The 288,358-nt window shown below is 43.8% G+C and overlaps 3 protein-coding genes and 1 long non-coding RNA gene across 7 annotated transcripts in view; 2 read left to right on the forward strand and 2 right to left on the reverse strand.

Moving 5' to 3' along the window:
- The first annotated feature begins 43,605 nt into the window (after positions 1–43,605).
- Positions 43,606–140,132, forward strand: PRMT8 (protein arginine methyltransferase 8). Of its 3 annotated transcripts, none has more exons than XM_075275088.1 (10): positions 43,606–44,230; positions 96,632–96,826; positions 103,489–103,644; positions 106,422–106,485; positions 112,824–112,966; positions 114,378–114,465; positions 117,999–118,114; positions 120,946–121,096; positions 137,841–137,962; positions 139,934–140,132. In XM_075275088.1, exons 1-10 carry the CDS (start codon positions 44,162–44,164, stop codon positions 140,015–140,017), a joined length of 1,188 nt encoding a protein of 395 aa, XP_075131189.1. In that variant the 5' UTR covers positions 43,606–44,161; the 3' UTR covers positions 140,018–140,132. The 3 variants fall into 3 exon arrangements, with proteins under 3 accessions (XP_075131189.1, XP_075131190.1, XP_075131191.1); XM_075275089.1 differs by lacking the exon at positions 43,606–44,230 and adding an exon at positions 44,472–44,582; XM_075275090.1 differs by lacking the exon at positions 43,606–44,230 and adding an exon at positions 63,536–63,580.
- A 3,946-nt stretch (positions 140,133–144,078) lies between these two features.
- CRACR2A (calcium release activated channel regulator 2A) lies at positions 144,079–198,207 on the reverse strand. The gene is made up of 18 exons (XM_075275080.1): positions 198,064–198,207; positions 175,927–176,160; positions 173,916–174,027; positions 172,759–172,948; positions 169,071–169,217; positions 168,044–168,134; positions 165,552–165,647; positions 160,378–160,565; positions 159,068–159,139; positions 158,590–158,635; positions 158,423–158,514; positions 153,637–153,973; positions 153,420–153,552; positions 149,910–149,991; positions 149,402–149,516; positions 148,299–148,400; positions 147,800–147,876; positions 144,079–145,229 (listed from the first exon to the last, which is right to left on the reverse strand). The coding sequence occupies exons 2-18, from the start codon at positions 176,110–176,112 to the stop codon at positions 145,139–145,141; spliced, it is 2,157 nt and encodes a 718-aa protein (XP_075131181.1). The 5' UTR covers positions 176,113–176,160; positions 198,064–198,207; the 3' UTR covers positions 144,079–145,138.
- A 10,535-nt stretch (positions 198,208–208,742) lies between these two features.
- PARP11 (poly(ADP-ribose) polymerase family member 11) lies at positions 208,743–220,477 on the reverse strand. Of its 2 annotated transcripts, none has more exons than XM_075275062.1 (8): positions 220,456–220,477; positions 218,197–218,292; positions 217,766–217,897; positions 216,018–216,138; positions 215,482–215,557; positions 213,858–214,061; positions 213,606–213,757; positions 208,743–211,862 (listed from the first exon to the last, which is right to left on the reverse strand). In XM_075275062.1, exons 2-8 carry the CDS (start codon positions 218,197–218,199, stop codon positions 211,549–211,551), a joined length of 1,002 nt encoding a protein of 333 aa, XP_075131163.1. In that variant the 5' UTR covers positions 218,200–218,292; positions 220,456–220,477; the 3' UTR covers positions 208,743–211,548. The 2 variants fall into 2 exon arrangements, with proteins under 2 accessions (XP_075131163.1, XP_075131162.1); XM_075275061.1 differs by lacking the exon at positions 220,456–220,477 and adding an exon at positions 220,367–220,450.
- Positions 220,478–226,806: 6,329 nt separating this feature from the next.
- The window catches only part of LOC142203971 (uncharacterized), a 176,358-nt gene continuing 114,806 nt past the window's right edge, over positions 226,807–288,358 (forward strand). The window contains exons 1-2 of the long non-coding RNA XR_012716129.1: positions 226,807–226,980; positions 283,834–284,232. This is a non-coding gene — a long non-coding RNA (uncharacterized LOC142203971). The remainder of the gene's footprint in view (positions 226,981–283,833; positions 284,233–288,358) is intronic.

Raw genomic sequence — 288,358 nt, forward strand, 5'->3', positions numbered from 1 at the left:
AGGTTCCTAGGAGCCCTGACAGTGTTATACACTATGTATTATAGATAGGTTCCTAGGAGCCCTGACAGTGTTATACACTATGTTTTATAGATAGGTTCCTAGGAGCCCTGACAGTGTCATACACTATGTTTATAGATAGGTTCCTAGGAGCCCTGACAGTGTTATACACTATGTTTTATAGATAGGTTCCTAGGAGCCCTGACAGTGTTATACACTATGTTTTATAGATAGGTTCCTAGGAGTCCTGACAGTGTTATTTACTATGTTTTATAGATAGGTTCCTAGGAGTCCTGACAGTGTTATACACTATGTTTTATAGATAGGTTCCTAGGAGCCCTGACAGTGTTATACACTATGTTTTATAGATAGGTTCCTAGGAGCCCTGACAATGTCATACACTATGTTTATAGATAGGTTCCTAGGAGCCCTGACAGTGTTATATACTATGTTTTATAGATAGGTTCCTAGGAGCCCTGACAGTGTTATACACTATGTTTTATAGATAGGTTCCTAGGAGCCCTGACAGTGTTATACACTATGTTTTATAGATAGGTTCCTAGGAGCCCTGACAATGTCATACACTATGTTTATAGATAGGTTCCTAGGAGCCCTGACAGTGTTATACACTATGTATTATAGATAAGTTCCTAGGAGCCCTGACAGTGTTATACACTATGTTTTATAGATAGGTTCCTAGGAGCCCTGACAGTGTCATACACTATGTTTTATAGATAGGTTCCTAGGAGCCCTGACAGTGTTATACACTATGTATTATAGATAGGTTCCTAGGAGCCCTGACAGTGTTATACACTATGTTTTATAGATAGGTTCCTAGGAGCCCTGACAGTGTCATACACTATGTTTATAGATAGGTTCCTAGGAGCCCTGACAGTGTTATACACTATGTTTTATAGATAGGTTCCTAGGAGCCCTGACAGTGTTATACACTATGTTTTATAGATAGGTTCCTAGGAGTCCTGGCACTGTTATACACTATGTTTTATAGATAGGTTCATAGGAGTCCTGACCATGTTATACACTATGTTTTATAGATAGGTTCCTAGGAGCCCTGACAGTGTCATACACTATGTTTTATAGATAGGTTCCTAGGAGCCCTGACAGTGTCATACACTATGTTTATAGATAGGTTCCTCGGAGTCCTGACAGTGTTATACATTGTGTTTTATAGATAGGGTCCTAGGAGTCCTGGCAGTGTTCTACACTATGTTTTATAGATAGGGTCCTAGGAGCCCTGACAGTGTTATACACTATGTTTTATAGATAGGTTCCTAGGAGCCCTGACAGTGTTCTACACTATGTTTTATAGATAGGGTCCTAGGAATATATTTATATTCTGCTGCAAAGCATCCCCCGGCTCATGTCCCCCAACCACAGTCGAACTGCTTACAAGATCTTCACCTCCATCTATTATTGGAAGCTGTATGGTATATTTGCATTCACCATTAAGGGTCCTTCCAAATATTAGAAACAGGGGGCCACACGGTGGCTCAATGGTTAGCACTGCAGCCTTGCAGCGCTGGAGTCCTGGTGTTGAAATCCCGCCAAGGGCATAAAACCATCTGCAAGGAGTTTGTATGTTCTCCCCGTGTTTGCATGGATTTCCATCCCATATCCCAAGAAGACATACTGATAGGAAAAAATATCAGAAACAGAGCTCAGAGAGGCTGAAGACTACGAAGCAAGTACCCTGGAGGAACTCCTACCACCACCATCAAGTATCCTGCAGGCCCCCTCAGCTCTGCACCAGCCTAGGAGGTGAGCTAGAGGATTTAGTTGAGTCTATGGCCACCGCTGACAACACCTATTATATCTATTTCTATCCATTGCCCAAGTATCAGAATCACAAGTGTCCAGGCGGAAGCTTTTTCATGTTTAGTGTCCAGAGACACCACAAGGCCACTAGAGCTGCCATTCAGAGCAGTGGATGGAACCAGGGATCGGTCAGTGCAAAAGTGCACATAAAGGAGCCACCTGTTGAGCAATTGTAATTTTGGGAATATAACGTGGATTTCTTGATCCTGCCACCTGCATGACCATCACCCCAGGTGTGTTTACACCTCCCCTATCCTCTATATAGCTTTGTTAGCAGTTTGAGAAGTCAAACCTGCTGACAGACTCCTTTTCCAGTTGCACCTGTGAGTCTATAAAAATAAGAGGTCCACTCTTCATCTGATAATAGCTCATCGGCCGGCCACAAGAGGGGAATATCTGCATATATTTGTTTCTCTTCAACACAATCTGCATTGTTAAATGTAATGATTTAATGTAACCTGCAAAATCCACTTAACTAATCCAATCCGGAGCCCGTGCCAACAAGGCACTTCTGTAATAACCTCCTGCTCAGATCCGCTCCTGCCAACAGGCCGTAAGTACACGCGGTTGGATCAATACCGAAAAAGAAAATGGATTTATTTGGTTACAGGAAAACCCTACAGGTATCTAAGAGCTTTTATCGGAGTCCACTAGAGGCTGGATCGAGCCCCACACGTGGCTAAATGCTTTCCTCCAAATAGTAGGGAGCACCTGCTAGAAACCAGACATTAGTGGGCAGGATGAGAAGGAGCAAGAAGAAAGTCATTAATATTAATCATTTATGATGTTTGGTGTTCAGAAAATCCATTTCCTACAGCTTTTAGGGTCCTCTACTCAAGATCCTCATCACTTGGACACAGTGGAGAGCCCTTACAAAGAGTGTCTTCCACCCTGGAGGACCAGTCCTGTCCTGCATTACACAGACAAGCCATGGATTTGAATGGATACAGTGTAATTCTTCATTTCCCCTGTGGGGGCGCTGAATGAACACACCTCACTGACTACAGCTGTGGTTCCAGCATGAAGATTGGCTTATTGTTAAGAAACTTTTCTAAAAAGTAGGTATTGTACAAAGTGGAGAACTACTTCAAGGTGGTCACATGGTGGGTAGCAGTCGTGTATCAGCAGTGATGTCACCACTACTCAACGTGTGATCACTGAGGGCAATGATTGGCCACAGGGGTGGGGGTCTCTTGAGCCTTTTCCAGCCCGACCAGTGGCAAGACCGGAGATAAGAGGGGACATATCACCTAAATGGAGGGGCGAGAGTAGGAGATTATTCGACCCCACTCAAGGTATCTTTGGCAGAGTTTGCCCGAATTTACAAAAGTTTATGATCCCTATAATAGTACAGTCAAAGGACCCACTGAGATCAACCACAGCGCCCCTATATGACAGCCCCAAACACTTAATGACCCCTATAATAGTAACAGTTAAAGGACCCCTATGAACAACCACAGCCCCCAATTGGACAGCCCCAAACATTTTATGGCCCCTATAATAGTACAGTCAAAAGACCCCCCCCCCAGAACAACCACAGCCCCCCTATATAACCGATATAAACACTTTATTACCCCTATAATAGTAACAGTCAAAGACCCCCAAGAACAACCACAACGTCCCTATATGAGAGCCCCAAACACTTAATGACCCCAATAATAGTACAGTCAAAAGACCCCCCCCAGAACAACCACAGCCCCCCTATATGACAGATAAAAACACTTAATGACCCCTATAATAGTATAGTCAAAAACCCCCCCAAGAACAATCACATCCCCCCTATATGACAGCCCCAAACACTTAATGACCCCTATAATAATAACAGTTAAAGGACCCCTATGAACAACCACAGCCCCCTATTGGACAGCCCCAAACATTTTATGGCCCCTATAATAGTAAATTCAAAAGACCCCCCCCCAGAACAACCACAGCCCCCCTATATGACCGATATAAACACTTTATTACCCCTATAATAGTAGAGTCAAACCCCCCTCAGAACAACCACAGCCCCCCTATATGACAGATAAAAACACTTAATGACCCCTATAATAGTACAGTCAAAAGACCCCCCCAGAACAACCACAGCCCCCCTATATGACAGATAAAAACACTTAATGACCCCTATAATAGTACAGTCAAAAGACCCCCCCAAGAACAATCACAGCCCTCCTATACGACAGCCCCAAACACTTTATGACTCCTATAACAGAAAAAGTCAAAAGACCCCCAAGAACAGCCAAAGACCCCCTACATGACAGCGACTAGAAGGAGAGTCTCACTTGGCCTGGAGGACTCAGTACGTCCATGCCTTATATTAACAGCCTATTGAGTTCAATAAACATTGTGTAATGCTTCCTGTAACCAGTGGAGGCACTGTAGGCAAACTGAACACTTAGTGCCAGGTTGATCGACAGATGAGATTTATTTCGAGGGACTTTGTATGGACAAACCTTTTAAGACTATATTGTGGCCAAACTATGATCCTTCCTATCAATGTGAACGGAGGCCATGAATAATTCAGGGGAATGTTTCTTTAAAAGGGTTGCGCTCGCGCTCGAAACGGAGCAGACGCTACTCATCACACTCATTTTAAGGATGTGTCTGTTCTGTTTAGTATTCGTGCCTTGTTATATCATGTTCTAGCTTACAGCTCCTAAGGGACGGTGACATGTGCCAGGGGTGTACAGGGGGGAGAGCAATTAAATTTAGTTTTAATAGAGGAACTGAATACATTAACCTAAAAAAAAACTGATATCATCCTCGGCCTCTCGGAGCTGCCTTTATTTTTCTGTGAAATTAACTTTGTAAACTTGTAAAATATTTTACACGGTTATTTCCATATTTGCTGAGTATCTGAAGCTTAAGAGGCAGAAAATAACATATTTTATAATGTAGGAAAGCTCCGAATTACATGCAAAGTGTGACATCAGGTTCCCTTTGGTAAGAGAGTATTTGTAGTCTGTGTCTTATGGGGGCTTGTATGTGATGCCCATAACAGGGTTGGCTTCGAATGTACCCATATAACTAGTCAGGGGTGGATATAGACAACCGAGGGCCCCCGTGCAAAACCAGTGCGGGGGCCACTTCTGACAATATACCTGCAACGCCATCTCATAATGATTGTCAGCATAATTATATAATCCCTAGTGGTCTAGGGTGGTAAAGATGTAATGATAACAATCCTGGTGGGCTTGGGGAGTCATTGGTTTAATGACATAATGATAAGATCCCTGGTGGTATAGAACAATAAAGATGTAGTGCTAACAATCCTGGTGGCCTTGGGTAGTCATTGGTTTAATGACATAATGATAAGATCCCTGGTGGTCTAGAGCAGTAAAGATGTAATGGTAACAATCCTTGGTAGGCTTGGGTAGTCATTGCTTTAATGACATATTGATAAGATCCCTGGTGGTCTAGAGCAGTAAAGATGTAATGGTAAATATCCTGGTGGGCTTGGGTAGTCATTGGTTTAATGACATAATGATAAGATCCCTGGTGGTCTAGAATAGTAAAGATGTAGTGATAACAATCCTGGTGGGCTAGAGTAGTGCAGGGTTGAATGATGTAATGATAAGATCCCTGGTGGTCTAGAGCAGTAAAAATGCAATGGTACCAATCCTGGTGGGCTTGGGTAGCCATTGGTTTAATGACATAATGATAAGATCCTTGGTGGTCTAGAGCAGTAAAGATGTAATGGTAACAATCCTGGTGGGCTTGGGTAGCCATTGGTTTAATGACATAATGATAAGATCCCTGGTGGTCTAGAGCAGTAAAGATGTAATGGTAGCAATCCTGGTGGGCTTGGGTAGTCATTGGTTTAATGACATAATGATAAGATCCCTGGTGGTCTAGAGCAGTAAAGATGTAATGGTAACAATCCTGGTGGGCTTGGGTAGTCATTGGTTTAATGACATAATGATAAGATCCCGGTTGGTCTAGAGTAGTATAGATGTAGTGATAACAATCCTGGTGGGCTAGAGTAGTGCAGGGTTGAATGATGTAATGATAAGATCCCTGGTGGTATAGAACAATAAAGATGTAGTGCTAACAATCCTGGTGGACTTGGATAGTCATTGGTTTAATGACATAATGATAAGATCCCTGGTGGTCTAGAGCAGTAAAAATGCAATGGTACCAATCCTGGTGGGCTTGGGTAGTCATTGGTTTAATGACATAATGATAAGATCCCTGGTGGTCTAGAGCAGTAAAGATGTAATGGTAACAATCCTGGTGGGCTTGGGTAGCCATTGGTTTAATGACATAATAATAAGATCCCTGGTGGTCTAGAGCAGTAAAGCTGTAATGGTAACAATCCTGGTGGGCTTGGGTAGTCATTGGTTTAAGGACATAATGATAAGATCCTTGGTGGTCTAGAGCAGTAAAGATGCAATGGTAACAATCCTGGTGGGCTTGGGTAGTCATAGGTTTAATGACATATTGATAAGATGCCTGGTGGTCTAGAGCAGTAAAGATGCAATGGTAGCAATCCTGGTGGGCTTGGGTATTCATTGGTTTAATGATGCAATGATAAAATCCCTGGTGGCAGAGTCCGGTAAAAAGGTTAATGATAAATCATTGGTGAGTTAAAGCAGTGAAGCAGTTAAAGGAGTTTTCCTGGATTAAATATGTGATCGTGGGGGGGTCCCATGACTGGGTCCCCCATGGATTTGCTGACTCAACATTCAGGTGAGCTAATAATAACATTAATGGTCGACTAGGGCAGTGTAGGACTTAATGAAGGTCCCTGGTGGTCTAGAGCAGTAAAGAGGCTAACTATAACATTCTTGGTGGACTAGGGTGATGCGGGGTTTAATTACATAATAATAAGATCCCTAGTGGGCTGAGGCCGTGAATTAGTTTAAGGGGTTTTCCAGGATTAAATACGTGATCGGGGGTTAATGACATTGTAGCATTCAGGCAAGCTAATGATAACATCCCTGGTGGTCTAGGGCAGTAAAGACATTAATTATAAGATCCCTCGTGGGCTAAGACAGTGAAGGGGTTAAAGGAGTCTTCCAGGATTAAATATATTGATGACCTATCCTTAGGAAAGGTAAACAATTTATGATCGGTGGTTGGACCTCTGCCGATCAGCTGGTTAAGGATGTTGTAGTGTTTAGGACAGCTAATATTAATACTCCTGGTGGGCTAGAGCAGAGGGAGCCCTGTAGCTGACGTTGAAGAACACCGAAATGCTGGACGTAGAGTCCTTGCGTCCTTCGGTGTTGTGACATATGTGCAGCGCCACCCAGAGGCAGCAGCACAGAAGCATGGATCAGAGGGTAAAAAGTAGTGGACGATCAGAAAAAGAAATGTCGCCGGTCCCCCAATTTATTCCACAAGGCGCCGCCTGAGGCGATAGCGCCTGGACACAACTATGGGTACAGAATTTTTGGGACTAAGAGTGGTGGTCACCATTATGAATCTATACGCTGGCCCTCTGGGAGATTTCTATACACTATACTATTTTTTTCACTGGCTCACAATTTGCAGCAACGAGAACTTTGTGCCAATTTGGCTCTTCGAGGTAATTAGTGACAGGCGGCGCCTACCGATGTATTATTAGTTCAGGGACACCATAGAACAAGGGCCTGGCACCGCATACACCATGTGGCCTACTTTTCAGTAATAGTTCATTGTCTCCTTTTTTCTTAACCCCTTGAGGGCCAAGACAGACATTTTGGGCATCAAGACCGCACACAATTTTAGAATTTTTCACATACTAGAATTCTAGTCAAATATTTTATTGACGTTTCCAACAGAATTAGATCAATGAATGCCCCCCTTGCCCACTGTCTCCGGACCCCAGATCCCTCTTCACCTAGAAATTTCACACTCTTAACCACTTGATATAGACTCCATCTACTCCATAAGGAACTGCTATCACCCCAAACTGTACAACAAGGTTCTTTCACCACTACCCCACTGTTTCTGACCCAAGTCCCTCTTCCCCCTCTTCTCCTCTTACCCAAAATCTATCATTGATATAAAAACTCCATTTCCTCAAAAAAGGGACTGTTATCAACCCGCTGTATAATAAGGACCTCACATCATCTTCTCCATGTGATCTGCATTTCATTTACACTTTATTGTATTCATTTTACTAACACCCTTCAGGACCAGGCCGTTCTGTGCATCAGGTTCACATACAATTTTGGATATTTCACATTCACTCAATTTTTGGATTATGTTGTTTATTTCCTCACATTATTATCATCACTCTAATAAATTGTCTATCTATCTATCTATCTATCTATCTATCTATCTATCTATCTATCTATCTACATTATCTATCTATCTATCTATCTATCTATCTATCTATCTATCTATCTATCATCTATCTATCTATCTATCTACATTATCTATCTATCTATCTATCTATCTATCTATCTATCTATCTATCTATCTATCTATCTATCTATCTATCTACATTATCTATCTATCTATCTATCTATCTATCTATCTATCTATCTATCATCTATCTATCTATCTACATTATCTATCTATCTATCTATCTATCATCTATCTATCTATCTATCTATCTATCTATCCATCCATCCATCCATCCATCCATCCATCCATCCATCCATCTCTCTCTCTATCCATCTGTCTCCTATCTATCTATCTATCTATCTCCTATCTATCTATCTATCTATCTATCTATCTCCTATCTATCTACAGTATCTATCTCCTATCTATCTATCTATCTATCTATCTATCATCTATCTATCTATCTATCTATCTATCTATCTATCTATCTATCTCCTATCTATCTATCTATCTATCTATCTATCTATCTATCTATCTATAATCTATCTCCTATCTATCTATCTATCTATCTATCTATCTATCTATCTATCTATCTCCTATCTATCTATCTATCTATCTATCTATCTATCTATCTATCTATAATCTATCTCCTATCTATCTATCTATCTATCTATCTATCTATCTATCTATCTATCTATCTATCTATCTCCTATCTATCTACAGTATCTATCTATCTATCTATCTATCTATCTATCTATCTATCTATCTATCTATCTATCTATCTATCTATCTCCTATCTATCTACAGTATCTATCTATCTATCTATCTCCTATCTATCTACAGTATCTATCTATCTATCTATCTATCTATCTATCTATCTATCTATCTATCTATCTATCTCCTATCTATCTATCTATCTATCTATCTATCTATCTCCTATCTATCTATCTATCTATCTATCTATCTATCTATCATCTATCTCCTATCTATCTATCTATCTATCTATCTATCTATCTATCTATCTCCTATCTATCTATCTATCTATCTATCTATCTTCACACCTATATCTATTTTCCATCAGATAAATAAATCTGTAATATTTCTGTGACTCAATACAATGGAACATTTTCCAAGAATACAGAAACCGTGCCTGGATGAACATACATCTGCGGGATCCCTGACTCATGGAGATGACATGTATTGGATCGCTATTTATTTCTGTACACGAGACATCTGTCACATTGCTTGTGTTCCTCTCGTAGTCATCTCCGGCGTGGCACCAGTTTCATTTTAGAATTTGCTAATTTACAAAGTTAATTACATTTATAATGAGGAATTTACATCCTCGTTTAGTGGCCAATTGAAAACATTTTTGTCTCCTGCAAATTAAAATATTTGATAATTAATTGGAGATTTGCGTAAACGGAGACAGACTTTAAGAATCATTAATGCCATTTATCGCGCCTGTGAAAAAATTCATGTCCGGAAAATATTTCATCATAAAAAAAGCAAATGTGATCTGTGCAGTTAATAGATTCAAGTGGTATATTGGATCGGAGCCCAAAAATAGATGGACCCCCTGGACTAGCATAAGGGCAAGGTTCTAGTGTCATGTATTGGTGGCCCTTCCCTGTGCTAAATATATGATATGTTATATAAAGTGGGGCCCATGTGGGCCCAGGGGCCAAAAATAGATAGACCCTCTAACTACCATAAAGCAAGGTTCTAATGTCATGTATTGGTGGCCCTTCCCTATGCTATGCATATGATATGTTTTATATAGTGAGGCCCATGCAGGCCCGAAGCCCAAAAATAGATAGACCCCTGTACGACCATACGAGTAAGGTTCAATCAGCATGTATTGGTGCCCTTGCCAGTGCTACGCATATGATATGTTACATAATGTTGGGGCCCATGCAGGCCCAGAGCCCAAAAATAGATAGACCTCGTAGACTACCATAAGAGCAAGGTTCTATCAGCATGTATTGGTGGCCCTTGACGGTGCCAAGTATATGATATGTTACATAATGTCAGGGCCCATGCAGGCCCAGAGCCCAAAAATAGTTAGACCTCGGGGACTACCATAAGAGCAAGGTTCTATCAGCATGTATTGGTGGCCCTTGACGGTGCCAAGCATATGATATGTTATATTAAGTGAGGCCCATACGAGCCCAGAGCCCAAAAATTGATGGACCCCTGGACTAACCATACGAGTAAGGCTCTATCAGCATATATTGGAGGTCCTTCTCTTTGGTATGTATGTGATATGATATATAATGTGGGCCTCATGCAGGCCCGGAGCCCAAAAATAGATAGACCTCGTGGACTACCATAAGAGCAAGGTTCTATCAGCATGTATTGGTGGACCTTGACGGTGCCAACTATATGATATGTTATATAATGTGGGGCCCAGGCAGGCCCGAAACCCAAAAATAAATAGACCCTCTGGTCTACTATAAGAGCAAGGTTCTATTGGCATGTATTAGAGGACCTTGTCTATGCCAAGCATATAATATGTTATACAAAGTGGGGCCCAGAAATCCCCAAAATAGATGGACCCTCTGGTCTACCATAACAGCAAGTTTCTATCGGCATGTATTTATAGCCCTTGACTGTGCCAAGCATAGTTTAGGCCACCCTTCTCTGTCTTATGGCCCCCAACTCTTGAATGACCCCCAGCCAAAATCTCAGCATCACATTACAGAGAGGACTGGACATTTCCTGCACCTCCCCGGAGGAGCCAAAAAAAGAAAGAAGAAAAATTACAGAGACATCTGTCTTAGACTGAGATCTGAATGTATTTAAGGGTCGTCCGAGTTTATTACGATGTTCGGCAGCAGCTGAGATGTTCAAGAAGTTGATTTAGCAAGACTGTCTAAGAGGACAATGAGAGAAAGAAATCCAGACATCTTCTAAGGAGAAATCATAAAATAGTCAGGGTGGACTGGAGAAGAAAAACAAAAGCCTAGGACATATGACTAGAGAAGAAGACATGGGCCCAGGTACGGACATAGGATATGCACGGAGGACTTTTCTCTCTGCCAAGATCAACATAAAAATGGTGGACACCCGATGGATACCGGTGAACCCCTTTATAGTCTATGAGGTCCGCCATGATCCTTTGATAACCACTGTTATGGCGGTTGGCCTCTCCGTCGTTCGGGTCCACCAGGGTACACTGTATTCTGTAAAATAAACCTGTAAATCCATCAATTCATTTACTCTTTACCCATTTTAGACTGTCTAAAATTGGCTTGACTGCCCGTAGCAACCATTCAGGGCTTACCGTATGATAGATGAGGCGAATTATGTTACAGAAATAAAAGTTAAAGAAAATCAATAGGCTAGACAAAAATACTAAGAAAAATCACACTTTGCACTCCGAAGACCAAGAACAGGTGTAAGAACAAGGAAGATCAAGATGGCGAGCATCAAAAATAAAGGAAACATGGTGTAAGGAAAAGAGGACAACAGAGGAGAAGAAGCTTCTTAGAGAGAAAGCAGAGACATCTTCTACAGAAATAGTGAGGATGGACCAGAGAAGAAATCTGAAGAGGAACAGCCTGAAATGTCACCAGGAGAAGACATCCACTGCAATGAGTCGAAAGAAAGAAACACATGAAGGCAAGGAATCAAAGAAGAAGCTAAAAATATCTCCCAGGCCTACCTAAATCTAAAGAAAAACCACCCGTAAGTCAGGATGGAACAGAAACAGCAGATGACAAGCCTGAAGAATCTTAGACTGAATTTCCTTACTGTCTATGGTCAACCATGGAAATCCATGGTAAACACCACGTACAAAACATTATGGTCGGTGGTGGTGACCTAGACACATTCCTTCGGAAGTACTTAGGTTCATGCAGATAAGCTTGTTTGTGGGGTGCAGATGCCAATAACCTCCTCCACAGTGATCTAAAGCCAAACATCTTATTATTAACATCAACTGGACATGTGAAGATCACCTCTAAACATCTCCGAAAGAATGAAGAAACATCTAGCTATACTTCCTCAGAGATGATCAGGTGTGAGGAATAAGGACCGTGAGTTTGTTTTTAGAGTCATCCTCTATGTCAAGGTCACCAATAAAGACCCATCATTGGGGGAACCAATGTAGAATCTTCAACATCGGTCCTGAACAATGTTCCACAATATCCATCAGCTCTGGTAGCAACCTACACCATGGATATCACCATGGATATCATCTTTCCACCACCAATAAGCAAGACATAGAATCTGGAGAAGCGATACCCCTAGATATACCGGTGACTGGAGTCTGTGACATCTGGAGCCTGTGAACCTTGCACCCAACAAAGACCACTCCACTAGAATTTGGGCTAACCATCAAAAACTCTCCAACAATTTGACCACCCGAATGGTCAGAGGTCCACCAATCTATTCCATCTGTCCAGACGTCAGGCTCAGAGAGATTTCCTTGTCCTAGTGGACCACCAGCACAGAGTATTTCAGAAAATACAGACCTTATAGCTAGTACACTCATGTGGTCTAGTTCATGATATAGGGCCACAAGTGGTGGTGTGAGGAAGGGAATAGAACCAATGGCCCGTTCATGTCCCGTTCATGGAAGGAGAAGGGTCTAAGGAGTATTTAGTATATTTCTCACGTAGTACTAGATCCTCGGCTGTATACAGCACACACAGCAAGTAGCTATAGTGATATTATTATGTAACCATATATAGGATGCCAGAAACAATCAGGCGCCACTAAAGGCCATTATGACAAGTAGCGGCAATGGTGCCCTTTACCCAGACATCTCGTCTGCTGTGCACGATAACAGTATCATCTCCTAAGGGAAAATGTGACTAAAGATTGGCAGACTGGAGGGATCCTACGAAGAAATTGCTGCAGATGGTTGTGACATATTTTCATCTTTGCATACGGCCATGGAGGGGCTAAGGCCCAGGACGGAGCCATAGGAGAATAGGCAGAGGACTTGGCACAAGTATGGATGGAAATTTTATACCAGTAGGTACTGAATCTGTCTGCTTGAACAAACGGTCTACTACCGGATTAGGTTTTACATCTGTCTACTTCCACATTGCTCCAAAGAAGTTGGGTTGTATGTGTTACTTTGTAGGTTACAGGCACCACAATGAGAACTTCACCGATCACACCCATGGCCTGACGTGGACACAGAGGCTGGTATACAGATTTAGGAGTTTGTTTCTCCTAGGTCACATCCAACACCTTCATCCAACACCTCCGTTTACCTTGGACACACACAGTAGTACAATATGGGCCCATACATGTCTATGGATGCCATATTGTAGCATTAGTGGGGCTGTATAATAGGGTCATCAAACCTTGTCCTCATTCCCCAATTACCTAAATTTTTGTTCTGTGTTACTTTGTGGATTTATCCGTCCTCCTTCCAGACCCTGCAACATAAATGCTTAAAAACGTGACACCAATGAAACTATTGTCCTCCACCAGTTGTCCATGTGATACCTCCAGGAACGGGCTCGGGATGTCCATGGGCCGGGGCATAGACCCTGCCCAAAAATAAAAGGAACGAAGCAGAAATGAGGGTGGAATCGCTCACAGTAGTGAACGGGTGTCGTACACGAAACCTTCACAACCTGACACTAATTAACCATTTGTTATATGGCAAGTTATTTATAGTCGTGACCTTACAAAAACATAACGGTACAGAAAAAGCTGCATCTAAAAATGACAAGGCTGAGGCATTATGGGTAAACGCACGCCAAAATAATAAGCAGCCCACACGCTCCATTTTCAGCTCATCAATATTATTGAGTAGGAAGAAAAGCTTAGAACAAGAAGTCAAAAAATGTAAGTCTTTCTATTCAATGGAATCTCCACCCTCCGACGACTTTAACATCACAATCGTTGTAGGTTAATCGCTTCTAATTACATTTCCTTTTTTTGGTGGGGGAAGCTTGAAAATCACCATTTACAGTTCGTGAAGTCAGGAAGGGCCCACAGGTGTCCAAGAGTGCGGCCCATGAAGTGCCCCTCCACCCATGCTACCCTGCTGTTCCCTGAATGTACACTTGTATGTCAGGACTTAGTCTGATCATAGCATTATGAATAAGAAACAAGGCAGATGAAGGGGGTTCATTAAACTGGTGGCAGATGAAGGGGGCATTAATGGGGTGAAATTTTTTAAGGACCTCTTAAGACACTCAAAAACTTAGCAGATCTATGAGGGTCTTTTTTGGAGAGTAATAGTGACACATTTTGTACCCCACATAATAATAGTGCCCACAAACAGTAACAGTACCCCTTTGTGCCCCCATACAACCATAAATCCCTTTTTGTGCCCCCACGTAACAATAATAATGGAGTACCCCTTTAATCCCTTTCCGCTGCAGCCTTTTTGCATTTTTGTTTTTAACTCCCCGCTTTCCATAACTTTTTATATTTTGCCTTCACAAAGTTGTATGGGGGCTTAGTTTTTGTGGGACAAGTTGTACTTTATAGCGATATCATTTAATATATCAAAATTTATTTGCGCCACCCTATTCTGATACCCATAACTTTTGATGTTTCCATGTATGGAGGCATCTTATTTTGTGGAGGAAATTGTATTTTGTCTGACATTTTTAGACATAGGGGTAGATTTATATTGTAGAGATGAGCGAACACTAAAATGTTCGAGGTTCGAAATTCGATTCGAACAGCCGCTCAATGTTCGTGTGTTCGAACGGGTTTCGAACCCCATTATAGTCTATGGGGAACAGATACTCGTTAAGGGGGAAACCCAAATCCGTGTCTGGAGGGTCACCAAGTCCACTATGACACCCCAGGAAATGATGCCAACACCTCTGGAATGACACTGGGACAGCAGGGGAAGCATGTCTGGGGGCATCTAACACACCAAAGACCCTCTATTACCCCAACATCACAGCCTAACAACTACACACTTTACACACTCAATACCACCTCTCTGACAGTAGGAAAACACCTTGAAACATGTGTATTTGGCACTTGCAGTGAGGAGAGCTTGTCACCAGCAGTGAATTTGGCCCTTGTAGTAAGTTGAGGTTGGCACCAACATTTGTTTTGAAAATCAGGGTGGATTGAGCCTCTAACCAGCAGAGTTTGGGCAAATTCATGGTGGAGGGAGCCTCTAAAAACCCCAGTTTGGACCAATTCATGGTGGAGGGAGCCTCTAACCAGCCCAGTTTGGGCAAATTCATGGTGGAGGGAGCCTCTAAAAAACCCAGTTTGGACCAATTCATGGTGGAGGGAGCCTCTAACCAGCCCAGTTTGGGCAAATTCATGGTGGAGGGAGCCTCTAACCAGCCCAGTTTGGACCAATTAATGGTGGAGGGAGCCTCTAACCAGCCCAGTTTGGACCAATTAATGGTGGAGGGAGCCTCTAACCAGCCCAGTTTGGACCAATTCATGGTGGAGGGAGCCTCTAAACAGCCCAGTTTGGGCAAATTCATGGTGGAGGGAGCCTCTAACCAGCCCAGTTTGGACCAATTAATGGTGGAGGGAGCCTCTAACCACCCCAGTTTGGACCAATTCATGGTGGAGGGAGCCTCTAAACAGCCCAGTTTGGGCAAATTCATGGTGGAGGGAGCCTCTAAAAAACCCAGTTTGGACCAATTCATGGTGGAGGGAGCCTCTAACCAGCCCAGTTTGGACCAATTAATGGTGGAGGGAGCCTCTAAACAGCCAAGTTTGGACCAATTCATGGTGGAGGGAGCCTCTAAAAACCCCAGTTTGGACCAATTCATGGTGGAGGGAGCCTCTAACCAGCCCAGTTTGGGCAAATTCATGGTGGAGGGAGCCTCTAAACAGCCCAGTTTGGGCAAATTCATGGTGGAGGGAGCCTCTAACCAGCCCAGTTTGGACCAATTCATGGTGGAGGGAGCCTCTAACCAGCCCAGTTTGGACCAATTAATGGTGGAGGGAGCCTCTAACCAGCCCAGTTTGGACCAATTAATGGTGGAGGGAGCCTCTAACCACCCCAGTTTGGACCAATTCATGGTGGAGGGAGCCTCTAACCAGCCCAGTTTGAACCAATTCATGGTGGAGGGAGCCTCTAAAAAACCCAGTTTGGACCAATTCATGGTGGAGGGAGCCTCTAAACAGCCCAGTTTGGGCAAATTCATGGTGGAGGGAGCCTCTAAAAAACCCAGTTTGGACCAATTCATGGTGGAGGGAGCCTCTAACCAGCCCAGTTTGGACCAATTAATGGTGGAGGGAGCCTCTAAACAGCCAAGTTTGGACCAATTCATGGTGGAGGGAGCCTCTAAAAACCCCAGTTTGGACCAATTCATGGTGGAGGGAGCCTCTAACCAGCCCAGTTTGGACCAATTAATGGTGGAGGGAGCCTCTAACCAGCCCAGTTTGGACCAATTAATGGTGGAGGGAGCCTCTAACCACCCCAGTTTGGACCAATTCATGGTGGAGGGAGCCTCTAAACAGCCAAGTTTGGACCAATTCATGGTGAAGGGAGCCTCTAAAAACCCGTTTGGACCAATTCATGGTGGAGGGAGCCTCTAACCAGCCCAGTTTGGGCAAATTCATGGTGGAGGGAGCCTCTAAACAGCCCAGTTTGGGCAAATTCATGGTGGAGGGAGCCTCTAACCAGCCCAGTTTGGACCAATTAATGGTGGAGGGAGCCTCTAACCAGCCCAGTTTGGACCAATTAATGGTGGAGGGAGCCTCTAACCACCCCAGTTTGGACCAATTCATGGTGGAGGGAGCCTCTAAACAGCCAAGTTTGGACCAATTCATGGTGGAGGGAGCCTCTAAAAACCCCAGTTTGGACCAATTCATGGTGGAGGGAGCCTCTAACCAGCCCAGTTTGGACCAATTAATGGTGGAGGGAGCCTCTAAACAGCCAAGTTTTGGGAAATTCATGGTGGAGGGAGCCTCTAACCAGCCCAGTTTGGACCAATTCATGGTGGAGGGAGCCTCTAAACAGCCCAGTTTGGGCAAATTCATGGTGGAGGGAGCCTCTAAAAAACCCAGTTTGGACCAATTCATGGTGGAGGGAGCCTCTAACCAGCCCAGTTTGGACCAATTAATGGTGGAGGGAGCCTCTAACCAGCCCAGTTTGGACCAATTAATGGTGGAGGGAGCCTCTAACCACCCCAGTTTGGACCAATTCATGGTGGAGGGAGCCTCTAAACAGCCAAGTTTGGACCAATTCATGGTGGAGGGAGCCTCTAAAAACCCCAGTTTGGACCAATTCATGGTGGAGGGAGCCTCTAACCAGCCCAGTTTGGGCAAATTCATGGTGGAGGGAGCCTCTAAACAGCCCAGTTTGGGCAAATTCATGGTGGAGGGAGCCTCTAAAAAACCCAGTTTGGACCAATTCATGGTGGAGGGAGCCTCTAACCAGCCCAGTTTGGACCAATTAATGGTGGAGGGAGCCTCTAAACAGCCAAGTTTGGACCAATTCATGGTGGAGGGAGCCTCTAAAAACCCCAGTTTGGACCAATTCATGGTGGAGGGAGCCTCTAACCAGCCCAGTTTGGGCAAATTCATGGTGGAGGGAGCCTCTAAACAGCCCAGTTTGGGCAAATTCATGGTGGAGGGAGCCTCTAACCAGCCCAGTTTGGACCAATTAATGGTGGAGGGAGCCTCTAACCAGCCCAGTTTGGACCAATTAATGGTGGAGGGAGCCTCTAACCAGCCCAGTTTGGACCAATTAATGGTGGAGGGAGCCTCTAACCAGCCCAGTTTGGACCAATTAATGGTGGAGGGAGCCTCTAACCAGCCCAGTTTGGACCAATTAATGGTGGAGGGAGCCTCTAACCACCCCAGTTTGGACCAATTCATGGTGGAGGGAGCCTCTAAACAGCCAAGTTTGGACCAATTCATGGTGGAGGGAGCCTCTAAAAACCCCAGTTTGGACCAATTCATGGTGGAGGGAGCCTCTAACCAGCCCAGTTTGGGCAAATTCATGGTGGAGGGAGCCTCTAAACAGCCCAGTTTGGGCAAATTCATGGTGGAGGGAGCCTCTAACCAGCCCAGTTTGGACCAATTAATGGTGGAGGGAGCCTCTAACCAGCCCAGTTTGGACCAATTAATGGTGTAGGGAGCCTCTAAACAGCCAAGTTTTGGGAAATTCATGGTGGAGGGAGCCTCTAACCAGCCCAGTTTGGACCAATTAATGGTGGAGGGAGCCTCTAACCAGCCCAGTTTGGACCAATTAATGGTGGAGGGAGCCTCTAACCACCCCAGTTTGGACCAATTCATGGTGGAGGGAGCCTCTAAAAACCCCAGTTTGGACCAATTCATGGTGGAGGGAGCCTCTAACCAGCCCAGTTTGGGCAAATTCATGGTGGAGGGAGCCTCTAAACAGCCCAGTTTGGGCAAATTCATGGTGGAGGGAGCCTCTAACCAGCCCAGTTTGGACCAATTAATGGTGGAGGGAGCCTCTAACCAGCCCAGTTTGGACCAATTAATGGTGGAGGGAGCCTCTAACCAGCCCAGTTTGGACCAATTAATGGTGGAGGGAGCCTCTAACCACCCCAGTTTGGACCAATTCATGGTGGAGGGAGCCTCTAAACAGCCAAGTTTGGACCAATTCATGGTGAAGGGAGCCTCTAAAAACCCGTTTGGACCAATTCATGGTGGAGGGAGCCTCTAACCAGCCCAGTTTGGGCAAATTCATGGTGGAGGGAGCCTCTAAACAGCCCAGTTTGGGCAAATTCATGGTGGAGGGAGCCTCTAACCAGCCCAGTTTGGACCAATTCATGGTGGAGGGAGCCTCTAAAAAACCCAGTTTGGACCAATTCATGGTGGAGGGAGCCTCTAAACAGCCCAGTTTGGGCAAATTCATGGTGGAGGGAGCCTCTAAACAGCCCAGTTTGGGCAAATTCATGGTGGAGGGAGCCTCTAACCAGCCCAGTTTGGACCAATTAATGGTGGAGGGAGCCTCTAACCAGCCCAGTTTGGACCAATTCATGGTGGAGGGAGCCTCTAAACAGCCCAGTTTGGGCAAATTCATGGTGGAAGGAGCCTCTAACCAGCAGAGTTGTGGGAAAGCAGGGTGGAGGGAGCCTCTAACCAGCAGAGTTGGTGGAAATCAGGGTGGAGGGAGCCTCTAACCAGCAGAGTTGGGGGAAATCATGTTGGAGGGAGCCTAGTATTAGCAGAATTGTGCAACGCTTATGGTGGATGAGTATGAGGATGCGGAGGAATTGGAGAGGTTGAGTACAGACATGGAGTTTCATGTTGGGGTGCTTTACACAGGTGGGCACAAAAATGAAGGCTCTATCCAGTGGTGGTTCATTTTTATCAAAGTGAGCCGGTCGGCACTCTCAGCTGACAGACGGGTGCGCTTGTCAGTGATGATGCCACCGGCTGCACTGAACACCCTCTCAGATAGGACGCTGGCGGCAGGACAGGACAGCACCTCCAAGGCATATAGGGCAAGTTCAAGCCACAGGTCCAACTTCGACACCCAATACGTGTAGGGCGCAGAGGGGTCGGAGAGGACAGGGCTGTGGTCGGAAAGGTATTCCCGCAACATGCGCCTATACTTCTCACGCCTGGTGACACTAGGACCCTCCGTGGCGGCACTTTGGCGAGGGGGTGCCATCAAGGTGTCCCAGACCTTAGACAGTGTGCCCCTCGTTTGTGTGGACCGGTGAGAACTTGGTTGCCTACTGGAGGAACTGCCCTCCCTGCCGCCAACGTCACATGCTGGAAACATCTCCATCATATTCTGCACCAATTGCCTGTGGCAAGCATTGATGCGATTGGCCCTCCCCTCTACCGGAATAAAAGACGAGATGTTGTTTTTATACCGGGGGTCAAGGATAGCAAAGATCCAGTACTGGTTGTCCTCCATGATTTTGACAATACGCTTGTCGGTTGTAAAGCACCCCAACATGAACTCAGCCATGTCTGCCACAGTGTTAGTTGGCATGACTCCTCTGGCCCCACCGGAAAGTTCAATCTCCATTTCCTCCTCATCCTCCATGTCTACCCATCCGCGCTGCAACAATGGGACGATTCGAAGTTGCCCGGAAGCCTCCTGTATCACCATCACATCATCGGACAACTCTTCTTCCTCCTCCTCCTCCTCCTCCTCCTCCATTAAACGCAGTGAAGCGGACAGATGTGTGGACCTACTCTCCAGCTGTGACGGATCGGATGCTATCCCTAACTCCTCTGTGTGATCTGAGTTATCCCTGATGTCAATCAGGGATTCTCTCAGAACACACAAGAGCGGGATTGTAAGGCTCACCATCGCATCCTCAGAGCTCACCCTCCTTGTGGACTCCTCAAAGACCCGTAGGATGTCACAAAGGTCTCTCATCCATGGCCACTCATGGATGTGAAACTGAGGCAGCTGACTTTGTGGCACCCTAGGGTTTTGTAGCTGGTATTCCATCAAAGGTCTCTGCTGCTCAACCACTCTATTCAACATCTGAAACGTTGAGTTCCAGCGTGTGGGGACGTCGCACAAAAGCCGGTGTTGTGGCACATGCAGGCGTTGCTGGAGAGATTTTAAGCTAGCAGCGGCTACTGTCGACTTGCGAAAGTGGGCGCACATGCGCCGCACTTTCACCAGTAGCTCTGGAACATTGGGGTAGCTCTTTAGGAAACGTTGCACCACTAGGTTGAAGACGTGGGCCAGGCATGGAACATGTTGGAGTCCGGCAAGCTCCAGAGCTGCTACCAGGTTCCGGCCGTTATCACAAACGACCATGCCTGGGCCCAGGTGCAGCGGCTCAAACCATATTGCCGTCTCATCGAGGAGGGCATCCCTCACCTCGGAGGCAGTGTGCTGTCTGTCCCCCAAGCTGATCAGCTTCAGCACAGCCTGCTGACGTCTACCAACGCCAGTGCTGCAACGTTTCCAACTCGTAGCTGGGGTCAATCTAACAGCGGAGGAGGAGGCGGTGGCGGAGGAGGAGGCGGTGGCGGAGGAGGAGGCGGTAGAGGAGGAGGAGGAGGGGGGTGTTCTTCTCGTGTCCCTGCCAGGAATGTTAGGCGGGGAGACGAGGTACACCGGGCCAGTTTGGGAAGCAGTCCCAGCCTCAACTACATTCACCCAGTGTGCCGTCAGTGAAATGTAGCGTCCCTGTCCGCATGCACTTGTCCACGCGTCGGTGGTCAAGTGGACCTTTGTGCAAAGCGCGGAACTAAGGGCCCGCCTGATGTTGAGTGACACGTGCTGGTGCAAGGCGGGGACGGCACACCGGGAGAAGTAGTGACGGCTAGGGACGGCATAGCGAGGTGCCGCAGTTGCCATCAGGTCCAGGAAGGCGGGAGTTTCAACAAGCCGGAACGCCAACATCTCCTGGGCCAGCAGTTTAGCGATGTTGGCGTTCAAGGCTTGCGCGTGTGGGTGGTTAGCAGTGTATTTCTGCCGCCGCTCCAATGTCTGAGAGATGGTGGGTTGTTGTAAAGAAACGCCTGATGGTGCCTTTGATGGTGCAGGAGAAGGAGATAAGACAGGACCAGGGGAGGATGAGGTAGAAGTCAACAAAGTGGCGGAGGCAGATGAAGTGGTGTCCTGGCTCGTCCTCTGGAGTGCATTGCCAGCACAGTCAGCAGTGGCAGTGGCAGAGGCAGAGGCAGTGGCAGAGGCAGTGGCAGTGGCGTGAACGGCAGGCGGCCTTTGTCCTGCCGTTGCTGCCTGCCACTGATTCCAGTGCTTGGATTCCAAATGACGGCGCATTGAAGTGGTGGACAGGTTGCTCTTCTCAGAGCCCCTAATCAATTTCGAGAGGCAAATTGTGCAGACAACACTATATCTGTCCTCGGCGCATTCCTTGAAAAAACTCCACACCTTCGAGAAACGTGCCCTCGAGGTGGGAGTTTTTCGGGGCTGGGTACGAACTGGAACATCTTGGGAGATTCCGGGTGTGGCCTGGCTTCGCCTAAGCTGCTGACCTCTGCCTCTGCCTCTAGCTACCCTTTTTGGTGCTGCACCTGCCTCAACATCCACACTACTTTCCCCGCTTGACATCCCCCCTGTCCAGGTCGGGTCAGTGTCCTCATCATCCACCACTTCCTCTTCCAACTCCTGTCTCATCTCCTCCTCCCGCACAATGCGCCGGTCAACTGGATGCCCTGACGGCAACTGCGTCACATCATCGTCGATGAGGGTGGGTTGCTGGTCATCCACCACCAAATCGAACGGAGATGGAGGAGACTCTAGTGTTTGAGCATCTGGACACAGATGCTCCTCTGTTAGGTTCGTGGAATCGTGACGTGGAGAGGCAGGTTGAGGGACAATGAAAGGAGCGGAGAACAGCTCTGGGGAGCAGGGACAGTTTGGGTTATTGTTCTGTAAAGCTTCGGAATTTTGGGAGGAAGGAAGACAAGACTGTTGGGTAATAGGAGGAGAGGAGGCAGAGTCTGACTGGCTGCTGGACAATGTGCTGTAAGCGTTCTCTGACAGCCATTGCAAGACCTGTTCCTGGTTCTCGGGCCTACTAAGGTTTGTACCCTGCAGTTTAGTTAATGTGGCAAGCAACCCTGGCACTGTGGAGTGGCGCAATGCTTGCTGCCCCACAGGAGTAGGCACGGGACGCCCTGTGGCTTCACTGCTACCTTGCTCCCCAGAACCATTCCCCCGACCTCGCCCACGGCCTCGTCCACGTCCCTTTCCGGGAGCCTTGCGCACTTTGAATTCCTAGTTAGAAATTGGTACTGTATACCAGTAGTAAAAATTGTGGGTGCACGTAACCCCAATATATTCTTTGAATTCCCAGTCAGAAACTGGCACTATATGGCAGTAGCAAGAAATGAGGGTATTTGTATTCCCAATATATTCTTTGAATTCCCAGTCAGACAATGGCACTGTATACCAGTAGTAAAAATTGTGGGTGCACGTAACCCCAATATATTCTTTGAATTACCAGTCAGAAACTGGCACTATATGGCAGTAGCAAGAAATGAGGGTATTTATAACCCCAATATATTCTTTGAATTCCCAGTCAGACAATGGCACTGTATACCAGTAGTAAAAATTGTGGGTGCACGTAACCCCAATATATTCTTTGAATTACCAGTCAGAAACTGGCACTATATGGCAGTAGCAAGAAATGAGGGTATTTATAACCCCAATATATTCTTTGAATTCCCAGTCAGACAATGGCACTGTATACCAGTAGTAAAAATTGTGGGTGCACGTAACCCCAATATATTCTTTGAATTCCCAGTCAGAAACTGGCACTATATGGCAGTAGCAAGAAATGAGGGTATTTGTATTCCCAATATACTCTTTGAATTCCCAGTCAGACAATGGCACTGTATACCAGTAGTAAAAATTGTGGGTGCACGTAACCCCAATATATTCTTTGAATTACCAGTCAGAAACTGGCACTATATGGCAGTAGCAAGAAATGAGGGTATTTATAACCCCAATATATTCTTTGAATTCCCAGTCAGACAATGGCACTGTATACCAGTAGTAAAAATTGTGGGTGCACGTAACCCCAATATATTCTTTGAATTCCCAGTCAGAAACTGGCACTATATGGCAGTAGCAAGAAATGAGGGTATTTGTATTCCCAATATACTCTTTGAATTCCCAGTCAGACAATGGCACTGTATACCAGTAGTAAAAATTGTGGGTGCACGTAACCCCAATATATTCTTTGAATTACCAGTCAGAAACTGGCACTATATGGCAGTAGCAAGAAATGAGGGTATTTATAACCCCAATATATTCTTTGAATTCCCAGTCAGACAATGGCACTGTATACCAGTAGTAAAAATTGTGGGTGCACGTAACCCCAATATATTCTTTGAATTACCAGTCAGAAACTGGCACTATATGGCAGTAGCAAGAAATGAGGGTATTTATAACCCCAATATATTCTTTGAATTCCCAGTCAGACAATGGCACTGTATACCAGTAGTAAAAATTGTGGGTGCACGTAACCCCAATATATTCTTTGAATTACCAGTCAGAAACTGGCACTATATGGCAGTAGCAAGAAATGAGGGTATTTATAACCCCAATATATTCTTTGAATTCCCAGTCAGACAATGGCACTGTATACCAGTAGTAAAAATTGTGGGTGCACGTAACCCCAATATATTCTTTGAATTCCCAGTCAGAAACTGGCACTATATGGCAGTAGCAAGAAATGAGGGTATTTGTATTCCCAATATACTCTTTGAATTCCCAGTCAGACAATGGCACTGTATACCAGTAGTAAAAATTGTGGGTGCACGTAACCCCAATATATTCTTTGAATTACCAGTCAGAAACTGGCACTATATGGCAGTAGCAAGAAATGAGGGTATTTATAACCCCAATATATTCTTTGAATTCCCAGTCAGACAATGGCACTGTATACCAGTAGTAAAAATTGTGGGTGCACGTAACCCCAATATATTCTTTGAATTCCCAGTCAGAAACTGGCACTATATGGCAGTAGCAAGAAATGAGGGTATTTGTATTCCCAATATACTCTTTGAATTCCCAGTCAGACAATGGCACTGTATACCAGTAGTAAAAATTGTGGGTGCACGTAACCCCAATATATTCTTTGAATTACCAGTCAGAAACTGGCACTATATGGCAGTAGCAAGAAATGAGGGTATTTATAACCCCAATATATTCTTTGAATTCCCAGTCAGACAATGGCACTGTATACCAGTAGTAAAAATTGTGGGTGCACGTAACCCCAATATATTCTTTGAATTCCCAGTCAGAAACTGGCACTATATGGCAGTAGCAAGAAATGAGGGTATTTGTATTCCCAATATACTCTTTGAATTCCCAGTCAGACAATGGCACTGTATACCAGTAGTAAAAATTGTGGGTGCACGTAACCCCAATATATTCTTTGAATTACCAGTCAGAAACTGGCACTATATGGCAGTAGCAAGAAATGAGGGTATTTATAACCCCAATATATTCTTTGAATTCCCAGTCAGACAATGGCACTGTATACCAGTAGTAAAAATTGTGGGTGCACGTAACCCCAATATATTCTTTGAATTCCCAGTCAGAAACTGGCACTATATGGCAGTAGCAAGAAATGAGGGTATTTGTATTCCCAATATACTCTTTGAATTCCCAGTCAGACAATGGCACTGTATACCAGTAGTAAAAATTGTGGGTGCACGTAACCCCAATATATTCTTTGAATTACCAGTCAGAAACTGGCACTATATGGCAGTAGCAAGAAATGAGGGTATTTATAACCCCAATATATTCTTTGAATTCCCAGTCAGACAATGGCACTGTATACCAGTAGTAAAAATTGTGGGTGCACGTAACCCCAATATATTCTTTGAATTCCCAGTCAGAAACTGGCACTATATGGCAGTAGCAAGAAATGAGGGTATTTGTATTCCCAATATACTCTTTGAATTCCCAGTCAAACAATGGCACTGTATACCAGTAGTAAAAATTGTGGGTGCACGTAACCCCAATATATTCTTTGAATTACCAGTCAGAAACTGGCACTATATGGCAGTAGCAAGAAATGAGGGTATTTATAACCCCAATATATTCTTTGAATTCCCAGTCAGACAATGGCACTGTATACCAGTAGTAAAAATTGTGGGTGCACGTAACCCCAATATATTCTTTGAATTACCAGTCAGACACTGGCACTATATGGCAGTAGCAAGAAATGAGGGTATTTGTATTCCCAATATATTCTTTGAATTCCCAGTCAGACAATGGCACTGTATACCAGTAGTAAAAATTGTGGGTGTATATAGCCCCAATTCTATTGCTAGGGGACTTGCAGGGTATTTCTGGGGTGAAGGTGGGGGGGCACACCGTTGGAACGGGTATCGGGGTATATATCGGGTATACGGGAATACACTGACAGTGTATTCCATTCAGGATCCTGGGAAAGCTGGGTTGCGGCGATTGAGCCCGTCAGTGCCACGTTACACTGACAAGCTTCTCCCTGGAATTTAGCTCTTACAAGAGCTGTTGGTTGTCTTCTCCTTCCTATCCTAGCCTGTCCCTGCCTACCCAGAATCTAAGCCCTAGCTAGCTGGACGGAAACCTCCGTCCTCGGTGAATTGCAAGCTCAGAATGACGCGAACCTGGGCGTCGCTGTTCTTTTAAATTAGAGGTCACATGTTTTCGGCAGCCAATGGGTTTTGCCTACTTTTTTCAACGTCACCGGTGTCGTAGTTCCTGTCCCACCTCCCCTGCGCTGTTATTGGAGCAAAAAAGGCGCCAGGGAAGGTGGGAGGGGAATCGAGTAATGGCGCACTTTACCACGCGGTGTTCGATTCGATTCGAACATGCCGAACAGCCTAATATCCGATCGAACATGAGTTCGATAGAACACTGTTCGCTCATCTCTATTATATTGGCATACCTCCCAACTGTCCCGATTTCCGCGGGACATTCACGATTCTGGTGACGTGTCCCGCGGTCCCGGTTGGAGGGTGGTATGTCCTGATTTCAACTCAGATCTGCGTCCAGAGGACGCAGATCTGAGTTGAACACATACGCGGCTAAAGCAAGGAGCTGTCACAGTTCAGCTCCTTGCTTCGCCACTGCACCCCGCCTACTGGCTGTGTAGATGCGATGTGACGTCATCAACTGTGTGTGAGAGAGAGAGAGACTGAGAGAGAGAGAGAGAGAGAGGCGCGGAGAGAGCGGCGAGGGAGCGAGGAGAAGGTAAGTGTAATGTGTACACTGAGGTGGAACGTGAAACTGGGGGCAGATGAAGGAAAGGACGGCATGACACTGGGGGCAGAGATGGAGGGACATGAATCTGGGGGCAGAGATGGAGGGGACATGAATCTGGGGGCAGAGATGGAGAGGACATGAATCTGGGGGCAGAGATGGGGGACATGAATCTGGGGGCAGAGATGGAGAGGACATGAATCTGGGGGCAGAGATGGGGGACATGAATCTGGGGGCAGAGATGGAGGGGACATGAATCTGGGGGCAGAGATGGAGGGACATGAAACTGGGGGCAGAGATGGAGGGGACATGAAACTGGGGGCAGAGATGGAGGGGACATGAAACTAGGGGCAGATGAAGGGTGTATATGAAACTGGGGGAGAGATAGAGGGGGGACATATAATTTACGGGTGACTGTAGGAGGATTATACTGTGTGCAGGCACATGAAAAATTAATGAGAATGGGCGGAGTCAACACAAAAGTGGGTGGAGCTAAATTTGCCGCTGCGCGCCGCACATTTTGTCCCTCTTTCGGTTCTTCAAAAGTTGGGAGGCATGCAATGGCCCATCACCCACGCCAAGATTCAAGGCGCCATGTTTAACGTTCCGACATCTGCTAAGAAGGGTTAGGCCCCCTTCCCACGGAGTAACATGGCGCCCACTCTGACACTTAAACACGTGTCAGAGTGAGCACTTCAATGGGTTCCATCTTACGCGCGTAACACATTGAAATCAATGGGAGGCTTTTTAACCCATTGATTTCAATGTGTTACGCGCATAAGACGGAACCCATTGAAGTCAATGGGGTTCTCTTTTGAAGCGCTCACTCAGAGTGAGTGCTGCGTTACTCCGTGGAAACGGGGCCTTAATGTCCTGTTGTCCTAATAGGGGAACCCAATTAAATTTTTGCCTCTTGTCTATATATGACGGGCACATGTCCCATGACCCACACTATGGCAGGTAGTCAGAGGTGGATTTTCCATACTTGTCTACAGTCAGAATCCTCCTTTAACCCCATTATCATATACGCTGGCGGAGGACACTATACCGCATAGAGGAATATCAATATTGCCGGAGCTCTCCATATCATTAATGAAATCCCCCGCATAACACTAAAAGGTTTCCAGCAGTTCAGTCATCGGGCTGGCATCGGCGCCTGTTCTCAGATGAACCCGCCATTATTCAGCTCTTTTATGCTCCTCTTTTTACTGTTCTCACAGATGAAGGGCGCGTTACAGAATATAATATGATACATCGCCGCGCCGTGCGCCGTATAGAAACCTACAGTCAAAAGGCCCTTTACAGCAGATCAGTCAGCTCAATATACTGACCTTTATAATGGGAGATTATTCGGCTACAGGTCCTACGGCTGGAAGCCAAAAAAGACACAAAGAGTGCGATTTCAGTACAAAAAAATGACATTGTGACTGGTCTGCAACTACTACAAAGAGCCTTCCTATATACAGTCCTATGAAAAAGTTTGGGCACCCCTATTAATCTTAATCATTTTTAGTTCTAAATATTTTGGTGTTTATAACAGCCATTTCAGTTTGATATATCTAATAACTGATGGACACAGTAATATTTCAGGATTGAAATGAGGTTTATTGTACTAACAGAAAATGTGCAATATGCATTAAACCAAGATTTGACCGGTGCAAAAATATGGGCACCTCAACAAAAAAGTGACATTAATATTTAGTAGATCCTCCTTTTGCAAAGATAACAGCCTCTAGTCGCTTCCTGTAGCTTTTAATCAGTTCCTGGATCCTGGATAAAGATATTTTGGACAAACAATTCAAGTTCAGTTAAGTTAGATGGTGGCCGAGCATGGACAGCCCGCTTCCAATCATCCCACAGATGTTCAATGATATTCAGGTCTGGGGACTGGGATGGCCATTCCAGAACATTGTAATTGTTCCTCTGCATGAATGCCTGAGGATTTGGAGCGGTGTTTTGGATCATTGTCTTGCTGAAATATCCATCCCCGGCGTAACTTCAACTTCGTCACTGATTCTTGAACATTATTCTCAAGAATCTGCTGATACTGAGTGGAATCCATGCGACCCTCAACTTTAACAAGATTCCCGATGCCGGCATTGGCCACACAGCCCCAAAGCATGATGGAACCTCCACCAAATTTTACAGTGGGTAGCAAGTGTTTTTCTTGGAATGCTGTTTCTTTTTGGACGCCATGCATAACGCCTTTTTTTATAACCAAACAACTCAATTTTTGTTTCCAAAATGAAGTTGGCTTCTCCAAATGTGCTTTTTCATACCTCAGGCAACTCTATTTGTGGCGTACGTGCAGAAACGGCTTCTTTCTCATCACTCTCCCATACAGCTTCTATTTGTGCAAAGTGCGCTGTATAGTTGACCGATGCACAGTGACACCATCTGCAGCAAGATGATGCTGCAGCTCTTTGGAGGTGGTCTGTGGATTGTCCTTGACTGTTCTCACCATTCTTCTTCTCTGCCTTTCTGATATTTTTCTTGGCCTGCCACTTCTGGGCTTAACAAGAACTGTCCCTGTGGTCTTCCATTTCCTTACTATGTTCCTCACAGTGGAAACTGACAGGTTAAATCTCTGAGACAACTTTTTGTATCCTTCCCCTGAACAACTATGTTGAACAATCTTTGTTTTCAGATCATTTGAGAGTTGTTTTGAGTAGCCCATGATGCCACTCTTCAGAGGAGATTCAAATAGGAGAACAACTTGCAATTGGCCACCTTAAATACCTTTTCTTATGATTGGATACATCTGGCTATGAAGTTCAAAGCTCACTGAGGTTACAAAACCAATTTTGTGCTTCAGTAAGTCAGTAAAAAGTAGTTAGGGGAATTCAAATCAATAAAATGATAAGGGTGCCCATACTTTTGCACCGGTCAAATTTTGGTTTAATGCATATTGCACATTTTCTGTTAGTACAATAAACCTCATTTCAATCCTGAAATATTACTGTGTCCATCAGTTATTAGATATATCAAACTGAAATGGCTGTTGCAAACACCAAAATATTTAGAACAAAAAATGATTAAGATTAATAGGGGTGCCCAAACTTTTTCATAGGACTGTAGTAATGTATACTGTGCATGGAAAATCTGCTATGGTGCCATAGCACTAAATTATCCCTCTGTTATTCCCCCTGGAAATGAATGAATACATTGATAACTGGACACTGCTATGCCCTTGTCATAGGGGTGTGTGTCCGCGCAATCTGACACGCTCTAATCTGTGCTTGTTGTTCAAATGTCCATACATTTCCAGGAGGAGTAACAGAGGAATGACGCAATGCAAAGTTATCCAAAATGATTATTGCAGAAGTGGGGTTCAGGTGAGCCTCTTCATTGTATGAATGATACAGAATCATACATTGCATAGTGTCAGGTATTGCAGCTCAGCCCCATTCAATTGAATGGGGCTGAGCTGTGTATGAACGAAACGACTGATGAAGATGGCAGCAAAGGCTGCAGCGCTCAACCATTGGTCAGCTAATCATGGGGATTTTAGGAGGAGAAATGAGTGGTCAGGCCTAGGGGTGTCCAATAGGACCGGGACTATAATTATCAGTACGGAGCATCCGACCCCCTCCTCGAAAGAGAATCGGGCTGTACACGATAAAACAGGGGTCTGCTTAATATTTAAATACATCGCAGCTCTTTTGGTATTGGTTCTCGTTGAGGCAATCCTGCAAAGCCCCCTGGGTAAATCTATGCAAATGAGTTCCAAAAAAAAAAAAAAGGATCCATACCGCCATCTATGGGTTGCTACCCTGTCTGACCCTTTAAAATGGTTTAACGGGCTGAACAATTGCCCAGTGTTCCGGTGATCGCTGCAGCCTCTGCACTACTTACCAAGCACAGCGCCGTAATCTTACAGTGGCTGTGCTTGGTATTGAGGCTTAACCCATAGGTTTGAATGGGACTGAGCTGTGATCAGGCCTTCTGACTTATAAACATGACGGCACATGGCCTGTGAAGTGGAACAAGCACTAAGAGATCACAAACAGCTGAATTGCGGGGGTCCATTAAAAGGTCCTTGAAAAACCAAATGAATCTGCCTTAAAACATGACTTTGATGACTTGGGCCAAACCATAGTTACTTATATGTAGGGGTTCTTATCATTCTAGGGCAGGGTACATGAGGGTCTTTTAGATGGCCCAACATAATAAAAAACAATTAAAGGGATATTCCAATTAAAGGGATAAAGCCTAGAGTCAGACCACTGGAAGCTCCAGTCATGGTGCTAGATTGGCCGACCACAGGAGCAGAGGATCCTCCAGTGGGCCCAGACTCTAACCCAATCATGGTCCAGCAGAAGACCCCCATGGTCCATTTCCTGGGGCTTGTTGGGCCCAGTATAATCTTTTACCTCCCCCATCCCTTCTATAATACCGTCTCCTCTCCATTGGTCACCGCTGTCTCGTCTTGTAGCTCGGAGGCAGAAGATGAAGCTGAATCTCCTGATGTTCCCCATGAATTGTTCCGTATCTTCCATTCCGTGGGCCGGGAGTCATCACCAAAAAGAGCACTAAGCGGAAGAGAAATGTTTTATGTGTGTGTCAAGTGATATTCTTAAGTCTGCCATTAAATGGATGGACTAAAACAGGTCTCCGGCCGCCCGTGGGCTCAGAGCGGGGGGGGGGGGGGAGACGGGAAAATATTCATTGACTACATTTCCTTGTATCTAGTACGATTGTCCGGGACATGTTTGGTTTTCGGTTGCTGTTTAAGTACAAAAATAGCCAAATTTTATCTTAAAATTGTCTGTATTTACGACAGATGAGAAGGTGGCGGTCTGGTCAGGGATGGTCTTAGATGGCCACAGGGGGGGGGGCAATAGGTTGTCATGGAGGGCAACAACAGGCCATGGTTATATATTTAGATGCAGAGTAAGGGCAATAAACTGAACCTTTGCCCCGAGTGTATGATAGCCTATATACAGCTCTGGTTGCCCCACTTTATGGCTATAATATCCAAATAATACCGCCATACAGTGCACATAGTAATTGGCAGGTTCCCTTTAAATCCAATTAAATTTTGCAAATCTATATGTAGTGAGCGCCCTCTAATGGTGGCAGATGACAGACCTGTTCCTACTCCCATTCCTTTACGGTAGGTACCCCAGTCACTATATACAGCATCTTCAGATTTAGGCTTCCGCTGTGCTTTTCCAAAAACAGCGCCACATCTGTCCACGTCTTGAGTCTAGTATTGCTGCTGAGCTCTGTTCACTTCGGTAGACTTGACCTGCAATACCGGACCTGACCTGTTGACAGGGGAGGCGCTGTTTCAAGAACAGAGCAGCCATCTTTTCCCCATCCCTTTAAAATATTCTCTTTCTTGTCTCTATTCATATGAGAAGATTAATTAAAAGTCGCTTTCTGGAGATGGGATGTGTGATTTGTCTTTCATCCATGATCCTTAATTGCTCTTTTCAGGAATCTTCCAAAACGTGACTGACAGGGTTATCGCGGATTCGGGGTTTTTTTTCGCCATGCTGAAAATATTCTATATTCTCCATGACAAGAGCAGGCGATGTCACAGATCACATCGAGAGGCGACACATAGTAATTAAAGCGCTCTTTATTCTCCCTGTCTATCTGCCTTCAAGAGCATTGCCCAGAATGACGATTTTAATACTTTTGGGAGGAAAAATGTATCTGAAAACTGGAATGGCCCCGGGCTGCGTTCGCCGTGCCTCTTCATATCGGAAAAACAGATCTTTTCCATTACTGGGCATCTCTTCTGACGCGTATTGTTTCAGTAAGTCCTTACAGGCCGCACACAGGCTGATGCACCTTTTCTTGGATTTCTGTATTATACCGTCCCTCTGTTGTTCCTCCTGGAAATTGATAAGAATAAATTGAGAATTGGCTACTTGTCAGGGGGAGGTGCCCCAATATAAACCCAATATTATGAGAAAATAAGCAAAATTCTTTATTGATAGACAATATGTGGATTGAAACACATTAAAACCAAAAAAATAGCCATCTTGAATGGATCCCACTGCCCTGGGACGAAACGCGTGGGAACCAGATCACCAGATCTATTGCGGACCCCAAGTCTTGATCATAATACACCCATGAGGTGAAGGTGAGATGACCACATGGTCAGCCTAACCGGTCATTTTTTAGCTTTTTGCACTGATTTCTCTTTTTGAATTTTTTTTCAGATTTTTTTTTTTTTTTGTATTTTTCAGACTCGTTTTTGGTCCCTTACCTATTACCCAGAGCACGGAGATACTAAAAAGAACTTACTTTCTGGAGGACTCGCAAAAGCCATTGCATTACAGGGACAGTTTACTGGTTTTAATGAGCCTATGTAATGCTTTATTTCTCCTGCGGGGGCAGTGTAGGGGAATAGAACACTTCATGTTTTTGCAATCCTAAATAACTCCATTAAAGGGATTGTCTGATTTTGGAAAATATGACTTAAATTTACATTACACGGACAGTTTTCTGGTTTTAATGTATCGGTGTAATGCTTTATTTCTCCTGCGGGGGCAGTGTAGGGAAATAGAACACTTCATGTTTTTGTAATCCTAAATAACTCTATCAAAGGAGTTGTCTAATTTTGTGAAACGTGTGAAATATGCATTACAGTGACAATTTGGGTAATGCTTTAATTCTCCTGCGGCAGCAGTGCGGGGAATTGAAGACTTCATGTTTTTGTAAACCTAAATATCTCCATTAAAGGCGTTGTTTAATTTTGGAAAATATACGTGAAATATTCATTATAAGGAAAGTCTATTAGTTCTAATGAGTCTATGTAATGCTTTATTTCTCCTGCAGGGGCAGTGCATGAGAATAGAACACTTCATGTTTTTGAAATTCTAAATAACTCCATTAAAGGGGTCGCCTGATTTTGGAAAATATTACTTAAATTTATATTACACTGACTGTTTTCTGGTTTTACTGTGTCTATGTAATGCTTTATTTCTCCTGTGGGGGCAGTGTAGGAGAATAGAACACTGCATGTTTTTGTAATCCTTTTTTGTAATCCTAAATAGCTCTGTTAAAGGGGTTGCCTGATTTTGGGAAATATGTGCGAAATATGCATTACAGGAACAATCTACTGGTTTAAATGAGTCTGTGTAATGCTTTATTTGTCCTGCGGAGGCAGTGCAGGGGAATAGAACACTTATGTTTTTGTAATCCTAAATAACTTCATTAAAGGGGGTGTCTGGTTATGTGAAATATATGTGAAATATGCATTACAGTGACAGTCTGCTGATTTCAATGCATCAATGTAATGCTTTTTTTCTCCTGCGGAGGCAGTGCAGGGGAATAGAACACTTCATGTTTTTGTAATCCTAAATAACTCTATTAAAGGGGTTGACTGATTTTGTGAAATATGTGCGAAATATGCATTACAAGGACAGTCTGTGTAGGGGGCCACACGGTGGCTCAGTGGTTAGCACTGCAGCCTTGCAACGCTGGAGTCCTGGTGTTCAAATCCCGCCAAGGGCCTAAAACCATCTGCAAGGAGTTTGTATGTTCTCCCCGTGCTTGCATGGATTTCCATCCCATATTCCAAAAAAGACATACTGATAGGGAAAAAAAAAATGTACATTGTGAGCTCTATGTGGGGCTCACAATCTACATTAAAAAAAAAAAAAAAGGACAGTCTGTGTACTGCTTTATTTCTCCTGCGGAGGCAGTGTGGGGGAAAAGCATACTTCCTGTTTTGAGAATCCTAAGTAACTCCACTAAAGGGGTTTGTAAAATATGTATGAAAGGAACAGTCTACTGTTTTTAAAGTGTTATCGCAATGCTTTATTTCTCCTGCGGGGGCAGTGTGGGGGAAAACCATACTTCCTGTTTTGGGAATCCTAAGTAACTCCATTAAAGGGGTTTGTAAAATATGGATTACAGGAACAGTCTGCTGTTTTTAAAGAGTTATTGCAATGCTTTATTTCTCCTGCGGGGGCAGTGCAGGGGAATAGAACACTTCCTGTTTTTGTAATTTTGAATAACTCCATTAAAGGGGTTGTCTGATTTTGTGAAATATGTGTGAGCTATGCATTACAAGGACAGTCTACTGATTTTAATGCCTCTATGTAATGCTTTATTCCTCCTTCGGGGGCAGTGCAGGAGAATAGAACACTTCTTATCCACAATAGAGATGGTGAATCGTCATCTGAGATGGAGAACCCCTTTAATTTGAAATTTCCTGGTAACAATTTTCAATCTCCATTTCACGTTTCGAGAGCTTTCCTTGCCACATGGCTGATATGATAAATGAAGCTGAATCAACCTCTATATTAAGCCGCATCATATTGTACTGCCAAGCGCGTCTGCCAAATAGAGAGTAAAACAAATCTGTCCGTTAGCTAAAATGAGCTCCCTCTGAAGGCCTCCTGAAAGAATATCCTTATTTTATTTATCTCCTTCCGAAGTGTTGTGACATTTGCGGATGATCGAAACGCACAGCTGCAGCGCTTTCCCTGCCGCACAAAGTAGATGCACGCAACGCCTTATACATATATATACTGTGCAGATGATTTACGGCCTGCAAAGTGATGAGCGATTTTGGATTACTGAATACATTGTGGCACTAGAGGCTTCAGCTGCGAATGAGGCGTCTTGCCAACTTTTAATCTGTTTTTAGCGCTATAACCTTAGATTTAGACATAAGTAATTTTTTTTATTTTTTTTATACAATTTTTGTTTTTTTGTTACTAATTTAGCACTGGAAAAATCTGTCCATATTTCGAAGCCAAAAACACAGTATAATGAGGCAAATAAATGCTATTTATTTTATAAAAAATACAAAGAATTATCTCAAATTTGCAACGTAAAAAAACAAAAAATTTCATAAAATTTGCAGGGTTAGGGGGATATCGTCACTCCTTAAGGAGAGACCACCATTTAGGTGTGTGGAGTCTTATTAAGCCATAGACGCTCCACTGTGAAGAGGATCATGGGAAGAATATGCAAATCTGTCTTCCATGATGTAAATAGGAAGACAGCGCCTCAGTCATGCACACCAATAGAGGGTGCTCACTTTAACTTCATGCCTGACCTTCCCAGAGGCCTTTGCTGCAAATGATGTGGGGTTTTACTAAGCGAGGACAACTGTTTTGATCTAACTGGATCTGATTGGATCTCTTTATCCTCTTAACCCTGTCTAGAAGACTCTCACCTCTGCCAAGTCAGTCTTCTGTGCGCCGGGCTGAAGAGATCCAATCAGATCGAAACAGCTGTCCTCGCCTTAGAAGACTGGCTTGGTAAAATCCCACATCATTTGCAGCAAAGGCCTCTAGGAAGGTCGGGCATGATGTTAAAGGGAGCGCCCTCTATTGGGCTGCCTGACTGAGGCACTGTCTTCCTATTTACATCATGGAAGACAGATTTGCATATTCTTCCCATGATCCTCTTCACAGCGTCTATGGCTTAATAAGACTCCACACACCTAAGTGATGGTCTCTCCCTAAGGAGTGACGACATCCCCTTAACCCTGCAAATTTTATGAATTTTTTTGTTTTTACATCATGGAAGACAGATTTGCATATTCTTCCCATGATAAAATTTGCCAAAATTTGGCTGCCTTGATCAGGGAACAACAAAAAATAAGATAAATTCAGGTTTACTATCTAATTCATTGGAGGTGTCTATGTCATCCCTTCTTCAACCCTAAGGCTGAGGCCCTACGTTGCAGCTATGCGGTTTTTGGAGCCAAAGCCCGGAGTGGCTTGAGCAGTTGGGAGAAGAATAAAAACTTCTTAGATATTTCACATTACTTTTGTAGCCATTCTTTGAAATTGCTGCAAAATCGGCAACAAAAAAAAGCTACGTTGCGCAACGTGGGGCCTCAGTCTAAGGCTAAGGCCACATGTTGCAGAAAAGCTGTGGTTTTTGTTGTAGAATTTGTTGCATTATTAAAGGATTACGTATACATTTCCATTCTACTAAAAATACATTGCAGCAAAATTTGCAACGAAAATGGCAACGTGTGTCCTCGGGTAACTGGGTGTGGTTTGGATGATATGGTCCATGGCTGCCTATCCAGGACTGGCCACTGTTTGGCTGAGCCAAATTCACTACATCCTAGTGATCCTGCCCGAAGGTCCTGTACTCACAGCTTCAGTTGAGTCTTGGGCAGCAGACCTGCGGGTGGGGGGACAACACAACTTCACACTATAGACCACGAGTTGAGTTCGGCCTAGTTGTGGTGGGTTTGTGGCCATCCCACCGCCCACATTATGCAGGCTGCCATCTGAAGACTCTTTTAGACCACTTTATCTGCAACAAAAATTAGGACCTATCCCCCAGACTACTCCAAAATAGGATTTGAAAGCCACAGATGCCAGCCAAGGCCATTACCCTTCCTCCATAAAGAGGACGTGTCACCAAGTCTGTAAAGCCGTGAGATGCCTCATCTGATGAAATCCGTTCAGCTATTCCAAAGATATAGGCCCCTCTAGTGATAATACAGATTAGGGTCTACTAGCCAAGTGGGTGGTAACACTGTATGACCTAGAGCACACACAGATCTTGCCCCCAGAGAAGCCATAGTGTTACTGCCCACTTGGCTAGTAGACCCTAATCTGTATCAACACTAACAGGGCTTATATCTTTGGAATAGCTGAACAGATATGAATAGACAAAGCACCAAAATGCTCAGCGTGACGGTGCCAATCAGATGATGTGTCATTGGGCTTATTGGACATGATGAGCAAGATTTACCCCCTATTCATAGTATCTGATCACTGGTACCCCCACCGATCACGAAAATGGGAACTGTCATTTTGTTTATCTCTATTGGACTGGAAAAGAGAAATTGAGCGCAACATGTGGCTATTTTCTAATCCCAAAAAGTTGAATGGAGTCAGTATATAGTGCCGCCAGCGGTCTATACAAATGGGGGTATGGGATGGGACACTTTGGATAATGGATAAGCCCTCGTGCCCCTGCCGGAATGTTCGGGCCAAGGCTCCTCCGATGGGGGTCCGATGCTCCGTTCCAATATGCCTATCCTGTACCGTGACATCAAAACGGATCATGACCCTCCATTAAAGTCAAAGAGGGACTCAGTCCCCCTTCCCCCCTGGCTTGCCCATTCAGTCGTGTGCCTGTAGCCTCAGTCTAGTTTATGGACATCCCCTTTAAGTCGCCCCATCCATGCCCAGGGGATTCCGTAGCCTTTGATCTGAGCAAAAGTATTTTGCAAGGATTAGAATAATTAGAGAAAATATAATGAATTTAGGGAGTTGAATCTTTTTTAACCTTTCCATATATGCAAATGCTGCATAAATTTATGGGCTCTGGAAATACCCAGGATGGTTCACCCCGCAGAAGCGTTCCGAGTCTGACTCGCATAGAAATATCCATATGCATCAATATTCCATAGGAGTGTGGGAAAGGCAACCGGTCACAGACCACTCGCTGTAAGACTCCATGATGCACTCGAAACGGAGATACATAATAAAACAGAGTCCTTCAACAGCACCTTGCTGATGGTTTCCACGCCCCAACTCGCCTTGCACTAAAGTCAATTGGTGTACAAAAATCATCATTTTGGTAAAATAGATTTTCCCCAATTTTTTAGTTTTTTCCCTGTGTAGGAATAAAATGTGATCCTATTGCAACATGGAGAACATCAGCAAGCTTCTGTTTATGGTTGTGCATGGTACATGCTGATGGTTTCCATCTCTGCCAGGCACATTCCTTATGTTGGACCCATACAGTAAAATGGGCCCCACCAGTTGCCCCCCATACACTGTCCTGACGTTTCATGTGTGCCCGAAACCATAGGCTCTGTGTAGTACTCCAAGGAGCTGAGCTGCAGTACCAGACACAGCCATGGACATGTGTGGCGCTATTTCTGAAACAAAGCTGCCATGTTTGTCTAATCCTGGACAACTCCTGTGTTACTTTTTTAACCTGAATTGACTGAATTTATAGAGAAATCCTGCAATATTCCATGTCTTGTATCTAAACATATACAAATGTAATGTAAACTGGTAATTACTCAGAAAAGGAATGGTTAAATCCGCCAGCACATTATATACAAGATTATAGAGTCTAATGTCAGGTGCCACGATAAATCTAGATTAGTAGACGCACATAATCCTAATGCCTGATTAAAGGGTCAAAGCTCGGAGCTGAGGTAGAGGACGCATCTACCATGAGGCTACCTAAGTCTGCCATCATAGCACACTCGGAGCTGAGGTAGAGGATGGACCTACCATATGGCTACCCAAGGTCTGCCATCATAATCCACTCAGAGCTGAGGTAGAGGACGGACCTACCATATGGATACCCAATGTCTGCAATCATAGCACACTCGGAGCTGAGGTAGAGGATGGACCTACCATATGGCTACCCAAGGCCTGCCATCATCGTCTGCTCGGAGCTGAGGTAGAAGACATATCTACCGTGAGGCTACCCAAGGCCTGCCATCATAGTCCACTCAGAGCTGAGGTAGAGGACATATCTACCATGAGACTACCCAAGGCCTGCCATCATAGTCCGCTCGGAGCTGAGGTAGAAGACATATCTACAGTGAGGCTACCCAAGGTCTGCCATCATAGTCCACTCAGAGCTGAGATAGAGGACATATCTACCATGAGACTACCCAAGGCCTGCCATCATAGTCTGCTCGGAGCTGAGGTAGAAGACATATCTACAGTGAGGCTACCCAAGGTCTGCCATCATAGTCCACTCAGAGCTGAGGTAGAGGACATATCTACCATGAGACTACCCAAGGTCTTCAATCATAGTCCACTCAGAGCTGAGGTAGAGGACATATCTACCATGTGGCTACCTAAGGTCTGCCATCATAGTCCACTCAAAGCTGAGATAGAGGACATATCTACCATGTGGCTACCCAAGGTCTGCCATCATAGTCCGTTCAGAGCTGAGGTAGAAAATATATCTACCGTGAGGCTACTCAAGATCTGACATCATAGTCCACTCGAAGCTGGGGTAGAGGACATATCTACCGTCAGGCTACCCAAGGTCTACCATCATAGTCCACTCGAAGCTGAGATAGAGGACATATCTACCATGAGACTACTCAAGGTCTGCCATCATAGTCCACTCGGAGCTGAGGTGGAAGATGGACCTACCATATGGCTACCTAAGGTCTGCCATCATAGTCCACTCAGAGCTGAGGTAGAGGACATATCTACCATGTGGCTACCCAAGGTCTGCCATCATAGTCCGTTCAGAGCTGAGGTAGAAGACATATCTACCGTGAGGCTACCCAAGGTCTGCCATCATAGTCCGTTCAGAGCTGAGGTAGAAGACATATCTACCAAAGGGTACCCAAGGTCTGCCATCATAGTCCACTCAGAGCTGAGGTAGAAGACATATCTACAGTGAGGCTACCCAAGGTCTGCCATCATAGTCCGTTCAGAGCTGAGGTAGAAGACATATCTACAGTGAGGCTACCCAAGGTCTGCCATCATAGTCCACTCAGAGCTGAGATAGAGGACATATCTACCATGAGACTACCCAAGGCCTGCCATCATAGTCCGCTCGGAGCTGAGGTAGAAGACATATCTACAGTGAGGCTACCCAAGGTCTGCCATCATAGTCCACTCAGAGCTGAGGTAGAGGACATATCTACCATGAGACTACCCAAGGTCTTCAATCATAGTCCACTCAGAGCTGAGGTAGAGGACATATCTACCATGTGGCTACCTAAGGTCTGCCATCATAGTCCACTCGAAGCTGAGATAGAGGACATATCTACCATGTGGCTACCCAAGGTCTGCCATCATAGTCCGTTCAGAGCTGAGGTAGAAAATATATCTACCGTGAGGCTACTCAAGATCTGCCATCATAGTCCACTCGAAGCTGGGGTAGAGGACATATCTACCGTCAGGCTACCCAAGGTCTACCATCATAGTCCACTCGAAGCTGAGATAGAGGACATATCTACCATGAGACTACCCAAGGTCTGCCATCATAGTCCACTCGGAGCTGAGGTGGAAGATGGACCTACCATATGGCTACCTAAGGTCTGCCATCATAGTCCACTCAGAGCTGAGGTAGAGGACATATCTACCATGTGGCTACCCAAGGTCTGCCATCATAGTCCGTTCAGAGCTGAGGTAGAAGACATATCTACCGTGAGGCTATCCAAGGTCTGCCATCATAGTCCGTTCAGAGCTGAGGTAGAAGACATATCTACCAAAGGGTACCCAAGGTCTGCCATCATAGTCCACTCAGAGCTGAGGTAGAAGACATATTTACCATGAAACTACCCAAGGTCTGCCATCATAGTCCACTCGGAGCTGAGGTGGAGGATGGACCTACCATGTCGCTACCTAAGGTCTGCCATCAAAGTCCACTCGGAGCTGAGGTAGAGGACATATCTACTATGAGGCTGCCCAAGGCCTGCCATCATAGTCCACTCGAAGCTGAGGTAGCGGACGGGTCTACCATGAGGCTACCCAAGGTCTGCCATCATAGTCCACTCAGAGCTGAGGTAGAGGACATATCTACCATGTGGCTACCCAAGGTCTGCCATCATAGTCCGTTCAGAGCTGAGGTAGAAGACATATCTACCAAAGGGTACCCAAGGTCTTCCATCATTGTCCACTCAGAGCTGAGGTAGAAGACATATTTACCATGAAACTACCCAAGGTCTGCCATCATAGTCCACTCCGAGCTGAGGTGGAGGATGGACCTACCATGTCGCTACCTAAGGTCTGCCATCAAAGTCCACTCGGAGCTGAGGTAGAGGACATATCTACTATGAGGCTGCCCAAGGTCTGCCATCATAGTCCACTCGAAGCTGAGGTAGCGGACGGGTCTACCATGAGGCTACCCAAGGTCTGCCATCATAGTCCACTCGGAGCTGAGGTAGAGGACAGACCTACCATATGGCTACCTAAGGTCTGCCATCATAGTCCACTCGGAGCAGAGGTAGAGGACGGACCTACCGTATGGCTACAATTCTGATGGGTGACTTCTGGTCCAGTAGAAATGCTAACAATATTCCTGGTGGCCTAGTGGTAACACTGAGCGCACCCAAAATAGCCTAGAAAAAGTACTAATAGTACTCCGAAGTGGCCCCAAATGCTGGAGGAATGCTGACGGTGTGACTCCTGGTCTAGTGGAAATGCTAACAGTATTCCTAGATGTCTAGAGGTAATGTTGAGGGCAACCACAACTGCTTGGTAAGATAATACATGGGAATTTTGTGGTCTCGTAGAATTATTTTAACAATGTTCCTGGTGGCCTAGTGGTAATGCTGAGAGTACCTTGTGTAAGTGAACATGTTAGTAGAAATATTACCAGTGCCACGTTTGGTGCTCAAAGCCCTGCCACTAGCCCATCAGTAATACAAAAAATAGCCCTGGTGGTCCAGTGTATATATTGTCTATATTCAAGGTGGTATGAAAGTAATACAGCAGATTTTCCTAGTTTTTGCACTGGGAGACATTAAAGTGTCTAAAACCTATGACCCCTGTATCTTGTTAATACAATACTATACAGAAATTCAATACAGAGACTGGAACCTTCCAATTAAAGGAGCACATCGTCCAAAATATCCGAGGATCTACAATATACCCACCCTGCGGCATACGGTTATTGCAATGCAACAACTCCCATCCCAAATTTTTCTTCATTTATACCAATAAAATGGCGACAACTTTCATATATTTATTCCTACAATTTTTTAAGAGGTTGTATAGTATAGAGGAGAAGATGCTGAATTCGGGGATATATAGTTGTCTATGATTTAATTCTATATTTCCATGTATAAAGCTGTTTAACTGTCAGGATAGAAAAAGCTTGTGAGTCCTGCATGCCCCGCCCATACAGAGTAACTGACAGTTGGTTCTGTTTGAATTTGTATACACAAATAACTGTCAATATCACTGTGTGGGCGGGGGAACAGGACTCACAAGCTCTGTCTACATGGCTTTTCATATGAAACCAATGAATAAAATCCTAGAAAACTATATATCCCCAAGCTCGGCATCTCCCCCTCTATCCTGTGCTGCCTTCCGATTGGAGATCTGACAGATTCCCTTTAAGAAGAATTTTATAAATGTACAACCAATTGTGGAATTATAAGTGCTAGCAGTGGCAAGCTAAAGAGTAAAGTTGTGTACAGTATATAGCACATATGTTTATGGCAAATTTGTGTCACATATGCTAATGAAATGTGGATGAATTTCATATATGTCCTCTCACAATTTCTTAAGAGGATGTATAGAATAGAGGGGAAGACGCTGAATTCAGGGATATATAGTTTTCTATAATTTGATTCTGTATTTCTATATATAAAGTTGACAGAATAAAAAAAAGCATGTCCCGCCCACACAGAGTGATTGACATTGAAGTTATATACAAGAATAACTGTCAATTACTCTGTGTGGGCGGGGAGCACTGATAGCAGTTAAACAGCTTTTCACATGAAACCAATGAATAAAATCATAGAAAACTATATATCCCCGAGCTCAGCATCTCCCCCTCTCTTCTATGCTGCCCTCCAATTGGAGATAGGACACTATCCCTTTAACAAGATTTCTTATACCTGTAGAATTGTTCAGCTATAAGTATCAACAGTACCAAACTACAGAATAATGTCATGTATCTATCCTTCCAAGCAGGGTGATATCACCATTCTTTTTTTTTTCCATATGACTGCAGGTATATCTGCTGCATCAGTCACACAACCACATCAGCTCTGCTACATCCACATTTCCTAATATACAGATCCTCCTATCCTTTCAGTTGTTACCTTGTCTCGCCTCTACTATAGGAACAGCCCTGTCTTATGTGGGGTTTCAGGAGAAAAAAAAAAAAGGCAATCCTATAAGGATGCCAGCACAAGGGGGCTCCAGGCTGTCCAATCAGAAGGAGGGTGACTTTAAGGGGTTAATGGGCTGACCCAAATCTAGCTGTGATCTGCACAGCTCCAGCTACACTACTAGAAGTGGAGATTATTCAGAAAAGTTCATGGAGACTGTTTTTCTTCTGGAGGGGATCTAGACAGGAGACAGGAGAGAGGAGGGAAGAAAAGCTTTGCTGCAAGAGGCTCTGCTCAAGGAGTCATAGACAGCCTCTTATAAGAAGCAGGATTTGGTTTCCTACCAAGTTTTCCCAGAAGAAATAAAAAGGACTTGACTCAATTGCAAGACATCATTGCTAAGAGGAGCAGATTCCAAGACACATCTGGAGAACTTGTGGCTATCGTCATCATCAAGCTCCTCAACTACTCCAAGTCCATGCTGTGATCTCCTTAAGGTTCCTCACCCTCCAGGAACCTCAGGTCATGACATTTTTGATAGATTTTTTCCATCCTTGGGTATCTGAAGTGTTAAAAAGTCCAAGTTGTAGACACCTGAAGAAGAGGAGGAGAACTTTGTGAGAACTTGAGAAGTCAAGCGAAGATCTGGAGAACATCTAGAGGACATCCATTGATTTTCTTTGGATATCTTTTGATACATTTGCTAACAATAAAGAATTAATAGTAATAAGTGAAGGAAGTGACTGGCTCTTATGGGAATTAAGCACTCCTCCCGCTGCCTGCTCCTGAGGAGGAAGATGGCTGAAGCAGAGAATGTGGAGGTATGACATGTCTTGGAGATGGGGGGGTGAGTCTTGAGATGCAGCAGTGAGATTCCTGGAGCTGTGAAGTTTACGTGTGTGGTGCTGGAGTAGATGGGGTGTAGTGAGGGGCTCTATGGCTGCCTGACAATGGCTGAGTCACTGCTGGAGCTGATATTGGGGTATTAAGCATTGCAGCCCCCCCAAGCGGTGCAGAGGATTGTCCTAGACTGTGGATGGCTCGTCCTGTCCTCACCTCACTGACCTACATTGTGCACAAGAAGCCGCATTGCCTTTGTAGAACTGCAGCAGGGACATGAATATGTGTATACAATGCTTCCCCCTACATAGGATGCAGAGCTTTATCTGTACTGTGAGTATACAGGGGAGGGGAGGGGTATACAGACAGGGAGACTGGCACATTGTGCCCTTGACATAGGACTTGTGAATGGGGGCTGTGCTAAGGTGTGCTGGGCATAGGCAATGAGTACAGGTGCAGGCAGGTGGGGGACAAGACATGAGGTGGGGGGGGTCATGTAAGGTGCTAGACATTGTATATTCATCTACTGTGCTAGTGTGTATAGAATATATAGTGTATTGTATATTAGTATATGTATATGTGAGTGGAATGCATCATCAGGCTGTGTGGGGGGGAGGCATGTTGTACCTATGTAATATATTCATTTAATACGCTTATGGGGGGGTCTTGTATATATACAGCACCCTGTGAGTGAGGGGCATACTATACTTGTGTAATATATTCACTAAGATGGTGTGGGGGTCTAGTATATACAGTAGGCTGTGAGTGGGGGGCATACTATACTTGTGTAATATATTAATTTAGCAAGCTTGTGGGGGTCTTGTATATAAAGTACCCAGTGAGTAGGGGGCATACCATACATGTGCAATGTATTCATTTACCAAGATTGTGGGGGTCTTGTATGTACTGTACCCTGTGAGGGGGGGGGGGTATACTACACATGTATTATATATTCATTTACTGAGCTTTTGTGGGGGGGCTTCTATATAGCCTGTGAGTGAGGGGTATAATGGTATACTACACATATAGAACATATTCACTTATTAAGCTTGTTTGGGGGTAGAGTAGGCATTGAGGGGGGCATACTATACATGGGCAATGTATTCATTTACTAAGATTGTGGGGGTCTTGTATATACAGTAGGCTTTGAATGGGGGCATACTATACATGTGTAATATATTAATTTACTGAGCTTGTGTGTTGGGGTCCATTCCATCAAAGTATTATGTATACTGTAGGTATGAAGTGAGTAGGGGGATATATATGTGGGTGTCATAGATAGATAGATAGATAGATAGATAGATAGATAGATAGATAGATAGATAGATAGATAGATAGGAGATAGATAGATATATAGATAGATAGGAGATAGATAGATAGATAGATAGATAGATAGATAGATAGATAGGAGATAGATAGATGGATAGATAGATAGATACTATAAATAAATAAATAAATAAATAAATTCTATAGGGCATTATTATATAGTAATTCACATTTTATATCAACCTATACTGCAGCGCAGTACACATAAAGTATCCCATTATCCCCTGTGTGTGTAATGGGGGTATATACCTACCATATATATATCCTATATATATATATATGTACCATACACACAGGTGCCCTGTACATGTACTGTGTTGGGTGGTATATACATGTAAGTGATGTGTATACAGGTCCTGTATGTATGCAGTCAGCTCTACAGTCACTTGTCATACTGTAGATTTATGACTCATGCAGTTGTAAGGAGTCTGTATATAATGTATATAGCATGTATATAGTATATAGTGTGCACATAGTATATAATGTATATAGCATGTATATAGTATATAGTGTGCACATAGTATGTAATGTATATACTTGTAGTGTATGTAATGTATATAGTATGTAATGTATATAGTGTGCATATAGTATATAATGTATATAGTGTGTACATAGTATGTAATGTATATACTTGTAGTGTATGTAATGTATATAGTATACAATGTATATAGTATACATTTATACATAGTATACAGTTGCGGGGTATACATAGGTGTTGGATCTTTATTTAGATTGTACAATGACTGAAAATCTGTATCCAAATCCACATTAAAATCTGCGGCATAAAATGATGCCACGTGTGAATTCATCCTTAGGGGTTTCAATAAGTCACTCAGTCTATGGAGACGGCAGACACCTGCCTGATGTTTTCTCCAGCCTCATAGAATACAATGGAGGTGGCCACACACATATATATGGACATGGCTTCTGTATGTACGCCATAAGAATCCCCTCATCAGGACCCCCCTCCTCCATGGACCCCAGCATGGCGGGCTCAGCCCATTTATGTATTAAGTAAGGTCGTTCATTTCAATTGTCAGCATGTAATACCAACTTCTCCCTGTAGAGGTCGCTGCAGTAAGGCATGTGTGGCTGTCTCCACTGGGGGCTCCAGATCTGTCTGTATAGAAAATGCGCCCTCTAGATGGAAGGAAAAGTGGGAACACCAAAATATACACATTGAATGAAATGACATTAACCTGAGTGCCCCTTTCATCCTGTCGCCCTATGCCGATGCCTAGTGTGCCTATACGATAAGTAGATCTCTCCATGTGATCACAGTGATTGCCGCAGGACCCTCCCACAGTGCCATAGTGATTGCTGCAGGACCCTCCCACAGTGCCATAGTGATTGCCACAGGACCCTCCCACAGTGCCACAGTGATTGCCGCAGGACCCTCCCACAGTGCCATAGTGATTGCCGCAGGACCCTCCCACAGTACCATAGTGATTGCCGCAGGACCCTCCCACAGTGCCATAGTGATTGTTGTAGGACCCTCCCACAGTGCCATAGTGATTGCCGCAGGACCCTCCCACAGTGCCATAGTGATTGTTGTAGGACCCTCCCACAGTGCCATAGTGATTGTTGTAGGACCCTCCCACAGTGCCATAGTGATTGCCGCAGGACCCTCCCACAGTACCATAGTGATTGCCGCAGGACCCTCCCACAGTGCCATAGTGATTGTTGTAGGACCCTCCCACAGTGCCATAGTGATTGCCGTAGGACCGCCGTGTGTCATAGTGATTGCCGTAGGACCGCCGTGTGTCATAGTGATTGTTGCAGGACCCTCCCACAGTGCCATAGTGATTGCCGCAGGACCCTCCCACAGTGCCATAGTGATTGTTGTAGGACCCTCCCACAGTGCCATAGTGATTGCCGTAGGACCGCCGTGTGTCATAGTGATTGCCGTAGGACCGCCGTGTGTCATAGTGATTGTTGCAGGACCCTCCCACAGTGCCATAGTGATTGCCGCAGGACCCTCCCACAGTGCCATAGTGATTGCCGCAGGACCCTCCCACAGTGCCATAGTGATTGTTGTAGGACCCTCCCACAGTGTCATAGTGATTGCCGTAGGACCGCCGTGTGTCATAGTGATTGCCGCAGGTCCCTCCCACAGTGTCATAGTGATTGCCGTAGGACCGCCACAGTGTCATAGTGATTGCCGTAGGATCCTCCCACAGTGCCATAGTGATTGTTGTAGGACCCTCCCACAGTGCCATAGTGATTCCCGCAGGACCTTCTCACAGTGCTATAGTGATTGCCGTAGGACCCTCCCACAGTGCCATAGTAATTGCTGCAGGACCCTCCCACAGTGCCATAGTGATTCCCGTAGGTCCCTCCCACACTACCATTGTGATTGCCATAGGACCCTCCCACAGTGCCATAGTGATTGCCGCAGGACCCTCCCACAGTGTCATAGTGATTGCCGCAGGACCCTCCCACAGTGTCATAGTGATTGCCGCAGGACCCTCCCACAGTGCCATAGTAATTGCTGCAGGACCCTCCCACAGTGTCATAGTGATTCCCGTAGGTCCCTCCCACACTACCATTGTGATTGCCATAGGACCCTCCCACAGTGCCATAGTGATTGCCGCACTGTATGGTACTAATGATTGGGGCCTTGTAGGGTAGTAATAGTTGGGGCGTTGTATGGTAGTATTAATTGGGGCAATGTATGGTGCTATTAATTTGGGGTACTGTATAATACTATTAATCAGGGCACTGTATGACAATATTCATCAAGGTAGTGTATGGTACTTTTATTTGGGGGGCTGTATGGTAGTAATAATCAGGGGCACTGTATGATGCTATTAATCAGGGCACTGTATGGTGCTATTCATCAAGGTAGTAGTGTATGGTACTGTTATTCGGGGCACTGTATGGTAGTATTAATTGGGGCACTATTTGGTGCTATTAATTGGGGTACTGTATAATACTATTAATCGGGGGACTATATAGCACTATTCATCAAGGTAGTGTATGGTACTGTTATTTGGGGCACTGTATGGTAGTAATAATCAGGGGCACTGTATGGTATTATTAATCAAGGCACTGTATGGTGCTATTAATTGGGGCACTGTATGGCACTATTCATCAAGATAGTGTATGGTACTATTAATCATGACACCGTATGGTGCTATCAGCCAAGACCCTGCACTATTTCTCAGTGCACTGTAGGGCACTATCCATCAGGGCATGGTTTGGCACAATTATTAAGGCTCTGATCTGCCCATTTGTTGCCCGGGTAGTAGACTCCAGCCAGGACTTGTGAGCACCAGCCCAGAAACCAAACACAGCAGAGCCGAGCCTGTTAGGGAGTCTTATAGATGAGATTGTAATTTAGCACAACCTAGAGCAATAGATTGATGAAGAGGTTTGTGATCCAGCTCTGCTACATCTGTGGTGATCTACATGTGGCTGGAGCAGAGTGACTAGGAGGAGGTTAAAGCAGGTGCCCCTAATGTCAGGCTCAGCCCATTAAAGAGCCTTGTGTGTACCAGCAGGGGGCACTGCCATTATCTGCTGGAGGATCTGCCCTGACCTACTGGGGGATCTGTCCTGATCTGCTGAGGGATCTGTCCTGACCTGCTGGGGGATCTGTCCTGACCTGCTGAGGGATCTGCCCTGACCTCCTGGGAATCTGCCCTGTCCTGATGGGGGGATCTGCCCTGACCTGCAGGGGGCACTGCCATTATCTGCTGGAGGATCTGCCCTGACCTGCTGGGAATCTGCCCTGACCTGCTGGGAATCTGCCCTGTCCTGATGGGGGATCTGCCCTGTCCTGCTAATTGCTTCTGCAGCAAATTGCTGCAGCAGAGTCCTGCATCACCATGAGAGCAGAAGAGCAGCACATGTAGCAGTGTGAGCCCGCAGTGCGCAGGCGTAGAGCAGTCAGGAGCTCTCCATGGTGCTGCAGGACAGGAGGGGGAGGGGGCAAAGTCAGCTCTGCTGTGCACTGCGGCTGTCATAGAGATTCATAGCTCTGATGCCCTGCAGTGAATGGCAGCTCCATGGAGCATTGCTCACATTGTGTGGATCTATTTATTTTACCAGATATAGCAGAGCTGAATATATGTGAAGATATAGCAGAGAAGAGTTTGTCACATAGATATATCCAGTGTGACACAACTGAGTTTTAGATGCTGCAGAACCTTATATATAACTTATTCTGTGTGCTCCATTAGCAGATGTTACAGAGCTGAGTGTGTCTGGTAGATTAGCAGAGCTGAGTGTGTCTGGTGGATTAGCAGAGCTGAGTGTGTCTGGTGGAGCAGCAGAGCTGAGTGTGTCTGGTGGATTAGCAGAGCTGAGTGTGTCTGGTGGAGCAGCAGAGCTGAGTGTGTCTGGTGGATTAGCAGAGCTGAGTGTGTCTGGTGGATTAGCAGAGCTGAGTGTGTCTGGTGGAGCAGCAGAGCTGAGTGTGTCTGGTGGATTAGCAGAGCTGAGTGTGTCTGGTGGAGCAGCAGAGCTGAGTGTGTCTGGTGGATTAGCAGAGCTGAGTGTGTCTGGTGGAGCAGCAGAGCTGAGTGTGTCTGGTGGATTAGCAGAGCTGAGTGTGTCTGGTGGATTAGCAGAGCTGAGTGTGTCTGGTGGAGCAGCAGAGCTGAGTGTGTCTGGTGGATTAGCAGAGCTGAGTGTGTCTGGTGGAGCAGCAGAGCTGAGTGTGTCTGGTGGATTAGCAGAGCTGAGTGTGTCTGGTGGATTAGCAGAGCTGAGTGTGTCTGGTGGATTAGCAGAGCTGAGTGTGTCTGGTGGATTAGCAGAGCTGAGTGTGTCTGGTGGATTAGCAGAGCTGAGTGTATCTTGTGGAGCAGCAGAGCTGAGTGTGTCTGGTGGAGCAGCAGAGCTGAGTGTGTCTGGTGGATTAGCAACGCTGAGTGTGTCTGGTGGAGCAGCAGAGCTGAGTGTGTCTGGTGGAGCAGCAGAGCTGAGTGTGTCTGGTGGATTAGCAGAGCTGAGTGTGTCTGGTGGAGCAGCAGAGCTGAGTGTGTCTGGTGGATTAGCAGAGCTGAGTGTGTCTGGTGGAGCAGCAGAGCTGAGTGTGTCTGGTGGATTAGCAGAGCTGAGTGTGTCTGGTGGAGCAGCAGAGCTGAGTGTGTCTGGTGGAGCAGCAGAGCTGAGTGTGTCTGGTGGAGCAGCAGAGCTGAGTGTGTCTGGTGGATTAGCAGAGCTGAGTGTGTCTGGTGGATTAGCAGAGCTGAGTGTGTCTGGTGGAGCAGCAGAGCTGAGTGTGTCTGGTGGAGCAGCAGAGCTGAGTGTGTCTGGTGGATTAGCAGAGCTGAGTGTGTCTGGTGGAGCAGCAGAGCTGAGTATGTCTGGTGGAGCAGCAGAGCTGAGTGTGTCTGGTGGATTAGCAGAGCTTAGTGTGTCTGGTGGATTAGCAGAGCTGAGTGTGTCTGGTGGAGCAGCAGAGCTGAGTGTGTCTGGTGGATTAGCAGAGCTGAGTGTGTCTGGTGGATTAGCAGAGCTGAGTGTGTCTGGTGGATTAGCAGAGCTGAGTGTGTCTGGTGGATTAGCAGAGCTAAGTGTGTCTGGTGGAGCAGCAGAGCTGAGTGTGTCTGGTGGATTAGCAGAGCTAAGTGTGTCTGGTGGAGCAGCAGAGCTGAGTGTGTCTGGTGGATTAGCAGAGCTGAGTGTGTCTGGTGGATTAGCAGAGCTAAGTGTGTCTGGTGGAGCAGCAGAGCTGAGTGTGTCTGGTGGATTAGCAGAGCTGAGTGTGTCTGGTGGATTAGCAGAGCTGAGTGTGTCTGGTGGATTAGCAGAGCTGAGTGTGTCTGGTGGATTAGCAGAGCTTAGTGAGCAGCTGTGGTTGTCAGATTTGGCACTAATATGCTGCATAGTTGAGTATATATTACTGAGATGTAGCAGCAATGTGTTTGTCAGGTATTGGGCAGTTGTGCTTGTTAGATATCTGATGTAGCTGTGCTGAGTACATTAAATATTGTGTTTGCAGAAAAGGTAGAACTCTTTGGTCTGGTGATGTAGTAGAGCTGGGTTTGTTAGAGCTGACAGGGTAAGTTTTAAATGTTACAGAGCTTGATGTAGCAGATATGAGTTTGTAACACAGTCTGGCACCATTTGATTTGGCAAAGCTAAGTCCCAGCTCTTACAGAATTGAGTATGTCTAATGGTGTAGCAGAGCTGAGTTTGACACATATTGGGAAGTTGTGTTTTTAAGATATGGCAGAGTTGAGTTAGTTTCAGATGCTGCAGACCTCAGTATGTCAAATGGTATAGTTGAGCTGAGTTTATTAGATATTATGGAGCTGTGTATTTCAGAAACAGTTATCAGATGTAGCAGAACTGGGATTCAGGTGGTGCGGTGTTAGGGTGCATTCACACTGAGTAAACGCTAGCTTATTTTGTAGAGTAAAATTACACTTGTAAATTTTGCTATCCCATTGACTTCAATGATATTTTTTTACAAGTGTAAAAATACGCCTGTAAAAAATACGCCTGTAAAAAATACGCCTGTAAAAATACGCCTGTAAAATGTCATTGAAGTCAATGGGATAGCAAAATTTACAAGTGTAATTTTACTCTACAAAATAAGGGTGCATTCACACTGAGTAAACGCTAGCTTATTTTGTAGAGTAAAATTACACTTGTAAATTTTGCTATCCCATTGACTTCAATGATATTTTTTTACAAGTGTAAAAATACGCCAGTAAAAAATACGCCTGTAAAAATACGCCTGTAAAATATCATTGAAGTCAATGGGATAGCAAAATTTACAAGTGTAATTTTACTCTACAAAATAAGCTAGCGTTTACTCAGTGTGAATGCACCCTTAGGTATGTCACTTGTACTAGCCCTGAGCAGTGTGGTCTGATGTAGCAGAGCTAGGCTGCAGATGTTATAGAGCTGAGGATGTCAGGGGATGCAGCAGAGCTGAGTGAGTGTTTGTCAGATTTGGCACTCCTGAATTACAGTTCAGTATAGTATTGCAGAGATGTAGCAGAGCTGAACTGATCAGATACGGCACAGATGTGTTTTGAATTTGTACCACTGAGCACAACTCATGTAGTTGAGCTGAGTATGTTACTGAGTACATACTGAGCAGCTGTGCTTGTCTGAGAAGACAGAACTGTAAAGTCTGGAGAGGTAGCAGAGTTAAGTTTGTAAGCTCTGATAGTTCTGAGTTGGTCAGATATAGAAGTATAAGTCTTGGATGTAGTAGTGTCAAGGATGATGTAGCAGATGTGAGTTTGTAAAGTATTCTGGGATATTGCTTGTCTGATGGGTCTGGCTGTTATAGAGTTGAGTATGAGGTGTAGTAGAGTTGAGTTTGACAGTGTGTTGGACACTTCTGTTTATCACGTGTGTCTCCGCTGACTTTCACATAGAAAGACATGAATTTATCCAATTATAGCTGTGCTCAGTTTGTTAGATATTGTGGGTTTTTGATGTAGCAGAGCTGAGTTTGTCTGATTATGTAGTACATGAGGTTGATTACATACGTTAGAGTAATATTTGTCTAACAATGTAGCAGAGCTGAGTAGTCAAATATCTTACAACTTTACATGATGTAGCAGAGCTGAGTTTAAAATGTTTCTGTTACTGAGAAATTTTGACGATTGATGTAGCAAAGCTGAGTTTGTCACATGTGACAGATCTGAGCTGTTGCTCCTTCTTCTTACGCCACTCGTGTCTTGACTTGGATACACAGCTGATACCACCAAAGTGACTCCCACTCATGTTAATAGACTTTTCCAATTATATACTAAAACGGACCTCTGTCTTAAAGGGAACCTGTTTTAAATAAGCGGTACATGTAGTGTAACATGTAACATGTCTCTGCATATCTCCTCGGGGGCGGTCTCTTTACACTGTGCTGTGTGTTCTGAACCAATCAGATGTCTCCCCTACAGCCCCTCCTCTTCTGGCTCCTCCCTGTCTCCTATCTATGGTTTGACACCAGATGGATTTTTGGGTGACCAAGAAGGGTTCTGAACATTTTCAGACATCTTGTTGGGTCCAAGGGGTTGAGTTTACTCCTAATCCTTAACATCCCCTTTAAGGAGTCAGTACATGAGCTATAGCCTTATATATCCTTGACCTGTCAGCTATGCCTTTAAAGGGAATAATCCCATTCCTCAGCAGTTTGGTGACTACGGGGAATCTGGGCTGCGGATTTGTGGCGTTGTCATTTGTCAATTTCTATAGAAGTTTTGCATTTCCCATTTCTGCTGAGGAGAAGTCGTAGATAATCCCGGATAAATAGCGAATGTAGTCACGGAAAATAATTCTCTGTAATAACATTTCCCTCCGTAATGTGAAAATTACTGTAAAAAAGCAATTACTGAGGATCGGTAAGACGATGGTTAATTTATTAAGTTAATGATTTACATCTCAGCATTGTGTCTAATAGTCATTAGTGTATGGCGGAAAGAGAGATTAATAGTGAGAGAGGTGTATCCGTGATAGATAGAATAATAGATAGATACATAGATGATAGATAGATAGATAGATAGATAGATAGATAGATAGATAGATAGATAGATAGGAAATAGATAAATATGATAGATAGATAAATAGATAGATAGAAGATAGATAGATAGATCGATAGGAGATAGATAGATAGATAGATAGATAGATAGATAGATAGATAGATAGATAGGAGATATATAGATAGATAGATAGATAGATAGATAGATGATAGATAGATAGATAGATAGATAGATAGATAGATAGATAGATAGATAGGAGATAGATATATAGATAGATAGGAGATAGATAGATAGATAGATAGATAGATAGATAGATAGATAGATAGGAGATAGATAGATAGATAGATAGATAGATAGATAGATAGATAGATAGATAGATAGGAGATAGATAGGAGATAGATAGATAGATAGATAGATAGATAGATAGATAGAATAATAGAAGGATGGATAAATAGATATGATAGATAGATACAGTCCTATGAAAAAGTTTGGGCACCCCTATTAATCTTAATCATTTTTAGTTCTAAATATTTTGGTGTTTATAACAGCCATTTCAGTTTGATATATCTAATAACTGATGGACACAGTAATATTTCAGGATTGAAATGAGGTTTATTGTACTAACAGAAAATGTGCAATATGCAATAAACCAAAATTTGACCGGTGCAAAAGTATGGGCACCTCAACAGAAAAGTGACATTAATATTTAGTAGATCCTCCTTTTGCAAAGATAACAGCCTCTAGTCGCTTCCTGTAGCTTTTAATCAGTTCCTGGATCCTGGATAAAGGTATTTTGGACAAACAATTCAAGTTCAGTTAAGTTAGATGGTCGCCGAGCATGGACAGCCCGCTTCAAATCATCCCACAGATGTTCAATGATATTCAGGTCTGGGGACTGGGATGGCCATTCCAGAACATTGTAATTGTTCCTCTGCATGAATGCCTGAGTTGATTTGGAGAAGTTTTGGATCATTGTCTTGCTGAAATATCCATCCCCGGCGTAACTTCAACTTCGTCACTGATTCTTGAACATTATTCTCAAGAATCTGCTGATACTGAGTGGAATCCATGCGACCCTCAACTTTAACAAGATTCCCGGTGCCGGCATTGGCCACACAGCCCCAAAGCATGATGGAACCTCCACCAAATTTTACAGTGGGTAGCATGTGTTTTTCTTGGAATGCTGTTTCTTTTTGGACGCCATGCATAACGCCTTTTTTTATAACCAAACAACTCAATTTTTGTTTCCAAAATGAAGTTGGCTTCTCCAAATGTGCTTTTTCATACCTCAGGCAACTCTATTTGTGGCGTACGTGCAGAAACGGCTTCTTTCTCATCACTCTCCCATACAGCTTCTATTTGTGCAAAGTGCGCTGTATAGTTGACCGATGCACAGTGACACCATCTGCAGCAAGATGATGCTGCAGCTCTTTGGAGGTGGTCTGTGGATTGTCCTTGACTGTTCTCACCATTCTTCTTCTCTGCCTTTCTGATATTTTTCTTGGCCTGCCACTTCTGGGCTTAACAAGAACTGTCCCTGTGGTCTTCCATTTCCTTACTATGTTCCTCACAGTGGAAACTGACAGGTTAAATCTCTGAGACAACTTTTTGTATCCTTCCCCTGAACAACTATGTTGAACAATCTTTGTTTTCAGATCATTTGAGAGTTGTTTTGAGTAGCCCATGATGCCACTCTTCAGAGGAGATTCAAATAGGAGATCAACTTGCAATTGGCCACCTTAAATACCTTTTCTTATGATTGGATACATCTGGCTATGAAGTTCAAAGCTCACTGAGGTTACAAAACCAATTTTGTGCTTCAGTAAGTCAGTAAAAAGTAGTTAGGGGAATTCAAATCAATAAAATGATAAGGGTGCCCATACTTTTGCACCAGTCAAATTTTGGTTTAATGCATATTGCACATTTTCTGTTAGTACAATAAACCTCATTTCAATCCTGAAATATTACTGTGTCCATCAGTTATTAGATATATCAAACTGAAATGGCTGTTGCAAACACCAAAATATTTAGAACAAAAAATGATTAAGATTAATAGGGGTGCCCAAACTTTTTCATAGGACTGTAGATAGATAGATAGATAGAGATATGAGATAGATAGATAGATAGATAGATAGATAGATAGATAGATAGATAGGAGATAGATAGATAGATAGATAGATAGATAGATAGATAGATAGAAGGATGGATAAATAGATATGATAGATAGATAGATAGATAGATAGATAGATAGATAGATAGATAGATAGATATATGATAGATATGAGATAGATAGCTAGATAGATAGATAGATAGATAGATAGATAGATAGATAGATGATAGATATGAGATAGATAGATAGATAGATAGATAGATAGATAGATAGATAGATAGGAGATAGATATATAGATAGATAGGAGATAGATAGATAGATAGATAGATAGATAGATAGATAGATAGAATAATAGAAGGATGGATAAATAGATATGATAGATAGATAGATAGATAGATAGATAGATAGATAGATAGATAGATAGATATATGATAGATATGAGATAGATAGATAGATAGATAGATAGATGATAGATATGAGATAGATAGATAGATAGATAGATAGATAGATAGATAGGAGATAGATAGATATATAGATAGATAGGAGATAGATAGATAGATAGATAGATAGGAGATAGATAGATAGATAGATAGATAGATAGATAGATAGATAGATAGATAGATAGATAGAATAATAGAAGGATGGATAAATAGATATGATAGATAGATAGATAGATAGATAGATAGATAGATAGATAGATAGATAGGAGATAGATAGATAGGAGATAGATATATAGATAGATAGGAGATAGATAGATAGATAGATAGATAGATAGATAGATAGATAGATATATGATAGATATGAGATAGATAGCTAGATAGATAGATAGATAGATAGATAGATAGATAGATAGATAGGAGATAGATATATAGATAGATAGGAGATAGATAGATAGATAGATAGATAGATAGATAGATAGATAGATAGATGATAGATATGAGATAGATAGATAGATAGATAGATAGATAGATAGATAGATAGGAGATAGATATATAGATAGATAGGAGATAGATAGATAGATAGATAGATAGATAGATAGATGATAGATATGAGATAGATAGATAGATAGATAGATAGATAGATAGATAGATAGATAGATAGATAAAACATGTATATGACCGCACCAGTCTAGGCATAGGGCGCTCACCAATGGGAAAAGGATTTGTCCCGTTCAATATAAAGCCAAAAAAGCAGGCGGCAAACTAAAAATTGTGAAAAAAGTGAAGGAGGTTTATTGCCTCATACTGCGACTAGAGATGAGCGAACACTGTTCGGATCAGCCGATCCGAACAGCACGCACCCATAAAAATGAATGGAAGAACCTGTGACGCTGACTTTGCCGGCGGCTGGCGTCACAGGTGCTTCCATTCATTTCTATGGGTGCGTGCTGTTCGGATTGGCTGATCCGAACAGTGTTCGCTCATCTCTAACTGCGAAAATTGTGAAAAAAAGTGAAGGAGGTTTATTACCTCATACTGCTACGTTTTGGTCCAAGAGCCTGTATCAAGCATTACAGCAGTGATAGTATGCACATATATACATATATATATAGTGTGAACAAAATGTATCAACAATCAATTAATTAGCACATCCATGTGTCATGTCAGTAATATCAAAGTGAAAAAACACAATATATGAAAATAATGTGACATAAGATGTATAAATATATAAAGATTAGAGATGAGCGAACACCGTTCGATACAGATTCGATCGAATATCAGACCGTTCGAGGTATTCGATTACAATCAAATACCATGAGGCAAACGCATTAAAAATTCGTATCCTCTCCCACCTTCCCTGGTGCATTTTTTGCACCAATAACTGTGCAGAGGAGGTGGGACAGGAACTACAACAACGGAGGCATAAAAAAAAATCGGAAAAAGGAATTTGTGGCCGAAATCAGGTGACCTCCAATTTATATAAATGGTGAGTTTAACATTTGATTAATTTGGGACTGTGAACTATGTGACTGTGAGACAGGGACAGATCTACAGGCAGGGTTAGCTATGGATTACCTTATTAAGGGGGGAATGTCACTCACCCAGCTCTTTGGGGCTCTATCTGGTCGGGATCCCCTGTTAGCTTGCAATATGCACGAGCTGACTTTTTCCCATAGGAATGCATTGACCAGCATTGATTGGCCAGTGTACAGCATTCGGCCAATCAACGCTGGTTCTGCCAGAGGAGGTGGAGTCTAAGATCCATCCACAGCACTTTCCATTGTGGTCCGATCTCAGATGTAGCAGTGCTGACACAGCACTGCTACACAGAGAAGCGGCAGAGCTCAGCACACACAGAGATACAGTTGAGCTGAGTGTGCAGCATGGTTCAGCGCACACTTAGCACTGCTACACCAGATGCAGCTGAGCTGAGTGTGCAGCATGGTTCAACGCACACTCAGCACTGCTACATCAGATGGAGTTGAGCTGAGTGTGCAGCATGGTTTAACGCACACTCAGCACTGCTACATCAGATGCAGTTGAGCTGAGTGTGCAGCATGGTTCAGCGCACACTTAGCACTGCTATATCAGATGCAGCTGAGCTGAGTGTGCAGCATGGTTCAACGCACACTCAGCTCAGCTGCATCTGATGTAGCAGTGCTGAGTGTGCGTTGAACCATGCTGCACACTCAGCTCTGCTGCATCTCTGTGTGTACTGAGCTCTGCCGCTTCGCCGTATTGCAGTGCTGTGTCAGCACTGCTACATCTGAGATCGGACCACAATGGAAACTGCTGTGGATGGATCTTAGACTCCGCCTCCTCCGGCAGAACCAGCGTTGATTGGCCAAATGCTGTACACTGGCCAAACAACACTGGTTAATGCATTCCTATGGGAAAAAGTCAGCTTGCACATTACAATATAATATCATGTAATATAATACAATATAATACATTACAATCCAGCTTAATGAGCCAATAGCAGGCAGGTGTAAGAGTGTCATTAGTTTAGATACCTGATAGAATTCAGACACGAGTAAGAGACGACAAGATATCTTATGTCACATTATTTTCATATATTGTGTTTTTTCACTTTGATATTACTGACATGACACATGGATGTGCTAATTAATTGATTGTTGATACATTTTGTTCACACTATATATATATATATACAGTTCTATGAAAAAGTTTGGGCACCCCTATTAATCTTAATCATTTTTTGTTCTAAATATTTTGGTGTTTGCAACAGCCATTTCAGTTTGATATATTTTATAACTGATGGACACAGTAATATTTTAGGATTGAAATGAGGTTTATTGTACTAACAGAAAATGTGCAATATGCATTAAACCAAAATTTGACCGGTGCAAAAGTATGGGCACCCTTATCATTTTATTGATTTGAATTCCCCTAACTACTTTTTACTGACTTACTGAAGCACAAAATTGGTTTTGTAACCTCAGTGAGCTTTGAACTTCATAGCCAGATGTATCCAATCATAAGAAAAGGTATTTAAGGTGGCCAATTGCAAGTTGATCTCCTATTTGAATCTCCTCTGAAGAGTGGCATCATGGGCTACTCAAAACAACTCTCAAATGATCTGAAAACAAAGATTGTTCAACATAGTTGTTCAGGGGAAGGATACAAAAAGTTGTCTCAGAGATTTAACCTGTCAGTTTCCACTGTGAGGAACATAGTAAGGAAATGGAAGACCACAGGGACAGTTCTTGTTAAGCCCAGAAGTGGCAGGCCAAGAAAAATATCAGAAAGGCAGAGAAGAAGAATGGTGAGAACAGTCAAGGACAATCCACAGACCACCTCCAAAGAGCTGCAGCATCATCTTGCTGCAGATGGTGTCACTGTGCATCGGTCAACTATACAGCGCACTTTGCACAAATAGAAACTGTATGGGAGAGTGATGAGAAAGAAGCCGTTTCTGCAAGCATGCCACAAATAGAGTCGCCTGAGGTATGAAAAAGCACATTTGGACAAGCCAGCTTCATTTTGGAAGAAGGTCCTGTGGACTGATGAAACAAAGATTGACTTGTTTGGTCATACAAAAAGGCGTTATGCATGGCGTCCAAAAAAACAGCATTCCAAGAAAAACACTTGCTACCCACTGTAAAATTTGGTGGAGGTTCCATCATGCTTTGGGGCTGTGTGGCCAATGCCGGCATCGGGAATCTTGTTAAAGTTGAGAGTCGCATGGATTCCACTCAGCATCCGCAGATTCTTGAGAATAATGTTCAAGAATCAGTGACGAAGTTGAAGTTACGCCGGGGATGGATATTTCAGCAAGACAATAATCCAAAACACTGCTCCAAATCCTCAGGCATTCATGCAGAGGAACAATTACAATGTTCTGGAATGGCCATCCCAGTCCCCAGACCTGAATATCATTGAACATCTGTGGGATGATTGGAAGCGGGCTGTCCATGCTCGGCGACCATCTAACTTAACTGAACTTGAATTGTTTTGTAAAGAGGAATGGTCCAAAATCCCTTCATCCAGGATCCAGGAACTGATTAAAAGCTACAGGAAGCGACTAGAGGCTGTTATCTTTGTAAAAGGAGGATCTACTAAATATTAATGTCACTTTTCTGTTGAGGTGCCCATACTTTTGCACCGGTCAAATTTTGGTTTAATGCATATTGCACATTTTCTGTTAGTACAATAAACCTCATTTCAATCCTGAAATATTACTGTGTCCATCAGTTATTAGATAGATAAAACTGAAATGGCTGTTGCAAACACCAAAATATTTCGAACTAAAAATGATTGAGATTAATAGGGGTGCCCAAACTTTTTCATAGGACTGTATATACACTCACCAGCCACTTTATTAGGTACACCTGTCCAACTGCTCGTTAACACTTAATTTCTAATCAGCCAATCACATGGCGGCAGCTCAGTGCATTTAGGTATGTAGACATGGTCAAGACAATCTCCTGCAGTTCAAACCGAGCATCAGTATGGGGAAGAAAGGTGATTTGAGTGCCTTTGAACGTGGCATGGTTGTTGGTGCCAGAAGGGCTGGTCTGAGTATTTCAGAAACTGCTGATCTACTGGGATTTTCACGCACAACCATCTCTAGGGTTTACAGAGAATGGTCCGAAAAAGAAAAAACATCCAGTGAGCGGCAGTTCTGTGGGCGGAAATGCGTTGTTGATGCCAGAGGTCAGAGGAGAATGGCCAGACTGGTTCGAGCTGATAGAAAGGCAACAGTGACTCAAATAGCCACCCGTTACAACCAAGGTAGCCAGAAGAGCATCTCTGAACGCACAGTACGTCGAACTTTGAGGCAGATGGGCTACAGCAGCAGAAGACCACACCGGGTGCCACTCCTTTCAGCTAAGAACAGGAAACTGAGGCTACAATTTGCACAAGCTCATCGAAATTGGACAATTGAAGATTGGAAAAACGTTGCCTGGTCTGATGAGTCTCGATTTCTGCTGCGACATTCGGATGGTAGGGTCAGAATTTGGCGTCAACAACATGAAAGCATGGATCCATCCTGCCTTGTATCGGTAACGGTTCAGGCTGGTGGTGGTGGTGTCATGGTGTGGGGAATATTTTCTTGGCACTCTTTGGGCCCCTTGGTACCAATTGAGCATCGTTGCAACGCCAAAGCCTACCTGAGTATTGTTGCTGACCATGTCCATCCCTTTATGACCACAATGTACCCAACATCTGATGGCTACTTTCAGCAGGATAATGCGCCATGTCATAAAGCTGGAATCATCTCAGACTGGTTTCTTGAACATGACAATGAGTTCACTGTACTCCAATGGCCTCCACAGTCACCAGATCTCAATCCAATAGAGGAGCATCTTTAGGATGTTGTGGAACGGGAGATTCGCATCATGGATGTGCAGCCGACAAATCTGCGGCAACTGTGTGATGTCATCATGTCAATATGGACCAAAATCTCTGAGGAATGCTTCCAGCACCTTGTTGTATCTATGCCACGAAGAATTGAGGCAGTTCTGAAGGCAAAAGGGGGTCCAACCCGTTACTAGCATGGTGTACCTAATAAAGTGGCCGGTGAGTGTATATATATATATATATATATATATATATATATATATATATATATGTGCATACTATCACTGCTGTAGTGCTTGAAACAGGTCTTGGACTGAAACGTCGCAGTATGAGGCAATAAACCTCCTTCTCTTTTTTTCACAATTTTTGGTGTGCTGCCTGCTTTTTTGGCGTTAGATAGATAGATAGATAGATAGATAGATATGAGATAGATAGATAGATAGATAGATAGATAGATAAATAGATAGATATGAGATAGATAGATAGATAGATAGATAGAAAGATAGGAGATAGATAGAAAGATAGATAGATAGATAGATAGATAGATAGATAGATAGATAGGAGATAGATAGATTGAAAGATAGATAGATAGATAGATAGATAGATAGATAGATAGAATAGTACATAGATAAATAAATAGATAGATAGATAGATAGATAGATAGATAGATAGGAGATAGATAGATTGAAATATAGATGATAGATAGATAGATAGATAGATGGATAGATAGATAGATAGGAAATAGATAGATTGAAAGATAGATAGATAGATAGATAGATAGATAGATAGATAGAATAGTACATAGATAAATAGATAGATAGATAGATAGATAGATAGATAGATAGATAGATAGAAAGATAGGAGATAGATAGAAAGATAGATAGATAGATAGATAGATAGGAGATAGATAGATTGAAAGATAGATAGATAGATAGATAGATAGATAGAATAGTACATAGATAAATAGATAGATAGATAGATAGATAGATAGATAGATAGATAGATAGATAGATAGGAGATAGATAGATTGAAATATAGATGATAGATAGATAGATAGATAGATAGATAGATAGATAGATAGATAGAAGATAGATAGATGGATTTCCCTGAAATGAATGAATGACCTGTGTATATATGTTGTTGGGCCCACCAGAGTTGAGGGCACTATTTGAGGGTCCTGAACAGGTTACCCCCTATAGACTAGGTCAGTTTTGTAGTGGGTATTAGCAGGTCGGACTATCCCTTTAATAACCTAATTCAGACTAGTCCAGCGTGTGAGACTTACAAGGTGTAATAAACCCGTCTGATGCAGTTAAATACATGTCATGGATTTGGGTTTGGGCGCCTGGATGTGTGCGGAGATGTGATGATATGTGGCAGCCGTCCCCTGTAATAGGTGAATGTCTCATGTAGCGCAGTAGACAGTGTATCAGCGAGCCGCGCTCTGCCCTGGAGGTAACTCCTAGATGTGACACTTTATAGGGATTGGTCATTTTTGGTGAGAAGGTGAATTGTGGTCTGTCACAAAGACAGTTCTTACGGTCAGGAAGAGATTTCGGAAAAATACAACTCAAAATTGTAAAAAAAAAAAATTATACTGTATTAATCCAGTGATTTGGGTCGCAGCCCAGATGACAGCAGGGAGCTCTGATGTGGAGACGAAGCCAGGGGAAGGCAAAGGTAGGTCAAGGACCGAGCGGAATAGCAGAGAGAAAACCAGATTAAAAAGGAAAAAAAATAATACAAATTCCACTATACTACACATACCGTATATAGTCTGCTTATAGAAAGTATATAGAACATAGCGGGCGAGAATGAACCACGGGGTGGAAGGGGTGGGGACAGATGCCCAAAATAGAAAAAGAACTCACATCTACTACCACTTTATTTTTCCCGGTTCAATCTTCTGATTCTGTTTTTGGGAAATTCCAGATTATATCACAATTCAGTTCTTGTAATAAATTTCAGATTGTTGAATTTTATGGACTATCCAATGCCAAATTAAAAAAATTAATAATACATCACCTAGATACAACCTTTAGATGTTTGGTTAGAGATAGAAGATTGCTGGAGAGTCATAATTTATTGAAATTTTACCAAAATTTTTGCAAAATTTGGAAGAAGGGGGAATACGTAGTCACTGGTCGGCACGAGACCTCTACCTAAATCGATGCCAGTCAGAAAGTAAGAATCTACGACAGTTAAACTGAAGAAATTCCATTAGAACTGGTGAGAACTTTTATTGTTGCTGGAGAGACACAATTTATCAAAATTTTTACCACAATTTTTGCAAATTTGGAATAATGGGAAATATGTAGTTTCTGGTTGATCTGAATCTACTCCAGTCAAATTAAAGAAATTTCATTATACATTCCCTATATACCTGATGAGAACCATTATTGTCTTTTAAAAAATAGAAGCTTGCTGGAGAGACAAAATTTATTGCAATTTTTACCATGATTTTTACAAAATTTGGAATAATGGAGTTGTCAGTAGCATGAGGCCTACCTGAATCGATACCAGTCCAAAACTAAGAGTCTACGACAGTCAAATTGAAGAAATTTCATTATACATAATTGGTGAGAACTTTTGTTGTTTCTTAAAAGATGAAAGGTTGCTGGAGAGACACAATTTATCTAAATTGTTACCATAATTTTTGCAAATTTGGAATAATGGGGAATATGTGTAGTTCCTAGCTGGTGCTAGTGCAGGGCATGCCTGAATCTATGACAGTCAGAAATTAGGAATCTACTTTGCTTTGATAACTGGTGAGAACCTTTATTGTTTCTTAAAGATGAAAAGTTGCTGGAGAGACACAATTTATTGCAGTTTTTAACATCATTTTTGCAAAATTTCCTCAAAATTGGGAATACAGAGTCCGTGGTTGGTGCTAGTACAAGGTACACCGGAATCTACACAAGTCACATTTCTGTCTACATTAGCTAAACAACTGGAGAGAACCTTTTACATTTTCTTTAAAGATAGAAAGTTGATTGAGAGACAAAATTTATCAAAATTTTAACAAATTTTTGCAAAATTTGGAATAATGGGAAAAACATAGTATCAGGCGTGGCTGAATCTATGTGAGTCAGAAACTGGTGTAGATTTTAGATATAACTGGCATCAGTTTTCTGCCTTGTCCCCAACTGACTCCTTCTACTTTCGCAAAAAGTGGAAAGTGGGACACATAAAGAGCAATGTAGCGCATCAAGGGCTTTCGTATCAGCAATTTTTCCATTCCTTCTTTCTTTGCCCGAAGACGGAGGGATGACCTGTCAGGATTAGGATTATAAAAACATGGCCGTTCACTTCCAGAAACAGCGCCACCTCTATTTACAGGTTGTGTGCGGTATTGCAGCTTACTTCCATTTGTGTAAGCAGGATTGCACTAGTGGACGTAACAGGTGTGATAAATTCAGTTATGTTTCTAAACTTGGCTCTGGCCTCGGGAATTGGCGCCAAATTCAAAATTCTGTACTCAATGGGAAGCAGAGATTGAACTTGGACGGTGAAAAAATAAGTGTCCTGCTCGATCTTGCCGCAGTTTGCGCAAGCCCCATTGGTAAAAGATGCGGAGGAAAGTCAGAAATTGCTGAGGAATTTGAGATAAAAAAATTGAAATGAGAACCTACCCATAGACTCCATATCTCAGGTGTGACCACAACCTCTGCACCCCTGTAGTGTAGCCCCCCACAGATTAATACAGATTACCCCTTGTGCCCAAATCTGTAAAACGAAAAGAAAACATTTCCATTAATCTAAACAATCTGGAATATTTTTGTACACAAAATCTAAAAAGCAGCCGAAGTTAAAATCCCATTCTATCCATGTCACGGAAAAATAGTGTTGTGCGCACTTGTTCGGTATCTGGAGGGCACAATAGGTGTCAGGAAGTGACAGGTTAGGTGAGATCCCAGCCTAAATATAGCCAAGGCCTGTGCCACTGATAAGAGATAGACTGAAGATCCCCAGTGACACCTCGCCTCGCAGCCCAGGAACCTGTGACTTTCAGTCAAATACCTGTCTGTCCTCTAAAAGCTTTCGCACTGCAAAATAATTCCAAAAATGACAAATAGTATAAAATGAGGAGCAAACAAAACAACACGAAAAAAATAAGAATTTCATTGTCTTAAAGCTCCGACTCACAATAAATACATAATATATAGATAAAATACTTGGAGTCCTCCTCCGACTCCATAGACGTCCAACACTTTCCATCTACTTTTGTACCCAAATTTGAACGGTTTACTTGGGCATGGTTTATAATGGGCGTGACTTATAATGGACACGGCTTATAATGCGTGTGGTTTACAGTGGGCGGGGTTTGTGATGGGCGGGGTTTCCATGGGAATGATTTTTTTTAAATGGGCGTGGTTTACAATGGGTGTGGTTTAGAAGTGCCTCGCTTTACGGCACATTTGTGAAACAGAAAAGAACGAATATGGCGCAGATTTTCTTGTGCAAAATGGTGGTCTCTACCCAAGGAGTGATGATACCCCCCTTACCCTGTCTAGGCCTCTCATCCCTACCAGGTTAGTCTTCTCTACATCGAGCTGACGAGATACAAGAACATCGAAACGGCTGTCCTCGATTGAGAGACTATACCTGGTAATAATCCCAGCATCATTGCAAAACGAAGGCCTCTTGGAAGGTCGAGCATGATATTAATGGGAGCAGCCTTTATTGGGCTATCTCACTGAGACTCTGTCTTCCTAATTACATCAGGGAAGACAGGCTTGCACATTCCAGTGAGCGCCCTCTATTGGTTTGCAACACTGAGGCAGCTTCTGACTTCCTAATTACATCATGGAAGACAGATTTGCATATTCTTTAGAGATGAGCGAACACTAAAATGTTCGAGGTTCGAAATTCGATTCGAACAGCCGCTCACTGTTCGAGTGTTCGAATGGGTTTCGAACCCCATTATAGTCTATGGGGAACATAAACTCGTTAAGGGGGAAACCCAAATTCGTGTCTGGAGGGTCACCAAGTCCACTATGACACCCCAGGAAATGATACCAACACCCTGGAATGACACTGGGACAGCAGGGGAAGCATGTCTGGGGGCATAAAAGTCACTTTATTTCATGGAAATCCCTGTCAGTTTGCGATTTTCGCAAGCTAACTTTTCCCCATAGAAATGCATTGGCCAGTGCTGATTGGCCAGAGTACGGAACTCGACCAATCAGCGCTGGCTCTGCTGGAGGAGGCGGAGTCTAAGATAGCTCCACACCAGTCTCCATTCAGGTCCGACCTTAGACTCCGCCTCCTCCGGCAGAGCCAGCGCTGATTGGCCGAAGGCTGGCCAATGCATTCCTATGCGAATGCAGACTTAGCAGTGCTGAGTCAGTTTTGCTCAACTACACATCTGATGCACACTCGGCACTGCTACATCAGATGTAGCAATCTGATGTAGCAGAGCCGAGGGTGCACTAGAACCCCTGTGCAAACTCAGTTCACGCTAATAGAATGCATTGGCCAGCGCTGATTGGCCAATGCATTCTATTAGCCCGATGAAGTAGAGCTGAATGTGTGTGCTAAGCACACACATTCAGCACTGCTTCATCAAGCCAATACAATGCATTAGCCAGTGCTGATTGGCCAGAGTACGGAATTCGGCCAATCAGCGCTGGCTCTGCTGGAGGAGGCGGAGTCTAAGGTCGCTCCACACCAGTCTCCATTCAGGTCCGACCTTAGACTCCGCCTCCTCCGGCAGAGCCAGCGCTGATTGGCCGAAGGCTGGCCAATGCATTCCTATGCGAATGCAGACTTAGCAGTGCTGAGTCAGTTTTGCTCAACTACACATCTGATGCACACTCGGCACTGCTACATCAGATGTAGCAATCTGATGTAGCAGAGCCGAGGGTGCACTAGAACCCCTGTGCAAACTCAGTTCACGCTAATAGAATGCATTGGCCAGCGCTGATTGGCCAATGCATTCTATTAGCCCGATGAAGTAGAGCTGAATGTGTGTGCTAAGCACACACATTCAGCACTGCTTCATCAAGCCAATACAATGCATTAGCCAGTGCTGATTGGCCAGAGTACGGAATTCGGCCAATCAGCGCTGGCCAATGCATTCTATTAGCCCGATGAAGTAGAGCTGAATGTGTGTGCTAAGCACACACATTCAGCTCTACTTCATCGGGCTAATAGAATGCATTGGCCAGCGCTGATTGGCCAGAGTACGGAACTCGACCAATCAGCGCTGGCTCTGCTGGAGGAGGCGGAGTCTAAGGTCGGACCTGAATGGAGACTGGTGTGGAGCGATCTTAGACTCCGCCTCCTCCAGCAGAGCCAGCGCTGATTGGCCGAATTCCGTACTCTGGCCAATCAGCACTGGCTAATGCATTGTATTGGCGTGATGAAGCAGTGCTGAATGTGTGTGCTTAGCACACACATTCAGCTCTACTTCATCGGGCTAATAGAATGCATTGGCCAGCGCTGATTGGCCGAATTCCGTACTCTGGCCAATCAGTGCTGGCCAATGCATTCTATTAGCTTGATGAAGCAGAGTGTGCACAAGGGTTCAAGCGCACCCTCGGCTCTGATGTAGGAGAGCCGAGGGTGCACTTGAACCCTTGTGCACCCTCAGCTCTGCTACATCAGAGCCGAGGGTGCGCTTGAACCCTTGTGCACACTCTGCTTCATCAAGCTAATAGAATGCATTGGCCAGCGCTGATTGGCCAATGTATTCTATTAGCCTGATGAAGTAGAGCTGAATGTGTGTGCTAAGCACACACATTCAGCTCTACTTCATCGGGCTAATAGAATGCATTGGCCAGCGCTGATTGGCCAGAGTACGGAACTCGACCAATCAGCGCTGGCTCTGCTGGAGGAGGCGGAGTCTAAGATCGCTCCACACCAGTCTCCATTCAGGTCCGACCTTAGACTCCGCCTCCTCCAGCAGAGCCAGCGCTGATTGGCCGAATTCCGTACTCTGGCCAATCAGCACTGGCTAATGCATTGTATTGGCTTGATGAAGCAGTGCTGAATGTGTGTGCTTAGCACACACATTCAGCTCTACTTCATCGGGCTAATAGAATGCATTGGCCAATCAGCGCTGGCCAATGCATTCTATTAGCGTGAACTGAGTTTGCACAGGGGTTCTAGTGCACCCTCGGCTCTGCTACATCAGATTGCTACATCTGATGTAGCAGTGCCGAGTGTGCATCAGATGTGTAGTTGAGCAAAACTGACTCAGCACTGCTAAGTCTCTGCATTCGCATAGGAATGCATTGGCCAGCCTTCGGCCAATCAGCGCTGGCTCTGCCGGAGGAGGCGGAGTCTAAGGTCGGACCTGAATGGAGACTGGTGTGGAGCGATCTTAGACTCCGCCTCCTCCAGCAGAGCCAGCGCTGATTGGTCGAGTTCCGTACTCTGGCCAATCAGCGCTGGCCAATGCATTCTATTAGCCCGATGAAGTAGAGCTGAATGTGTGTGCTTAGCACACACATTCAGCTCTACTTCATCAGGCTAATAGAATACATTGGCCAATCAGCGCTGGCCAATGCATTCTATTAGCTTGATGAAGCAGAGTGTGCACAAGGGTTCAAGCGCACCCTCGGCTCTGATGTAGCAGAGCTGAGGGTGCACAAGGGTTCAAGTGCACCCTCGGCTCTCCTACATCAGAGCCGAGGGTGCGCTTGAACCCTTGTGCAGCCTCGGCTCTGCTACATCAGAGCCGAGGGTGCGCTTGAACCCTTGTGCACACTCTGCTTCATCAAGCTAATAGAATGCATTGGCCAGCACTGATTGGCCAGAGTACGGAATTCGGCCAATCAGCGCTGGCCAATGCATCCCTATGGGAAAAAGTTTATCTCACAAAAATCACAATTACACACCCGATAGAGCCCCAAAAAGTTATTTTTAATAACATTCCCCCCTAAATAAAGGTTATCCCTAGCTATCCCTGCCTGTACAGCTATCCCTGTCTCATAGTCACAAAGTTCACATTCTCATATGACCCGGATTTGAAATCCACTATTCGTCTAAAATGGAGGTCACCTGATTTCGGCAGCCAATGACTTTTTCCAATTTTTTTCAATGCCCCCAGTGTCGTAGTTCCTGTCCCACCTCCCCTGCGCTGTTATTGGTGCAAAAAAGGCGCCAGGGAAGGTGGGAGGGGAATCGAATTTTGGCGCACTTTACCACGTGGTGTTCGATTCGATTCGAACATGGCGAACACCCTGATATCCGATCGAACATGTGTTCGATAGAACACTGTTCGCTCATCTCTAATATTCTTCCCATAGTCCCTTGCAAAGTGGAGTGCTAAAGGCCTATATGGTAGTCTCTCCCCAAGGAGTGACGATACCCCCCTTACCAAGTTTAAGATGGTAACTTTTGAATTTACATTTTACGTCGTGCACCATAAATTCCCGTCGCGCAACACAAATGAAAGAGATGATTTGTCTCTACTTATGTTGTGCCAAAAACTGTAGGGTTTTTGATGTGTGCGCCAAATATTTTCTTCCTTACATCCTACGAGTTCAATTTTTCATCTACAAATTTTGCGCCAAATATTTGTCTCATGGCGAAGCCGGACCCTTCGTTGGATAGAATTTGAGTCAGATTTTTTGGCGCTTTTGGGAACTCTCCGTAGTTATGAATTATGGATGGATAGGATTCATTGCATAGTTTGACAGTTTTGATGCCCCACTTTTTTGCCTGTTCTCGAAATTTTTCTAGTTTTACTTTTACAGTTTAATTTAAGGGGAACCGGATAACTTTGGGCTACTAAATCACCAACAGTTTCTTATGGGATCAGATATCCTTGTAGATCAGGGGTGAACCTACCTTTTTTGCCACCCGAGGCGGACGACAGAAAGCCACACACCCCGGGAGGAGGGGGCGGAGCATAGGGGGTGGAGCGAAGGTGGTGGGGAGGAGCGAAGGGGGGCGGAGCGGCGTTAGCAGGCAGAGAGCAGGCAGGGAGAGGACCTGCTCTCTACCTGAGTGTGAGGGGAGGCCGCTGGAGCAGCGCTGCGTCCACAGGGCCTTCCCAATCCACCGCTCGCTTCCCGTACCTGGCTGCCGAGACGGTGACGCTTGTCCTGGACTGACTTAGGTAAGCAAAAATGCCGCCCCCCATTTTCACCATACATAGGCATGTCATCCATCTATGTGCACCTCTGTTTCAAGGGACAAGCACCAGGTATCTATCTCTAACACCTATCTCTGTACACCTCGGCTTCACTGTGCAGGCACCTGACGTCTTACTGTACATCGCAGCCTAACTGCGCATGCGCCAGATATATATCTCAGCACAGCCCTGGAAGTCTTTGTTACACCCCAAGATTTGTATATGAAGTTGGAACTTAACAACGGGAGACCCCTTTATAGTTTGTAATACAGATCCAAATTGTCCAAAGTACTATTCCGGTACTAGTACTATTACTATTCCGACCCTTCATTGACAGAAATCAGTTTGCTCATAGGATCGGGGTGAGGTGAATTTCACAGTTTTGCTTCTTATTCTTTATGTTTCTTGTACCTTTAAGTGTTGCTCGCTCAGATTCAGAGGATTTGACTTGACATTTGAGTCCGTCAATCTTAATAGGTTTATCGAGGGAATCAATAAGTAGTGGTCAGCATCTCTGCAGAAAAGATGACCAAGATTTCATTTAAATTCACAATTTTTTGACTGTATGAAAACTTCAATTCCAATTTTAGAAGTTTGAGTTCTGAAGTGATGGACAAGTAACAGATTTCCAGATGCCCTTGGGCAAAACACGAGAGAAGTCAGGTCGGAAAATGTAAAAATAACACTTGCTGAAGGAAAGTGAAGGAAGGTTTTCTTAAACCAGAAGTCTCCAGACCCCAGAGTGTAATAAGCAGAGGTGCGGACAGAATAATAAAAAACACCGACACTCACCTTACCTGACCTTTCCTGGGTGCCCGGCCTTCTTACCTATCATCTATCCAGGCTCTTCTCCAAAGTTACGCACCTTGGGGTCACCATTAAGGCCCAGCCATGTGGGCCACACTATCGGGACACCTGGAAAGAAGATCAATTGCCCCAGAGGAGTGAAGGAACAACCGTAACAGTGGTTTTGTTATTTTGCACCTCCTCTGGGTCTCTGAAGAGTTAATAATTCATGGGTTGTGAACCCCAAAAATTTCAGGTTCAGGCAAACCTGAAATTTTTGGAAAATATGTAATGAACCTCGCTCCGGCGTTTCGGCAACTCTCAAGCTGTCCTGCTGCTGAACTTGTTCCTTGCACCGTACCTGTGATTGTTCCAGCATCTCAGCAGCTCGCTGGAACTCCATATAATGAGTGTGTTGTTGGCGCCGATGATTTGCCTGCTCCAGCATTTCGGCAGCTGTCAAGCTGGCATGCCGCTAAACTCGTTCCTTGCACTGTGCTGCGATTGTTCCGGCATCTCAGCAGCTCGCTGGGACGCCATATAATGAGTGTGTTATTGGCGCTGATGATCCCCCTCAGCTCCGCTTGAGGAGAAGTCTGCTGACTTCTGGCTTCCTTCATAGCTCTCGTTGTTTAAGAATTTTGCAGCAAATTAGATTTTCTTTTTCCTGGCATGTTTAAAATTAGCAAACTGCCAACTTGTATTAAAGGGGTTTGTCATCACACTACCTGGAGCAGATCAGATAATATGCAAATGCTTGTACACAATGGACTCAGGGTTAGCTGAGTGTTTACATAGAGAAATAATAGAACTGACTTTATCAGCCTGCTGCCCAGAGCAGTGTAATGTAGTATGTGAACATAAATTCAGAACAGTCGTGAAGCCATATCATTTACCGGGATAAAAAGCAGGCTATGTGTTAATCGAGGTTACAAACTATGTGCCAAATTTGATCCAAATCCGTTCAGCCGTTTTTGTATGATTGAGTAACAATCCCACAAATATCCAAACGTTCACATTTAGAATATTAGTAGGATTATTAATAATTCCAGGATTATTGCATTATATTCACCTATATATTAGAGCATTATTGCAGTTAGTTTTTATCTCACCATCTGGTTGTATTTTATCACGTCCTCCTCTCTCCTCTCGCGCGGTCCTTCACAAAGTACTTTGGCATTATCGAAGACTTGTTCTGACATTAGCGTAGCCCATTCAGTATCAGACATTTTCTGACTTTATCCTTCTCACATATAATAAAAGTCAGACTCGCTCACTCGTAGATGTTCCGTCCTCGCTGTCTTCGGGGTGGCATTTGTCGTAATTGTTCCCTTTGCCAATCTATTGGGCGATCATTTCCTTCTCCTTATACAAGTTGGCACTTTCATTTTTCTTCACCCATTCAGCTTTGTAAAGGTTGTCTTGGAACAGATTGATTTATATTCCCAGGATTGTTCTTACCTTTGTTTCATCTTGAGAATTGGATTTTCTGAACCAGTTTATAAATTAAGTAAAACATTGGTCTAAAAAGTCATCCAAGATGGGAAAGTTTCCGACTTGTAAAGTTCTAACATTTACTGCTATGTATAGTGGTAGTATGTCTCCACCTATATACTACTTAAAGGGATACTAACCCCTCAGTCTAATAATAGACTGACACTTCCTGTTCTGTGGAGATCACCTTTCAGAAGCCATCTTATTACCACCATAGGCAGGATTGCAATGGAATATAACATCTCTCTTGTAGCATTCTCAATTGGTGATGGTTACACAGTTCACTGTCTGACCCTCCCTGCAATGAGAAGATTAGCTTTTCAAGACAATATTGTGTCCACTTATGATCCTTTGATCCTGGGCCTCTTGTTGTATTCTGCTTTAGCGTAGCTGAGACTTTGTTCCTTCCTGTTCTTTGTTACTACAACTACCATGATGTATTGCACTTCACTCAGAGATGACTCGCACTAGCTCCCTCCCTCTCTCACTCCCTCTCCCTCTCTAACTCCCTCCCCATCCCTCTCTTACTCCCTATTCCTCCCTTTCTCACTCCCTTCCCCTTCCTCTCTCACTCCCTTCCCCTTCCTCTCTCACTCCCTCTCCCTCTAACTCCCTCTCCCTCCCTCTCCATCCCTCTCTCACTCCTTTCCCCTCTCTCTCTCACTGCCTCTCTCTCTAACTCCCTCCCCATCCCTCTCATACTCCCTGTCCCTCCCTTTCTCACTCCCTTCCCCTCCCTCTCTCACTCCTCTCCCTATTTCCCTAGCTAGCCCGCCCACTACTAGCCCTTCCCAACTAACTAACTCCACCCACCCCATCATACTTTCCTGTCTTCCTGTCCAGATCTTCTGGGCCAAGGAGATCCTTTCCTTCTATGAGGTCAACTCTTCTTCCTCTTGACATCTACAGTCACGTTTGACTAGGGTGAGAATCCAGTAGTTTTGGTAGGATCCCAGCTATGCTTATCTGTCGCTGATCTCCATCGCAAATAAGTTCATCATTGAGCACAAACTTTTATATTCTCACGACATACCTTTAAAGCGTAAGTAAATTTTTGGACAACTTTTGATTTTCTGGCTGTATTTGTGTCCTTAATAAATTTTCTAATATACTTTATTAACAAATTTTGGCTCCTCTCTGTGAAATCCTGCATTCCTTCACGCTTTACCTCGCTTCTGTAATGAAAGCTGTTCCCTGTGAATGGTGTAGGGGCTGTTGAGTATAAATATCCCAATCCCAATTGTAGATATCTCTGTAAATCTTACAGGTAGAATTGAATCCTTGTGTTATATGAAAACTGAGAACCTCGTCTGTTGTATGGCACCAAAAGCAAGTTTCTAGGTTTTATAGTGCTCTGACCAAGCTGTATTTGGGGTGAACAGTAATGCCTTTAGCTCAAGCCCTAAGTCCTGCTTGTCCAAAACTGTAGGGGGGTTAAAGTGACCCTCCCACCCCCATTTTCTCTTCATTTCATACACCCCTTCCTCTGTACACAATGAGAAGCAGGAGGGAAAGAGTGAAAAAATTCAGGATTTCACACAAAGGAGACAAAATTACTTAAGAAAATATATTACAAAAATTATCCGAAAAAGTTGTCTGAAAGCTTTAAAGAGTTTAAGGGTACGTGTACCCAAGCCTAAATACGGCTGGACTTGCCAGGGAAAAGAAGGATCAGGCATGTTGAATGTCAACATGCCCAATCCATAGTTTTTATGATAGAGGGGTCTGGCGGTGATTACATCCATACTCCCCATTGAGCACACGTTATACGTTCAGCCGAGCCCTATATGTGTGGTCATAAGGAATAGCTATTGAAGGTTTATGGCCATCTTGAGCGAAGAAGAAACCACAAAGTCCAATTCCTTTATTAGTATGTTGGTCCCGTCGGCACAGACGTTGCGTTATTAGAATATAATCATTGGGGTTAATTACGGAAGTGATTATATAGAGGAGGGAGACGGTTGTGTACTAATAGATATTTTCTGAAGATGCGCGCTCTCGTAAATTATTATGGATTTGTTTGGGCTACGAAACGATCCCTAAATGGCTTTAAGTCAAAAGGTAAAGCTAATCCATGGAAGTAATGACGCCGTAATCCACCGCCGAGCGCTAGAGCTCCACTTGACTGCGAACCCGCTGACGACGTCTTAAGAAGTCTAATCAGATTAGCGGAAACTCAATTTCCACCATTAAGTCATAGAGTAAGCCCGGTAAATGAAACGTTTTGTTCTGCGGGTATCACGATGTACGGGCGGGATTGGGAAACATTTACAGTCCCAATTAGAAATTAATTTCCTTGGGATTGTTATGATAATAATCTAAATTGTGAAATGTTTCTCTAAATGACTTATGCGGTGGGTGGTCAGAGCTATCTTTCCTTATCTCTCCTCTAAGCTTGATATATATGGCACGAGATGACCAACTTTGAATAAAAACATGATTTTGTGATATTCTGCCTGGAGACGTTTATACTGTAGGTGGCCACCTAGTGGCGGGGATGTGAACTTCAGCGTGTGCAAGCACAATATTGTATTGAATTTGTATCATGGAAAAGGAGATTTGGTAGGGGTGGAAACATTGAGGGGAATTTATTAACAGTATTTACACCTGAACTTAAGGGGCACCGATGTCTTAAAGGAGCTAATGCAGTTTTCATACTGATGACCGAAACACAGTATGTGATCTGTCGGGGTCAGAATTAGAGACCACATAAGTCATATCAAGTTATAGGGGTGGTGCAAGCACTGCATAGTGGTGGTTTTGAGGAATTGCAGTTACTTGAATAGGATCAGACAGTCCATGCTACCTTATCCACAGCTGATCTGTGTGGGGTCTGTGGATCACATACTGAACACCAATCTTGTGGATAGCTTCATTTGAGGCCAGACAAAACCCCTTTAATAATTCAGGTGCACTCCCATGAGCCAGAATTGGAACCTACATTATTCAGGAACTGGCGTGGACTTGAGGTATATCTTATACCGGTCATCTTGTATGAGATCTAGTAAATTTGTTGCCAGGATTGCCCACTGAGGTACCAAATTCCCCCTTGAATTAATAATGGCTGTCTATGGGTTATTCCCATCTACCATGAGTTTCGGTGTCCAGCTTATGCCTATACAGTTGGAAGTGGAAGTCAAGTTAGTGATGGTCCTGGGGTGGACCCCACCATGCCTGTTAGCTGTGGCCACCATTGCCCCCTTTCCCCACCTCCGAGTGATGCCAAGTGTGTGCCATTTTTGGCCCTCTATATAATGATAGGGTTACTTTATGGACACAAGTTTGTAAGAAGGTCCAATCTTATTTCTTCACTGACACAAGTGGACAAGACGTTACGGCGAAATGTCAGATGGGGTTTGTGTGTAATTTTGGGCCGTTTTCCTTGTGATTAATGGTCCTGATTATATAGTGTTTATTCTTAAGAAAATGAGTTTTCAGATTGTTCTAGGACGCTCCTGACCTTTCCTTCCACCATCAATCAGACAGTGAATTGTGGCGGGGACTGCTTTTACTGCTCCATAATTACCCGCCTTTTATAGACTATCTCCTCTTATTTACTGCTGGGAACTCTCTGTGCAAAAAGGATTCTGGTCAACAAAGTTTATGGCGAAAATAGATTCTAAAAGTTACAGTGAACTGGTGATATAAGCCGGGCCGAGCATGCATGTGTTCTGAATGGGGAGAGGGGAGTGTGAAGGTGGTGGGATCTGACACTCCCCGCTGCTGAGTTATTGTTTGCCAGTGCCCTCTCGGCTCTGATATACCCAAAGGTGTATTGGGACAGAATTAATAATGTCAGTCAGCCTCTGAGCCGGTGGAGGGTGCACTCAATTGATGACAAGGCACACATCTGATAAATAAAGTGCACCCTCTGCCAGGCCGTACACCTGGAGGGAACAGTATGAATGTCAATGTACCTCTTCTCTTTGCTCGTCTTCCTCCTCCTTCTTACGGTCCTCCTCTCTCAGCCTGGTCTGTCCCTGAGTCCAGTAGGGTGCCCCATTCCTTTGCCGAATAGGAAAGAGTCAATGTCTGCACTGTAAGCTTACACGGCCATTCCTTAATACCTGGAACACATCTAAGGCAGTCCCACTCGGTACCTGGCACCTGAGCAATATAGGTTCCTAGCTTGCTAGTGCCTCTAAGGGTGTTTGGTACCAGCTACTGTATTTTGTTACTATCCCTTGTTTCTAGCTCCATCTTCGATCTTGACCAAGTTCTTCTGATCTCCCATGTCTGACCCAGGCTCGTCTCTGATATTTGAACATCCATCCTGCTTGCCGTGATTTTGTGACTCTGGACAAATTCTGACCTTGGCTTGTTTCTGACTCCATCTTTGATCTTGACCAAGTTCTGCTCATCTCCCATGTCTGATTCCAGCTTGTCTCTGATCTTTGAACACTCATGCTGCCTGCCATGACTTAGTGACTCTGAACAAATCCTGACCTTGGCTTGTCCTTGACAATTCTCTTGCCTGACCCTGGTGCTTTGCACTGGCTTGTCTCGGCCTGCTGCCCCTTAATAGTAGCCTCCTCACATCAAACTCCCAGGGAGGTCACCTAGATAACCAGGAGGGGCCTAGTCAAACTGGTTAGGAGGCTTGGTGGGTCAACTACATGGAGTTCCACCTCCATATACAATAATGTAATTCTTTATTTCTCCTGCGGAGGTACTGTAGGGAAATTGAACAGTCAGTTTTGGCAGATCCCCCCACAAATAACAGCTATTTGCTTCACAGCCCAACATTGAGCATCTGTCTGTTTTAATAAAAAGGGACCCCAGGATCAAAGTAATTTGATAGTGAAATCGGTGTTCTTACTTCACACATCAGAGGGAATCCGTGTACTTTAGATTTTTTTTCATTTAAGTCCCATAAAGTCACAGATCCGTCAGCACTCCATACAGGGCCATATTACAGTAATACCCCCCTCCCCTATAAATATAAATGGACCTAGGGGCAAATATCTCTGTGATAAAGCATCGGGTGGAAAATATTTTTGAATTTTTATTCTAATAATTTTACATTTTTTTATACAATTTCTGGTTTTAAAAATTGTCCGAGCTATAATAAATGTGGATTGAGTTTTTTTTTTTTTGTCTTAATTTTTTTTTTTTTTTTGTAATTAATTAGATAGAATTTTTTTTATATAACTCGCAAGAACACACAAAATCAATCCAGCCTACTAAAAAAGTCTACTGGGCAAAAATAATCAATTTTACAGCAATGTGTTCTTTTTGCTCTTATTGTTCCTTTCCAAATGCTAACAGCCGTGATGGTCAATGGCCGATCGATAGATTTCCACATATATTCCCTCTCGATGGGGGCGTCCAGGCAAGACTAATCAATGTCCCAATAATAGATAGGAGCTGCTAGCCACGCACAATTCTAACAACTACATCACTCGGGATCACTTAGGACGGATGAGAATGTGCGTTTTCCTACAGCACTCCAGGTGGTAAGGCATGGTATTGCAAGTAAGACATATCAATAGCAGTTATTTGGGTCAAAGCTGGGAGTTGAGTGCGGGTGCCAGCTGCGCCATACAGGGGTACCAATATAGGGGTACCAGTTGGTTGTGAGGACAGCTGGGACGCTATTGAAGACCACAGAAGGTCACAGGAGCAATCCCCCTATTAAGTGGCGTAACTAGGAATGGCAGGGCCCCCGTGGCGAACTTTTGACATGGGGCCCCCTCCAAGAGGGGTACATGGATGTGCAGGCTGTTTGTGAATAAGAAGGTGATGTGGGGTGCAGGGTGTGTATAAGCAAGAGGGGAAATGGGGGTGCAAGCTGTGTGTGAGCAAGAGGGTGATCTGGAGGGGGAACCCCCCATTCCACCACACTCTTGCTGCACCCCCATTTCCCTTTCTTTCTCACACACAGCCTGCGCCCCCAAGTACCCCTCTTGCTCACACACAGCCTACACCACCCATTCCCTCCTCTTGCTCACATAGGGCAGAATGGGGGGTGCAGAATGTGAGTAGGAGGGGTACATAGGTGTTCAGGCTGTAACTGAGAAAGGAAGGAATGGGGGTGCAGACTTTCTCACACACAGCCTGCACGCCCATGTACCCCTCTTCCTCACAGCCTATAACCCATTCCCCCCATTGTACACTGACCTGTACAATCCGGGTAGCTCCGCCCACAAAAGACACTGAGTCTATGTTAGTAGATTAAGGGACCTTTGATGACGTCAGGACTCAGGTCCTTCAATCTACTAGTATAGATGCCAGCACAGGGCCTGGGAACAGCGGGCAGGAGCTAGAAGTTTCTCCTGCCCACTGTCACTATGCAAGTGCTGGGAGGCAGCAGGACCCGGACAGTGGGTGGCCCCTGCTTGGTTGCAGTAGTAAAGTTAGCAATTGTGGGCCCAGTGGCAGCTGCCTCTGCTGCTACCACGATAGTTACGCCCCTGCCCCCATTATACAGTCTTTGGAAGACTAAATAGTGCCATTAGAAAATGCAACGTGTCTGGCAAAATACAAACCCTCATAATAAAAAAAAAAAAAAAAATGACTGATACAAAAAATTTAAAAAAAAAAATTAAAAATTGCCATAACTTTGAGGGGTTAAAGCAACACTCCAGACAAAACTGAAAAATTGTGTTAAGCAATGCCCTGCAGGTAGAAAGTATATACTAATAGTAAGTACTCTGTAAACCAATCACTTGGGTAACGTCTTTCTTTATATGGCATCTAATGGAATGCCACCTACCAAGAACAAAAATATATGGTAATACCCCGCCAGAACGCGCTCTTCATATTCACGGCTATACCCCCCCCCATATACCTCGCTAGTTAGTAGCATTGACGCCGCAGCATCTGTAATTTTATTACATTATTTTAAGCTAAGTACATTAAAGCCATTAGTTGTAACTTATTGTCAGGTTCTATGCACTTCAGTCTATTGACAGCTGTCTGAGGGCTGCCGTATACTCAGGAGAGGTATACGGTATATTTAAGTGTATTAAGTCAATGGCACTTCTAATATGTGCTATTATTACCAGTCTATTGTCAGAGCGCAGGACAGATCTTTTGCCTACATAGAAATTATACGTCTTAGATGTCTTATTCTGTTCCAGAAAGTCTTCGGATTTGTAATGTGTGTTCTGATCTGGAAATGCAAAATGTAAAGGTACACAGGATGAATATGAATATATATATACAGTGGGGCAAAAAAGTATTTAGTCAGTCACCAATAGAGCAAGTTCCACCACTTAAAAAGATGAGAGGCGTCTGTAATTTACATCATAGGTAGACCTCAACTATGAGAGACAAAATGAGAAAACAAATCCAGAAAATCACATTGTCTGATTTTGTAAGAATTTATTTGCAAATTATGGTGGAAAATAAGTATTTGGTCAGTAACAAAATTTCATCTCAATACTTTGTTCTATATCCTTTGTTGGCAATGACAGAGGTCAAACGTTTTCTGTAAGTCTTCACAAGGTTGGCACACACTGTTGTTGGTATGTTGGCCCATTCCTCCATGCAGATCTCCTCTAGAGCAGTGATGTTTTGGGGCTGTCGCTTGGCAACACGGACTTTCAACTCCCTCCAAAGGTTTTCTATAGGGTTGAGATCTGGAGACTGGCTAGGCCACTCCAGGACCTTGAAATGCTTCTTACAAAGCCACTCCTTCGTTGCCCTGGCGGTGTGCTTTGGATCATTGTCATGTTGAAAGACCCAGCCACGTTTCATCTTCAATGCCCTTGCTGATGGAAGGAGGTTTGCACTCAAAATCTCACGATACATGGCCCCATTCGTTCTTTCATGTACCCGGATCAGTCGTCCTGGCTAGAGATGAGCGAACACTAAAATGTTCGAGGTTCGAAATTCGATTCGAACAGCCGCTCACTGTTCGAGTGTTCGAATGGGTTTCGAACCCCATTATAGTCTATGGGGAACATAAACTCGTTAAGGGGGAAACCCAAATTCGTGTCTGGAGGGTCACCAAGTCCACTATGACACCCCAGGAAATGATACCAACACCCTGGAATGACACTGGGACAGCAGGGGAAGCATGTCTGGGGGCATAAAAGTCACTTTATTTCATGGAAATCCCTGTCAGTTTGCGATTTTCGCAAGCTAACTTTTCCCCATAGAAATGCATTGGCCAGTGCTGATTGGCCAGAGTACGGAACTCGACCAATCAGCGCTGGCTCTGCTGGAGGAGGCGGAGTCTAAGATCGCTCCACACCAGTCTCCATTCAGGTCCGACCTTAGACTCCGCCTCCTCCGGCAGAGCCAGCGCTGATTGGCCGAAGGCTGGCCAATGCATTCCTATGCGAATGCAGAGACTTAGCAGTGCTGAGTCAGTTTTGCTCAACTACACATCTGATGCACACTCGGCACTGCTACATCAGATGTAGCAATCTGATGTAGCAGAGCCGAGGGTGCACTAGAACCCCTGTGCAAACTCAGTTCACGCTAATAGAATGCATTGGCCAGCGCTGATTGGCCAGAGTACGGAATTCGGCCAATCAGCGCTGGCTCTGCTGGAGGAGGCGGAGTCTAATATCGCTCCACACCAGTCTCCATTCAGGTCCGACCTTAGACTCCGCCTCCTCCGGCAGAGCCAGCGCTGATTGGCCGAAGGCTGGCCAATGCATTCCTATGCGAATGCAGAGACTTAGCAGTGCTGAGTCAGTTTTGCTCAACTACACATCTGATGCACACTCGGCACTGCTACATCAGATGTAGCAATCTGATGTAGCAGAGCCGAGGGTGCACTAGAACCCCTGTGCAAACTCAGTTCACGCTAATAGAATGCATTGGCCAGCGCTGATTGGCCAGAGTACGGAATTCGGCCAATCAGCGCTGGCTCTGCTGGAGGAGGCGGAGTCTAAGATCGCTCCACACCAGTCTCCATTCAGGTCCGACCTTAGACTCCGCCTCCTCCAGCAGAGCCAGCGCTGATTGGCCAAATTCCGTACTCTGGCCAATCAGCACTGGCTAATGCATTGTATTGGCGTGATGAAGCAGTGCTGAATGTGTGTGCTTAGCACACACATTCAGCTCTACTTCATCGGGCTAATAGAATGCATTGGCCAATCAGCGCTGGCCAATGCATTCTATTAGCTTGATGAAGCAGAGTGTGCACAAGGGTTCAAGCGCACCCTCGGCTCTGATGTAGCAGAGCCGAGGGTGCACAAGGGTTCAAGTGCACCCTCGGCTCTCCTACATCAGAGCCGAGGGTGCGCTTGAACCCTTGTGCACACTCTGCTTCATCAAGCTAATAGAATGCATTGGCCAGCACTGATTGGCCAGAGTACGGAATTCGGCCAATCAGCGCTGGCCAATGCATCCCTATGGGAAAAAGTTTATCTCACAAAAATCACAATTACACACCCGATAGAGCCCCAAAAAGTTATTTTTAATAACATTCCCCCCTAAATAAAGGTTATCCCTAGCTATCCCTGCCTGTACAGCTATCCCTGTCTCATAGTCACAAAGTTCACATTCTCATATGACCCGGATTTGAAATCCACTATTCGTCTAAAATGGAGGTCACCTGATTTCGGCAGCCAATGACTTTTTCCAATTTTTTTCAATGCCCCCAGTGTCGTAGTTCCTGTCTCACCTCCCCTGCGCTGTTATTGGTGCAAAAAAGGCGCCAGGGAAGGTGGGAGGGGAATCGAATTTTGGCGCACTTTACCACGCGGTGTTCGATTCGATTCGAACATGGCGAACACCCTGATATCCGATCGAACATGAGTTCGATAGAACACTGTTCGCTCATCTCTAGTCCTGGCCCCTTTGCAGAGAAACAGCCCCAAAGCATGATGTTTCCACCCCCATGCTTTACAGTAGGGATGGTGTTGATGGATGCAACTCAGTATTCTTTTTCCTCCAAACACGAAAAGTTGTGTTTCTACCAAACAGTTCCAGTTTGGTTTCATCAGACCATAGGACATTCTCCCAATACTCTTCTGGATCATCCAAATGCTCTCTAGCAAACTTCAGACGGGCCCGGACATGTACTGGCTTAAGCAGTGGGACACGTCTGGCACTGCAGGATCTGAGTCCCTGGCGGCGTAGTGTGTTACTGATGGTAGGCTTTGTTACATTGGTCCCAGCTCTCTGCAGTTCATTCACTAGGTCCCCCCGCGTGGTTCTGGGATTTTTGCTCACCGTTCTTGTGATCATTTTGACCCCACGGGGTGAGATTTTGCATGGAGCCCCAGATCGAGGGAGATTATCAGTGGTCTTGTATGTCTTCCATTTTCTAATTACTGCTCCCACAGTTGATTTCTTCAATCCAAGCTGGTTGCCTATTGCAGATTCAGTCTTCCCAGCCTGGTGCAGGGCTACAATTTTGTTTCTGGTGTCCTTTGACAGCTCTTTGGTCTTCACCATAGTGGAGTTTGGAGTCTGACTGAGGGTGTGCACAGGTGTCTTTTTATACTGATAACAAGTTTAAACAGGAGACATTACTACAGGTAATGAGTGGAGGAAAGAGGAGACTCTTAAAGAAGAAGTTACAGGTCTGTGAGAGCCAGAAATCTTGATTGTTTGTAGGTGACCAAATACTTATTTTCCACCATAATTTGCAAATAAATTCTTACAAAATCAGACAATGTGATTTTCTGGATTTGTTTTCTCATTTTGTCTCTCATAGTTGAGGTCTACCTATGATGTAAATTACAGACGCCTCTCATCTTTTTAAGTGGTGGAACTTGCACTCTTGGTGACTGACTAAATACTTTTTTGCCCATATATATATATATATATATATATATATATATATATATATATATATATATATATATATATGGGGCATAGTAATGGCAAGCAGCGAACAAGGCACAGTCTGAGAGATATTACAATATTACACAGCCTTATGGCAGTTAGTACAAGGAGCCACAATCTTAGGCCAATAACTATAATGATGCCCTTAAACAATTTCTTGGTAGTTACTACTATGAGGCACAGTCTCTTGATGGTTATTACAACGAGGTACAGTCTATTGGTGGTTACTACAATGATGCACGGTCTTTTCACAGTCACTACAATGAGATACAGTCTTGGGTACTACTGTACAATGAGACTTGGTCTCTTGGTGGTTATTTCAATGGCAATGAGGCACAGTCTCTTGTTGGTTACAAGAATGAGGCACAGTCTCTTGATAGTACAATGAGGCACAGTCTCTTAGTGGTTACTTTAATTAGGCACAGTCTTGGTGATTACTACAATGATACATTGAGACACATTCTCTTGATGGCTACCAGAATGAGGCTCAGTCTCTTGGTGGTTATTGCAATGAGGCTCAGTTTCTTGGTGGTTATTACAATGAGGCTCAGTTTCTTGGTGGTTATTACAATGAGACACAGTCTTTTCACAGTTACTGCAATGAGGCACAGTCTCTTGGTGGTTACTACAATGATACAATGAGGCACAGTCTCTTGATGGCTACCAGAATGAGGCTCAGTCTCTTGGTGGTTATTGCAATGAGGCTCAGTCTCTTGGTGGTTATTGCAACGAGGCTCAGTCTCTTGGTGGTTATTACAATGAGGCACAGTCTCTTGGTGGTTACTACAATGATACAATGAGGCACAGTCTCTTGTTGGCTACCAGAATGAGGCACAATCTCTTGATAGTTAGTACAATGAGGCTCAGTCTCTTGGTGGTTACTACAATGATACATTGAAGCTCAGTCTCTTGATGGCTACCAGAATGAGGCTCAATCTCTTGGTGTTTATTACAATGAGGTACAGTCTTCTCGCAGTTACTGCAATGAGGCTCAGTCTCTTGGTGGTTACTACTATGATACAATGAGGCTCAGTCTCTTGGTGGTTATTACAATGAGGCTCAGTCTCTTGGTGGTTACTACTATGATACAATAAGGCTCAGTCTCTTGGTGGTTATTACAATGAGGCACAGTCTCTTGGTGGTTACTACAATGATACAATGAGGCACAGTCTCTTGTTGGCTACCAGAATGAGGCACAATCTCTTGATAGTTAGTACAATGAAGCTCAGCCTCTTGGTGATTACTACAATGATACATTGAAGCTCAGTCTCTTGATGGCTACCAGAATGAGGCTCAATCTCTTGGTGTTTATTACAATGAGGTACAGTCTTCTCGCAGTTACTGCAATGAGGCACAGTCTCTTGGTGGTTATTAAAATGAAGCTCAGTCTCTTGGTGGTTAGTACAATGAGGTGCAGTCTTTTCACATTTACTACAATAACGCAGTCTCTTGGTGGTTTTCCACAATGACACAGTCTTTTTGCAGTTATTACAATGAGATACAGTCTCTTGACGGTTACTACAATGACACACAGTCTGTTATTCTATATTATGAGGCAGAGTCTTTTGTCAGTTATTACAATGGGCACAGTCTCTTAGTAGTTGTTACATTGAGGCTCAGTCTCTTGGTGGTTATTAGCGCTTAGCATTCTCAATGTGGCTTAGTCTCTTAGAACAATTACGACCACTGTTATAGTGATGGCTGCTTGGCTGACACTAGTACTCTCACCTTCCCAGCTTCCTCTCTCAGGACCATTATATACGTGTATTATACCGATGATTGCATGCAGCGTACCATACTGAGCTATATACTGTACGTCATCTCTACATTGCACTGTATACAGCACTAGGAGTATATACAGAGAGTTTCCTATACATCCTGATATAACATCATAGCATTGCTAGAATCCCTGCATTATTCCAATAGGATCATTTGCATCTTCGCCTGAATCATTAATGCCCCCAGAGGCGAACGTGCGCCATTAAATCTCACTACTTCTCTCTACCCAGCGCAAGGTATTAAGACGTGAGATATAAATCTTGAGCGAAGCAAATGAGAGCCGTCATGTTATCCTTTATGAAGCTCCTAATCTCAACGGCAATGGAAAATATCACAAAAGAGAAACTATTTACCAATGTAAATGATATTTTCTTCTGTATTTTCTCATGTGGAATGGGAGGGATATATCGAATATATCTGCAAATTTCACAAGCAGGGCAGAGATAGGATCGGCTGGACCAATATTCATCAGGAATAAAGAGCATCTCTTTCTGTCTAACAGAGGGATCAAGAGGTGGAACTACCTCACTTACCATGTGCTATATATAATATTGTGTCGTCTTATGTTGTAGAGAGGTCTTTGGGCCCCCAGAGGTTGCTACCTCTGCATTCTCTTTAGCTATACCCTAGTTGTTATGGCATCTATGAGTTGCCCTAAGAAACGCAACTCCATGCTTGTGCCTGTGCCCAGTAAGAAGTTTCTGATCCTCGTGGGCGGGGTCTTGTTTCCTGTGTTCTCAATAGAGCAGGGGTTGGTCAGTGCACCATTTCAATGAGAGTGCCATAGATTGAAAGGGGATATAACTTGTAGATCAAGGGATTAGGAAAACCTGTTCTGAATGGGGCAGTGGTCAGGCAGTAAATACAAAGCTCCTCACCTTTCAATGCAAGTGCCAGAGAAACACAAAGTACAATAGTATCTCTAAGGCTTCCATGAAGGGGACATTGTATGTCTACTGCCTGACCACTGCTCCATTCCTAATTCAGTGGTCGGACCCTCACTGATCTGCAATTTATCCCAAATTCCGTCCTCGTCGAGCTCCTTCCCAGCTCCTGAATGAAGCCAGTAGCACCAAGGGGCATCTGAGGCCCATCATACAGTAAGATGCTCATCACGTATCATTCGGGAGGCCAGAAGAGGTCCAAAGAGGATGTGAACCCACTTTGGACCTTTGGGCTTCTGCTTATTCTTCTCTGAGGTTTGGCTTGACCCAACAGTGGTTTATGGGTGGCAAACCCTCACGTTTTCGGGTTCATCTGAGCCCAACATTTTTTAGGAAATTTGTAATTAACCTGACTTGTTACAAACTAGTTCACTCACCCTTAGTGCTCAGGTGTATCCCCTGATGTGTTTCTTGGTATTGACTTGATGCCACAACCTACTGGAGGGAACTGGCCAAGCTCCTGAGTTGAGGTAGTGTTGAGGAGACCTGTAGGTACCTGAAGATAGTGGCGGGGGCTGTAATGAGTAAACTGTGCCAAATATATATAGTAGTGTACACTGGGATGTTGTAGATTTCTGTCCGTTGCTTATTCTGACCTTCTGCTGAAGTCTCATCTTGAAGAACCCAAAATCCAGACTCCACATCTTGTTCATCCCACAGTCCACTCTTGGTTGGTCTTGTGTCATCGCCATGAAGTACCGACGGTAAACTCAAGCAACTTTGATGGTATTTAAAAGTTAACTTGAAGACGACTATAAGTGGCAGTAAGCAGCACATTGAACTCAGGAGGAAACTTTTTATAACTATATTTAGGTGAAATTATATGTGTTTTATCTGCATTCCTGCCTAGAAAATAGTTTTCTGTGCGTTCCCCCAGCAGGTCTACCTTGATGCTCGCCCGCTATGATTTTCCATTAAGTCTTCATAAAAATGTCATCAGTTCCTTTGGTAATTCTGTTAGAGAAACAAAAATGTGCAGGGCCGGCCCGACTCTTTGTCTTCTGTTGACACAAAATACATGGATTGATAAAATCGCCATTTACTCCCAGTAAATTGTATGGACGTCTCGGTAATGTCACCGTACAATAGCCGACCATCTAGAAGTTATGGCTTTGGTTACTTAATCTATAGGGTTTATAGTAATAGCTCCAAAAAAGCTCTAATCAGGGACCTCCTCTCTTTGGTGCCACCTATAGGTGCCAATTTTGCTAATACCAAGGGCCCATCATATATGTATGGGGGCCTCATGACTCTCCCTGGACTGATAATATGGAGAGAAATAGATTTGATCATATCTGATCCTTGTTGCCTGTCATCTGGCAGTGGATTACTTTCCAAGCCAACACCTTTTGAAGGAGTGTGGGCACCTCAATGGGAACCTGTCAGGCACCTTAATGGGCACCTTAATGGGAACCTGTCAGGTGCATTGTGACGCTAAACCAGCAGAAGGTGGTTAGATATACCCAATAATGACCAATGATTTAATATTGTGGTAGGAATTTCTGGGGTGTGTTCAGTACATCTCTACTTCTCTGCGCATGCGCCAAACCATAAATGTATGTACAATATTATATAAGAACTTAAAGGGGACCTTTCACTCACTCCAACAACTTGAGCACTTAGTTGTAGCCCCTTCTCTGGTTCCAGCTCAACAGAGTAATAGGTGCAGATAGTTTTGGTGTCTGATATGCTAACTAGACTCCCTAATGTCAAGTGGGTGGTGTCAGGATGGAGCAGACTAAAGGTGTTAGTCAGAGTTCCAATCAGAGGCATACAATTTCAGAGTTCAGATTCACGCCTCTTTGTCTACTCTTGTGTGACTCCACCCACTTTCTATTAGAGAGTCTTGTTAGCATATCAGGCACCAAAACTTACTGCACCAATTGCTCAGGAACGGTGGGGGCAGAGAAAAAATTCCAAATGCATATGAATCAGTGGTGAAGCAACTCTTAAAGGATGAATAGAACCTGAGTTAGTGGATATGGTAAAAAGGTTAGATCATAAAGCCTCCGCCCATAGACTAGAACATGGTCCAACAATCTTCTTGATATTGTGTAAAGCATTTGTATAGTTTGTTAAAGCCTTGCCCTGATTATACCATCTAATATCCTCCCCGTCTGTTTAGCTGGCACTGTTAGGTCTGATATCTTAAACACAACTTTGTAAAGCCAGTATCGGCTTTGGGTTTTGACAACTATTGGGACGCGCATGACCCTGCTCATCGTATATATGTACGCTGGGGTAATGGTTCTCCTTGCAGAGCTCCAGCTAGTATAGAGAGTCTCATAGGCAATGCATCATGGGAGAATTATGCAAAGTACAAGTTAGAAAATGCTCTCTAGTGCTCACTATAGGTGGTTACCTTGTACTGCAGGTAGCATTCTCAGTAATATATCCTACATAAGATGAATGTCCACAAGACCGTCGAGAGTGACATCAGTGCCATCTTAGCCACCCAAGCTCTACTCTGGAGGAACAAAGCACACAAACCTCGAAACCGTGCTGACTACACATGGCTGGTTTGGTTCTTTAAGGAGATGGCTGACTACCTATAGGTGGCACTAGAGAGACTAATCAGCATAACCCGAAATTCGGAACAAATGAAGATAAAATGATGTCTATTTCCCATAACATCTATTGAGGTTGTAGATCTCCAGCTTATCTAGAGAAAGACAAAACCACCATTTACATAGAGCAATTGCTATCGATTGGGACATTTCCCACCTGACCCTCTTCTGGCAATCTGACAGATCCTGGAATCAGCATCCGACACTGTTAATACCATTATTAACCCTGTATATTGTGTTTCTTAAGCAAGATGCCGAACTCCGCGCAATTCTATCAAACCTTTCTTTCAGCCATTACGAGATTAAATCTTTCATCCTCGGGGTAAATACATTTCGTTCTGACAACTCGTCCTTATTATTTCGGTTGCCATTCTCTGAACTTTCTCCAGCTTAGCTATTCGGGGGAAAAATAAGGTTGAAAATAGATGTGACATTCTGTGCAAAAATTTCGGGGCATTTTATACCACATTCTACACACAAACAAATACGAAATCTTTGCTACGTGTAGTAAGGAACCCCATGATTTACTAAAAATGAGGGTGGAGGGGGCATTGGGTATAAATAGTATGGCAGAATACATTGCAGACAGGATAGGACAGGATTATTCCTCTATTTCCTATGCAGCTCTTGTTACTGGTGAAGGACCTGCACTGAAATGATCATTTCTGTACAGGTCCTTAACACAGAGAATGGAGAGGAAAGTGTATGCGTCGGGAGCTATGGTGTATACATCTAGGGTCTGTATTTGCTTTACGGGGTCTTGTCTGAGGTCTATATTTAGGAAAGTTTGCCTGGGGGTCTGTATTTAGGTGTCAGAAGGCTTTCTAGGGGTCATATTTTGGGGTCTGAAATTGTTTGGAGAGGCTGATCTGAGGTCTGTTATCTATTTTGGGGTACATCCTTATTCATCTACGTTGTTTAGTCCATTCTCCTGTTCCATCGTAGGACAAAAACAGTAAATAGGCTGATAACGGATAACAACAGATTTGGAGGGACCATATTGACTATAGAGATGAGCGAACACTAAAGTGTCCGAGGTTCGAAATCCGATTCGAACAGCCGCACACTGTTCGACTGTTCGAACGGATTTCGAACCCCATTATAGTCTATGGGGGGAAATGCTCGTTTCAGGGGTAGGCAACATTCGATAAAATTATACTTACCAAGTCCACGAGTGACGGTCGGGCTGGATTCTGCTTGAAGTCTTCTCCCGGTGCAGGGTCCCCGCATCCTCTTCCGACTGCGGCTCTGCCCAGGCCCAACGCCTGAGCAGAGCTGACTGCGCATGCGCGTGTATGCGTGCATGCGCGTGTATGTGCGCAGTCGGCTCTGCCTAGGCCAGATGCCTAGGCAGAGTGAATTCCACCCAGAAGAAGACGCAGGGACGCAGCGCGGAGAAGACTTCGGAAAGGTAAGAGAAGAACCAGCGTTGATTGGCAGAATGTATAGCATTCTGCCAATCAACGCTGGTTCTGCATCGAACATTAAACTTCGAACAGCTAGTAGTGTTCGATCGAGTACGAGTATTTTGAATACCGTAGTATTCGATCGAACACCTACTCGATCGAACACTACTCGCTCATCTCTAGTTGACTATCATGTCCAATATTTTCACCACCATTTCACCAGACAAAAAAGTCCTGCTTGCTTGATTTTAGATGGGCTCAGCAATGAAGGCCTTAGTGGCCTTTTACTGGAGAAGCGTGAACCTTTCCAAATTTATTTCATGAACAATCGCGAGGTTTGTCTGCGTGACTTGTTTCGAAGCAGAAGACAACAAGTGTAGGAGGTTTGGAAACATCATCTTCCGTCTCCTCTCCTGAGCTCCTATCTGGCACTTCCTTTGGCTTTCTTTGGTCCTCCTGGGTGAAGAGACCCCAAAGAATAATAGTAATTTTTGGATGGCAAATCGAAAAGTTAGCAAATTTTTGGAAAAATTGTCATGAACCAGTTTGCTCATCTCTACCTACACTGTTACTTGACTGCTGGTGAAACTTGGTTCATTGTTGGTTGGGGGCTAGAGGACTGATGGACGTCCAGGACTAGGAGTTTCGGCTCAACACAGACCTGAATTTTCCAAAACTTTTGGATTCGTCCAAAACATTTTGAGTTTGTAAACCGTGAACCAGTATTATAATTTAGGATTGCTTCAGATTTTGACATTGCGTGAAAGAGTCGTGACATTGGCGAGCCTTAGTTGACTGCTTAAGACATGAGGACCCCAAGGAAGCATTGGATGCTCCAAGAATGGAAAAGAGAGTTGAAAGAAGGGGAATAAAAGGGTTTGATATCTTTCCTGGGCCTTTGAAGAGTCCTCACAGTATAATAGTAGCACTTCTGGTTCATGACAAACTTACTCAACCCAAAACTGGTCTTTTGGCCAAACCACCAGAACCCAACCCACTCTTTTTAGTATTCAGGACCATAGTGGAGTCCATTACACATTGCAGTACTGGATAAGCCACACTTAGGAGCTGTGCCATTGGGCATTAGAGCTGTCTGTGGTAAAATGGTGCAATACTCTATGCCGTCCAACAGCCCATTCTATAAGCCCCTCGGTTTCCGCTTGTATATAGGGAACGCCGTGCACACCATTTCAGACGCCTCCTTTTCCCTTATTCATTTCTTCCTATAAATGGCATTACTTTTTTCTATTTCAGAGCTCAGTCAGAAATTGATTTATCACTATTGTGCAAACCATAGGGAATAGAGCGCGTCTGAACTTTCACCTAGTCTTCAGCTAATGTCTTATTATTTGCCTTGGAATTGATCATTTGTCTGAATTTGGTCTTCTATGAAATAAATCACTCCTACAAGGAGCGCTCTCATTGGCCGCGGATCTCCGGGAAATACATCTCACCTTATTACTGGCGCTCGGATCCTGGCTGCGGTATCAGGTGGCGGTATAATGAGCTAGTTTATCTTCCATCTAATGTCAAATTACTCTTAATTAGATATAACGGCTCCGACTAATTACATTGCACAATCTGCCAAGCGGAGCAAGAAAATAAAGCGTAGACTCTGCAAATTTAGGGATGTAACAATAACACTTATCCTTAGGACAGGCCATCAAATTCTGGGGTCTGACTTCCACATCTCCATCCTGCTCACAGGTACAGCGCCATACATGCAGTTGTGGTTAGGTCTGGTATTGCAGCTATGGCCCCTACAGGCAGTTGCATTGGCACCAATCCAATGTCCACCACCTAGTAACCTGAAACAGATAAGTACCCATCACTGCCTCTCATTGTTTTCAGATTCTCTCTAAAATCTGCCTCAAAATCAGCTTCAAATACCGCTATTTCTACATACCCTTATAGTGATGCTCACATCAGGCTGTTGGTTCATGTGTAGTCTCCACAATAGTGAAAGCTTCAGTGTGTGCGCCAACTATACATCCCAAAATATGCAACTGTATTCGATATCGTAGCACAAAAATAAATGGAGAAGTACTGGCATGTAGTGATTTAAATAAAGTACTTAGACTATGATAGAAACTTCCTATTTAGCTGCAGAGGAATATAACAGAGATGTCAGAGTGAAAGTCAGTTCAGCATCTTTAAATGTTCACAAATGTTTCAACATACTTTTCATAAATCAAATGTACATGTTATCAGAGAAAAATGCTTATGTAACCTCTTGTCAGGCTGCCTCGCTCTTCCCAGCTGAACTGACTTTCACTCTGAAATCTCTGCTACGTCCCTCTCTAGTTGTACTGCAGGTCATGTTTGTCAGATTCAGATTTCCTAAAGATTTTAGAGAAAGTGGATGGGGTTGAGTAGCAGCTGAGAGACAAAGGCGTTGCAGCTAAATAGGAAGTTTCTATCATAGTCTAAGTGCTTTATTTACATCACTACATGCCAGTACTTCTCTGTGTATGCCCTGCATTATCCTGAAGCTGTTCTTGAGTGAGAGAGACATATATGGAGCAGATTCTTCTTTACATACTGGGATCAGTTTATGGCAGCTGGTTTTCACCCACCAACTCAGAAATAACTGCAATCTATAGAAGGAGGCTACACAAGTACGGGACTTCTCCACCAGTATCCACCTACTTTGCCTAACTATGCTAGTGTCTAAGATTAGTCACCTCCACAGTCAAAAGGAAGGGCTCAAATTCCTGTTGCTGGGGTGGGGGGGGGCAGGAATGTTCCATTTTTGCTGCCATGCCTACAATGGCGTATAGCCACCAGCACCGTCCTGGAGAAAAATCATGTCAGGAATGAATATATCTATCCAATTTAGCCAATATTTTTTAATAGCTAAGGGGTCAATACTTATAGACAAACACATGGATCTTCAGTCCTAGACACCCGGATGATTTATGGGTCCCGTCCCTTTGACATCAGGCGTATAATTGCTTCTCTCAGGATGGTGTATTGCTTTTTCTGAGAAACATTTGAAGGCAGCTGCGAAAATGCATCAGGATGGACGTGGCTATATTTAGAAGGCTGGAAAGCGTTGCGAGTTTATATACGTTGCAGCACAGACACCTGGAACATTCCCCTTCCTTACAGTTTAATGAATTAACCTCCTTGGCTCCTGACAAGTTCTCCTCGGAGTTTGGCGCTCCTTCCTTTCCTTCGCTCCGGTGGCTGCAGAATTTGAAGGCAGATTTTCGAGAGATTTTTCTCTACGCTGCCCAAACGCTATTCTACAATTCCCCTCGCAGAGGCTATTTTTAGTCCTCTCTTTTAGGCTGTTTTGTCTTTATTCTCTTTGATCTTCTCTCTTTCTCATGTCAACTTGTCATTGTAATTATTTTCCTCGTTGAATACGAGTTCATTGAGTGGAAATGGAAAACTTCCCCCTTAAAGGAGAAGCAACGTAGCGAAGAAAATTGGAAAAATTACCAAATAGTTTAATTGTAAAATTTAGTGCAAATTTTTTTATTGTTGTGGCATCAACCGTTTTGGTTCTGCTGACGGATCTCATTATTGATTTAGAGGAGGAGCCATGTAGCGAAGGGGGGATGGGCTAACGAGAATTGGGTACAATGGTAAAGATTTGATGATGTTTTACAAAAATCTTATACTTGTTTCTTACTTATTTTTTTTATTGTTGTCACATGAAAACCGTCAACAAGCAAGTCTGATGCTGTTGACAGATTTAAGGAGAAGCGATATGGTCTTTGACAATTGGGAACAGGAATTGATATTTTAATGGTCAGTGAGGACGTTAGTAAAATTTCATGTAAATTTAATTTTTATGTTTTTGATTATTTTACGTTGGTGTTACATAGAAACCGTCAGCAGGCAGGTGTGATGCGGTTGACAGATCTCATTGATGCTTAAGGGCCCGTTCACACGTGCACAGAGGGGGCAGATTATGGCGCGTAGCCCACGTCATAATCCGCCCCCTCACAATGGTGGTCTATGTAGACCGCCAGGCTACATTTTTCCGTGAGCAGCATGTTGCCACTCACGGAAAAAAGTGGCGGGCTGCCCTTTCTTCAGGCAGATTCGAGCCGCGGTGTCTGCCTGGCGACAGCAACCTCCTGAGTCGGCCCATTCATTTGAGCCTGCTCTGGAGGGGCAAGCCACAACCGCGTCCGCGACCGTCGTGGCAGGCGGGTTTTGACCCAAGAGAGACGCGGCTCCCCGCGTCACTCTCACACTCTACGTGTGAACTTAGCCTTAAAGGGGAAAGCAATGTAATTAGGGGGGAATGGCTATTGAGAATTGGGTACATTTTGGTAAATGTAATCTAATGCTGTTAGTAAATTTATAATCTTCTTAAAACTTTATTTTTTTACTTTTGTTGTATGGAAATTGTCAACAATCAGGTTTGATGCTGTTGACAGACTTCAATACTGCGTTAAAACAGAAAAAAAATATAGCAAGGAACAGGCTGCTGAAAATATTTTAATAGTCCGGGAGGGTGTAAGTAAAATTTACTGTAAATTTAAAGTTTATTTTTTGCTTTTTATTGTTGTTAAATGGAAACCGTCAACAAGCAGGCTTGATACTGTCGATAGATCTCATTGCTTTAAGTGAAAAGCAATGCAGTTCAAGGGGGTCGGCAATTGAGAACTAAATACTAATGTGTTATTATTGTATTTTTAATTTAATGGTTTCTTATTGTGACATGGAAACCATCAACAAGAAGGCATTACTGTATTTCTTTCTCATTATGATTTTGGTAAATACATAGAACAGCCAGATTTATTAATTAATTAATATGTAAAAAATATTTAAAAACTTAATTAACAATTAACTAATATGATTAATACTTGACTATCTGACCCTCCTCCTCTGGCCCCTCTGAACGCCAATGCAAAGTAAAATAAGGTCAACAATTCTGAAAATTCTTTTTTTTTTTGGGGGGGGGGATTAGATTTTTTTTCCCTGTAATTGGGTTGCCCTACAGAATAAGTGTCTGATCAATGGGAATCTTACCGCTGGGGCCAGAACTGCTTTAACCATGGGGCAAGCAGTGCAGTTGCCTCGGGTTCCTCCCCAGTACATCATGTGATGTACAGATTTGGTGTAGCCTGTGATCAATCTGCTACTCATGTCGAGCTGTCAGCATGGGACCTATAAGGTATCCTAAAGCCCACTCATAGAGGCACATGCCACATCCAATATGGCCAAAAGCCTGGTAGATGCACGCTTATGGGACAATAGGAGATCACCCCTTTTTGTAGAAACCTCCCAGACATTTTGGGTGCGTATGGTTGAAGCCACTTAGTGGTTCTGTTTTGTTCTATGGCACCCCTGTTGACCATATAGTGTTTATGCCACAGGACGAGAACAGGACCATGGAGAGGCCAGATGTGGCTCCTCAAGAGTGTACAGATTACTAGGGTAATAGAGTAGTGGCTTGGCGAGATAGGCTACCTATAACCTCCTGCGAACCTACTAGGCGTCAAGGTGGGGACCTGGTGGAAATTGAAGGAGAGTGAGAAGGAAAGGGTGAGAAGAGACTCATGAAAGACAGTCAGGGAGAATCACGTGTGTCACGTAGGGTGGATTGGCTGACTTTGAGCGAGAGAACCTGTAAAGAACAGGGCGACTGTCAAAAATTTCAAAGGCTCTTTCTCCCAGAGGAACCAATAAAGTGAAGGTTCTAAAGAGGGTCCTTACTTGGATATACCATTGTTCCATATAAAACCTATCAAAGACTGTACGTGGGTACCTCTAAGGAGAAGTCCATCTTCTAAGAAGACCCACTCTTGAAATTTGTCAAATATATATCAAAATGACCATTAACTGGAACTCCCACCAGTCATGAGAGCGATGGTCAACCATGAGCATGACCACTTTGATGCAACCTGTAAGATTATATAGCGATGGTTACAGATGTCATTGTTTCCTTCTCGTAGGTTTGTGGTGGACCTTCCCAACCTGTTCAGCCTGTGGTGCATCCGAAGCCTGTACAGCCCGTACAACATGTGATACACACCCCTATACAACCCAGCTGCCCTGGAAGAGGTAAAATGGCCAAACTGCTAAACCCAGAGGAGATGACCTCAAGAGATTACTACTTCGATTCCTATGCTCATTTTGGAATACATGAGGTAAGAGCATAAGATTGTCCAAATGGGTCAGAGAGAACTCCATATAGACTCCATTTATTGCCGTATCACATATGTACATCCAGAAGTGTAGCCCAATGTTTGTTATCATGGGGTAAAAAGTTCTTTCAGAGTATGATAGGAGTTGTAGTTACTGAGCCACAGGTTACCGACCACTGGATTTAGACTGAAGATGAGCAAACCAGTGCAATATGAGTTTTCCAAACGTCTGAATCCTAAGATTTTGGGGGAAAACGGTGTGAATATTCGGAACACCCATATTGCCGATCTAGACCAATAAAATAGAAAGAAACAGAGCTGAGAGGCAGATATAGATGACCATTGCATCAAGTCAGGACCCCTATGCCTGAGGGGGCCCAGAGGCTCCTATGCCATGTAAGATAACATCAGTATTGTATAGAGGTATCCTTCCTTACCTTTCCTATTAGCTGCAGAAGTCCAAATGTAGGTGTCACAGGATGACCAGCTTTTCAAAACAACATAATTGTGTGATATTCTGTCACAGGATTACTATATGTTTCTAGGTGTGGCCACCCAGTGGTTGTGCTGTGAGTTGCAGCCTTGCTTGAATTTGCTACTCTGTTATGATATTGTATTGAACTTGTCATATGAGATATCAGGATCCTCGGCCACATCAGAGTTAGGGTACGGGTGGACTCATCCCTAATGACATCTGATGGCCCCCATTAAAGATTTTGCATTATGGTCCCTTCTTCAAGCTGTGGTTCTGGCCAGATCAGTAATGTGTCTGTAGACTTAAAGGGATTGTGATATCGATTGCGGCGCCCTCTTTACTACTTCAAGCACAGCGCCATACATTGTATAGTGGCTGTGCTTGGTATTGCTTGGGACTGAGCTGATGCATGGCCATGTGACCAATGTACATGATGTCACTGCCTGAGAAGAGGAATTGGAGCTCAATAGCATAGACCAGACATGCCCTTTAAATGAATTGTACTTTGAAAAACATAGCTATTTTCTTCCACACCTGTCTGCAGGTTCTTTGTAGTATTGCAGCTCATTTCAGTTTCAAAGCAGCTGAGCTGCAATAGTAGTCACAGTCCATGAACAGGGGTGGCGCTATTCCAGAAAAGAAAGCCACCTAACCCTAAACAATTCAAACCTATAAAACAAGTATTTTCTGATGCTGCAAACCATGAGCAAATGCAATGTGAACTATAACCAATCTGCAAGACATGGTAAATAAGGCTTTGCTTTTGTTCCTCTGTTTTCTCCTTTCTCAGCATATGTACATTTTGGAAGCAGCAAAAAAAAAGTTGTTCCTGATAATATCTGTGAAATGAATAGATTATTCTAAGCAGATGTCTCTCATCCTCCCGCAAAGAACTGTAAAAATAGAGATTATCCATAAAAGCAAAAAATAAACCTAAAAGTAAGCAAGGACTGGCCGGAGGAGATAAACTAAGCAGGAAAACACGATTTCAGATGGAAAGTCAGTAAATAGAATTCTCAATGGACACCGAACACTTGTAATATCTTTTTTTAATCCTTTTATTCGTTTTATTTATCCCCTACAACCAGAGTGTGTGGTCCTTTAAAGGGTTGTCCCATCACAAAAAAACGCCTTATGATGGGAGTGGCCATGGTGGTCAGCTGATCAATTTGGACCCCGCAAGCTATTGGGTGAAGTCCTGGTCATCCAGACAAATGTAGTATTATGTGATGGCCATTCTGCGGCTTCTTGGCAGCTGTCTGTCCTGGGTCATAGAAGAAGGACCCCATTAGGTAACCCCTTAATTTAGTATCAGGACAGTAGTGGGGTTTATGGGATAACCCCTTTAAAGAGAACCTGTCAGCTCTCCTAAATAGTCAATTTTAATAAGTATTTCTTATAAAACACAACTTACTATAAAATTAGAACTTTGTGATGTTCCTCTGTTATTCCTCGAAGAAGACTCTCTAAGTCTATGGAAACTTTTTTTTTTTAACTGTTAGCTCGTAATCATTGCAGCTGCCATAAAGCACACACACTGTGCTGCGCCTCCCCTTCCTGTAGGATATTACCTCATTTCCTGGAGACTGTAGAAGTCTATGGACATGTTTCTGACTAATAACTCTCATTCACTGCAGCTGCCATAAAGCACACACACTGTGCTGCCCCTCCCCTTCCTGTAGGATATTACCTCATTTCCTGGAGACTGTAGAAGTCTATGGACACTTTTCTGACTAATAACTCTCATTCACTGCAGCTGCCATAAAGCACACACGCTGTGCTGCTCCTCCCCTTCCTGTAGGACATTACCTCATTTCTTGGAGACTGTAGAAGTCTATGAACACTTTTTTCCCACCATCAACTCTTATTTATTGCAGCTGCCATAAAGCAAAGAAACTATGCTGTCCCTCCCCTTCCTGTCTGACATTACCTCACTTCCTGGACACTGTAGAAGTCTATGGACATGGTCTATGGACATCTTTTACTATTAACTCCCATTCATTGCAGTTGCCATAAAGCACACCTACCCTACTGCACTCCACAATTGGACCCCTCCCATATAACGAACCAGACTATGAACCCTTTGTAGTCAGAACAAGAGTAGGCCTGCACCATATCTGTATAACAAAAAATCCACACTATGTAAAAGTCCTTTCATTCTCCTAATCCCCAGCAGAGTCAATGATATAACTTGTATCTCACAGAAATTATTCAATACCATATAATAATTGAATTAAACTAAATTACAGTCAGGTGTATTCAATGACAATAAGGTGGATACAGACACTGAAAGGGGTGAAAACCGGTGCCCCTTGGGGGCAAAATGGACGTGAAATATTCACATTGCATTGAAAATTGTACATTTTGTACAATGTTCGCGTGAATTAGAGAATAGGAATCTATCAAAGTCTGACTTTAAAAGACATGTTTGTGTATCATGGCACAAACAAAGGAGATTTCTGAGGACCTCCGAAGAAGAGTTGTTGATGCTCATCAGGCTGGAAAAAGTTACAAAACCATCTCAATGGGTCTGGTCTCCACCACTTAAGTGCCACTGTAGGTTTCAGCTACCATAGGTCTTGCATTTCTTGGTTGGAAGGGTCTTATTGTTGTAGGACTATTTTAAGCAAAGTCTGAATTAGACTTTTTCATAAAAACCTTTAACACAGACCAGTGGTGAGAAGCGTTCCCGTTCACGATGACTACCTGTGTAACAGGGCAGCGATCAGCCACCAAGCAAGAAATTACTTGTTTGATAGTTGATTGCACCTTTAGGGTGCATTCACACTGAGTAAACGCTAGCTTATTCTGAACGTAAAACACGTTCAGAATAAGCGGCGTCTAAAGCAGCTCCATTCATTTCTATGGGAGCGGGGATACGAGCGCTCCCCATAGAAATGAATGGGCTGCTTCTTTCACTCCGTGCAGTCCCATTGAAGTGAATGGGGAGTGCCGGCGTATACGGCAAGCTCTGCTCATGCCGGAGCGTACACGCCGGCACTCCCCATTCACTTCAATGGGACTGCACGGAGTGAAAGAAGCAGCCCATTCATTTCTATGGGGAGCGCTCGTATCCCCGCTCCCATAGAAATGAATGGAGCTGCTTTAGACGCCGCTTATTCTGAACGTGTTTTACGTTCAGAATAAGCTAGCGTTTACTCAGTGTGAATGCACCCTTAATCAGGCTTAGGAATTACCATTGAAATGGGCGAACCACTTGAGATTCATTCCGAGAACATTTGAGAAGTCCATCCGCTGGTTTTGCTTCAGTCTGAAGCGGAGGTGCCATTATTATACTCTGAAGGCTCAGACTTTCATGCCCCATGCCCTTACTGAAGGCCAATCTCAGGCCTCAGCTGTCCCATCAGACAGGACTAGAGAAGAGGCCAAAACACAACTGAAGAAGATCGCGTGAGACCCCAGGAGAGGTGATGGAAGTTAAGTATCAGTGTTTATATTAGGGTTGAGCAATCGGGATTGGAAAAGATCGGATTCCGATGGGCGATCGAGTAAATTTCACGATCACGATCGGAATTCCGACCCGATCTTTTCCAGCAGGATCAAGATCGGAGGTTATCTCAAGATCGGCTCAACCCTAAAAGTGACTTTTCCCATAGAGAAGCATTGAATAGGATTGAGGATTGGGACCGGAAAAGATCACGAAATTTCACGATTGTGATCAGGATCAAGATCGGCTGGAAAATGATCGGAAATTGGATTTTAAAATCGATCTTGAAATCTCAAGATCGGCTCAACCCTACTTATTATGTATTCAGACCTCCCATGTTCTCTGCTTATTATCTCTTCAGACTATAACAATGATTCATAGGTGTCAAACCTCAAAAGTTTCTAATTTGATGTAACCCAAAATTTTGGGGAAAATTCGTAATGAATCGGTTACGAACTGGCTCACTCATCTCTTCTCAGATATTTTGCCAACATAATGGCAGAATATCCCCCATGCAGTGCCCATCAGGCCAACGAGCCAATACTTTATCACAATTTCTTAAGAGGCTTTTTATAAATTCCAAGGAGTCTTACAGAAATCTACAGAGTAAACCATGGTCCTACCATCCCCATAGCTTTCGGAAGGAACAATGTGCAGAAGGTTTCTGAGGCAGCAAGCTGCCTCCCAGCCAGAGATTGGTTTCGTCTCATTTCCACCATTGGCATTGTGCTATGGGATATTTATTTAAGGATATCATATTCTTCTATATGGCGAATTTATACAGGACAGAGCGTGGGTGAGGAAGTATTTCGGCCATGCCCCCTCTATTTGCCCAATCGAAGAGATAAAGCATCTCATTGTAAATGGGATCCATGTGCCAATACACCCCAACGTGCCAGACCAATATAGACAATGTCGGTCTAGTTATTTATGCCCAGACCGGGTTATTCATGACTCTCTGCGGCAGTATTTCTCATCCATGGAATGTTCTCATCGTCCCACGTATTGTACTGCAATCTTTTTCAATCTTTTTTGTTTCTTCGGATTTTGCTTAAATAACCATTTTATTAAGTCTTTATTTTATATGGAAAAATCAATTTGCTTTAAAAGGCAATCCTCTAAGGACGCGTCTGTGCAAATCGCAATTATTCTTTTAGGCGAAGGCCAAAGCTTTGGGAAGGGAAGTGAAACGCAGGCGAAAAAGTTGGCACCGCACATCGCAACCTCTCAGGGTGTAATTATTCTAAGTGCACGGGAATTATGGTATTGGTGTTTTACATAATGCTGTGTCAGCTCTATTCAATGTATGATAAATGTATACGCTCATTGACGAAAAAGAAATACCGCACTCAGATATAAATGAGAGATTGCTGCAAAACTTGGCATGTATGGTATGTGAAAGATTACAGGTACGGTCTGATCAGACACAGGATCATATCACTAAAAGACTTAAGGTGCTTCCCCTACTGCTCTATAAAAAGAGGCTACTTTTGGGTAGTGTACTTCTAGCCATGACTCTATGATGCAATCAATGCATTTGCCCAGTTGACAGACTTTGAGAGAAGGCACATCATTAGACTGAGAGAAGAAAGATGGTTGTTTTGACCTTATGGAAATTTGATGTCATGGCGTCATTAAATGTTCTGTTATTGTATCCAGACTACGGGGCTAGCTGTAACGTCTGTGGTAAATGTACTTCAGGACACCATACAGAGCCTGTATATATCTCCATGTCCTGCCGTATCTCATCTTGTATCCAGACTACAGGTGTAACATTTGTGGTAAATGCATACCTCCCAACTTTTGACAAGTAGAAAGAGGGACAAAATGTACAGCGTGCCGCGGCAAATCTGGCTCTGCCCACTTTTATGTTGATTCCGCCCATTCTCATTCATTTTCCATGTGCCCGCACACAGTATAATCCTCCTACAGTCACCCGTAAATTATATGTCCCCCCTCCATCTCTCCCCTAGTTTCATATACACCCTTGCTCTGCCCCCAGTTTCATGTCCCCCCTCCATCTGTGCCCCCAGATTCATGTCCCTCCATCTCTGCCCCCAGATTCATGTCCCCCCTCCATCTCTGCCCCCAGTTTCTTGTCCCCCCCATCTCTGCCCCCAGATTCATGTCCCCACATCTCTGCCCCCAGATTCATGTCCCCTCCATCTCTGCCCCCAGAATCATGTCCCCCCATCTCTCCCCAGATTCATGTCCCCCATCTCTGCCCCCAGATTCATGTCCCCCATCTCTGCCCCCAGATTCATGTCCCCTCCATCTCTGCCCCCAGAATCATGTCCCCCCATCTCTCCCCAGATTCATGTCCCCCATCTCTGCCCCCAGATTCATGTCCCCCATCTCTGCCCCCAGATTCATGTCCCCTCCATCTCTGCCCCCAGAATCATGTCCCCCCATCTCTCCCCAGATTCATGTCCCCCATCTCTGCCCCCAGATTCATGTCCCCCATCTCTGCCCCCAGATTCATGTCCCCTCCATCTCTGCCCCCAGATTCATGTCCCTCCATCTCTGCCCCCAGATTCATGTCCCCCATCTCTGCCCCCAGTTTCATGTCCTCTCCATCTCTGCCCCCAGATTCATGTCCCCCATCTCTGCCCCCAGATTCATGTCCCCTCCATCTCTGCCCCCAGATTCATGTGCCATGACTGCAACCAAGACTACAACCGTGCAGCCAAAAATGGCCAGACCTAACCTAACTTTTTGAACTTTTTTTTTTGGTTTTTATAGGAAATGCTGAAAGATGAAGTCCGCACATTGACTTACAGAAACTCCATGTATCACAACAAGCACGTCTTTAAGGATAAAATCGTCTTGGACGTCGGCAGCGGGACTGGAATTCTTTCCATGTTCGCAGCAAAGGCCGGAGCGAAGAAAGTGTACGGAGTGAGTAAATCTTATCACAGTTCACGCCATAGTCTAAAAGGGAGAACCCAAAACTTTGGGACGCCCTTCTTTTGGCGATTGAGCAAATTGCACGATCGTGATTGGGATTGGCTGGAAAGTGATCGGAAATCGGATTTTAAAATCTGAACATTGGCTCCACCCTCCAGTGTGAATGGAGTGGCGGTGCACACATGTGGCCATAGCTTCATTCACTTCTATGGGACCGACAGGACTGTTCTGCAAATGAAGTGGTGGCCATGGATGTGCCCCAACATTATAGTCACACAGTTGCCCGTTCTTGGGGTCATTGGGGGTCCCACCAGTCTAACCCCCATTGATCAGTCACTTATACACTGTCTACCAATAAGTATTTGGACACCTGTAATAGAAAATTGTATTCAGTAGTTGGTGGAGCCCAGCAGATGCTTCCTTACGGATGGGATTGATGGACACAACACTCCCGGATGCCTGGTGACACTCCTGGTGTATTGGAGCCATCGGTTGGGGGCGGTTTCTCCGGCCAGCACTCTTCGCTCTCTATCTCCCAGTTTCGGGGGTCACATTCTGACAATCACCATTCACCTTCCACTTTGTAATCACATAGGCCACTGTTGATTTTGGGTAATTCAGTTCACTTGCTATGTCCCGGATCCACCATTTCTGTGGTACCCCACCATTACCCCTTTCTCAAAATCGGACAACTCTGCACTTCGTGGCATCTTGCCCACGACTAATGCCAATGCTGTTTCCTATTTAACGGCGGAAGGCGTGACGTACATCACGAGCACAGATATCTTCATTTGCATGGGTGTCCAAATCCTTATCGGTAGACAGTGTATAGGGGATATGTGTTAGTTTGGAAAACCCAGCTCCTGACTTGTTCCCATTACCTTCCTCATGTACGGCGTATACATCAATGCCGCATATCGGATTTCCTGGCTCTTCGTATTCTGACAATCAGTGGAGGAATAAAAGCTGCAGATGTAATGTGGCCATTATCCAGCGAGTTACTGCTCCTCGGGGACATTCAATCCATTGCAGCATTGAGCTGGCCCCTGTTCTCACTGTGCATTTCCTTCCTTATTACGGGAGCCATGCTGCTGCCAGTTTGCAGGCTTGTTACTCTATATAACACATACTGTTCCTTCCTACCCCGACAGCACAGAGACTAATGGCCGACGACCGCACTACAATTCTCAGAATTATTCTCCAAGCTACGTTTCTTCAAACCCCAGAGTATAATAGGTGGTGGCCCCGGGGGAGGTGGAAAACATTTGTTCTTGCTTTGTTGGACCTTCTTGTGGCCTCTGCTGTTCTCCTGGTGACATCATGTATGGGGGTCACTGCTGAGGTCTGTGATTGGACCCCAGTGGTCACATGGTCTCATAAAATTCTGTGATTGGGTCTCAGCAGTGATCCCATTGAATGACATCATGGACAAGACTGAAAGAGAGACCTGGAAATGTGAGGAGGCGAGGGAAGGGGAGTATGGATGGTTTTTTATTATTTTCACCTCCCCTAGGCCCCCACTTACTATACCCTGGGGTTTAAGGCGAGTTCAATTTTGCTCCGGAATTTGAGGCAGAGGCCGATTCCGGACTAAAAAATGGGTAGCCGCAACTGGATGCAGTACACCGTTATCCAGTCGTGCACTCCGCTCCGGATTAGGCCCAAATGCGTCGGGAGGAGGGAGTGTCTTCATGCCGATGTTGCGAAGCGAATCCGCCTGAAGAATGAGCACGTCGCTTCTTTTTTCTGGGAGCCGGAACAAACCACTCCCGGAAAGAAGAACTGACCGACTCCCATTTTTTTCGGTCAGGATTTTGAGGCGGATTCCGTCTCAAAATCCTGACCAAAATACCCTAAGGGTCAGTTCACACGTGAAAACCGCCTAGCTTATTTGTGCGAGGTAAAAAACCTCGAGGAGTTTTTTTGACGCTGTTTTTTGCATTCCGCGCGGTTTTTGACGAGGTTTTTGACGCGGTTTTCGCTAGCGGTTTTCGCTAGGGTTTTTTTTTCCTATATGTGCTATAGAAACTGCAGGCGAAAACCGCGCGGTTTTTTGTACAAAAACGCGCGGTTTTGTGTGCAAAAAACCGCGCGTTTTTTTACCGCGCGGTTTTCGCCTCCCATTCACTTCTATGCAATTCTTCAGGCGTTTTCCGCCTGAAGAAAGGTCATGTCGCTTCTTCAGGCGGAAAACGCTAGGAGGAAAAAAAAAGCTAGTGGTCTACATAGACCACCATGTTAAAGGAGAGGTTTTTGAAGCGAATTCCGCTGTCAAAAACCTCCCCTTTGCCCACGTGTGAACTAGCCCTAAAGATTGTAATTGGGTGTCCTACGTGCCGGACTTTTTCCACTGCCGATTTTCAGGCAGACACTGCGACGGAGATGTGAATGTAGCCTGACAATTTTCTCCTGCTACACAACCCCTTTAAGGCTGATGCCCCACGTTGCGAAACTGTAGCGTTTTGGCAGTGTTTTGAAGATCGTAACATGTCCATGATATCTTCGGAAACGCTAGCGCTTTCTGTGTCCGCAATGAAAGACCGTCCTGGCACGTTTCTTTCCGCACCGTTTTTTTGCTGCGTTTCGCAACGTGGCGTCTAAGTTTTATGAGCCGAGCACAAGGCTGGAGCTTTTTTCCTTCTAAGCTGGAATTGCTGATCAATCTTCACCAACCACTTGAGAAATAACTTTGCTATCTGAGATTGTTTGTTCTTCATGCGGTGGAGGATTTCTGACCCCCCCTTTATGTTTGCTCTGTTTTTGTTCAGATCGAATGTTCCAGCGTTTCCGACTATTCTGAAAAGATTATCAAGGCCAACCACCTGGACAACAGTAAGGCATCTGAGAATGTTCTTATGTCTCCGTTCTAGAACAACCTTGAACGAAATATCCATAATACAATGAAATCTATTGATAAAAATGACAGGGTTATATGACCATGGCTGCTTATTTCCAGTAACAGCGCCCCTCCTGTTCACAGGTTCTGTCTGGTATTGCAGCTCAGTACTTTCCCGATTAATATACATGATGTTACTTTAGAATTTATTTGGCGACATGATCAGCTCCTTCCCTTTGGTGTTGTCTTCCTGTCATCGTATGAAATTACTTTTCCTGCCATGACAGTTCTATCTAGAAGGACGGAGCAGATTATAAGCGGCCGCTACATACTTGTTACATAGTCATCAGCAGATGAAAATTGAATATGGGGATTTTCCACGTTGGGGTGTTTTTTTTTTCATTTCGTTCCTTACAAATAGCTATCCATCAAAGTGATGGCCGGGGCTGTTCACACAAATGCGCTTTCCAGCGCTCGTTCCCCGAGCTATCATATCTCATCTATCAACAGACGCAATGCCCTTGTGGTGTTATTGAATGAAGATACCCACGGTATAGCGGAATATCCACCTATAGCGCTGCAGAAGCCTCCTGCCATAGAGGCGACCTGCTACCTATCATGGCGCACTGCCGCCTCTTAAAGGGGCCATTCTGTTTCTATATAGAACAATGTCTGCGGCATGTCATGAAGGAGAACTATCTCTGCTCTGTTCTATGTATGCATATATGTATCTATCTGATATCTATCTATCTATCTCCTATCTATCTATATATCTCATATCTATCTATCTCTATCTATCTATCTCCTATCTATCTATCTATCTATCTATCTATCTCATATCTATCTCCTATCTATATATCTCATTATCTATCTATCTATCTATCCCCTATCTATCTATCTATCTATCTATCTATCTATCTATCTATCTATCTCATATCTATCTCTCTATCTATCTATCTATCTATCTCCTATCTATCTATCTGTCTATCTATCTATTTATATCCTATCTATCCATCCATCCATTTATCTAGATATCTATCTATCTATCTATCTATCTATCTATCTATCTATCTCTATCTCTCTATCTATCTATCTATCTATCTATCTATCTATCTATCTATCTCTATCTCTCTATTTATCTATCTCCTATCTATCTATCTATCTATCTATCTATCTATCTATCTATCTATCTATCTCTATCTCTCTATCTATCTATCTCCTATCTATCTATCTATCTATCTATCTATCTATCTATCTCTATCTCTCTATTTATCTATCTCCTATCTATCTATCTATCTATCTATCTATCTATCTAACTATCTCTCTCTCTCTATCTATCTATCTCCTATCTATCTATCTATTTATCTATCTCCTATCTATCTATCTCTCTATCTCTCTATCTATCTCCTATCTATCTATCTATCTATCTATTTCATATCTGTCTATCATATCTGTCTGTCCCCCTCGGTGCCCCACTGGAAGGATTCCTCCACTGATCCTGGTCACTCCTAGGATCCTTGCTGATCTCTACTTCCTGACCCCTCTTGACACACAGGAAATTACCGCTCAGCCAATCACTGGCCACAGTGGAGACACACCCCAAGCAGTGATTGGCTGAGCTGGATTACTGTGTATTGAGGGGGACCATGAAGTAGAGACCAGCAGGGACAAAGGAAGTATCATTAGAGGAGAGGTGGGGCAATGGCCTATTACAGTATTACCGAGTGTGCATGTGTATGGTGAGATAGGGAGTAATAGCTATCGGCTATGGACCCAATGCCTGTTGAAAGATTTAGTGATCCCAGGCACATAAAATGAGAGATTATTAGGTGAGGAACAAGAGCCTCTCCTTGTGCGAAGCCTTAATATAATATTCCACAGTCTGAGTTTGTTAAAATCCTCCTTCATTTCTTCAGACATTCATTTATTTCTGCAAAATAGAAGTGATCATTGAAAGTCTCAGCGTGGCGGGAACTGTGGAGGCTTCTAGACAATGTGCGGAGCTGATAACTCCCACCATCCTGTCAATACGGGAAACAAAACATGAATGGGTTATTACAGAAATAACAGGAGCTCCAGTAGGAGACCGGGAACAGGAACATTATATTATCTACACTGTGCCGCTAAAGCTGACAAAGTATATTGTGTGTATGAGAGATATGCATGGATGGATGGATAGATAGATAGATAGATAGATAGATAGATAGATAGATAGATAGATAGATAGATAGATAGATACTGTAGATAGATAGGAGATAGATAGATAGATAGATAGATAGATAGATAGATAGATAGATAGGAGATAGATAGATAGATATGATTGATAGATTCTCGATAGATAGATAGATAGATAGATATAAAATAGAGAGATACATTATGTAGATAGATATGAGATAAATAAATAGATAAAAGATAAATAAATAGATAAAAGATAAATAAATAGATGACAGATAGTCAATAGATGTATATGATAAATAGATACAAGATAGATATAAATATAACATAAATAGATAAACAATAGATTGATTAATTGATTGTCAATAGATAGATAGCTATTAGATAGATAGATAGATAGATAGAAGATAGATAGATAGATAGATAGGAGATAGATAGATAGATAGATAGATAGATAGATAGATAGATAGATTGGAGATAGATAGATAGATAGATAGATAGATAGATAGATAGATAGGAGATAGATAGATAGATAGATAGATAGATAGATAGATAGATAGATAGGAGATAGATAGATAGATAGATAGATAGATAGGAGATGGATAAATAAATAGATAGATAGATAGATAGATAGATAGATAGATAGGAGATGGATAAATAAATAGATAGATAGATAGATAGATAGGAGATGGATGGATAAATAGATAGATAGATAGATAGATAGGAGATAGATAGATAGATAGATAGATAGATAGATAGGAGATGGATAGATAGATAGATAGATAGATAGATAGATAGGAGATGGATAGATAGATAGATAGATAGATAGGAGATAGATATCACAGAGCTATAGATAGATATGAGGAAGATTGATATTAAATAGATAAATGGAAAGATGATAGATAGGTAGATATGAGAGAAATATAATTCTTTGCATGACTGTATATAGCACATCTATCTATCTATCTATCTATCTATCTATCTATCTCCTATCTATCTATCTATCTATCTATCTCCTATCTATCTATCTATCTATCTATCTATCTCCTATCTATCTATCTATCTATCTATCTCCTATCTATCTATCTATCTATCTATCTCCTATCTATCTATCTATCTATCTATCTCCTATCTATCTATCTATCTATCTATCTATCTATCTATCTATCTCCTATCTATCTATCTATCTATCTATCTATCTATCTGTCTATAACCTCATGTATGTCTTTATTTATCTAGCTAATATCCATGTATGTATCAATCTAATATCTATCTGTCTAACATCTATCCATCCATCTCTCCTAATATCCGTGCACATATCTTCCAGCCTTCATAACAGTTTGCTTGTATCTGCCCTTGATAGAAATGATCTGTTTTCGCTGTCGGCATGTCATATCACCTCCTCCCTTGGTGGCGCAGGCAGCGGTAATTGTGAGCGGTTGATCTGACATAAGCCCTGCACCCTCCGTGTTTTGATGAAATAATATTAATAAGAAGGAGTAAGACAGGAGTTTATCTCGCAGATATTGCAGAATGAATTATGAGATAATCAATGCTGGTTTTACAGCCGGGAAAATGGAAGAACACTGGATCATTATGTGACCTGGTTTTTAAGTACAAATTCACACTTGTTAAATCCCCCAGTACGTATTGTCCTAATAAATCAGAATGGCCTCTTTAATAGGAATATTAGAGCAAAGGTGAATTTTAAAAGCACTTTGTAGAGCAGAAAATGACTTAGAAATTAGATTTTTATTATAAACATGTTGCTGAAAAGTTTTTAATGGCTTTTTTTTTGTTACTATGCACATAACGTTCTTTTAAAGGGGAATTTTCACCACCTCCGCCAATCCCAAGTCTTTGAATCCATCAATAGGCGACTCTTCACTGATTCCGACGCAATTGGAATTTTTTCTCTAGCTTTCACCGTTCTTGAGTAATCATTTCAGTTAGTTTCAGCACAGTTTTGCGCTCTACCATAAAGTGGGCGGTCCTAGGATGAAGCAGAGAGACAAGCACCGCCCACCTGACAACAGAGGGTATAATCATGCTGAAACTAACAGCAACCATTGCTCAGGAACGGTAGGGGCTAGAGAAAAAATTCCAACTGCTCCAGAATCAGTGGACCGGAGTCTACTGACAGCATCGTGTGCATTGTTGTTTATGTATACAATTTAGGAAGGATTCATGTGTCTCCAAGATGGCCGTTTCAAGGGAAGTTTTTAGAAAGGGGTACCTTTTAGGAAGAGAAACCCCTTTATAGGGGTTGTTTGATTTGATCAGTTTTTTTTTGTTAGAAGAGTCCCTCAACAATAAGCTCAACAGAGGGTGTCCAAATGCTGGGACCCCATACGCTATAGTGGGGCCACAAGTGTTCACTTTACTTGTAGCACCACCACAGGGGAAGTGAAACATACATAGTGTCCATTATTGCCATTGAGTTTCTAGTAGCACCAACCACAGCAGTGTCAGACTGGGGTTCAATGGGGACACCAGAAAAAAATGATTCTGCTATTTCTCTGGTACCCCACTTGTTTACAGTGGCCCCAAACTGTACATGTGAATTCATCCACCATAATAGTACTAAGCAGATCCTCTATAATAGTGCCAACACTTGTAGATCATCTATACTAATTCCAGGGCCTGCAGATCATCTATACTAGTACTAGGGTTTGCAGATCCTCCATACTAGTACCAGATCTTGCAGATCTTCCATACTATTACCATGGTTGGCGTTCCTCCATGCTAGTGCCAAGGCTTGCAGATCCTGTGTGCTAATACCAGAGCTTGCAGATCCTCCATACTAGTACCAAGGCTTGCAGATCCTCCATTCTACTATCTGTACTTGCAGATCCTCCATACTAGTACCAAGGCTTGCAAATCCTCCATACAAGTACCAGGGCTTGCAGATCTTCCATACTAGTACCAGGGCTTGCAGATCCTCCATACTAGTACCATGGTTGGCATTCCTCCATGCTAGTACCAAGGCTTGCAGATCCTGTGTGTTAATACCAGAGCTTATAGATCCTCCATACTAGTACCAAGGTTTGCAGATCCTCCATTCTACTATCAGAGCTTCAGGATTCTCTATACTAGTACCAGGGCTTGCAGATCCTCCATACTAGTGTCCAAAGCTTACAGAAACCCAATAATTGTACCAGAACTTGAAGATCCTCCAATCTAGTACTAGGGCTTGCAGATCCCCCATACTAATACCAGGGCTTGCAGATCCCTCATAATTGTACCAGAGCTTGAAGATCCTCCATACTAGTACCAAGGCTTGCAGATCCTCCATACTAGTGACCAAAGCTTGCAGAAACCCAATAATTGTACCAGAGCTTGAAGATCCTCCAAACTAGTACCAGGGCTTGTCGATCCCTCATAATTGTACCATAGCTTGAAGATCCTCCATACTAGTATCTGGGCTTGCAGATCCCCCATAATTGTACCATAGCCTGCAGATCCTCCATACTAGTACTAGGGCATGCAGATCCCCCATACTAGTACCTGGGCTTGCAGGTCCCCCATAATTGTACCAGAGTTTGAAGATCCCCCATACTAGTACCAAGGCTTGCAGATCCTCTATACTAGTAGCAGAGCCTGCAGATCCTCCATACTAGTACCAGAGCCTGCAGAGTCTCCATACTAGTACCTGGGCTTGCATATCCCCCATACTAGTACCAGAGTTTGCAGATCCCCCATACTAGTACCAAGGCTTGCAGATCCACCATACTAGTACCAAGGCTTGCAGATCCTCTATACTAGTACCAGAGCCTGCAGAGTCTCCATACTAGTACCTGGGCTTGCATATCCCCCATAATTGTACCAGAGTTTGCAGATCCACCATACTAGTACCAAGGCTTGCAGATCCTCTATACTAGTAGCAGAGCCTGCAGATCCTCCATACTAGTACCAGAGCCTGCAGAGTCTCCATACTAGTACCTGGGCTTGCATATCCCCCATAATTGTACCAGAGTTTGCAGATCCCCCATACTAGTACCAAGGCTTGCAGATCCTCTATACTAGTACCAGAGCCTGCAGAGTCTCCATACTAGTACCTGGGCTTGCAGCAATTTAACATGGTCAACATTTCCTATGTATACTTCTTCTTGGCGACATTTTTTATTACTGCCATATTGCGTTTTTCTGTACATTTCAGTCATTACAATATTTAGGGGTAAAGTTGAAGAGGTGGAGTTACCGGTAGATAAAGTGGACATTATCATCACTGAATGGATGGGATATTGTCTCTTCTATGAATCCATGCTCAACACTGTCATCTTTGCCCGGGATAAATGGCTGGTAAGTGCTGTTCACACATAGACTAAAGTCACTGTTAAAGGGTTGTACAAGATTAAAAGAACATGGCCGCTTTCTTCCAAAGACAGTGACACAGACGTTCACAGGTGGTGTTTGGTATTGCAACTCTGACCCATTCATGAATAGCAATACCACATACAACCTGTGGAGACGTGTGGTGCTGTTTCTGGAAAAAAAAAAAGCGGTCATGTTTTTCTCCCGCTGTACAACCCCTTTAAGTCAGTCAGGTCAGTTTTTTTCAAGAAGAATTCATGATATAGACAGTGCCCTATAAAGGTCTCCAGATGTTCAGGCGAAAGTGAAGTCTATATACATAAGGGTGTGTTGGCGACGGACATTTTAGCCACGTCTGTCACGCGACCATTTTGAGGACGCCTTCCTTTCAAGGTGTCTATTTACGTGACCGTTTTAGATGGATGGGTCCATTTTTAACACATGTAAAACGGTTTTACATCCATTAAAAATGGATGACACTCGGACATCAAAAACGGAAAAACGGAGCGGAAGGGATTGTAAAGAGGCATCAAAATAGCTGTTAGATCTGTTAAAAACGTCACTGTCGTGTGAATAAGGCCTAGGGCCAGATGTAGTTTCCCGTGGGTACATTTTTTAGACCCGAGGGGTGCCCATTTTTACCGATCCCCCAGGGTATGGACGAATCCGTGAAAACATACAAAAATTTGGGCAGTCCGTATCGGTCACAGACAGCGAAATTAATGCGCCCGTGTGACTGTTGTTATAAAAATGGCCGCCCCACAGCCGATTTTGTTTTTTTTTTAACGATGGCGATCATGTGTCCATTACGTGACCGTTGACCTAAATAATGAAATAATCTAGTGAACGTCAAAAATCTCGAAAACCGCGAGGAACTGATACAGAAATCATAATAGATCATTCTAGAACTTTCCACTCTACCAACTTTTTTTGCTGGAACTTGGAATCAATGGCGATGAAATCCTCTCTCGTGGCTTAAAAGTTGCGCCGCCATATAGAGAATCTTTTCCTGCCACAGAAAAAAAAAAAAAATCTTGTTCCTTGGATATTCCCGTATCAAACGCCATCCGATTCACCTGCAATCCTGCTATTCGCTATTCTTAAGTCCTTCACCTGGCGTCTTCAGATGTGACCAGGGAGGGGGGTCAGCGGGTAGACCTTTCATTTCAATAAGCCTCTCCGTGACTGACAATGGCTTTGATTCGCAGAGACGTTTTTATCTTTGCGTTTCGCCTCTGGCTGATATATCCACTCAGATATGAAAGCGTGTGTGACAGTGTGATGGAGGATAGCAGCGTGCAGGGGGTGCTTGTCCGGATTTTAGATGTGCAGTTCAAACTGTGATGTCTTTGTCAGGTGAATAGATTACGAGACCCATTTCCCCACAATTCGTCAACAGAAACCTGGAGGGCTCATGTTTCCGGACCGCGCTGCTTTGTACGTCGTCGCAATCGAAGACAGGCAATATAAGGACTTCAAGATTCACTGTGAGTATGGCCATTGTTACGGACACCCCCTCCCCATTCCCACTGCTCATGACCCCATTAACTCGATCTTACAATGGTTTTGGCCCGTGTTGACTCCCAGCAGCATGATAGGTATAAATGGCACTATACACTTAAAGGGATTATCCTGGTTTTCTAGAATAGATGGCCTATCCTTAGGGTAGGCCATTAATATTAGATCTGCGGGGGTCCAACACCAAGGACCCTCTCCGATCACCATATTGCTCACTCACGAGTGTAGGTACTGCAACGCAGCCCCATAGACTCACTATCGGGTGTTGGCCCCCGCAGATCTAATAGTGACAAACCAAATAATCCCTTTAACCTGCCAATTTAAAGGTGATTCCTGGTCCCTAGGTAATTTTTTACTTTACTAGGACACCACCACACCGCACCGACCTTTGTACCTGTTCTACAGCTATTCCTCTCAACTCTTACATACACATGCATACAGTGGCGTAACTAGGATTGGCGGGGCCCTATGGCAAACTTTTGACATGGGGCCCCCCAACCGACACCAACGCCGAAGACCTCGACCGACCCCCTCCTTCATACTCTATTATGTCCCTTAGAAAGCTCTGCACACAGTATTATGTCCATTAGTGGCCCCTGCACACAGTATTATCCCCCATAGTGGCCCCTGCACACAGTATTATCCCCCATAGTGGCCCCTACACACAGTATTATGTCCATTAGTGGCCCCTGCACACAGTATTATCCCCCATAGTGGCCCCTGCACACAGTATTATCCCCCATAGTGGCCCCTGCACACAGTATTATGTCCATTAGTGGCCCCTGCACACAGTATTATCCCCCATAGTGGCCCCTGCACACAGTATTATGTCCCATAGTGGCCCCTACACATAATATTATGTCCCATAGTGGCCCCCTACACATAGTATTATAGCCCATAGTGGACACCCATAAACAATTATTATACTCTGGGGTCTTTTCAGACCCCAGAGTATAATAATCAGAGACCCGGGGGAATAAAAACATAAAAAATTACTAATTGAAGTAGTCTCAGCACACCGGATGATACGTTTTCTTAAAAAAATTTCCAAATTTTATTATGGAGACATGCTCCAAGTTAAAAAAATATATATATTGTTCTTGGAAAAGCAGTCGATGGATATGTCCTTGTGCAGACGGGACAGAAGGACGAATAAACCTACGCGTTTCGGGGATATGACCCCTTAGTCATGGCTTAGTCTGCAAGTATGTGCTTATCATATATATATACTAAAAGGTAAAGTTAAAAACAGGACCCCTCCCGTCTGCAATTGGACGGAAGTTTAAATCAAGACAAGATTATACAACAGGTGATAGAGCTATACAACCAAAGCAAATATACACCAGCAACTTAGCATAATGTAGAAACAAAAACAAAAGTTATACATAGTCAATGTTAAGGTAAGTATGTGGATACAATCAATGAAAAATATATATTATTGCAAAAAACATCTTGTTTTCTTTGGAGTTTTTATATATCATTATATTATAAATCTATTAATATTAGGATAGTTCATGTTAAAGAGACTATCAATCCAGTTTTCTCTATATCATTTCTCTGTATCATGTATAAAAAAGCTATATTTGAAAGTTTTAAAAATAGGTTTGTGAATAGGACTTTTTTAAAACTTTCAAATATAGCTTTTTTATACATGATACAGAGAAATGATATAGAGAAAACTGGATTGATAGTCTCTTTAACATGAACTATCCTAATATTAATAGATTTATAATATAATGATATATAAAAACTCCAAAGAAAACAAGATGTTTTTTGCAATAATATATATTTTTCATTGATTGTATCCACATACTTACCTTAACATTGACTATGTATAACTTTTGTTTTTGTTTCTACATTATGCTAAGTTGCTGGTGTATATTTGCCTTGGTTGTATAGCTCTATCACCTGTTGTATAATCTTGTCTTGATTTAAACTTCCGTCCAAGTGCAGACGGGAGGGGTCCTGTTCTTCTTTGCATAAAAAATTACTGTTTCTTACCTGTCCCCCGGCTCCTACGCTGCCTTCTCCGCTGCCGTCCTTCTTCTATGACGTCGGACGTCACATAACCCGGGAAGCAGGCCGAGTTCATGTGACGTCAGAGACGTCAGAAAGGACGTCAGGAAGGAGGCCTGGCAGGATCGCGGAGAGGTAAGTAACAGTGTTTTTTACGTTCCCTTACATCTCCCAGTCCGCCGATCATTATACTCAGGGGGTCTGCAAAGACCCCCGAGTATAATGATAGTATTTGTGGGGCCCACGGTGTCACTTACCGATCCCAGCCCAGCCAGGATCGGCAAGTAAATAGGGCCCGTAACGGCCTATTATAAAAAAAAAAAAAACACAGTGGTAGCGGCTGTAACTGGGCCCCCTAATGGCCCGGGCCCTGTGGCAGCTGCCTCCGCTGCCTCTGCGGTAATTACGCCCCTGCATGCATACTTGGTTCAACTGTCAAGGGGATGTAGCTGCTTCAAGACACAGCTTAACTTGTCTAAGAACAGAAAAATCGGGTGTATTGTCATTGAACATGCTTGATTCTTCCAGTCGGAGGAAATTCGGAAGACCCCTTTTACCAATTGGATGCTGATGACGTATCCTGTGGATAGATCATCAGTATTAAAAAAAAAACACCTAGGGACTGTAAAATCCCTTTAAGCAGGGTTGCCTAACTATCTTATGTGCATGGGGCCTCCCGACTTTCCTTGAACAGGAGGACCAGGCGTGTTGAGTTTAGTATACCTGATCCTAATGCTCTTAGACAAGATAAGCCGCCACCAGAGATGTCTGGGAGCAGTATACCTAGGGTTGAGCGATCATTGGGATCGGGAAAGATCAGATCCTGATCGGCGATCGAGCAGATTTCACGATCCGGATCGGCTGGAAAATGATCGAAATTAGATATTAAAATCAATCCTGAAATCTGAAGATTGTCTCAACCTTAGACGAGCATACCTGTCTATGTTGTGAATTGAGAGGAATAGCTGTCAGCCAGGGTAACTGTAGAACCCAGACCATGGTGCCTGAGCTGACCAAAAAGACTTCTGTTCTATGAGAAGGTACTAATGCACATGGTAGGTGGGTAGGTACACATTTTGTTAGGGTCCAAGAGCTTTACTTTATGCCTCTGATGCTGGGAGTTGTAGTCTCACAATAATTTATAGGCCACTCCTACTATATGAGCAAGTACTGCCCCCAAGGAGCCGAAACAATTGATCATAGGGCTGGGTATAGAGCATACTTTGTAAAAGATCCAACCCTGGATATAGGGTGGAAGCTACTCTCAGGGCATGCTGGGGATAGTAGTAGCTGGAGAGCCACAGGTCAAAGAGTTGTACAAATGTAGCAGCCACCAGATTGGCCACACTTTTGGCATGCTACGTCAATGACACATCATAGACAAACCGCCACCCAAAGTCATGCCCGGCTACGTGGGCAGTAAATTACTTATTATATTTCATTGCTGAAGACTGAACTTTGTGTTCTCACCTTTTTTTCTTGACAGGGTGGGAAAATGTGTATGGATTTGACATGACGTGTATCCGGGATGTCGCCATGAGGGAACCGCTGGTGGACATTGTAGATCCAAAGCAAGTGGTGACCAATTCCTGTTTGATAAAGGTTTGGTGATATCCAATGCAGAAAGCAATTACTTTGTATAAAAAAACAAATTAACAGACAAGTGTGATGAGTCCTATGGAGGCCCGGTCTGAATGGGGCTTTGGTCCACCATATAGGGCATATGAATTATATTATTGGAATATAACCTCATCTGTGAAGGGAAAGGTCCAACCTCTTGTACTTGCACCAATCCCGGGCAAAATCTATGGTAGAAAATAGATTAGATAGATAGATAGATAGATAGATAGATAGATAGATAGATAGATAAGACATAGGTAGATAGATAGATAGATAGATAGATAGATAGGAGATAGATAGATGATAGATAGATGGATGGATGGATAGATAGATAGATAGATAGATAGATAGATAGATAGATAAAGGATAGGTAGACAGATAGATAGATAGATAGATAGATAGATAGATAGATAGGAGATAGATAGATAGATAGATAGATAGAAAGGTAGGAGATAGATAGATAGATAGATAGATAGATAAATAGATGATAGATACGTAGGTAGATGGATAGATAGATAGATAGATAGATAGATAGAAAGATAGATAGGAGATAGATAGATAGATAGATAGATAGATAGATAGATAGATAGATAGGAGATAGATAGATAGATAGATAGATAGATAGATAGATAGATAGATGGATAGATAGATAGATAGATAGATAGATAGATAGATAGATAGAAGATAGATAGATAGATAGATAGGAGATAAATAGGTAGATAGATAGATAGATAGATAGATAGATAGATAGAAGATAGATAGATAGATAGATAGATAGAAGATAGATAGATAGATAGATAGATAGGAGATAAATAGGTAGATAGATAGATAGATAGATAGATAGATAGATGATAGATAGATAGATAGATAGATAGATAGATAGATAGATAGATAGGAGATAGATAGATAGGAGATAGATAGATAGATAGATAGATAGATAGATAGGAGATAGATAGATAGATGATAGATAGATAGATAGATAGATAGATAGGAGATAGATAGATAGATAGATAGATAGATAGATAGATAGATAGATAGATAGGAGATAAATAGGTAGATAGATAGATAGATAGATAGGAGATAGATAGATAGATAGATAGATAGATAGATAGATAGATAGGAGATAAATAGGTAGATAGATAGATAGATAGATAGATAGATAGATAGATAGAAGATAGATAGATAGATAGATAGATAGATAGATGATAGATAGATAGATAGATAGATAGATGATAGATAGATAGATAGATAGATAGATAGATAGATAGATAGATAGAAGATAGATAGATAGATAGATAGATAGATAGATAGAAAATAGATTAATTGATTGATTTCCCTGTTACATTATTATTATTATTATTATTATTATTATTATTATTATTATTTATTTATTTATTTATTTATATAGCACCATTAATTCCATGGTGCTTTACATTTGGGGTTACATACAATACACAGAATATACAGGTAGATATAATACTAACAATGACCAACTGGCACAGTGGGGTAGAGGGCCTGTTTGATATAAAATTAGAAGCTGTGAATTGTTCTAGATGTTCTGAGTTTTTTAGATGACAAATACTTAAAAATTTCCTATCAAAGTTGTAACGAATGAAATTCTTCCAGGGGCAAAAAAGGAAATTGCCTAATGTCTCACAAGCCCCCAGGCCCACTAAAGGAAGTGTTTGTAGCCTCAGGTTTTTACCCCTTTAGACATAATACTTCATAAATCATCATATTTGGAATATTAAGGGGATGGTAAGTGACAAGATTTTGATGTACCAATTGCAATAGGATCCCTTTTAGCAGATTATGTGCTGATTCATTTTTAATGCATCTTTGATACAGTCTGAACACTCTCTCACACAAGTCTCCAGTGATACACTGACTACCTGCAGCCACCAGTAGGGAGGGCACGTGGCATACTGGTTTATTATTGAACTTCAAGTGCACCTCCAATGATAAGACCACTCTTTATAAATGAATAGTACAGGTGAATATCAGAAACTTTGTAATATATCTTATTAAAGAAATCTGTTTCCTTCTCCATTTAGCAGGTAGAGTTACTTTTTACATAGAAGTCTATGGAGAGGGGAGGAAAAGACATACAAATAACTGCAGCAACTAAAGACTGCTACACTCTTCTGATGCTTCTGTATCTTCAAGATCAAACTCTACAGCTGTACAGAATGAGGCGAGAATTCAATTAACAGGCTCCTCCTCTCTCCATAGACTTCTGTGTGAAAATAGACTGAGTGAAGAGGAGGAGGAGGAGCTCAGGCTAATAAGTAGAGAAGGAAACAGATTGCTTTAATAAGATCTATTACAAAGTTTCTTATATTCGCCTGCACTATTCATTTATGAAGAGTTATTTTGTGTGAGGGCTTGTTTTTTGTGGGATGAGCTGTAGTTAACTTTTCTATAAATGACTTTTTGATTATTTTAATCCAATTTTTGGGGTACAGACACAGCAATTCTGACATTGATTTTATTTTATTTTTTTAATATTGTGTTCGGTATACAGGATAAATGACATGTAAATGTAATGGAATAGACGCAGCAATAACAAATTTATTTTTTGGCCATTGCTATGAAAAACTTCAGCATCTCAAGATTGAATCAGGGGAAGGGAAGGTGACACTGAGGGGATAGCTAAATAACAAAACTGGCACCCATCGTGTATAGAGCTGGCTTCTGTACATGTCATGCACAACTATGAGGATGGGGTTAACAACGTCTTCGGAGTTGTCGTTTGTACAAATATTACTCAGTACATCATACTGACAAGATGGGCTTATTATTGTTTGACACAGGAGATCGATATCTATACGGTGAAGATTGAAGAATTAGCATTTACGTCAGCCTTCTGCCTACAAGTGCAACGGAACGATTACATCCACGCACTGGTCACCTACTTCAACATCGAGTTTACTAAGTGCCACAAGAAAACTGGATTTTCTACAGGTACAGATATTTCTCAATGCTGCAGAACTTCTTATCTACCTATAGGGGGAGCTAAGATTTCTTATATGATAAAGGAGAGAAGCTGAGCTCTGTGATATATATAGGTTATATGATAGAGGAGAGAAGCTGAGCTCTGTGATATATAGGTTTATATGATGGAGGAGAGAAGCTGAGCTCTGTGATATATAGGGTTATATGATAGAGGAGAGAAGCTGAGCTCTGTGATATATAGGGTTATATGATAGAGGAGAGAAGCTGAGCTCTCTGATATATAGGGTTATATGATAGAGGGAGAGAAGCTGAGCTCTGTGATATATAGGGTTATATGATAGAGGAGAGAAGCTGAGCTCTGTGATATATGGGGTTATATGATAGAGGAGAGAAGCTGAGCTCTGTGATATATAGGTTATATGATAGAGGAGAGAAGCTGAGCTCTGTGATATATAGGTTATATGATAGAGGAGAGAAGCTGAGCTCTGTGATATATAGGGTTATATGATAGAGGAGAGAAGCTGAGCTCTGTGATATATAGTGTTATATGATAGAGGAGAGAAGCTGAGCTATGTGATATATAGGTTATATGATAGAGGAGAGAAGCTGAGCTCTCTGATATATAGGGTTATATGATAGAGGGAGAGAAGCTGAGCTCTGTGATATATAGGGTTATATGATAGAGGAGAGAAGCTGAGCTCTGTGATATATAGGTTATAGGATAGAGGAGAGAAGCTGAGCTCTGTGATATATAGGGTTATATGATAGAGGAGAGAAGCTGAGCTCTGTGATATATAGGTTATAGGATAGAGGAGAGAAGCTGAGCTCTGTGATATATAGGGTTATATGATAGAGGAGAGAAGCTGAGCTCTGTGATATATAGGGTTATAGGATAGAGGAGAGAAGCTGAGCTCTGGGATATATAGGGTTATATGATAGAGAAGAGAAGCTGAGCTCTGGGATATATAGGGTTATATGATAGAGGAGAGAAGCTGAGTTCTGTGATATATAGAGTTATATGATAGAGGAGAGAAGCTGAGCTCTGTGATATATAGGGTTATAGGATAGAGGAGAGAAGCTGAGCTCTGGGATATATAGGGTTATATGATAGAGAAGAGAAGCTGAGCTCTGGAATATATAGGGTTATATGATAGAGGAGAGAAGCTGAGCTCTGGGATATAAAGGGTTATAGGATAGAGAAGAGAAGCTGAGCTCTGGGATATATAGGGTTATATGATAGAGGAGAGAAGCTGAGCTCTGTGATATATAGGGTTATATGATAGAGGAGAGAAGCTGAGCTCTGTGATATATAGGGTTATATGATAGGGGAGAGAAGCTGAGCTCTGTGATATATAGGGTTATATGATAGGGGAGAGAAGCTGAGCTCTGTGATATATAGGGTTAGATGATTTGGAGCAGAATTTCTTACCAAAAGGCATAGTAAATCGTGAGAGGACTCTTAGTAGAGACAATGAGAGTCCTGTTTGCCCCGCCCACACAGACTGATTGACAGCCTTCTCCCTACATAGTTACAGTGAGAGCTGTCAGTCACTGAGTGCTTCGGGTAATCAGGACTCCTACTGTCTCTCCTAAGAGTCCTTTTAGGATTGATTTTGCTTTTTACTCAGAAATCCTTCTCCAAATCTCATAAGAACATCAATGTGAATAAACATATTCTAGAAATAATCGTACAGAATATTCTGTGTTGTTTCTGTGTTGTGGAGAATTTCCAGTCAGCAATTTGGTTTCTGCTTCGGGAGCCGCATTCACAGGTCAAACGCTCATAATAATTTGCAATAGCTCAGATTTGCTGACGGCGGTAGAAATGACCACTGCAGATTCCACCTACTGTGCAAGCGGGGGATTAGCTGCCACACAAATTACTGTACGAAGCTTCAAAGAACAGGGAATTTTTTATTTTTTTTTATTTATTTGGGGTTTTTTTACTAATCGTGTTTGGTAAAAACTGTAGCAATTTTTTCTGAAATACATATCACTCAGAAACCTAATAAAAAATACCCACAGCAAAACAGCAACTATAGTGCCGCCATATTAGGCCTAAGAACAGCCCCCATGTAATCACATATACATGGCTTTTAAGGTAGGGGTGGCTAGTGCCAGTGTGTGCCCTGACTGGTGTCGTAGTTCTGAGGCATCGACCCAAAAGCCCACATCTGTCAACGCTCAGTGAGTTGGGTGTAGGTCCAGAAGCAAAAACACCCATCGCATATGATCAGGACTCCTAAAAATACAATCAAAAAGTCCCAACTATATACTTGTGCAGAAAATTTGACCATTTGGATTCTGAGCCAGGAGATGCCCCATAGACTTCACAAGTTCAGCAGCTCTCGCTAAAATTACAACATAGTTTCAATTAGCACGATGGACTGATCAAGACATCAACAATGACGACTTGATTGCAGAAGGTCTAAGCATCAGAAACCCCTGGTGGTCATCTGGTATTGTAAGGGAAAAGCACAAGATACTGTAAATGTAATTGTTAAGCAGGCGCGGACCTACTGTGTCACCTAAACCAGTGACCAGATACTCATAAGGGCGTTGTCTAAGTGGTCTCCAATTTTTCACCCTGTAACCTCTATGCATGAATCTAGGCTTCGCTGCGGGAGACCACCAGTTTGCCACCTTTAGGAGTAGTCTTGGGATAGGAGACAGGTCTAGAGAAACCAGTTTGAAGTGCAAAGGAGACAAGCAGAGTTTAGGGTAGGCAGGGTTCAGGGTAGGCAGAGTTTGTGAAATTGTAATTCAAGCAGAGGTCAGGGCAGGTGGCGCAGGATCAGAGTCAGATAACAGCCAGAAGTCAGGGCAAGTGACAAAGGATTGGAGTCAGAGAACAGACAGAGGTCAGGGAAGGTAGCACAGGATCAGAATCATATAACAGGCAAAAGTCAGATCAGATATCACAGGATCAGAGTCAGATAACAGGAAGTGGTCAGGGCAGGTGGCCTAGGATCAGAGTCAGATAACAGCCAAAGGTCAGGGCAGGTGGCACAGGATCAGAGTCATATAAAAGGCATAATTCAGATCAGATAGCACAGGATCAGAGTCAGATAACAGGAAGTGGTCAGGGCAGGTGGCCTAGGATCAGAGTCAGATAACAGCCAAAGGTCAGGGCAGGTGGCACAGGATCAGAGTCATATAAAAGGCATAAGTCAGATCAGATAGCACAGGATCAGAGTCAGATAACAGGAAGTGGTCAGGGCAGGTGGCCTAGGATCAGAGTCAGATAACAGCCAAAGGTCAGGGCAGGTGGGACAGGATCAGAGTCATATAACAGGCATAAGTCAGATCAGATGGCACAGGATCAGAGTCAGATAACAGGAAGTGGTGAGGGCAGGTGGCCTAGGATCAGAGTCATATAACAGGCATAAGTCAGATCAGATGGCACAGGATCAGAGTCAGATAACAGGAAGTGGTGAGGGCAGGTGGCCTAGGATCAGAGTCATATAACAGGCATAAGTCAGATCAGATGGCACAGGATCAGAGTCAGATAACAGGAAGTGGTCAGGGCAGCTGGCCTAGGATCAGAGTCATATAACAGGCATAAGTCAGATCAGATAGCACAGGATCAGAGTCAGATAACAGGAAGTGGTCAGGGCAGGTGGCCTAGGATCAGAGTCATATAACAGGCATAAGTCAGATCAGATAGCACAGGATCAGAGTCAGATAGCAGGAAGTGGTCAGGGCAGGTGGCCTAGGATCAGAGTCATATAACAGGCATAAGTCAGATCAGATGGCACAGGATCAGAGTCAGATAACAGGAAGTGGTCAGGGCAGGTGGCCTAGGATCAGAAAGAGATAGCAGGCAGAGGTCAGATCAGATGGCACAGGATCAGAGTCAGATAACAAGCAGAGGTCAGGACAGGTGGCCTAGGATAAGAATCAGATAGCAGGCAGAAGTCAAACAAAGGAGAAATATCAAGACACAGAATCTGGCACAACTTAGCAGAATCTAGAAGGCTAGAAACCTAAATTTCTCAGACACTTTCCAGTGCTGGAAGGGGGTTTATACAACCAAGAATCAGAGGAGATTGGATGGGGGAACATAATCTGGTGAGCATGGGACAGTTTGTGAGGAGCAAGGATAAGGACAAGAATAGTACCAGGGAGTATGTGAGTAAACCAGTGGCTGTGACCGATGGGAAGTGTAATATACTGACAGTCAATACCGATGCTACAGTAGTGTGAGCTCCGTCCTAGTTTATCGCCCTCTCTACTGGGACATGTAGCTGGGCTGTCTTCATACTCATCTCATTTGAGGATGTTTATGTTTTTGTTTTTGTCTGAATTTTTTTTCCTTAACAGAGCTGTATATTATTTGGACTTGTTGAGACCTTGGCTTCACATTCAGCAATTCCTTGGCAGACACAACATTTTTTACTATAATACTTGCTGTATACACAGAGAGGGAAAAGTAGGCCGTGACCCACTTTCCCTCCATCCTCAATTTAGCCTATCCTTAGTCTCCCCTATGTGTAGGCCCAGATCATTAAATCACAGAATATCCAATTCCTTTAGTACCCACTGATTAAAGGTTTTGAGTCCCTGGGCCCCAATGCAATATCTATAAGAGGGCCCTCCACCTACCATGGCAATACCTGTAAGACTAAACTAATCTACTAACATTGATATGCCGTATTCTGCAATCTTGCCATGTTGAGTAAAATATTGATAGAATTTTTTTCTATGCAAACCTAGAAATAGAGGACTAAGAGAGATGGCAGGTGTGGAGCGTGGAGTGTTACCCCCAGAATATTAGGAGAGTGGTCGTACCATTACAGACGACTCACTGAGGGGGGCAGAGTGATAAGAGGGCAAAAACTCAGCTGTTGGTTGTTGACGTGCAAGGGCCAAGTATCGAAACCCCAAGTAGTCCTGTACCGGAGGAATGTATAACACTATCATGGTTCCCAGCAAGCAGACAGAGGAGTCCATGGAGACTTCCCTGACACCAGTGAGTAGGGTTGAGCCGATCTTGAGATTTCAGGATCGATTTTAAAATCCATTTCCAATCATTTTCCAGCCGATCCCGATCGTGAAATCGCTGATCGGGATCCGATCTTTCAATCCTACCAGTGACGCTTATTCCATGGGAGGGGAAGGAGACTCCCCTTGCGCTGGTTAGGCGCCTGATTACAGGCAATTGTCATCACTGAAGCTGTGTAGCAGAGTATGGCCAAGATCATGAACAACATGGTGCTGAGAGTCAGCGATGTAGGCTCGAAAGTAGAGTCATGACTTTCAACGACAAAGGGGCCCAGTTTTTGCCTGATACAGAACTGGGTCCAAGACCTACAGTGTATGCTAGATATAGGTCATAGTTGCCAGGGGGCGGCACAGTGAGTAGTTTTTCAGGGGACCAATGATTGTGATGACCATAAGGAAATGTTGCCTACGTTGTTGCGGTGCCATCTGAGTTTGGGCTATCTGCTTAGCTCTTCTTCAGGTTTATTCCAAGCTGTAAGTCAGTAAAAACCCATTGCCCTTTTATCCTAGACCAGCGGTTCTCAACCTGTGGGTCGCGACCCCGGCGGGGGTCGAACGACCAAAGCACAGGGGTCGCCTAAAGCATACCTCCCAACCGTCCCGGTCGGTGTGAGGTATGTCCCTGAGAGACATGGAGGAACATGAAGCTCTGGGCAGATGAAGAGGGGGACGGCATGACACTGGGGGCAGAGATGGAGGGACATGAAACTGGGGAAGAGATGGGGCACATGAAACTAGGCAGATGAAGGGGGGGTACAGCATGACACTGGGGGAAGAAATGGGGGGACATGAAACTGTGGGCAGATGAAGGGGGTACGGCATGACACTGGGGGCAGAGATGGGGGGACATGAAACTGGGGAAGAGATGGGGCACATGAAACTAGGCAGATGAAGGGGGGGGTACAGCATGACACTGGGGGAAGAGATGGGGGGGACATGAATCTGGGGGCAGAGATGGGGGACATGAATATGGGGGCAGAGATGGAGGGGGGACATGAAACTGGAGGCAGATGAAGGGGTTATATGAAACTGGGGGAGAGATGGCGAGGGGACATATAATGTCCAGGTGACTGTAGGAGGATTATACTGTGTGGGAGCACATGAAAAATTAATGAGAATGGGCGGAGTCAACATAAAAGTGGGTGGAGCTAAATTCACGCGCGCCACATATTTTCTCCCACTTTCTAATCTTCAAAAGTTGGGAGGTATGCCTAAAGCCATCAGAAAATACATATTTCCAATGGCTTTAGCCACTGAGAAGCCGCGCTACTGTCTGCAGCAGCGCTATTCAGCTGGAACACACGCCGTTATGGACGCATGTTCCAAACTGAATGGGGTCACCGCAACATGAGGAACTGTATTGCGGGGTCACAGCATTAGAAAGGTTGAGAACCACTGTCCTAGACTCTTCACTATATCTTCCATCCCAGTGAACCTGCTACCTCCGCACCCCCTAGAGCATCACCTCTAATAGAGACTCAGAATCTTATCCGATTAATACATTTCTACCATTTACATTAGATTTCCGTGACACAATGCCTCATACAAATGTTAGCGGGCCCCATGCCATTTATACCGCCCACACCTTTTATACCATTAGAATTTAATGGCACGACTAACAATATCTGAGAATCTAATGACAAGTAATTGCTTTATTCAATGGATATATCAGGAGATCTCCAGTCATGTTTTACATTTCCTTGAATGTCATTCCTTATAATTGGGGTCTTAGTCTTTCAATACCGGGATCATATAATATGTACTGAAGAAGAAAAGCTGTCAGTCACCAGGCTGCCATTATGTTTTACAAAACAGGAGCAAATTTTTTTCTTCTCCCTTTTCTTCAAGGTTACATATTGTGAGTATTAGACGGATTTAATTAAAGGGGACCTAATACCCCCTTCAGTAGGAAATGCTTCACTGATTCCAGCACAGTTGGAATATTTTTTCTAGGCCCCACCATTCCTGAGCAATCTGTGTTGTTAGTTTTAATGCCTGATGGCAATTAGTAGGTGGCTTCAGGGAGGAGCAGACCAAGGGTCATGGTTTGATTGTACTGGGCTGGGGTGATATGCTGGTTCTGGTGACACTAACCTATCTATCTGCAGGGCTGGGGTGATATGCTGGTTCTGGTGACACTAACCTATCTATCTGCAGGGCTGGGGTGATATGCTGGTTCTGGTGACACTAACCTATCTATCTGCAGGGCTGGGGTGATATGCTGGTTCTGGTGACACTAACCTATCTATTTGCAGGGCTGGGGTGATATGCTGGTTCTGGTGACACTAACCTATCTATCTGCAGGGCTGGGGTGATATGCTGGTTCTGGTGACACTAACCTATCTATTTGCAGGGCTGGGGTGATATGCTGGTTCTGGTGACACTAACCTATCTATCTGCAGGGCTGGGGTGATATGCTGGTTCTGGTGACAGTAACCTATCTATCTGCAGGGCTGGGGTGATATGCTGGTTCTGGTGACACTAACCTATCTATCTGCAGGGCTGGGGTGATATGCTGGTTCTGGTGACAGTAACCTATCTATCTGCAGGGCTGGGGTGATATGCTGGTTCTGGTGACAGTAACCTATCTATCTGCAGGGCTGGGGTGATATGCTGGTTCTGGTGACAGTAACCTATCTATCTGCAGGGCTGGGGTGATATGCTGGTTCTGGTGACACTAACCTATCTATCTGCAGGGCTGGGGTGATATGCTGGTTCTGGTGACAGTAACCTATCTATCTGCAGGGCTGGGGTGATATGCTGGTTCTGGTGACAGTAACCTATCTATCTGCAGGGCTGGGGTGATATGCTGGTTCTGGTAACAGTAACCTATCTATCTGCAGGGCTGGGGTGATATGCTGGTTCTAGTGACACTAACCTATCTATCTGCAGGGCTGGGGGTGATATGCTGGGTCTGGTGACAGTAACCTATCTATCTGCAGGACTGGGGTGATATACTGGGTCTGGTGACAGTAACCTATCTATCTGCAGGGCTGGGGTGATATGGTGATATGATATGGTGACACTCACTTTAAGTTTAGCTCCAGACCGGTCCTATACTATAATTTCCTGCAGTTGGCTGCTGCGTCACCTCTTTCTTGGTCGTTCAGCTTCCTCCACTTGCAGTAGAAATCCACATTTATGTTGTTTTTGTGAAATATTCAGCGGAAATGCAAATGCTTCATTATTTTCGATTGCTTTCTGTTTTGCTTTGGAAACTCCAGTTTAATGAATGGGATGAATTGTTTTCCGACAACTCTTTGGAAATCCGAGGTGTTAATTGAAAAACCTCTTTATACTAAGGAAATACATTGGAGAGTGTTTGCTGAAAACGCATTAGCGGCTCCTCCATCATCAGTCACCGCTGTGAAAATAAATTAACATTGCAAATAAAGTCACATGCTGCAGCCGGGCTAAAAATAGTCCTCAGATCTGCGGCAATCTAAATCTGTGGTCCAATAATGGACTGGTGGCCAAAGCTGGAGGAGAGCTAATGTGATCTGCCGCGAGTAATCAGTGTGCCGCTCTTCATTACCAACCAATAGGACGTCACTATAACCATCAGGTAATAGAAGGGGCAGGCACATATTCCGAAATCAGCACCATTCTCGCCAAAGGGAAGTATCTGATATTAAAAATACACAGTGATGTCACAGTACAGGGATAATACACACAGTGATGTCACAGTACAGGGATAATACACACAGTGATGTCACTGTACAGGATAATACACACAGTGATGTCACAGTACAGGGATAATACACACAGTGATGTCACAGTACAGAGATAATACACACAGCGATGTCACAATTCAGAGATAATACACACAGTGATGTCACAGTACAGAGATAATACACACAGTGATGTCACAGTACAGGGATAATACACACAGTGATGTCACAGTACAGAGATAATACACAGTGATGTCACAGTACAGGGATAATACACACAGTGATGTCACAGTACAGGATAATACACACAGTGATGTCACAGTACAGGGATAATACACACAGTGATGTCACAGTACAGAGATAATACACACAGTGATGTCACAGTACAGGGATAATACACACAGTGATGTCACAGTACAGAGATAATACACACAGTGATGTCACAGTACAGGGATAATACACACAGTGATGTCACAGTACAGGGATAATACACACAGTGATGTCACAGTACAGAGATAATACACACAGTGATGTCACAGTACAGAGATAATACACACAGTGATGTCACAGTACAGAGATAATACACACAGTGATGTCACAGTACAGAGATAATACACACAGTGATGTCACAGTACAGGATAATACACACAGTGATGTCACAGTACAGGGATAATACACAGAGTGATGTCACAGTACAGGATAATACACACAGTGATGTCACAGTACAGAGATAATACACACAGTGATGTCACAGTACAGGGATAATACACACAGTGATGTCACAGTACAGAGATTATACACACAGTGATGTCACAGTACAGGAATAATACACACAGTGATGTCACAGTACAGAGATTATACACACAGTGATGTCACAGTACAGGGATAATACACACAGTGATGTCACAGTACAGAGATAATACACACAGTGATGTCACAGTACAGAGATAATACACACAGTGATGTCACAGTACAGAGATAATACACACAGTGATGTCACAGTACAGAGATAATACACACAGTGATGTCACAGTACAGAGATAATACACACAGTGATGTCACAGTACAGGATAATACACACAGTGATGTCACAGTACAGGGATAATACACACAGTGATGTCACAGTACAGGGATAATACACACAGTGATGTCACAGTACAGAGATAATACACACAGTGATGTCACAGTACAGGGATAATACACACAGTGATGTCACAGTACAGGATAATACACACAGTGATGTCACAGTACAGGATAATACACACAGTGATGTCACAGTACAGGGATAATACACACAGTGATGTCACAGTACAGGGATAATACACACAGTGATGTCACAGTACAGGGATAATACACACCGTGATGTCACAGTACAGGGATAATACACACAGTGATGTCACAGTACAGGGATAGTACACACAGTGATGTCACAGTACAGAGATAATACACACAGTGATGTCACAGTACAGGGATAATACACACAGTGATGTCACAGTACAGGGATAATACACACAGTGATGTCACAGTACAGGGATAATACACACAGTGATGTCACAGTACAGAGATAATACACACAGTGATGTCACAGTACATGGATAATACACACAGTGATGTCACAGTACAGGGATAATACACACAGTGATGTCACAGTACAGGGATAATATACACAGTGATGTCACAGTACAGGATAATACACACAGTGATGTCACAGTACAGGATAATACACACAGTGATGTCACAGTACAGGGATAATACACACAGTGATGTCACAGTACAGAGATAATACACACAGTGATGTCACAGTACAGAGATAATACACACAGTGATGTCACAGTACAGAGATAATACACACAGTGATGTCACAGTACAGAGATAATACACACAGTGATGTCACAGTACAGGATAATACACACAGTGATGTCACAGTACAGGGATAATACACAGAGTGATGTCACAGTACAGGATAATACACACAGTGATGTCACAGTACAGAGATAATACACACAGTGATGTCACAGTACAGGGATAATACACACAGTGATGTCACAGTACAGAGATTATACACACAGTGATGTCACAGTACAGGAATAATACACACAGTGATGTCACAGTACAGAGATTATACACACAGTGATGTCACAGTACAGGGATAATACACACAGTGATGTCACAGTACAGAGATAATACACACAGTGATGTCACAGTACAGAGATAATACACACAGTGATGTCACAGTACAGAGATAATACACACAGTGATGTCACAGTACAGAGATAATACACACAGTGATGTCACAGTACAGAGATAATACACACAGTGATGTCACAGTACAGGATAATACACACAGTGATGTCACAGTACAGGGATAATACACACAGTGATGTCACAGTACAGGGATAATACACACAGTGATGTCACAGTACAGAGATAATACACACAGTGATGTCACAGTACAGGGATAATACACACAGTGATGTCACAGTACAGGATAATACACACAGTGATGTCACAGTACAGGATAATACACACAGTGATGTCACAGTACAGGGATAATACACACAGTGATGTCACAGTACAGGGATAATACACACAGTGATGTCACAGTACAGGGATAATACACACCGTGATGTCACAGTACAGGGATAATACACACAGTGATGTCACAGTACAGGGATAGTACACACAGTGATGTCACAGTACAGAGATAATACACACAGTGATGTCACAGTACAGGGATAATACACACAGTGATGTCACAGTACAGGGATAATACACACAGTGATGTCACAGTACAGGGATAATACACACAGTGATGTCACAGTACAGGGATAATACACACAGTGATGTCACAGTACAGGGATAATACACACAGTGATGTCACAGTACAGAGATAATACACACAGTGATGTCACAGTACAGGATAATACACACAGTGATGTCACAGTACAGGGATAATACACACAGTGATGTCACAGTACAGGGATAATACACACAGTGATGTCACAGTACAGGGATAATACACACCGTGATGTCACAGTACAGGGATAATACACACAGTGATGTCACAGTACAGGGATAGTACACACAGTGATGTCACAGTACAGAGATAATACACACAGTGATGTCACAGTACAGGGATAATACACACAGTGATGTCACAGTACAGGGATAATACACACAGTGATGTCACAGTACAGGGATAATACACACAGTGATGTCACAGTACAGAGATAATACACACAGTGATGTCACAGTACAGGGATAATACACACAGTGATGTCACAGTACAGGGATAATACACACAGTGATGTCACAGTACAGGGATAATATACACAGTGATGTCACAGTACAGGATAATACACACAGTGATGTCACAGTACAGAGATAATACACACAGTGATGTCACAGTACAGGATAATACACATAGTGATGTCACAGTACAGGGATAGTACACACAGTGATGTCACAGTACAGAGATAATACACACAGTGATGTCACAGTACAGGGATAATACACACAGTGATGTCACAGTACAGGGATAATATACACAGTGATGTCACAGTACAGGATAATACACACAGTGATGTCACAGTACAGGGATAATACACACAGTGATGTCACAGTACAGGGATAATATACACAGTGATGTCACAGTACAGGATAATACACACAGTGATGTCACAGTACAGGGATAATACACACAGTGATGTCACAGTACAGGGATAATATACACAGTGATGTCACAGTACAGGATAATACACACAGTGATGTCACAGTACAGAGATAATACACACAGTGATGTCACAGTACAGGATAATACACATAGTGATGTCACAGTACAGGGATAGTACACACAGTGATGTCACAGTACAGAGATAATACACACAGTGATGTCACAGTACAGGGATAATACACACAGTGATGTCACAGTACAGGATAATACACACAGTGATGTCACAGTACAGGATAATACACACAGTGATGTCACAGTACAGGGATAATACACACAGTGATGTCACAGTACAGAGATAATACACACAGTGATGTCACAGTACAGAGATAATACACACAGTGATGTCACAGTACAGGGATAATACACACAGTGATGTCACAGTACAGCGTTAAAGTATCCCAAATTTACATGATAGTTTCCCTTTTAGATGAATTTATTTTAGATAAATTAAACATTAAAATAATGTAAATAAAAATTTGCCCCTCCCCCATTTCCCTAATGAATTTTCAAAAAATAAGAATATCAGAGAATATTTGGATCCAGATCTGACACCAGGACTACTGAAATACAAATGTTTAGTTTTAGTTCTAAGCCAAAATAAGGGCTGAGATGAAAGGCGTCACTCCCAGCAGAGCAGCGTCTCCGGGTACATTTATATTCGGCTCTGGGATAATCAGACATTTTCATTATTTAGCATTTGCTGTTTCATGTTCATCCCACAGCCAGTGAAGATACGGAGGACAGATATGGCGGACATCCTTTTGAAGTGTTGTACAAGGCAGATTCCATTCCAGTATATCTATATCAGTCTTAAAGGAGCACAAATATTATTAAAGACTTCTGTAAAAGAAAATTCCTTAGTGAAGTTATAAGAACGGAGGAATAGATGAAAGATTGTGGAGGAGGCATTTGGGGGGGGGGGAATTACAGAAAGGACAAATGTGCCCAAATAATGTCAACACAGTGCCCAAATAATGGAGCCATGTGGTGCCCAAATAATGGAGCCTTGTGGTGCCCAAATAATGGAGCCTTGTGGTGCCCAAATAATGGAGCCGTGTGGTGCCCAAATAATGGAGCCGTGTGGTGCCCAAATAATGGAGCCTTGTGGTGCCCAAATAATGGAGCCATGTGGTACCCAAATAATGGAGCCATGTGGTGCCCAAATAATGGAGCCTTGTGGTGCCCAAATAATGGAGCCATGTGGTGCCCAAATAATGGAGCCTTGTGGTGCCCAAATAATGGAGCCTTGTGGTACCCAAATAATTGAGCCATGGGTGCCCAAATAATGGAGCCATGTGGTGCCCATATAATGGAGCCTTGTGGTGCCCAAATAATGGAGCCATGTGGTGCTTAAATAATGGAGCCATAGAGAGTACCCAAATAACTGAGCTGTATGGTGTCCAAATAATGGAGCCTTATGGTACCCAAATAATGGAGCCTTGTGGTGCCCAAATAATGGAGCCTTGTGGTGCCCAAATAATGAGTCTTGTAGTGCCTAAATAATGTAGCCATGGGGTGCTCAGATAATGGAGCCATGTGGTACCTAAATAATGGAGCCATGGGATGCCCAAATAATGGAGCCATGTGGTGCCCAAATAATGGAGCCATGTGGTGCCCAAATAATGGAGCCATGTGGTGCCCAAATAATGGAGCCTTGTGGTGCCCAAATAATGGAGCCATAGAGAGTACCCAAATAATTGAGCTGTATGGTGTCCAAATAATCTAGCCTTATGGTACCCAAATAATGGAGCCTTGTGGTGCCCAAATAATGGAGCCATGGTATGCCCAAATAATTGAGCCATGTGGTGCCCAAATAATGGAGCCATGGGGTGCCCAAATATTAGAGCCATATGGTGTCCAAATAATATAGCCATGTGTTGCCCAAATAATGGAGCCATAGAGAGTACCCAAATAATGGAGCCATGTAGTACCCAAATGATAAAGCTATAGAGTACCCAAATAATGGGGCAATATGGTACCCACATAATAAATTTGTACCCAAATAATAGTCATACAATGGACAATACATTGTCCTAGTAACAGAGACATACAGTGTCCAAAAGATAAAGTCATACAGTGCCCAAGTTATAGAGCCCTGCAATACCCAAATAATAAACCCCCATAACAATGCTCAGATAATAGATCAATACAATAAATAATAGAACTGTATACTGCCCAAATGATCCTCAGAGGTCCTCCAGTGTCCATATATAAACCCCACTAGGGCTGAAGCCATGAAAGGGCAGGTGTCTCTAATAAAGTGGCCATTCAGCTTGATTTGGATGACAATATCTTTCAGAATGTTCCGCAGGCTCAGTGTTCCCCTGCATATATCTGTGTATGCACCATAATATATACCGTCTATATTAGTACAATTATCGTCAGGTCTTAATAGGAATTGCAGCAAATCAAGTGATTCACAAATGTCTATTTCCATCTTCTGTAGCCAAATGTATCCGATCTCATTAACCCGGATTACTCCGGCTGAATTTCTGGATGGAACGCACTTTACTGTGATAGGTTTCAATTCACATTGGAGTGTAAGTGGTTCACATGGCGCAGCTCTCAGTAATGTGCCACAGGACGGCTCTCTACAGATCAGCCAGCAAAGGTTTGCAGTTTCAATTTACAAGCTGTCACAATATTAGGGACGGAGCGGACATGGATATTTGGGAGCTTGTTTACTAAGACCCCTGTCACCGCCTCTGCCATATACTGAATTACTTATTACCTGCCTGCGGAATACACAGTGCGGCGACAAAAGGTGTTCTGTCTATAAAATACCAAAATGTAAGAAGATTGTGAAAATGTGAAGAGTTTGGTATAGATTTATGTATCTACCTCAGATCTATTTACAGTATCTATCTATCTATCTATCTATCTACAGTATCTATCTATAATCTATCTATCTATCTTCTATCTATCTATCTATCTATCTATCTACAGTATCTATCTATAATCTATCTATCTATCTTCTATCTATCTATCTATCTATCTATCTATCTATCTATCTATCTCCTATCTATCGATCTATCTCATATCTATCTATCATCTATCTATCTATCTATCTATCTATCTATCTATCTCCTATCTATCTATCTATCTATCTATCTATCTATCTATCTATCTCCTATCTATCTATCTATCTATCTCCTATCTATCTATCTATCTATCTATCTATCTATCTCCTATCTATCTATCTATCTCATATCTATCTATCTATCTATCTATCTATCTATCTCCTATCTATCTATCTATTGATCTATCTATCTATCTATCTATCTATCTCATATCTATCTATCTATCTATCTATCTATCTATCTATCTATCTTCTATCTATCTATCTATCTATCTATCTATCTCCTATCTATCGATCTATCTCATATCTATCTATCATCTATCTATCTATCTATCTATCTATCTATCTATCTCCTATCTATCTATCTATCTATCTCCTATCTATCTATCTATCTATCTATCTCCTATCTATCTATCTATCTATCTATCTATCTATCTCCTATCTATCTATCTATCTCATATCTATCTATCTATCTATCTCCTATCTATCTATCTATTGATCTATCTATCTATCTATCTATCTATCTATCTCATATCTATCTATCTATCTATCTCCTATCTATCTATCTATCTATCTATCTATCTATCTATCTATCTATCTATCTATCATCTATCATCTATCTACCTATTGCTCTATATCATAGCTTTCTGTCTTCTACCCATTGATCTATGTATTTATTGATCTATATTTTATATCTATCTATCTATCTCATATCTATCTATCTATCTATCTATCTATCTCCTATCTATTTATCTATCTATCTATCTATCTATCTATCTATCTCCTATCTATCTATCTATCTATCTATCTATCTATCTATCTATCTATCATCTATCTATCTATCCTTCCATCCATTCATCCATATCTCCATCTTTCTATCTATCTATTGATCTATCTATCCATCTATCTCACAGGGATCTATCTATTGATCTATCTATCTATCTATCTATCTATCTATCTATCTATCTATCTATCTATCTATCTATCCATCCATCCTTCCATCCATCCATCCATCCATCCATCCATCCATCCATCCATCCATCTATCTATCTATCTATCTATCTATCTATCTATCTATCTCCTATCTATCTATCTAATATCTATCTATCTATCTATCTAATATCTATCTATCTATCTATCTATCTATCTATCTATCTATCCCCCTTTTCTATAACATTATGCCTACATATTGGACTATATTGTACATGTCGCAGGTTCCGTTACATAAACAATTATTTTCTGTGTTTTTATTGTTTCCCATTGCAGCCCCAGACGCTCCTTATACTCACTGGAAACAAACCGTCTTCTACCTGGAAGATTACCTGACTGTACGGAGAGGAGAAGAACTTTATGGAACAATATCTATGAAACCTAATGCTAACAACATTGTAAGCCGCGTTCTCATCTACCATTATTTCTAACGTAAAAGAGTGCGTGCCAGTCGTATCAAACATCATCCAGGTTTAGCACAGAGAAGGTTATTGTCTACATACCTGATGGTCTAGGGCAGTAAAGGGGTTAAAATGAGTCTAGGAAAATGGCCATGTGTCTGGTGGTCTATGGCAATAAAAGGTCCTTAGTGGTCAAAAGCAATGATGAGGTTGCTTCCAGTACCAATGGTGGTCTTGGGCAATGAAGGGATTCATATAGGGATCTCTGATGGTCTAGGACAGTGAGTTGGTTAATATCATTATAATTGGTGGTCTTCCAATACCAGTCGTCATCTTGGGAACTGGAAGGATTTATGTAAGGATCCCGGGTGATGTAGGCCAGTGAAGGGGTCAATGTCACTAATATAACTGGTGGTCCAGGGCAGTAAAGGGGTATTAAGATCCCTGGTACCTAAGCGGTTTCTAACCTACCCAGGCTTCCGTATTGCCCTGCCTGTAAGTTCCAGCACCTACATAGGGGATTACGTGGGACCCTCATTCTCATGATCAGTGGGTGCCCCAGTGGTCAGACCCTCACCAATCTACCCATGGATTGGGTTCGGGTTGTGTTCCCCCTTTAAATCCCCCTTGATGGAATAAATGATGCAGCGTGCTGTCGCTGATCAGTATGCAGGAGGCGGAGAGCGCGGCTCCGGGCTGCTGGCATTGCTGCTCTCCTACTGCGCTTCCTCTACACATGCTAATACACCTCATTTGTCACGCTGATCTCTAACAAGAAGGAAGGATGTTATTTTTAAAGCATGTATATTTGCTGTCTGCCAGCTGACAGAGAAGCTTCTGTATAAAGCCGGCGTGATAATATCAAGTTATATTATGAAGATGTCATCCATAGACTGACAACTATGATTAGCTCAGCAGGAAATCCCATTGGTAATAGAAGACAATGATACTGTATTACAATGCACTGTGCTCAGGAATGTGAGAAATATTAGTTGTCAACCGTTCAAAGGCATTGACGGAAAATTAGGAATAGCATCGTATGATCAGTAAGCCCCCGGTGATCACGTCATGGTATCTCCTATGGAGATACCATCCATTAGTAGGCTGTGTTACTGCCATAGTATACTAATCCCTTTAAAGGGGAACTTTCACCACCTGCACAAATTCCAATTCATTACATCCCTCAATAGCCTCCACTCTACTGATTCCAGTGCAGTTGGAATTTTTTCTCTAGCCCCTACCATTCCCGAGCAATCATCACAGATAGATTCAGAACTCAGGTGGGCGGTCCTTGGCTGGAGCAGTTAGTCAAGGACCGCCCACCTAAAAGCAGTGAGCATAATTGTGCTAAAGCTAACATCAATGACTTCTCGGGAATGGTGGGGGCTAGAGAAAAAATTCCAACTACGTCGGAATCAGGGGGACGGTGCCTTTTGAATGATGCAATGAGTTGGAGTTGGTGGAGGTCTTCCTTAAAGGGATTATAAAAAGGCTTGTGGGACCAACTCCACTCGACTCAATAGAGTGGCCCAAGTAAAGTCAGTGAGAGCAGGATGATCATGAACATCACTGAGTAGATTGGTGGCCCACCTAGGTCAGCAAAGGGGAAGTTTTAACTATGAAGGTATCATAGTTAAAACTATCAGGTACAAGATTAGTTTTGGGTCAAACAAGTTTGACATTATTATACTGCTGGGTCTCTTCAGACCCCAGAGTGTAATAGGTGGAGGCCCAGGGGAGGTGTAAAAACTAAAAACCATTTATACTCACTTTTCCTCACCACCTGGTGATGTCCTGTGCCTAGGATCATCACTTAGGCCTTGGTCACATTGGTACAGAGCATGCCATCATGTAGAATACTGTCTCGTGCTTGAAGTCTCAACCTAATATTTCGATAGGGACCATTCTCAGACCGTTGTGGCAGCTACGTGGTTAAAACTCAGTGACTATCTTTGCTATCCGTTACAGCGTGATCTGGATTTCACAGTAGAATTGGATTTCAAAGGCCAGCTGTGCGAAGCCTCAATATCTCACGATTATAAAATGCGTTAGAAGAGCTCGAGTCTCATTAACCCTCTACCTGCCATACTTGAAGCCGCCGCTACTTCTGAAGAAAGAAATCGGTCACTGAAAAGTCAGATCAGCTTCACGACGAGAGGAGACGAATCACGAAAAATAAAATAAAATAAAAAATGTAACGAATTCTTCATGTTGTTGGAAGTAACTAATAAATGAAATGAGCAAAAATTCTGTGTTTTATCGGTTAATCGTAAGGTCATGTCCATGATGGGAACGTCTGATATTGGAGTTGACCCTTGTATTATGGCAATAAAGTGATGTATACCATGAACCGTCTATGCTCTGTTTGGTGGATGAAACCGTCAATGATGGGATCGATAGTGATCAGTGGGTAAAGAGCGCCCTCCAGCACAGATTTTAGGTACTGCAGGATGATATAAAACAAGATGTAGATCATGAGGACTATAATACCGAAGGACACTGTATACTTTATGTAGATTTGCTACCCTAAATTTGGATCACTGGAAAGGTTAATTCAATAAGGGTATTGAGCGCCTCCATATTATTTTGGCACATGAGCTTCCTATTGTAGCATGTTACCAGTGATGGCTACTAAAATTCTCAGCTGATATCTCAGGTTCATGGGCATGACCAATTTATGGATCCATTTTCTATATGGATGAGCTCATAATGTATCTCAATAAACCTCCATATAAATCCATGAGAAAAATAAAATCATAGAATGTTCTCTAAAACAAATTTTGATATTTCTCAGTTTTTCTGATACAGAGCACCAAATCCCATCCTTAAATCTTTACACTCTGGCTGTATTCCACTAAGGGGAGCTCAGGAGCTAGCTGCATACTCTATATAAATCAGTATACACACTTATCTCCTAAGCTCCCTCTAGTGGTGGCTGCAGATCATCAGAATGTGATGTTTAAAAAATAAAGATCCTCATGGGCTCCATTCCCCCACAGTATTTATCTTTCTACTTCTTTCTCTTTATATAAGACTGGGGCTGGGTCTACAAGGAGCTACACATTACCCATTACAGGCACCTAAACATCCTGTGTGATGAAATTGCATGGGCTGTCCCACCAAGTTTTACATAGGGGAGACAGAAATTCCTATCACATTTATTGCTGATGATGAGACAGCTCCTGTCACACAGTTATAATGATGTGGATGACAGTGAAGCCTCCATGACTGTATACAGTGTAGCCCTGGCAGGTAAAGATAGTCCAGACTCTAGCTGGTCAGGTGATGTTGTGCATCATGTCATTGACAGTTCCAAGAGTGATAGCTATAGTCATAGCTATTGATAGGATGTGAAGCTATGTATCAAAGAAACAGAGCTCTGTCTAGGGTTGAGCCGATCTTGAGATTTCAGGATCGTTTTTAAAATCTGATTTTCAATCATTTTCCAGCCGATCATGAAATTTGCTCGACCGCCGATCGTCATCCGATCTTTCCCGATCCCGATCGCTCAACCCTATTTATGATATATACATGAATAGGGTTGAGGCAATCTTGAGATAACCTCTGACCTCGATCACACCATAAAAGATCGGGATCGGAATTCCGATCGCGATCGTGAAATTTACTCGATCACGATCGGAATCCGATCTTTTCTGATCCCGATCGCTCAACCCTAGCTCTAACTGCTCTGTCTGGGTGGCTCCTGCAATCTTTGTCTTTTTAATTTCACGTGCAACATTGTCATTTTATGTAGCAGTCACATCACAAAAAGGGGTGTGGCCAGCACACTCGCATGCCCACATCTTCAAAGGGGGTGTGGTATCTCCCCAAAGGGGAGTGGCTTTACAAATGGGAGCATGACCTCCACTGAAAATTTTGAAAAATTTTGGCAAGAATGGTTAAATGGTGGAGACGCCCTTTAAATAGTCCAGATAAACCTTTTACTGAGATTGAATCTGTTGTTTGGCGGGGCTTGGATTTGCTCTATAAATGAAGCCACCAAAAAAACTTAAAAAACTTAAAATATATATCTATTAAGAACCACACACATACAAAAGTGGAACATAATTTATTGCAAATTTACGAATTAAGCAATACAATAAAAGTGGAATAAAATTATAACTTAAAATCAAGCACAAAAGGCCGTAAAATAGTTAAATCTCATCGTTTCCCTGTTTTTTCAGAACTAAACCCCGTTCTATCTAAAATATAGAACTTACATTTTCTCTTATATTCATTCTGTCTTTCTAGAAGGTCTGAGATGAAGATTTTACATTTTCCATATACCGTAGCTAGAATCTAAATCCAAGAAAATTTTGTGCAGGATTTGAGTCGATGTCAGAAATCTACTGGTTTCCCCTGGAAACAGTCAACAATGTGTTGACAGACACGCCCCTAACAGCTGAGCTCATAGGAAAGAACCTCCAGCGGGGTATATAGATGACACTCTTGTACAGATCGCTGGAATATTCCATCAGGGAATGTAAAATTACTGTTCATCCTTCGCTATGGAATTTACCATTAACCCTTTAAAGGGGTCAAATATTGATGACCTGAGTCAGAGGTTAGAGAATCCTAATCTCCCTAGGACCCCTACCGATCAGACATTTGTGGTATACCCTGTTATCTCCTGTAGACATTGTGCTTCAATTGTATTGTAAAATTTGTTTGATGAGCAGCAAAATTGAGATTGGATAAAATAAACTATGTACACTACATACAAATATTGAGAAAATATATATTTTTATTTAAGGTACCAATAACATGGCCGACCCCAAAACATGTATGGGAAATCTGCACATTTATACAGTATATAGGTCTCCATTGCTGAGATATTAGCTGTTTGGTGCAACAAGGGGCGTCGCCCAGAATTAGCAGGGAGGTCGTTCTTTGGTGCAAGTAAAGCAATGGCGACGCCCATATTGCACCAAATCGCTGCTAATATCTCAGCAATGCAGGCACCGATTGGGATGTGGAAAAAAACGTTTCATTCAGGTGAATCCCAGCTATCAGACTGTGCATATATTTCAATAGGGATTTGTTTTGGAGACAGTTCCCTTTAAGAGGTCATGTCAGTAGGTTTGGAACCACTTTCAACCTGTAGCTACATCAGATCTGTCGTCATCTGAAGCCGTCAATTTATGGCGCATGCGGAGCAAGTCCACATTGAGCATGCACCAGCTTCTGGTAAGAGGATTGAGAGGGGCAACACGGTGGCTCAGTGGTTAGCACTGTAGCCTTGCAGCGCTGGAGTCCTGGGTTTGAATCCCGCCAGGAACAACATCTGCAAGAAGTTTGTATGTTCGCCCTGTGTTTGCGTGGATTTCCTGCCCTTCTATAAAAGACATACTTATAGGGAAAAAAAATGTACATTGTGATCCCTATATGGGGCTCACAATCTACATTTTAAAAAAAAAAGAGGATTGTGATGACTTACCCCGCCCTCCGGCAAGATTAGGGCATGGCTAACTTACTCTTCTGCCGAGTGTCTCCGCCTCCTGGACCCTAACACCATCACTCTCATATAATAGATGGTTTAGTGTCTACAAACTTACTGACAACTTTCCCTTTAAATATGTACAAGCTGTGCTTTATTAACCTGATACGTTGATTATTGAATATCCCTTTAAGTTAGTGTTTTTGTCATATGTATCTTCTATTTACATAGTGTAATAAAAAAAATAGAACCCCAGAGATCCCTTTAAGGCATCCATAATATAATAGGATATATTGTATTTCCATAAGGCATTTTCATTTTCTTAAAGGGGAACTCTACAAACACTTATATAAATAAATTAATATTTACCACTAACTGAATAACTATTGCTGGGGATCGTAGAAAGCAACTCTGACTGCTGTCCCAATTTAGGCAAACACAGAACAAACAGGTAAATATTGCTAAGACAGTCCCTATATGACGGATCAACATATAAGACACATGACTATATACGAGTATACATATATACGACTATACTGCTTCCTAGTGTATATATTCACATTTGACAATCGTCATTTGGTTCATGCCCAGGTTAAAAGCAGTTGTCAATAGGAAAAAAGATCTACGTTTTTCTTTTACCAAAACAGCGCCACTCTTGTTTTCAGGCCATGTCTGGTACTGCAGCTAATTATACTTGAATGGTTCTGTATTATACAACTTATCAACAGTGTGGTGCTGTTGGCCCTTTTTTGCTATCTCAGACTACCCCTTTAATATGGACGTTTTAAGGCTATTTGGGTCCTTATGACACATTAACAAAAAACGTAAATATTACATATCAATGTGACCAACTCCGTTAAGGCGGAGCCAATGGCACATTGTCCTGCTCTAACGTGCCATGACTCTTTTTATAGAAAGATATTTTATGACACATCACTCAGTTCTTTAGCCATCACTGACACCTATAATGGGCCACGGCTACTTGGGGGTTTCTTACCGTAACTCTTTTCTTGCTAGTAAAGTGTCGCTGCATATAAGATCACTTCTACAGGGACAGTCAACACACAAGGGTACCAGCTGATGGAGTCCCACCAATCAGGAGTGAGAGATGAGGAAGTGACATAGCTTAATAAACCACACCTCCGCCAAACACTAGCTCCACCCCTGCTTAAACCCATAGACATCTACAATATGTAATCCAAGACTGATGGGCTCCTCCATACCAATCCCTTGACTTTCCACCACTCAACACAAGTCTCCTTGACCTTTACTATCAGGACCAGCTGATTGAGTCCCACCAATAAGGAGTGAGAGATGAAGGAAAGGTGGCATAGCTTAATAAACCCGCCTCCACCAAGGAATAGCTCCACCCCTGCTTAAAACCCATAAATATCTACAATATGTAATCCAAAACTGATGGGCTCCTCCATACCAATACCTTGACTTTCCACCACTTGACACAAGTCTCCTTGACCTTTACTTTCGGGATAACTCTCTGTGTATTAGACCCACAATAACAACACAAAAGAATATAAAAACAACAATTATCCTCTTAGCTATAAAAATACCACTTTCTGGCTCCGGCCCGTTATTTGTCCATATAACCACTAGCGAACTGAGATATCAGGCGAGCTAAGAGCATAAGATTGGGTAGTATTATACTACATAACTGCGGCGCCGAGCACTCCGGCTCCGGGAATGGTAGTGTATAAATAATAGTAGTAAACATTGGCCGTCTACTGCCTGGAACAGCAATTCTTCTTCTTTGGCGAGTCGAGGAGACGGACGGTTTTCTCCTTCACTTTATCTTCTTGCTCTTTTAGTATCCTGGGGAAACAGGAATTCATTATAAATCAGGAAGTCAAACACTAAGGGTCAGAGGTTACTTATAGGGGTTGTCTAGGAATTATAGGAAACTCAGGGGCGGTACTACATCAAACATTACCAATCTCTTTTCGCTCCGTTGTCAGGGCTAGTGATGAGCAAATCGGTTCGGACTGATCAGATTTGACCTCAATTTTCAAAAAGTTCACCCGCAAATCAGAACTAAAATTATACTCTAGGGTACCATTAGACCCCAAATTATAATAGGGGACGGTGTAAAAAAAATTAAGAGTTATACTCACTTTCCATCACCTCTTCTGGGAATCCTCATGGCAGTCCCTCTGGAGGAACCTTGGAAGATTCATTTCCGGTTCGGATGGTTTGGCCCAAACTATCCGAACCCTGAATGATCTTCACTGATCTCTGGTCAGGGCTCACCCATCGGAGAGGCTCACATGACTACTAACACCAATTTCTGACCTCAGTGGTCGCTGGCAAGGAACCCGAGACATCACTCAAACTCAAATACATCACCAGTTCCTTACCAGTAGCCACTCAGGCTACTGGTTGGTCTCTGTGGTTATGTGAGCCTCTCCACATCTGGACCGGTGAGTCCTGGCATGGGAAGCAAAAAGTACCAAGACTGTATAAAAGATCACTGAGGATAGGTGAGCATGTCTTTATTTTTTTTTGTTTACAATCACCCTGCCCACCCCTGAGTTTCTTATAATACTTAGACAAACCCTTGGATTACAAAAACTGGGCTGCTCTCTTCCAGGAACAGCGCCACTCTTGTCTGTTGGTTGGGTCTTATATTACAGCTTCAAGAAAATGGGCCTGAGGCAAAACTGAGTGTTCCCAGCATGCTTTGGTTTGTACCAACCAAAAGTGGTCAAGAGAAAGACAACTGGTGACAAGGTCCAAGTAGGGAATGAAGGCTAGACCATCTACTCTGACCCTACAGAAGTTGTGCATGATGGTGCAATGGTCTACAAGGAACAGTTGGGTCCTGTCATTCATATGGATGTTACTTTGACATTTACCACCTACCAAAACATTGTACAGACTAAGTACACCCCGTCATGGTAGTGACATTCGCTTATGACAGTGGCAGGAATGAATGGAAGAACATGTCTCCAAATTCCCCAAGAGACCATGGAAAAACAAGTCTGATCCATGGAAATGGTGGCGGCCCCTCACAATTCACTGGACTTAAAGGGATATGCCGGTAATATTTTGTTGCCAGATACCACGGGACATCTTCAGGGGTCTTATGGAGTCCATGGCCCAAGTTTTGGCCACACAAGAGACCTTCAGAATATTAGTTTTAATATTATGGTGGATGCTTGTTTACCAAAGATAGGGAAATGCGCGCAAGGATTCCCAAATGCTCTACATTCGACTATGCCGGTGATTTCGGGTGAAAAATAGGCAAGGATTTTGCATATGTAAATCAGGTATATAAGACATTAACCCCTGCAGATCTAGAGCGAGGGTTAGAGTTCTCCATCATCCCTTCTACTTGGCGTGGTAATAACTGCGATATCTCGGAGAGGATATTTATCTCATTACGTGGCACGGGTCCGCTCTCGGAGACATCATCTTCTCACGGCTCTAAGATGGATCATGGGTATTAGGCGGCAGATGCTGTTTTTCACGATGGTACTTTTCTGGATTTATTGCAATGCATTTGTCAGTCATAAGAAGAGATTTTTAGATCTGCGTGAGAAAAATTTTAACAATGGGTACGGCACCCATTTTTCATGGCAGAGAGGTTCTCTCCTAACCCTGGTCCTATTGTCTGTAAAGACTAACAGACCAGGTGTGAGTAACTCCCATAAGAAACCTCAGCTCCTAGGTAGCCTCTGAAGAGGTTGTCCACTGATAGACCTCTTTGTCCATTTCGAGGGTGAGTCAACCAGAGGATCCTCCTGTAACCTATCACGATCCCCATTTCCACAGATATCAGGTTGTCACCGTAGCTCCTCCACACATCCCTCTGATCTTCCCTCATTTTGGACCCCATAGATTGGGATAGAGGGCGCCCAAGTCCCTACAGAACCAAGAGGAGAACAAAAACTAGACGACAATGGGAAGAAACAGAGTTCTGGAGTCTCAAGGAACCCTGAAATGAGAGTTGCATAGATCAGACTCCAAGTACCAGAGTCACAGAGCAAGCTCTCAAGAAAGGAAAGAGATAGGTTCAGTGGAGAAGACCTCCTGGTGTACAGGTTGTACGACTGATGGTTAGACCACGTCCACCAACTCCAATTCTCTAACTGATTCGACACAGTTAGAACTTTTTCTTCAGCCCCCGCCATTTCTGAGAAATTGGTCATTTTAGTCTCAGCCCCAATATGCTAAATCGGCTTTCTACTATCAGTGGACGGACCTGGGCTGAAGCAGGTAGTCAGAGACTGTCCATCTTGAAGAACCCAATTCTGAAAATAACATAAATGATTGCTCAGGAATGGCGAGGGCTAGAGGAAAAAAAATATTCTAATTATTTATAATGTAGATCATTTTCTGATCATGATAACTTTCAGACAGATGTAGCTGTGTATATGACTTACGCTGCTAAATGCAGAATTGATTCCTTCACGTTGTAGCCACTAGAGGCGCTGCATTCATAGAAAATTAGGCTGCAATCCTGAAAAAGAAAAAGATATTAGCGGAGAACATATGAGCTTCAAAGATTGGGGTCTGTACCCCCTCCACCTCTATTGGCTAATTAAAAAAAGCAGCCCCACCCTGGAGGACTCGGTGCAGCCATAGAATACATTGTTAGTAACACTTCATTTGAATGAGTGTCATGTAATACCCCATTTCTCCTGTAGTGGCCTCTCTAGTAGACCACATATAATAAATATCTGATAGATGAGGGTCCCGACTCTAGAACTCCCGCTTTTGTGCCCCACGTTTGAGCAGTGGTCACATGTAGTCTAGTCATTGCCACACCATGTTCCATAGACTCTGAGCAGTAGGGTCAATGCAGAACAGTAGAATGTGGGGTACAGAGAGCCCCCCCCCCAATCAGAAACTTATCACATGACCTGTGGATAAATTCTAGACCTTAGATAGATGTTCTCCGACTCCACAAGGAACCTCTCGCTCCTTCTCAATGTCTGTTTTATTGCCCAGCATTAGTATGGGGATGTTCTCACCGGCGCCTTCCTGTGGACATAAAGAAAGATTGTATAGTCTTATATAGTTACCAGATCTTACTTATTGTTCTATCTATCTATCTATCTATCCATCTCCTATCTATCTATCTATCTATCTATCTCATCTATCTATCTATCTATCTATCTATCTATCTGTCTGTCTGTCTGTCTGTCTGTCTGTCTGTCTGTCTATCATCTATCTATCTAGCTCATATCTATCTATCTATCTATCTATCTATCTATCTATCTCATATCTATCTATCTATCTATCTATCTATCTATCTATCTCCTATCTATCTATCTATCTATCTATCTATCTATCTCCTATCTATCTATCTATCTATCTATCTATCTACCTATCTATTTTCTATCTATCTATCTATCTATCTATCTATCTCCTATCTGTCTATCTATCATCTATCTATCTATCTATCTATCTATCTCATGTCTATCTATCTATCTATTGTATCTATCTATCTATCTATCTATCTATCGTATCTATCTATCTAATATCTATCTATCTATCTATCTATCTATCTCATATCTATCTATCTATCTATCTATCTATCTATCTATCTGTCTCATATCTATCTATCTAGTAGTAGAAAAAATGCAGAAGCAGCACAGCATACAAACCGGATGCAAAGCCAAACTAGAAGGTAGCTAATCTTCAACTTATATAAGAAATGGAAAAAATGGCAGATAAGAACCGAAACGTCGCTGCTTGGAATAAACTCACACTTTTTCTAAATATTGGAGTGCTGCCATTTTTTCCATTTCTTATCTATCTATCTATCTATCTATCTATCTATCTATCTATCTATCTCCTATCTATCTATCTATCTATCTATCTATCTCCTATCTATCTATCTATCTATCTATCTATCTATCTATCTATCTATCTATCTATCTCCTATCTATCTATCTATCTATCTATCTATCTATCTATCTATGATCTATCTATCTATCTATCTATCTATCTATCTATCTCTTTATTCCTCTACCTCTTACCTCCACACTGGTGAGCCACTGCCGCACTGCGGTGAACGAGTCTTTGGCGGTAATATCGTACATAATTATCACACCGTCGGCTTTCCTAAAGAACTGTTTGGTGATACTGCGGTACCTGATGTAGGAACAAAGAAGTATTAGGATAGAACAAAAAATCCCCGGCCCTGTAGGTTACAGTTGGTTGTACGATATGGATTGGGTGTTCTGGCCCGGTATGGAGCGGTCCTAGAGTCAGGACTTATTTGGCGCTGTTCTCCTATTCTGGTTGTATACGGGTAGGAGTCCCTGCTATTTGGTTCCCTTTCAATAACCCCTGGGACAGTTTTCTCTTGCTCGTCACGCACTAATTTGGTGGAGTAGAGCCCTGCAATGGTTCTAGCCAAAGGATAGAAAGAATCGGACTGGGCCCCCCCTAGCCAAGGGCCCTGCACAGTCTATGCTTATGGTATATAAATGACTGTCTTACATCTCAGCACATAGTAATATAGCAGCATAAATAATAAAATACCGTTCTTGCCCGGCCGTGTCCCAGAGCTGTAGCGCCACCTGGCAGTTCTCCACAGTTACTGTCTTTACACTGTAATCAATACCTGTATGATCGAAGGGACAGGGAATGAAGAAATATTACAGCGAGCAGGTCGTGTTGTAATCTTAAAGGAGCAGAACACTAAAAATTACAAACTTTTTATGTCTTTGCTTAGAGGAATGGTCCAGGATTCACAGACAGGTTTGTTTGTTTTCCCAAAATCAGCGCCACTCTTAGACATAGGATGTATCTGGTACTGCAGCCCATCCCTATTCAAGTAAATGGGGCTGGCCTGCAATACCAGACATAGTTTATAGGTAAAGGTGGCGCTGTTTCTGAAAAGACTCTTGTTTCTAGTTCTGGAAAAAGACTTTTAATAATCTAAGACTGATGACCCTTAATAATGTTTTTGATCAAATTCAGACGATTTAGTTAAATAAATACCCTTTTTAGTGTAGGTCATAATTTTCATTTTGGGACTATTGGATGTTATAACTCATGTAGTGTTCTCCTGATAACCAGCCATGATGTCCTTATTGTGGTCAGGTTATCTTCTCATGCATGTAGTGTCCTCCTGATAACCAGCCATGATGTCCTTATTGTGTCTGGGTTATCTTCTCTTACATGTAGTGTCCTCCTGATAACCAGCCATGATGTCCTTATTGTGGTTGGGTTATCTTCTCATACATGTAGTGTCCTCCTGATAACCAGCCATGATGTCCTTATTGTGGTCGGGTTATCTTCTCATACATGTAGTGTCCTCCTGATAACCAGCCATGGTGTCCTTATTGTGGTCAGGTTATCTTCTCTTACATGTAGTGTCCTCCTGATAACCAGCCATGATGTCCTTATTGTGGTCGGGTTATCTTCTCTTACATGTAGTGTCCTCCTGATAATCAGCCATGATGTCCTTATTGTGGTCGGGTTATCTTCTCTTACATGTAGTGTCCTCCTGATAACCAGCCATGATGTCCTTATTGTGGTTGGGTTATCTTCTCATACATGTAGTGTCCTCCTGATAACCAGCCATGATGTCCTTATTGTGGTCGGGTTATCTTCTCATACATGTAGTGTCCTCCTGATAACCAGCCATGATGTCTTTATTGTGGTCAGGTTATCTTCTCATACAGTACATGTAGTATCCTCCTGATAACCAGCCATGATGTCCTTATTATGGTCGAGTTATCTTCTCATACATGTAGTATCCTCCTGATAACCAGCCATGATGTCCTTATTATGGTCGAGTTATCTTCTCATACATGTAGTATCCTCCTGATAACCAGCCATGATGTCCTTATTATGGTCAGGTTATCTTCTCATACATGTGGTGTCCCCTCCTGATAACCAGCCATGATGTCTTTATTGTGGTCAGGTTATCTTCTCATACATGAAGGTATTTTGGACCATTTCTTTCTACAAAATAATTCAAGTTCAATTAAGTTTGATGGTCGCCGAACATGGACAGCCCGCTCTCAAATGATCTGAAAACAAAGATTGTTCAACATAGTTGTTCAGGGGAAGGATACAAAACGTTGTCTCAGAGATTTAACCTGTCAGTTTCCACTGTGAGGAACATAGTAAGGAAATGGAAGACCACAGGGACAGTTCTTGTTAAGCCCAGAAGTGGCAGGCCAAGAAAAATATCAGAAAGGCAGAGAAGAAGAATGGTGAGAACAGTCAAGGACAATCCACAGACCACCTCCAAAGAGCTGCAGCATCATCTTGCTGCAGATGGTGTCACTGTGCATCAGTCAACTATACAGCGCACTTCGCACAAATAGAAGCTGTATGGGAGAGTGATGAGAAAGAAGCCGTTTCTGCACGTACGCCACAAATAGAGTTGCCTGAGGTATGAAAAAGCACATTTGGAGAAGCCAACTTCATTTTGGAAACAAAGATTGAGTTGTTTGGTTATAAAAAAAGGCGTTATGCATGGCGTCCAAAAAGAAACAGCATTCCAAGAAAAACACTTGCTACCCACTGTAAAATTTGGTGGAGGTTCCATCATGCTTTGGGGCTGTGTGGCCAATGCCGGCACCGGGAATCTTGTTAAAGTTGAGGGTCGCATGGATTCCACTCAGTATCAGCAGATTCTTGAGAATAATGTTCAAGAATCAGTGACGAAGTTGAAGTTACGCCGGGGATGGATATTTCAGCAAGACAATGATCCAAAACACCGCTCCAAATCCTCAGGCATTCATGCAGAGGAACAATTACAATGTTCTGGAATGGCCATCCCAGTCCCCAGACCTGAATATCATTGAACATCTGTGGGATGATGTGAAGCGGGCTGTCCATGCTCGGCGACCATCTAACTTAACTGAACTTGAATTGTTTGTCCAAAATACCTTTATCCAGGATCCAGGAACTGATTAAAAGCTACAGGAAGCGACTAGAGGATGTTATCTTTGCAAAAGGAGGATCTACTAAATATTAATGTCACTTTTCTGTTGAGGTGCCCATACTTTTGCACCGGTCAAATTTTGGTTTAATGCATATTGCACATTTTCTGTTAGTACAATAAACCTCATTTCAATCCTGAAATATTACTGTGTCCATCAGTTATTAGATATATCAAACTGAAATGGCTGTTGCAAACACCAAAATATTTAGAACTAAAAATGATTAAGATTAATAGGGGTGCCCAAACTTTTTCATAGGACTGTATAGCACTGCCTCACTGTCTCTCCCTGTAAATAAAGAAGACACACATAGTACCATGTTCTTGTCTCTTCATGAAAATACTATAGTTCAGATAGTACTGCCTCCCTGTCTTTACCAGTAAACAATTTTTGCATAGAGATATTACTATGTTTCAACCATAAAAATGAGGTAGGTACAGATAGTACTGCCTGCCTGTCTCTTCCTGTAAATACGGTAGACACAGATAGTACCATGTTCTTGTCTCTTCATGAAAATACTATAGTTCAGATAGAACTGCCTCCTTGTCTTTACCAGTAAACAATATTTAGATAGAGATATTACTATGTCTCGTCCTGAATATGATGTAGGTACAGATAGTACTGCCTCACTGTCTCTCCCTGTAAATAAAGTAGACACAGATAGTACCATGTTCTTGTCTCTTCATGAAAATACTATAGTTCAGATAGTACTGCCTCCTTGTCTTTACCAGTAAACAATGTTTGGAAAGGGATATTACTATGTCTCAACCATAAAAATTATGTAGGTACAGATAGTACTGCCTGCCTGTCTCTTCTTGTAAATACAGTAGACACAGATAGTACCATATTTTTTTCTCTTCTTGTCTATAATGCAGATAGTACTGCCTCCCTGTCTTTACCAGTAAATAGTGTTTGGATAGATAGAGATATAACTATGTCTTGTCCTGAAAATGATGTAGGCACAGATAGTACTGCCTGCCTGTCTCTTCCTGTAAACAGTGTAGCTACAGGTAGTATTTTTTCCACCCACCAGGCAATGGAACTAATTATACTAGATAATACATTTGGCCATTCAGATGATCATACCTACCTACTGTAGCAGAGGTTCCAGGGTAAAAACTGTCCTCGCAAAACCTTCTAAGGAATGACGTCTTTCCCACGCTGGAATTTCCCACCATAACTATTTTGAATAATCGATCCGGGGGGCAGTAAATATGTTCTTCCTATAAATAAACCAATATAGGATTACCCCATAACACATGATTCCATAGAACGTCCACCCACCTTGTATCACTGTCTACGCTTACATTTGGCAAGGTCTCTTTTCCAACGGGTTGACCTCTTGGAGAAGATGGCACGTCCTCCTGGGAAATGTCACTCTTGCTTTGGGTGACCTCTTCCTCGTACGGTTGGTTTTCCTCCTTCTCATCCACCTCCTGCCAGTCATTTAAAGGTCTTTCTTGTTGCTCCTCTAAATATTGGGGAAGATGATCCTCTTCTATGGATATTATTCTCTGTAAATGGCGGCCTTTGCTCGGTTTGCTTTCGACATGGCTGTCCGTCTCCGTTATAGACATACCAACGCCGTTCAACCCAACAGAGGTCCGCTTGGGTGGAAATACATCATCTTCTTCGGAGGACTGACTGGAGGATCAGCGGCAACAGAAGGACATTGTCAATCCAATGAAAGGTTAATATCGTAATATAAAACACTTCGTAAAAAATAATAAAAAATGGCAAAAACATTTTGATACAAAAATATATATGGATTATTTTGTTGAATTTCCCTTAATTTACCATTTTGAATACTAATTAGATCATAAAGATCATGATCTGGGTCAAAAGGGTGTGGTTTATATCAATATACCCTATAAATGCCCATTTCAAGGTGTTCTAGAGGATCCTTCTTTATCCCCCAACTCTGCCATCAGGGGGAGAGTCAGGAGACCCCCATATAAATTATATTAGCATCGTCACCTGTAACTATACATTGTGTGATTCCACTGTTATTCCTCTGTTAAGAATAACAGAGGAATGGAATAACGTAATGCTCCAGAATTGATATTTTCGGTAGGGGTCCCCAAGCACTGATCCAGGACCAGGTCCATTGGGGGTTTTCTACTGGTCCACGTGGCAGGAGGGTGGGCTGGTCTTAGTCTTATCTGGATACTTTGCGCTAGGACACAGTAATGTGTAAAATATCGGATAGCGCGACGTCCTGTAGCTGCTAATACCCGATATTTCACCCATTACCATAGCAACATGGCCTAGTGTGGTCTATCCAGCCTCAGTGTCTAGTGATTCGCCATGTCTGCTCAGATACTCGTGTCACGCCACAAAGACCATCCCAGTGGAGAGCCTTCCCTTCCCACCTATAACTTCTGCCTCCATATGACCAAATCCCCAACCCTGCCCCACCCCTACCCCGCCCTGCCAGGCCAAGACAAAATGGTCTTGTTTGAAGCCAGTCCCTGATGCAACAAAGGTTGGGGACCACTCAGGGGTGTAACTACCATAGAGGCAGCGGAGGCGGCTGCCACAGGGCCCGGGCCATTAGGGGGCCCGGTGACAGCCGCTACCACTGCGTTTTTTGGCTTCTTTTTTTAATTGGCCGTTACGTTTCCTATTTACTTGCCGCTCCTGGACATAATACTGTGTGTAGGGGCCACTATGGGACATAATACTGTGTGTAGGGGCCACTATGGGACATAATACTGTGTGTAGGGGCCACTATGGGGACATAATACTGTGTGCAGGGGCCACTATGGGACATAATACTGTGCACAGGGGCCACTATGGGACATAATACTGTGTGTAGGGGCCACTATGGGGACATAATACTGTGTGCAGGGGCCACTATGGGACATAATACTGTGTGTAGGGGCCACTATGGGACATAATACTGTGTGTAGGGGCCACTATGGGGACATAATACTGTGTGCAGGGGCCACTATGGGACATAATACTGTGCACAGGGGCCACTATGGGACATAATACTGTGTGTAGGGGCCACTATGGGGACATAATACTGTGTGCAGGGGCCACTATGGGACATAATACTGTGTGTAGGGGCCACTATGGGACATAATACTGTGTGCAGGGGCCACTATGGGACATAATACTGTGTGTAGGGGCCACTATGGGGACATAATACTGTGTGTAGGGGCCACTATGGGACATAATACTGTGTGTAGGGGCCACTATGGGGACATAATACTGTGTGCAGGGGCCACTATGGGACATAATACTGTGTGTAGGGGCCACTATGGAACATAATACTGTGTGCAGGGGCCACTATGGGGACATAATACTGTGTGTAGGGGCCACTATGGGGACATAATACTGTGTGCAGGGACCACTATGGGACATAATACTGTGTGTAGGGGCCACTATGGGACATAATACTGTGTGCAGGGGCCACTATGGGACATAATACTGTGTGTAGGGGCCACTATGGGACATAATACTGTGTGTAGGGGCCACTATGGGGACATAATACTGTGTGCAGGGGCCACTATGGGACATAATACTGTGTGTAGGGGCCACTATGGGGACATAATACTGTGTGTAGGGGCCACTATGGGACATAATACTGTGTGTAGGGGCCACTATGGGGACATAATACTGTGTGCAGGGGCCACTATGGGACATAATACTGTGTGTAGGGACCACTATGGAACATAATACTGTATGTAGGGGCCACTATGGGGACATAATACTGTGTGCAGGGACCACTATGGGACATAATACTGTGTGCAGGGTCCACTATGGGGGATAATACTGTGTGCAGGGGCCACTATGGGACATAAAACTGTGTGTAGGGGCCACTATGGGGACATAATACTGTGTGCAGGGGCCACTATGGGACATAATACTGTGTACAGGGGCCACTATGGGACATAATACTGTGTGCAGGGGCCACTATGGGGGATAATACTGTGTGCAGGGGCCACTAGGGGGTATAATACTGTGTGCAGGGGCCACTATGGGACATAATACTGTGTGCAGGGGCCACTATTGGGTATAATACTGTGTGCAGGGGCCACTATGGGGCATAATACTGTGTGCAGGGGCCACTATGGGGGATAATACTGTGTGCAGGGGCCACTATGGGGGATAATACTGTGTGCAGGGGCCACTATGGGGCATAATACTGTGTGCAGGGGCCACTAGGGGGTATAATACTGTGTGCAGGGGCCACTATGGGGGATAATACTGTGTGCAGGGGCCACTATTGGGTATAATACTGTGTGCAGGGGCCACTATGGGGCATAATACTGTGTGCAGGGGCCACTATGGGGGATAATACTGTGTGCAGGGGCCACTATGGGACACAATATAGTATGTAGGGGCCACTATGGGACATAATAGAGTGCGGAGGAGGGGGTCGGTCGAGGTCTTCGGCGTCGGTTGGGGGGGGGGGGGGCCTATGTCAAAAGTTCGCCACGGGGCCCCGCCATTCCTATTTACGCCACTGGGACCACTGTTGTAGGGTAAGAAAGCCGTCACTAAAACACACACATCAGAAGAGATGAGACATCCCCTTTAACAGGTCCCAGAGGCTTACAAAAACCCGTAGAGTAATCTTTTGGGGTTGCGTCTGTTTCTGATAATGCACCAAATATCTTCTTTTTCATACAAGATAGAGCGATGTCAGGCATCAGAGTTTTCATCCGTCCATTTTACCGTGTCAACCTTATTTTGACCTCTTTTTTTTTTTTCAAAATTTTTTGACGCAAATGCAATTTTGAGGCCTATTGTTGCAGTGTAACATCCAGTCCTGTCCAATCTATTTTGAGCTGTGCTCTGCCTGTTCCTAGGTGAGCGGCATTGTGTGTATTCAGGCTATAATTCATCAAATTCAATTAATTGTGAAGATGGGTAATAATTGAGAACGTCTCCGAGGACGGACGGCCAATTACCAAATAATTAGCTGATGTGAGAATGCATTACAATATAGAATAGTCCACCCAGCGCTTCAAAGTCACTTAGACTCCCGCGGAGCATCCTAAAATTAGATGTTCTGCTCACAGAAAAGAGGGTTTTATTAATTGTAAGGAAAGGGCGGCACTTCACCCCAGTCTGAGCGGCTGGTGTAAACACTAGATGTTTTATTTAATTTTTAAATAAAAAAAATTTCAATTCTATCATTTATAGTAAAGATCAACTCCCAGTAATATCATAGAGGAGAGAAGCTGAGCTGTGTGATATATAGAGTTATAGGATAGAGTAGAGAAGCTGAGCTGTGTGATATATAGGGTTATATGATAGAGGAGAGAAGCTGAGCTCTGTGATATATAGGTTATATGATAGAGGAGAGAAGCTGAGCTCTGTGATATATAGGTTATATGATAGAGGAGAGAAGCTGAGCTCTGTGATATATAGGGTTATATGATAGAGGAGAGAAACTGAGCTCTGTGATATATAGGTTATATGATAGAGGAGAGAAGCTGAGCTCTGTGATATATAGGGTTATATGATAGAGGAGAGAAGCTGAGCTGTGTGATATATAGGGTTATATGATAGAGGAGAGAAGCTGAGCTCTGTGATATATAGGTTATATGATAGAGGAGAGAAGCTGAGCTCTGTGATATATAGGGTTATATGATAGAGGAGAGAAGCTGAGCTCTGTGATATATAGGGTTATATGATAGAGGAGAGAAGCTGAGCTCTGTGATATATAGGGTTATATGATAGAGGAGAGAAGCTGAGCTGTGTGATATATAGGGTTATATGATAGAGGAGAGAAGCTGAGCTCTGTGATATATAGGTTATAGGATAGAGGAGAGAAGCTGAGCTCTGTGATATATATAGGGTTATATGATAGAGGAGAGAAGCTGAGCTCTGTGATATATAGGTTATAGGATAGAGGAGAGAAGCTGAGCTCTGTGATATATAGGTACTGTACATATTATAGAGGAGAGAAGCTGAGCTCTGTGATATATATAGGGTTATATGATAGAGGAGAGAAGCTGAGCTCTGTGATATATAGGTTATAGGATAGAGGAGAGAAGCTGAGCTCTGTGATATATAGGTACTGTACATATTATAGAGGAGAGAAGCTGAGCTCTGATAGATGTTCTATAACATTACCTTTTCACTGAAGGCTTCCTTTCAAAATATTTCCCAATTATGGATCCCGATCTCTGATTCTTCATTGATTTAGATGAATTTACCTTTGATTTCTGGGTAAATAAATAAATTAAATGTTATTATCTAACCCCTTTAATTCTTCCAAACTTGAATTTTCCCCCTTGTACCTGTATGAAGCTGTCTCGCTCATCCCGTAAATGCTTATTCATTTCCCTGTTAAAATAAATAAATGAATAAATAAATAAATAAATAAAGATAGGTACAAAAATATTAATTTTAGGCCAAAAGTTAAATTGGCAAGAAGGGGGCGCCACTGATACTAACTGACCTGTAAACTGGAGTCTCCATGTGGCATAGTATTAGGGTACTGTTGACCACATAGTCATGGCTAGGCAAGATTTAGGATTTGGAAAAGTTCTGATCCAAGGTAAAGGGTCTTCTTTAAAACCCCTCGGTTTACCCCAGCATGGCTACAAGCCCCAACAGCGCCACCCTAGCTGTCAGTGGACATCGATTGAGTCCCTGGTCATCCAGTGTAAGAACCAAGCATCCAGCAGCATCCCATATGTAAGCCCCCTTCCCGATATTAAGAATGCCCTACTAGGGAGTATGATAATGGGATTCTCCTTGGCAGCCATCACTTACCTTAACAAGTCGAGCTGTTTTAGTAGGGCTGAGCGCTCGCGCTGTAGACTTTCGGTGACCCGGTAGACCTCCCTATAATATAATGTGTGTGTTGTTAAAATTGACTTATATGGAGGGGGGCAATAAGAAAAAATCCAAATATTCACAAATATCAGTCTATTATTAGGCTTAGTGGTCAAAGTGGAAATTGCAGTTTTGGTTGTTTTTTTTTTTTTTTTTTTAAATATAGATAGTAACATGGAAATATTTTTTCAAAAATCATCAAAAATTATTGTAAAAATATGTTTAGAATAAGAACTTGGTGTAGAACATACACGTTCCCTTTAACCAAATTTGAGCTAAGGTAAGGGGGGGCAAAGATGGAGTTATACAGAACCTAAGGCGGTAGAAGACAGCTGTTTACAGTGCAGAGAGATCCCAGCAAGGGACTAGGAAAAAAAATCATCTTATTAAGCCGTCTAGTGCCGCGTCTGAAGATGTAATCGAATGAAAATACGCTATTTCCATGAAACGGCTTGTAAGTTGTTTGAAGCGCAGAGTGCGGGCTCAGGGGAGGGACGCGCAGGATGAAGCCGGTGCATAAATAACAGACTTACGATGGGGGAAGAAAGTCCGATCAGCCGTAAAACACAAGGAAAATTCATTTTCTTAGATGCTAAATTACACAATGTAACAGATAGGTAATATACAGATGTAACACGGTCTATAGTGACACTTTAAGGGGTTAAAAATATTGATGACCAATCCTAAGGATACCAAATTGGTGGGGATCCAACACCCGACACCCTCACCGGTCAGCTGTTCTCAGCAGCTGATATACAGAGAACGTAGCAGGAAGCAGACAGCGCCGTTCTCTGTGTAGTGGTCAGACCACGTACTGCAGATCAGCTCCTATTCATTTGAATGGGAGCTAAGATGTAGTGACTCAGTTCAGCCACTACACAGAGAACGGTGCTGTCTGCTTCCTGGTCTATGAGGGTGACGGGTGTCAGAGTTACACAGGGTGCATATTAGTCACCTAGATGAGGCCATTGATATTTTTAACAGTTGCAGCAAACTTTAACTTGACTTGACTTTGTAACTAGCACTTGGTAGAGTTGTCTGTATGCTGTAACCACATAGGTCTGCAGAAGAGCTGTGAACACAAAACGGGAGCAGAATTTAATCCGCTGTATTGATACACATACAGTTGTCCAGTTGGATATATTCTAGAAATCTCCACTGCAATGTTCGACTAGCAGATCCTGCTATACACAGCCATGATGGGAATACTATGTGTGAATACTGCCATTGATAAATTGCGCGCTTACATTTCTCTCTCCTCGTGTAGCTGAGACGCCTCCTCCTGCAGGAGCTTCAGTTGTCTCTGAGCTGTGGATAACTCTTGGGTGGTTCTTTCAAGCTCTCGTCTCATCTCTTTATTTGTTAGCTTCAGCTTCTCGTTCTCGGCTTTGGTCTCGTACTTATCGTTATTCAGCTCCGTGCACTGACTCTCTAACTACAAAATATCCGGAGAACAAAGCGGAAAGATAGAACTAAGGGAATGGCAATATGAAGAAAGAGAACAGTTATATGTATACAGTGATTACTCCATAATATCCCGTAATCTAGATAGATAGATAGATAGATAGATAGATAGATAGATAGATAGATAGGAGATAGATAGATAGATAGATAGATAGATAGATAGATAGGAGATAGATAGATAGATAGATAGATAGATAGATAGATAGGAGATAGATAGATAGGAGATAGATAGATAGGAGATAGATAGATAGATAGATAGATAGATAGATAGATAGATAGATAGATAGATAGATAGATAGGAGATAGATAGATAGATAGATAGATAGATAGATAGATAGGAGATAGATAGATAGATAGATAGATAGATAGATAGATAGATAGACAGACAGACAGACAGACAGACAGATAGATAGATAGATAGATAGATAGATAGATAGATAGATAGATAGGAGATAGATAGATAGATAGATAGATAGATAGATAGAAGATAGACAGATAGATAGATAGATAGATAGATAGATAGATAGATAGATAGATACTATAGATAACCACATGGCACTCACATTTTCTTACAGTGACCTGAGTTTATTACACACATAACACTGCTACATCTCTCCATACTCAATAGACAGTTAAGGCTCATGTGTAAATCTTGTGGCTATTAGAAGTCGCCTTGTATTGTCTTGGTGGCCCATTTCCTGGCTGACATCTGCTCTCTTTACCGCTCTCAGCAGCAGATCCCGTATCCTCTACATCAATGTGACAACTACACAGACACTTCTTAAACACATCACAAAAATTCCATTTACTGAACCCAGAAATCTCGCCGCTGAACCCTCCCTCCCATCCTGCGGCCGCACACTGCCCACAGATGACTGGATATCTGGGCCATAAAGATTAATTTGCCTTTAGTCAAAAAGCAGCCCGTCTGCCCATGGGCCTGTCACTGTTATGACAGCTACAATATTACCTTGACTGGTTTGCTTAAAATAAAGTATTATCTGTCCATGTACCGGGGATTGAATGTGCGGCAGAGCCATCTAGATCCCATGGAGATGAATGCAGAAAAATACCTGCCCATATGCTGCGTGGCCCGAGCTGCCAAAGATGATGGATCAGGCTAATAACCATATTATACCCTTGTAGGGAGGCTAGACATGTAAGGGAGATAAGGCGGAGAATTCGTGTGTACTAATAAAAGTATAGATATTGTGTGTTTGTGTATGTACAGTCCTATGAAAAAGTTTGGGCACCCCTATTAATCTTAATCATTTTTAGTTCTAAATATTTTGGTGTTTGCAGCAGCCATTTCAGTTTGATATATCTAATAACTGATGGACACAGTAATATTTCAGGAGTGAAATGAGGTTTATTGTACTAACAGAAAATGTGCAACATGCATTAAACCAAAATTTGACCGGTGCAAAAGTATGGGCACCCTTATCATTTTATTGATTTGAATACTCCTAACTACTTTTTACTGACTTACTGAAGCACAAAATTGTTTTTGTAACCTCAGTGAGCTTTGAACTTCATAGCCAGATCTATCCAATCATGAGAAAAGGTATTTAAGGTGGCCAATTGCAAGTTGTTCTCCTATTTGAATCTCCTCTGAAGAGTGGCATCATCATTAATGTCACTTTTCTGTTGAGGTGCCCATACTTTTGCACCGGTCAAATTTTGGTTTAATGCATATTGCACATTTTCTGTTAGTACAATAAACCTCATTTCAATCCTGAAATATTACTGTGTCCATCAGTTATTAGATATATCAAACTGAAATGGCTGTTATAAACACCAAAATATTTAGAACTAAAAATGATTAAGATTAATAGGGGTGCCCAATCTTTTTCATAGGACTGTATAATACATTTTTACATAGGGATATTTAGCATTGAGCAGTTAGCATTTCTGTTATATTCCAAGCAGTCTAGTGTGCTTTACTGGATAATATTGAATACTCCTGGTGGTCTAGTGTTCTTTATTGGATAATACCTAATACTCCTGGTGGTCTAGTGTGCTTTACTGTATAATAGGTAATACTCCTGGTGGTCTAGTGTGCTTTACTGTATAATAGGTAATACTCCTGGTGGTCTAGTGTGCTTTACTGTATAATAGGTAATACTCCTGGTGGTCTAGTGTGCTTTACTGTATAATAGGTAATACTCCTGGTGGTCTAGTGTGCTCTTAGTAATCATGTGTGGTTATCTGGATAATACCTAATTCTACTGGTGATCTAGAACATATTACTTGATAAAGCCTAATATAGCATGTTTTACTGGATAATAATGGTCTAACATGGTTAATGGGTTAATACTAGAGATGAGCAAGTAGTATTCGATCGAGTAGGTATTCCATCGAATACTACGGTATTCGAAATATTTATACTCGATCGAATACTATCGCTATTCGCAGTAAATATTTGATTCAGAATCAGCTTTGATTGGCCGAATACTATACAGTATAGCATTCGGCAAATCAACACTGGTTCTGCAGCAGGCTCATCCTTGCTATTCGGCAGAGAGCTGGCAGCTTGGTGTTACAAGGGAGCTTACTTTTTCTCATAGGAATGCATTGACCAGCGTTGATTGGCAGTCTCCATTGTGGTCCGATTTTAGACTCCGCCTCCTCACAGACGAGCGTCCGGCAGAACAGGGTTGATTGGCTGAATGCTGTACACTGGCCAATCAACACTGGTCAATGTATTCCTATGAGAAAATGTAAGCTCCCTCGTAACAGCAAGCTGCCAGCTCTCCTGACTAGCAAGGACAAGCCTGCTGCAGAACCAGCGTTGATTTTCTGCAAGCTCTTCTTTGCTAGTTGGGAGAGCTGGCAGCTTGCTGTTACGAGCGAGCTTACTTTTTATCATCGCAACTGCAAGCGCTGTGCACTTAAAGCGCACGGTCCCCATAGACTATAATGGGGTCCGTGCGCTTTAACTGCACAGCGCTCCTCCTAAACACTCTCCTCCTGCTACTCGTGGACTTGGTGACTCTCCTTTAGTCGAATAGTGGTTTCCCCTGAAACGAGCATTTTTTTCCCATAGACAATAATGGGATTCGATATTCGGTCGAGTAGTCGAATATTGAGGCTCTCCTCTAAACGAATCTCGAATCTCGAATATTTCACTGTTCGCTCATCTCTAGTCAATACCTAATGTTCCTAATGGTAAGTGGTTTGCTCTTGGATTTCTAGCAGGGTTTATCTAACATTCCTGGTGGTCTAGTATGGTTTATCGGTTAATGCTTAGTACTCCTGGTGGTCTAGGGTTGTTTACTGGATAATACCTAATACTCCTGGTGGTCTAGTTAAATAAGTTGTTAATTAGTTAATACCAAATATTCCCGCTAGCGTAGAGTAACTCTACCATACAAGAGGGCTCTAGGGTAGTCCCAGGTTAAAATTTAATATCACTGGAGGTCTTGGGTGACTTAGTGGTTAATTATCTTATATTCATAGTGGTTTATGATGCTCGAAGATTTAATATTGGTAGTCTGAAGCTAGAGGGGGGGTCTATAATTTTATATTATTCAGACTAAATATAGAGGTAGCGGCTTTAGGCCAAAATCACCATGTAGCCCTAGCCTTAAAGTTAATACCTAGCGTCCCTGGTGGTCTGGGGTAGTGAAAGGACTAATAATAATATCCATTACCCATATCCATCAAGGATTTTTATTGGTCAATATCTAATATCCCTGGAGGTCTAGGTTGGTTTAGTCATTAGCGCCTAATATTATTGAATAAAATAGTTTATTATTGAGGTAGAGCAAGGGTTAACTGAGCTGGACAGGAAACGGTACCTATAAATTGATCCAGAATCCTTATGCTCTCTCGAGCCTGTACTGCCTGCAGCGGCCACTAGAGGGAGCACTCTACATAGGGGGTTTATATATTAGATATTTATAGAGGTATATACTTATATTAACATATTGCATGCATGTATAATAAATCTGTATGCCAAGTGCTCCCTCTAGTGGTGGCAGATACAATTTTAGGATTTAAGTGGGCATTTTGGGTACTAAGAAAGCCCCCCTAAGTTTGCCCCTGTTTATAATCTCAGTCTTTGCCTCTGAATACATGTATCACGCCACACTACATCAGCGGATCACTTGTACGGAGATTATGTAACTTGTCGGAAAGGATTTTCTACGTTGTAAAACTTGAAAGGCCGATTCATCTTGGCTAAAAGCGCTACTTATAACGTACAAAGCAAGAGGAGCCGAACAGCGGGATTTACATAAACATGAAAACAGGAAGAGAATGCGAGAGACTCATTATATTCCCGTTAGATTCTCCGCTACATCAAACAAAAGCTTTCTGCACAAATACAAAAAAAAAAAAAACGCGTCGGCTCAGAAGACGACAAACTAAAGGTAACATGTATAATATGCCGCAGCCATGATCTGATCCCGGAGGAGGAAACAGGTGCAAAAAACAGCTTGTCAATTATTGTCATCGGTGAGGTCTTAGGTGCCTCTGGGGGGTCATTTAAAGGGTTAACTGTTACACATTTGTTAAAGGGATTTTCTGATTTCAATCATCACGATACTATAATAATCACAATGACGATAAAGTTGTCATAAAAAGTCTTCCCACGATCAGCTGTGAAGTGTCAGAATCCTGGCAATAAGTGTTGAATTTGCCAGCAGCGCCACCGCAGGAGAAATTAAGCATTACATTGTGTCTATTAAAATCAATGGGTTGCCTGTGTGATGTTGGACGGGACGGGTCCTCCAGAGATTTAGTCCTCCAGACTTAATTCTGACTTCATTGGCGTGTTTTATAAAGAACACCCCTGATTGTAGGCTGTTTTGGGGCACATGGACATCACTGGGGAACAGGGAGCTACAAACCTGGTCCTATATAGTGATCCTATATATAATGTAAGACTCAGGAAGCCATAAGAAGCCATACATAGGTCAGATTTTCAGTAAGTACTCTACGTCTCTATACACACCCTCCTTTGCTTATTCACAAGTTGCTCCAGTTCCTGTTCTTTGCTCTTCAGCTTCTCCTCCAGTATGTGGCTTCGTGTTTGAAATTTCTCCGTGTCCTAAATATAACATAAAATATCATTAAAATCTAACACATATAACAAACAAAAGGCTGTAAATATTAATAAAGAGCATGTTACGGCTCCATACACACAGCTATATTATTGATATTGAGACTGACATGTGCTTGATTTCCCTGCAGCACCCCCAGAGGAGAACTGAAGAATTACACCACTTCCATTTAAATCAATGGCCTGCCTAAGCAAGGCACGGACATGTGAGGTCATTCAGAACAAAATCTACCTTTGTTGACCTCCTTTGCTTTGGTCTTATGACTCATAATACCTTCCATGCAAGGAACTTTAAGCAAGAAGATGCATATAAAAAATCCTTTCCCTTTTTTAATTTCCTACTTCCTTTATATTAGAGTCTCATATTACAGTTAAAACGGAGAAAATATAACAAAATCTCAGTGTATTGCAGGAGCATAGCCACGTCCAATCTCCTTATTGCCTTGTATTTGACTGTAAGATAACTGGCTGCAGCAGGAGCCTCCCCCCACCATATTGAAAAGGTAACTGGCTGCAGCAGGAGCCTCCCCCCACCATATAGAAAAGGGAAAATAGATTGTTAAGCCCTCCCCTTTGCTAGGCCACACCCTTCAGCCATTTTACAAAATGTAACACATGAAAACAAGATAAAAAAAATACATAAATACATATAGTAATATATAATATATATAAAAAAAATTCTCAAAAAAGCAACACCTCACAGATTTATTTACGGTAGATCATCCAATTGCTTTTGCCCCCGGATTTCAGAAAATTTAATAAAAAAAAAAAAAACCCTCATAAGAACAATTCTCTGTCTAATGACTAAATCCGATGTGAAATGCATTATAGATTTTTAGGTTTTGTTTTTTTTTTCTCATTGTTCAGCCATTGCTGAGACTCCCATTAAAAGCCATTAAGAAAATCATTGCTGTTAGCAACGCTCGCTAGAGATACCGTACGGGCGCAGGGCGCTTTCTTCACCATTTACAAGAGATATATTTTTACACAATGACTCAATTAAGTTGTGTTTCCTGAAAGTAAAAAAAAAAAAAATCAAGTGTTCCATTAACTCTATCTCCCACGCGTTTCTCCGTATAGGGGATTTTTTTTATTATTAAATTAATGGCAGGTTATAATTTTTACCCTCTAATATTGATGTTTGTGAAAAAAAAATTTAAAAAAATTCTATAAAATAGGAATTTATCTCTTAAAGCGGATGTTAGTATTATTATTGTATGGTTAGTAGTATAGCTGGGTGTCTGATATAGGGCGGTAATATTTAGTCATAGAGTGGTGTTTATATTCACTTGTGATTAGGGTTGAGCCGATCTTGAGATTTCAGGATCGATTTTAAAATCTGATTTTCGAACATTTTCCAGCCGATCGCGATTGCGAAATTTGCTCGATCGCTGATCGGAATCCAATCTTTTCCAATGCCGATCGCTCAAACCTATGAATGATATATACATGAATGGTTGAGCCGATCTAGTGGTATTATTTACTTATGATATGGTGTAATATGGACTGATAATATTTGGTCATGATCTGGTGGTATTATTTACTTATGATATGGTGTAATATGGACTGGTAATATTTGGTCATGGTCTGGTGGTATAATTTACTTATGATATGGTGTAATATGGACTGGTAATATTTGGTCATGGTCTGGTGGTATTATTTAGATATGATATGGTAGAATTCTTAGGTTGTAATATGGACTGATAATATTTGGTCATGGTCTGGTGGTATTATTTACTTATGATATGGTGTAATATGGACTGGTAATATTTGGTCATGTTTTGGTGGTATTATTTACTTATAATATGGTGTAATACGGACTGGTAACATTTGGTCATGGTCTGGTGGTATCATTTAGATATGATATGGTAGAATTCATAGGTTGTAATATGGACTGACAATATTTGGTCATGGTATGGTGGTATTATTTATGTCCAGGTAGGGTGGTACCATTAGCTTATATTAGGGTCACAGTATAGAGCAACATTTGATGTTGCTCTATACTGATCTAGTGGTAATGATCATGATCTAGTGGTAATAGATAGTCATAAGATGGTAATATTGAGACATGATTTAGGCACAATGGAAAAGCAAAAGCGCGAGGAGACAGGTGAGTATGAATGTTTTTTTATTTTTCCACCTCCCCTGGCCCTCCACCTATTATACTCTGGGGTCTGAAGAGAACTAACAGTATAATAATGTCACCTCCAGTTCTCTCTGAACTGGTTTGACCCAAAATGAATCACCCAAACCCAAAACAATTCTTGAGAAGTTCGCCTATCTCTACCAATTATTGTCCCGGTTCAAAAATTTCCAAGTCAGTGACCGTGGTGGTGGAGAACTGACGGACATTACTGTAGAACAGCAAAGACATCATGACTTACCTGTAATAGAAATTGTTCCTTCTCTGTTTTTATCTGCTGCTCCATCTCTTCATACAAGTTCTGAATTTCAATGTCATAGGTGGCAATTTTCCTGAAAAATCAAAAGCGAAAAAAGATTGACATTGTACTCCATACTGATCCGGGACAGATGTCATATTTTAGGTGACTCTTCGAAAGGGAGAGATTGTAAAGAAGAGCGGTACCCATAAAAGTATACAAAGAACTTAAGCTGGTGGAGATGGCCAAAGACCCTCTCTAATGGACCTACAATATATGGCACAGGCCAAAAGAATCAGAATGACCCGTGTATGTTTTCCAAATTTTTCTATCCAAAATTGCTTTGAAAAAATGGAAGTCTAAACTGGTGGGACTCTAGAATACGAGGATGAATTGAAGCCTTCATAGTTGGGTCTAGGTCTTCTGAAAGGGGATGCTCTTTTGGGAAAGTTTCATGAGATACATGGTATGTGAACTTTTTGGTTCTCAGAGATGGTAAAGTTCAGGGAGTAACTATATAACTTCCAAAATGCTGCCGCTAATGTCAGAGACAAGTATTGCCTCAAAGTTCTGACCACAAATGGATGATGTACCTATTTATGAAACAAATTAAATCTATCATGTAAGAACATTGGTATTTGTTGGCTCTTGACATTGTTCTCCAGCTCCTGATGTGGTCCATGTGGTCCGTCATTGACTAAAAAATCCAAGTAGAGTTGGGAAGACACCTTGTGATTGTCAGGGTCAAAGCAATTAAAGTGCCACTGTTGGACACTGATACATATCCCAAGGAAAAAAATCCTTTGGCCCATTGGACAAATAACGTTGGCTTCTATAGCACCCATGTATACCCATGTATACATGTGAGCCCTTTACTGCACTTCTAAGGTCATGGCTGGAATCGGAAAGAGGCTTCTTGGGCCCACCTCCAACAACCCTTAGTAAATAAACCATGTATTCATTTCCTGAACTCGTATTCATTCATTCATTCATTCATTCATTCATTCATTCATTCATTCAGTTTACTAACTTTTTGAGTGCACACTCCATTTCGTTCTTCTCCTCATTGGCTTCTTGGAGTTGTGAAAAGACTCTAGTGAGGAATTCCTCAAAACTGGGAAGCAGATGAGGTTCATCCTTCCGTAAATCCATCCACAAGCGTTTTATGGTATTCTCACTGCAATGAAGAAGTAATCCTTGGTTTTTAGTAGGTGACCAAATTGGAGATATGCACTCAATTGCCATGAAAACTATAACAAAGTTATCAGGAGATCTGTGAAAAGATAACCTGACCACAATAAAGACATCATGGCTGGTTATCAGGAGGACACTACATGTATGAGAAGATAACCCGACCACAATAAGGACATCATGGCTGGTTATCAGGAGGACACTACATGTATGAGAAGATAACCTGAGCACAATAAGGACGTCATGTCTGGTTATCAGGAGGACACTACATGTATGAGAAGATAACATGACCACAATAAGGACATCATGTCTGGTTATCAGGAGGACACTACATGTATGAGAAGATAACCCTACCACAATAAGAGCATAATGGATGGTTATCAGGAGGACACTACATGTATGAGAAGATAACCTGACCACAATAAGGACATCATGGCTGATTATCATAAGGGACACTACATGTTTGAGAAGATAACCTGACCACAATAAGGACATCATGGCTGGTTATCAGGAGGACACTACATGTATGAGAAGATAACACAACCACAATAAGGACATCATGGCTGGTTATCAGGAGGACACTACATGTATGAGAAGATAACCTGACCACAATAAGGACATCATGGCTGGTTATCAGGAGGGACACTACATGTATGAGAAGATAACCCGACCACAATAAGGACATCATGGATGGTTATCAGGAGGGACACTACATGTATGAGAAGATAACCCGACCACAATAGGGACATCATGGCTGGTTATCAGGAGGACACTACATGTATGAGAAGATAATCCGACCACAATAAGGACATCATGGCTGGTTATCAGGAGGGGACACTACATGTATGAGAAGATAACCCGACCACAATAAGGACATCATGGGTGGGTTACCAACAATACCAGATTGTAGAAAGTTCCTGTATTAATGGTCATATCCATTGGTAACCGATCAACACAACAAATGTGACCTATAAAATAGTTAAAAATAATTTTAACGGTTAAGGCCCCACTTTCTATTTAATAGAAGGGAAATGTCTAAGAGCTTCCTATATATTTTCCATTCCTTTTCAAACCACTCCTGACTTCGGCTCAAAAAACTGCAGCAAAAATCTGCAAAAAACTGCTTTGTTTCCACAACATGGGGATCTCAAAAATCCTCATTTATAGTGGTAACAAAGAGCGTCTCTCACCTTGGAGGACCTGTCCTGTCCTTCAATCCACAGACAATCCATTGATTTGAATGGACACTTTGTAATACTTAGTTTCGCCTATGGGGGCGCTGTAGTGAAATTAAATATATACCGCTGAGTTCTTATAAGTTTGAGAGTGGGAATAATTATATTTTTAACCAAAAAATGTACTGAACTTCTAGCGTGCTATATATTACAGTCACGAGGGAGCAGGCAGTCTTCCAGCAGCGCTTACAATATAGGTTCCATTTCCATTTTATACTCGCCTGTATCATCTCCTGCCGCCGAAATGAGTTTGTTCCTATAATTTTACATCTCACACTGTCTACACAACAGGCCGGCAGAACACAGCCTACTCCTGCAAAATTACTTGTATTATTTAGAACAAGAAAACGCTTCCTGACTCCGGCGCTTAGTAAAGCAAATTATGCAATTTCTATGGAAATCATTTAGCGCGGCCATTGTGAGAGCGATAATGTGCTCTGTCAAATGGGCAAAAAATACCTGGTTTATTTCCTACTTGTGTAATCGCTGCCTCGCAACGGATCCCGCATGGCGAGCGTTCATAGTCTCATATTTAATAACCATCAGGTTATAATTGCTACTTTCAGTGGCCGAACACAAAGACGTCTGTTGACCTGATCCCGGGTCATTTCGTGTCGCTCCGCCGTCCCAAAAACGTTTTTGTTCTATGGTCCAATTTACTTAAACTGAACTAAAAAATTTCCTATGCTTTTGTGTTTACTGCTCATCTGTCTCCATGATAACAGACTACGTACAAATCTGATGGAGTCAGATTTTGGAATCTTGGAACTTCTTTCCATCTGTCCTCTACTTCTTACATATGGTAGGATAGCAAGACCTAAGGGACAGTTGTATGCAGCGCCGCACCTCTCATGAGGCGACCTGAAGCGACCGCTACAGGCGGCGCTATGCCAGGGCCCCGGGGGGGCGGCATTTTTGCTGACCTAAGCCAGTCCAGGACAAGCTGGCTTAGAAGCTCCCCTCCTCCCGGGGAGGCAGGACAAGCTGTCCTGGACTGGCTTAGCGTCACCGTCTCGGCAGCCTGGCACGGGAAGTGAGCGGAGGATTGGGGAGGCCCTGTGGACGCAGCACTGCTCCAGCGGCCTCCCCTCACGCTTAGCAGAGAGCAGGTCCTCTCCCTGCCTGCTCTCTGCCTGCTAACACCGCCCCACCCCTTCCACTCCGCCCCATCCCCTCCGCTCCGCCCCCTCCTCCCGGGGGGGAAGGGCGGCTTTCTGTCGTCCGCTTCAGGCGGCAAAAAAACTAGGTTCACCCCTGTAAGTGGTAAATGACATCAAATGAGCCCTCCAAAGTAGGTAACTTGAGGCATCAGCACAGTCTTAAAGGGCTTGTCCAGGACTATGATAATGAGCTCCACCTCTTTTTCTTAGGAAGTGACGTCATCATGTCTTTTGGTCACATGTCCAAATTAGGAAGTGATGTCACGTCTGTTGGTCACGTGTCCATGCTACAGTTCATCCCCATTCATTTGAACGGGACTGAGCTGCAGCATGGCCATGTGACCAGTAGACGTAATGTCAGTTCTTGAGAAGAGGGAGTGGATCCCTCATAGGAGAATAGTCCTGGAAAACTCCTTTAATGTGTGCTTCCTCCTGATTGGAGATGAGCGAGTACTATTCGAAATGGCAGTTTCAAATAGCACGCTCCCATAGGAATGAATGGGAGCAGCCGGCGCGCAGGGGGGTTAGGTGGCAGGACACCGGCCCTGGCTGCGTGCCGGCTGCTATTCGAAATGGCATGTACTCGCTCATCTCTACTCCTGATGTCTTCATACACATGCATGCTCAGTTCAGCCGAGCATGTATGTGTTTTATAAGGAGACCAGAGAGTAAGCGACTTCTGGACTCCCATGTCGGTGACCTATCTTCTGAAGAACAAAAGATTATGATGTAAGATCATCCAGAAAAAGCTGGGAAGCCGCTATACAAATAACATAGTCATACCGGGACCCTGAGAGGGTCCTAAAGATCCCCCTGCCACCTAAAATATGCCACTATTCCAAATGGCTCAAGGTAGGTGGGGGCCCCATTAGAGATTCTGCATCTGGGCTCAGGAGCTTCAAGTGATGCCTTCAAGTCAGTCCATCTCATTGACATTGGCAGATTTGGCCAACTTTTTCCTAATGTGTATAGGAGCTTATAGGCTTCTACTTTCTATATTGCGTCTATAGGGAAGCCATTGTCTGGACATGATTGCTCTTGAACTCCTCCATCTTCCAATGTTCCATTGGTCTATAAGAAGAGAAGGAAAGGGCCAAACCACTGTAATATAGTCATGATGTCCTCTACTTACTCTTCCAAAAATCTGTTGGCCCCCAGACCATCTATCAAGTTGTAGAACTGGGTGTTCACGTCTTCTTCTTGGACATCTTGGCTGCTTTCTTCCCATTTTGTCTGATACATGTTTTCGAATTCAAGCTGCGCGTCAAGATCTCCGTGAGACATGTCCTTCACCTGTGTATCCTCTCCATGTAAAAAGTGACCTGAAATTTTTCAAAAAACGTATTTTACTTTGACAAATATAGTGGTGTACCTACCATGGGGATGTTCTCTGGTTCCAATAAACATAATAGTGGCTACAGTATCTGCACCTGCCACTAGGGGCACTCACTGTATACAGTATATTTAAGAAGGCTAGTGGGTGGCACAGGAACCACACAGTGTTTTCCCCTTAGGAATAGCTGTCTCCGTTAACAAGATATTGCTACTTTTGTCAGTATGCAGATTAACTCTTTAGAGCAACAGGGTTGTTGCCGCCAACCTGTTTGGAAAAATGGCAGTGTAGCCGAGCTGAGTGCACGGCCAGCACTGCTACATCTCGGCATAGGAGTGCATTGACCAGCGTTGATTGGCCGAATGCCATACAGGGCATTTGGCCAATCAACGCTGGTTCTGCTGGAGGAGGTGGAGTCTAAGATCAGTCCACAGCAGTCTCCATTCTGGTCCGATCTTAGACTCCGCCTCCTCACAGACGAGCCTCCGGCAGAACCACCGTTGATTGGCCGAATGCTGTACTGTGTATGGCATTCAGCCAATCAACTTTGGTCAATGCATTCCTATGGGAAAAAGTCAGCTCCCGCATATCACAAGCTGACAGGGATCCCGACGTAATACAGTGACTTCGCCATGTTAGATGCCCCCAGACATGCTTCCCCTGCTGTCCCAGTTGCATTACAGGGTGTTGGCATCATTTCCTGTGGTGTCATAGTGGACTTGGTGACCCTCCAGAGTCGAATAGTGGTTTCCCCCATAACAAGTATTTTTTCCCCATAGACTATAATGGGGTTCGATATTCGATCGAACAGTCGAGTATTGAGCGGCTACTCGAATCGAATTTGGAACTTCGAACATTTCACTGTTCGCTCATCTCTAGTCTATATGTTTTTCCTGCGGTGCCTCTTTAAAGGTAATATTTTGATGTATCTGCAAAAACTCGTAGAGACCACTCACTAAATCCTGTAGTGAATTCTTCCAGGGTCAGATATCCATTCCCATCTGAATCCAAAGTATCGAATACTTTTTCCAGTTCATCAAGGCTAAGCGGAAGTTCTCCATGAAGCCTCTAGAAGAAATAAGCGAAGAGCAGTGTAAAGAAATCTGGAAATGTATCACTTTTTTCTAATCTGTTTTTATTTTCTGATTGTTTGTAGATTTTTATTTAAAGGGATCCTCTCATTGGATTTAAAGGGATCCTCTCATTGGATACACTTTTTTTCTGACTAACACGTAGGAATAGCCATAGTATAGTAGATCTCTACATCAGCACCACTGTCTACCCCCATGGTACCCTGCTCTAATAGGTATCACACTTACACAATAATTGCATCACACCTGTACTACAATACAAAGAGAGACATGAGCGACTGTGGTCAAACACAATCTTATCACACGGAGCCCATTCTAGTCATGTCTATCTGAAAAGCCACAGTGTGATGCGACAATATAAATTATATAATATCTTCAACTCCACTGTATTAGATATATGCAGATATATCTTTATTATATTTGTGTATATCACACCCGTAAAAATCAGAAAATAAACTGAAATGGTCGTTCAATATCCAAGGATCTATTCCCCAGAATATAGGGTTTACCTGACACCTGTACTGATGTATACAACATACTGTGGTGTTACATCCACTATAGGATAGAGATAGATAGATAGATAGATAGATAGATAGATAGATAGATAGATAGATAGAAAGATAGATGATAGATAGATAGATAGATAGATAGATAGATAGATAGGAGATAGATAGATGGATAGATAGATAGATAGATAGATAGATAGATAGATGATAGATAGATAGGAGATATATAGATAGATAGATAGAGATAGATAGGAGATAGATAGATAGGAGATAGATAGATAGATAGATAGATAGATAGATAGATAGATGGAAGATAGATAGATAGATAGATAGATAGATAGATAGATAGAAGGTCTGCTGTATTTTCCTATCTGTAATATCAAGTTAGTCAATTACTTACTGGTGTAGGAACAAATCATCTACATCAACTACTGCACCCAATATACAGAAGGAGCAGCCATAACCAAGTGTATGCAGAGGTAATCTCTCCTTCAGACAGATAGAGAAATAGCTAGATAAATATAGGTAGTGAGAGACAAACAGAGAGAAATATAGATAATCAATGTATTTGTCTATATATAGATAGATTGCTAGGTATAGATGTAGTGAATGTTAACTTCACATTGCATAATTTCATGAATTACAAAGCAAAGTTAATGTAAATAAACAGATAGATATGCAATAGATGGATGGATGGATAAATAGATAGATAGATAGGAGATAGATAGATAGATAGATAGATAGATAGATAGATACGAGATAGATAGATGGATGGATGGATGGATGGATGGATGGATGGATAGATAGATAGATAGATAGATAGATAGATAGATAGATAGATAGATAGAGATAGTAGTAGATAGATGTACAGACAGAAAGATGGAGCTATAGAGCCCACCAATTATATTTCTTGGTCAGATAGATATTAACTATCATGCATAAAGAAATAGATAGATAGATAGATAGATAGATAGATAGATAGATAGATAGATAGATAGATAATAGATAGATAGATAGATAGATAGATAGATAGAAAGATAGATAGATAGATGATAGATAGATAGATAATGATTGATTGATTGATAGATAGATAGATAGATAGATAGATAGATAGATAGATAGATAGATAGATAGGAGATAGATAGATAGATAGATAGATAGGAGATAGATAGATAGATAGATAGATAGATAGATAGATAGATAGATAGATAGGAGATAGATAATCAGAGGAGAAAAAGAGATATGATATGTTGGCAAACTTTCTTTTACTAACTTCTTGCTTCCATTTTAAATGAAATAAAAAAGAAATCATCTTTGCTTCATTGGATGGGTGTAGCGCCCCCTTCCTCCTGACACCGTCTGACTCTTACCTGCATATCCCGGCGTGTAATAAATCCTTTATCTTCAATATCACAGATCTGGAAAAACTCATGTGCCTTCCCCAACATGATCTGCGCCCCTCGCCCTTCTGTCCATTTCAGTTCCTCCTTCGAGGCCTCGGGTCCAGTTGATCTTTGCTGGACTTGTAGTGTTGAAGAATTTTCTATAGCCGCCATTGTGCCGTCTACTTCTTCTTGTGGAAGCTTCAAACTCTGGTCAAGAACCTGAATGTTAAAGGTAGAAAAAAAAGAAATCCCTGAAAGTGCATTAGAGCCCGGCAGCGAAGCTTCTCGTCATCTCTTAGCAACCGTCTCTTTAATTAGCCGCGAAAGACAGAAAAAAAGCCTCTTCATAAAAAAATGAAAAAAACGCGTCGGTCTGTTCCTTTAATAAACTGGACTGGAACACACAACACAACGAATGGGGAGGTAATTACTTTGCTCTACAGTGGGGACCTGGGTGGACCGTTGAGACAAAGGGTGACGCTCTTCAGGCCTCTTAGCATTCAATTCATTGTCTACCGCCATATACAATCATACACCGCAACACCCTCATCCTCGTAACGCAACCGCAAAGGAAAATCAGTAACCGCGCGCCCTCCTACCATTTACCGTTAATAACCGTAGCGTCTTCCTCGGTGACACACAGGTCACTACAAATTCTATGGCCTAAGTGTGACTACTAAGACCTCGACCCTCCTTATAGATGGGCCTGGGCTCTACCCATTATGATATAATACAAGGGCTATGGAGGAGAATTTTTAATCCCCCATGTCAGATTTGTGGCGTTAAAAAAAAAAGGCGCAAATTTCCATTTTTTTGTCTGAAAGGGATCCTATCATTAAAACTTAATTTTTTCTCACTATCACGTAGGAATAGCCTTAAGAAAGACTATTCGTCTCCTATCTTTAGATGTCTTCTCCGCGCCGCCGTTCGGTATATAATCCAGTTTTCGTCGGTATGTAAATGAGTTCTCTCGCAGCATTGAGGGTGGTCCTCAGCACTCAAACAGCACTAAGGGTGTCCCCAATGCTGCGAAAGAACTCCCCAGCGCCGCCTCCATCTTCTTCAGGAACGGGTCTTCATCACGTCTTCTTCCAGCGGTGGCTTCAAACTTCTAGTCCTCGAGCAGCTGACTGCGCATGCCTGCCGGCCACAAGAAAATACAATACTGTGTAAGTGGCCATTTTCTTGTGGCCGGCGGGCATGCACAGTCGGCTTTGCCCTACAAGTTTGAAGCCAACCCCCGGAAGAAGATGCGAAGAAGACCCGTTCCAGAAGAAGATGGAGGCGGCGCTGGAGAGTTCTCTCGCAGCATTGGGGACGCCCCAGCGCTGTTTGAGCACTGGGGACCGCCCCCAGTGCTGCGAGAGAACTCATTTACATACCGACGACAACCGGATTATATACCGAACGGCGGCGCGGAGAAGACATCTAAAGGTAGGAGAAGAATAGCCTTTCTTAAGGCTATTCCTACGTAGTAGGCAGAAAAAATTAAATTTTAATGATAGGATCCCTTTAAATGGAAATGGAAAAAGGGAAGCTCTTGGGCCCCAGTACAAAATCTGTACCTACTTTGTGTCTTGGAAAATTGGGGAATATTTTATGTTGCTGGGGAACCATGGGGTCCCCGTAGGGTCCAGGGCCTGGTAGCGACGTCTATTGCTGCCCCCCTATAGCCTTCAGCCATTGCCTCCGCTCAAGAAGATTGGAGTAAATGATGCCTAAAATCTACGCCAGATTTATAAGTAGTCATGTGATTCCTCATAAATCCCCCATTGGCCGTTGCATGAGATTTACGAAGAGGCTTCGGCCTACCACCCCAGCACCAGAATAGATATGGAGGTTAGGTATCGGCGTAGGTTTCCATTGTAACTCCCTTGACCCTCAATAATCGCCATCCGAATATGCTGGCGAGGCAACTTTAGGCACAAGAAAGGGCATAGTCCATTGGCTTGTCACCTATCCACAGTGTCTGATCGCTGGGGGTGCCACCATTTACGAGAACTGGGTTCCCAATTGAGCGAATGGGACTGATCAAGACTGATGAAGCTAACAAAACCTTTCCACTTGGTTGTGTGAATGAGGCCTTAGATTAGGTCCTGGCCATCTCTAAGCAAGCGGGGCACTGTAGAAAATGAAAGCTGGGCTGTGATTGGTTGCTGTGGACAACAAAGAGGATCATTGATTTGTCCTTATATAGGTTCTTAAAGGGATTTTCTGGACCCAAATCCAATAGTATAGCTCATCATTATGTCATCTGTCCCCGGTCCCCCCCACAGATCTTACAGTTGCAGTTTCGGGAATCGCAGCATGTCAATTATACCTACGGAAATTCTGGTGGTTTCCCTGTAGCCGTGTTGGCGAAGCTATGGCACAAGTGCCAGAGGGGGCATTCAGAGCCCTCTTTTTTGGCATGCACTCCATTGTCCGGATGGTTCACTAATGGGAATGCAGTACAGGAGCATATAATACTGTATGGGGGCCCAAAATGGAGCATATAATACTGTATGGGGGCCAAAGTGCTGCATATAATACTGTATGGGTGCCCAAAATGGAGCATATAATACTGTGTGGGGGGCCTACTGCGGAGCCCCATTCACACGACTGTATTTTGCGGGTCCATAACTGTCCACAATTGTGGATCCGCAAGATATTAATGTTAAGTTGCCGTGTTGGCACTTAGGGATAATTCAGTGGGTTATGGGTTGCAGTTTGGGCACTTGGTCTCTAAAAGGTTCGCCATCACTGCCCTATAGTTATAATGGAAGCAGAAAGTATACAGAGGAACCCTCTGCAGACTTACTGCAAAAAAATGGTGCAGGAAAAAACAGGGCAGGACGGTGGCTCAGTGGTTAGCATTGCAGCGCTGGAGTCCTGGGTTCGAATCCTGCCAAGGACAACATCTGCAAGGAGTTTGTATGTTCTCCCCGTGTTTGCGTGGGTTTCCTCCGGGTACTCTGGTTTCCTCCCACACGCCAAAGACATACTGATAAGGACTGCGAGCCCTATATGGGACAGTCATGTGTTGCCATAGCTGTTTTTTTGCTGCGGGCCGCAGGGTGGGTTTCATCCTCTTTGCTGGTACTAATAAGCTAATATTTTTCTGCAAACAAATGTTCTGCAGAGTATCTGCTATGTGTGAACATATCCATAGTGTTAGGCCCTGGTCGTCCATGTTGAATGACCTTATTCCTTTAGGTGACTTCAGTCTATTCCCACATCAGTCAATCAATTGGATCACTAATGTCTCTCTAGAATGATTTCGTTCTAGACATAATAGACGCCATTATCCAGGATCAGCTCAGGTCGGGTGTCTCAGGGCTTAGGCTTGAAGTGTAACTCTACTTGCTTTTATCTATTTCTGTTCGTCTCACAGTACAATGAGGTGAATGAGGGTTATACTGCATGAGGTCACCTATAGACAGTAGAAAACATGGGTAACCTGCACACGTAGACATGTTGGCCGGGGCGACAGACTTTGAGGTTGGGAAAACAAAGTGGGAAGATAGTCTTAAGAACACAAGGTCCTCGGCACGGCATTTACTCAACAATGGGGGAGTATTAGTGGACCTAAAGTGGCCCTTTACTCCTTTCGGAGGGTGTTTTGTAGCTCTACTGGCTCCCTCCTGGCCCGGACAGGTGTCTTGGCCCACAAGGCTTCAGCCATGACCTGCCAAGGCCACCCTTTTAGCCATGTCAATCAACGATGAGGCCTTCACTCCAACGCCATGACAGTCTGACGTGACACAACGAACCTCCAAACCTACCATCATGATGAAAACAAGCACCAATTCTGGCTTTGTTTTTTATACACTTTGCGCCGTTCACCATACACCCTATAGAACATGTTACCTTTCATTCTATGGATCAGTACGACTACGACAATACCTTATTGATATGTTTTGGTAATTTTTTATTTTCCAATTGACGACGCTATATGAGGGTTTATTTTTTGCGGGACAATCTTTAGTTTTCAGGTGTATAATATACTGGGGTGCGTCATTGAATGTACGGATCAAGTGGTATCCAGTAGAGATGAGCGAGTAGTTAAATACTCGATATTCGATATTCGTTTCGAGTAGCCGCTCAATATTTGACTACTCGAATCGAATATCGAACCCTATTATAGTCTATGGCGGAAAAATGCTCGTTTCAGGGGTAGGCAACATTCGATCAAACTGAACTTACCAAGTCCACGAGTGAGGGTCGGCCTGGATTCTCTGAGAAGTCTTCTCCGCGCAGTGTCCCCGCGTTGTCATCCGGCAATGAATTCACTCTGCCAGGTATCGGGCCTGGGCAGAGACAACTGCACATGCCCGCACTACGAGAAAATGGCCGCTTACAGTCAAAGCGGCCATTTTCTTGTAGCGCGGGCATGCGCAGTCGGCAGGTAGGAGAAGAACTAGCGTTGATTGGCTGACTGTAGAGCATTCGGCCAATCAATGCTGGTTCTGCATCAAATTTTTCCATTCGAATAGCGAGTAGTAATCGATCGAGTACGAGTATTTCGAATACCGTAGTATTAGATCGAATACCTACTCGCTCATCTCTAGTAACCAGGCCATATCATCTCCATCTGATGAAGGTTGTAATTGACCAAAAACCTCAAACATATTTTGCCGGATACCCTTTCGCATTTCGATATTCACGTTAGAGCACCCATTGGAGTGCGAGTTCTTTTTCCATTTATGTTCTGGGGTGATTATTTTTTATTCCATATTTTTGGAAGTGAAGTCACCAAAAAAACCATTCTCAAGCGGGATATATTATGGGCGCGGGAACAAGGTGTTAATACAATGGCTCAGCTTCAAATATTTAAGTCATCACCACGCCAAAAATGCAAAGCATGTTGCATATGTCCCCCATATAAGTATGCGTGAATGCGTCCTTAGACCCTGGACTGATATGGAAAATAGGTCTGATCAATAGTCATAAATAATCCTGTTCGGGGAAGGACTATAAAAATACTACGGCAAAAGGGATCGAGAACTGCCGAGAACTGAACCACAATTGTTGGCCGGACTGTTGCTCTCCTGGGCAGACCCTATAGCTATTGCTTGTAAAGTTGAAGGTGTCGACAGCTTGCCATCAAGCACACTGAGGTTGGTGTAAAGTCCCTACGGGGCAACCATTTTCCAGATGCCCAATCGGGACACATTGGAGGTGAAGGATAATATTTTACCGGGAGTCGTCCACATAGGATTTCCACTCCTTTACCTTGAGCAGAGAAAGGTGGGTACCATTTTGGTGGACATGGCCAACCATGGGGTCATGTCTCGATCTAAATATACTTTCTGATACCATGTGGTTTCTAGAACAGGAGGATACAGAAGATCATCTACGCCAGGTCTCAAGTCTATAGTAAAAGGAGAAAATCATTGAAGTGTGTGGAAGAGAGATTGACATGACTGACCGGGATAACCTTGGACCTAATGGGGAGACTGAGCAATAAGAGGTATATATAGTGACACTGAGTGACGGGGACACTTAGGAAAGCTATTTGTGCGTCCATCGAGATACCTATAGGACACTATATCTTATTTTCTTTAATAAAAATAAATTCTATTTCCAGTTTCCATCTTAGGGGGCGTTCACACTACCGTTGGTGTCCGATTGCAGTGTCCGTTGCTACTGTCCGTTCAAGATTTTAGCAACGGACACTAGCTGTGTCCGTTATAATTTCCATTCATTTCAATGGGATTTCATCTGTTGTCAGTTTGTGTCCGTTTGTGTCCTTAAGGGTCCGTTAACAACCATGTCCGTCAGAGAAATCACACATGCAGGATTTTTTTGTCCGTTTGAAAAAACGGACAGAAAGTGTCCGTTTTTTATTTAACATTGAGGTCTATGGGCAACGGACATATAACGGACAGTAACTGATGGCCATCCGTTACAGTCCGTTATTTTCTGTCCGTTTATTTTCTGCACATGCTCAGAAAGCATAAACAGCAAGAAGAAAAAAACGGACAGTATAAAAAACGGACACTAACTGATGCTAACTGATACTAATGTGTCCGTTTTTTTTAACTGATCCATTAAATGGATCAGTTAAAAAAACGGACACATTAACATCAGTTAGCATCAGTTAGTGTCCGTTAATGTCCGTTATGATAGGTGTCCGTTTTTTTTCTTTTAAACGGACACCAACGGTAGTGTGAACGCCCCCTTAATATACTAGGGTAAGAAGCCATATACTTAAGAAGCCATATACTGTCTGTGGGGGGGGGGTCCATTAGAAAGATGGTGGCTCAAGTGAATAGGACAAGGAATTGGATCCATCCTCCATATTACTTAAAGGGGCTCTATCCGAACACTCGGACGACAGCGATGGAAGGTTTTATATGAAATCTTATCTCCCGCCCTTCAGTTCTTCCCCTATTTGTATGCACCATAAAACCATTCCCTTTTAGTATCCGTGTCAATAACACTTGACATACAAAGATGTCAGGACGTATTTAATACATCGGCTGTGATAAAGAACATTTGGTACGGAAGGAAAATCTCCTTCAATTAAAGAATACGCTAACCTCTTCTGATCTCTGGAGAAAACGCATTAGTACGTAATAATATAGGATTTTATTATAATGTGTGGACGCGGCATCATTGATTTTACATTGTGTGTAGTTTATGGATAAGCAAAGAGGTTCAGAGCCGTGCCCTAATATACCTGAGATCAAAGCCGGAGCATAGAATAAAAAGCAGGTATCACTCAGGGAATATTGACTTAAAGGGCATGTCCACCTGTGAACGCTGTCTTACTGTTTATATATCAAGCTAATCTACATACAACCTTGATTAACTTTGTAAATACATTGAAGTACAGCACATCTTGTACAGATCCTGAGTCACATCCTGTATTATACTCCAGAGCTGCACTCACTATTCTGCTGGTGCAGTCACTGTGTAGATACATTACATTACTTATCCTGTACTGATCCTGAGTTACATCCTGTATTATACTCCAGAGCTGCGCTCACTATTCTGCTGGTGCAGTCACTGTGTACATACATTACATTACTTATCCTGTATTATACTCCAGAGCTGCGCTCACTATTCTGCTGGTACAGTCACTGTGTACATACATTACATTACTTATCCTGTATTATACTCCAGAGCTGCGCTCACTATTCTGCTGGTACAGTCACTGTGTACATACATTACATTACTTATCCTGTATTATACTCCAGAGCTGCGCTCACTATTCTGCTGGTACAGTCACTGTGTATATACATTACTTATCCTGTATTATACTCCAGAGCTGCGCTCACTATTCTGCTGGTGCAGTCACTGTGTACATACATTACATTACTTATCCTGTATTATACTCCAGAGCTGCGCTCACTATTCTGCTGGTGCAGTCACTGTGTACATACATTACATTACTTCTCCTTGATATCCAGTACGGAGCACACTGCGCATGTGCCATTTATTCTATACGTAGAGATGTCAATGTGAATACTGACGTTGAGCAGGGTTTATGAGCATGTGCCAGGTTTGGGATTGCCCTCGGGCACTTGGCACCTAACTTACATACCAGATTAATGCTGACTTTCTCTGCAATAAAAAGCTATTAAGATCCATATACATATAAAGGTCTAGTGTGAGGAGCAGCTAAAAAACAAAAAAGTAACATGAATGTATGACAAGCTCAGCTCTGCTACATCTGCCAGATCACCTCTGATTCTGAGAGCCCTTCAGACGCCATTGAGGTGTCACCATCATAATCCTCTACAACTTTATGTATGTTTTGGAATTGAATATAAAACCTAAAATAGCTTATTCTCACATTTCTCACTTTTTTAAAAACAAATTTTTTTGCTGCATTGCAATCTAGCAATAAATAGAGATGAAAATGGAAAACTCTCGAAAGAGGACAGAAAGCAAATAAAAAAATAGGGACAATTTCACAAAAATATCTTCCTGACTAAATGACCTGTCTGATGGGGAAATGGGGGGGAGGGGGGACGTCCTAATACTAGAACTCACAATTGTGGATATAACTGTAATGACTCATGAACACGGCCATGCTTTGAGATGTGTATGACCGTAATATGGCAACCATAGTAGTCTAAATCCAGTCGAAACGCAGCACTTGGACAACACCATAAAAGTCACTATGGCCAGGGAGATACATTACTGCGTATGTACCTGACTGTCCATTCGGCGCATGCGCAGGATTTTAGATGGGAACAGCAGGGAGGTGGATATAATATAGTCAAGGGGGGTCAGCCCTGGTTGGAGATGTTGGTGCGACACCGCTACAGCCACCTCCCTCTACTTACCTCAGGACATCCTGAAACGGGGTCATAGGTAAGTAAAAAATCATCCATAAGCACACAATGGGACGGGCTTTACGCTCTCTGCACCGCCTGAGTGTAAGCTTAGTTATATACCTGGTGCTTACTCCAGAGGGGCCATGTGCCTGCTCATAAATATGACCACCAATGGCCCCACCAATGGCCATGGCCCCTTTCGAGGGCGAAAGTGAGAAAAACGTTGCACAAAACCCTGACTTGCATAAAAAATTGCGACTTTTTCATGCCTGAAAAGTATATAGCCATATCCGCACTGGGTACACCATGTAGCATCACTCTGGCCGAGGGCAGCAAGCCATGAAAGGCACCTTCACTACAAGCCCATCCATGTGAATGGTTGCCAGGTCCTACTGACCACCACTGCACCTCAAGGTGGGATTTTTGTCAGACAAGTCGAAATAACTTCACTTCACTACCAAACTCTTGTCAAAGCTCATTTACTTCTCTGCAACGTCATATATCCTTGGCCATTAGAAATTCTGACGATATCGCCATCTGTAGGGGGCATATATGCTTCCTTCAACCGGGGCCCCACCAGGGCCTGTGACATTGGCCGCTTCCAGACCCTTTTCTCCTTCCACTATGTCAAATTCCACAGGCTCGCCATCTCCAACGCTGCGTAGACACTTGTATGGGTTGTTCCTCTTTATGCCGGTCTGGTGGACAAACACGTCATCTCCGGTGTCGTTGACGGTAATGAAGCCGTAGCCATCCCGGACATTGAACCACTTCACTCTGCCTCGTACTTGGCAGGCGAGCACTTTCTTCCCAGCTTTGCTCCCTGCGGCCTCTGTATCTTCATAAAGCCCTTTAGGCTCCATCTTACGCGTGCTAGCTTTGTTAGGACTGCTGAAGTCGCCTCCAGAGTGTCCAGCATCAGTTCCTTCTTGCAACGGTATAACATGACTAAGTATGCACAAGGGAACTGGACGACCATTGGCGTTCGTGACTCGAGATCTTAATGCTGACAGTAGATAAGTCAACTTGAGGTTAGGAGTTTCCATCTTAATCTATATGAGAGTTGATGCCAAAATCAGTCCACAGTCCAATCCGCAAGCTACCGCTCCTTTAAGACCAGCAGAAAATCACAAGTTATTGCTTTAAAACCAGCTAGGAACTTGGAGACCTGATCTCTGCACAGTATGTACAATGTTATTCTCTGACCCACTTTACAGCCTGTACATACCTGCCGGCACCAAGCACTGTGCTGGGACAAACTCTCCGACTGTGGCTCCTGTTGTCTGTTTTTAACTGCAGTAACTGCCTTGTGCGGCCACGCCCCCGCGCTCTTACTTCCTCACGTTGATCAGCTCCGCGCTGACAGCTTTATGGCTCCGCGTGCGCCACCCGCCGGCTGAGATAGATAAGACGTGTCTCTGCTCTTACGGAGCATTGTAGGCAGTGCCGGGGATTCACTCAGTATCATTTACAGTGGTTGTTTGTATGCGAGTGTTGTCGGGACGGGGGGAGGGGTGATGCACTTCAGGAAAAGCTACAGGTATAAAGTTCCCGCTGGAGAAGCTCTGCCATCTGACTATTTAGCACCCCCTCCCATAGGTGCCCCCCACTGTGTAAGCAGGTGTAGGGACCTGTGTACTAAACAGACAGCAGCAGTATGTATGGTATATGTGTACTGTATATGGCAGTGTGTGTAATCTGAAAATATTGGTGTAAAATAGTTACTATGTATGTGTGTGTGCAACATTCTGCAGGTATGTATGTAATGCTGACATGTGTATGCATATAACATATGCACTATGAACTACAGAATATATATATATATATATATATATATATATATATATATATATATATAAATATATATATATTTGTACTGCATATAGTTGGTATGTGTGTGCAAAATTCTGCAGGTATGTATGTAGTGTTAATATATGTTTGCATATAATATATGCACTATATATATATATATATATATATATATATATATATATATATATGAGTGTTTGTGTTTATATTTGTACTGCATATAGTTTGCACGTGTGCAACATTCTGCAGATGTGTATAGTGTTGATATATGCATTATATACTGTAAAAAATATCTATATGTATTTGTACTGCATATAGTTCGCACATGTGTGCAAAAGTATATGTATGCACTGTATATTTGTATTTGGTGAGTGTAATATGTATTTGTGAGTATATCAAATGTGAACACGTGAAAATATTTAGTACACAGTATTTTGTGTGTGTGCAGCATTATACAGGTATGTATGTAGTGTGTATATACTGTATTTGTGTACGTATATAACAAGGGTGTGCTTTGTTGAGCATGGAGATATTGGACGTGTCTGTAATTATTTAGTGTATGTCTGTATGTGTATATGGATCATGCGTACAGTCCATGTGTATACATAGGTTGTGCGTGCATGTTTATATACACACGTATGTGTTTGGTCAGTACTATATGTATAGATGTATTATTAGTATCTGCAGACTGCCCGCCCTCGGGATCCTAGCCTCTAGTGATGACGTTTCTGGACAACTCCATTAAAGGTGCCACTCCAATCCCTTACAAATCCCTTTAAATACCCTGAAAATGATCCCTCTATTATATCCCAATAATATCTATCATTGTGCAGAACTTTTTAGAAAACCTTCTAATCCCCATTGGCACCCATGACCACCGACCCATTGTGATACATGTAATAATGGAGCAGAAGGAGGCGGCGTAGAGATGAGTGGCCTCCAGCTGTTGGGGACTCCTTTTTTGGGGACCCCATGTGTCGTATTAAGCAGGACTATATGAAGCGCGGTCACTTTCTAAGGTTGACCTCCCTGTTTACTTACTGTAGAAATACAGCGGGAGCTCCGGGTGAGTGGCGTCATCTCCAAGTACGTATAATCTGTTAGTCAATTCTGGCAAAGCCACCTGTAACGGGACCTTGAGAACAGTCCAAGATCACAATCGTCATAGGGAGTCATTTTATTCCTTCTGATACATTAAGACATGAATAATTCACTATTAACCCTATCTGTGCCATCAATAGGTCATCAACCTGCCTGCCCAAGGGTGCCATGATAGATGCCAATGGGCCGCCTTTAAGATACATAGGGTGTCTCCAAGACTAGATGATCTATCCTTACAATTGGTCATCAATATCAGATCGATGGGAGTCTGACATCAAACATGGCCACTAGACAGTGTACAGAGCTGTCTCCTTCCAGTTGTATACCAAGTGGAGAATAGGTGATCGATGGGAATTCTGGGAGTCAGACTCCCACCAATCTGATATTATGACTTATCCTAAAAATAGACTATGTATCTGGTCTTGGAGAACCCATTTAAGGGTTCTGCAAAGAACCCGATCATCTGTTTTTTTCACTTAGGTTGGATATTCTTGGTCAACCACACCAAGGTAGACCCAACGGCCAGGATACTATCTCCTGACCAACGTTGCAAGTCACTTCCCCAACATGCATCCAGTATCTACTTTCCCTATTCGTTCCTGGGAAGAGTTTTCAGACAACAGGGACTCTTAGAATTGTCGCTGCTTCTAGATAACAGGAAGTCTCGGGAGTTACAAGGTTTGTTTATAGGGTTGGGCCAACCAGGAGCCCAATTATAACCATTAGATTATTCACAAAGCCAGGCCAACCATTATCCAGTCAGTGCAGATAATGGTCACGGGACTAGACCAACCTGTAAACTATTAAAGGGTTTATTAGCACATTTATAGGGCTGGACCCATCGGGAGCCAGCTGGTGCATTAGATCACTCCTAGAATATGTCCGGACACAATATTACAGGTTGGTAAGGTTAGATCAGAGGCAGATACAAGAAGAAGAACCAGTCAACACAAACACTGACCCAAAAGTCAGATCGTATTCTAAAAAACATGCTCACATGGTGGAAAGAAAGTAAAGGGATGGTCAGTGATGTCATCTATGGTGACATATGGAGTGTGGAGATCAAGTACCATACATGGTAGTGTCCATCTGTGTCCACCAGAGGAGATTATCCTGAGGGCCCCCATTATTAAAGGCCTATTCTTAGGAAGACAACAATTCTTAGGAGGACATCATAGAGAAGGGTCCTTCATGAGCCAGAACGGCCAACCCAACCATCTTTGTCAATGAATGGCCACCATGTAATACTTCTTTTCTCCTGTAGTGGCCACTGGCCTACCTGGCTGCAGTTTCCACCAGCAAAATGAACACTTTCCCTTAGGTTCCTGGGATCACCTGACCGTACCAGGGGCCACATTCAGAATGAAGGCGTCTTATCAGGCAATACCTATATTCTCCTGACATCTTTATACCCTTTAGGCATGAACTAGAGAGATGCCATTTCTTGAAGACAGCAGCCATGTTCCTTTCATCTCTTCAAACTTTCGTCATATAACAGCACAAATAAATTCCACGATAGCTATATACTGCATGTTTATAGGACCTGTATATATGCAGAATGCTGTGTTTGCTAGTACTTATGCATACCTCCCAACTTTTGGAAAGTCAAAAGAGGGACAAAAATTAGGCTCCACCCACTTTTATGTTGACTCCACCCATTCTCATTCATTCACAGTATAATCCTCCTACAGTCACCTGTAAATTATATGTCCCCCCTCTATCTCTCCCCCCGTTTCATATACACCCTTCATCTGCCCCCAGTTTCATGTCCCCCCTCCATCTCTGCCCCCAGATTCATGTCCCCTCATCTCTGCCCCCAGATTCATGTCCCCCCATCTCTGCCCCCAGATTCATGTCCCCTCATCTCTGCCCCCAGATTCATGTACCCCCTCCATCTCTGCCCCAAGATTCATGTCCCCCATCTCTGCCCCCAGATTCATGTCCCCCCCATCTCTGCCCCCAGATTCATGTCCCTCCATCTCTGCCCTCAGATTCATGTCCCCCATCTCTACCCCCAGATTCATGTCCCCCCATCTCTGCCCTCAGATTCATGTCCCTCCATCTCTGCCCCCAGATTCATGTCCCCTCCATCTCTGCCCCCAGATTCATGTCCCCTCCATCTCCGCCCCCAGATTCATGTCCCTCCATCTCTGCCCCCAGATTCATGTCCCTCCATCTCTGCCCCCAGATTCATGTCCCCCCATCTCTGCCCCCAGTTTCATATCCCCTCCATCTCTGCCCCCAGATTCATGTCCCTCCATCCGGGCGCAGATCTGAGATTAAATCGGGACATACCTCCCTCCAACCGACACCGCGGGACACGTCACCGGAATCGTGAATGTCCCGCGGAAATCGGGACGGTTGGGAGGTATGCTTATGTTTTTGCTGTCACTATGGCTTTAAGGAAGTCATGTAGCTCTGCAGGTTTTACTTATCTTTACAATGTATCTGTAGATCCCTGCATTCAGACATCAGGTTCTGGCCTGGTTCAGAAATCCATTTCCAGGTAACACCTTTGAGATAACCATCCTAAATTGTATTAAAACGTGGTCTTCTTATGGGGTGTTCCTCTCACAAAATATGGCCGATATCCATAATATAAGGCAGATTTGAAAATCCATTACAGAAAATATGGTTTAGGGTATCCCCAGACCAGACTTCATTCATTTATTCAGTACAGGACCCTCATATATGAGCCTTGGATGGTACAAAGAACATCTCTTTGCTCTGGAGGATCCAATAAGTCCATACAGTATATGACATGTCCATTCCATTGATTCCAATAGGCAGGGTGTAATGCTTATTTTCTCCTGTGGTGGTGCTGTGGAAGACTTGCTGGTGGCTTCTCCCATACACTACAAATGATCGATCGATCAGGATTCTAGTGGGACACTTTGGTTGACCTAAGACACCTCATGTCAGCCTTCATCTATCATATGTGGAACTGGTATTTAGTCTCATGCAAGTCATCATACATTAGGTGTCCATATCTTCTGACTTTGTAGGTATGACACATAACATCATAGAAGGTCTAGAAGTTGACTTTGATGGGCCTCTGTTTCTGCATCTTGGTAGGCTTCCATAACTTCAACTTTCATTATTAGCATTATGGCCTCTCATATACAGCTTTGTCATGACTACCTATGAAAGACCTAAGACAAGGTCAAACTGGCCAACCAAGTACTAGTGGGCCCAGGTTCTTCACAGCAATGGGCACCAGGGGTCTTCATTTGAAGTTGATATAGAGCCAATAACTCGCTACTGGGGAACATTATCGAGGAGTGAACAAGGCACAACTAGATGTGTAAATAATCTTTACCAGTGATGGTGGGTCCTAATAATTTCCCTGGTGGAACAAAACTTCCCAAGTCTAGTTTTGAGCTAAGGTAGCCATGCATTCACCATATCCTTAGTTGAGACATTCAAGGGTTCTCCCCCAATTTTCATTATCACTGGTCCACTAGATAGGTATTGAATGTCTGATCACGAAGACCATCACCAATTGTAGAAACAGGAGTCCATCATGCAGTGGAGCAACGGCTGAGCATGCACATGGTAAGCGCTCATTTTCAATGGGAATGATGGAGACACATAGCGCTTGGTTGTATCCCTCAGAAACATGGAACTTGAATGGGGTGGCAGTGGGCAATTGCAGACTGAGTTGTCTAGGAACCAGGAATAAGGAACCCGTTTTTAGCAACTGATGGTGGTCCAAGTGTTGAATCCTCCAGTGGTCAGAGATTTATCAGCTATCCTGTGAAGGATGAGGGAATGGTGGGACATCTCCTTTACAGATGGTCCCAGGTCTTGGATTTCCAATAAAGTTACCACCAGCACCAGAAGAACCTCAATGACTTTCAGTGGGTTCCATCAGGTTCTGTAATGTTTTTTCGTTAGTTTGACAGGCAGCATTGCCCTATGAGGAATGCCATTCATCCTGTCAAACATCTAAGGCCTCAGACAGCAGTGTGAACATAGCCTGAGACCAGTCTTTGAGTTATGACCTCTCCTAAAGGTTTTCTTCATCACCTCTAGCCTTGTTATTACATATTTCTTGCCGGATGGTTTACATTAGAAGTCTCCTCCTAGTGACAGACGATATCAAATAACTGCTCTTTTGTTAAAATTCTACAAGTAAACTCCAATTTTTCAATCTTGTCAGCGCCCGGGGGATTGTCGTAACAAGCAATGCAAGTATTTTTGCCCTTGTCACTTGCAATTTCAGAATGAGAGAGGAAAAGTCTCTTCAGTGGCGTCCATTCATTTGCGTAAAACAATTGTAATCTCTACCAGGTGCGTAGACCGTCCCTAAATAGAGCTATCAAGTGGCGGTTTTCTCACCCCTCGAATTACATCCCATTTCATGAGAGATGGCAGTGGAATGTACTGCCGATATAGTATACATTTACTATTGGGCGGGGTCAGCTATAGCATAAGAAAGGGTCCCAATCTGGCCATTTTTGACCCTATATAGGTCCGATAGATAGATAGATAGAGTAGATGATAGATAGATAGATAGATAGATAGATAGATAGATAGATAGATAGATAGATAGGAGATAGATAGATAGATAGATAGATAGATAGATAGATTATCTAGATATAGTGCGCTCCGATCGGCCTCATCTATGGAAGTCTCTGCATTACATGTTTCTTCTCCGCCGCCATTACCAGCAGTATTTGGAGTTCGGTTCTCCACCATCCCATAAACACTTCAGGTATTTTTTCTAATCCCGCAGCCTGAGAACCGAAAGCCACCTCTGTACAAACACGAAAACGACTGGCGGTCAATATTGACCTAAGATCGCTCTTATTTTATATAACTGGAAGGTAAATGTGACTCCGCCTGTGTTATATCACTTATTAATGCTTAGAATTGTTTCTTTCCTGGTAATGATATACTACATGGTACATGGATTCATCTGAAATCACCAAAGGGTGGAGTAAATAGATGGCATATTAATGAGACAACATATGGCGGGAATCGGAGTACTTATAGATCCATAACTAGATGCCTCTATCCTATAATCCTATATATCACAGAGCTCAGCTTCTCTCCTCTATCATATAACCTATATATCACAGAGCTCAGTTTCTCTCCTCTATCCTATAAACCAATATATCACAGAGCTCAGCTTCTCTCCTCTATCCTATAACCCTATATATCACAGAGCTCAGTTTCTCTCCTCTATCCTATAAACCAATATATCACAGAGCTCAGCTTCTCTCCCCTATCATATAACCCTATATATCACAGAGCTCAGCTTCTCTCCTCTACCATATAACCCTATATATCTCAGAGCTCAGCTTCTCTCCTCTATCCTATAACCCTATATATCACAGAGCTCAGCTTCTCTCCCCTATCATATAACCCTATATATCACAGAGCTTAGCTTCTCTCCCCTATCATATAACCCTATATATCACAGAGCTCAGCTTCTCTCCTCTATCATATAATCCTATATATCACAGAGCTCAGCTTCTCTCCTCTATCATATAATCCTATATATCACAGAGCTCAGCTTCTCTCCTCTATCATATAACCCTATATATCACAGGGCTCAGCTTCTCTCCTCTATCCTATAACCCTATATATCACAGAGCTCAGCTTCTCTCCTCTGTCATATAACCTTATATATCACAGAGTTCAGCTTCCCTCCTCTATCATATAACCCTATATATCACAGAGCTCAGCTTCTCTCCTCTATCATATAACCCTATATATCACAGAGCTCAGCTTCTCTCCTCTATCATATAACCCTATATATCACAGAGTTCAGCTTCTCTCCTCTATCATATAACCCTATATATCACAGAGCTCAGCTTCTCTCCTCTATCATATAACCCTATATATCACAGAGCTCAGCTTCTCTCCTCTATCCTATAACCCTATATATCACAGAGCTCAGCTTCTCTCCTCTATCCTATAACCCTATATATAACAGAGCTCAGCTTCTCTCCTCTATCATATAACCCTATATATCACAGAGCTCAGCTTCTCTCCTCTATCATATAACCCTATATATCACAGAGCTCAGCTTCTCTCCTCTATCATATAACCCTATATATCACAGAGTTCAGCTTCTCTCCTCTATCATATAACCCTATATATCACAGAGTTCAGCTTCTCTCCTCTATCATATAACCCTATATATCACAGAGCTCAGCTTCTCTCCTCTATCATATAACCCTATATATCACAGAGCTCAGCTTCTCTCCTCTATCATATAACCCTATATATCACAGAGCTCGCTTCTCTCCTCTGTCATATAACCCTATATATCACAGAGCTCAGCTTCTCTCCCCTATCATATAACCTATATATCACAGAGCTCAGCTTCTCTCCTCTATCATATAACCCTATATATCACAGAGCTCAGCTTCTCTCCTCTATTATATAACCCTATATATCACAGAGCTCAGCTTCTCTCCTCTATCATATAACCCTATATATCACAGAGCTCAGCTTCTCTCCTCTATCATATAACCCTATATATCACAGAGCTCAGCTTCTCTCCTCTATCATATAACCCTATATATCACAGAGCTCAGCTTCTCTCCTCTATCATATAACCCTATATATCACAGAGCTCGGCTTCTCTCCTCTATCATATAACCCTATATATCACAGAGCTCAGCTTCTCTCCTCTATCATATAACCCTATATATCACAGAGCTCAGCTTCTCTCCTCTATCATATAACCCTATATATCACAGAGCTTGGCTTCTCTCCTCTATCCCATAACCCTATATATCCATGTTTGTGGATCGCCCAGATCTCTCACTAACGGGGAGTCCGTTACAGGAATACTTGAAATATTCCTTCAGGCTGTGGCCCCAATGTTGCGGAAACGCATCTTTTTTTGTTGCAGATTTTGTTGCGGTTTTTGGAGTCAAAGCCAAGTGTGGTTACAAAAGCAATGGGAAATATATCGGAAGTTCTTATACTTCTCCCTTCTACTAAATCCATTCAGGCTTTTGCTCAAAAAAACTCATTTTTAATTTCATTTGGGTCTTATTCACATAGTAACTGTTGAGCAGTTGTTTTATTGCCTTTAGTATTATAGCGCGCACGTGTGAACACTATGATGATAGTAATTACATGCAATGGCTAGACAAGGACTGTCATTAACATATTTGTGTAAATTGGTTACATCCATTACATGTCAGTGAGCTCGGCGACGCCACCATTAGCACGACTGATGTAGTACTAGTCATTGGCCTGCTATGCCGCCTACGTATGGTCACATGGTAGACGGCTATAGAGTTTATCCAGGAGATCCAGTATACGAGAGCCTGAGATTTTGATTTTGGCATATTCTTATGATAGGACATCCACCAGTCCAACAGACATACCACTGAGTACAATGGTGTGCTAGCCAGATGTACACGGCTCTGTACACTGTGTAGTGGACTTGCCCGGTTACTGCAGCTCAGTGTTCATTCACTTATATCGGAATCGAGCTGCAGTAACCAGTAATGGCCACTACATAGTATATGGAGCTGTGTACGTCTATAAGCACGGCTCTGTACACTGTGTAGTGGACTTGCCCAGTTACTGCAGCTCAGTTCTCATTCACTTTATATGGGAATCGAGCTGCAGAAACCAGTAATGGCCACTACATAGCATATGGAGCTGTGTACTTCTGTAAGCACGGCTCTGTACACTGTGTAGTGGACTTGCCCGCTTACTGCAGCTCAGTTTTCATTCACTTATATGGGAAGCGAGCTGCAGTAACAAGTAATGGCCACTACATAGTATATGGAGCTGTGTACTTCTATAAGTATGTCTCTGTACACTGTGTAGTGAACTTGCCCATTACTGCAGCTCAGTTTTCATTCACTTATATAGGAAGCGAGCTGCAGTAACCAGTAATGGCCACTACATAGCATATGGAGCTGTGTACTTCTATAAGCACGGCTCTGTACACTGTGTAGTGTACTTGCCCGGGTACTGCAGCTCAGTTCTCATTCACTTATAAGGGAAGTGAGCTGCAGTAACCAGTAATTGCCACTACACAGCATATGGAGCTGTGTACGTCTATAAGCATGGCTCTGTACACTGTGTAGCTTTGACACTGCAGCGATTTCTATCTTCTGATTGGTGGGGGGGTTGGGTATCAGACCCCACTGATCTGATATTGGTGACCTATGTAGGCCTCAACATCTCTGCAGCCTCTGTGATAAAAGAAAAGTTGCAGGAGATGTAAATCCACGTAAGGTCCGTGTTAAGCAACCACAGCCCCGTTTTAGTGTCGTCAATGTGACCACAAGACCCTCACCCTCTATTGAACCTAACTTACTCTCCATCAACCACATAGAAGTAAGATCAGCAATGGCCATACCTGCACACTAGTTCTCATCACATGAGGCACTCAGGGATCCCCTTTATCCCAGTGCTCGGACCCCCAGCGATGAGACACATAACTTGTCGGATACAGGTAAAGTTTTATTAACGGGAAGCCCCTTTAAATAATAAAAATCTTGCTCCAATCACCCTAAAGCATTCCATTTAAAGGGGTGTCTGGTCTACTGGCAACATTTAAAGGGAGTGTCACCAGAGCCCAGCGTAAAAGCCAGATAGATAGCTTAGGGTCACCTGAATCATAATTTATTTCCCCCTTGTGAATCGGTGTCTCCGATGCCGAGATATTGCTGTTTTATGTACAGGAACGGTTTGGAGCAATGACACCGCCCTCAGTGCTCCAAAGAGCTAACTTGGATATTGACAAAAATAGCTAAATCTCAGCAGTAGAGGCAGCCGGGGCGTGTTGGTGATTTATAAAGGGGCCGGGGACTTGTTCCATGAGCCAGTCACGGCCTTTATTAAAGACTGGCGTACAATATGCCAGTCTTAGCAAATCTGCCCATGATATGTAATATGTATGACCACATCTAGGCCTATGTGACCTAATACAAGGAAGATTTATACCCAGGATACCCTACCCGTGAGCAAGCATACATATTATCCAATGTCATAGAACTGTCCCCCAGGATGAGACATCCCGTAAACCCTCTCGTACAGTCACGAGTACCGCAACGCTTCGATATCTCCTTCTAGGATCTGTCTGCGTTTCCTTTAAGTTGCTGAGATCCTTTAATGACTCATTTACCAAGATCTGCTTTTCTTAGAGCTCTGCCCCTTTAAAGGAAGTGGTTCAGCAAGCGGACAAGCAGGTTCTCAAGGCAGCGTACCTGTAAGTGCATGTAATGTACAGGCGAACACAGGGCGACTTATCAGGAAACTGCGCAACAATGTGAACACTGCCGTGACAATCCAACAGGCACACAATATGGAGGAGGAAATGTTACAACCAGGAAGACCAGCAGTTATTGACAGGACAAACTCTTTAACCTATTATATTAATATTATGATGTTCTGCAGCAGCTGAGGTGTGTATTATGAGGTTCTGCAGCAGCTGAGGTGTGTATTATGAGGTTCTGCAGCAGCTGTGGTGTGTATTATGAGGTTCTGCAGCAGCTGAGGTGTGTATTATGAGGTTCTGCAGCAGCTGAGGTGTGTATTATGATGTTCTGCAGCAGCTGAGGTGTATTATGAAGTTCTGCAGCAGCTGAGATGTGTATTATGAGGTTCTGCAGCAGCTGAGATGTATTATGATGTTCTGCAGCAGCTGAGGTGTGTATTATGAGGTTCTGCAGCAGCTGAGGTGTGTATTATGATGTTTTGCAGCAGCTGAGGTGTATTATGATGTTTTGCAGCAGCTGAGTTGTGTACTATAATGTTCTGCAGCAGCTGAGGTGTATTATGAAGTTCTGCAGCAGCTGAGATGTGTATTATGAGGTTCTGCAGCAGCTGAGATGTATTATGATGTTCTGCAGCAGCTGAGGTGTGTATTATGAGGTTCTGCAGCAGCTGAGGTGTGTATTATGATGTTTTGCAGCAGCTGAGGTGTATTATGATGTTTTGCAGCAGCTGAGTTGTGTACTATAATGTTCTGCAGCAGCTGAGGTGTATTATGAAGTTCTGCAGCAGCTGAGATGTGTATTATGAGGTTCTGCAGCAGCTGAGATGTATTATGAGGTTCTGCAGCAGCTGAGGTGTGTATTATGATGTTTTGCAGCAGCTGAGGTGTATTATGATGTTTTGCAGCAGCTGAGGTGTATTATGTCTTGCAGCAGCTGAGGTGTATTATGAGGTTCTGCAGCAGCTGAGTTGTGTACTATAATGTTCTGCAGCAGCTGAGGTGTGTATTATGATGTTCTGCAGCAGCTGAGGGTGTATTATGATGTTCTGCAGCAGCTGAGGTGTATATTATGAGGTTCTGCAGCAGCTGAGTTGTGTACTATAATGTTCTGCAGCAGCTGACTCTAGGTTTACAGTAGTGTCGGCTGTCTGTTGTTCTTGTCTGTCTGAGGTCCAGTACAACGGACAGACAGACCATTAAAACACATATGGAGCCCACTGTTGAAATGGGTGTTTATAGGACTTTTTCATCTGCCCATTTCAGGCGGACATCGCAATGGCGTCTCATAGACTAGCATACTATGAGGTTCTGCAGCAGCATGAGTGTATGGGCCTAAATGGAGAATTTGACAAAAAAAATTGCTGGGCTGATGGTAATGAATGAGTTAACTCTGCAGAATGAATGTGTTCTAGTTTACAGCGGGTATCCCATGGCCAGAGCAGTATAGAGACACCTGGGCCATACGGGTCATGGGCCCCTGACCCCCACCACACTTATAATGGTCTGACCCATATCCTATAGTCGCAGTGATCAGTCCATTCCTATATACCTGAGACAGATAATAAACTGCTGCTGCTAAGTTCTCCCCATGTAAACAGGTGCGTCCCTAGAACATCTGCTGACGCCATGAACAGCTGTTGGCAGGCGCCGACTGTCAAGCTTCAGCCCATCAGCCAGCACCGGTGGAAAAGACGCAGCAGGGAAATCTCTACAACGTGCCAAGGTTCTGCTACTTACTTTGACAGCACAAGTGCAGGAAGCTCAGGGTCTCCAGATGTCCATCCCGAGGAGAAGTGCGGAGAAGATGTCATGTGTCCACATGTGTCAGGGCTGGAGGAACGTCAACTTCACCTGCAGCCTCAGTCTATGGGAGATTTGTTTGTAGTGTAGAAAGTTGTGGGAGGATTAGAACAACAGGCATTGTGAAAGTAGTGAGCGAGGACAGGCCGGCCCCGGGGAGGGACTATGGCTGACAACGATAGAGTTACTATCCTAGGAAAGCCCCGCTCTATGACCACTTTAAGGATTGTTAGGAAATTACATAATGTCCGAAATGTAAGCCAATGGCAGAACCTCTGTAAGGTGGGGGCGCATGCGCACCTTAAATACCTGCCTGTTCTCCTCTTTGTCCCATATGGAAAGTTGTAAAGATAAGCAGAAGAGGCATTCAGCCACTGTTCACACTGCACGTGCGGTTAGACGCAGCTTCGGCGCTGTAGGACACAGACTGGTTTACGTTCGCTGTTGTTGTTTAGGTTTTGTACATCTTGTACTGTGTATATGACTTGTACTCTGTGATGTATTGGTTAGCGCAGGGGTCCCCAACCTTTATAGGCCCAAGGCAAGAACATTGGCAGTGCGCCCCTACCTAATAATATGTACCAGAAAAAAAACTAAGAAAAAAATTAAAAAGCACTGGGGCCTGGGTGGTACTGTGGTGTGAAGGATCTGGGGGGCACTGTAGTGTGAGGGGCCTGGGGGGCACTGTTGTGTGAGGGGCCTGGGGGCAACTGTAGTGTAAGGGACCTGGGGGGTACTGTGGTGTGAGGGATCTGGGGGGTACTATAGTGTAAGGGACCTGGAGGGTACTATAGTGTGAGGGACCTGGGGGGTACTGTAGTGTGAGGGATCTGGGGGGTACTATAGTGTGATGGACCTGGGGGGTACTGTAGTGTGAGGGACCTGGGGGGCACTGTAGTGTGAGGGACCTGGGGGGTACTATAGTGTGAGGGACCTGGGGGTACTGTAGTGTGAGGGACCTGGGGGGGTACTATAGTGTGATGGACCTGGGGGTACTGTAGTTTGAGGGACCTGGGGGGTACTGTAGTGTGAGGAACCTGGGGGGTACTGTAATGTGAGGGACCTGGGGGGGTACTGTAATGTGAGGGACCTGTGGGGTACTGTAGTGTGAGGGACCTGGGGGGTACTGTGGTGTGAGGGATCTGGGGGGTACTATAGTGTAAGGGACCTGGAGGGTACTATAGTGTGAGGGACCTGGGGGGTACTGTAGTGTGAGGGATCTGGGGGGTACTATAGTGTGATGGACCTGGGGGGTACTGTAGTGTGAGGAATCTGGGGGGTACTGTAGTGTGAGGGACCTGGGGGGCACTGTAGTGTGAGGGACCTGGGGGGTACTATAGTGTGAGGGACCTGGGGGTACTGTAGTGTGAGGGACCTGGGGGTACTGTAGTGTGAGGGACCTGGGGGTACTGTAGTGTGAGGGACCTGGGGGGGTACTATAGTGTGATGGACCTGGGGGTACTGTAGTGTGAGGGACCTGGGGGTACTGTAGTGTGAGGGACCTGGGGGGTACTATAGTGTGATGGACCTGGGGGTACTGTAGTTTGAGGGACCTGGGGGGTACTGTAGTGTGAGGAACCTGGAGGGTACTGTAATGTGAGGGACCTGGGGGGGTACTGTAATGTGAGGGACCTGTGGGGTACTGTAGTGTGAGGGACCTGGGGGGTACTGTGGTGTGAGGGATCTGGGGGGTACTATAGTGTAAGGGACCTGGAGGGTACTATAGTGTGAGGGACCTGGGGGGTACTGTAGTGTGAGGGATCTGGGGGGTACTATAGTGTGATGGACCTGGGGGGTACTGTAGTGTGAGGAATCTGGGGGGTACTGTAGTGTGAGGGACCTGGGGGGCACTGTAGTGTGAGGGACCTGGGGGGTACTATAGTGTGATGGACCTGGGGGGTACTGTAGTGTGAGGAATCTGGGGGGTACTGTAGTGTGAGGGACCTGGGGGGCACTGTAGTGTGAGGGACCTGGGGGGTACTATAGTGTGAGGGACCTGGGGGTACTGTAGTGTGAGGGACCTGTGGGTACTGTAGTGTGAGGGACCTGGGGGGGTACTATAGTGTGATGGACCTGGGGGTACTGTAGTGTGAGGGACCTGGAGGGTACTATAGTGTGAAGGACCTGGAGGGTACTGTAGTGAGTGGGACCTGGAGGGTACTATAGTGTGAAGGACCTGTGGGGCACTGTAGTGTGAAGGATCTGGCAGGTACTGTAGTGAGTGGGACCTGGAGGGTACTATAGTGTGAAGGACCTGGAGGGTCCTATAGTGTGAAGGACCTGGGGGGTACTGTAGTATGAAGGACCTGGGCGGCACTGTAGTGTGAAGGACCTGGGGGCAACTGTAGTGAGTGGGAACTGGGGGGCACTGTAGTTTGAAGGACCTAGAGGGAATTGTAGTGACTGGGACCTGGGGGGAACTGTAGTGTGATGGACCCAGGGGGCAACTGTAGCGTGAAAGACCTGGTGTCTACTATAATATGTGGGACCTGGGGAGCACTATACTATATGGGTGCAGCTAGGGGACACTATAGTCTATGGGGGATCCTCCCCATTAACCTTCCCTCAATCTGGAGAATAATGGCAGTCATGTTCTGTCAGGTTTCTGCAATGTCGGATCCTTTCATAACTGATAATAGACTGCAGCCCACTGATGTCCCAGGTTGCCCACATGGCAGGAAGGGGCATGCTATAGGAGAGGCTGCCCGTACGGCCTGGTTAGGTTGTGGCGAGGGGGCCCATTATCACCCCTGGCTCGGTATAGTAGCGGTCTCCTGGAATCAGAGCAATAGCCAAATCCTGCTTAGTGGTGACCTGGGTTCTAGGACAATAGCTTTAAAAAGTAGGCTATTTTTTGGTGACACATTCCCTTTAAATAGTTCCAATTACAGCCGGGTTGGCATTGACTATAATTTCCTAGCGGTGACCTCACGTCTGTAAACTAGAAGCATGTTACGAGCATTGTGCACATATCCAGGAGCTTAGCTCACACTTCTGGGCCCCAAGCTAAAATCTGCCCCAAATGGCTCGTCAGGGCTTTCCAACTGGCATGAGGGCCCCAGAGCGACCGTGACCTCAAGAATCCCCAAACCCACATCCCCGGAGTACATATACCCTCACGTGAGGCTTATAGGCCGCCGCAATCCTGCCATTGGATAAAAGGTGACAAAGAAGAGCAAGACAGACGTCTTATGTGACCTGTGCGCAGTTATCGTTCACCACAGTTTACCAGAAGATCGGAGACTCTGTATTTGGGAACCATTAACTAAATATAGTTCATATCCTGAGGTGACCATGGAGGTTATTAAGGGAGAAGTTTCCATATTATATAAGACCTTGGATCCATATGGTATTCACTAATTCCTTCTCACACTCTCATAAACAATGCAGGACTCGTCCCACCCATGTATCTGCTATACTAAACCTAAACATATATACTGTATATCCTACTAATATTATAAATGTGAAAGTTTGTGTGTTTGTATGTTTGTTCCTCAATCACGCAAAAACAGCTGAACGGATTTGAATGAAATTCGACACAAAGATAGGCATTATATGGCATCGCAGCGAGCTGCTGAGATGCCGGAACAATCACGGGCACAGCGCGAGGAATGCGTTCAGCGGCAGGCCGGCTTGACAGCTGCAGAAAAACTGGAGTAGGTGGATCATCAACACCAGCAACATGCTCATTATATGACATTCCAGCGAGGTGCTGAGATGCCGGAACAATCACAGGCACAGTGCAAGAAACAAGTTCAGCGGCAGCCCAGCTTGAGAGCTGCCAAAACGCCGGAGCATGCGGATCATCAACGCCAACAACACGCTCATTATATGGTGTCCCAGCGAGCTGCTGACATACCAGAACAATCACGGGCACAGAGCGAGGAACGACTTCAGCAGCAGGACAGCTTGACAGCTGTTGAAACGCAGCAGCAGGCGGATCATCAACACCAACAACATGCTCATTATATGGCATCCCAGCGAGCTGCTGATATGCTGGAACAATCACAGGCACGGTGTGAAGAAGAAGGTTAGCAGCAGGACAGCTTGCGAGCTGCCAAAGTGCTGGAGCAGGCAAACCATCGACAGCAGCAATTTGCTGAATATAGGCGGATCATCAATGGCAACAACCTGCAGGCAAAGTCACAGGCAGAAGCTAGGATATATATATATATGCTCCGTTAGTTGCCCTAGATCACCTTAGGCAATCTCAGCCGGGAGAAATATTACACACTACTAACCTCTGTACCACCATGCCATATCTTACCAACTATAAGAATCAGCAAAACATCTCACCGCACTTCCTCAGAGGCCACATCGGCCCATATTTTGGGCAAAAATTTGAGAAGAAATAATAACCCTCTAGCCCCACTGCAGTGTCTATGATGAATCAATGGGAAGTGACCACAAAAATTCCTGGACTCTTGTTGAGTCCGTCCCGAGAATAATATTGGTTATACTTGAAGGACATTTATGAGAGAGTATTGGAGACTTCTCAGAACACTCAGGTATATTTTTACATCTTGTGGTTTATTAGCTTTGCTGTCAAGGAAGTATCAACCGCACTGAATGATTTTTTTGCAGTAGTTTTTGTCCTCTGGGAGGTCCCACCTAAGGCTTCACATTCTGTATAGAAATGACTCTGTGATGGAAACAACTGGTCTGTGGGTTTCTTTTGCAAGTCTCAATGCTCTTCATGGGTCTTGGCCTCCAACCCATCCTCACGTCCTGCTGTCTTATAATAATTTTACTGTTTCCATCTGCAAAGAAACAGAAGGGCTAGTTCACACGTGAGTATAAGGGGAGGTTTTTGACAGCGGATTTCGCGTCCAAAACCTCCCCTTATAATGGTGGTCTATGGAGACCGCTGGGCTTCTGTTCTCCGCTAGCGGCGAGCTGCCGCTAGCGGAGAAAAGAAAGGACATGTCCTTTCTTCAGGCGGAAGCCGCGCAGGCTCAGCCGCGTGGCTTCCGCCCCCGGCAGCTCCCTCCTATGTCGGCTCATTCATTTGAGCCGACAGCAGAGGGTTAAGCCGCGACAGCGATGGTCGCGGCGGGCAGGTTTTGACAAGAGAGAGACGCGGCTCGCCGCGGCTCTCTCTGTGTCAAAACCCGCGCGGGCAGTTCACGTGTGAACTAGCCCGAAGACTCTCTCATTGTCCCCCTATATGTTACTGTATATACTTCAGGATATCTAACACCAATATCACCACATAGGAACCTCATGGATTATACCCCAACTAAGAAGAGGGAGAGTTTTATTTACACAGCATTAAATGGAGTTACCTTACTGTGACATCGCTGTGTGTATTATCCCTGTACTGTGACATCACTGTGTATTATCCCTGTACTGTGACATCACTGTGTGTATTATCCTGTACTGTGACATCACTGTGTGTATTATCCCTGTACTGTGACATCACTGTGTGTATTATCCTGTACTGTGACATCACTGTGTGTATTATCCTGTACTGTGACATCACTGTGTGTATTATCCCTGTACTGTGACATCACTGTGTGTATTATCCCTGTACTGTGACATCACTGTGTGTATTATCCCTGTACTGTGACATCACTGTGTATTATCCCTGTACTGTGACATCACTGTGTGTATTATCCCTGTACTGTGACATCACTGTGTGTATTATCCTGTACTGTGACATCGCTGTGTGTATTATCCCTGTACTGTGACATCGCTGTGTGTATTATCCTGTACTGTGACATCGCTGTGTGTATTATCCTGTACTGTGACATCACTGTGTGTATTATCCCTGTACTGTGACATCACTGTGTATTATCCCTGTACTGTGACATCACTGTGTGTATTATCCCTGTACTGTGACATCGCTGTGTGTATTATCCTGTACTGTGACATCGCTGTGTGTATTATCCCTGTACTGTGACATCGCTGTGTGTATTATCCCTGTACTGTGACATCGCTGTGTGTATTATCCCTGTACTGTGACATCGCTGTGTGTATTATCCTGTACTGTGACATCGCTGTGTGTATTATCCTGTACTGTGACATCGCTGTGTGTATTATCCTGTACTGTGACATCGCTGTGTGTATTATCCTGTACTGTGACATCGCTGTGTGTATTATCCCTGTACTGTGACATCACTGTGTGTATTATCCTGTACTGTGACATCACTGTGTGTATTATCCTGTACTGTGACATCACTGTGTGTATTATCCCTGTACTGTGACATCACTGTGTGTATTATCTCTGTACTGTGACATCGCTGTGTGTATTACCCCTGTACTGTGACATCGCTGTGTGTATTATCCTGTACTGTGACATCACTGTGTGTATTATCCCTGTACTGTGACATCACTGTGTGTATTATCCTGTACTGTGACATCACTGTGTGTATTATCCCTGTACTGTGACATCGCTGTGTGTATTATCCCTGTACTGTGACATCACTGTGTGTATTATCCTGTACTGTGACATCACTGTGTGTATTATCCTGTACTGTGACATCACTGTGTGTATTATCCCTGTACTGTGACATCACTGTGTGTATTATCTCTGTACTGTGACATCGCTGTGTGTATTACCCCTGTACTGTGACATCGCTGTGTGTATTATCCTGTACTGTGACATCACTGTGTGTATTATCCTGTACTGTGACATCACTGTGTGTATTATCCCTGTACTGTGACATCACTGTGTGTATTATCCTGTACTGTGACATCACTGTGTGTATTATCCCTGTACTGTGACATCACTGTGTGTATTATCCCTGTACTGTGACATCACTGTGTGTATTATCCTGTACTGACATCACTGTGTGTATTATCCCTGTACTGTGACATCACTGTGTGTATTATCCCTGTACTGTGACATCACTGTGTGTATTATCCTGTACTGTGACATCACTGTGTGTATTATCCTGTACTGTGACATCACTGTGTGTATTATCCCTGTACTGTGACATCACTGTGTGTATTATCTCTGTACTGTGACATCACTGTGTGTATTATCCCTGTACTGTGACATCACTGTGTGTATTATCTCTGTACTGTGACATCACTGTGTGTATTATCCCTGTACTGTGACATCACTGTGTGTATTATCCTGTACTGTGACATCACTGTGTGTATTATCCCTGTGCTGTGACATCACTGTGTGTATTATCCCTGTGCTGTGACATCACTGTGTGTATTATCCCTGTACTGTGACATCACTGTGTGTATTATCCTGTACTGTGACATCACTGTGTGTATTATCCTGTACTGTGACATCACTGTGTGTATTATCCCTGTACTGTGACATCACTGTGTGTATTATCCTGTACTGTGACATCACTGTGTGTATTATCCCTGTACTGTGACATCACTGTGTGTATTATCCCTGTGCTGTGACATCACTGTGTGTATTATCCCTGTACTGTGACATCACTGTGTGTATTATCCTGTACTGTGACATCACTGTGTGTATTATCCTGTACTGTGACATCACTGTGTGTATTATCCCTGTACTGTGACATCACTGTGTGTATTATCCTGTACTGTGACATCACTGTGTGTATTATCCCTGTACTGTGACATCACTGTGTGTATTATCCCTATTATCCCTACTATGACATCACTGTGTGTATTATCCCTGTACTGTGACATCACTGTGTGTATTATCCCTGTACTGTGACATCACTGTGTGTATTATCCCTATTATCCCTACTATGACATCACTGTGTCATATGCCACTGATATTGGTGGGTTTGGCTGAATTTTGGTATATATGTTTGGACACCAGTAGAGTGGCTGGTTCCTTGCCATCAATAGACGTCTGCCATCTTTCTTCTGTGGACTGATGATAGACGTTCTCCAGGTGTGGCCCACTGACATGTTCTGTCCTCTATATGTACAGAAGTATTATCATCATTGTGCTACCTTGTGAATTAAGCAATGTGTCACGTGATTTCCAGACGACTAAGAGTCAAATCAACTTTTTGCATGACTTTGTTTACCCACTAAATTGACAAAGGCGTAATAAAACAGCACCGCGCCCCGCAGACAAAGGATTCCCTGTAAAACAAAGCAGGTCGTACCCACTCATCATACCCATGGAGCGTCTCAACACCAGTTTATTTAATCTTCCCACCCTTATGGATCATGTCAAGGTGGAACAAAGAGGCAGGAGAGGATTGGATCAGTCTACACCTCCGCAGGAGAGAAATGGACCGGTCTACATCCCTGCAGTAGAGAGGAATGGACCAGTCTACATCCCTGCAGTAGAGAGGAATGGACCAGTCTACATCCCTGCAGTAGAGAGGAATGGACCAGTCTACATCCCTGCAGTAGAGAGGAATGGACCGGTCTACACCCCTGCAGTAGAGAGGAATGGACCAGTCTACATCCCCCGCAATTGAGGAATGGACCAGTCTACACCCATGCAGGTGAGGAGTAGACCGGTCTACACCCCCACAAGAGAGGAATGGACCGGTCTACATGCCTGCAGTAGAGAGGAATGGACCAGTCTACACCCCTGCAGTAGAGAGGAATGGACCAGTCTACAGGTAGACAGATACATAGATAGATTACCCATTACTTACCCAGACCACAGTTGACCCCGGCTGACCTCTGCCCTGTCACCAACTACTCAGTCTAGATCTTCCGGATATCCCGGCTTTTACTGTCCTCCCCGTCTACCCCTACCTTTGGTTGACAAGCACAGACCATGATCACATGTACCTAAATGTCTACATTACAAAGGCTCCAATCCAGAATCTGTGACAAACCTAGAATTCGGGACTCTAGGACTTGTACTGTGTATCTTTACTTGCAGGATGTGTACAGATAAGGAAGGACAGCTAATTCCTCCTCACCCGGTGGCCGCCCAGGTATTAGCAGATTGTCTGTGCTCAGTTTACTTAGTGATCAGCACTGCAAGTCTCTGTGGTTAATGGATCGGTGACACGTCACAACCAGCTATATACCCGCTATATACAGCTACCTATAGACACTATGAGGACATAAAACAGCCATATAGGCCAAATTTGCTCGATCGCCGATCGGGATCCGATCTTTCCCGATCGCTCAACCCTAGTTACTTTATGTTTATGGAGTAGGTTTGAACCGATCTTGAGATTTCAGGATTGTTTTTAAAATCTGATTTTCGATCATTTTCCAGCCAATCGCGATATTTGCTCGATCGCCAATCAGGATCCGATCTTTCCCGATCCCGATCGCTCAACCCTAGTCAGAACAAAATTAACGGAAACCCAACGGACCCCATTATAATCAATGGGGTCTCCATGGATCTGTTGTTGTCCATTCTTCTGGTCCACCACCCAATAGTGAAGATGTGAACATGCCCCAACATAGCGGGCACTCAAAGGACTCGCCCACTCCATACTCTCACTGGTCATAAGCGCCCCTAGTGGCACCAAATGGTAGCACAAATCAACTGACACATTGAAATCCATCAGTACAACCTGGACACCAGTTATTCCCGTAGAAGTCAATGGAAACTAAAATACTATCCAATTGGGGGGCCCCGTGTCCTTTCCCTAAACTTCAGGCGTTAATGGGAACCCTTAGGGTTTCTAATACCTGTACTGAAGACAATATACAATAAAAATACAATCAGTTCATTGTCGCAGAAAGACATATGGCAGAGCAGCGCCAGCAAACCTGGGCAGACGCCAGTGCCCTTTGGGTCTGGGTAAACGTGCCATGTGTGTTCAGCTGAGGGTGCGGTAGGCAGAGGACCCACCTCGGGGCCCACGTACACCAGGGTCATATGTAGTTTATACAGTCATGTACAAGGTACCTCGGTCATGAAGTAGTTAACCATGTGAATCACATTCTGTCGTCTTAATGAAGTCGATTTGCGTAAGTCGCATCAACGTCTCCGGGAAAAAGATATAACAAATGTAATTAACATGGGCTGCAAAATGGCCGCCACTTATAGAAGAGGCTCCACATCAAAGCAAGTGGCCAGGAGACTCAGATGAAGGCACTCGAGCACGCACGGCTGATACTGGGAATGGAATAGTGAGATAGCGCCACCTGGTGTTCAATCATCACAACTACATCTGCATACTCTTCATTCAAACAGGTTAATAATATTATAAAACATCTATTTTTCATCATTTTATCATCTTTGGGGGGATTATTACATTTTACGTCAAGAATTGTGTCTAATACTACGAAAGGATGGTCCAGGATCCAAAAAAGGATAAGTAGCTTTTTTTTTAAAAAAAAAAAAAAAAAAAAAACATGCTTAAAGTGATTGTCCACTTTGGACAACTCGTCCTCTTGACAATGAACTGATCACAGAGGTCACACTGTTGTGACCCCCAGCGATTAGCAGCGATCTGGGAATTCAGCTTGAAGAGTTTCATTTTCCTGCAGCACTCCCGCAGGGGAGATGGGGTATTACATGATGCTAACTAACACTCATAGAAACTCCCCCAGAGCTACTGACACTCTTTTCACTCTGGTAAATTACATGAGGCTTTGTGAGCATAGATCTCTCCCATCTCAATCCTTTAAGATAGCAGATGACGCAATTAAAAAGTTCCCAATTTCTAAGCCCTGCCCAGAATGAGAATCGGGAATGCGAGTCATTACACACGTCTGACAACATATTTACATTTATTGTAGAGTTCTCAACAGGCAAAAACAGAAAACAATAGAATTTAAAGGTGCGCCCACCTGGAATCACAGCGCCCTCTACAGTTAAACAATTCACTCAACGCAAACGTCTTCCACTCCGTAGTCTCACAGAGACCAAATACTGGATAACCAAAAAACGTGTTCATCATGTCAATGAGAATGTCCGCGTGAAAAATTACCAAACGTGACCGTAACAGCATTTCGGGGGGCAAAAAAAGGGCAAATTATTTTTGGGCTCAGTTTGAAAAGTTGTCAAATGTAAACCAATGCAGGCATGAGTGTCTCCATTCAGTCCTTCGAGGGAATGCCCTACGGAACAGCGCTCCTAGTGGTTGCTTTATGTTTTATTCCTAAAAAAAAAAAAAAGTGCTGCAGTGTAAATCATGTGGATAATCGACACCTACCTGTAGTACCACCCTTTAAACTATGTTGTTACTGACCAACACAAAACATGAACCCGCACGTCGTCTTGTACTACAGTTAGACAGTGGGACATCTTTTATACCTCCATGTTTGGCCTCCGTCATAATCGGATATAAAGGAGGAAATTTTTCTACTATAGGGTCAAGAATAGATTAAAAAATAATTTAAAAAAAACACAGGAAATGCCATTTCAGCCAGTGACTGAGGTAGGTCTCGGCTGTGGCCAGTGATTGGCTGAGTGGGCATTTCCTGTGTGTCAAAATGGGAGAAGAAGACGGAGACCAGCAGGGAATCGGTAAGCATTGGAAAGTGACTGGCAGGGAATCAGTGAGGAAAGAATTTTTTTTTTTAAACCAATTCTGACTCCATCACCAAATTTTTTTTCCCTACTCATTAATGGGAACTGATAAATAATGGATTATCAGACAGTCTGGATTTTTAAATGGCCGTACCAGCGTAAAATCTGATCCTGTGACTCTTTACTGGACAATCTGACAATGGATTAGGCTACTTTACATTACGTCCCACTCTGATCTTTTAACATATATGCCAGGATAGCGCTCATCTAAAAAATAAAAAAAAAATTTAAAAATGAGAAAAAAAAACCCACACTTTTTGGGGCGGGACTGAATGGGCAGTGTTCAGCTCTACTCCATTCAACAAACATTGGAAACCAAGACGGACTCCACCCAAAGTGAGGGGTTGTCTAGGGAGTTTCATTTAACTTACTTCCTTTGGGTATTTCTTAAAGCTGGACCTGGGGCCGATTCTGACCCCGGGTCACGTGATCAAACCAGCAGCCGGACCCCTGGGTTGCTCCGTCTCCTCTCCATTTTCACAGGTAAGTTACCTGTACTATGGGGACGGGAGACGGAGAGACTTGGGAGGTAAGTAGAGTGCTGGTTTCGATCAGACCCATCCCTAAACCCCTAGGCCCTAAGTCCAGATGTGACCCAGCCAAATGCGTTAATCCCTTGCATTCTATACCGTAAATAACCCTTATGGCGGTATTAACCATATAATCCGTACAAGAGTGAGTGCGCTCCCAATGTAGCATCTCTGTAGACCTTCCCATGGAAGTTGCCATTTTGAATTGCACAATAAGTCCCAGCATGACCTTTGCCTTTGTGGGCATGTATAATGTATGAAGAGGGGAATGATTTAGGATCCATTACCTAAAGGGTAAAGGTTCACTTGTCTACAGTCAAATCATAAAAATGCACAAGGAGTAGCAGAGCTGAGTTGGTCACATGGTACAATCTGCAGATTTACATAGGACTGCCCTTAAACACGGTGTTAAAGTGGGGTCCCGCAATAGTGGGCTGATCAGAGGGTGTCCCACCACTGGGACCACTAGGGAGATTTAGCAAAAGCTGTTCAATTCACCTGCAGCGCCTCCACAGGAGAAATGAAGCACTGCGCGGTAATCACTAAAATCAAAGGGCTATCGATGTAACGTAAGGCCCATGCAAGATTGTTTTTTTTTTGTTGTTGGGGAGGGGGGGGAGCGCGAATTTCACAAGGTTTGTCCATCTGCTCTTGCCCCAACAGGAAGTGCTATTATAATAATATTTGTACTTGCCCTCTCTCACGGGGTCTGGTGCACCCTCGGGGTCCTCCTCCAGTCTTCTGAGTGACATCACGGACCACATGGACAGCGAAATCCTGTGATTGGGCCTTAGTGGTCGCACGCGGTGCAGTGATATCAGGACATTGGCACACACCATGTGACCACTGAAGCCTGTGACGTCAGCCGGAAGAGGCCAAAAACGGTGAGGGGAGGGTAATATAAACGTTTACTATGTTTCTGCCCCCTCAAGTATAATAGTGGTTTCATAAGTGAGTCAAACCCAAAACTTTTGGAACATTCAGGACAACTTAGGTTCGCTCTTCTCATTACAAACTCAGCTCTGCTACATCTTCAACCCTCCCTACAGGCTTGTTCCGGTGCGGATTATTTACAGGGACCTTGGACACGACACAGGACAGCTCTCTTCTAGAAGAAGTAGTTACAAAAAATTCCAGCCCTCCGAAAAAAAAAGTGGGAACCTCCGTCAAGGAATTTTGGCAGAAATATGAAACGTTCCTAGACAAATCCACACGGAACAAGTAACGTCCAGATATTCAAGTAAGCGACTATCCATCGTATCTTATATTTCAGTTCCTAAAAAGTCCAGCAACCACAAATTGCTGACCTGTCCCTTTAAATGCTTTACAGATCCACGTTCAGACCCAGAAGATACCAGCAGGTCTGGCGAGTTCATGTTTTCCAGACCTGGTACAATCCTACTGGTCCTACCTGATGGTGGCGCCATTTTTTTTTCAGTCTTTTTGGTTATTAACATCTTACTAATAAAGACAAAAACAAACATGTCAGTCGAAATGTATTAGATATTCGGGGTAGATCTGGTTGCTGTCGAAGATGACGTAAATAAGCGGAGAGAAGGGGTTATCCACACAGCTGTCATACAAGTTAGTCAGGCTGCCGTCCTTGGAGGGCGGTCGGATGTACTTGCTGTCTCCGGTGGCATGTTCGCCTACGATGACGCGGGCCAAAAACATTGATTTCTTGGAGAAGAACTGACAGCAGTCCGAGGTGACTCCGTGCAGTTTCAGCGTCGGCCCGTGCTTGCCGGTGTTTCTACAGTACTGGCTGGATAAGGATGCGTTCTTGGCAAAGTAAGTACCTAAAATAGGAAAAAAAAAAGCAAAAATTTGAAATTTTCTAAAATTTTCAAGGCTGACCGTACACCATAAAAAATGTAGGCTGAAAGGGGTTTTGCCATTACCGACCAGAGGATAGAGGAAAAAGTATCAGATCACTGGGGGTCGGAGGAATAATACCAGGTGAACGGGGACCCTAAAGCACCCCAAAATCTTCCTGGAGAATGGAGCTCTAGTGCACTTATATGGCCAGTGCTCCATTCTCTTCTATAGGACCACATAGCCCCTTGGCAGTGAATAGAGCATACTGGGGCTTCATACACAAAGGACTTTTGGGTCCCATGTTCTCCAGATCATTGGGGGGCCCAGCAGTTACACCCTCAGCAAAAAAGTGTCTGCAAAGGCACAACCCCTTTAAGGAGGTCCTCCCACCTCTCTGGACATGTCTATTTAACTAAACACTAATGCTCATGAAATAACAATTCTAAAGCATCTTTCCTTAAAGGGATCCTATCATTACAATGCAATTTTTGTGACTAACATGTAGGAATAGCTTTAAGAAAGGCTATTCTTCTCCTACCTTTAGATGTCTTCTCCACGCCGCCATTCAGAAGAAATCCCGGTTTTCTTTGGTATGCAAATTAATTCTCTTGCAGCACTGGGGGCAGTCCCCAGCGCTCAAACAGCACTGGGGGCGTCCCCAATGCTGCAAGAGAACTCTCCAGCGCCGCCTCCATCTTCTTCTGGAATGGCCTCTTTACGCGTCTTCTTCCGGCCTTGAATTGAAACTTCTACGCAAGTGCAAGTCAGCTCTGCTGTGAGGCCTCGAGCAAAGCAGACTGCGCATGCCCACCTGGTGGAACCGGCTATTTTCTTACACAGTAAGCGGCCACAAGAAAATGGCCACTTATACCAGGCGGGCATGCGCAGTCGGCTTTGCCAGAGGCCTCACGGCAGAGCCGACTTGCGCTTGCGTAGAAGTTTCAAGCCAAGGCCGGAAGAAGACGCGTGAAGAGGCCATTCCAGAAGAAGATGGAGGCGGCGCTGGAGAGTTCTCTCGCAGCATTGGGCCCGCCCCCAGTGCTGCGAGAGAACTAATTTGCATACCAAAGAAAACCGATATTTCTGCCGAACATCAGCGCAGAGAAGATATCTAAAGGTAGGAGAAGAATAGCCTTCCATAAGGCTATTCCTAAATGTTAGTGACAAAAAATAGCATTTTAAGGATAGAATCCTTTTAAAACTATCTATTGTGTTGTCCCTCTGTTATTCTTCCTGGAAGTGTGTAAATAAATTGACAACTGGACATTACTATTCCTCTTGTCTGACACTAGGAGGGATCCCTTTGCCATTTTTTGGCTGTTGCAGTCACATGACATGTCATTGTGATGACGTGAGAGAAGGCAACAGAGGACCCCTAACGGATCAGCCATATGGTATTGCCCAACATGTGACTTCTGAGGCCAGCAATTGGCCACAAAGGTCACCTGAGCCCCAGCACTTCCTCCACCCTGAGCAGTTCAAGGACCATCTGATCTAAGTTTACACTGTCTAGAATATAGCAGGTCACAAGACATGGGGGTTGTTATATAAACAAGGGTGGGACACAAGCTTAGGGGGTGTTTTACATAAGCAGGGGAGAGTTATATAAGCGGGGGCGGAGCTAACTAAGAAATGATATATGATGAAAGACTTAGCTGGAAGAAAGAAATAGGGTGAGTTAAAGGAGAGATCTAGATGAAGTCAGTAAGGAGCGGAGATCTCACCTTTCCCATACACAGCTCCGTGGATCCCATTGATCCTCCAGTCAAAGTTATGGATACAGATGGCGTTCACAAATTCATTGCTCGTCCCATGAAACAGCATCTCTTCTGCAATCTGAGACAGACCCTTCTTCTTCTTCAGCTGAGCTTTCTTTCTATAAAGCACAAGCCCATGGAATACGTCCACCATTAGGATACATACAAGAACACCAAATGTGAGCTGCCCCTTTAAGAGACCATGATAGCAAAACGTACCTGCAGTAAAACTCCCATAGATCTAGGTTTTGTATCCTAAGAATATTCGCTATCCGGTTCTTATCCATCGACTCTCCGAAGAGGTTGGCTACTTCGTTGTACTCATTACAACACTTGATCAAAGGAATGAGCTGATAGGGCTCCGAGTTGTTGACGTGTTCCCAGTGAGACGGCAGAGGGATGGATCCATTATCACAGATGTAACTAGGACAGAAAGACGCAGGAACTAAAAGGGATTTTCCAGGCTAAAAATATTACCTAAAGATCACACCCGGCACCCCCACAGATTAGTAATTCTCAGCAGCTGATACACAGAGAATAGAGCTGGAAGAAGACAGCTTCATTTTTGGTGTGAGTGCAGCTTAGGTGCCAATGAAATCAATGGGAGCTGCAATACCTAATCTGGCCACTACAGAGAGAATGGTGCTACAGCAACTTGTGTGTGGAAGCTGCAGGAGACTATGACAAAAGGATCAGACTACACAGAGTTTGTTCGTAGTCTGTAAGCATGGAAACACATAGGTTTGCCTAGCAGCTGTAGACACAAATCAGTACATTTTTTTACAAGAAGGCTGCTGGATCAGCCTTGAAGAATCCGCCAGATGAATTATGGTAAATTCAACCCCCTTAAAGGGATTCTACCACTAAATAGCTATTTTTTCTGCTTTAGACGTCGGAATAGCCTTTAGAAAGGCTATTCGTCTCTTACGTTTAAACATGGTCTCCGCGGCGCTGTTCCTTAGAAATCCCGGTTTTTACCAGTATGCAAAAGAGTTCTCTCGCAGCAATGGGGGCGGGCCCCAGCGCTCAAACGGCGATGGGTGCGTCCCCACTGCTGCCTGAGAATTCTCTCCAGTGCACCTCCTTCTTCAGCTGCATCCTCCCCTTCCTTCTGCATCAGCCCCGTCGCCTGCGCAATCGGCTCTGCCAGCGAGACACTAGTAGAGCTGACTGCGCATACCGGCCAGCGGCCATATTTTCAAGGCCGCAATTGCGCGCACGCCCAGTACATTCCTCAAAGTCTTCGCCGAACAGAACATACTGCGCATGCTCAGTAAGGTCTATACAGACCTCCGACGCACGAGTGAAGTCATCCAGGTTTGGAGGATCTGTACAGGCCTTACTGAGCATGCGCAGTATGCTCTGTCCCCGGCGAAGACTTCGAGGAGCGTAGTGCACGAGCGCGCAATTGCGGCCTCGAAAATATGGCCGCCGGCCGGCATGCGCAGTCGGCTGTACTAGAGTCTCGCTGGCAGAGCCGATTGCGCAGGCGTCGGAGATGACGCAGAAGGAAGACGACAGAGAAGGGGAGGATGCAGTTGAAGAAGGAGGTGCGCTGGAGAGTTCTCAGGCAGCAGTGGGGACGCCCCCATCGCCATTTGAGCGCTGAGGCCCGCCCCCATTGCTGCGAGAGAACTCATTAGCATACCAGTAAAAAACGGGATTTCTAAGAAACGGCGCGGTGGAGACCACGTCTAAAGTAAGAGACGAATAGCCTTTCTAAGGGCTATTCCGACGTCTAAAGCAGAAAAAAGGCTATTTAGTGGTAGAATCCCTTTAAGGTCTTTTTAGTCATGAGACATTGTTGAACACAGTCAGTATAATATTTGGTGCATCCAATTACCTAAAAGCCGAAATGGAAAAAGGGGCGCGCTTTACTGGCCTTTGTTTTCCGGTGCATAAATTGGTCTGTTTCATTTCTGGACAAGAAAAAGGAGAGAAAAAAAAAAATTCAGCAAAATTTTTCAACTCAACAAAAACACCATATAAAGAGTAAATGGTCAGCGAACGACTCCCATTCCCTGGAATACTCTCTATTGTTTAACTGTCTGTGAAGAGGAAGGACTGCTCAGGGTGGTCCACTGCCCAGACAGGTGTCAGATCCCTATAGAAGTTCAAATAATGACTTATCCTAGGGGTAGGTCATCAATCAAATCCCTGGAAAACCCCTTTAAGGGTATGTAGCCAATGTAAACCAAAGCTGGAGATACTTGTGGACAAAAAAAAGTGCAAGCAAAGAACCTGAACATCACATAGAGCAATGGCCTCTAACCTGAGGCAACCAAGCTCTCGAAAAACTACAACTCTCAACAGGCCGGGAGTTGTAGTTCTGCAGGAACTCGAAACGACCAATATAAAGAATATAAGAACACGGCTCACCTATAAAGTCTAAGGTGTAGTTGAACTTCATGGTCCTAAAGTTGATGGACCCGTGCGGATTCACCCTGTAGTGCTGTTCAATCTCTTGGCTGCTTATGGAACAATAAGACGTGGACGTCGTCTGAGAGACACAAAGACAAGAGAAGAATCCGGGGTAAACATCTTCCGGGACCCACAAATGTCACTGTCAAGCAATTTTAGTTAATGGGGTTGCTCCAATCAGGTCACATGGATATCATAGAAGTGGAACCCCCCCTCTAAACAGCCACTGAGAAGAACAGCTCCAACCCTGGAGCCCTGGTGGCATCAGGTACTACACGGACTGGGTACAATGCTAAAATTAAAGAATAGGGGTAAAGGGGCTCCAGAGACAAGGACAGGGGCTGTCTTCATGAGGCAACCCCTTCTGCCTTTAGATGTCTTCTCTGCACCTCTGTTTCATAGAAATACCAGTTTTTGTCTGTATGCAAATGAGTTCTCTCGCAGCACTGGGGGCGTCCCCAATGCTGCGAGAGAACTCTCCAGCGATGCCTCCAACTTCTTCAGGAACGTCCTCTTCACGCGTGTTCTTCCGCCGCTGGCGGTCAAACTGCTAGGCCTCGGGCAGAGCCGACTGCACATACCCGTGACTACAAGAAAAATGGCCACTTACACAGTCAGTAAGCGGTCATTTTCTAGTGGCCTGTGGGCATGCACAGTCAGCTCTGCCCTAGGCCTAGAAGGTTGAAACCAAGCTGCGGAAGAAGACGCGCAGAGAGGCCGTTCCTGAAGAAGATGGAGGCGGCGGAGCTGGAGAGTTCTCTCGCAGCATTGGAGACGCCCCCAGTGCTGTTTGAGCGCTGAGGACCGCCCCTAGTGCTGTGAGAGAACTCATTTGCATAAAGACGAATAATGGGATATCTACTGAACGGAGGCACGGAGAAGACATCTAAAGGTAGGAGAAGAATAGGCTTTCTTAAGGCTATTCCTACGTATTAGTGAGGAAAAAAAAGCATTTTAATGGAAGAATCCCTTTAACTCAGAAGAGCTGACAATCTCTTTTCAGGTGGCAAAAATCGAGAATAGCTTGGTTTAAAGGGAACGTGTCGCATGTAAAATATTGTTCAATCTGCAGGTGGCAACTTACAGAGCAGGAGGAGCTGAGCAGACTGGTATATAGGATTGTGGGAAAAGATTCAGTATAACCTGTCATTGATACATTGTAATCTCTGCTGTAGGTTCAGACGTCTAGGAGGCGGGGCTATTAGTGAGACACCTCCCCCTCTAATAGCTCCGCCTCCTGGACTTTGAAGCGTGAACAAAGATTTCAACGGATAAATGGCAGGTAATGCTGAATCTTTCCCCACAATCCTATATATCAATCTAGTCAGCGCCTCCTGCTCTATAACACATTACACTGCATTTTTCATATGACAGGTCCCCTTTAAGTCTTGACAAGACTCATTGTCCATTCTCTTCCCTTAGCGTGAGCAAGCCCTGAGTAATCTGAGAAATACTGGCTGCTAAGAGCAAGCTGCTGATATGCAGAGAATGGAGCAGGAAGCAGACAGCGCCATTCTCCATGTAGTGGTCAGATCAGGTATTGCAGATCATCTCCCATTCACTAGAATGGAGCTAAGCTGCAGTGACTCAGTTCAGCCACTACACAGAGAACAGAGCTGTCTGCTTCCAGCTCCGTTCTCTGCGTATCAACAAGTCTCATCCATATTTGTTCCCTATAAAGGGAGACGTGTGTGAGCAACACTTACCTCAAACATATGCCATTTACCGCATTCTGCCAGGTAGAACCAACCCCACTGTGTTTCAGAAACGTCCATGTCCTCAGCTACATCGATGTTAATGGTTGCCCCCATTTTTTGTGTTGGTTGACAACATTCAACCTGAAACATAGCCCGGCATTAGTCATACAGTTCTACAAGGTAGCCATATTGGCTGTCACCCAGCTTTCTAAGAAATCGATAATACAAAGAAACTGTTGCGTGAGGAATATTTTTAAAAATTGACAGAAGAGCGACCACTACAGGTAGAATTTGGTATTACATGGAGTCCAATCAAATAGATGGGGAATAGGAAGAAATGGTCAAGGCGAGCCTAGGAAAAAGGATCGGACCCCCTGGTCTTGTGACCCATGGGGGTCCGAGCGTTTGAATCATCAGACACAGAACACAGAGAAATTTACCATCGCTTGTCCGAATAACCTGCTCACGACCACTTCGCTTTCCGTATTTCGCCTTCCTGATGACGCCCTTGGGATGAGGTGACCACAGCCATCAAGCTAGTAGGATAGAAGCATAAGGGGGGGGGACAGATAGAGAATTATGGGTAATATTGCTATTTACCGCTCCCATATTATAACAGTACTGGTAGAGAGTTATAACAATGGACCTTGTTACCCATAGCAAGCATATGCTCACATAGGTCAATGGTTCCTCGCCTGTGGCCGCTCAGGGGTCATGTGGGCCGAGGACTCCCACTGGAGTGCGAACTATTTTACGTTTCGCTCTCCCCAGCATCCAAAATTCCTGGACAACCCCTTTATAGTGAGCCGCGCATGCGCAAGTTTCTCCACCTACTTGTAAAGTAGCAATAGTAAACCACTATGGAGTTCTAGTCTGGACCGGCATATCTGGGCATTAAAGGGATAGTCCAGGATTTTTTTTTATGGTATCTAATTGGTGGGGGCCGACCGCTGAGGTGCACCTGGCCCCAGTACTGTACACTGAGGAAGAAGCAGATTGCTCTGTACACTGTATAGTGGCAGGACAACGGTACTACAGCTCAGCCCCCATTACCATCAATGGGATAGAGCTACAGTAACAGTACCAGCCACTATACAGTGTACAGAGCCGACTGCTGAGGTGCACCTGGCCCCAGTACTATACACTGAGGAAGAAGCAGATTGCTCTGTACACTGTATAGTGGCAGGACAACGGTACTACAGCTCAGCCCCCATTACCATCAATGGGATAGAGCTACAGTAACAGTACCAGCCACTATACAGTGTACAGAGCCGACTGCTGAGGTGCACCTGGTCCCAGTACTATACACTGAGGAAGAAGCAGATTGCTCTGTACACTGTATAGTGGCAGGACACCAGTACTACAGCTCAGCCCCCATTACCATCAATGGGACAGAGCTACAGTAACAGTACCAGCCACTAGACAGTGTACAGAGCTATATACTTCTGCCTCCATGCACTGTATAGTACTGAGACCAGATGTGCCCCCAAATGGCTGCAGCCCCCACCAATCAGGTAGCTATAGCCTATTCCTTAAAAAAACAAAACAATTGCAGACAACCATTTCAGACCCGATTACACGATCCATTTATTAGGTTATCTCAATTACTGCCCCCTTTAAAGGTTCCAGAGGTCCCCCAAACACCTACACACTTGTCATGTGATCCCATGAAGCACAAACAGTATGGAAGAGGGGGGGGGGGGCGCAATTTCTAGATCTCTATACAAGAACAATAATTTCCCCATCCATCCCATGTAAAAGGGCTCTTATGCAAACAGCCAATGATGTGAACGGTGTAATGCTTCATTTCTCCTGCGGGGGCGCTGTAGGGGAATTGAACACTTGTTGCACTTGTTCCTCACAGACTACAGCTGATGTCTTGGGGCTGTCAGCAGGAGGCCACCCTATGATCATATAGTCAATATTGGACACGTTCAGGGGTCCCCCACCTCTCTGGACAAAAGGAGCGGTGGTCAAACTTTCATCCTGCAGCCCAATTTGTCTAAAGATATGTAGGAACTAGGGACCCCCATTCTCATGATCAGAGGGGTCCCAGGGGTCAGATACTTATCCCGATCTTGTAAACAGGTGATTACTTAAAGGGGGTCTCCAGGGAGTTTTATTAAATTTTTTTTCCTCCGTTGTTTTGTTCAAGCAGGCAGGCTGTGACGCCCCCCACCCCCAGACCCCATAGCACAGGAGAGGGGAGCTGAGCTGGAGCAACCTGGGGGCTAGTCTGATCACATGACCCGGGGTCTGAGCCAGCCCGGACCCCCGCTTGAAAACCCCCCAAAGTGATGAAACTTCAACTCCCTGGACATCCTGACACACCCCACTGCACCCCGATTCTGGGTAAATATAGTGATAGATACCCCCTGATCACATCACTGTTGCAGATTGGCCATTCAGGATTCTAGAAAAGCTGGGTAAACACCCCCAATTTAGGTTTATCACTGCCCACACTTACATACTGCTCAGGTTTACCATTCAGAAGTGTAGGAAAGCTGGGAGCCTCCATGGCATCTGTAAGGTGTCACCCAGCTTTCCTAGGCTATGATAACCACTTGATCCCTAGTGTCTGATATGCTGTATAGTATATCCCCTCCTTACCTCCAGATGGTTGTGTGCCCGGGGCTGTATACATGTCTGTAGGCTCCCTGTGCCACCATGACAGCGCCGCCCCCTGGCCCTGCACTCACCTGCTCCGGCTTTCACTTCCTGGGCTCTGCTCAGCTGTCAGGGAAACGGAACGTTCGAAGTGGGCGGGGCCTAGCACGATGACGAGATACAATGTATCACAGCCGGGGCGGGGCTCTGTCATCTTAAAGGGGCCGCATCCTTTTTTTACTGCAGCACTCTAGTTCTGTGCTTATTGGGGTCTGGATTGTTCCCAAGTGTGGTGCCAAGTCGCTAGTCTAGGATAGCTATGGACTTACCGTCCATGGTTACAAAATCCGCAAGGCACACGACCTAAATCCGTAATCCGTGAATTTGGTTAACCATTTCAGTCCTGGTTCAGGACCGGACACATTTCATGTTTTTCGTACATGCGGTTTTGAAGCTTATGACATTTTTTTCATTTGGGTTATTCGACAAAATTTTGGGGTCTTTTTTTCTTTATTTATACGTTGTTTTTATTTTTTCATGTTTTTTACTTTTTTTTTTTTCTTTAAATCCAGGAAAACTTAAACAAAAAAACTTTTTTTTTTACTATTAAAAATTTCGTAAAATAATGGTACTGTAAATTTTATTTTGTATTGTGTTGCCGGGGGTGGGGCTTGAACCTGTGATGTGGGCGTGGCATAGAATATTATTTTTTTTAACTTTTAAATTAATTAATTTTATTTTTTTATACATATATAATGTGTCCTCCTAAGGTTATAATAGACATTTTTATTTTATTTTTTTTTTATTTATTTTTTGGGGGGGGGCATTTAAACAGTATTTTATTTTTGGGGGGGCTGATACATTTAGACAGGAGTAGTGCAGCCTCCTAACCTGTGCTGCAGAGCAGATATGGATCCTCTAGGACCCAGCAACTCTTACAGTCTCTGATTCCCGACGGATCACATGACCACTGGGTCAGTGGGGGGGGGGCAGCATCTTGGTGTCTTCCATAGCTGTATACACAGCACTCAATGACGGGTACACCAGAGTGGTCGTAAAAAGTCTATGGGTGGTCCAGAACCTGTTAAAGGGGTTTTCAGGAATTGTATATTGATGACCTTGCCTTAGGATGTGTTAACAGCATATGATTAGTGGGGGTCTGACATCCGGGACCCCCACAGGTCAGCTGTTTGCAGAGGTAGCCATATTCATAAGCACTACAGTCTCTTTTTTGTGCCAGTCACGTTCATCGCCTCCCAGCCTTCCTGGATACAATAGGACAATCCCAGATTTCGAGTGCTCACCTGCTATCCTGGGCAGTGGGAGGCCATTATACTTTGGGGACCTTATGAAGGGGACCATTATATCATGTTGGTCATTATAATACAGGGACCCGATTAAGAAGGGTATTGTACAGTGGGTCTATATTAAAAGAGCCATTATATTTGGGGGGGGCATTATGCTGTGGAGCGCACATGAAGAGGGGTATTATATTGTGAACATCTAATTAGGGGGGCCATATTAAGAGGAACATTATACTGAGCGGGGACCACGAGCAGCATGCTACCATGTCAGGACCTCTTGGGCGGAGTCAAACTGGGCATGGGCAGGGCTAGAGGAAGATCTTACAATACCTAAAATCATTGCAGCATTTTTTTCCCCTGCTTTCAGTTCTTTAAAAGTTGGGACGTAATCACTGACTCCCATTCAAGTGAATGGGGTTGAGCTGCAACACCAAGCATGGTGTTAGGAATCTTGTTACCAAAACAGCACATCAGCCACCCCGATCGTGGCACAAGGGAGCTGATGAGAAGGGCCATAATAGCATACAACCCCATAGATGCTGTTGAAAATCGGTCGCAGCATCTAAGGGGTTAGATACCGCTGTACGTTACAGCTGAGATCCGCTGCCTATTACAGCTGAGACCTGCCGCTCAGGATCTTAGCTGGCACCAAGTCTCATGACAAAATACAATTGCCCGGTCCTCACGGGGGGTCAGCTCCTACAGAACCTGCTTCTATGGAACATGGTAGCCTCACTATCCTTTGCTCATGCAACTGGAGATGTGGCCGAAACCATTGTGTGACCCTAGGGGGAACTTTCCCACGTGGCGTGACTACAAAGCCATAAGCTGTAGTGTACGTAGGCTCTACTACAGGTGGTGCAGAAGGACACCGCACCACAACAAATAGGGGCAACTAGATTTTCTTTGCTTAGTTAGGCTAGATTCACATCCGATCTGCTAAAACAGCTGTTACCCTCGCACACCGACAGACCCCATTTTCTTTCTGTGGATTTCTATGGCGGACTCTCCAACAGAGACTCCACTGCAGATGTGAACTTAGCCTTAGAACCAACTTAACCTCCTACCAGAGAGTGCTAGACTAAAGTAGGTGCAATTAAAGAGGACCTTTCACCACCTCAGCCAAGGGGGCGCCGTACCATTGATTCTGGTGCAGCTGTTATTTTTTTTTCTCTAGCCCCCACCATTCCCGAGCAATCATTGCTGTTGATTTCAATACAATTACGCTCTCTATTGTCAGGTGGGTGGTCCCTTTTTTTCTGCAGGACCACCCACTTGACAGAAGAGAGCAGATTTGTGCTACCCATTGAAATCAATAGGTAAAAAAGCCTCCGATTGATTTCAATGGGTAGCACGCGTATATCGGCACCCATTGAAATCAATGGGCTCTGTTTTAATGCGCCGCGCTTGGACACGTGTATACGTGTCTAAAGGAGCGGCGCGCTACACCGTTTGAAGGCTCTCTTAAGTCTTCACAAAGTCACCTACTCAAAACCATTTTGAGGAAAGTGTTGACTTCCTCCCCCTCTAAAGGTTATTTCCATCATATGCATATCGGTATTACAAGGATATATCATCAGTTTGTGATTGGTGCGTTTTATTCTACTATTATATCACCAGAACCAGCATATCACCCCAGCCCTGCAGATAGATAGGTTACTGTCCTCTGGACGCAGATCTGAGTTGAAATCGGGACATTCCTCCCTCCAACCGGGACCGCAGGACACGTCACCCAAATCGTGAATGTCCCGCGGAAATCGGGACGGTTGGGAGGTATGTATCCCCCCAGCCCTGCAGATAGATATGTTAGTGTCACCAGACCCAGCATATCACCCCAGCCCTGCAGATAGATAGGTGAGTGTCACCAGAACCAGCATATCACCCCAGCCCTGCAGATAGATAGGTTACTGTCACCAGAACCAGCATATCACCCCAGCCCTGCAGATAGATAGGTTACTGTCACCAGAACCAGCATATCACCCCAGCCCTGCAGATAGATAGGTTAGTGTCACCAGAACCAGCATATCACCCCAGCCCTGCAGATAGATAGGTTACTGTCACCAGAACCAGCATATCCCCCCAGCCCTGCAGATAGATAGGTTAGTGTAACCAGAACCAGCATATCACCCCAGCCCTGCAGATAGATAGGTTAGTGTCACCAGAACCAGCATATCACCCCAGCCCTGCAGATAGATAGGTTAGTGTCACCAGAACCAGTATATCACCCCAGCCCTGCAGATAGATAGGTTACTGTCACCAGAACCAGCATATCCCCCCAGCCCTGCAGATAGATAGGTTAGTGTCACCAGAACCAGCATATCACCCCAGCCCTGCAGATAGATAGGTTAGTGTCACCAGAACCAGCATATCACCCCAGCCCTGCAGATAGATAGGTTACTGTCACCAGAACCAGCATATCACCCCAGCCCTGCAGATAGATAGGTTACTGTCACCAGAACCAGCATATCCCCCCAGCCCTGCAGATAGATAGGTTACTGTCACCAGAACCAGCATATCACCCCAGCCCTGCAGATAGATAGGTTACGGTCACCAGAACCAGCATATCACCCCAGCCCTGCAGATATATAGGTTACTGTCACCAGAACCAGCATATCCCCCCAGCCCTGCAGATAGATAGGTTAGTGTCACCAGAACCAGCATATCACCCCAGCCCTGCAGATAGATAGGTTAGTGTCACCAGAACCAGCATATCACCCCAGCCCTGCAGATAGATAGATTAGTGTCACCAGAACCAGCATATCACCCCAGCCCTGCAGATAGATAGGTTACTGTCACCAGGACCAGCATATCACCCCAGCCCTGCAGATAGATAGGGTTAGATTGGGGAGATAAGCTGGTTCTGGTGAAACTAACTTTAAGATGAAGGAGCTGCAGCAATAATTTAGCACTATGGGGTATATTTATTATGCCTTGTACATCAGTTTTCTCACAAACAAGGCTTAAAAAGTTGCTAATTTTTGCTCAAACTTTTTCTTTGTTGCAACATTTTATTGGGGTGGGGCCCTGCCAGATTTTATAATTCGTACCAGAAATCTGGTGTCAGTGATACTGGAACTATACACTAGGTATGAGCCGGCGTAGATTTACCCATGCCCGGCTATGGAGACTTCTTGTCCCTCCACTTAGACGACATCTTAGTCTTCATCCCTCTGCGCCCCAGACCACAATACGGACAGGAATGGGACCTGTTATGAATTTTGCTCCCGGTCCCATACACTGGACTGTGAAAATTCACACTTGTGTGAATGGGACCATAGAAATGAATGGGTCAGCATGATAGCTGTGACAAACACTGACTGTGCGCATGGTCGTATGTATGAGGGGTCACGCTAACAAAAAACTAAAAATTCAGCCTGTGGCCAAAGTTATAACTGGTAATAGCCATTACATCCTGTGCTGCTCCTTACTAGGCCTCAGCCTGGGCTGCCATCACAACAGAGCAACCCTGCCCTGAGCCGCTCATAGTAAATATACTCTCATGCCCCCTACAGGACACCGGTGAGGATAAGGCGTACGGTTACCTCAGCGTCGTGTCTGTCTGGCCCGATGATGCATCATTACTAACTGGCGGTTTTACAGTTTCACCGCGGTAGGAGGGGCTTAGTGACGTGCACCCGCCCACTAACATCTAGAAAACGAGGCCTAGTCTGAAGCTCCTGGGCCCCAATCCAGAATGGGGCCCCTACTTACCTTGTGATATTTAGAATAGTGGTATATTTTATGTTGCTGAGGGAACGTTGGGGCCCCCTCAGGGTCCAGGACCTGGTGGTGACTTGTACCCTGACTTGAGTTTTTTCGCAGCGGATTTTGACGCGGAATCCGCCTCAAAATCCGCTACCAAAACCGGACTTCAATGGGAGCCGCTCGCTCTTTTTTCCGCTAGCTAGTAGCGGAGCAAAGAAGCGAGACGACCCTTCTTGCCACGGATTCCGCGCCTGAGTCAGCCGCGGCGTCTGCGGCGCAAGGCTCCCTCCCGATTAGACCCATTCATTTGGGCCTAATCCGGAGCGGAGTGCCACCACATGATGCCGGTTCAATGCCCGGCATCCGGTCGCGGCTAGCTGCGCATAATGTTGCAAATTCCGCCATGTGAACATACCCTAACTGCGCCCCTGTCTGGAGACACATCCTGAAAGTCATGGAGATGGCGGGTGTTGGCGTGTACACAATACCGCTCCATTCACACCGGGGAATTGCATGATCATGGGGGTCCAATGTGTCGGACCCCCACCGATCACTTATTCCCTGTCCTTTCGATAGCGGATAAGTATTGCTAGTGCAAAAACTCTTTAAGGCCCCACATTGCGAAACGCGGCCGAAAGAAATCAGAAGATGAAGTTCCCTCAGAACTACCTGGCCCACCATGTTTGAGATTTGGGTTGTCCGGGACTATGATATTGAACTCCATTTCCTCTTCCTCCATTAGTCTCATGGTCATGCTGCAGCTCAGTCTCATTCAATTGAATGGGGCTGAGCCGCAGTACCTAACACAGCCACTATGTAATGTACGGCGCTCTTCTTGGAAAGTAGTGAAAAGGCCACAAGAATCAGCCCCGCTTCCTCCTATACAAGTCTTTAGGGGAAACACCGCAAGTTATCCGGCAAGTTTAACCTCTTCAGTACCAGACTATTTTCCCTGTTTCAGGACTGGACACTTTTTTAGTTTTTTTTCGCAGTTTTTGAGGCTATAACGTTTTTTCTTTCAGGGTATTCAAATAATTTGGAAGTTGCTATCACAGACAATCAGGTGTCGGACCCCGACAGATCACATACTGACCAGTAGGAAAATTCAACTTGGGGCTAACATCCCCTTTAATCCAAGAGATCTGCCCCAATTGAAGGATAATGCAGCTCATACCAAAAACTGACAGGGCTTGCTTAGACCTGTAGTTCTCCCCCAATATCAAGTGCAGGCTCAGTTACAGACAAATCCTGTGTGATCTCTGCAGTTTTGCTTGCACAATCCCCCCCTGTCTGACAGCCTGAGCCTCTTGGTAATGTATAGCCCTCACCACTTCCGTTTTGCTGGCCATGGGGCAGGGCTAAGTGAGAGTAGTAACCTCAGACCCAGAACAATTAAATCCCCAATAGGTAGTATGCCTTTAAATGGGCGTGGCCCGGACACATCTGACATCAGGATGGGCGGGGCTTCGTACTCTGCCAATCTAGACACAGAGTAACAGTTTGTAAACAAGTCCTGCGAGTGATTGTACATGCTGAGGGCTCTGCACAGATGTGGCCATGTGTTATTACTGCCAGGAGGGACAACCAGAGGAAGGGGACAGGCTGCAAGTAAGTCACTTATGTAATGTTTGGGTGGTGGGGGGGTTGATATGGGGGAGGGGGAGATCAAGGGGCTGAAGGGGATCTCACTCTAAGCTATTGACTATAGTAAGTTCCATGTGTTATCTGTATCCTGTAATATATAGCACATGTTATATGATATTCTAATAGTTGTGTTGTATATTATTATAGTATTTGTCATAGAATAAGTGTTATGTATCTGTGTCCTATGATAATATTGTGGAAGTTGTGTTTACATAACATTGTTATATTGGTTGTGTTATACAATAATATGTCATACAATATTGTTATACAATAATACAACTATATCTTATAGTAGTTGTCGTACAATATTGTATATTAATATTGTTATATATTAGTTGCGTTATACAATAATATGGCTATATCTGATAGTTGTGTCATATAATATTGTTATATTGGTTGTGTTATACAATAATATGGTTATATCTCATAGTTGTGTCACACAATATTGTTATATATTAGTTGTTTTACAATAATACGATTATATCATCGTACAATATTGTGTCCTATATTAATATTGTTACATATTAGTTGTGTTATACAACATTGTTTTACAATTCTAGCAGGGTTGAGCCAATCTTGAGATTTCAGGATCAATTTTAAAATCGTTTTCCAGCCGATCGTGATCGTGATCCAATCTTTTCCGATCCCGATCGCTCAACCCTAGTCCATGCTTCTCTATGGGAAAAGTCACTTTTAGGGTTGAGCCGATCTTGAGATTTCAAAATCCAATTTCCGATCATTTTCCAGCCGATCCCGATCATGAAATTTGCTCGATCGGGATCCGATCGCTCAACCCTAAATTCTAGTTGTGTCCTATAATAATATTATATTAGTTGTGTCAGAGGGGCTGCAGTAAGATATTACATTCAGCTGTTTATCATGAAGTTGTAGCCCATTATACCCTAGGGATCTCTATTGAGTTGGGGTCCCTGGACAGAAGTCTCCCCTATCAGCTACTCTGACTTTGGAGGACCCGACCTATTCCCCATAGTCTGCCCACAGCTGGTTTCAATGGCAGATTAAGGCTGATCACGGGGTCTGACACCTGGGATACCCGCAGATCAGCTGGTTGTAGTGTTCACTTGATCGCTGCAGCCTCTTTGCTGAATATCAAGCACAGTGCTGTACATTGTATAGTGGTTGTTCTGGGTATTGCAGTTCAGCCATATTTACTTGAATAGGACTGAGCTGTTGCTGTACCGTGTGACGGATGAACGTGACATCATCGGCACGGGGAAGAAGCCATACTGCTTGTGAATACAAACAACTGATGGGTGGGGATCCTGGTTGTCAGACCCCATATGCGGTGTGTGTTAGCTATGATGGGCTAAAACAGCACCACCTACTGGATCCACAACACACCTTATCCATTCTAGAGACAACCCCTTTCCCTATGACTCCTCTGCCCACCCCATGACTGATGGGTCTTCTGGACCCAAAGACTTAGTGAATACTATAAATATGGTCTATGGGACTGACTAGTGACCCCCTCCCCCCAAACCCCCCCCAAAAAAACGTTGTCAGCCCAAGAGCTATTGCTTGTCTATGGACATAAGACTTCCAAACTGAGCGGATTTTAGTTTGTTCAATGTGGACTTCCCCTTTAATTTCCGTGCACCCTGCAGTGATAAGTTTGGTAAATACCAACTTGATAAAGCTGAGCCCGCCGATAGTGACACAAAGTTTCCATTCACTGACATTAACCACAAAGCTGATTTCGGTTCCAGTGAAATGATGCTGAATAGACGGCGTATTGTGTATTGTATTTGTCACGTGACCGCTCCTGTTATTGCGTCTATATAACGGATTACTAGTACTTGCTGTAAGTGACACTCCTACGTGACCCTTCAACCAACATCCGTCCTCACAAACTACAGCACGTCTCGTGATTTTGTGTATCATTTGTCATAGAACATTTAGAACCCCTTTGGCACGGCTGAGAGATTTCTGAGAAAGCCCCTTGTATGGCAAATCTGCATAAACCACACCCCCTTTTTTTGGAGAATCGGTCATGATGTCAAATAAGCTCTGCTACTTTTTTAGCATGTTGCGTTTCAGTAGCAGAAACCTCAGTGCTGTACCAAAGGGGTCTGGAAATTCCAAGATATCAGACTTCACCTTGTTCCATTGCTCCGTTATCTCTCAGAAGATCCCTTTAATTGGAGTATCCCTTTAAAGGGGACCTTTCACCAATTTCAGTTATTTGCTTCCTTCTAAGTGCTACTCCTCTGATTCTGATACAGTTGGAATTTTTTCTCTTGCCCCCACCATTCCTGAGCAATCCTTTCTGTTAGTTTCAGCCCCAAATATGTTAATTAGGCTTTATACTGTCAGGTGGGCGTTCCCAGGCGATCTGATCCAGCCAAGGCTCTCCTATCTGACAGTGCATAGCCTAATTAGCATATTGAGTGCTGAAACTAACAGAATGGATTGCTCAGGAACGGTGGGGGCTAGAGAAAAAATTTCAACTCTTTGGGAATCAGTCGAGCGTCGATGCTTTTTATATTAATTTAAAGGGGACACATGTTTCTGGGGTCTCAGCCACCAGTGATGGTCAGTCCTGGACCAAACACATCCTAGTGAGGTCAACAGTACATGTTTATTTGCACTAGGGGTCGTGAGTCCCCCCCCCCCCCCCAAACCTGACAATTTCTATAAGCCCTGCCCTCTTTGTAGTCTGGTTTACGGCACTGTTGTGAAGCATTTGAGAGGTACAGCCTGAGGAGTACTGTCTGGGATAGTTTGGTGGTTTTCTTTAGGCTTCATGGGCTGTGGTCTTGTCAGTGGGTTCCATCTAAGTATAGGATTTCGGAAGAGTATCCAATAGGGTTGAGGGATCTGGAAAGATCGGATCCCAATCAGCGATTGAGCAGATTTCGCGATCGGGATCGGCTGGAAAATGATTGGAAATCGGATTTTAAAATCGATCCTGAGATCTCAAGATCAGATACACCCTAGTATGCAAGCGAGAGGATCAGATAATAACTGCTGGGGTCTAAGGGATGCAGGTCATGGGGAACACAGGATTTAAAGGGGTTGTCCAGGGCTCCTTAGGATAGGGCATATAGTATGTTATTGGTGGGGGTGCAACACCAAAAACTCCTACCGATCATCTGTTTGAAGACTCGTAAGCCCTGCAGTTATATCACATTCAACAGTCACATGGTACAGCAGCAGCTCAGTCCCATTCATGCAAGCAATGACCACTCCTGTTCTGCTCCATTCATACCCTTGTTCTCGTAATCACTGGTTGTCACATGGGTGGGATCACCAACAATCGCACACTTATTGGTCCATTGTGACCAGAAGTCATAGCTATGTGATTGCTGAGATCTGTAGTCCTCCAGCAGCTGCTCTGCGTCCCTGTAGTATCATGAATGTCATATATGGAAATGATAGTATGACGGCGGCTGACCGCAGACATGTGCACGATACATTCCCTGCTGTCGTACGCACTGCAGTGTTCTGGAGGGCTCCTCGCTGTGGGGGGTGTACTTAAATAACCCTGCACTTTCCTAGTCGTATATTTAAAGGTATACGCTGTAGGTTCCCAGAACTGGAGCTGTATGACATAAAGCAGACTCGCAAGAGCAGGGACGGACCTGGACTTCCTATATGGAATCCTATTAAATACTATAGTCAGTCTGAATTGGCTGATAACAGGGAAAAATAGACTTTGAATAACGGTAAACAGGGGTGAGATTGGGGGCGAAGCACTTAATAGAGCTGTGGGCCAAATGCTTGTCCGGTGAGTTATTTCCATATGTTCAAGGGAAAACGTCTTTCTATACAGTAAGTCACGCCTTTGTCTCCACCATTTGCTATCCAGTCCCTTTTTGCCCCAACATAGTAATAGCACCCATCTATGTGTAACACAAAATTCATGTTTAAGTCTTGGTTTTCTTCACACCATAAAATGCCCAGTAGAATGCCCCCTTACTACCCCCGCACAGAATGCACCTTCATTACTTACATTAAGTACAATGCCCCTTAATTCTTCTCATCCAGTATAATGCCATCATATTTCTACCCACACAGTAGTATAACCCCTTAGTGTCCCTTGAACAATATGGTATAATGCCGATCTTCCCCCACACAGTATAATTCACCCCCTTAGTTCTCCCCACTCAGTATAATGTGCCCCCTTAGTTCTCCCCACACAGTATAATGCTCCCCCTTAGTTCTTGCCACACAGTATAATGCGCCCCCTTAGTTCTCCCCACACAGTATAATGCGCCCCTTAGTTCTCCCCACACAGTATAATGCTCCCCCTTAGTTCTCCCCACACAGTATAATGCCCCCCCTTAGTTCTCCCCACACAGTATAATGTGCAGCCTTAGTTCTCCCCACACGTTATAATGCACTCCCTTAGTTCACCCCTGTACAGTATAATGTCCCCTTCATTCTCCCTGTACAGTATAATGCTCCCTTAGTTCTCCCACACAGTATAATGCACCCCCTTAGTTCTCCCCACACAGTATAATGCGCCCCTTTAGTCTTCCCCACATAGTATAATGCCCCCCTTAGTTCTCCCCACACAGCATAATGCGCCCCCCCTTAGGCCTCCTCACACAGTATAATGTGCCCCCTCTTTTCTCCTCACACAGTATAATGCGCCCCCTTAGTTCTCCCCACATGGTATAATGCCCCCTTATTTCTCCCTATTCAGTATAATGTTCCCTCTGTTCTCCCGGTACAGTATAATGCCCCCTTAGTTCTCCCAGTAAAGTATAATGCCCCTTAGTTCTCCCTGTACAGTATAATGCGCCCCCCACACAGTATAATACCCCCTTAATTCTCCCCACACAATATAATGCGCCCCCTCAGCTCTCTCCACACAGTATAATGCACTCCCTTAGTTCTTGCTGTACAGTATAATGCGCTCCCTTAGTTCTCCCCACACAGTATAATGTGCCCCCTTAGTTCTCCCCACACAGTATAATGCACCCCCTTAGTTCTCCCTGTACAGTATAATGCGCCCCCTTGGCTCTCCCCACACAGTATAATGCGCCCCCTTGGCTCTCCCCACACAGTATAATGCGCCCCCTTAGTTCTCCCCACACAGTATAATGCGCCCCCTTAGTTCTCCCCACACAGTATAATGCACCCCCTCAGCTCTCCCCACACAGTATAATGTGCCCCCTTAATTCTCCCCACACAGTATAATGTGCCCCCTTAGTTCTCCCCACACAGTATAATGCACCCCCTTAGTTCTCCCTGTACAGTATAATGCGCCCCCTTAGTTCTTCCTGTACAGTATAATGCGCTCCCTTAGTTCTCCCTGTACAGTATAATGCGCCCCCTTGGCTCTCCCCACACAATATAATGCACCCCCTCAGCTCTCCCCACACAGTATAATGCGCCCCCTTAGTTCTCCCTGTACAGTATAATGTGCTCCTGCACATTGCAATGCCAACCTTAGTTCTTCCTACACAGTACAGTGCCCCCCTGTTCCCTAGTTCTCCCCACACATATATAATATTCACTAGATGCCCATTCACCCAGACGAAAATAAGGGTTTTGAGGTGCTTTGACCTCTGACCTGACCCCAGACTGGAGGAAAATCCTAATCTAAGCTATTCCATTTATTTTTCTGATTGTGATCTCTGTACTTAACCATGTAGGCCATAACCCATTAATGCCAATTGGCACCATGTAATACTTCACTGCAGGATTGCCAGATTGACTGATTAATTTTTGGGATTCCCAATTGTTCCATACAATACATTATTTTGGTTGTAGCCCCTTTAAATTAGGTGGCAGTCGGAGGAACGCCTTCTTCGTCGACGCTGCTGGTGCTTTACGGGAAGAATGGAGAGATTCTGTCTAAATCACATTTTTTGGATGTGACAGAATGTTCTCTCACTTGTGCAGATTGTATTTGCAGCTTTTGTGTATAAACTCCAGATACACAATGAGTCAGTCCATGACGGGGAGCGGAGGCTTTATATTTCACATCTGGACAGGATTAGCAGCCAAGGGAAGTGTGTAACCTGATCTTCTAAGGGTTAATTTCCTGTGGCGCGACCAGATAGTCATGAGTGTCGCCCAATGGCAGAGCGCAATGGCCTATTAGAAGAAAGAGGGTCAAGAAAAGGCAGATCCTACACTTTTTATGAGAAGATTATCCCATAGACAAGGTCTTTAGAACAATTAAAGCAGCACAGAGTATTTCAGCTACTGAGAGTGTCCTTAAAGTGATTCCCCACTTTTTTAATATCCTATCATATTTAGGTCTAGTATTCTCTCCTATTCTGCTTGGGACCATGTACAGTGTACAACCAGTACGCTATAAGCTCAAAAGCTCCCCCTAGTGGTGGCTGAATTTTAGATTTTTCACTGATCTTTAAATACAGAGGTTTCCAATGACCGGGTCGTCACTTAGTATCAGATTTCCCGGTCCTTGGGGACCTGTAATAGTGCCCCCTCAGTGATGGTCACCTCACCCTACCCCTACTTTTATTAAGGGAGCTGTCCATACCACCAATAAGTTATGCATGATATGGAGAGATCTCCTTTAATAACGTATAGGGAACTACATAAATGGAATTATTAAATAAGAGTTATTGAGTTTTATTATGCGCCGACTAATCATCCCAGCTCTGCCCCGCCTCTGACTGAAAATCATCAAAGCCCCGCCCCCTCCAGGGCTACAGGAAAGTGGTCCTTGGTACAAAAAAGAATGGGGACCGCTGTTTTACTAGAACGATATATTACAACGTTCTTTTACTATTATTAAAAAAAACATAATGGTACCCAAGGACATCCTCATCTACAGCGATTAAAGCTGGCCTCGTGTATTAGGTTAATCTCGGTCGAATCTAGAATTTCGACTGGTCTGACCAATTATTTAATGTCCCAACTTTTCTTCAAGTACATATATGTAGGGAGCATTATACAGTGTGCAAAGAACTAAGAGAATATTATACTGGTGAGGCAAACTAATGGGGCATTATACTGCGTGGGAGAACTAAGGGGGCTTTATACTGCGTGGGGTAAACTAATGGGGCTTTATACTGCGTGGGAGAACTAAGGGGGCATTATACTGCGTGGGAGAACTAAGGGGGCATTATACTGCGTGGGAGAACTAAGGGGGCATTATACTGCGGGGGAGAACTGAGGGGACTTTATAGTGCGTGGGGTAAACTAAGGGGGCTTTATACTGGTGAGGCAAACTAATGGGGCATTATACTGTGTGGGGAGAACTAAGGGGGCTTTATACCATGTGTTGAGAACTAAGGGGGCTTTATACCAATGGGTGTGAACTAAGGGGGCTTTATACCATGTGGTGAGAACTAAGGGGGCTTTATACCATGTGGTGAGAACTAAGGGGGCTTTATACCATGTGGTGAGAACTAAGGGGGCTTTATACCATGTGGTGAGAACTAAGGGGGCTTTATACCATGTGGTGAGAACTAAGGGGGCTTTATAGTGCGTGGGGAGAACTGAGGGGGCTTTATACTGTGTAGTTAGAACTAAGGGGGCTTTATACTGCGTGGGGAGAACTAAGGGGGCTTTATACTGCGGGGGAGAACTAAGGGGGCATTATACTGCGTGGGAAAACTAAGGGGGCTTTATACTGCGTGAGAGAACTAAGGGGGCTTTATACTGCGTGAGAGAACTAAGGGGGCTTTATACTGCGGGGGAGAACTAAGGGAGCTTTATACTGCGTGGGGAGAACTGAGGGGGCTTTATACTGCGGGGGAGAACTGAGGGGGCTTTATAGTGCGTGGGGTAAACTAAGGGGGCTTTATACTGGTGAGGCAAACTAATGGGGCATTATACTGTGTGGGGAGAACTAAGGGGGCTTTATACCATGTGTTGAGAACTAAGGGGGCTTTATACCAATGGGTGTGAACTAAGGGGGCTTTATACCATGTGGTGAGAACTAAGGGGGCTTTATACCATGTGGTGAGAACTAAGGGGGCTTTATACCATGTGGTGAGAACTAAGGGGGCTTTATACCATGTGGTGAGAACTAAGGGGGCTTTATACCATGTGGTGAGAACTAAGGGGGCTTTATACCATGTGGTGAGAACTAAGGGGGCTTTATAGTGCGTGGGGAGAACTGAGGGGGCTTTATACTGCGTAGTTAGAACTAAGGGGGCTTTATACTGCATGGGGAGAACTAAGGGGGCTTTATACTGTGTGGGGAGAACTAAGGGGGCATTATACTGCGGGGGAGAACTGAGGTGGCTTTATACCAGGTACTGAGAACTAAGGAGGCTAGGAGGAATAACAGAGGAACAACACAATTACTTTATGAGAAAAGATGCTAAAAAAAATTATTTAGTAACCCGACACGTGGCGAGGTGACAGGGCTTGTTCGGGTCTATTTTGGGGTGTCCCTTGCTCTTTTCAGGCAAGTGACATCACTTCCATTGGTCACATGGTCTTGTGGCAGCTCAGTCCCATTAAAATGATTGGGGCTGAGCAGCAATACATATTGGTTTCCACCAAACTTTCCCGGAAACCACTGTATGCCCGCGTACACCGACTACATTCATTGTTTTTGCAAAACATAAACCGTGAACTTTTTTGCTCCCCCCCAAAAAAATGACTGAAAAAGAAAAGTCGAGGCTTTACGTGCCGTCTGCTGCGAAGAGACGTTGTTGCTAACAAAACCACAAAATGTGATTATTGTAAAGGAAGTTGGAAATCTCCTCGGTTGGCGATGCCAGCTCTTTGTACGCTTGTTGGCAGCTCGTGTTTTTCCTCCTGGGTTCTCACAAACGCCCATTACGGGCTAACCTCAAAGTGGCAACTGCTTGTTCCACTTAAATTGGGCCACAGCCACAGGGGACATGAGTGTTACCCCGGGCAGGACAGTCATCTGCCGGAGAGGTCTCTATGATGTAGTAGCAGTCAGCCATGGGTGAGCGCGATGTGATGCGGTTACAGACATCCTTCCGACGCTTCCCATAAACACGTCTTTATCTGCTGCATCAGAAAACACAATGTTCTTTTCCATGTTCTATTAGTAGTGAGGCGTGAAAACGGTTAGTGTCAGGGGGTGAAGAAAAAAAAAACAAAAAAAACAATAACAAAGTAGTATTTTAATATATAAAAAATATCCGACATCTGTTAGACATTACATTACTTCACTTATAAGGGCAGAAGTTTGTGCTCTGGAGCTTCTGTTCCTACTGTATTTTTTACTTGTAACCGTAGTCAGCCATTTTGGAATCTATGGAGCACTTTGTTTAGTCACCTACTTGCATATATGTATACATAAACCTGCCATCTTTTCTGCTTCCTTTCTACTTACCCATATGTTTTTTGTATGGGGACGGCCAATTTGCCTGAGATTCTGCTGTTCTCTGTTTAGTATCACCAGAACCATAATATCTATCTGCGGGACTGGGTGATATGCTGGTTCTGGTGACAGTAACCTATCTATCTGCGGGACTGGGTGATATGCTGGTTCTGGTGACACTAACCTATCTATCTGCAGGGCTGGGGTGATATGCTGGTTCTGGTGACACTAACCTATCTATCTGCGGGACTGGGTGATATGCTGGTTCTGGTGACACTAACCTATCTATCTGCAGGACTGGGTGATATGCTGGTTCTGGTGACAGTAACCTATCTATCTCCAGGGCTGGGGTGATATGCTGGTTCTGGTGACAGTAACCTATCTATCTGCAGGGCTGGGATGATATGCTGGTTCTGGTGACAGTAACCTATCTATCAGCAGGGCTGGGGTGATATGCTGGTTCTGGTGACACTAACCTATCTATCTGCGGGACTGGGTGATATGCTGGTTCTGGTAACAGTAACTTATCTATCTGCAGGGCTGGGCTGATATGCTGGTTCTGGTGACAGTAACCTATCTATCTGCAGGGCTGGGATGATATGCTGGTTCTGGTGACACTAACCTATCTATCTGCAGGACTGGGGTGATATGCTGGTTCTGGTGACACTAACCTATCTATCTGCAGGACTGGGTGATATGCTGGTTCTGGTGACAGTAACCTATCTATCTGCAGGGCTGGGGTGATATGCTGGTTCTGGTGACAGTAACCTATCTATCTGCAGGACTGGGTGATATGCTGGTTCTGGTGACAGTAACCTATCTATCTGCAGGGCTGGGGTGATATGCTGGTTCTGGTGACAGTAACCTATCTATCTGCAGGGCTGGGATGATATGCTGGTTCTGGTGACACTAACCTATCTATCTGCAGGGCTGGGATGATATGCTGGTTCTGGTGACAGTAACCTATCTATCAGCAGGGCTGGGGTGATATGCTGGTTCTGGTGACACTAACCTATCTATCTGCGGGACTGGGTGATATGCTGGTTCTGGTGACAGTAACCTATCTATCAGCAGGGCTGGGGTGATATGCTGGTTCTGGTGACACTAACCTATCTATCTGCAGGGCTGGGGTGATATGCTGGTTCTGGTGACACTAACCTATCTATCTGCAGGACTGGGGTGATATGCTGGTTCTGGTGACACTAACCTATCTATCGGCAGGGGTGATATACTGGGTTCTGGTGACACTAACCTATATATCTGCAGGTCTGGGGTGATATGCTGGTTCTGGTGACAGTAACCTATCTATCTGCAGGACTGGGGTGATATACTGGGTCTGGTGACGCTAACCTATCTATCTGCAGGGCTGGGGTCATATGCTGGTTCTGGTAACAGTAACCTATCTATCTGCGGGACTGGGTGATATGCTGGTTCTGGTAACAGTAACTTATCTATCTGCAGGGCTGGGCTGATATGCTGGTTCTGGTGACAGTAACCTATCTATCTGCAGGGCTGGGATGATATGCTGGTTCTGGTGACACTAACCTATCTATCTGCAGGACTGGGGTGATATGCTGGTTCTGGTGACACTAACCTATCTATCTGCAGGACTGGGTGATATGCTGGTTCTGGTGACAGTAACCTATCTATCTGCAGGGCTGGGGTGATATGCTGGTTCTGGTGACAGTAACCTATCTATCTGCAGGACTGGGTGATATGCTGGTTCTGGTGACAGTAACCTATCTATCTGCAGGGCTGGGGTGATATGCTGGTTCTGGTGACAGTAACCTATCTATCTGCAGGGCTGGGATGATATGCTGGTTCTGGTGACAGTAACCTATCTATCAGCAGGGCTGGGGTGATATGCTGGTTCTGGTGACACTAACCTATCTATCTGCGGGACTGGGTGATATGCTGGTTCTGGTGACAGTAACCTATCTATCAGCAGGGCTGGGGTGATATGCTGGTTCTGGTGACACTAACCTATCTATCTGCAGGGCTGGGGTGATATGCTGGTTCTGGTGACACTAACCTATCTATCGGCAGGGGTGATATACTGGGTTCTGGTGACACTAACCTATATATCTGCAGGTCTGGGGTGATATGCTGGTTCTGGTGACAGTAACCTATCTATCTGCAGGACTGGGGTGATATACTGGGTCTGGTGACGCTAACCTATCTATCTGCAGGGCTGGGGTCATATGCTGGTTCTGGTAACAGTAACCTATCTATCTGCAGGGCTGGGCTGATATGCTGGTTCTGGTGACAGTAACCTATCTATCTGCAGGACTGGGGTGATATACTGGTTCAGGTGACACTAACCTATCTATCTGCAGGACTGGGGTGATATACTGGTTCAGGTGACACTAACCTATCTATCTGCAGGGCTGGGGTGATATGCTGGTTCTGGTGACACTAACCTATCTATCTGCAGGGCTGGGGTGATATGCTGGATCTGGTGACAGTAACCTATCTATCTGCAGGGCTGGGGTGATATGCTGGTTCTGGTGACACTAACCTATCTAACTACCACTCCTCTATACGTAGACCTATAAGATATGGATCTATTCTCTGATGCAGTTTACAAAAGTTTGTAGCCCTCTGGTCTTTCTGTAATGGCTGTTTTTTCTGTTCTGTTTTGGGTTTTTTGTCTTCAATAACACCTGATGTGAGGACTGAACCTCGAGCAGATGCCGAAACTGCGCCAAAGCAGGATGTGGTCTCTGGGGCTTGTTCTTTTTTTTTTTTTTTTTTTTTAAAGGTCTGAAAATGAAAATGTGACATTTCAAACTGAGGGACAATATGCACATTTTTATTTGTGTGTATGTTTAGTGTTAGGACACGTGCACGTATTTTGACACTGTTGACTTCGACTTAAAGGGGAAGGCACAAAAATCACAGAATTAATTTGACTGCCTCTAAATTTTGCTTTTTTTGCCTTACGCATTGAGGCAATGCTGTTTCCATTAACCTTTGCTAAAGCTTCCCAGGGTCAGGGTTGGTATTTAATCCCATAGGGATGGCTCAACTGTGTTCAACACTTCCATAGACTTCATTGATGATGGCCACATGCATGCATAGCCACCTCTCCTAGACTGGATCTAGGCCTTTGAGTGCCCCACCAACCTTAATCCAATCCAGAAGTTGTCCATACACATTGTTGGCAGTATCTGTTCCCTGATGGCAGATCTAAAATATGTCTTCTCATCAATGGACTCTAAAGCAAATAGAGTAGCAGCTGGTGGGTCCAGCAAGGCTTGACAGTGGACCACTTTACACAACTACATTTCTCAATGATTTACATGGGCACCACAGACCTGTTCCTGGAGATTTATTGGTTCATCCTAGGAGATTTGATGATCAATGTATGGTCCCTGGAGACTGGGTGCCTAGTGCCTGGTCCCCGGAGACTGGGTGCCTGGTTCCCAGAGACTGGGTTCCTGGTCCCCGGAGACTGGGTGCCAGGTGTCTGGTTCCCAGAGACTGGATGCCTGGTCCCCGGAGACTGGGTGCCTCTTGCCTGGTCCCCGGAGACTGGATGCCTCTTGCCTGGTCCCCAGAGACTGGATGCCTCTTGCCTGGTCCCCGGAGACTGGATGCCTCTTGCCTGGTCTCCGGAGACTGGGTGCCTAGTGCCTGGTCCCCGGAGACTGGGTGCCTAGTGCCTGGTCCCCGGAGACTGAATGCCTCTTGCCTGGTCCCCAGAGACTGAATGCCTCTTGCCTGGTCCCCAGAGACTGAATGCCTCTTGCCTGGTCCCCAGAGACTGAATGCCTCTTGCCTGGTCTCCGGAGACTGGGTGCCTAGTGCCTGGTCCCTGGAGACTGGGTACCTGATGCCTTGTGCCCGTAGACTGGGTGCCTAGTGGCTGGTCCCCGGAGACTGGGTGGATAGTGCCTTGTCCCTGGAGCCTGGTGCCTGATCCCCGGAGACTGGGTGCCTGATGCCTTATCCCCGGAGACTGGGTGCCTGGTGCCTTGTTCCCGGAGACTGGGTGCCTGGATCCCGGAGACTGGGTGCCTGGTCCCCGGAGACTGGGTGGATAGTGCCTGGTTACTGTGGCCGCTGAAAGTGGGGAACAGGGACCAAAGGACTGTGGCAGAGGACCCATACTCGCTGGCAGTAGGATAAAAAAAACAAACCAGAGTTCTCAAACAGGACTCTTTATTGAGGTTAATAGAATGGATCAGCATGACGCGTTTCAGGTCAAACTGGGTCCTTTTTCAAGTGCAAGTAAACTGCTCTGTTCTTCAATGTCTTACTGTGGTCGCTGAAGACTGACTGGATAATATTGGGTTTTGGGGACTCAATGAGTAATGTCCAATCTCTGAACACTCAATCAGTAATGCCCAATCCCTGGACATTTGGTGGGAAATGTCCAATACTTAAGGGATAGTGTCTGTTCCCTGGAGATATAATGTTTAGTTTTTGGATACTCGGTGGCTCTTATTCAGTCAGAGATTCAGTGCTCGTCTGATCCCCGATTTAATAAAATCTTTGATCAAAATTTTGAAAAAAATATTCAATAATGTGAAATCACTAGACCAGACCTGGGCAATGTATGGCCCACGGGCCATGTACGGGCCCCCTGACTGATTCAGTCTGGCCCGCATAGCTTGACTAGGGAGGCATGTCTTAGTGCCAGCAGGACAGTGCAAGAAGATGGAGACGTGTGGTGTGTGTCCTAAGGTACTGAAAGGGGAGGGGAATGTGAGATGCAGGGTTGAGAGTGTGTCTCTCTGTGTGTCTCAGTAACCTACGAGCAGAGATGGAGGGGGAATGTTATACTGGGGGCAGAGATGGAAAGGGAATGTTATACTGGGGGCAGATATGGAGGGGGAATGTTATACTGGGGGCAAAGATGGAGGATGAATGTTATACTGGAGCAGAGATGGAGGGGGGACATGAAACTGGGAGAGAGATGGAGGGGGGCATGAAATGGGGCAGATGAAGGGGGATATGAAACTGGTACAGAAATGGAGGGGGGGCTTGAAACTGGGGGTAGATGAAGGGGGCACTTAAACTGGGGGGGCATTAAACTAGGGACAACTAGAGGGGGCATTAAACCATCGAAGGAGCTGGAGGGGGACCTGTCTGCCTCTAGTTTAATGTCACCCTCCAGCTACCCCTACGGTTTAATTGTTGCTTCCAGCTGCCTGAGTTTAATGTCCCCTCTAGTTTCCCCCAGTTCAATCTGGGGCACCAGGAGAGGGACTTAATACAGTGGGGCAGTTGGAGGGGAACATTATAATGTGGGGCATATAATGTACGGGTGACTGTAGGGGGATTATACTTTGTGAGGGCACATGAAAAAAAAAATGATTGAGAATGGGCGGAGTCAATATAGATGTAGGTGGAGCTAAATTTGCCACGGCGCACATGGCCCTCTAGAATAGTTTCAATTTCTTATGCAGCCCCATGGGAAAATTAATTGCCCTAGACTGTTCCCGGAGCTATCGTAGCTGAATCCCCCATCACTTCGCTTGACATCTATGGCCACCTCAGACATGTTGACTCCTAATCTTCACATGTTCAGTTCTGTCCAGGCATGTCCTCACCCGTGCCTTGTAGTCTGGACAAGTTCTGTTCTGCTCAGGCATGTTCGAGCCAAGAAGACATAATCCAGACATGTTTGTTTCTGTTCAGACATGTTTGGGCAAATGCAATGTTATTTGGACTTGCACAGCTCTGTCCTAACTTGCCCGGGCACATGCTATATAATCTAGGCTTCATCATTTCTCTTAGATGACCCGGACAATTGTTTTCTTGCATCGATCTCTTCCTTTCTTCTTGGACTTGTTTGGGCACATTTTTGGTAATCCCGATATACTGTACTTGGTTTTTTATAAACTTGTCTATGCAAGTCTTTTGTTAGGTTGTCTTCTTGGGAAAACCTCCTGTCATGTACTGATGGGCTTATTGATTTTTGTTGGGTGCTAATATTTGGTCTCTCAACAATGGGTGGCTAGTGTCCCATTCTTGAAGACTTGGTGGTATGTAGTCCCTGGAAAGTTGAGAAATGTTGTTTAAAGTTCCTGGAAACTTGATGATACAATGCGTGGTTCTTCGAGACTTCGAAACTTGGACAGATAGTGACCAATCCCTTGGGACTTGTCCTGACATCTATGGCCACTTTCACATGTTGCAGACAATTGACTCCTAATCTTCACATGTTCTGTTCTGTCCAGGCATGTCCTGACCAGTGTTATGTAGCCTGGACAAGTTATGGCCTGCTCAGACACGTTTGGGCAAAAATGACATAGTCCAGACATGTTTGCTTCTGCGTAGACATGCCTGGGCACATGCCATGTGATTTAGACATGTTCACTTCTGCCCAGACTGATCTGCACAAGTGTTTTGTTGCCATAATCTGTTCCATTTTGCTTAGACATGTTTGGACAAATGTTTGGTATTCTAAATATGTTCAGTCTTTGTATGAATATGTCTAAGTATATGTTTAATGAAAAGGCTATTGTTTTTTGGAAAACCTCAGTCCATTCTGTTGGGCTCATTGATTTTGGTGCACATCAATGTCCAATGCCTGAAGATTCAGTGGATAATGTTCCATCCATGGAGACTCTGTGGATGGTGCCTGGTCTCTGCAGACTCGGTGGATGGTGCCTGGTCTCTGGAGACTCGGTGGATGGTGCCTGGTCTCTGAAGACTCGGTGGAAGGTGCCTGGTCTCTGGAGACTCGGTGGATGGTGCCTGGTCTCTGGAGACTTGGTGACTCGTGTCTGGTCTCTGGAGACTTAGTGGCTGGTGCCTGGTCTCTGGAGACTCGGTGGATGGTGCCTGGTCTCTGGAGACTTGGTGACTCGTGTCTGGTCTCTGGAGACTCTGTGGATGGTGCCTAGTCTCTGGAGATTCAGTGGATGGTGCCTGGTCTCTGGAGACTCGGTGGATGGTGCCTGGTCTCTGGAGACTCGGTGGATGGTGCCTGGTCTCTGGAGACTCGGTGACTCATGCCTGGATTCTGGAGACTTGGTGACTCGTGCCTGGATTCTGGAGACTTGGTGACTCGTGCCTGGTCTCTGGAGTCTCAGTGGATGGTGCCTGGTCTCTGGAGACTCGGTGGATGGTGCCTGGTCTCTGGAGACTCGGTGGATGGTGCCTGGTCTCTGGAGACTCGGTGGATGGTGCCTGGTCTCTGGAGACTCGGTGGATGGTGCCTGGTCTCTGGAGACTCGGTGGATGGTGCCTGGTCTCTGGAGACTTGGTGACTCGTGTCTGGTCTCTGGAGACTCTGTGGATGGTGCCTAGTCTCTGGAGATTCAGTGGATGGTGCCTGGTCTCTGGAGACTCGGTGGATGGTGCCTGGTCTCTGGAGACTCGGTGGATGGTGCCTGGTCTCTGGAGACTCGGTGGAAGGTGCCTGGTCTCTGGAGACTCGGTGGATGGTGCCTGGTCTCTGGAGACTCGGTGGAAGGTGCCTGGTCTCTGGAGACTCGGTGGATGGTGCCTGGTCTCTGGAGACTCGGTGGAAGGTGCCTGGTCTCTGGAGACTTGGTGACTTGTGCCTGGTCTCTGGAGACTCTGTGGATGGTGCCTAGTCTCTGGAGATTCAGTGGATGGTGCCTGGTCTCTGGAGACTCGGTGGATGGTGCCTGGTCTCTGGAGACTTGGTGACTTGTGCCTGGTCTCTGGAGACTCTGTGGATGGTGCCTAGTCTCTGGAGATTCAGTGGATGGTGCCTGGTCTCTGGAGACTCGGTGGATGGTGCCTGGTCTCTGGAGACTTGGTGACTCGTGTCTGGTCTCTGGAGACTCTGTGGATGGTGCCTAGTCTCTGGAGATTCAGTGGATGGTGCCTGGTCTCTGGAGACTCGGTGGATGGTGCCTGGTCTCTGGAGACTCGGTGGAAGGTGCCTGGTCTCTGGAGACTTGGTGACTTGTGCCTGGTCTCTGGAGACTCTGTGGATGGTGCCTAGTCTCTGGAGATTCAGTGGATGGTGCCTGGTCTCTGGAGACTCGGTGGAAGGTGCCTGGTCTCTGGAGACTTGGTCACTCGTGTCTGGTCTCTGGAGACTCGGTGGATGGTGCCTGGTCTCTGGAGACTCGGTGGATGGTGCCTGGTCTCTGGAGACTCGGTGGATGGTGCCTGGTCTTTGGAGACTCGGTGGAAGGTGCCTGGTCTCTGGAGACTTGGTGACTTGTGCCTGGTCTCTGGAGACTCAGTGGATGGTGCCTTGTGGCTGGGCTCTAGGGATCGTGGATAGTGTTGGAGACTCTGTGAATAATGTCTGGAGGTGTGAAGGCTAGAGACAGTTTCCTAAAATTAATCGAGATCATCTGGCATCTGAAGACTTAGTGGATGATTTCTAGTCTTTGGAAAATTCATCCAATAGTATCCCATCCCTGAAGGTACAATAGGTAATTTTTGGTACTCTGTGTGTACCTTTCAGTCATTAGAAATACAATGAATATTGTACAAAATTTTAGAAAACAAATTGTCAGTAGATTGCACCAATAACTATGATATGTGAAGGTGAGATCTCTCGTATCGTCACATCTAGGCTGTTCATGACGGTTGACTCGTAACCTTCACCTGTTCAGTTCTGTCTAGACATGCCCTGACCAATGTGAGGTGACGTAAACAATTTATTTTCTGCTTAGACATGTTTGGGCAAATGCAATGTGGTTTAGACTTGCTCGGCTCAACTTCGACCTGCCTGGACACAAGCTAGACAGATCTGGGCAAGTGTTTTGTTGCCGTCATCTGCTCCGTTCTGCTTGGACTTGTTTGGGCAAATCTAATCTAGATGTTCAGCCTTGTATAAACGTGTCTGAGCCCTTGTTTCCAGAAACGGTGTTACGATGTACTGACTTGTGTGAGTTTTACGTCTTTGCTCTTGGGGTTTGGGGTCTGTATTCAGTTTTGGGGTCCAAATTATTTTTTGGACCTAGAGTGTATATTAAAGGGATTCAATCATTAGAATCCCTTTTTGTACAAATACCACGTCGGGATAGCCCTTAGAAAGGAGAAGAACCTCCGTTCTGGATTTAACGGGACAATCTCAGATTTCGGGTACTGTCTCGGGTAGTCGTGGGTTCAGCTGTTTCCAGATGCAGATAGAGTTGAGTACAATGGTGGACCAGGAAGCCGTCCACTCCCTACTTGTCCATTCCACCCGTCTCACCTACCGGCGGCATGGATATAGGTAGGTGTGACGTAGACATCATCATGTCTGCTGCAGTGGACATTGGGGGGCCACAAGGAGAACATAATTGTTTGGGGGCCACTGGGGGGGGGGCGTTTTAGTGCGTGAGAATGTTAGGGTGGACATTATACTTTGTTAGGACCACTGGGGGGACATGCTACCATTATACACAGGGATCCACAAAAAGGGCATTATAGTACATGGGGGTACGAAAAGACTGGGTGAGGTCAAAGGGGAACGTGGGCTGTGGCTTATTGTATGCAAATTTGTCGAAGAGCGATTTCCAGATTTTGCCATTTTTTTTCTCTACTCTACAATTGGGGAGGTAGTTTAAAGGGATTCTACCATTAAACTACTTTTTTTTCTAATTACCACGTCGGAATAGCCTTAAGAATGGCTATTCGTCTCCTACCTTTAGACGTGGTCTCCGCCGCGCCGTTCCATAGAAATACCGGTTTTAACCGGTATGCAAATGAGCTCTCCGCAGCAATGAGGGTGGGCCCCATGAGGCCGATGAGCGCATCCCCATTGCTGCCCAAGAGCTCTTTCCTGCGCCGCCTCCTTCTTCTGCAGCAACTCCGCCTCTTCTGGCTTCTCTTGCTCTTGTAGTTCTATACAGGAGCATAGAGAGGCCACCCCAAAATGGCGGCGGCTATTTTTGGGTAGCCGCTCTTGCAGTTCAATACAGGAGCTGGCCGGCGGCCATTTTGGGGTGGCCTCTCTATGCTCCTGTATAGAACTACAAGAGCAAGAGAAGCGGCCAGAAGAAGGAGGCGGCGCAGGAAAGAGCTCTGGGCAGCAATGGGGACGCGCTCATCGGTGTTTCAGCGCTGGGGCCCGCCCTCATTGCTGCGGAGAGCTCATTTGCATACCGGTTAAAACCGGTATTTCTACGGAACGGCACGGCAGAGATCACATCTAAAGGTAGGAGACGAATAGCCTTTCTTAAGGCTATTCCAACGTGTTCATTAGAAAAAAAGGTAATTTAATGGTAGAATCCCTTGTAAGACTTTGTTGAAATTGGGGAGGTTTGGTGGTCATTTTCTGAGGTTTTACTACTTAGGATATGTGATTGGTGGAATTCCAATGAAAAAAATGCTTTAGTGCGGTACATTAAGATTAGATTGTATAATAACTCTGCCTATGATCCGTCTCTATAAAGCCCAGCATCATGGCGGCGGTGCACAGTCCTGTAGGATGCAGCTGCTAACATTTACTCCAGCTGTGCAGATGGCATATTGTTGACTGTGGTGCCCTCTAGTGCCAAAATTGGATATTGCAAGAATAATAAAAGTCACCCAGCCATCCCCTGAGTCTCACGGTTTTCAGGTCCTCACACCAGGTCACCCCATAAACATTCACTTTCACCCGACTGCCGTCTTATTAGTAGTCACTGCTCTGTAACGTCATTTCAATTGAATGAATTCTAATAAGGAGGGTCACGCCTAACGAAAAAAAAAACCCTTCTGCTGTTGCCATTGCTTCCATTATTCTTCATGGAGGATTTTCTTACTAAACTTCTACATTGCAGGCTTACTATTGAAGTTTGGTAAGAGAGAACCTCCCATTGACAACAATGGAGGCAGTGGCTCAAGCAGTAGTGTCTGCCTTGTAGATCAGAAGGAGGTGGCTGAAGCTGGCTGCCAGTGGCGGAACGCTCGTTGTCGCAGGGGATGCGACTGTGACCAGGCCCAGAGGTGTAGGGGGCCCGCGGACAGCTGATAATGATGTCAAGATGGGGCACATGGGGGTGCAGGCTGTGTGTGAGCAAAAGGGTGGAATGGGGGTGCAGGCTCTGTGTGGGCAAGAGGAGTATATGGGGGGTTCAGGCTTGTGGGGGTGAGCACTACAATACTGTGTGGGGGCCACTGGTGAGCACGTAATACTGTGTGCTGTCCACTGCGAAGAATGTAATCTGTCCCAGTATGGTTTACATGCCGATCACTGCGCTGCTCACTCACCGTATTCTTGATGTCTGCAGTTGTGGATACTAAAGCTTTATCCCTTTCAAGTATCTGCATACCTCCCAACTTTTTGTGTTGACTCCGCACACTCATTAATTTTTCATGTGCCCGCACACAGTATAATCCTCCTACAGTCACCCGTAAATTATATGTCCCCCTCTATCTCTCCCCCAGTTTCATAGACACCCTTCATCTGCCCCCAGTTTCATGTCCCCCCTCCATCTCTGCCCCCAGATTCATGTCCCCTCCATCTCTGCCCCCAGATTCATGTCACCTCCTTCTCTGTCCCCAGATTCATGTCCCCTCCATCTCTGCCCCCAGATTCATGTCACCTCCTTCTCTGTCCCCAGATTCATGTCCTCCCCATCTCTGCCCCCAGTTTCATGTCCCTCCATCTCTGTCCCCAGATTCATGTCCCCCATCTCTGCCTTCAGTTTCTTGTACCCCTTCTCTGCCTCCAGTTTCTTGTCCCCCCATCTCTGCCCCAGATTCATGTCCCCCATCTCTGCCCCCAGATTCATGTCCCTCCATCTCTGCCCCCAGATTCATGTCCTCTCCATCTCTGCCCCCAGATTCATGTCCCTCCATCTCTGCCCCCAGATTCATGTCCCTCCATCTCTGCCCCCAGATTCATGTCCCCTCCTTTTCTGTCCCCAGATTCATGTCACCTCCATCTCTGTCCCCAGATTCATGTCCCCCATCTCTGCCCCCAGTTTCATGGCCCTCCATCTCTGTCCCCAGATTCATGTCCCCCATCTCTGTCCCCCATCTCTGTCCCCAGATTCATGTCCCTCCATCTCTGCCCTCAGTTTCCTGTCCCCCCATCTCTGCCTCCAGTTTCTTGTCCCCCATCTCTGCCCCCAGTTTCACGTCCCTCCATCTCTGTCCCCAGATTCATGTCCCCCATCTCTGCCCCCAGTTTCATGTCCCTCCATCTCTGTCCCCAGATTCATGTCCCCCATCTCTGCCCCCAGTTTCATGTCCCTCCATCTCTGTCCCCAGATTCATGTCCCCCCATCTCTGCCCACAGATTCATGTCCCCCCATCTCTGCCCCCAGATTCATGTCCCTCCATCTCTGCCCCCAGATTCATGTCCCTCCATCTCTGCCCCCAGATTCATGTCCCCTCCATCTCTGCCCCCAGATTCATGTCCTCTCCATCTCTGCCCCCAGATTCATGTCCCTCCATCTCTGCCCCCAGATTCATGTCCTCTCCATCTCTGCCCCCAGATTCATGTCCCCTCCATCTCTGCCCCCAGTGTCATGCCGTCCTCTCCTTCATCTTCCCCCAGTTTCACGTTCCACCTCAGTGCACATTACACTTACCTTCTCCACGTTCCCTTGCCGCTCTCCGCACCTCTCTCTCTCTCGCTGACACAGTTGTAGACGTGATGTGACTTCATCACATCGCGTCTACAAGCCAGTAGGCGGCGTGCAGTGGCGACGCAGGAGCTGAACTGTGTTAGCATCTTGCTTTAGCCACGTATGTGTTCAACTCAGATCTGCATCCTCTGGACGCAGATCTGAGTTGAAATTGGGACATACCTCCCTCCAACCGGGACCGCGGGACATGTCACCGGAATCGTGAATGTCCCACAGAAATCGGGACAGTTGGGAGGTATGTATCTGAGATATCGCTTCAGCACCCATAACCATCACTATCAAGAATTTTCACTAGGAAGGGGGTTCTGTGACATCACTGTGTGTATTATCTCTGTACTGTGACATCACTGTGTGTATTATCCTGTACTGTGACATCACTGTGTGTATTATCCTGTACTGTGACATCACTGTGTATTATCTCTGTACTGTGACATCACTGTGTATTATCTCTGTACTGTGACATCACTGTGTGTATTATCCCTGTACTGTGACATCACTGTGTGTATTATCTCTGTACTGTGACATCACTGTGTGTATTATCTCTGTACTGTGACATCACTGTGTATTATCCCTGTACTGTGACATCACTGTGTATTATCCCTGTACTGTGACATCACTGTGTATTATCTCTGTACTGTGACATCACTGTGTGTATTATCCTGTACTGTGACATCACTGTGTATTATCTCTGTACTGTGATATCACTGTGTGTATTATCCCTGTACTGTGACATCACTGTGTGTATTATCTCTGTACTGTGACATCACTGTGTGTATTATCTCTGTACTGTGACATCACTGTGTGTATTATCCTGTACTGTGACATCACTGTGTATTATCTCTGTACTGTGACATCACTGTGTGTATTATCTCTGTACTGTGACATCACTGTATTACCCCTGTGCTATGACCTCACAATAGCTAAGCATGGGCGGGGCTATAGATTAGTTAGGTGACTGTTTAGGTCTTGTGCTACTTTCCTCCTCCTCCTCTCCTGCTCTTACTCTTGATGGCACATATTATTTCTTTCTGTTCTTTCTGTCATATATGTATATACATCTCTCTTTGGTAGTATATATTTACACTGCTTGTATACACCCCTGAGCAGCATACCGTATACATCATACCTGTAACATTGTGCGCTGTACAGCTGTGCTAGACAATCCAGCTTCACACCAGGTTACAGCCCAGGCCATTGCTGCACTATGTGCCCCTACATGAAGTTACTGAAACTATGCACCTGCAGATCACAGCCACTAGATGGCAGCAGAGTCAGGCCAATATAATCCGCTGTATTCTCTGTGAGCACGTATTGTAGACATAAATATCATATACAATTATTATCAGACCTGCCAGATATTGTCCAGATCTATATATATGGTATATTCTTATGAGAAATCCACTTCAAAGGCTGGACCCGTAACAATCTATAGATCATAGCTGGTTGGGGGTTGGAGGGTGTTATTTATTTGGCCCCTTGCTGAGTCTTTGCAGTCTTTGCTAGCTGGAAACTGTCAGCAAGCTGCTGTTGACAGTTTTTATCTTCATTAACACATGAGTATCCAGATAGTCTGATCCGCATACTGTATGAATACCTTGTACACATTGTGCAAAGGTTGTCAGGGCTGGTCACTCTTCATCAGCTTGTTGACTGTTTCCACAATTTTTTATTCATTTTTTTAAATTTATACATCAGAAAGTAAAAGTACACAATAAAAATTACATTTCGTGATTATATTAATGAAGGGATCTGTTCACATGACCAGAGTTCAAGTGCGAGTGCTGTCCATGTAGTCCATGCCCTGCTTGTTGATGGTTTCGAAATATTGCTCTGTTATTTCATAGACCGGACTCTTCCATTGAAAGTCAGTGGGTGAATAAAGCGGATGCCAATATGGAGAATTGTCACATATGTATGACTATAGCCTTGAGGGGTCCGTCCTCCATCTTGGTGGTCACCCAGCTTTTCATAGATCAGTGTCATAATTTTATTTTTTTTACTTATTAAGTCCAAATATTAACAAAGATATTTTTTTTCTATTCTGTATTTAGTTTCTGACAGTAGATTTATTTATTTATTTTATTTTATTGCCTGTATTTTCTGTCCGTGATTATGGGGTGGCCATCTTGCCTAAGCATATCCTTCTGCTCTGTTAACGGCATTTAGTGATCTGCTTTACAGCACAGTCATGGCCCTAGGTAGCGACAGACTGGAGCCCACTCATTGAGGTCTATAGTAAAGTTCTGTACAGGGAGGGGGGAGACGGTAAGCTGTGACATCATCGATGGTCAGTAGTGATGGAAGGATGGGTCAGTGGTGTTCTCTATTAAGGTGTTATCTTCTATTGTATCCTGTCTGTGATGTAAATGAGGCTACCATTTCAAAGAAAACCAATTAGCTAGTGTCAGTCTATTATTAGGTTTAGTGGTCAGAGTGAAAATTGCATGCTATAATATTTAATTAAATAAATAAATAAAAACTAATTAATATGGAAAATAAATTTAAAAAAATCAACGTTATATAACATTCTTAAAAAATATGTATAAAATAATAAGTCACTTTCGGATGATGGCTAGTGTCAGTCTATTATTAGGTTTAGTGGTCAGAGTGAAAATTGCATGCTATAGTATTAATTAATTTAAATAAAAAATAATATGGAAATTTTTTTTAAATAAAACTTTAACATTCTTAAATATGTATAAAAAAAATGTCACTTTCGGATGATGGCTAGTGTCAGTCTATTATTGGGCTTAGTGGTCAGAGTGAAAATTGCATGCTATAGTATTTAATTAAATAAAATAATGGTATGTAAAATTAAAAAAAAATCATCAACATTATATAAAATTCTTAAAAAATATGTATAAAAACAAATGTCACTTAGTAAATGTCAGTCTTCACTGTAATTTTCTGCATTCTATTCATGAATCAGGGAGCTCTGCCGGAAGGTTTAGCTCAGGTATGCTGTCCATTCACCAACCCTTAAATGATTCTGTACTTTTCGAGCTCTTCATGTCTTTGCAGACCCCTCCCCCCCTACATTCATTGCCTAAAATGACTCCCCGTCTCTTCGCCTCCCTGCAGGACATCCCCGGCTTTTACACATGCATCATTACCGCGAACCAGACTGAGAACATAAATCTATGGTCTGCTAAAATATGAGCATACTTTACAGGCTATTAAAATTTCCCGCTGTGACGTCGATGCTTTCCAATTAAATGCCTTCATTTCCCGGCATGAATATGGAATATGTTAATGGTCTGCGGTGGAGCTCCGATCCCGGGGCCGGGGGAACCCTCTGCCTGCTCCGACATCCTATACATCCTATACAAATCCTATAGTCCGGAACTTTTAGTAAACCAAATCGAAAAAGTTCCAATAGTTTAATGCTAAGGATTTCCTTGTCTTTAAGGGGATATTCGGATCTCGTGGTGCATCCATAGGATGTGCGGTAAATGACTAAGGGAGTGTTCACACACAGGAATTTGACGCTGAAGAGCCCCACTGTATTTTGTCTCTATTAGGCCAGGCCAAAATGCAAAAAAAGATTTATTATTCAGCGTCAAATTCGGATGTAAGGATATGTTCACACTGAGAAATTTAAAGCAGTCTTCTGCCTTGGATTCCTCTCCAAATTCCGGAACTTAGTCGCTGACTAGTCTCGGAAACAATGGGGGAGATCAGTCGTGGTCTCGTGTCGCGGGTTCTGTGGCTGAATCAGCGGACGCTTCTTTTTTCAGTGTCGGGTAGGGTTGAGCCGATCTTGAGACTTCAGCACCGGTTCTAAAATCCGATTTCCGATCATTTACCAGACGATCGCGTTTGTGAAATTTGCTCGATCACCAATCGGGATCCGATCTTTCCCGATCGCTTAATCCTAGTCAATGCTTCTCTATGGGAAAAGTAACTTTTAGGTTTGAGCCCATCTGGAGATTTCAAAATCTGATTTCTGATAATTTTCCAGCCGATCCCAATCGTGAATTTGCTGAAACGCCGATCGAGATCCCATCTTTTCCGATCCCTATCGCTCAACCCTAGTGTCGGGTCTGCCATTGAAAACGATGACACGCAAATACCTCTGTGTGAAGACGTATCTCCCAACTTTTGTAGAACCGAAAGAGGGACAAAATATGCGGCGCGCTATGCGTGCTGCGGCAAATTTAGCTCCACCCACTTTTATGTTGACTCCGCCCACTCATTCATTTGTCATGTGCCCCGACACAGTATAATCCTCCTACAGTCACCCGTAAATTATATGTCCTCCCTCCATCTCTCCCCCAGTTTCATATACACCCTTCATCTGCCCCCAGTTTCATGTCCCTCCCCATCTCTGCCCACAGAATCATGTCCCACATCTCTTTCCCCAGATTCATGTCCCTCCATCTCTGCCACCAGTTTCATGTCCCCTCCATCTCTGCCCCCAGATTCATGTCCCCCCATCTCTGCCCCCAGTTTCATGTCCTCCGATCTCTGCCCCCAGAATCATGTCCCCCCATCTCTGCCCCCAGTTTCATGCCCCCCTCCATCTCTGTCCCCAGAATCATGTCCCCCATCTCTGCCCCCAGATTCATGTCCCCCCATCTCTGCCCCCAGATTCATGTCCCCCCATCTCTGCCCCCAGATTCATGTACCCCCTCCATCTCTGCCCCAAGATTCATGTCCCCCATCTCTGCCCCCAGATTCATGTCCCCCCCATCTCTGCCCCCAGATTCATGTCCCTCCATCTCTGCCCTCAGATTCATGTCCCCCATCTCTACCCCCAGATTCATGTCCCCCCCATCTCTGCCCTCAGATTCATGTCCACCTCAATTATTAACACAAAAACCACTTATACTCGCCTTCCAACGCTCCCCCGCCGCTCTCTCCGCAGTCTCGCTAACACAGTTGTAGGCGTGATGTGACGTCATCATATCGCACCTACACAGCCAGTAGCCGGAGAGACGCGGCAAAACAAGGAGCTGAGCTGTCATGGCTCCTTGCTTTAGTCGCGTATGTATTCAACTTAGATCTGCGTCCTCCGGATGCAGAATTGAGTTGAAACCAGGACATACCTCCCGCCGACCAGGACCGCGGGGCAGGACACCAAAATCGTGAATGTCCGCGGAAATTGGAACGATTTGGAGGTGTGGTGAACACACCCTAAAAATCGACTCCAAATTCCGTTCTGAAATCTTCCATGAGACGCACACACCAACGCAGGACCCTGAAAATATAGTCCTACTTGTTCTTAGGGTTGAATGGAGTATATTCGCTGTAAATTGTTGGGTCGGAGAGCGGCGAGGAATTTATGGCCGTACACGTTCCAATGTGTGAACAGACCCTAAGGATATGGTCACACAATGGAATCTCCTACTTTGTATTCCTCTCCAAAGTCCGGCCTTGTGTAAACTGCAACTGAGCTTAAAGGGGTTTTCTGGTTTCTAACCGTAATGGCCTGTCCTTAGGATAGGCCATCAATATTAGACCTGTGAGGAGCCGACACCCAGGACCACCACAGATCACCGATACCGAGACAGATTTCAATGGGACAGTGCTGCAGTACCCACACTCGCCACTACAGTCTGTACGGTGAGTGAGCGGCGTGGCTCGCGGTATAAAAATAATACCTCGGGGGCGGGATAGTCTCAAACACATTGGGGCAAATTTATTGAATTAATCTAATGCTGTTCTAGTTGCCCATGGCAAGCAATAACCGTCCGCAGCAACCAATAACAGTGCAGCTTTCATTTTGTACTCTGCTTCTGAAAAATAAAAGCTGCACTGTGATTGGTTGCTGTGATTGGCTGCTAGGGGCACTGATTGTTAGTTAGGGGTTGTGATTGGTTGCTTGGGACCACTAAAACAGGTTTTTTTTTTATTTAAGTCCACGGATTCCACGGTTTATTACAGAAAAAGTCATCTCCGCCATTACTTCTCATTGACAATATGAGACAGTTTATGGCCAGAATTTACAACTGATTTTGAGGCGGAATTCACCTCAAAATGCTGCACCCCTGGCCCTGAGGGCTCCTGCTTAGGTTGTGTATGTCTTTGTACCTCCGGGTTATGTTTGTATAGGCCGTCTATATGTTCTGTATAACATGTTATGTATTTTCAGCTCTCCCTCCTTGTTTATTCCCTGTTGGTTTCTCCAATGTTCACCCCCTACACTTGGTACAGCCCAGGCCACTGGGCGGGGTTTGTGAGGTTTTTAGGTCTCCAGGTAAACCGTTGGAGCTCAGTCTAGCAGTTTGTGGTGTGACAGGATTTGCCAGCTCTGTGACACTGAGGTCTGACTGTTTCCATCCAGCCCCTGAGGAGTCCAAGGCTCTTATTCGATCCGCTTAACCCCTTGGTGTTCGGCTGCTTACACGAACACCTATGGCGGGGAGGTATTCGAACGAATGCTACTCGCTCATCTCTAGTAGTGTCCCAAAAGTCTTTGACAGGTTTCCACTAAGGAGTTCGCAACATATCTCTTATCCACAGAACAGGTAAAAAGTCTGAGCACCGGGAGTCCCATCAATCCCAAAAAAATGGCGTCCCCACTTGAATGGAGATGTGGTATAGTCCATATAGAGACAGATTATCAGAATTTTTCGGAACATTTATCAATTATGCCAAATTATCAGGATTTCACTATTCATTACAAAGCATTCCGGATTATGAGGATTTTACTATATGTTTACTGAGCGCGCTAGATTATCGGTATTTCACAGTATTTTTACCGAATTATCAAAATTTTACTGTATTTTTACTGAGAATGCCAGATTACTGGGACGTTATTGTACCTTTACTGAGCATGCTGGATTATAAGGATACTAGCATATGCCCGCGACTTCGTCTGCAAGTTGGTGTTGGCGCTGAGCCGCTTATATTTAGCCAATTGCTGTTGTGGATGATCCACCTGCTCCCGCGTCTCGGCTCTGCTACATCGCCACATATGCGCAGCATACTCAGTTGTATGTACATCTCTGCATATGGAGAGCGTACTGAGCTGTGCTACAGCGCTGCTTAAGCTCTGCTACACCTGGCCATTTGGATTACAGGGGTGTTCTTATGTCAGTGTCTGAGCAGCTTCTGGCTGAATGGATGTTGCTGAAATGTGCCAAAGTTCGATCAGCCTGTTCCCACGTCTCGGCTCTACTACATCGCTTCATATGCGTAGGATACCCAGCTGTATGTACATGTTTGCATATGGAGAGCCTACAGAGGTATGTTACAGCACCATGTAAGCTCTGCTACATCGGGCAATTGTGATTACAGGGGATTTGTTATGTGACTGTCTGAGCAGCTTCTGTGTTACAAAGGGCTGAACGGATGTTGCTGAAATGTGCCAAAGTTCTCGCCCCTCCCCCATCAGAGGCAGAACAGCACATTCCCCGTCGTACTCACTGAAACTTTACACCCGATATACTCCTCTTGCCCACACACAGCCTGCATGTTCTGTAGTCTCCTGATCTTCCATGAGACTCCATTTTTATCAGCTTTCACACTGTCCAGCTTCGTCCTATATAGCTCCACCCACTGCCTAGTATGATCCTATCCTAGAATGGCTCAAGGACCTGTGATGATGTCATCACAGGTCCTTTAGTGTGGTGTGAACCTACATTCCTTCACTGCGGTCGTGTAGTGATGACATTTACCGGGAAAACATGTAGTCTATGTTTTAATTGGGGTTCTTATTTAGGAATATGGCAAATTTCATGCAAATCCGTTCAGTCATTTTTGCATGATTGAGGAGCAAACATCCAAACCCATAAACTTTCACATTTATAATAGTAGGATAGGATTACTAGGATAGGATAGGATTATTGTACCTTTACTAAACATGCTGGATTATCGGGATATTATTGTACCTTTACTAAACATGTCGGATTATCGGGATATTATTGTACCTTTACTGAGCATGTTGGATTATCGGGATATTATTGTACCTTTACTAAACATGCCGTATTATCGGGATATTATTGTACATCTATAAACACTACAGATTATCAGTATTTTACTGTATCTTTACTGCACCCGTCGGATTATCAGCATTTTACTGCACAGCGAGCGTACCGGAATATCAGACTCTTACGCCGGACTATCGGAATTTTGGAGAAATTTTGTTCTAATTTTTTAATCTCTTTTAAATCTGAAATATTCCTTTTAATTTTCTCTTTTTTTTCGCTCCCCAACCTTAAATCGAGCCCTGAATGTCTATGTAAATATTGAGTGGAGCCGCCGTGAACTGCTCGCACTAGGCGAACGCTTTCAAAGGGGGCCTTAACCAGCTTGTGTAAACAGGACTGTGAACTCCAAATTGCTGGGATTTTGTAAACACACTGAAGTACTGTGCGGCGTGTCTGCCGGGCCCCGGGCCCGCGTGTCTGTCACAATTTAATCATGCTTCCCCGAGCTTTGAAAATGGCTAATTATTTGTGAAAATGCCCCGTGTGCGCCTGACCCATATGAAGGGAAGCATTTTGGCGTAGATGTGCGGCGGCCGAACACTTTCCCGTGTGTTGGGAGTAATTGAACGAGTCACTTCTCATTAATGTGCCCGGCGGCCATGTATAAAAAAAAATCTGGGTTATTAGATAAGGCCGACAGTGTGTGGTCCTGGTGGTCAGCGGTACCAAGCTGCGGCCTGGCACTACCCGGGGGGCCGCGCCATTGTTGGGATTGATGGTAATTGGAGTGAAAAGATTCCAAGCCTCATTAGAGGGAAGTGACAAAGATTGTGTCAGAGGTAATGAGATAATGGCTGGAGGGGGATTGTGGGGAGTTCACCGGCCGGGTTTACTTGGTTTGGTCCAAAATATGATCGAAACTACACATGGAAAACCTCTAATAATCTGTTTATCACTTATACTCTGTTTTCATCTCTTTTCATAGTTAGATAGATAGATAGATAGATAGATAGGGGATAGAGATGAGATGGAAGGATAGATACCGTGGGTAGGTAGATAGATAGATGGATAGATAGGAGATAGATAATAGATAGGGGATAGAGATGAGATGGAAGGATAGATAACGTAGATAGATAGATAGATAGATAGATAGATAGATAGATAGATAGATAGATAGATAGATAGATAGATAATAGATAGATAGGGGATAGAGATGAGATGGAAGGATAGATAGATAGATAGATAGATAGATAGATAGATAGATAGATAGGAGAAGGATCGATAGATACCATAGATAGATAGATATGGGATAGAGATTAGATAGATAGATAGATAGATAGATAGATAGATAGGAGATAGATAGATAGATAATAGATAGGGGATAGAGATGAGATGGAAGGATAGATACCGTGGGTAGATAGATAGATATGAGCAAGATAGATATATACCATAGATAGATAGATCGATCGATCGATAGATATGAGATAGAGATGAAATGGATACCATAGATAGATAGATTGAGATGAGATGGATGGATAGATAGATAGGAGAAGGATAGATAGATAGATAGATAGATAGATAGATAGATAGATAGATAGATAGATAGATATGAGAGAGGCTGTTTACAGACAGGATTCTTGGGTTCGGATTCTACTTGATTTGGAAATGTGTTCTAAACTGCGCATGGAGAATATCTAACTTGTGGTATATCTAGATAATCTACAATATATATCACTGTTTTTTTCTTCTATTACATGGATGGATAGGTATGAATAAATACATGACAGATGTTTACAGTCAGGATTCTCCGGCTTTCTTGTTTTTGGTCCAAAATATGATCTAAACTAATAATGAAGAACATCAAACTTGTGATATTTCTAGATAAATGACAGTATATGTCACTTGCTTTATTACTTTTTTCATCTTTACCATATATGTGTAGATAAATATGAAAATATTCACAATAGATGGATAGAAAGATAGATATGATAGTGTTTACAGTCAGGATACTCAGCCTTTCTTGGTGTGGTCTGTAATATGATATAAACTATGGATGAAGATCATGTGACTCATGATAGGTCTAGAGATATATATGTCACTTACTTATTACAGTTTCCATCTTTTTCTTGCATACATCAATCTGAAATAATACTAGATGGATAGAGATATGAGGCTGTTTACAGTCGGGATTCTTAGACATTCATAAACTATGGATGAAGCTCATCTATCTGGTAATATATCTAGATGTCATATGTCGCACACTTATTACTTTCTTCATCTTTTACAAAGATGTATAGATTGATTTGAAAATATGGATGGATAGATAGATAGATAGATAGATAGATAGATGGATAGTTAGATGAGGTTGGATAAAGACATTAGTCTATCAAGTCCAACCTATAACCCTACAATCCCTACAGTGTTGATCCACTAGATAGATAGATACTGTAGATGGATATATAGATAATGAGAGATAGATAGATATGAGATATAGATAGAGGAAGGTTCTATATGTGAACCGAAACGTTGCCTTGAAATAAACCCACTGATATTTTTTTGGATATTTTGGAGTACTGCCATCTTGTTTATCTAGATAGATAGATAGATAGATAGATAGATAGATAGATAGATAGATAGATAGCAGATCAACATTTTAACAAATATCTGACATCTGTTGTCACAGGCGTTTGTGTCATGAAAAAGTTCAGATACCCAGCAGAAAATACCCTTTAGGACAACCAAAATCTGTAGTGTATGGCCAACATTAAGCTTCTACATGAAGGGTAGCCATGTCTGTGCCACGTGTGGAAACAGCCGTGGCTGAGAGGACCCAGATGTGACTCATTGGTTATAAGATTAGGAGGACGAAAATGTTAAAGTGGCAGTAGGGTGCACCAAAGCGAAGAGTGGAGAAACTTAACACTACTGAATTGGATCGTATACTTGGCGTTGTTTTGTGTCATGGATCTAGACCGCAGATCTGTCACACTTTCTCCTTTTTCCTGGTAGTGTCATGAATCTAGACCTATGCTGCTGTGATCACAGGACCTTATTAGCCCCCCATTGTCCCATATCGACCCACAAATACAGTTATTTGGTTATTTCCATAGCTCTCTCACCTAAATTATTAAAAACGTATACAGACTGAAATAATGACTGGTGGGAACTTTGGATGGTGCCTATACTGGACATCGTAACTCTCAGAGATGTTTTTTATGTGGTCCCCGACTGGCAGGAATAGGAGGGAAGTTGTGGGAGGGGGGGGCAAGACCCAGGTTTCGATTCTCAATTTTTTCTAAATTCATTGTTTCATAGTGGAAATTTTTCTTTATGACTCGATACCCATTATCGGTGAAATGTCAGCCCACCCCGCAAATCTAGGATCGAATAAGAAGTCTGTAGAATAAGTTTTCTCTGTCCGCACCGCTCTTGGCCAGCAGGCGTCACTGTTGCCTTTACTGTTGAAGGAAACTTCTAGTATTTGGCAGAGCTGACGCATGACAGCTTCTGGACTCAGACAAAATCCTGAAAAGCATGAGAGTCATAACAACACGAAAACAATTCCTATAAACAACTGTATGAACACTGAGGCCCATTATATCGCAACGAAAAGATATCCATTGTCTAGATATTGTGGCCTATTGTGGGTTGTACAGAATTATTTTACCAGATGCCTGTTCGCAACCCAAACCAGGCAGTATGAAAAGAGTCATCCAAGTGGAGTGACTATGTATATAGCTACATACATAGGGTATATGGATGCACCCACCTAGGGGGCAGCTTTACATGTACAAGGAAAATGTCTTTCTGACTACGACTACAAAGTGTACCAGAAAGCAGCTGATCATCCCCTAAGGCCTAGTTCATATCTGCGTTCGGGTTGAGTCCGGTTGCGATCCCCCCGAATGGAAACCTATCCACAAAAAAAAGCAGTTAGCTAAGGAAACCCGCAGACCCCATAGACTAGTAATGGCGAACCTTTTAGAGACCGAGTGCCCAAACTGCAACCCTAAACCCACTAATTTATCACAAAGTGCCAACATAGCAATTTAACCTTAACACTGTGCGGATCTACAATGGTGGACAGTTACGAACAGCCAGTAATAATATCACTTGTCTGCTATAAAACAGATACTGAGTGCTAAAAATAGTGAAGGGCCCCCACACAGTACAATATGCTCCACAGTGGCCGATACACAGTACAATATGCTCCACAGTGGCCAATACACAGAACAATATGCTCCACAGTAGCCCCCGCACAGTACAATATGCACCACAGTGGCCGATACACAGTACAATCTGCTCCACAGTGGTCCCCACACAGTACAATCTGCTCCACAGTGGCCCCCACATAGTACAATCTGCTCCACAGTGGCCAATACACAGTACAATGTGCTCCACAGTGGCCGATACACAGTACAATCTGCTCCACAGTGACCCCTACACAGTACAATCTGCTCCACAGTGGCCCCCACACAGTACAATCTGCTCCACAGTGGCCGATACACAGCACAATATGCTCCACAGTGGCCCCCACACAGTACAATCTGCTCCACAGTGGCTGATACACAGTACAATCTGGTCCACAGTGGCCCCCACACAGTACAATTTGCTGCAAAGTGGCCCCTGCACAGTATAATCTGTTCCACAGATGGGTGCCTACAGAGAGGGCTCGGAGTGCCACCTGTGGCATGCGTGCTATAGGTTGGCCATCATGGCCATAGACTATAATAGGGTCCGTGTGGTTTCCGCTCAGTTTTCGCACAAAAAATGCGGAGAAAAAAGCGCTGCATGCACTTTTCAAGACTTTTTTCATGATCTCTCTGATTCTTGAAGGTTGCCAAGTAAGTGTGTATTTTTTTTTTTTTTTATAATACCGCCACTGTGTGATAGCAATGTGTACTGTCTTCTGTAAACCATACAATAAGCAGAGCGGTAAAGGACAGTTCTTTGGCTAATATCAGAGGATGTGAAGACGCCAAGCAGTTTCTAAACATATTGTATATATACACCAGGGATCGCTGATCATTCTATGCCAAATGTACGGTGGCTACCGGGAGAGTGTTTGCAAAAACCATCCAAGGCATTAATAAAGGGCGGTTAAATATTTACAGTATTAGCCACGTCCACATTTACTGTGCGCATCCATGCCAGCGGCCGCTCAGTTCTACTGACTCATTGTCTTTTAATAAGAGGTTTAATATTCAGCAGCTTTTCATTGAAAGTGATGGCATAAAAGAGTTAATAGCGCTGGTTTGGCGGTATATTAAAGAGCGGGTTAGGGAATGCCTTACATAGTAATCCCTCAAAAAGAGTATGCTAGGCACCCCATTAGAAGTGCAGGACATAGAGTGATCCCTATAAAGTGGTGTAAGGAGTAGAGCATTATGTGTGCAAAGTTTTTGTATCTGTGTCAGACTGTGTGGGCGAGGTAGCTGGACTCTTAGTATATCTTCAAGGAGTCCGTTAAGGATATACTCTGGTTATCAGTCAAAAATCCTGCTGCTAGCTATATATCACAGAGCTCAGCTTCTCTCCTTTATCATATAAGCTATATATCACAGAACTCAGCTTCTCTCCTCTATCATATAACCCTATATATCAAAAAGCTCAGCTTCTCTCCTCTATCATATAACCCTATATATCACAGAGCTCAGCTTCTCTCCTCTATCATATAACCTATATATCACAGAGCTCAGCTTCTCTCCTCTATCATATAACCTATATATATCACAGAGCTCAGCTTCTCTCCTCTATCATATAACCTATATATATATCACAGAGCTCAGCTTCTCTCCTCTATCATATAACCCTATATATCACAGAGCTCAGCTTCTCTCCTTTATCATATAACCTATATATCACAGAGCTCAGCTTCTCTCCTCTATCATATAACCTATATATATCACAGAGCTCAGCTTCTCTCCTCTATCATATAACCCTATATATCACAGAGCTCAGCTTCTCTCCTCTATCATATAACCCTATGTCACAGAGCTCAGCTTCTCTCTCCTCTATCATATAACCCTATGTCACAGAGCTCAGCTTCTCTCCTCTATCATATAACCCTATATATCACAGAGCTCAGCTTCTCTCCTCTATCATATAACCTATATATCACAGAGCTCAGCTTCTCTCTCCTCTATCATATAACCCTATGTCACAGAGCTCAGCTTCTCTCCTCTATCATATAACCTATATATCACAGAGCTCAGCTTCTCTCCTCTATCATATAACCCTATATATCACAGAGCTCAGCTTCTCTCCTCTATCATATAACCCTATATATCACAGAGCTCAGCTTCTCTCCTCTATCATATAACCCTATATGTCACAGAGCTCAACTTCTCTCCTCTATCATATAAACTATATAGAAGACAAAATAACTTAAATTTTGTACACGATAAATTATTTAGCCATATAATATTTTAGGGGCTTTGCAGACGGAGTGAGGGGGTAAAATTTACAAATTGTCTTCTTGTCCACAACACGTTAGACTGGAGGGGTGAGGTGATAGATAGGGGTAACATTTTCAGGGGGCCTCATATGGTAAAAGCCTGGGAATTGCAGCATTGTATAGCGGTATAATTGGCTATTACATTATAGCTCAGTGTAATCTATACCGCCGGCAGGTGCATGTTAGGAAGCTGGAATACTACACTGCCTTCAAAGGAAGCCAGAATAAAAGCCTATAGATTCCCAAGTGGTTCCCGTCCTGCCGATTTAGCCTTTAGTGCTGTAATAGCAGTGTCAATTTGTGTATTATGGAGCGTTTCTTCTTTTTACGGCCTCTTCGGCACCAGATCTCTGACACTGCTTCTATAGATGGCAAGGGGACGGTATACGCATTACAGTCTCATTTATTCGTCTGGTGGGTCGGCAGGAGAGTAACATCCATTAAGTGAGAACTTCACCTTCCGCGACTGTCGATGTCTCAAGATCTCTGGATCCCTAAGACAAAATCAGAAGCTGGAGTTCCCTCAGAATACTACCTGGGTCACATTGAGTTTTAAGTCTCCTTCAAATGAATGGGGTTGAGTTGCAGTACCTAACACAGCCACTACATAATGTACGGCACTCTTCTTGGAAAGAGGCCACAACGATCAGCACCATGGTGCCAGAAAACCCCTTTAAATGTCACCGTACGTGACCCATGAGGCTAATCATCAGCCTAAAGAAAGGATCCAGGACGTTACAGGTGACACAAGTTGGTGATGTCCCAGGTCCTTTCCTTAGGCCGCTGATTGACCTCAATGGTCTTGTGCGCCAAGGACATCTCCCAGAACCGCTGGTCCAGTCAGCTGAGGGGGCAACATTCCTGTACCTCCTGAAAGAGATCTGAGATTCCTGGACAACCCAATTTATAGGTACATCTTCTTCATAGACAAATAAATCTCCTAGCTTTTCCCAGATCTTGGGGTACAACATCATCCTGAGCGTTTGGATCTCCTAACTTCTCCCAGAACTTGGAGTACAACTTTTCCTGAGCAATTAGATCTCTTAGCTTCTCCTAAACCTACGTAAAAACGTACTACAACGTCATTCTGGACATTTGGATGTTGTAGCTTCTGTTAGACCTTACGGAACAACTTCTTCATGAACAATTAAGTCTCCTAGAGCTCGGGGACAACTCCTCCCTGAATAATTTGATCTCCTAGTTTCTCCTAGATCTACTAGTACAACTTCTTCCTGAGCTATTAGATCTCTTAGCTTCTCCTAGATCTCAAGGACGACCTCTTCCTGAGCTAGATCTCTTAGCTTCTCCTAGATCTACTAGTACAACTTCTTCCTGAGCTATTAGATCTCTTAGCTTCTCTTAGATCTCAGGGACAACTTCTTCCTGAGCTATTAGATCTCTTTGCTTCTCCTAGATCTCAGGGACAACTTCTTCCTGAGCTATTAGATCTCTTTGCTTCTCCTAGATCTCAAGGACGACCCATTCCTGAGCTATTAGATCTCTTAGCTTCTCCTAGATCTACTAGTACAACTTCTTCCTGAGCTATTAGATCTCTTAGCTTCTCTTAGATCTCAGGGACAACTTCTTCCTGAGCTATTAGATCTCTTTGCTTCTCCTAGATCTCAGGGACAACTTCTTCCTGAGCTATTAGATCTCTCAGCTTCTCCTAGATCTCAGGGACAACTTGTTCCTGAGCTATTAGATCTCAGCTTCTCCTAGATCTACTAGTACAACTTCTTCCTGAGCTATTAGATCTCTTAGTTTCTCTTAGATCTCAGGGACAACTTCTTCCTGAGCTATTAGATCTCAGCTTCTCCTAGATCTAATAGTACAACTTCTTCCTGAGCTCTTGATCTCCTAGCTTCTCTTAGATCTCAAGGACGACTTCTTCCTGAGCTATTAGATCTCTTAGCTTCTCCTAGATCTAATAGTACAACTTCTTCCTGAGCTATTAGATCTCCTAGCTTCTCCTAGATCTCAGGGACAACCTCTTCCTGAGCTATTAGGTCTCTTAGCTTCTCCTAGATCTCAAGGACGACTTCTTCCTGAGCTATTAGATCTCTTAGCTTCTCCTAGATCTAATAGTACAACTTCTTCCTGAGCTATTAGATCTCTTAGCTTCTCCTAGATCTTGGCGACACCTTATTCTAGGACAATTAGATCTCCTCCTGGTTTCTCCTAGACCTAGAAGTACATCTTTTTTCCTGGGCAATTCCATCTCATAGCTTCTCCTAGACTTAGGTAGTCATGGGCAATAACTTCTTTAGTCCCCTCCTTGGAGAGTAGGACCTACAGCTTGGGGTGCTGCTGTCTGGTACTCCTTGTGAGACCGGTTATGATAAAGTCACTTATCTATTCTTGTAGAGGAATTTCCATATTTAAAGGGGCCATCAGGTTTAGAGAACTAATATTGAAACATCTTATTAGGAAATTCGGAGCCAGTCAAGCAGATTACCAAGATTAGAGATTGGTTACAAACAGTGTCTCCTACACTTGCAGACCCAACACGGCCATTCATTACTCAGGCAGTCAACTGGTTTGAATGGGAAGTGTAATGCTTCATTGTACCTCTGGAGGCGCTGCAGTGAAACTGAACAGTTTTTACCAGATTTTCCCCAACGATTACAGCTGATCTCTGAGATTATCTCTTCGCTAATCATCGGTGGACCCTTCTAACCAAAAGAGATTGTCCAAAGCTCAGGACCTTTAGTTTATTGCATCCATTTATAAGACTTGTACAAAGGCAATACAGATGTTTGTGCCTAACATGGAAAACTAGAGGTGACTGGAGAATAGAAGGCATCAGGGACCACACAGACTCCGATCATCTGCCAGGAAAAGCCTATGATCTAATTTCAGCTTTGTCATGTACTTAAGAACAGCATTGTCCACTTAAAAGCACCTTGTCAAGAAGATGAACAGAAGGTGGAGAAGGAGGGGGAAGATGTGAACACTATTAGTGTGACCGTAAATTATGGCGACTACAAGGTATCAAGTGGTGGAATTCTCCAACAAATTAAATCAATGTCATCAGCAAGACGACCCATTGTGGTCAAAACCTTACATGGAGCAATGGTGTCAACGGTGGGAGCAATGGAAGAGGCCATCAGGGGCCACCAGATGTTCTTAGCCTCATATCATACAGGGTTTACATATTCATCACTATAGATTTTTTTTTGTTTTTGTTTTAGAGAATTCCGGTAGTTTTTTAGCTCCTGACTGTTGTTCTGGTTAATTTCAAGATATATTCTCAAAGGGGAGACATCAATAAACCACTGGCTTATCTCAGAACGAAGTATTGGGCATGTTTATGTTCAACATGACCAATCCGCATTCTCTTGACATCAGTCTGGACGCCTCTTTACACCCTAGATCAGCGGTAGGCAACCTTTTTTTATTTGATGTGCCTCATTAAAGATGAGGTCCTCGGAGTGCCGGGCAATAATTGTAAGGCTGACAACCACTATACCAAAGTCATATACCACAAACTGTTACACAGAAGTGCTGCCACCAGATGCTTCTGGACACGTGATTACTGCTAGTCCCTAGTACGCACTTGTACTTTCCGATTAGAAGCAATACAAGTCCGTGTGCAGCCCCCAATTAGTGGTAAATATATGCGTCCAGGGGCACCGTATGGCACCATCCTTAGTTCACATGGGGCATGAGGGGCGGATTTTGACGCAGAATCCACCTCAAAATCCACCCCCTTACAACAGAGGTCTATGTAGACCGCTAGCGTTCTTTTTTCCGCTAGCGGTTTGTTTCCACTCGCAGAAAAAAGAAGCGAGCTTCAGGCGGATTCCGCGGCCGACTCAGCCGTGGCGCCCACCTCACGACACCACCCTCCGGACTAGGCCCATTCATTTGGGCCTATCCGAAGCGGAAAGCCGTGACGGAATGTGCTCACGCGGAACCCCGTGTAAACTAGGCCTTATGGTGGTAACACCCTATGTATCTGGATGCAGCTGTATTCTTAGGCCACTAGTAGATTTACTTCAATGTAAAGCTGAGTTCAAATAGCGCGTTTTTGCTCAAAAAACTGCCTGCGTTTTTTGTGCAAAAAACACACCGTTATACAGAATAATGTCCCATAGTGCCCCCTCCACACAGTATGATATTCCAGTGAATTTTCGCCAATATTATGCTGTAGGGTCTCATTAGACCCCAGAGTATAAGTGTAGGCCCAGGAGAGGTGAGTGAACATAAAAAAAAACAATATTACTCACCTCTGCCTGACATCAGTAAATGCTGATTGAGTCTCAGGGGTCACGTTGGCGTCTTTATGTTTAGTGATCTTAACGTGACCCCTGAGGCCCTATCAGCGGTCTCTTACATCAGGCAGAAGAGCCAAAGACAGCAGGTAGTTGCTCTGGAGAGCAGGGGAGGTAAGTAGCATTGTTTTTTATGTTTGATCACCTCTCCTGGGCCTCCGCTTATTATACTCTGGGGTCTGAAGAGACCCCAAAGGATAATAGCAGTTTTGTTTCGGCCGTGTTTGGTTCAAACTAACCTGTGTGTATGGCCAGTTTAAGGCTTCTCCTAGTGGTAGCTGTTGGGGTGTAACATGCAGGTGACGGACACAGAAAAGACAACTGGGCTGGAAGTTTCAACTCGTTTACTGGTTGGTTAGAATGAAGAACAATTTAAAGAAAAGAACAAACAACTAAGAATAACTTGACGTCTGTTGCTTATGGTCTTTGGTCGTCTGACCAGTTGAAGTGGAGCCTCCCTCTCCTCCTCACATGGAGCTGGAATTGCGTCCACCACCTCTTCACAACTTGTACATTCACCTACATTTTCTTGAAACAAAACCAGGAGTGCATTGAGGATAAGGCAGTAGCATAAGAACTTCCTAGATATGTCCTATTCCTTTTGTAACTATCCTTGGCAGAAAAAAGCCGCGTTTCCGCAACTTCTGGCCTCACCCAGGGGTAGACTGGGGAATTAAATTCATCCGACGGATTCCTCATGGGGTCCTGTCCTTCTTTTGACCACCAGGTTACGTGATTGGAGGTAGTCCCTGACCCCCGCTTGCTCCACCCCCTCAGTCATTGAGCCCCCATAGCACAAATGATTACATCTGAAATCAGGAGAGATTGAGTCGCGTGAACGGGGGGTCGGGCTCGTTCTGATCACGTGGGGGTTGGAACCAGTTTGGAACTCTTGGGTCCGTCATCAAGAATTAAGGTAACGATAACTCCCTGGACAACCCCTTTAATTACCACAAAATTTCAGATCTAACAGGCAATGGTGGAAATTCATTTTATGGGTTTAGACCGTGGAGGTCTAAGAGTCCCTTCAGGCAGGGACCCTTCTAAGGGTCCTTAGAAGGACCCTTCTAAGGGTCCTTCATCCAGGGACAAGATTATAGGGGGTGCCCCGGTAACTCTTACTATCCGGCCCTGGACCCTAGGGGGCCCAGAGATCCCAATGCTACGTAAACCATAATTCTAAATGTCACCAGGTAGTTAGGGGCCCTATTACAGATTTTGCCCTGGGGCCCAGAAGTTATGCCACTTCTGACAACAAGAACGTCACAGCAACCTCGACTGAACCCCGCAGCGGCGTCCATGTATTATAGCTGTGTATGGTTACCACAGCCATTATTTCTTTTGTTTATTTTTTTTTCTACCTTTATGAGACCCTCGACAACCAGCACAAGTCATTTCCGTCTTCTCCTTCAGTCGTTTCCAGCCAAAGTGCTATGGCTCTATATGTTGGCTGTATATTGGCTGGGTGGCGGCTGTCACACTTCCATGCATGGAAACCCCATCAGTGTTATTTTTCCTAGTACGCTTATTCCAGTATGCGAGTTGCCATCGACCATGCTGTGTTCAGAATCACTAAAAAGATTTTTATTCCCTTAAAGGGCACCTAGAGGAATAATCCTGTAGACAATCTTGTCCTGCATAGGAGATGCTGGAGCAGTCAGGTACAAGGTGTGAACACTGTCCGAAGACAGACGGATGAAATCATTGTTACTGTGCATGTCGTGGGTACCTTAAAGACGTACTATCCTGGAAAAAAGGGGCGTTCTCCCAAAAAAGTTTCCCTGGGTTCTATATGTTATGTATTTTGTACAAAAGTTCTGGTCTGGGGTCTGTATAAAGAAGGGGTCTTTGTTAAAAAGTGGTCTGGTCTGGGGTGTGTATACAGTAGGGACTTTACCCAGGAGGTCTGATCTAGTCTGGGGTCAGTATAAAGAAGGGGCCTGGTCTGGGGTCAGTATAAAGAAGGGGTCTATATAAAAATGGGGTTTGGTCTGGGCTCTGTATACAGTAGAGACTTTACCCAGGAGGTCTGATCTAGTCTGGGGTCAGTATAAAGAAGAAGTCTAGCTTGGGGTCAGTATAAAGAAGGGCTCTAGTCTGGGGTCAGTATAAAGAAGGGCTCTAGTCTGGGGTCAGTATAAAGAAGGGCTCTAGTCTGGGGTCAGTATAAATAAGGGGTCTAGTCTGGGGTCAGTATAAATAAGGGGTCTAGTCTGGGGTCAGTATAAAGAAGGGCTCTAGTCTGGGGTCAGTATAAAGAAGGGTTCTAGTCTGGGGTCAGTATAAAGAAGGGCTCTAGTCTGGGGTCAGTATAAAGAAGAGCTCTAGTCTCGGGTAAGTATAAAGAAGGGCTCTAGTCTGGGGTCAGTATAAAGAAGGGCTCTAGTCTGGGGTCAGTATAAAGAAGGGGTCTAGTCTGGGGGCAGTATAAAGAAGGGCTCTAGTCTGGGGTCAGTATAAAGAAGGGGTCTAGTCTGGGGGCAGTATAAAGAAGGGCTCTAGTCTGGGGTCAGTATAAAGAAGGGCTCTAGTCTGGGGTCAGTATAAAGAAGGGTTCTAGTCTGGGGTCAGTATAAAGAAGGGTTCTAGTCTGGGGTCAGTATAAAGAAGGGCTCTAGTCTGGGGTCAGTATAAAGAAGGGTTCTAGTCTGGGGTCAGTATAAAGAAGGGTTCTAGTCTGGGGTCAGTATAAAGAAGGGTTCTAGTCTGGGGTCAGTATAAAGAAGGGCTCTAGTCTGGGGTCATTATAAAGAAGGGCTCTAGTCTGGGGTCAGTATAAAGAAGGGCTCTAGTCTGGGGTCAGTATAAAGAAGGGCTCTAGTCTGGGGTCAGTATAAAGAAGGGGTCTAGTCTGGGGGCAGTATAAAGAAGGGCTCTAGTCTGGGGTCAGTATAAAGAAGGGGTCTAGTCTGGGGGCAGTATAAAGAAGGGCTCTAGTCTGGGGTCAGTATAAAGAAGGGCTCTAGTCTGGGGTCAGTATAAAGAAGGGTTCTAGTCTGGGGTCAGTATAAAGAAGGGTTCTAGTCTGGGGTCAGTATAAAGAAGGGCTCTAGTCTGGGGTCAGTATAAAGAAGGGTTCTAGTCTGGGGTCAGTATAAAGAAGGGTTCTAGTCTGGGGTCAGTATAAAGAAGGGCTCTAGTCTGGGGTCAGTATAAAGAAGGGCTCTAGTCTGGGGTCAGTATAAAGAAGGGCTCTAGTCTGGGGTCAGTATAAAGAAGGGTTCTAGTCTGGGGTCAGTATAAAGAAGGGCTCTAGTCTGGGGTCAGTATAAAGAAGGGCTCTAGTCTGGGGTCAGTATAAAGAAGGGCTCTAGTCTGGGGTCAGTATAAAGAAGGGCTCTAGTCTGGGGTCAGTATAAAGAAGGGCTCTAGTCTGGGGTCCGTATAAATGGCTCTAGTCTGGGGTCATTATAAAGAAGGGGTCTAGTCTGGGGTCAGTATAAAGAAGGGCTCTAGTCTGGGGTCAGTATAAAGAAGGGGTCTAGTCTGGGGGCAGTATAAAGAAGGGCTCTAGTCTGGGGTCAGTATAAAGAAGGGCTCTAGTCTGGGGTCAGTATAAAGAAGGGTTCTAGTCTGGGGTCAGTATAAAGAAGGGCTCTAGTCTGGGGTCAGTATAAAGAAGGGTTCTAGTCTGGGGTCAGTATAAAGAAGGGTTCTAGTCTGGGGTCAGTATAAAGAAGGGCTCTAGTCTGGGGTCAGTATAAAGAAGGGCTCTAGTCTGGGGTCAGTATAAAGAAGGGCTCTAGTCTGGGGTCAGTATAAAGAAGGGCTCTAGTCTGGGGTCAGTATAAAGAAGGGCTCCTGTCTGGGGTTAGTATAAAGAAAGGCTCTAGTCTGGGGTTAGTATAAAGAAGGGCTCTAGTCTGGGGTCAGTATAAAGAAGGGCTCTAGTCTGGGGTCAGTATAAAGAAGGGCTCTAGTCTGGGGTCAGTATAAAGAAGGGCTCTAGTCTAAGGTCTCTATTTGTGTAGGGGGTCTCGGAGAATCGGTATTTATGGGTCTTTCTGTGTACTGGGTCTGGGATCTGTTTTTAAGGGTTCTGGTACAAAGACTATATGTGTTTAGGGGGTCTGGTGTATGGTCTGTAATCATTTAGGGTAGGCCATATGTACTGTTTGTATCCAAATACTATATGTTGGGGACATGTCCTATAGAAATGGGCAGAGCCCCAAAAATGACAACCCCTCCCAATATTTCCTATTAGAGCATATGCATATGACAGAGGTTTCCCGTGCTTAGGACTCCTTTCTGTGCGTCTGAATGGAAATCTACTCTGAAGTAGCTGACCTATCCATGTCTTACTTACAGAGCCAGTCAGTTGTATGGCTAACGTGTAATGCTACAATTCCCCTTGAGTGGGCACTGCAGAGCTCATGTGTTATTGTGTGGATTAGAGATACCATGCTGATGTTGGCTTCTCTTTAACCATTGGGAATAGGCCACTTTTGACCTGGAGGATAAGTACAATTTTTTATTTTTTTTTGGACTTTGTTTTTTGCAGGACAAGTTGTACTTTATATCGGTGCCACGTTTCGGTCCATTTACCTCCTGTTGCAGGTGTGACTGTAAAAAATAAGTCTGTTTTGATTTATTGGGAATTATCTTTAAAGGCCCTATAAGATTGATGACTTGTCACTTGAATGGGTCATCGATCAAAGATCTGTGGGGGCACAAAACCTGGGACCTTTTTGTTTTAAAAGCGCCATACATTGTATAGTGGCTGTCCTTGATTTTGGCAATCACTTGAATGGGACTAAGCTACACACAGGCCATGAGATTGAGAAACGTGACGTCGCCTGCAAAGGGTGGTCTCCTGCTCATTTTTCACAGGGGAGGGGATACTCCTTTTCATTTCTCAGTTCAAAGACTATCCTCGCCATACTGTGCATGACCGTAACCCCTGGAAAGCAGTAGTTTGACTTCCTCACCATCCATCTGCAACAAACAATTGGCATACATCAGGAAATAGCGAAGTGTACAGTTTTTAGGCCTGGTTCACACGGTGCATGGGATGGCGTATTTTGGTCCTGATTTTGACGTGGGAAGCCGCGTCAGAATAGGACCAAAATGTGCGTGCCGCGACTGTGGCTGTTTCCAGCAGTCGCGGCTTCCCGCTCCAGAGTAGGCCCAAATGAATTGGCCTAGCCCAGAGGGTGCTGCCGCGAGGCGGACACCGTGGTTGAATCAGCCGTGGAATCTGCCTGAAGAAGGGGCAGTCTACATAGACCTCTATTGTGAGGGGGCGGATTCTGACGTGGTTCCGGACCCAAAATCCGCCCCCTTTTGCCCCATATGAACAAGCCCTTATTGATGGGCTTGAGGTGAGGCATCATCTTAAAGGGTTAACCCAGACGTAGACTTGACCACTGAGCTACAAAGAGCGTTACCAGCTCCCAATCCTCCTGAAGATGTCTCAAAGTCCGTCTCGTCTCATCCTCCCCGAACAACAATACCGCCTGTGTAGGGAAAATATCAGCCGTGGCCCTCGAGTAACGTGTTAAACTCCATATGCAGAAGGTCAAGAAGAATATGCAAGTCTAGAAGTCAAGAATTGTTACCCTGAAGTGGAGCATTAACAGATTCGGTTTGTTATTAGTGTGTGGGAGACTGATACAGTAGACGCGAATAATATAGGGTTACCTAGTTACCGTTCCACCTTGGTCAATGTGCATTATGTTTGGATCCTACCGTGAACAAATGGTCTCTTTGTCATGTTGGGCAGATCTCACACGCATTTAATATAGACATTCCCATTCCTCTTGCCAGGAGTTTTAAGTCATTTTATGAAGTGGTACTGCATTTGGGCTTGAATTATGGAACGAGCTTGTGAATGTTCTGCTGACAGAATGGAAACTTTAAAGTCATGGCAGCAAGAACCTACTTATTTCGAGAGGGCTCCATGTAATACAGTAAAACATACCTTGCGGCCCATAAAACCTGTCTATAGCTGTTAGCCCTTTGAGGTTGAAAATATATTGTTGGTGGTTTACACTTTCCCCTTCATTTAGACATAGGATTTAGTTTTTGTTTGCATTTCGGAAAATGCCGTCAGCTTGCCGGTACAGAATAACATATGGACGCCACACAGGTCCTATGGAGGGTGAGCGGTTGTGAGCTCATGTTGAAAAGACAAAATGAGCACCTTTTACCTCTCACTAGAATATTCTTTTGCATACCATAAATCATTTGGCAACGATGGTAGTCCAACCTCCAAGTGAAGGTCACATCTACCAAAATGAGTCTAAACTTCTTGAGGTTGAAGATGATGCCCAATGACCATAGCAATGACCTATCTGTATCAGGTGAGAGCCTAAATGGATGCGAAATATGGACAATTTTATAGAGATTGACCCAACGTGTTTGAAGAAATCCAGAACGTCTCGATGAAACCCCTACAAACCTGGCGAAATCCAACGAAGTTCTTGAAGATGTTGCATCAGTGTGGTAGCAAGACTTCCCTTTACCAGGGACAAAGATTACATTTGCCACCCTATTCCTGTATCTAATATAAGCCGATGGCCGGCCAGGTAATGGAGGGGGTGTACATCTCACCCCGACTACTAAGGTGGGTGAGATGAGAAAACTCCAGAAAGAACGTTTCTCAGCAGATAACTATTGTCTGTTGAGGGTTAGTTCAGAGTTCCGTTTACTGGGCTGGATTTTTAGGAATGGCAGGTAGGTTGGTATTGGGACCTGTCATTCCACCCCCCTCCAGTCCACACTTTGGGGATGTTCAGTCAGTGACTCAGCTGCAGAGAGTCTGCTCATCAAGGAGGCTTAAGAAGTCAGCTCCAGCAGCAGACTAGGGGCAGAGCTTGGCTGGAGAGCCAACAGAGAGGTCATATTTTTGGAGCTGTGTCCTGAATGATTCTACTGGCTTTTGGATTTCTGTTATTCTAGGTGAGGTAACCTATTCTATGTTAGTTAGAGCCTAGCCGGGCAGGTATTTATTTTTGTAATGTTTCCTTTTTGTTGCTGCACTATATTTTTGAGTGAAAATAAACTCTACCTTTGTTTTGGACTAAAGAAACTGGACTTATGTGTCTATGCCACCCCACCTAGCAACCCCAGACCCTGACACTAAGTACCCTTGCCAAGACATGGTGTCTTTCATCATCCAACAACCAAGGCGCATTTAGAGTCAGATCCTCGCTAGCTACATCCATGTGTTCCTTCGGTCGTGTTCAGGCCCATGACCTAATATTATCCATTGAACCACAATATCATCCATATTCTGCACTTTCGGAATCTTGTGCCCACATGGTTTTAGTAGACCACTTGGACTTCCCAAGGTGGCCATTGAATGTGTATTGGTGTGCCCTGACTCTCCTACAAGTATCACAAAGGTTGGGCATGTTTGATTTTAACATGGCCAGTGCTTTTGTTCTCGCGAGAGGTAAGTTTGCACCAAACATGTCCAACAGTGGCCTTCTCTCTCTTCCTCATTGACAACAAAGTGCCTGGCTTTGGAGGAACAGCTAAGGCATGTGGCCACCATAAGATATGTCTACTTGTAGGTACTTCTAGAAACCGATCACATCTTTGGCTATGCTAGTAAAAGTTGTCCCATTCTTGCACCTTCAAAAGGGCAAGAATGGTGGACACAAAGACAACTTTTTGATTTTGTTTTTACATGGAGTAGTTATCATTTTATTAGCTTTTTGCGGAAAGTTTTCCATTGGGTAATTTTAAAAACGGGTTTCAACACGCCCAGCGTCTCGTTGCCTTCTACGACAAGGCCGACTTCACGAACCATAATGGGTGCAATCGTTGAAAAGATGAGATGTCTATTCATGTGCATTTTTTCCAAGGATGTTAAATGGGCTGTCACTAGTTAAATGCATATTTCTGTAATGTTGTGTGTTTTATTGTCATAGCTTTTTTTCCTGCTTTGGCTCATGTAGACAGCTTTTGAAAACGAACTCCATTTATCTTTAGTGCATATCCAGTTAGGATATGGACAGCTATTCTCATGGAATGATCGCTATGCGGTAGGAATGCCGGCTTCCCCTAACTTGCCTCCTATACCGAGGATCCATCCTAAACACATCGCACTCGAAATTCTCGCCATAACTCTTCTTACTTTTCTTTATAGACTGTAGAATGAACAACCGAAGCCTACTCAGATAGGCGTTACATAAATTTTTGTCCAGAAACATGTGACTATAATGGTTTGGCTACTATGATAGCCAAGTCAAAAACATCGATCGCCAAGGAATGAACCCCACCAAGAAAATATCTGGACAACCTAGTTAATGCAAAGGATCTCTAACCTCTTCACGATCATAATTTGAGATGAGGTAATCAACTGGCCTTAGGACCCCGCTCCCTGGTCCCCTATTCGTAAACAGGTTAATATAGCATGGGTGGAGCAAAAAAATTTTTGAGGAAAGATAAAATGTACAACGCTAAAGGCTGCTGTACTAGAAGGTCAATGCTAAAAAAAAAATATTGGGAAGGTTGGACAATAAGCTGGGGACAAAGGAGGATGTAGACCTAGGAAGATGGGACAAAGGAGGATGTAGACCTAGGCAGATGGGACAAAGGAGGACGTAGAACTAGGAAGATGGGACAAAGGAGGACGTAGACCTAGGAAGATGGGACAAAGGAGGATGTAGACCTAGAAGATGGGGGAAAAGGAGGATGTAGACCTAGGCAGATGGAACAAAGGAGGATGTAGACCTAGGCAGATGGGACAAAGGAGGACGTAGAACTAGGAAGATGGGACAAAGGAGGATGTAGACCTAGGAAGATGGGACAAAGGAGGATGTAGACCTAGGAAGATGGGACAAAGGAGGATGCGGACCTAAGCAGATGGGACAAAGGAGGATGTAGACCTAGAAGATGGGGGAAAAGGAGGATGTAGACCTAGGCAGATGGAACAAAGGAGGATGTAGACCTAGGCAGGTGGGATAAAGTATGTAGACCTAGGCAGACTAGACAAAGTCATAATTGGAGATTGAGCAGAGCTGGAAAATGGCATCACATTGGCCAAAAAATGCAAGGTTCAGAACAAAAAAATTTGATAGACTGGTACATGCCAGTAAATAGTATCCTAAAAAAGTGCCCCCTGAGATATGATGTTGCAAATGTTGCATCCCTATCCATTGTGACACAAGATCCTGAGTGGCCAGAAGGGAGAAGATGCAAAGCTGGTACCCTGGGCAGATTATTTAATTTGACTCAAAACTTTTTATTGGAGTATTTGGCAAACTCTAACAACCAAAATTTTATTCGCGAGACATCTCCTGAAGCATTGGTGTGCCAGGGTATCTCTTCCTACCAGGAGTCCCTATACAGCAGGCAACAGGGACTTGTCATGACTCAAGGCCCTTATAACTTTTTGTTTCTAAATTCTATGGACTCCTAACATAGTAATACTGTCATCCTACCGAGGGGGTCCATTGGCTCTTTGACCCATTCACTGCCACCTAATGAGCACTCGATATGGTATCCAAATTCCTACTGTTTTATTCTAATTCTTTAGTATTTTTGATCCTTTAAAATTTTTTGAAAATGATCAAAAAATGGCAGATTTCCAATTGGTTTTCCAAAATTTTTGGAGACTTCACAGCAGATTTTGGTGAAGTAGTGTGGTCCTGTGATGGGGTGAGCAGTATCCCCTCTACAGTCATCATACAGTTGTATATCGTTGCGTTTTACATTCTGGTTTCAGTTGACGAAATTGGAAGGAGGTCTATAGAGAAGCTGAAGCCGCGGTCTGGTCAGTTATTTCCAGTTTTCACACGGCTATCTACCTAGCCGAGCAAATAATTGGGTTAATGGCGTCTTTTGTGTAACAATTAAGAGTCTGAATTACAAGCGCATGTAAGTTCAACAAAAACAAGTTGTCATACAACATCTCCCCATAGAATATTCAGGACTCATTAGAGGACGCAACGGTTTCAGCTAAAGTGTCACATGTCTGTAAACTCTTCACATCAAAATGCACAAGACAGGCTAGAAAGAGTCTGAGTGCCTGAAGGATGATATCACAGGATAGCGGGGACTTCTAAAAAGTCTAAAGCCTTTCCATAGTGAGATGGAGAATGTCCCTTTAATAAATGAAAAACGAAAAAAAAAAAGTTTTTCGGGACTTAAGTATCGATGACCTATATTACTTTTATTTTATTTTTACTCTATTACTTTGCATTTTTAGTATACTAACAGAGTTTATTGGATTATCCCCATATTTTGGCATGTGTCCAATATGTACTGTGACATCACTGTGTGTATTATCCTGTACTGTGACATCACTGTGTGTATTATCCTGTACTGTGACATCACTGTGTGTATTATCCTGTAGTGTGACATCACTGTGTGTATTATCTCTGTACTGTGACATCACTGTGTGTATTATCTCTGTATTGTGACATCACTGTCTGTATTATCCCTGTACTGTGACATCACTGTGTGTATTATCCTGTACTGTGACATCACTGTGTGTATTATCCTGTAGTGTGACATCACTGTGTGTATTATCCTGTACTGTGACCTCACTGTGCATATTATCTCTGTACTGTGACATCACTGTGTGTATTATCTCTGTACTGTGACATCACTGTGTGTATTATCCCTGTACTGTGACATCACTGTGTGTATTATCTCTGTATTGTGACATCACTGTCTGTATTATCCCTGTACTGTGACATCACTGTGTGTATTATCCTGTACTGTGACATCACTGTGTATTATCTCTGTACTGTGACATCACTGTGTGTATTATCCTGTACTGTGACATCACTGTGTGTATTATCCCTGTACTGTGACATCACTGTGTGTATTATCCCTGTACTGTGACATCACTGTGTGTATTATCTCTGTACTGTGACATCACTGTGTGTATTATCCCTGTACTGTGACATCACTGTGTGTATTATCCTGTACTGTGACATCACTGTGTGTATTATCCTGTACTGTGACATCACTGTGTGTATTATCCCTGTACTGTGACATCACTGTGTGTATTATCCCTGTACTGTGACATCACTGTGTATTATCCCTGTACTGTGACATCACTGTGTGTATTATCCTGTACTGTGACATCACTGTGTGTATTATCCCTGTACTGTGACATCACTGTGTGTATTATCCTGTACTGTGACATCACTGTGTGTATTATCCCTGTACTGTGACATCACTGTGTGTATTATCCCTGTACTGTGACATCACTGTGTGTATTATCCTGTACTGTGACATCACTGTGTATTATCCTGTACTGTGACATCACTGTGTGTATTATCTCTGTACTGTGACATCACTGTGTGTATTATCTCTGTACTGTGACATCACTGTGTATTATCCCTGTACTGTGACATCACTGTGTGTATTATCCCTGTACTGTGACATCACTGTGTGTATTATCCTGTACTGTGACATCACTGTGTGTATTATCTCTGTACTGTGACATCACTGTGTGTATTATCTCTGTACTGTGACATCACTGTGTGTATTATCCTGTACTGTGACATCACTGTGTGTATTATCCCTGTACTGTGACATCACTGTGTGTATTATCCTGTACTGTGACATCACTGTGTGTATTATCCTGTACTGTGACATCACTGTGTGTATTATCTCTGTACTGTGACATCACTGTGTGTATTATCCTGTACTGTGACATCACTGTGTGTATTATCCTGTACTGTGACATCACTGTGCGTATTATCCCTGTGCAGACCAAAAACAATCCTTTCATATTGTCACTGCTGTACATGGCCATACTGGGGTGGGGTTGTATTACAGGTTTGGCTACGGGGGCCCCATTTTAGGCCTCCCATTATTCCTAAGGGAAATCTCTCCGTATTACAGTGCCATGACATATATCTGTAATATATAATGTGCATGCACCTCCATAATGTAAATGTTTACCTATGGCTTTACTCATTTTTCTCTGATGACCTGTATTGTAAAGTGTCGATATGAAGGTCCCCTTGACGTGGATTTATAAAGACACATTCACTCTCTCAGTTCTCCTTGAAGGAGTCCATGAATTTTGGACTAAGTATATTTGAGCTGTCACTTAGAGCGGTGTGCAGTTTGTCAGGGGCTATATTGGTGGTGGTCTTGTGAAGGCCTTAATTAGTGCAGAATGCAGACCTCTGTACTCCTGCCAGCCTGGATGAAAATGATTTTGGAAAACAGCCCAGAGAGAAGAATTTGTCATAGGGTCGAGTGGTTCCAAATGTAATAACCCAGCAGGCCGTGTAGACAAATTGTTTCTCTTAGCTGATGTGTTTGAACTAGGACTTACCTGTCTTATCTCATACTAAAACATTTAAAGTTGCTACAGCAGGACAACATTGTGGGATTATGACTTCATTTTTACCTCTCAGGGGGGCGCCACATAACTCTACCACCGCTATGACTGGCAGAAGTGACTGGCAGAGCGGGCCCAAGAAAAAGCCCAATAGTCTATCTTATTGCGGTGTTTATTGTGTTTATTTTGCTAACCATGTACCATTTTACTTCCACCTCGTAATTATCGGCTACTTTATGTTGGTTATTAAAATCTCAATAAAATACATTTAAAGGGGTTTTTCAGGTAAACCCCCCCCCCCCCCCCCCTTTACCTTTAAAAAAAAAATAAATTTTTTTTTTAGTACTATTAATGGATGAATAAGTCCACCCAAATACCTTTAGCAGTGTTTAGACTGATTTCTGGGTGTCTCGGGGAGCTCCTGGCATCCTCTGCATTTGTTTACATGGATAGATTCCTGCTGTCTTACTCTACAACTCCCATGATGCATTGCTCTTCACTCAGATCCTCCCCTCTCACTTCCTCCCCCTCCCTCTCTATCACACCCCATCCCTGTTTACCTATTTAGCCCGTGGACTACTAGCCCACCCTACCTAACTAACTGAAAACAACCCCTCACCCCATCATACTTACCTGTCTTCTGTGCCCTAGAGATCAGTTTCTTTTGTCCCGTGGGCACATTGTTCTGTAGACTTCTGCGGCACATGCGCAATAGAGTTGGAGAGTCAGCTCTATTGCGCATGCGTAGGAGACAGGCTTTTCTGCTCATCAGTCCGACTCTATTGCGCATGCGCCGGCAGAAAAGAAGTGACGTTCCGTGCCCATAAGAATTAAGACAGATAAGTATTATGGGGTGAGGGGCAGTATTGATTAAGTTTTTTTAAATAAGTGAATGAGAAGTTTACAATCCCTCTTAAACTTTTGGTTGAGTACGGTTGAGCCGATCTTGAGATTTCAGGATCGGTTTTAAAATCCGATTTCCGATCATTTTCCAGCCAATCTCAATCGCGATCGTGAAATTTGCTCGATCGGGATCCGGTCTTTCCCAATCCCGATTGTTCAACTCTAATTGTAAGGTAACAAAATGTGAAAAAAGTTCAAGGGGCAAAAAATAAGTCCTCATAAATAAAAAAAAATAAATAAAAAAAGTTATGGTTTTTCAAAGGCAGAGGGTAAAGGCAAAAAAGCAGGAAAGGAAGGAGTTAATTTCACTATTTAATTTTTTTAAATTTCTTTTTATAATTTCAGTTTTCATTTAGTTTTTTTCATAATTTTTTTTTCTTTTGCTTTTTATTAATTTAACTTTTTCCATTTTTTAATTTTTTTTTTATTTTTTTTTTTGCTTTTATTTTTCTCGTCTTCGGTCCCTGGGAGTGATGCTACTCCATTAGTCTGTATTGCCAGCGCCGTCACTAATTCTCTTCACATCTAACACACAAAGGTATGCAGGACGCCCAAATATTTACACAGAGCGTCTGCACCTACTGTACAAAGATGGCTGTTCTAGAAAATAGAACCCACAACGACACAATGAATCTTTTAAGGAAGATTCAGTTTAATATAACAAGACGTGATCAAAATAAATAGACCGCGCCTGGCTGGAGTCGGATGAGTTCTCCTGGCCGCTGGTGACAACACTAATATTCCCATCCTCCGGTTACCTCTGGTGGGTTGCGGCCTATGGCGAAGATCTTAAAATCTGGAGCCTGTCAATTCTTTGTGTGGATGTTACTTAGGTCAGTGACAGCAAGTCCTTTTGCCTGTAGCCTATGGGATCGTAAGGCTATCTGGAAGATTTTTTTAAATTTTTTTAACCTCTTCCGAAAGTTAAGCCCACCACAGCTACGTTGACCTAAAAAGTTATGTTGCTGGAATACTAAGACAAACAAATCATGTCCTAAGGGGAAAAATTGGCCTCAAGGGTTGATGAGCTGATAGGTAGGGTTGAGCGATCGGGATCGGATTCCAATCGGCGATCGAGTAAATTTCACGATCGTGATCGGAATTCCGATCCTGATCTTTTCCGGCGGGATCGAGGTCGGAGGTTATCTCAAGACAGGCTCAACCCTATTCATGTATATATCATAAATAGGGTTGAGTGATTGGGATCGGGAAAGATCGGAACCCAATCGGCGATCGTGCAAATTTCACAATCGGGAACGGCTGGAAAATGATCGAAAATCGTATTTGAAAAACGATCCTGAAATTTCAAGATCAGCTCAACCCTACTGATAGGTTGTCATTTTTTCGGATGGAGGATATGACTGTGGCCCCATATTGGTACTGATAGATAATTTGGTTACAGAAGGTGAGGCAGTAGGCGCCTCTGGGTTGCTTTACTACTTCTTCTTCCTCACTGGTTTACAGAACCGGCTCATTTAGGAGGCCCCTGCCAAAATCTGTCAGTAGTCAACAATGTGGGGTATCTGGAATATCGCAGTAATTGTTATAAATCCTTTAAGGCTGACATCTATAGTTAGCAGCTGAAATGATGTTACCAAGTTATAAACAATTAGATCATAAAAGTTTTATTTTAAGGTTCCTCGGAGCTGCGGTGGAGGCTTTGAAGGTCTAAATATATGTTGGACCACTAATGTAAGCCATGGTGCTCTTACTAGGCCGACTCCAAGTGAGAGTAGAGAAAAGTTTTGCCCTGAACCACTTAGTTTCTACTGTAACCCTACAGGGACACCAACAGTGGCCCCATAACATCAAACTTTCCATAGCTCTTGGAAAAAGAGAAGACCTCCTGAGCTCCTTGAAGCTCTGGTCGGGTCTCTTGAATGATGTGTACTGAATAGGGTTGAGCGATCAGGATCGGAAAAGATCGGATTCCGATCGTCGATCGAGTAAATTTCATGATTCGCGATCAGAATTCCAATCCCGATCTTTTCCGGCGGGATCGAGGTCAGAGGTTATCTCAAGATCAGCTCAACCTTATTCATGTATATATCATAAATACGGTTGAGTGATCGGGATCGGGAAAGATTGGATCCCGATCGGCGATCGAGCAAATTTCACGATCGGGATCGGCTGGAAAATGATCGGAAATCAGATTTTAAAATCGATCCTGAAATCTCAAGATTGGCTTAACCCTAGTACTGAGTAAATACACACCTCTGCTCGTCTGCAGACTTTGACGTAGATGGCGGGAACGATGAGGATATGGAGAATCTATGGTCTAGGCTTTAGATTTGGGGTCTGTATGTCATGGACTCATTCTTGGGTCTATTGTTAGGGGGACAGATAAGGTATCATGCAAGGGATGATATGAAGTACTAGTGATTCAGAAGCCTTCAGTTGGGAAGGGGTCCTATATACACGTGTAGGATAAATGTTCTACATGATGCTACTTGACCCTCTTCCTGACCTGCGACATGTGTATACATTATGGGACCGTATGGATGTAATAGTTTGCCACAGTTATGCCATGGGATAATGAGCGATGAGTGATGGAAGCGCTCAGTGGTTACCACCCAATTACCACCCAATCTCTTGACTCCTCATTCAGGAGGGCAATGCTCGACCTGGGATCAGCAGGGGTCTGTATTATCCATGAAACTTCCCCCTTGTGTATGCCTCTGATTTAACTTGTTAGAGGCCATGGTTGAAGTTGATTGGTTATACAAAGGAACTCTCCCACAGTCACCCAACGGGGCCCCCAAACGTTCCTCACTTCCTGGTTGGGCTCCACAGCTTGTTTGAAGTTGTCCACCAGAAAACCAGAACCAATGACGTCTAGTCTGAGTAAGGGGCTCCATTGTGGGCCCGGCTACCACTGCCACTGTCTAACATGGTGGAACATCTGTATCATGTTTATACATTTGGCTTATAGATTTGGTCATCCTCCACTTCATCTTTCAGTTGGTCCCATGATGATTGAAGGAGGAACATTAGATTAGGAATTTTTGGAGGGTGCATTTAAGGTATTATCATATATGGGGACGGACACTCTTTTGGGCTTGAGCTCTCTGTATTTATACAATATAGGGGTAGTGTGATATCTCCAACCAGTAGAGATCCTTCCCACCACATAGCATATGTAATATGTTGTCCTTTTTGTATTGTGAACACCTTAAAGAGTTATCTTCATACTTCTATGGTCCATTGATGGCTTATTGCTTATATATAGGTCACTATATATGTTTTTGTACTAGTTGGTGTTTATCATCTTATTTCTTCTATTTCCAGTCATCTACCATCAACGGGATCCTCAGGACTCTTATAATTGACCATCTAATGGGAATATCCATAGACTTCTTATTTATATGGTGGAAACCTTCCTGAGACTTCACCTGACATGACCTTCTACTATTGAAGCCCCAAGTCATCAGAATGGTTGGAACGGTCGAGTCAATGTCAGGTCAACAGTAGAAAAGAGATCATGGTCATATCTCTACATGTCCACACTGTGGCTTCAGAAGATGCAGATACACCGTGGAAAGAAGGACCATTGTGCCTTTGGTTCTTGTCTGAAGAAGAGGTTGACAACATGGGATGTGGTGATGGAATTCAAGTTGGATGGAACCAATGGACAAGGCAAGGGAATAGGACCTGAACGTAAATGTTGGACCTCCGAGACTTCTCCTGGTAGGCCTCATTCTTGAGTTTTGCTATATCTACAGTGCCGTAAAGTAACAAAATGAAGAGAAGGAAAAAATAGACGTAAATACCATAATTAATTGGTGTGACCTTTGCCTTTCATCAGTTTTTCTCGGTACTTGCAGACCGTTTTTGGTAGGGAGATTGTTTCCGCCGCCATCTTGGAGAGCTAAGCCCAGATCTTCTGTAGATGTAGGCTTGCTTCAATCCATCTCTGTTTTCCTGTCATCCCAGACAGACTGGATGTTGTTGAGATCAGGTCTAAATCTTTGGGGGTCAGATCATCACTTCCAAGACTTCTTCACCAAAGGGCAAAGGCCATGCCAAATAATGATGGGATTGTTTGGATACCACATCACATCGTATCTTTTGTCGCTCTGTAGACCATTCATTCGCATATACGATTTAACCCTTTTCTTGGCACTTCCATTTTTTACTATATTTTTCGTCATTTTGCACAATCTCTGTTGCCAATGTCAAGGTCTTCACTTCCTTGCCGCCGTCTGACTTGTCGTCTTCTGATGTTTTACGGTTTGATGTCTGCATTTAGTGTAGGCCTTTGGTCTACATTCTATATCTTGCACCTTACCGCTGCCTTGTAGTGCTTTTTTTAGACTATACCCTCACGCTAAATCAGTATCTATAGAATGCCATCTACCACTAAACCCCATGAAACCGTTCATTTCCTCACTGAGTGGAAAGTTTACATTGTGTGTGTGCACGTGTAACATTGAGATTATATCCGTTTGTGTGTAAAATATATATATATATATATATATATATATATATATATATATATATATATATACACATATAGTGTGTGTATAGAATATTTAATTTGGCATATAAATAACGGATCTGTGCAATCTCATACTATAGATCTATGTAGGGATTCAAAATTGCTCCATCATGAACATATGATTTTATATATATATATATATATATATATATATATATATATATATATATATATATATATACATATATATATAAAAGAGAGGAGGTTCTGCTGTGAACAATGTGGGGAGAAGATAAATCGGAGCTGCTGTGACTTTTGGGGTGCATAATCTTGACAATAACGTTATGGGTAATGGTGGAAATGATATCAATTGCTGTGACCATTTCACATCATCCGTATCCAGTCTCACACAAAGAAGTCTATGGAAAGAAGAGGAAGTAGAGGCTGCTGCAGGCTAATAAGCGATATATGACCTCTGCTACCACTAATGGTAGCAGAGCTTAGCAGCTGTAGCATAGGCATGTCGTTTCCCCTATCCATAGACTTCTATGTTAGAAGGAACTCCTGAAAACCCCGATAAATGTAGAAGAAAGCATTTTACTTTCATAAGTTATATTACAAACTTTCTTCTATTCGCCCATACTATCCATTACTATAAGGTTGTTTTATAACTGGAGGTTCTCTTTAAGGATTTGTCATTTTAGTCCATTCGGTGAATTGCTTACCTGACGTGTCTGTTCCCCAAAATAACAATTCTGGAGTATCTTTTCTCTGAGGAACAGCACAAGGCACAGTTGTATTATTCCTCCTGGAAATATTTAAATTGACAAGTGGGTGTTACCAGGCATCTTTGTTATAGGGACATTTCTCTGCAAGTCTAACAGATTGGGGAAAGGTAAAACCCAATGACCACTTTAGTCTTACATTTTCAGGAGGAGTTAGAGAGGAATGACACCATGAAGAGTTCTAGGAAATCTTGGTCCAGAAATGTTTGTTTGCTTCTTTGTTTGTTTGTTTTTAATGTACTTTTTTTTTTTCCTATCAGTATGTCTTTGTAGAATGGGCGGAAATCCACGCAAACATGGGGAGAACATGCAAACTCCTTGCAGATGTTGTTCCTCTCTTTGGGCACCCATCTGTGGAATAGTTTATACTGTGTGGGGACCACTGTGGAGCAGATTATACTGTGTGGGGACCACTGTGGAGCAGATTATACTGTGTGGGGACCACTGTGGAGCAGATTATACTGTGTGGGGACCACTGTGGAGCAGATTATACTGTGTGGGGACCACTGTGGAGCAGATTATACTGTGTGGGGACCACTGTGGAGCAGATTATACTGTGTGGGGACCACTGTGGAGCAGATTATACTGTGTGGGGACCACTGCGCAGCAGATTATACTGTGTGGGGACCACTGTGGAGCAGATTATACTGTGTGGGGACCACTGTGCAGCATATTATATTGTGTGGGAACCACTGTGCAGCAGATTATATTGTGTGAGGACCATTGTGGAGCAGATTATATTGTGTGGGGACCACTGTGCAGCAGATTATATTGTGTGGGGACCACTGTGCAGCAGATTATATTGTGTGGGGACCACTGTGGAACAGATTATACTGTGTGGGGACCACTGCGCAGCAGATTATACTGTGTGGGGACCACTGTGGAGCAGATTATATTGTGTGGGGACCACTGTGGAGCTGATTGTACTGTTATTTGATAGGGAATACAATTAGGTAAAAACAGACATATAAACCATTTCAAGTTATAGCAATCGTCATGTAGAAAACATTTTCCGAGTCCATAAATTTACCCTTTTCGGCAGCTTTTTGAGTCCACGTTTTCATTAGTTAGAGGGATTGGAAGGCTGTAGATACATTATGTTTTTCTAGAAGTAGCGCCACTTTGGCTAATGAGTGGTGTCAGGTATTTCAGCTGAGTCACTTGAACGGGGCTAAGCTGCAATACCAAACACCACCATTGAAAAAAAATAGCGCTGGTGGTATTTATAAAAACATTTTCTTATCTCTTGCAACCCCCCAAAAAACCCCATGGATGAAACTCTCCTGTGTTCAGTCACCTCCGCTGACACTAGACAAGGTTATTGAGGTGAGAAGACGCCTGCAAAAACCGGTAAACTATCCCATAGATCAGATTACAAGAGAGAGGAAGATTTGCCGATAGAGACTTCCTGAATGTCATCCTCTGGAATGTGGAAAACAAAGGTTAAATCAGGTAAGAAAAAAAAAAAGCAAAGGTGTTAGCTGCCATGAGGTGCGCACAAAGAATCTGGGGCCCGATCGGGGCGTTTTTTTTTTTCATGCAGCCCACCATGCGATTCCTTCCCTTTTTCTGACATATGTCATGTAGTGGTTAATGGGGCAGAAAATCAGTGTTCCTTAAAGTCCTCGCTCTGTAATCAACATCCTTTGAGAGATTAGGTTACCCATTTTATATGCATTCCCACGAAGCCTGCCAGAGAAAAAGACATTGAATGTACTGGAACCGATTCTTAGGAATTAGCTCCTGTATGGACGGCTCCACCTCTGGATCATTAGAAATTGCAAAACCTCCGAGGCCCAGAAGGAGACAGGTGTTCCATTTCATGCCTGTCATATCGGTGTCGTAATAAATAATAATGGAGGTGACTTTTTTTTTTTTGAGTGTTTAGTAGAAAATCTAGAAAGTTCTTAAGATGTGGGTTCACATTAAAGTAATACCCTATATTCGAGCCAACAATGTCAGGCCTGGTTCACATCTGCATTCCGTTCACTTGGGGACCGCTTCAATGGAAATCTGTAGACATTAAAAAGCGGTTATCTAAAGGAGACCCACGGACCCCATAGACCAGTGATGGCGAACCTTTTAGAGACCGAGTGCCCAAACTGCAACAAAGTGCCAACACGGCAATTTAACCTTAATAATGTGCGTATCCACAATTGCACACAGTTACAGACCTGCAGAATATGGTCATACGAATGGGGCTTTATAGAGCTTTCTTCTCCACAGTGACCCCCACACAGTATAATCTGCTCCACTGTGACCCCCACACAGTACAGTCAACTCCACAGTGGCCCCCACACAGTATAATCTGCTCCACAATGGCCCCCACACAGTATAATCTGCTCCACAGTGGCCTCACACACAGTATAATTTGCTCCATAGTGGCCCCCACACAGTATAATCTGCTCCACAATGGCCCCTACACAGTATAATCTGCTCCACAATGGCCCCTACACAGTATAATCTGCTCCACAGTGGCCTCACACACAGTATAATTTGCTCCATAGTGGCCCCCACACAGTATAATCTGCTCCACAATGGCCTACACACAGTATAATCTGCTCCACAATGGCCCCTACACAGTATAATC

This window comes from Leptodactylus fuscus, chromosome 5 (genome assembly GCF_031893055.1).
Source record: "Leptodactylus fuscus isolate aLepFus1 chromosome 5, aLepFus1.hap2, whole genome shotgun sequence".
Taxonomy (NCBI): Eukaryota; Metazoa; Chordata; class Amphibia; order Anura; family Leptodactylidae; genus Leptodactylus; species Leptodactylus fuscus.

Coding starts and splice junctions, on each gene's coding strand:
- PRMT8 (XM_075275088.1), top strand. CDS start 44,162: ATGGGAATTAAGCACTCCTCCCGCTGCCTGCTCCTGAGGAGGAAGATG. Junction 118,115..120,945: donor CCAATTCCTGTTTGATAAAG/GTTTGGTGATAT, acceptor TGTTTGACACAG/GAGATCGATATCTATACGGT. Junction 121,097..137,840: donor GAAAACTGGATTTTCTACAG/GTACAGATATTT, acceptor TTCCCATTGCAG/CCCCAGACGCTCCTTATACT.
- CRACR2A (XM_075275080.1), bottom strand. CDS start 176,112: ATGGCGGCTATAGAAAATTCTTCAACACTACAAGTCCAGCAAAGATCA. Junction 172,949..173,915: donor AGAATTCACTACAGGATTTA/GTGAGTGGTCTC, acceptor GAAAAATTTCAG/GTCACTTTTTACATGGAGAG. Junction 149,992..153,419: donor TGGAACCTCTGCTACAGTAG/GTAGGTATGATC, acceptor TCGATCATACAG/GTATTGATTACAGTGTAAAG.
- PARP11 (XM_075275062.1), bottom strand. Junction 215,558..216,017: donor CTACACCTTAGACTTTATAG/GTGAGCCGTGTT, acceptor TTTCTTGTCCAG/AAATGAAACAGACCAATTTA. Junction 214,062..215,481: donor TTTTCCATTTCGGCTTTTAG/GTAATTGGATGC, acceptor TTTCTGTCCTAG/TTACATCTGTGATAATGGAT.